Source organism: Anas platyrhynchos, chromosome 5 (assembly GCF_047663525.1).
Source record: "Anas platyrhynchos isolate ZD024472 breed Pekin duck chromosome 5, IASCAAS_PekinDuck_T2T, whole genome shotgun sequence".
Classification (NCBI taxonomy): domain Eukaryota; kingdom Metazoa; phylum Chordata; class Aves; order Anseriformes; family Anatidae; genus Anas; species Anas platyrhynchos.
This window is the reverse complement of record NC_092591.1, coordinates 61,841,555-62,095,087: the sequence shown is the minus strand read 5'-3', so window position 1 is coordinate 62,095,087 and position 253,533 is coordinate 61,841,555. Positions and strand designations below refer to the sequence as shown.

The following is a 253,533-nucleotide window of genomic DNA, read 5'->3' as shown; positions in this document are numbered from 1 at the left end:
GTTCCTTGGGCTTAAGCGAGGCATGGAGGTGGGCTCTGGGTAGGAAGGCTGACCTAGAGGCTGCAGCCACTGACGGCAGAGCCACCAGAACTGGGCAGCAAAGCCATGCGAGGACAGGGAGATTTCCCATTAGAGCCCGTCCTGCTGGACAGCACTTCTGCTGGCATCTCCCTCCAGCGTGGCTTTGCCACGAAAACTTTCTCCACCTTTTGGGTCTCCCACCGAAGCTCACCAGACGGTGAGCGAAGTCTGGCATCTTCCAGCTCTTCCTGAAGGGATGAAAACACCACTCTGCTTGTCTGCATCTTGTAGTTCAGTTGGAGCTGCACACCAATGAGTGATAAAGTGATAAGAGAGGAATAATTTTAGAAGTCACCTAAAAAAAAGTCAATCACCACATTTAATCAGAACTAGGAACTGAGGCCAAACCTCTCCAGCTCTTGTCTCTATTCAGTAAGTGTACCACTTGTTAAATCACAATATTCACACTACTGCTTTTTTTTTTTTTTAAAGTAAACTTTCCCATTCACTGCCAGTGCAAAAATCCTGGTGTGTTTTCCCACATAAAAAGAACCTGGGCGGGGAGAGATGCAGAAAGAAAAAAAAAAAAAAAAAAAAAACTAGAAACAAATTAGCTCGATTCCAGTCCCCATCTGCTGGAGGATTTTTATATTACATTCATTCCTGGGGACCAACACCCTGGTTATCTGTGAATGCTGTTTCTAGCTTCCCTTCCAAAAAATTACACCAGATACCGTCCCTGCTGCTGTGACTGAGCTCCAAATAGGAGGTGAATGAGCACCCACAGCATCAAGCAGCCAGGTTAAGACTGAAAAACAGGTTCTGGGTAAGGGATGGTGTCAGCTCTGCGAGATGCTGAGCCAGGCACCCACCGAACCCTGCATCCCGTAGGAATGAGGGCATCGGGCGCAGCGCAAAACCGCGTCCTGCAGCCAAAAGGTGTCGGCATCTCCACCCTGCATCACCCATGTGGCTCCCCTTGCTGTTCCTCCAGGGCTTCTGCAGGCTTGGTGACTCAGCAGCGAGCTGTTCACACTGCCTTCGGTCATGTTTCTGCAGGCAGCTACTGATGCTCCTGCAGGTTTCTGTAACTCCTGCGGACGGGAGGCAAAAAAGAGATGCCTTGCCAGACTTCTTGTAAAACTAACAGAAAAGGGAATTAGACCCTGGCGGATGCTGACAGCATCGTGAAGCTGGCTATTGTAAGGAGGATTTGATGATCTAAGTTGGTTAAGGGAAAGATAAACAGGATAGGTCTAACTTCCTTTTAATTGTATTAAAAAAAGGATCAAGAAGTTAAGAAGTTCATAAAGACAACGGCACTGGTGAGGTGAGCAGCTTCAGTGCCTTTTAAAATGAAACAAAAAACCAACGGTGGAGGAGTTGCGAGAAGCACTGCCGGACAGACATGTTTTACAGGCGGTATGAGAGGTATTAAAGCACAGATGTTTTGAGTGAAAACACAAAGTCTTGCAGCAGGAAGGAAAAAAAAAACACCCAAATTTTGTTTCACTTTCAAGGGTCTGCATTCAAAAGATTTCCCCACTCAAGGTGTCACACCTAGCACCTAGATAAGGGACAGCATTTACTTCCTCCTAACAGCAAGCTTCATTTAGAGCTCTTATTCAGCCGAGCAGTGGGTGTTTATGCATAACTTTCTGACTGCAAACTGTACAGGCAGGTAACGATGGGCTCCTGTATTCCAATACGGCTGACGACTATGAAAGTTTGGCAAACTACACAGAAATTAAGAATTTGTAGGCTATTTTAAGCTGCCTTTACTGTTTTAGATCATAAACATCCTTCTTTTCACGTGAATTTCTTCAGAACGACTCCTTTATAAATCATAATTTTTTTTCCCTAGCTACCAAAAAAAAACAGATTTTAGAGTTTACGGAACAAAATACTCTGAAACAGCACCGGCGCACAGCCCTGCTTAACCACGCACTGACCGCTTCGTTCTGTTTCTTGTATTTCATGTTCTGCTTGCAATAACTTTAACTCAGTCCCAGCACGAAGACGGCGCTCGCAGCCCTGCAGTCAGCTGCACGCCCGCCCCAGGCGACACCCTGTGGTTCCCGAGGGTGGTTTCATGCAGTGCTGGCACCTGGGGGATCCCTCCAGCCCCACGCTGCCCCAGCTGAGCTCTGCCGAGCTTCCCAAGCACCTTCCCAGCACAAAGGTAGCTGACCACTTGCTCCTGGGGCACTTTCCACAGTGGGGACGGATTTGTTTGTGTAGCAGGCTGGACGCATGGCCCAGGCTAGGTCTCAAAGCATTACGTTACCAAATGCTCTTCAAGGAACGTAAGCTATTCATATCACTGCAGTGAGCTCACTTCTACGTGTCACGAGAAACGTGGGACAAGTACAGAGGAGCATATGTACCCTGCTGTCGCTCTTCAGCAGTCAGGTTCAGCTGAGATTAAAGCTTTCTCAGGTACAAATTAATTCATGCCCAGGACCTCAGAGGTGAGAATCTAAAAGGTGTTCTCATTGCCTCTACTTGCCTTTCAGGTGCCTGTACTTTGCCACGTTGATTTGCCATGCCCTCTCTACACTACGTTGTCAGAGGCATTTTTAAAGAATGCAGTAATTTATGGAGTGCAGACTACTAATTAACGAGCAGCAAATGCTGTGTGTAGCCTACTACGCTTCACAGGCCCCAGTTTAAGTAGCTGCACAGATCAGTACTTGCTTTCCAGCAGCAAGCTGCATTTAGTTCTGCTGGCTGGCTGGCTCAGGAACATCACTAATTACATTACGTACATTAATCCAATTTAGCTTTTGCGTGGGACATCATCTGCCCCTTATGTTCAATCCACAAAAAAATCTCTCAAACTCTCCAAAGTAATTGTGGTCTTACTGTAACAGTCCAGCACGGCTACAGCACGCATTCCCAGTGCTGTTTTCGGGTATGATGCTGTCCCTGCAGCTTAATCCGTTGCCTCTTCAACATCTGCTGCTGCTCACTTGGAGCTCTTCATGCTCCCAGCTGAAGGCTACTCCGACAGCCCCACCGATCCTCATCCCTGCACCTGATCGGGTTGTCTTCCTCACCTTCTGTGTACGACCACTACTAGACTGCCACACGGTTTTAAGGAAAAAGTCACTTCCTTTCAATCAGTTATTTCCACGGTTAGAGTACCAGGAGAAGATGTAAATATCCCGGACATTCACACGTTTTCTGGCCTAGCACCATTTTCTGGCCTAGCACCGTTTTCTGGCCTAGCACCATGGGCAACCAACTACCACAGCTTAGGCCTAAATCAGGTGCGAACGAGCTGCTTAGCAGATTCCTGAGCTTTTCCAGGCAACAAACTTCAAACAATAACATCCAGATAACTTCTGGCAGCGCTGACACTGAGAATCTTGTTTGAGATAAGCCCATTAAAGCCCTGTAACCAGATTATGTGGCAACTCCAGCCAGCAATGGCCGCAGCTACGCCTCAGGTGAGGTGGTGCTGCACGAGCTGATGGCAGCAGAGAGCTAAGCTCGCAATTTTGTTTGAATCCAGGGAGATTGGGAGAGAGGGAGAGCACTGCCACCTGCACTGCACCTCATGTCCTGCACACGGCAGGATAGGGCAAACATCTTAGTGAAGAAACGAAAGCAGAACAGCATTGACAGGAGGATCAGGTCCTCGAATCTCCCTGAGGTCACATTTAGGGATTTCCCTGCGTGTTCCTCTCCTGCAGAAGCCTTGAGAACACGTGCAGGGGAATACACTCTATTCATTAATAAACTTGAAGCAGATTTCCATGGCAGCACCCAGTGGTCCCACTTGTTTAACTTGCTGAAACAGTTTACCATGTTTACAATGTGGCTTAGCGGATAGGAGTAGGCTGCTCAGCATCAACCACCTCAAAGCCATTTTGCTTTACAAATGAGGAAATGCAAGGGTGGGGTGCTCTCCACCTCTTCTATGAATTACAGAGGTATTCTAATATGTAACTCTGTGTAACAGTTATTTTAGGATCAATTTATTACGAGTGAACAGTCAAAACATGAGAAAGATGAACCAATAAGCACATGCGCACCTCACAGATTTTATCTCAGATGTGCATGCTGTAATTTGTCTGAACTCACCCTAGTGCCACACGTTCAGTGACTTAACTCCAGAGACCTTCTCACATTTAAGGCTATAAAACATAAGATCCTTGCTACAGGCTGTAACTTCTTACATTTGACTTGAAAAACACAATTCATCTCCCAAATGCACTTTCACCATAACTTCTCTTTTGAATTTTTTAGGCATTGTTCATAAGTAGCCTTTCATCAACCGATAACTTCATATAAAGGTGGGAAGGAGGAGCCCCTCTCTCTCAAACTCAGAATTACAGAACCTAATCCAAATTATGTAAATAAATAAAAAAGAAACTTTGCATTGCTCTGCTACGCATGGCACTTGTGTTTCTTCTAGTTCCTTCTAATAGCTTTGCTGCAGCAAAGATAACTCTAACGTGTTTAATTACTGTTTCTCAGCAGACATTTTCAGATTGATGGCACGGCCTGAAAGCACAAAGGAATTGTTGAGTCACCCCCTGACTACATACTTTAAATCAAAAATATATTATTTTAAATCAAAATAAACATCGGCTTTTACCATCTACCACGATTTAAGTAGACTTTACTTTCAAGCTTGAAGGAAAGTCATAAAGATATGCACATCTACCTCCTAAGTTCCATCACCCTCTTCTTCCCCCCACCCTCCAAAAAACCCCCCAGGTTTTAGAGGAGTCAGAAAGAGGCCATATGCTTACCCCCGATAACGGTTAGATCATCTTTAATTCTAGCACCTGAAGTTATACAAGGGTTTGCTTAATAATCAAGTTTCAAAGAACTGCTGGACACATTCAGTAAGGTGACAACTGTGCAATACCACTCAGTATTTCAATATCAGGGAACATACTCTTGAATTGTTTAAACACAATCCACAGAACTCAAAATTAAACAACCATCCACAGTTTAACTAAACAATCAGTTAAAAGTCTTACAGTTTAATAATTCACATAATGGTCAGTCTTTAGTAAGGGATACTGCAATTGATTAAAACACAACACTAGATTTTACTCTACGGGTGTGTTGGGCAGGCACGTAATTGGCCATTCTTGGGTATAACCAGAGGAGTAAGGAGAAGTTTACCACAGTTTGGCAAATCCCACATTTTGTCAGTTAAAAGTGAACTGTGAGAATTAAATACTCATCTTTACATATACACAAGTTATGCTGTGAAAGCATATTTGCTTACAAACATATAAAAATACTTGTTAACTAGTTTGATAAGAAAATAATGTATAAAAGTATATAGCAAAAACATTTAATCATCTCTGACAATGGAAAGATCAAATTCATTTTTATATCACATGAAACAAAAACAGCTACAATTTTAGTTTTCCTTAATCCCTTACCCAGAAATACAAAGGAAGACACTTTTTATTTTTGTTTCCAAACAATGATGTGAAATTTCATATTAAGCTGAAATGCCTCAATCCAGAATGAGCTCAGGTATTTGGCCATAATCTAATAGTAGTAGTAATCATCCCCTAGCTGTTCTGGATTCATAAAATAAATACAGTAGACTGTTTTGGCCACTGAAATAAAACTGCAGCATAAACAAGAGATGAAAATTTTTGCTGACAATGAAATTCAGTGTAGGTTTCTTAAGGCTAGCTGAATACTCAAGTATAATTTAGCTGAGGGCAAAAAAGCCAATCCACCCCTTTTTTTAAAGGTATTCTCTATGCTTCAATATAGGTCTTTGTAATAGCTAATGAAACGTCAGAAGTAAAAATAAATTAATTCACAAGAGACAACTTATGCATGACTTCAACACCTTGTCCTACACGGTTTTGTTTCATCTCCTTTGCGAATAAAACTCCACAAGGTGCAAGCTCTTAAGAGAGAAGAGGGAACTGTGGTATTAAAGAAGCAGCCTTAGTGTTTTGCTTTGAAGTCTGCCCCAAGATGACTGAGTCTTCTTCAAGAACTATTCTGCCAGCTTCTTGGACTAAGGCTATTCTGGTGACCACTTTTAGGACATGCACATATAAGGCTAGACCAATACCAGAAGTGATGTAAAATGATGGAAAGAAAAAAAAAATCTGGCAGTTGACAGCTTGGTTCTTGGGATTCTCAGAAAATAACACAATGGCAGCCTTTCTTGTCTTTCTCTTTCCGTGTTGGCTCTGGTGAAGGAGGGCACTCTTGTTCTTGAAATTTCCTGGAAACAGATATTTCACGTTAAATTCATAGACTCATTTTCACTAAAATACTGTATTTGAATTTACTGTTTTTACATGTTTATAGAGGACGGACTTACTTTTGATGCTCAAACTTCTTATAAAATTAGTGACGGTATTTTGATTTTGCCTTTATTTATTTATTTAAGAAACCCCTCTTTTTACAGGGGGGCCAATATTCAATTTTTTTTTTTTTTTTTTTTTTTTTTTTATCTGTTTGGCCTATTGCATAATCAATAAAATCTGAAATAGTAAGGTGAAGAAGTTCCGTTTCAAATCCATGTACCATTCATGTGAGCCTTTTTGCCAACACACAGGAAAATTTTAGAACAGAGCATTGGTTGAAGTTGACCGATAACAGCAGGCAGGATTTTTTCAGTGATCTCCCACTGCATTTCAATATATTTGCTGGAGCTATCCATTAATGCAGGGGCATCAACTATTTGGATTTCAGTTACCTTACCTTATAACTCTGACAAGTTCATGAAAAGCTTGGTCTACATTCAATCGGATTTTTGCTGAGGCTTCCATGTACGTTACTTTAAGTTGTCGCGCTAGCTGCTGGCCTTCCTCCTGTGTCACCTGTAAGGGAAAAATCAATCATTAAGCTACATGTTGTATCAGAAGACACTGCCAACACCATTAACCTAGGGATCTGCTCCCCTCCAACAATAATGCTTATTTGACACTAAACTGTTTTTTCTGCACTGTCTACGTGATACAACTGGAAAACAAACCCACGTGCTACAACACACAAATTGGTTGGTTGTTAGGCATGGGGATTTCCTCCGCTGCAGCTGCCTGCCATTCACCTCATTTCTGCAATAACAAGACCAGAGTTTTCCTCCTAAGCAGACAGCAGTTCCTCAAAGCAAGTGCCTGAGTCACAATCTGATGGATTACTAAGAGCACTCTGAATTCTGTTGCTAAATTCACTCTCTTCCTCACCCAGCTAAAGCTAAAGAGAATAAAGATTACTTCTTTTAAAACAAGAAGTGATGTTTAGCTTCTGAATCTTCATTAAAATCACAAGAAATACATTTATGACATAGCGAAACGTTAAGACAATTTTCAATGTAGCCTAAATTGCAAGAGATGTGGAAAAAAAACACTGCGAAGTCTCCCCACTTAAATATTAATGAGACACTATCTTACCCCCTGTCTCCTTGGGGCAAATGATAAAAACGGTGATTAAGAGAAAATAATGAGCACCATAAAGAGCTGGAATAAAATTTAAAATGATGAAGCAGAAGGCAGGAAGCTTCCAATACAGGAAGGAGGAATAAGCTGGTCACAGGGCAAAACCAAAGGAGTCGGCTACATGTTTTTGGATGAGCCAAAAGCAGGGAGGTCAGATGACAGAAGGCCACCTTAAGCAGTGCAAAACATGAAAAAGACTTCAACAGGAAGCTTACCCCCAGCACAGGGAGGAAAGGGCAGCTCTGAGTGATAAAAGGAAGTACAACAGATCTTGCCAAGACAGCGGCTAGTGGCAGAAATGTCAGAGATTACACTGCTTTCACAGAAAAATGTTAAACCAGCACGTACGGGACTGATAGCATGAGAACAAAAAAACCTAAGGGTTTATTTTTAGTTTGTTTTTGAAAAGGCAGTCAGATGCACACGGAGATTAAGAAACTACACAGAAATGGAAATAGAAAAACATCACTGCAAGCACTCAGTGCAGTGCAAGATGTAAAAGTTTTAAGCTGAAGTTTTACTTTTTAACTTACAAAATACTTTCCTACAGCTACACACATGGTCTGAGAGCCTTCCTGCACAGCATCTCGACACACTTGGCTCCTCTGTCACCAGCACCCCCACTTGTACTGCAGTTATTCACTTACTGCTGAACTGAGAGCTGCTCCCACTACACCCCCTGCAAGGAGCCCCCGCAGCACCTTTACAGCTGGGGTAACTCAGGATGCAGCCGCTGATCTCAAACACTCTTACATTTTTTTTCAGTGTTATCACCATCTGCTGAAGCCTAAAAAAAAAAGAAACACTACACAACCAAGATAACTTACTGGAGCTGCGTTTTTAATAGCCGGGCACAAAGTGAGAATGACTGGGATCCTTCATTTCTCCATTACTGTCTGAAAACTGAATGACAGTCAAGTTTTCTGCTCCGGTAGCTACAATCACCCCACTTCCATCTTCCCTCCCCAGCCCCAAATGCTGAAGTGTCCTTGTTCCAAAGCTTACGAAGGCTGCATTTAAGAAACGTCCACAGATGGCAGGTTAGTGACACGGCACAATCCCACAGGGTTTGTATGAGGACTTCCTGAACCTTTCATGCCTCTCTGCCTCGTTCACCAGACAAAAATAAGCGAAACTATCAATAATATGGTAGCAGTTGCAAAACCAGCCCCCTTTATTTTCCTTCATCCCTGCATAGCTACTGCAGCCCCAGAAAGTGAGAGATGAAAGTCTAATAAAAATAAGTAACTGGGAAAGGCAGCATAACAGCGAGGATAAACTCTATGCAGCCTTTACAGGTACCTGATCATTATTTTCTTCATGATTGCATCTAAAGCATGTTAGAGACACAGCTACATTTGTTTTGTAGGGAGCTAACACTGTAATAAAGTTAAGCTACACTTCCACAATATTCTGCATTAAAAAAAAAAAAAAAAAAAGATATAATCTTAGAGCCCTTACTGCTTTTGCCAGATTATCTGTAATAATCTCAATTGCTCGATTCCAAAATAATCTATCATTTTGTCTAATTTTACCAGTATTTCCTGAAGTAGCTTGCGGTCAATGCCAGTGACCGCAAAGTCAGTTCAAAAACAACAACAACAAAAAGCAACAAAACCCCTTGGTTTTGGACGCACTACGGAAGCGTTTGCAGTGCTCAAGTAGTAAATTCGGAGCCACAGCAGAGCAGTTCCGTTTTCAAAGCTGAGGGGAATGTTGGAAGGACAAACAGAAATACTAGAAAACAAAAACACAACTTTACATCATGACATTCTCCCCAAGCATGTACGACAACCCCGTGTGTCATGACAAATCTCAGTAAGGACGATAGGAAAGCTTACTAAGAATAAAATTATAAAAATTACAGCAAAATAAAAGTAACACATTTCTTCTTCAAAGAACACTTATTTGGATGGAACTAAATGGAACCGCAGAGTTTCTGATGAATTGTACGTGTTGGTTCTGCTTTGAAAATCTTAGTTTTGGTAAAATGAAGGGTGACTATGAATGGGCATCACTTGCAATGCTCATCCCTTGTTTTAGAGCACGTTACCATTTTTTTTCATGTATTGTTCTTTCACACTGTTCAGTATTTGGTAAAAGTGTCTCAAATTAAACACTGTTTACCATGGATGTAAGTGAGCAAGTCAAGCATGGAAAAACTTATTCCCCAGCTCCCTAAGTAACAGGCTTCCTTCTGAAGAAGTTTCCATTTGAGCATCTGCAAAAGAATCCTGCGAACATCTCAGACTGCCTTCCTTCTTCACTATTTTATCTGAGAAGTGGCAGAAATACATTCATTTCCAAACTTTCTATACTTTCCTGCACCTAGAGAAATGCTACACGGCTGCATTCAAACAGGCTGACTTGCTGTACTCGACTCCTGCAGATAGCGAGCCATCAGCCACCTGCTACAGAGCTCAAAAAATCCAGCAAGCCATGGGAAAACCCAAAAGCACAACCCACCCGTGAGAGCAGACAGCACTGTAAGGGGCTGGAATGACACATCTCAGGCCAAGCCCTTTGTGAAACAGTACAACCACCCTACTCACCGCTTGTTTGCTGGCACCCGGGCTGATGCTGAGCAAGGTCAAACCACATGACCCGGGATCGTCAACTGCCTAGGCATAAAGAGAAGCCCCGAGGAGCTCACCTCTCTTTAAAAACCTTGCTTTGAAGGTATCTAGCAACGCAGACGGTCTCAGCACTAGGTCACTGCATTCGTTCAGTAGTAAAGCAAAAGGAAAAGCTATCGTTTAATGAAATTCAAGCCCTTTCCTGTTGCAACTTGGATTTTCCTTGAACGCCTGCCATCTGGGGAATGATCTGACTTGATCCAACTTAAGCCAGCGGTTACCTGCAAAACATCATACGTATCGTGCACTGACAAGCCTGCTCCCCTGCTAGTAGCAGTTGTTACTAAAATATCAGGTGCTCTACGGAATTGCCTTAGTGTAGAAACATCCACAGTTGTCCGAGTTGTACAGAATCAACCCATTTAAGAGAGAGGCTACTCTTCACCAACCTCATGCATTCAGGACTTTGCCTCCCATGCTACACAGGAGACAGTTACATGAAGTCTGCTTAGTTCCATTTATCTTTATCAATTATTACCGTAGTGAATTGCTATTTCAAACTTCCATTTCCTCTCTTTTCTTGCAAAACCACACGAGTCGACCTGTAGGTATTACAACCACCACTACGTTAGGCTGCATTTCGGGACGCCACTGCCATTTCATGAAGGTCATGCTACAGGCTGGGCACTTCTGCGGTGCCAGGCAGCTCCCGTATTTCCTGGGAAACATCTGCCATTGCACCAGGACTACCAGTTACGCATTATTTACTTACAGATTTATGCTATCATGACAGCACTCTGCACTGTGCTCAACTACAAATTGCAGTTACCTGCATCAAGGTGTGGTTGGGCCCTTGAGACCCCCAAACCACTTTCAGATGTTTAACTCTTTCAGGATCCAGGAAGATCTGTGTTAATTCTATTCGATTGCTGATCAAAACATACGCTAAATGCCTTTAACTTAGTTTTATGTTCTCAAAGTGTTTGCTATTACTTCGCTGGTTTGCCTCCTGTCTTTAGGAGGATGTATAACACAAGCAGTTGTGTTCTAAAACCTTATATCCAGCCTCCTGAATTTCCGAAAAGTGCTAAATTCTGAGGCTGAAACACATACCTTTCTAATTGCACGAGTTTAAAAGAGCAAGATGACATTTTGCAGGACTGCCTCATGACAAAGGGGGCTGGCTGACGCGATGGGAGAGAAGCCTGACACAGCAGCAGGCTGAGAACACAAAACACAGAGGACCAGCACCGCGTGTCTGCCCACAGGTCCCACCCCGAGACACCTCGCTAGCACAGGGCTCTGGGCCGGGTGAGGCAGAGCTCTGCCTTCCTCCCCGGAGCTCCCTTGCAGCCAGGGAGGGACCAACCCTGCCTGAAGCTTCCCATACTTGGGAAGACAGCAGCAGGACTCGTCTGCAGCCGGGTCAGCCATCTGAGCCAGCCCTGCATGGATGCCTGCAGCGCGAGCTCTGGCTGCTGCTGAGCATCCAGCCGATAACATCTCACTGCTGGCTGCTGCCAAAAGGCGAGGTCTCGCTGTCTTGCCCCCACCCCGGCTCCTCCCTGCTCTGCTCAGGGCCTCGGTCCCACCCCTAACCATGCTTCGAGCTCTGGCGCTCACTCTGCCTCTCCAGGAGCTGATTTAACTCGCACATGGATCTGAGCCACTCCAGCCTGCCTGTTTTTCTCCCTGTCTTGAGAGATGATTCAGCTCACCGAGTGCTTCAGATGAGTGCTAGAGCCAGCACAGGGAAGAGTGCAAACGTGAAGTCAAGAGGAGCGGGAGGCCTCTCCCTCCTGGGGAGCTCTTATGTCAGCTCAGCATCCCAAAGCCATTCCTTTAGACTGACTTAAGAGCCACTAAGCCCCCTCCACGTGATGGGGAAGGGGCAGGGAAGAGTTAAAAACACCTGCTTCAGCAAACCTAGAACTTAACTTCTGCAAACCTCCAGCTGAACCAAGGCTGTTTGAGCCCTGCCCTACTGTGGAAGTGACAAACCCACCAATTAGCACAAATTCTGCACATGGCAGTACCAGAAGTTATGCTTGCCAGTAAAAGTAATCAATAAAACAAGCCAACAAAAAGCTTCTGGGGACATGTACTTTTATTTGCGTTCAGATGTTAAGCAGCTTTGCTTAATTTTGGAAGCAGCGCTTTAAGCTTACACTTTTATCAGCCTATCACGATCTGAAAAAGAAACTAGGAATTGAGTATGGAGGGACTAGCAGGAGAAAAACGAAGGGCACCTCTTTGAGCAGGGAAACAGGTAAGTTACAGCCTGCGTAATAACATTAGGAGGGTGAAGGAGACAGAACAAGGACCCCAAGTATTTCTAGGAATAGATCTATAGGATTACCATTTACATCTGTAGGAATCCTCTGAGAATTGGGTTTGACAGAGATGTTATTTCCCTCTCAAAGCATTCAGATGTTTGTCCTTCAGCTGCTAAAAGTCTGCAGAACAGCTTGGTTTTACCTCCAAGGTTTTCATGGCAATGTGTGCATTAAAGTACATCATGTTCCCGGACCTGCGAGGTTAAATCTGGGAATTTTGATGAGGGTATGATGTGCGAACACATCTCACTTTTGTCTCGGGGACAGGCCAGATAGCTCTGTGCACGTGGGAACACATCAAGTAACTTCTGACGAGCCCTTGAGGGACTTCTGCGAACAGCTCTCTTAGAGCAGAATATCCCAAGTTGGAAGGGACCCGCAAGGCTCATCAACTTTCAAGACCGTATCTTTCAGCACAGGTTTTGGTTTTGTAATGACCTTCCTGCTCATGTTCTGGGTAAAGAGGATGCAACAATCAAGAGAGCACATTTGACAGCAACTATTTTGTACTAAAATGGTTTTTGTACTAGATTTTTTTTTCCATGTTCCAACCACTGGTTCTTGACATATGACAAGATTTTGTTTAGCCAAGAGCAGTATTTATGTAAGCAATTGTGGACAGATACTAAGTCAGGTAAATAAATCTAAGAATATCTTATCATATAAGGATGACTTCTCTTCGTTAATCTCAAAATAATTACAGCACTTCTGGTAGCATTTGGTTTACTTTCAGGCTACTTTCATGTTTGCCAGTAAAAGTTTAAAAGTCATCTCACTATCTCATGAAAATCACTAGGATTATGAAAGATGTTGAAGAACACCACAAATTTGACACCTGCTTCTCTCCTGCTGGTGTAGTACGATTATTCCCATTCTAGTTTGAACCACCAATTTGATTAATGAAAATCAATACAGTAAACATGGAAAACACATACGGACTCCTTCTTTAAATCATTCTAAAATATTTCAAGCCATCTTCCAACTAGGGTTGAGAATAAAATCTACTGCTTCCAAAATTTTAACGTTAAGGTACATGAACAAAGAAGACATTACGTTGCTGTACTTCCAGCTTCTAAAGCTGTTAAGTTAGCTGTGCAGAAGGTAAGTGGTTAAATGGAAAAAGACAAATGGCTACTCATTCATACATAACAGCAGTGAGCAGAAAAAACAAGGAATTGTCAGGATCATCAGAGCTAGTGCTGGAATGCACTCTGCTTGGCACAGTGCGCCACAGTGAGTAACAGAAAGGAAAAATTACACATTCATGCTTGAGTCATGACAGATAGCTCTCACCCTTGGTATGTGAATAGATTTGGTCTCAACATCACCCAAGTGAGTCAGAGTGAAGATCTGCTCTGTGTAGAATGCCATCATACTTCTGAGATTCTTCAAGCACAGCCCCCGAGCGTTGTTTTTTTTTTGCGTTGCAATTAGCTAATACATGATTTTTTCATTTGTTTCTTGTTCCCCCTATCTTTGGGAGGAAAACTGTGATGTTTCTATAAGAAAGCAAGCAGTAACTAGCAATAAATTAGTTACCTGTCTTTGGTGGTCCAGATCTGCTTTATTACCAACTAGAATCATAGGAAACTCATCACGATCTTTCACTCTAAGAATTTGTCGCTGAAACTTATAGATTTCTTCAAAACTGTAAAAAGAAAAGCAGAGCATCAGTGTACTAATTCACAGATTCTCAAGTTCTGTAGAAGTTCAGGAACAATGAATCACCTATTTGGACTTGCCCTGCCATGCCACACAAGCACAGACAGCTGCAGGCACTCTATCAACGAGTTCACTGTCATAGCATGACTGATTAGAGAATCATTCAATACTCAAACTAAAAAAGTCCTGACCCAAGCCAGCACTGGACTGCACTCAGTTTGGACAGCAAGGTAAGTAAAACCCTCGTTCTGTTTAATTCTAGAGGGATCAGGATGCCAATTAGTTGAGTAGAACCAAGCAACCACAGTCCACTTTATAAACATTGACTTTGGAGTTCAATTCTACCTAGAATATTGAAGCTACAGTCTGGAGACACTGGTGATCAATGTTTCAGCTAGCAACCTCCACAGCTACTTCTAGGAATTTTGGTGGAAGTGGGAAAATTGTGTCTTCGAGAAAAACAGCTGGGATAAATGAGCAGAAAGCTTTCCAGTTACCAAGTTATATCAGGTAGTGATGCTGTTTAGGCATTAAGAAATATTTCAGCAGCGCTAGAGGGTGAGCAAGACAAAAATCCTCCCCAAAAGCAGTATATCAAAGAAGCTAATTCTGGCCTAGACAGTGATTTTTGGAGAGAAAAAAAATGCACTACTTTCAGTAAGAAGCGTTAAAGCTATGTCAATGCATGTGGAGCTCCAGCATAGATCCTGGTAGACAACTGCATTGCCTTTAGATCAGAGACATCCCAATCACTATACTTAAGTCCGGACACATAGCATGAAGTCATTTACACTCACATTTGTAAACTAAACTTTAACAGCAAGATGATCATCAGTAAGAAAATTTCATCAAAAATTACAGACATGATAATATCAATACAGCTCATCCTTATGAAACAACCATCAGAAGAAATTTGAATTAGAAAGAAGGAATGCCAGGAGGCATACTTGGACCTCCATTTACATATGCATTTTTAATCCTCTGCTCAGATGTCTGCAGCAACTGGAGGAGAAGAGTTGAAAGTGACCAACTTCTTCATCCAGACTTCTTGGTTCAGAATCCTTCCACCACACAAGACAGATACCCTTGGAAGACACATACTTCATGGACAGGCAAGGCAAGCCTTGAATTGTATGGATAACAGAACAAAACTGAAAACCCTGCTCATCAGCACTCTTTTAAGGATTTCAGAGGGGAAGTGATACGCAGGATTAACGCGTCAAGATCTGCTTAAGAAAGAATGAAGTTTTTCAGAAAAGCAAGAGTTCACGTGATGACTTTTAAAATGCACAGTCCTCTGTTACAAAAATATTTATGTTAACATGAGTGCTCCATGTGTCCTAAAAAGCATAGACACAGACCTCTAACAGAAGTGTAAAGTCTCTTTTGACAGTATGTCAAGACAAAATTGTACCTCTAGCAGCATTCTTAAGTGTAAGGTACAGATCCAATTGAAAATGCATATGCTCCATAGAATATTTGTTTTAATTCTCATTATAGACAGATATTGTAAGATCAGAAATGACAGACTGAATCTGTAAGGAAAAGATATTGCAAAGATTTCTGTCCCCCCTCATTTTATTTCTCTTCTTTACAACCCAAAGCAAGTAGAAAGAGAGCTCCCTGACCTCTTCTTTATCTCTACAAACCTGGTAAGTTCAACAGGGGAAGACCATAGCCAAAATATTAAGGGACTTTCTGTACACACATGGCATTTTCCTGCTCTTACAATAATCAGGATCTACCTCACCGAGTTGTCTGAGCTTCCAAAAATGCACGTTTCATCTGAACTCTGCCATAAATAAATGAGTTATGCAGGTTCCAAGCAATTCATGCAAAGAGGCAGAGCAAGATCTGCCTGCAGAAGAGTGAGAGAGAAAGCCTGAACTGGGCACATGTGCTCAGAAATCCACAGCCAGCCACAGGATGCTGACAAACACATAGCAAATGGATAGCTTTTTGTTTTTATTATTATTATTAAAAAAGAACCCATACATAATAGCGAGCAACCCTTTAAATCTGTCACCTACAGGAAACTAGTATTCGGGACTATAATGAAGTGCCTGAACAGAGTTGTTTTTTTTTTTTGTTATTCTTGTTTTTGTTTTCAAGTCACCTACTGTAGGATGCAAATACTTTCATTTATGTGATCTGTTTCAAACAGGTTTTTGTCAGTGCTGAAGACATACCACATTGCAGAATATAAGTGAATGCATTCTGTTAGAGGTTATTTCAATAAAGGATGAGTAGCAATTTCAGATTAGTTACTACACAGATAGATTTTCTTACATTAGCTTTCTTACAGCAGGCTTACCTTCCTCTGTCAGTGACTGAGAAAACAAGCAGAAACCCCTCCCCTGTCCTCATGTACTGTTCACGCATGGCTCCAAATTCTTCTTGTCCTGCTGTATCCAGAACTGAATATAAGCAAAATATTAGTTACTACAGTTCATGTTCTTTGAATACAGACTGAGAATAAAAATCCTTCCTAATTGGAGATTGTGAAAGTTGTGAAAGCCTATCCTATATATTGGTAGCTGAGCAGAAATCACTTTTTAAATATTCTACTAGATTTCTGCTAAGATTCCTGATGCATCCTTGGACTGATTGAACAATTCCAGATCTATGAAGCAAACTGCAAAACAGTCTGGCAAACTTTTGCGAGTTTGGGACCGGCTGATGAAGCTGTAAAACGTACAGAGAGGCTGCAGGGGAAGGGTGTTGGGAGTGGTGTTGTTTTGTCCTTAAAGAAATCATTGACTAGGGGGAACTGAAACTTTTATAGCAAAACAACTAAATTGGAGAGGCAGCACATGACAACCCATTGATGCAGGTTTCATTCCACCACATCACCCAGGTGACTGACCGGAGTTCTGTAAGTTCTCCTAGTATTTTGGGGTAATAAAACTTTGAGAATAATCCTTAAAAAACGTCCAATCTACTATAAAAGAGGCACTTACGCACTTAAGTATCTCTAATTCTGGGTATCACGTTAATAAAACAGAGATAGCTTTTATCAGCCACAACATGGCATAAAACCAGGTGCTGCACAGTTCAGCCACGTTACATTTCCGCATACAGATGCGAACACGGGCACTGCCAGCTGCAGCTGCTCCGTGTTTGGTTTTGTTTGGCTACTCACTGTCCAAGCGCGCAGCTCTTTCGTCTATCACACATTGTTTGGTGTAGGAGTCTTCGATCGTTGGGTCATAATCCGTAACAAAATAGGACTGCAGGAAAAAAAAAAAAGCACGTGTGAGACAAGCACCTCTGGGACACCCACCAAGTAAGACGCTCCATGGCTTAGTGAAGATGAGCAGGTTGATATCCACGTACAACGGATTGTCACTTTACTCAAAGACAGCAGCATTTCTATTCCTCGCAGATGCTCCCAAGTCACAGAAATTACTAGCAGAGTTACTGAATTTACTGGATTCCTACAGGATTTCTAGCTTCTCGTAATCCCTTGAGTTTCCCAGCAGGAATTACTAGAAGCTAAGAAGTTTTAGTGGCTTTTTAGGCCTCCAGGAACTGCTAAGTCTCTCTGAACATCTGGCAGGGCGTAGATGTCTTCAGCAATTCTCACGCATTTCCAGGATTTGCTTCCCTCCCCCCCTTGAGTAATTCCTAAGAAGCAGTAGGATTTTCCCAGCAATTCCTAGAATTCTGCAGCAGATTTATAATTATTTCTAGAAGGGCAAAATCATTCTCATCTTTTCTTTCACCTATAGCCAGGACTTAGTTTTATCCAGAAGCTTAAAACCTGGCTTTTTAATGAATGAACCTATTCATAAACTATGAATTGTCTCAAGTCCTCTGTGATCTTTAACAAACTGTGAAAGAAGAAAAAAATCATTTGTGTGACCATACCAACGTGTAAATCAAGTTATTTACAAAATCTGACTTTAAAAGGAAGATCACAAGGAAAAGAAGTCCAATGTTTCATTAAGGAAACAGAAAAAAAAAATGAAAAAGCTGCATTTTTAAATAAAAGGGAGAGTATGCAATCAGCTTATTTCACTCTCCTGAATGGGTATTAGTAGAGTACCTGAAGCACCACGTTCATAGCCAACAAGTGCAATATTTTTCACCAGAAGTCAGAAAATTGTCATCATCTCAGAGGGATTCTTCATATTTTCCTTATTATCCCTGCAAGGTCCAAGAACAGCAGCAAGCTCTGCAATATCCAGAGCATTTCTGCATCCTTCCCTTCTCCCCAAATCCTCCAACTTTTTTTTTTTAAATGAAAACCACAAAGTGAGAGCATCGGACATGGTACACATGCACGGAGCACTTTTCCTCCCTCAGAAGAGGGAGTAAATTGTCCCAACCCAGCATCGGCTGCATCTCAAACTCAGACTGAGCACAAGCCAGAGCTCCCCCCATTTAACAAGCCTCATATGAGCAATTTCTTCCCTCCCGTGGAGATACGCTGCCAAATCTGCTGTCACAGCCACTCTAGGAGAGGTTTGCGAGGCAATTAGTGTTGTGGTTTACCTCCAGGCAGTAGACAAAGCTAATGTGCCTGAAATAGCTGCTGGTTTTGAAGGAGTCTTCCCAAATTGCACTGGGACTATTTGCCACGGGGAGCATTAACCACAGCTCACAGGCCTTATTCGGTCAGGATTGATTTATGAAAATTAGACGTAGCAGATACAGCAGGTATCAATCTGAGCAGAAACAGGCCTTCCTGCTGCCATCCAGACGGCGTTTCAAGACTTACGGGATGACACAGCAACCCCGAAACATTCCCAGGGGCTGCACCTCTACCTCCAAACGCTGCCCTGTGACAGAGAGCTGATCTTACACTGGCGCTGAGTGCAGGCAGATGAGCAGAGCGTGCAGATGCTCAGCGCAGTGGTGCCGTCCGTGGCAGTGTCTGGAGAGCTGGGCCAGCTTTCTGCTGCCTGCTTCACAGGAGCGGGATGGCCCAGGTATGGAGCAGCCTGAAGGCTTCAAGGCAGCTGCAAAATGCCAGTGAGCTACAGCAGGCATCGTGATGCCAGCTGGTACAAAGCACACAGAGCCACTCCCCATGGGTCACCCTCCAGAGACACCGCTCTCAGATGTCTCCCAAATGTCACTGAGCTTGCAGTGATGAACTGGAGGAGCTAAGTGTCATTCAGCTGGCTCCACTGCAGCTGGCCACTGCCTGCAGGAAATCATTAGAGGAAACTTCTATGAAGATAGCAACTCGAACATGCTCTACTGTTACACCACTCCCTTAATCGCTAACGAAATCAAGGCTCTTTTCCACCCACTTCCTAGAAGGGAAGCAAGAAGCCAAGCCCAGTAGGCTCATCAGCCATTCAATTTACCCAAAATATTATGCAACAAGTTTTCTAGGTTTCCTCTTTCTAAGACTGCTGAGGCAATCAAGTCCAGAGATGAGAAAACCTGCCAAGGATGCAAGCCCTTCTGCGGAGAAGAACAAGAGTCATTCCTGCAAGAGCTCCATCTCTCCCAGCCCACCGCCAGCGCCCCTTTATTTTTTATTTTTATTTTTTTATCATCTCCCCCACTCGTTGTGCTGCCTGTAATGCACAAAGGGGACTTCTTCCATTAGCTGGGCTCACTCACAGTCCCAGGACTCCCTCTCCATCAATTAATAACAGCAATTAGCGGGGTGAAGACATCTTACGCGAGCCACAGGGAAGTGTCACATTTTTGGTGCAGCTTTTTTTAATTATTCTTCATTAGGCCACGAAGAGTCTCCAAGCTGAAAAGCCACCTGAAAGCACACAAGCTGAAAAAGCACAGCACCACGACGGGGTTACAGGGGCGCCACGTGCCAAGACACATATTTATCCTCGCCCTGTCTATAATCTCCAGTTGTATTTACTAAATATACGCTTAATGTTTCAAAGAGCTGCTAGCTGCTTATTTAAATTTTTTCCACATGTTTAGATTTTTGGTTTCAGCCCAGTGAAGGCAAGGAAATAGAAGGGTTTCCACCCTCCAGCTGAAGTTACAGACCGCCTCTGGGTTTAAATAACACCCACGATTTCAGCACTGCAAATAGCCCCCAAAGCCTTCCCAGCTAAAATTTGGAAGTTCGGGCTTGAAACAAACATGTTGGTGAACCAAAGGTTCAGCTTCAGACTCGAGCACGTTCACAGATCGCTAAAGCACACGATCCCAAGACATTCCCCCAGCTGTGTTATGTGACTGCCCTAGTGCTGCAGCGGGGCCAGGACAGGGACTGCCGCCTGCAGAGAGCTCACCCTGCACAGAGACCAGGACACTGCAGGAATTACTGATGCCAACCCAGCATTGTTTTTAAACAGAAGTGCTCGAGGTTTTCTGCGGTGCTGCAGATGGCGGAAAATGTGGAACAAAGTCTGGGATTACATCAAAGCCAGAGCAGACAGCTACCAAAACACCAGATCATGCTGCAGAAGGACAGGTGTGTCCTTCTCCAGTCATCCCATCCTCACACAAATCCCTACGAGGCACTTTTACTTCTAGAAAGATTAACAGCACCTGTTCCTTTCTTAAAAAAAGAAAAAAAGAGACATTAAAACATAGCCTGTGTGCTTCAAAGCAATCAGGGATGCTTCCCTCACTCTGTCCCGCTGTCCTAGTGTCTGCTGCCAGCGCTGTTATGGCCACCCAGGGAAGCAGATGCCATTTGTCACTACAATTACCGTAATCAGCACGTGATGTGAAACCCTTGATAATTTCACCAACAGTGAAAACAGAACAACAGGACTGGAGAAAGTTACAGTGAAAGAAGGATGCCACGAGCTGTGCACAGAGTAACGCTTTGCAGGGGACTACAAGCCGAGCACCCTCCTTGATTCCCATTGCCCCTTTCCGCATCTGGCAGGAACAACAAGGCTGCTTCTATCAAGATGAGAAGTTCTTTTTATCTGCTCCTGAAGAACGAGAATTACATGTACATAAAACACGGGTATTTACGTATGATTAAGCTCATGCTTACTCAAGCCTCAGAGAATGCAATGTTCTGACGTTATCCAGCATTGTCCAAGAGCACATCCAGGAGATTATCCCACAATGTGGACTTCACAGAGGAGCAAATCTTAAATGTTGAAGAAGATACGGTGGGAATACAACAATAAACATCTGACTTGGTTACGTATAACTAAGCCTTCCCCTGAGGAGATATATATTAAATATATACACGGCACACAAGCATTGTCAAAAGCTTGTGCTTTGTTTGGAAACACTAAAAGCACCAGTTAGTCCTACGATACAGCCACATATTCTTACATCTCTCCCTCTCTCTGCTCCCTGCTCCTCCAGATGCAGCCATCGCTGAACAAGCACTTCAGAAAAAAAGTAATTTGTGTGGAGTACATGGAGGCACTTAATGCACATAGCCATATATACTACAGCTCTTCTCTGTAAAGAAAACTGCAGCAGCTCCTACCTGAAGTACCTAAAACCAGCTTTTCTTCCCCCCACAGGCATTGGGAAGCAAAAGGTAGGCCAGGGGGTGCAAAGGGACGCAGGATAAACTGTCTTGGTTTGAAGATGAACACAGATGTATCTGAATTCCAGCTATGCACCTGGCAGTTCTTGAATTCCCTAAGTGAACACGTGAACTTCACACCCATAAACGTACTCACTTGTGATGTATTTTTCTAGCTAGCTGTACACTAAGAAGTTCCACGTTTGTATCCATGGCTCAGCAGGGCTGGCTCATTGCAGGATTTATGAGCCACGATGGTTCTGGAGCCTGTTTGTGCAGGTCAGACGGCAGAGTGAAGCTCAGGAAGATGAAAGGCTGAAATGAAACTGATTTCCGTGCTCTGAACAGGAACATCTACCAGTGCTTTAGATATTCCAGCACCCGTTAATTTCTGTCCTCCTAATTGCTACTTGTAAAGAAGCAGCTTTACCTTCTCCTACCCTGCTTGGGCTGCAGCAGCCCAGGAAAGAGATCTCCCTTCTCTTCTCCTTGAGCCTAGAGCCAAGGAGTGACTTACCTGCTGAACAGATAATTAAAAGATTCTGGAAAAAAAAAAAAAGGAGAGAGAATCCATGAAGACACAGCAGATTCTCTGGGAGTAAAGTCTGACACAGAACCGAGGCAGCCTCTGACAAGTTTTGAGTGCACGCTCCTATCATAGAGGCTTGACGAATGAATCTTGCAACTCCTTTGTTGGGAAGGGTTCTGTGCCTCTCTGCTCACTTCCTGCCTGCCTTACATAAGCTGTCAGGATAACCATCGTGAAGCGTTAATGCAGCCTCAACACCTGAATTATGGACAGAGGGGACAGCAGTTACACATGCATAACATCAGTAATGGTGGTTGGGTTTTGTTATTTTGGGTGTTTTTTTTCCCAATACACACATTTTCTTGCTGAAAGGAACATCATTTGCCTCAATTACGAGCTGAAATGCGTTTCAACATCTTTTTAAAAACTATCTTCCTTAAAAACTTAAAACAGCTTTCAGATTTTAACTCAAACAGACCTGAGCCCTGCTTACCTTTTTCCCGGTGCTGGTTTACAGCTACCCACGGGGTGCCTAACTCAGCACTGGCAGCTCGGTGGCCTCTGATTTATCGTGTTCATCCTGAACACCGAGCACACGCTCACTGAGCTGCTGTAAGCAATGCATACCTTAAACTCTGCACTACAACTACTGACTTTCGATACAGTTCTCATCACTCAAGGTCAGAGACGAGTTCACTTTCACTGTCCTTTAAGACTTCTTTGCAAAGCCCAGAATTAATGCCTTTTAATGCCAGTAAGCACCAGCAACCTTCTTTGAAGAAGGCTTTGCAGTTTCTCAAGCCTAAACACGCCTGATTATAAAACGTGCTCTACCCTGCCAGTATAGACGAGTCCTGATTTCATTTCATTTTTGCTTCACAGCAAACATGTGCAAGAACCACTTGCAATTCAAATCACATTTAAAATATTCAGCACTATCTCTTCAGCCATAAAATTTCATCAGGTTTGGGCAGTTTTCAGCGTAGTAGCACACTTCAGGAGAACCTCAGTTTCTACTGACATCTTTTTATACTTACATATCTGCCTTTAGGACACGTGTATAACCAGGTAACAGGACTACAGCTCTAAGTAAAAAGAAAGTAACGTTACTCAAAAAAATCCCCCTGGGGGTGGGGGGCAAGTAAAATTACGGGAATGTACTTTTATCATGTACGTGACATCATCAGAGCACCTCAAATTACAGCACTGTGTAGCAAGAGGTTTTGATTTATAAGTTTAGGTACAGTAACAGGGTAAAACACCTGATTAAAATAGCTCATTGCTTCAGTATCTTGAACCTAAGCCAGCAAGGGCCTTCAGATTAGAGGTGATAAACCACGTTTAGGGCATTTACAATCTGAAGAACGAAGGCACTTCACAACTCCGAGGAAAGTACTGAAATCTACTTGAGCGTAGACTGAAAAAACTTGACTCCATGGTAAAAATAAACCCTTGAGGAGAGTATTCACACCAAATCAGAGCCTTTAAAATATATTCAAGCTGCAAACAAATTGCTTGTTACCTGGACTTCTCAGATTGCCTGGCTTACACCACGGACATTGAGACTCATATTATTACTTTAACACAGCAAGAACTTTTTCTAGCCCAAAAGAGCATGTAAAACAGACTCACTTCAGCAAGTCTAGTGCGTTTTAGTACCATTAACTCCTACTTCATATTTTCCTTTCTTCAAAGTACCTGAAAAACGTTTGAGCCCTGGGACTCTGCAACACACTAAGGCAGAAAACCTTCTGAAGTTAGTACCTGTCTAATTCTGAAAGCAGTAAGTAACAACCTGCTTTAGGTACTAAAAGCCTTCTCCTACCTTTCCTACCACATCTCAGTTCTCTACAACGCCAGGTGCTTTTGTCTTTGGAAGCAGGCAGGCAGAGAGCCTGATGGGTTCTCCTCTTAAAGAAATTGCTTTAACATGGAGATACAGCCGGGTAAACTAGCCCATTAAAACCAGAACCTACAGTCCTCTAGACTGATTCAAATTAGGATTAAACATCCATAGGACGGTATTTCACCGTATAATTGAACTGCATTAACAAGTTAAGAAAAAAAAAGGTCCAGAATCATCAACATATATTGAATTAAGAGTGAGGATGACTTTCAGGGCCAGGAACATACCTGATGTACACTACGAGGCTGCTGCAGTCACAGACAGCAATAAGTCTCCACCCAGTCATTTCTTTTTTCCTATTACCACGGTAAATCCCATAGAGTTTTTGAGCACCAGCTTGGACAATATCCAACCTAAAAACATTCAGCTTCATTAGCAAAGTCTGGAGTATTTTATTTTTCCAAGACTTACTGGCTGATCATTAGAAGCTAATTATTTAGGAAAAAGGCTATAAAATAGTACTTAAATCTAATAAGAATTATTGTGTCAGACGAGCACTGTTCTATTAGCTTGATGTGCCGCCCAAATCATGTATTTATTTAACTCCAACCTTTTGGCCTGAGAGTAGGCTGTCTAGACTCATTTCACAGCCTGCAGACAATTACTGTAATCTTTAAGTTTTGAAAGTGCCATACCCAGAAGTGCCAAGAACGCTGAAATGGCAGCTGTGTTATTTAGCCATCTATCTTCATTAGCAAAGCTAATAATTACTAGCTTTCCCCCCCAACTCCTGAACAGCTTGCAGGTGGCAAGCTACAGACAAGAAGATCATGCTAAGAAGCTACCATAAGGATAACACACAGAAGGCACGCGTTTAACAACGCGGTTTCCTAAACTTCTCTGCACCACCACCGACACAGCCTAGTTTCCTTGAAGATTGCAGCTAAGCAGTAAAAGCTCCGACAGAGAGAGGATTTATCCTGGTTGACAAACATCATGGTAGGGCCAGCACACAGGCTCGGGAAAGAGCCAAAGTGAGGAAGAAGCACCCACGTGCCAGCACACCCAAGCCCAGCAACAAGCTCCATAACTTTCATGTCCTCTCTGCAAAGCCAAGTTTCTCCAAGGAACTGATGTTACCGTGTCGCTTTCTTACCCCATATATAAAAGGAAAGTATTAATAAGCTTCATTGGGGCTTTAGAGCCAAAGAACAAAGCTCGAGAGCATCTTCTGCCTCGTCTCTAACCCAAGGTGTCAGGTTAACCTACCTGATTCTGAGAAGGAAGGAAGGAAGGAAGGGGACTTTGTCAGAAGAGGCTGTGGACACCCTTTAGCACTAGAGACAGGATGTCCAGAAGCTCCCAGGCACACAAGCAGCCTTTGTTTTTCTCATCTGTTTGGACACGGCATTTGATGGATCAAATTCTAACAGAGGAGGAAAAAAAAAAAGCCTGAAGCTGATCAGTGTCAGCCAAACGGAGCAGCGCAATGTGAGAGTTACTCCATCCTCAAACGTGCCTGTAAGACAGAGAAATTCCACCCCTGCTCAGCAGAGATCTCTGGCACAGATTTTGGAGCTACAGGTGAACCTGACATCACGGTGAGGCACGACCACTGGGGAAAAACACAGCACACGAGGACTGTTTAGAAAAGGCAACGCAGCATTTTGCCTCTGGTATTTCAGAACGTGCACAGTGAAACTTTTACATGGGAGACAGACAGTTCGCATTCCTAGAAGGAATACAAGAGGTAGCAGGGAAAATTTTACCCTCGAGAGTCAGATGAAAAAAAAAAAAAGACTCACGGCTGTGAAGTCTCAAGTTTGTTCCATGTTTCGTGTCAGTGTCCTACGAGTTTACATTGCTTACAGCGACGCAGCTTACATATAGGGAAATGCGTACAGACACTAATTCCAGGAACCAGAAGCTAGCAAGTGGTTTTACACAGCTGCTAATCTTGACATGCGAGCAAGATTTGGTACTGCAGAGCTGCTTACAGGCACTGCCTTGCTAAGCTCAGCTGGGTAGCTGGTCTGTAGGGGAAGGGATGAGATCCTCAAGCTCCAGTGAGGGCAATTTCAGTGCTCCTACACAGCGCCAGAGTTTTCAGCCACAGAAACTCTAGATTTTTCAAGTCAAATGGAAATACACTTACATCTTCAAATGTTATATAAAAAAAAAAAAGCTTTTGTCTTCAGTTTTTAGTCTACATATTTAAGCAAGCAACAATTTCCATCTAAAAAAAGCATATTTACCAGCAAAACATTTGCTTAGACCAAAACCAACCACAGAGTTTCTTCCCCTTTGTCTCTGCACCTGCAGGTGTACTACCACTCTTAGTCAGTGTCACCCTCACCGCAGGGCAGGAAAAAGCAGGAAAGCACCTCGGGAACTCAGAGGGAGCTTACTTTTTGCCGGGAATTCACACAGACATTGCATGGGAAAGAAAAAGAGAGAGATTACTTAGTATCTGTGGCGTTAACGATGTTTAGATGAATATTTCATGTGAGGCTTCAGCTGGAAGACCTACGCAGGTATGTGCTAGCAGTATCTTTCCTACCTTTAGAGAATTTATGATCATAATAGCAAGGACTGCTTTACCTCAAGTGAGAATATAATGACCTCCCAACCAAATATTGTTATAACTGAGGCAGAAAAGCACATCTCCTGTAAGGCACCATCCTCATCCACTTAACACAACCCCGCAGCACAACAGCCCAGAGCTCCCCGAGCATTAGCAGGCTCGTTCTCACGTTCAGAGCCACTTCACGCCATGCCACGAGCTACAGCTCGATGTGCAAATACCTACTTTCACGTTACAAAAAGCCACATCTAGTATGAACCACATCAAGAAACTGCAAGCAAACATTCAGCCGAAGCGCTATATAATCAACCACCGCAAGCAGTCAACAAATGTTTTTACAGTACAGCCATTTATGGTAGCAGTAAAGAAAGCAAATGGAAGATGACAGCAGCTCTACACCGAGCAGCATCACCTCCTGTGATGGAGCTGGTTGCAAGTAACAAAAGCTTGCGTTAAGCCCGGCATCCACGGAGTGTCCCTGATTGTTTAGGGAACTCAGTTTGAGCCTGAAACACGTGCTGGAGTCACGCTGACCTTAGGATCACCAGGAAAGCGAGGTCCTGTATTTTCTTCCCTAGCATCCCGTTTCCTTATTTTCCCAAAGGAAATAAAGTGTGGTATTGCCTTCCAACAGAGCAGCCAACTCTCCGGAGTCGATTAAGTCAATCTCCAGCACATAAAGTCGTTGAGGGAACCCCAAACCCCACCACCCTCCCTTCTACATCCTTTCCCAGCCCATTGCTTCACCCTCACATTAAGAACCTCATGGGAACCATCCGTGTTGCAGACATGGAAACCGTTCACAGAGGGCATTTCTAGTGCTGTTTCTGCTGGTGTCCCAAGGCTCAGGAGACTCCTCGCACACACAGGCCTTTCTTTTCTGTTGATGGCATCTTATTCTTTCAGGGACTTCATTTTGGGGAACTGCCTCGTCCCAGCTGGAACACAGCAGACCAGTTTACCTAGAACAGATCTCAGCTGAACGCAGTTAAGTGCCATAAAGTATTTTCCTCCCCTTCCTTTTGCAACTTCATAGATTTCTATAATTACTTGATCACACTTGAATCCCTTTTTCCAATGGCTTTACTTATTAAGAGGCATGCAGCAAAACCTTCAGAGCTAAGCAGCTATGTCCACGCCAACCTTTAAGCACAGCTCTTTACCAAATGTCACTTTAATAGACCCAATTATCCTCGCCCTGCTAGTCCTGCTTTGAACACAGCACGATCCTCTATTTGAGCAGGCTGAGTACCTCCAAAGGGAGACACACACCCCTAAAAAAAATAATAAAACATTTGGTATTCTCACACACCACACTCATGTTGGCCGGTCCATCATCCCATCTCAAGGTTGGAAGTTTCTAAATTTTTAGCCTTTTAAAAGCCATAAAGTTAAAAGTAAGGACTGGAATACACGTTCAGATACTTCACAACACTACATGGTAAGGCAAGATTTGTTCTGGGGGTTTCCAGCAAGGTGATTTCCCTTCTGTCCCCTATGTGCTCTCATTCTTTCAAAGATTTACATAAATTCTCAAATAAACTTGTTTTCTAAACTTATAAGCTGCCGGCAGTCCGGACAGAGCAGATGGAGCATATGATTTACTTCATTTGCATCGGAGGATACATGCTGAGCTCTCTCCATCACACTCCTTCACAGACATCAGTTAAGGAAAGAAGCGTCGTTATCTGGAAAACACAGGTGCGAGCCATATGAACACCGGTCATAAAAGGCACCGGCAAACACATTAGCTAAGCCATGAAGGCACAATTATTTCATGACTTTCAAAGTATGGAAGGACAACGGGATGATGGAAAATAAACTTGATCATGCCAGTCCTATCTTCACTTCAGACAAGGTGGTCCCAGCCACACTAGCCTATTTTATAAATTCCTGTAATAACGTGCAATTCTCCTCCCCAGTCATCTGGGCACACCTAATTACGCCCTTAAACAAGGGGAGGGTGCCATTATCCCATCGCCTTCCCCAGCAAGCAGGGGCTTAGGCAAATGCTCGGCGTAAGGGTGGGAAGAGGCAGCAGTCCTAAGCAGGCTGAAAACGTGTGAGCGGCGTGCAGAGCCTTTCCATTTGTTTACTTTTAGAATAAGGTTTTAGAATGCATGAGGTTTGATCGGAGGTTTTTTTTTGTTGTTTAAAAAAAAAAAAATAATAAAAAAACCTGCTGCTATTTCCGCTCCCATATTCTACCGAGTAGTGATCTTGTGGTAAAGGCATCTAGTGAAGAGAAAACAGAGCGTGGAATGCACGAGCAGCCAGCCTGCTGCACCGAAACCACAGGAAAGCATCTTAGTTTCTCTTGTTTTTATAGATTAGAAACAAGTTCTTCAGCTTCACAGCTAGAAGAATGGGCTATTCAGCACCACTGAGCACAGGTGACGTCCCAGGCAGCCACTACATCAGCACAAGAAGAAAGCCTTCAGGACACCTCATCTCCCTGGTTAACTCCTCCTGAGCTAAGCTCGAATCTCAGCTCCACCTCCAAGCATAACGCTACTGCCACAGAGCTCTGGCAGCCTGCAGCAAGCAGCAAAGCCAACGTTAGGTCATTTACAAGGGTGGAAAGGATACTACCAATTAAAGGCTTTCTTCCAGCATTAGGAATCACTGTAATTTAAACCAGAAGTTTTCTGGACTCGTTTCCTGTGCACGTACGAGAAGCAACCTTCCATAATCACCAAAACTCAAAGCCGATGCGGGCAGAGCCCGGATGGCACTGACCTGTTGCTGCTGCGGCTCTCTGCTTCTTACAAAGGTTTCTTTAGAAAGGTTTTTGCACCGGCAGCCCACAAGCTGCAGGTTTAGGAAACGACTGTCAGATAAAGATAAGGCAGAAAAGCAGACCTAGGGATATCTTCCTGTGCGTCTTGGTGGCAGCCAGCTGCCAGGACAGCAGGTTGCCACTGCTCAGTGACAGCGTGCACCCCAGAAGCACCCATCTGAAAGCTGCCAAGTTCGAGCTCCCTTCCTGACGTGCTCAGCCAGCAGGAGGACTCAGGGCACACGTGGGATTTTGCCCAGAAGAATAAATACCACTGAGTCCCTCTCACTAACGAGATGGCTTTTCCTAGAACAAAGAGAGACCGGAGGCATCACGATCCATGAAAGGAAGAAGTTCGAGAGATAAATACCTAGCAGAACTATTAGGTAATCACATCAGCATCTTGTAACTCTTGACAGTGGGGGAAGCGGAGATCTGGAAGCACTCGGCTGCAAAGCAGCCTGCTAGCACACACGCAGCGCAGCAAATGTTTCACATAAGCTGGTTAGTGGTCACGAAAGCAGGTCTCAATTATCTAGTCTGAGGCAAGTGGCTGGAGCTTAAACTATTCGGCTGCAACCAGACCGAGCAAATTCTTCCAGATCACCACTTCCCCCCACACAGATCACTTCACGAGATGCAGCACTTGTTTGGGCTCTGTTTTCCCAATTTACAGATATTCTTAATAATTTCAGGGTACAGCACTGGCTCAAGCTAGAAAAACCTTTAAACTGTGAGCAAAACCCCTGCCTTTATACAGGCTCAGCTGCATTTTAAGATCCCAGGTCACGCTTACACTGAACAAACACTTGGCCAGCACAGAGCCGATTATTTTCAAATTCTGCTCGAAGTGATCGGTGCGATCACCAGTTCCCTTTTTGGAGGAGACTTCTGGAGGGTCAGCCTAAATATTCAAGGCCTCCCACCAGACAAGTCGAAGCAGCCCTGGAGGAGGGGAAGCCACCATTAAAAATGTATGGAATGCGGCCTGCTTGGAGGGAGGCAGCTCGTGCCGGGACAAAGGAGGTGGCTGCTTCACATCTAAGGCTCCTTCCCCACGTTAGACTCCCAGAAAGATGAGCGAATTTTATCAACATTTACAGAACACGCATGGCTGAAGGTTAGTCTCACCAAAAAAAAATAAAAGCTTATTGAATCCTTTGACTACCTGCTCTACACTCCATCCGTACATATCCGGCCCCTGCAGAGACGGGGATCAGATCCATTGCCACTCTTCCCAACTTCTCGCTGTAGTGCTCTCCGTCAGACACGCAGCTGCACAGCCGGAGTTGTTTCACCTTGCTTACACGCTGACTTGGGCCTTGTAGGTTTCCCAAATTCATTGCAGGAGTGCTGCTGAGCACATTTCTCCACACAAAGTGAGGTGAGAAGCTGGCTCACAGGGCCAAGGAGCACCAGGCGAAGTTAAGTCAGCGTATGGGAAACAGAAACACTTCAGCACGTGCGTCTGCAGCTGGGAAATCTCCATCAGAGTTCGTGGTCAAGACTCAGATAACTTTATTTGGGGCCTGGGGAGAGGCAGGAGAATGACATGCAAGGACAGTACGCTTCTGGGGGACCTGGAAGACCACTAGGAAAAAAAATCCCTAAGCAGCAACTGAAAACACAAAACTAATGAAAACTGTCCTGGCAATTGTTTTCTCAGTGATGCTGCATCATGCAAAGCCTAAATCCTTTTAAATATACCACCAGTACTTATTCTGCTAATGAAGACTGATTAGCACGAGCTAGCAGCAGAAAACGTCACAGGCGCTGTTAGCAGCATCTCCTTCTTTAGCAGTGGTGCTGGCAGCACACGCTCCAGTGTATCATCAACAACGACTTCTGCACGATTACAAAGAACCTTCTTAAAAGGAAAGGCAAACACAGAAAAACTACTAGGGCCACGCAGTTTAGAAACACCCTACTACAAGCAGCACATATTAACATAGTCCCGTTTACTTTCCTTACCCAGAATAAGTTTAATAACAGAAGATACTTAACAGATCGCTTTGCCATCCAAAAATGCCAGATTTTTCACACAGATTTACCACCGACATCCTACCATTTCATGGTCTGCTTCCTACATAGGAGGCACAACATTCAGCTTCGTTTGCAGGTCTTCAAAGTTTTTATTTGCTTAAATTGGAAGTGCTGAGGACACTCTGAGGCATGACCTGAGCAAGTTAGTTTTCCCAGAAAAAAAAACGAAACTGGAGAGGTCTTAAAATTTCATCTTTTTCTAGCAAATATAACTAGTGAATCAACACGGTGAATTGCTTCAGAAACATACAGCTAGGTACAGGTCTTCTGCATAAAGCTCTTCAAGTTGAAGAAAAAGGTGTGACAGGAACTCCGTGGCATTTTGTTGTGTGGGGTTCACATCTAGTTAATGGTTAATGCACACCGGTCCCAGCAGCTAGTACTTGATCCTGTGCTTAATGGGGTCCTTCCATGCCAGCTCTCGGCACCCAAAGCCCTCTCCCCATTCACCACAAATCCCAGCTCGGTGTCTTGGCAGCGCTGGCGAGTCGGTGCAGGTCCGGGTGAGCCGGCCCCGCGGCCAGATGAAGCTGTTTGCACAGACAGGGTAACTGATCCCGGGTAGAAACATTCCCGGGTTATTTTTAACTCCGATCGCTTAAGGACTTTCAGAGAACTTCACGGAGAAAATACTGGCACAATCGCTGCGGCAGCATGGGGACCCGCTGGATGCTTTTCCTTCGGAGTAGCACCAGCTTCCCAAATTATACGCTCAGCTACAGCGAAACCCCGTGCTTCGGGCTTGAAGAGTAAAAACTGACCTCCCGGCCCTGCTCCTCCCCACTGGCTGTCCCCTTTTGAAAAGCAAACAACAACTTGTCCTCACGTTCAAGGCCCTTCCGTCTCTCCAGCTGCACCGCCAGCACGCTGCTCCGACCCGCTCGAGTCTCCAGCACGTCCCTCGTGTCCACACACGCACCGCTCGCTCCCCACTGCGTTTTTGGGGAGTAACTTCTCTTTTCACATCTGTCCATCAGCACGAAGGTAAGACTTCACGTCGCTGACATCTTCCTCGCTCTATCCTCACCAAGCAACCAGCTCCTCGAGCAGTTTGGCCGCGTGTCAGCTCTTCTGTAGGTTGCACAAAGTTTAGCGGGGAGCTTGCCCTCAGCCGGGATCTCAGCCCAGAAGCAGACCTTAGGGCACTTCCCCAAGTAATTAGAGAAGCGCGTTCCCAGCCACCTCCACCCAGCTCAGGTCAAGGCCCTGCATACACTTCAGGACAGCCACAGCACAAGCTCCAAAGCTTTTCCTTTGCTGGCAGCAGATTAAAAAAAAGAAAAAAAAAAAAAAAAAAAGGGTTAAAAAACCCTAGGGAAGCTCCATCGAGAAGCAGAGCTACACACCGAGGAGCTCCCCCGTCCGACTTTGGCACTGATGCTGATATGTGACCAGTTCAGGTGTACACATGGTGTGCCCTTGGATAAGGGTAGGAAAGAAAAGGCACAGCAAAGAAGCAAACATCTTTCTCTCCGCTACCTACTCCAAGTAATTAAGTTATAAAGATCGGAAAAAAATATTTTCTTTCACATCACCTATTCCCCCAGAGGGGCTTAGAGGCTATTCTGGACCCGAGCTGCAACCACAACGAAGCCGTGAGACAGAACATACAACCAGCAAAGAACAGAGGGTAAAAAAGAGCTGGGAAATAAATAAATACATAAATTTGAGATCATAGGGCATGCAGGATTTAGGAAATAAAAACATAGCTCAAGACAAGCAGGTAGGACCTCACCCAGTGCTCATACAGAATTCATTCATCTAGGATCCAACTCAGCTCCCCAGATTCCTAGCAATGGGTTAGCACTGCTACCTACCAGCATTTTTAAACAAAACCCCACCAACTCTGCATGGCAAACCATTTGCCAGGCAACCATTGCCTACAGGTGTTATTTGTAATTAAGCTACCTAATCTGTATCCTGTTCACAACACCCCTTTTGGTAAAAATTTGTCTAGGCTGCTTTGAGTTACATCCAGAAGTTTTTGGAGGTGTTATACACAGAGCCAGAGGGAAAAGTCCAGATGTGAGGAGCCATTCCAAACGTGACTTCAGTCAGTATTGGTTTAACATATTTCCTGAAACAGAGAGCATTTACAACGCGTGGTGCAGTCACCTGGATGTTGTTTTACTTCAGCCATGCTCATGGCCATATTCGAGCACAGGACTACCAGCTCCTGCCAGACAGCCACTCCACTTCCCCCGACGATGCGGGCATTCATCTCCGAGCAGCTCAGGGAGCTCAGCCCCAACCTCTGCAGCGTCCCTGCCAGGTGGGTGACGTTGCAGCACAGCCCTGGAGCCCCAAAGCCTCGCCACCATCCCCACACACCTCCAGACAGCAGCTGGGGCCGCTCCTCAGCGCACCTTGACAGCGGCACCAGGCGGCTGGGAAGCTGCCCCGCCAGGACGCCGCGAGGAGCTGCCACACATGCGCTACATCAGGGCGGCACACCGGGCTCCTGGCAGCTCTTGGCACCTTGTCAGCCCTTCCTTCTCGCCTGCGAGTCAGCCCAGGAGTCAGATCTGCAGCCTGGCGGCGGTTCCGACTGAGCAACACCCGGCTCGGCGGTGGCGGTGCTCCGGGAAAGCCAGGAGCCCGGGGGCTCAGGTTTCACAAGAAGCGAAACAAGCAGCCCTTATTATTCCAGGTGACTGCATCACAAGTGCCTTGTTTGGATTAGGATTTTTTACTTCCCACCTTCTCCCGACACACGCACACGCCGCCTTTAACCCTGATGGATGCCGGCGCCGAGCCGCTCACGCTCCTCAACTGCGTTTTGCCGTCTTCTGTTAGGGCGCGCTGCTTCCCGCAGGAAGGCCCCACTCGTTATCACAATGTAAGCACACCACTCGAAGCATAGCCCTACATGAATCCACAGCCTGGAATTCATGGCATTTTAGTCCTTTTTTTTTCCCCCCCCCCCAACGGTCTCGCTTGAAGAGCGCTTTCTGAGGGCCAGCAGTGGTTCAGCCGAGCACCTAGGAACAAGAGGGGGTTTTGCAGGGGCTGCCAAACGCCCGGGGTGCCGGCACGAGCACCAGCTGCAGTTCAGTTGTTGCTTTTCCATCTGCTTTACCACTCTGCACCATTAAGTTCGGAACAGGCCGTTTTCTGGCCCAACAGCTCTATGAGACATGAAAGGTGCTTGGAGCTCACCCACCTTCAGCTGCATGTCTAGTCAGCAAGAACTAACATCCCGGTGAAAGCAGCAGCAGGGGAAAAGAAAGGAAAAAGAAAAATAGCTGACCAGTTGCTCACCATCCACCTCTAGGTCTTACATGTTTGCTTTCAGAGAAACATCTCGTATTAGGCTTCAGGAGTCAACAAATGTACATCCAATTGCTTTACTCACTTGCTCAGCAACACAGCCAGCTCAGGTCCCAGCAGAACTCACTGCTGACAGTTGAAGAGCAGCAGGAGATGTATTGATGTAGCAAATGCCCACTTGTAAATACAGCAGGAATTCAGTACACGCACACAAAGCGACCAGCAGACCCCTACGTACAAGCTGTACTACGTATTTGTGCATTACCATAATCAACACCAAGTTGACCAACAAACTGAGCTCAGCTCAGTCCCACTGAACTACATCCAGTCACCACCACCTCCAGCGACATTTATCAACCGACACATCTGTGCTACCCGCTGGAGTCCTATTCAGCAGGCAAACATCCACGGGCATTTGTCCCAAAGCACAATCTTCAGTTCTATGAAGAGGCAGAACAAATAATTTTCACAACTTGGATCAAAAGCACCCCCAACTTTGGGGAGCAGAGACTTGAGAGAGCAGAGCGTGAGGGGGCTCCTTGCTGCACAGTGCTGAGACCACAGAGCAGTTTAACCAAAAAAAAAAAAAAAAAAGCATGAAGTAAATGGCAACTGCAGGACAAAATATGCAGAGGGTGATTAAGTATTTGCTAGGCTGTACTCCCTTTGAGTAAGGAAACCTGAACATTACAAAGGGCTGAGTTAGAAGGGAATGTGGGGTATTTTGTGACAGACCTCTGCATGACAGCTGGAGAAAAGCTATTGTGGCAACAGCTGTGTGCTCTGCACAGCTCATACTCCCAAATACCTCAGCCCGCTACAGGGCCAGCTAACTGCCTGCAAGTTATTTCAGAAGTTTTCTGCCTCTTTTGGGATCTCAGCGTGATGGATTATTTGTTTATTTTTCCAATAAGAGGAGGAATGCTTAGCTCCAGCACTTAGAGTTTTAAAAAGACCCTAGTCTAGAGCCTGACTATCGTTTGCCGGGGCTTTCCTGAAGTTTATAGCTGTGTCGGATCCCATCTACTCCACGACTGAAACTTCTCCACTTCCTGCCTACCAGCGCACAGACCAGGGAGCACGAAGTTCATATATCACATCCTGATTTAAAGGAAATGATTTTAAATTTCCAGGATGAAATCCTGTCCCACCAACGCCACTACCAAGCTCTGTTTATCTCCTCAGAGGAAGGATTTTGAGGAGCACAGCAGTCGTCTCCCCGCCGAAAGCTTTGATCTGTTACTGCCTTCTCTAAAATTTCTCCGGGCTGTAAGAGGAGCCCCTGAGGAGTGAACCCAGCCTCTCACGGGCAAAGAGCTGCATCCCACATGCTGCTCTGGTCAGCACGAGGACGCCAAACCCTGCACGGGGAAGGGCTTTCTTGCGTGACACCGGCTCGTTCACCCAGCCCCCTTACAAGGACATGGTTGTTTCAGCTCGGGTTTTAGCACCACAATCTTCAGCTACCTCAGAGCCACAGTAAGAGCCTGGCCCCCGCAGCAGGTCCCGCTCTCAGGGCGGGTGCCAACACCTGAGCGAGGCTGAGAGGCACAGAAAGCAGCTGACCCAGTCCTGCCCACACCCCCAGCTCCCTCTTTGCTTATTCCAGCCGAAATGAGCCAACAGTTTCCCCTCTTTCCAAACACAAAACCCCTTCAAAGGGACACGGTGAATGGAGGTGTGTGCCCGGCACCACACCAGTCCTGTTTGCAGGGAAATAGCGAAGCAGAAGCAGCAGTGGCTGCACTGAAGCACTCCCTTGCAGGAAGTTAAGCCCAGGGCTATAGGGAAGCAAGCCCAAGTGTGGAAATATTCACTAGTGCCAATAAGAAAAAAAAAAAAAACAACTTTCCTTTTTAAGCTTCAGAACTGAGACAGCAACAACCACGCTACCACGAGCAATAGGGAAGCAAACCAGGACTGAAATCCCTCGCTGACACCAAGGTTTGTCAGGAGGCCAAGCCCCGTACCCAGCCGTGTTCGCGTGAGGCACCGACAAGTTTGTCACCTAATCCTGAACAATTCCAGAAACGGCGCATGTGACTTGCTCGTAATCAATTTTAAAACACTTCGGGGTGGCTTCCAGGCGGCCTTAAAAGACAAACGGCGTCCTGGGCAGGGCACCTGCCAGGCAGAAGGGGCTGGTGGGGAGCCCCAGGAGCACAACACGGGTGCACAGCCACCCCGCCAGGCCTCACCTCTGGCTGCCGGCAGCTCTGTGGGAGCACAAAACCCACCCCCAGGCACCCACGGCTCTGCTCAGCACAGCCCAAAGCCCCCAAATTTCCCTGGGGCAGGGCTCAGGGCGCGGTGCCAAGGCTTCACCTCAAGGTAACGCAACCGAGGGGGGCGAAGCGGGGCAGGTGGCTGAGCGCTGAGCGAGCACGGGTTAATTTGGGAAATTCGCCTTCAGCACATCGGCTCGGGGTGATGCTGCCACTCCGACAGAGCTGTTTCGGAGCGAAACCCTTATTTTGTTGCCACCCCTTGCAGGAAACCCTCACAGAGGGCTGCTCCGCCACCCCCTGTGAGCCCCCCAGCCCGAACTTCCCCGCGGGTGGCGTTCCCCCAAAGCCCTCCCCGCACCAGCCCCGGCCCTGCAGCGACCCTAAAGCAAAGCAGCGACCCTAAAGCAGGGGGCCCCCACCCCGCCGAGCCGTCCCCTTTTCCCCTTCCCTTCCCCTTCCCCTTCCCCTCCCCGCGGGGGAGCCGGGCCCGGCGCGGCCCCACCCCGGCGCCGCGGGCAGCGCCCAGGCCCCGGCGGGGCTGCGGGGAGGGGACGGGAGGGGAAGGGAAGGGGCTGGGAGGGGAGCGGAGCCCCCATGGCGGCCGAGCCCTCACCTGGATGAACTGGATGGTGAGCGCAGACTTGCCCACGCCGCCGCCGCCCACCACCACCAGCCGGTATTTCTCCTGCCCCGGGCCGTCCCTGCAGCCCGCGGCCATGGGGGAGCCGGGTCACGGCTCCGGCGCCTGCCTCCTTCCTCCTTCCTCCTCCTCCTCCTGCCTTCCTCTTCCTCTTCTTCCTCCTCTTTCTCCTCCTCCTCCTCCCGGCCGCTGCCCCGAGCCCCGCCGAGCGCCGCCCGCCCCCGCAGCCCGGGCGCCGCGGCTACAAATGGCCGCCGGGGGGCGGGGCCAGCCCCAAAAATGCTAATGTGTTTATATATATGCATGAAGCAGGGCGGGGCCTCCGCTAATTGCCCCTCCTTGAGGGTAATTAGGTCTTGGGGGGAGGTAATTAGAGCGTGGGGGCTCGCACGGGGCAGCCTGAGGAGCCCTGGGCTGCCCAGCTGGGAAAGGAGAAGTGAGAGAGGGGTCTGACAGGGGGCTGCCCCGTCCCAGCCTGCAGCACGGGGAAGTTGGGCAGAGAAAGTTTCAGTGAAGGAGAGCCCGGTGATGGGATGAAGAAATGGGTTCAGGAAGCAAAAGGAGGGTTTTGTCCCCACAGACACACCCGGAGCAGGGAAGGCTCTGCTGGAGCTGGCCCCAGCCAGGCCCAGGAGCCGGTGAGCGCATGAAGGCAGCAGGCCCGGTCCCCTCCTGCGCTCCCGGCTGCAGGAAAAACACGAGGTGAAAGACGAACCTCAACTGGTACCAGGCCTTAGTTTACCCAAGAGGTGCTTTGTTTTCAACAAAAGCCCCGTTAGGATTTTGTGGTCGGCTGCCAGCTCGCAGCTCACTGATGTGGTGGCCTCCTCGAACCCAGCCGTAACCTCCACGCTGACTCTTGCAACAGGATATTTGGCTCCTTTGGTCTAGAGACACATCGAAACAAACATTTTATTTTTCCCTTATCTTTTTTTTTAAGGTTTCGGTTTCATCCTACGTCACTTTAAATAGCTATTTTTGCTGGTGTGGCTATCCGGTCTTGTGAATTTCACTAAAGAAACAACAAGAGTTCCCTAACACTGACAGATAAAGGATTAAAACAATTAACGCAATCACCCATTACTTGAACAAAGGCTCTATTGTGAAAACTTATTACTGTTAAAACCTTTGTGTGGGGTATTTTGGGGAACGAAATCCAGTTCCACAAATAAAGCAATATTCTTGCAAAGCTCGAGGCAGCGGTGGCAGAAGAAGAGCTGGGCAGCGCCAGAAGAACAGGGTGTTTTGGGGGGCTGTAACTGTATCCAAAGATCCCAGGGTCGGATTCAGAACCTTGGCTTCCCTCTGGCAGCCCTTGCTACCAGCCCTAGTTTTGGGAAACACGGAGTTTACTCGTGAATAGACATGGAGATGAGGACACAGCACACATCAGGATTCATTTCAAGATCGGCTAACCTAGGAAGGGCTGAGAAATGAGGTGTGTAGAAGGTGAAGACAAGAAACACGTAACTCATACAAGGTGCCAGGGGAAGATGATTAGAAAAGGGGTTTGTCCATGAGATCGGGAAAATAAATTTTGCAGCTCCACAGGGAAGAGCAGGGTATCCATAGGGAGGTGGAAAGTGCAGAGTTTCATACTAGAGAGGAAGCGCTTGAGCTATCAGGATGTGAGATGGCAAAGATGATGCCAAAGTTTTGGTGAAGTGACTGGGAAAGAAAGTACAGCTTTTAGAACCATTACATAGAAAGAAGCTGCATCATTTCAGATCTAGCCTGAATACGTGTATTTAAAGAGAGACAAAAATCAAGAATGGCATCCAGATGGCAAGCTTAAAAGATAGAGCACCACACTGCTTTATATAATGACAGAAAAAAAAGGTTTCAGGAAGTGCTTGGGGGGAAAATCCAGAACTTCATTGTACGTTGGCAGCCTGGCAAGGATGTCTTCTAACCTCCCAAGCTGACATCTATGCAGTAAGTGACATACTGAGAGCTAAAAAGTGCTCTGTGAGAACATGACGGCTTAATTAAGAGAGAACTTGTTCACAGACTTAGTGCAGAAAAAAGTTACAAAATCTTTGGGACATGAGTCAGCACGGTTGGTTACTGTAATGCTGAGTTGTGCCATTAGAGAGGTTCTTACAGGTGGCATTGTTTTTTACCCCGTGCAAACAGGCGCTGAGCATCACCCCTCGCACCGTATGGGCACCGCGACCTAATGAAACCCGTGTGCTGCAGTTCCCAGCAAGAACTCCACTGCTGAGCCTACAGGGGCAGGTGATGGGGCTTCACAAAGTCATAAAGCAAGAAGCTAGGGACAAGTGTTACAATCTGATTTTCATTGGGATAAGAACGGAAGACTTAATTCAAAATAAAATGGGCAATAGTTTTTCCTGCATTAAAAATAAATAAATAAATAAACTTGAACTAGTTGTTACACTTACCAGCAACCAGAAACTAAAGAAAAGACAAGGTATTTCTTCACAGGCACATGTACCAGTTTCTATCTGAGTAAGAAGTAAAACTATTTTCAGCCAAGTAACTGCAGCTTTTGATAAAATGTTCGTGTATTTTTGTATCTACCTATTCCAGTAAAGAACTCGGAAGTAAATACTCATACACACGCACAGACACTTCAAAATATGTAATTTTCTTTGAGGTTTGAAATTGTCTTTTTCTTTTTTTCTTTTTTCTTTTTTTTTTTTTTTTTTTTTTTAAGTTCTATAAATTGGGCTTGACAATTTTTATTAATTACATGATTCCTTTAGAACTTCAGGCGTGCTATACCCAACGGTAATTATAAAACAATGGCATCCCAAGGAAAAATGAGTAAAAGTCTCCCACAGTAACTGAGTAAGACCAGGATTTTAGACAAGGAATTTGAGATGCTGTATGTTTTCCCTGACACTTACATAACTGCACAGAGTAAGGAACAAGTGGGAGAATTTTCTTCAGTGGAAAATGCACCAACAGTCATTTAGTGAGCAGGTCAGGGCTGGCATGCTCGGATATCCAGGCAATCCTGTAGCAAAACAACCAGTCCAAAACAAACCAATGTATATCTACATACACATTTAGATTTTGTGTTTCTATATATATTTATGTATTTATCGCTTGATATTGCTAGGATAAAAAAAAAAAAAAAAAAAAAAAACAATCTCTTGTGTTGCAGCTGGTGGTGCCCAGCAGCCGAAATGATGGTGTCTGCTGACTCTGGAAGTTGGGGGGCTCCACCTGGGAATAAACTGTGTCTTCCCGCTCACCCAGGACCCTCCTGCATCACTGCCACCAATGCTGGGTCTTGGGACAGCAGGTGAGTGTACAGTGCAGTGCTGTCGCCGCATTTACATCTCAGGGCAGTGAAAGACAACCCCACAAACCACAGCTGGACTTCCTTGACGAGAAAACGAGCTATTTTAGTCAACACACAAAGTTAAAACATCATTAAGAAAACTCTGCCACTCACCTTGAGAAAAACTGAGAGCTGGGGGGCATATCTTAGTTAATTTGTCTTTTATTCAAGTCAGGAGATCATGCAGCTGGCAGAGCTGCGACGTCAAATTCGTATTTCCACCACTCAGACAAAGCTCCCATACCAGTACTGCTCATCCAATCCTCCTCTTTATGATGTTTAGGAAATAAATAAATAAAGTACTAAAACAAGGAATTAAACTATTCGGAACTACCTGTAAGAAAACAAGATAACTGACAACCAGCGTGTTCTTCTCCAAGAACAAACTGTGTCAAACCAAAATATTTTTCTTCTCTGATTCAGTAACAGGCCTTTGAGTAGGAGGAAGCAGTAGGTGTTCTACATCTTGATTTTAGTAACGCCTTACCTGATGTTCTTATAAACAGCCTGGCTCATCTTTAGATGGCAGTGCCAAAGGGGAGACAGAGCAGGTGGGAGCACTGGACACAAGGATTTTCAGTGGTTCATTGATAAAGCTGAGGGTGGTACCACACAACTATCCAGAAGACCTGACACAATCCATTATTACTGAATATTTCGGAAATCATCTGAATGACGAAACAAGAAAGCACATCTCCTAGGTTTTCAAAAGCTGCGTGCTGGAGGACAGACCTAGAATTCTGCACAGCCACAAAAAGCTGCAGAAAACTTCAACTGAATGTAATTCAGTAAAAATGCTTGCATTGTTCCACATGTAGGCAATTTGTCTACATTTCCCTGGAGTCAAACATGCCTACTTCACTGCAGTTAGGTATATTAGAAAATTAGGCATATTAGAAAAGAATGAAGCAAAACAACAAAAATTTTGCTTTTTCCTTCCCTGTGCTGACACAATGGATTTTCCTTGCCTCTTTGTATTAAGACCTGAGTTTCAACTCCCTCTTTTTACTGACATACCTTCAGAAACCCCCTTTCTTGCATTTTATTTCCCTTTCTAGCTTGCAGTGTAATCTACACCATAAATGCTTATGCTATCATTTCAGTATAAATCCTTAGTATGATGACCTACATTTCATTTTCTGCATGTTCCCTTCTTACACAGAGATCAAAGAAGAGCTAATGACTGAGGCACTCTGGTCTCACTAAAATTCCCATCCTTTTTTTACATTGAGGTGCTTTTTGCTTATGCTTCATAGCAGTTCCTCAGCAAACTGCCAACTCTGCTTTTTTTCCTATAAATTCACTTTTTGCGAGGCCACTCACGTGCGGTCTCATTGCTGTTTCCCTTTACCCTTTCACGACCCGTTCCTGGATTATTTTTCAGATAGGGTTTTTCTAGAACTCGTCGTCACAGTATTTCAGCGCCTCGGCTGGATGCAGACAGCTGAAAACTCCACATCCACACAGGAGCAAAATGCAGTAGGAATCATGTAGTGCAATTCGTGACCTTGAAATAGCACAGTGCCAGAGCACAGATGGAGTTTTCCAGATGTCTGGGGCTATGAAACAATGAGACTTAAAAGGTTCAGTACTTCAGAGTGGTTTAAATAACTGAGATTGCAGTGTAGGGTAGATACACCGGAGGTAAATTTAAACAGGCACATTTCTATAGGGTATGCTGTTGGTACCCAAACTAATTTACCCACTGTCTCTACAGTGTGTGCTTCCCTCTGCAATACACGCACATCCCGAGGGCAGCAGAAGGTTTAAATGAGATGTATGGGATTCTTCCTTGACTCACCACGACCTGCCTGGTAGAAATAACCTCTCTCTGTTGGTTGCTGGCTGCCCTATGTTTGATTCCTCAGGATATTACCTGCCTATCTCTTGGTGGCAACTGAAACTACTGGAAATCCACATCATGTGGGCTCCCTCTCTAGCCCACTGGGCTGAAAGAGCTGTCCCTGAAAGCACTCACTTCATCTTTGACATCTCCAGTGCTAAAAACAGGGCAGGAAGGATTCTCCACCCAGGGGGTGCCTTCAAAGAGTTGCTGCTGTTAGCAAGGGGGCTTGGTACAACAAGGTCCTGTCCATGCAGAGTTTCACAGATACAGAAATATTTTTCTTTCTCTGGTTAACACTGCTTGGGGACATGAATTTCTGTTAAGCAGATATCTTTCCTGTCCCCACTCTTTTCAATGCGTGGTATCAGCAGAATGTGATGTTTCTTCACGCTTCCAAGATCTGCAGTGACAGTTGCCCAAACTATTGAAGCTTCCCTTACTGTTATGGGTGACTCTAACTACTGGCCATGGGTGCTTATTAAGCACGGGAGGGCATCTCTGCACTAGTAAATAAAGGGCAGGCTAGTCTGTCTGTGCTTTCAAATGTCACAGCCTGCTGAAATCGCTGCTATTGCCTCGTGAAACTGTTTTCTCAGCATACAACAATTGGCCTCAGTGCTGTCATTTCGTCATGTAAAGGTTAGGGACGGGTGAACAGGACCTAAAGACCCGGAAGGGTGTTTTTCCAAAGCTCAGCAAAGACACTACCCCAAGGAAATTATTCTCTCCTGGTTTGCCCCAGTGGAGCTATGGGGAAATGGGAGTGGAAGAATTGCTGCAGGTGAGTGACCAAACGGGCTGTATCAGCAATTTCTTCTGCAATTCCTCTTCCACTCCTCCTCTGCCCGCCCTGATCTGCATATATCAAGGAAATGCTACATGCATCGTAGACTACCCTATGTCCAGAATACCTTTGGCTTGGCTCCCGAAGCACTCGCAATGCTTTTGGTTCAAAGGTGATGTTGGCAGACTTCCCCAAATCCATCGTATTCTGACCAGTGAGGTCTACTGCCAAGAAGAAGAAAAGCATTCATTCAGATACACCAAACTAATTTGCACTAAGATTTCAGCTGAGGAATTAACATTCAATTTTTTGTATTTGCCCGCGTTGTTTCTTACCATTAATCTAGGAGAGTGTTAGCGGTGGGTCACAATAGTGGATTCTGTACAAGCATTACAAGACCCAGTTGCTGTCACACAGAAGTTATAGACTGAATAGACAGAAGAAATATTATTTTCCCCTTTGCAGACAGGGCATTCAAGCACAGACTTGCTAAGGAATACGCCTGAGGATACGCAGAAAGCTGTATCAGTCAAGTGAGCCATACTGGGGAATAAACACCACGAGCCCTCTACTTATTCTTTCTGCAGATGCTCTGTGTCTTCCTGCAGATCAGCCTGTTCATGTGCACCAGCAGCACTGCAGCTGAAGAAGCTGCTGAAGCAGTTTTCCTTTTCGTTGTCATTTTTAGGGGCGTGAGAAGAAAGGACTGAAGTCCGTATGAGTCCACGAGATCGCTGTAGGAATGCGTTCACTCAAACGTTTTATGCTTTTACAACAGCAACAAAATTGTATCGTGTTTGTTTATGCTTTCAAATCACTGAAAATCAGAATCCATCTGAAAAGTGAAAGTGAACCTAGCAACTGAAGAATGGGGAAATTAAGGTAAAAACAAACAGGACAGCTTGATAGCGAGTGCCTGATAAACAGACATTTTACTAAAAAGGAGACTTTTCAGATATTTCCATGACATGTTGTTGCCACTTGAAATGTGGTGCCTTCTGGTGCTGTCTCAGAATATCTGGCAGAACATGTTGTATGTAATCAGATGCTATTTTTTCAATGTATAACTTTTTTAAATCCTGTCTTCTCCGATCAGCAGAGTGCAAGACGAATGTTCTACTTGCTAAATAATCTCCTTCAGAAAAAACGAGCAAGCCTGTCCCCAGGATTCTCCAGCAACCTCCAACTCCCGTTTTTAAAAGTTCACGGTAATAATATAGCAAAATGTTTAAAATGCCTTGGCTCACCATCAAATCTATTAAGGGAAAAGATATTCAAAAAGCATACGTAGTAGTAATCACAGCAAATGATAATGGGATGTGTATAACACTTGATCATTAAACCTATTGATAAATCTAGATCTGTCTTCTTACTCATAATGCAGAATAAACAGCCGCATCGGGGAGTTTTACACTGTGCAAGCATTCACCTCTCACTGACTTCACCGGAGTTAATCCTGTGCTTAAAGTGCACTTTTTTTTTTTTTTTTGCTACCTTGTTGAGTTGGGATGCTGCTCAAGAATATTTCAGCAAACTCTTACCCAGCTAAGTAGTTTCTTGGTTCCCCAGGTAGCATGTACATGTGGACGCCTTCCAAAAGCAGTTGCAATGATGTGAGGGCCTGATTTTAATCTGCAGTGTTTAAAAAAAATAAAATAAACAAAAAAACAAAGGATGGAAAGGAAACTGGTGAAAATGGAAATGAGCAGAGACGCTTCTACATAACACATTGAGTGGGGCGCGAAGGCTTGTAAGACATCTCGCCCTGAGGTCAGCACATCTTCGGTGGCCGCGGCAGAGCTCACACAGGAAGCCAGCAGCTTTTTCTCACGTTACCACGCTGGCGAGGAGCCGTGCACAGAAGCACAGCGACTGACCTGCAGCTTGGCTGGGTTCTGGCATCCAGCTCAAGGCGTTGGGTTTGCACTTCTTCACAACAGCTTATAAGACGCAAGCAAATATTTGCGCGCTTGGCTCCAAGCAAATGAAAACATCGAAGTTCTCGCCTGAGAACCGCCTTTTAACAAGGAACGCAGTGAAACGGGAGCTGATTAGATCAGATTCGACTGTGCCAAGGTCTCTACAACCGCGGCATGCACCATGCCATTGTGGGCAAGATGCAGCCAAGGCCTCCTCTCCCCCTCGGTTTCCTAGGAGGAGGGTTTAGGTTCGCCTGCTTTACCCACTGACCCCCCGAGGATCTTGACCCACACATCTTCCAGGCAGCAATGGTTACTCAGCCTGCCTGTGCCCTGGACAGCCCCCTGTGTCTTTTTTAACCTGGTGAGCATTCTGGCGTGTGGCTGTGACTGCTGCCCCAACAGCTCTCAGGAAACAGCACGGGCTGAGGACTACCTGTTTTGCTGGCGAAAAATGCAGTTGATAGGTGGCTGTGCCATGCAGATCAGGGAAAGAGAGAAAGCAAAGAGAGACTTGCTGCCGGCTTCTTGGGAGACAGTGGAGAGAGAGGAGAGGGAAGGTGTAAGGAGGCTGTTTAAGCAGCTCCTATGGATGGGGGCATGGGACTTGTAAGGGCTAGAAAGGCAAGGAATGGACAAGTTAGATCCTGCAGGACAAAAAGGCTCTCTCTGACCAAGGAAACCTCCCTCCCTGTCCATGGGGACACAGGACCTTCTCTCCTGTCCTCTCCCTTTATTACCCTGTGAGAAGTTGGCCATTTCCCCAGGCTTCTGGCCAAAGCACGCTCTTCATGGAGTGGCCATGCCCTCTGAGCCTCATGAAGGCCGCATCACCTTCAGCTGTTGTACCTCCCCTCTTGGAGAGAGGAGATTCCCCAAGAGTCGCTACATGGTCTGAAGCCTGTTGCCATTTTCTGTCCTTTAAGCCTAACACGGGCCCCTAAAGAGGTCCCTAAAAAGAGGGACACACAACAGACATTACTCCTCCACTAACTGGCTTACCAGGCACGTCCTGGGAGCGTAACTCAGTGACTCCAGAGGGAGCCAGAGACTCCTCTGGCAGAAGGTGCCACTCTTCCCCGCTGCCAACAGCCCCCCAAAAGAAACTCATAGAAAAGCAGCCCACTTATTTAGGCTGGAACAAGAAGTACTGGCTCAGGAGACAGCTGATGCTGGCTGGGAGATTCTGTGGGGTCTAAAAATGGGACCAAAGGCCACCTCCTCCTTGCAGCTCTCCTACAAGCTCTCCCTGCAAGCTCTCCTAGGTCAGAGAGCTATGGTAGCTATTCATGTTAGCACTGGCATTAAGCTTTTTACACGTTGGCTCAAAGTGATAATGAGGAGATTTTGGCTTCCAAGTGCTTTCATCAAGCCAGGCCTCCACATTTCCTGAAAATGCAGTTTGTTGAAAGCAAGATTTCACACCACATTTGACCAAACTTCTTTATCATTCCTGCCCTCAGAAAAGTAAAGTCACTTCTCATTCTCTGTTATAGGAAGTCATAAAAACAAACCTATCATTTATTCATGCCCTACAGGCTTTTTTCTTTTGGTACTTGCCTTATTATTAGAGAACCTTTCTAGATAATTGGGCAATGAAGTATGCGTGTTTTCCAGGGCAGGGGGTGGGGAACAGACATTTTTTTTCCAGAAAGAAACAGAACAATATCTAAGGAAGAGCCTTTTCTTCTTCTTCTTTTTTATTTTATTTATTTATTTATTTTACTTTGTTGACCTTTTAACGTGGTCTGCATCCGAGCAGGGATGTATCCTCTCCACTTCTTTCTTTCATGTGGGTCAGGATTTAATAACGTGAGAGGCTTAGTGCACAGACCATCATTTCTCACCGTTTGGGAATGAAACGGACATGGTCACAGCAGTTACATCCACAAGCTGCATGATCGTGTTCTTCTCGTGTTTCAACATAGAAAAAAGGTGCCCTAAGGATAACAAGCAGTTCTAAATAACACACGCATAACATAGGTGCTTCTGCTGCGTATTTTTGACACCCCTGAACAGTGGGAATGAAGATTTATGACTCTCACGCCAACTGATAACATCAATACGGGCTGCAGTGAGTACCCAGAGCCATCCTGGAACCAAACTGGTCTCTGAGCAAACCCAGCAGTTCAGGTGGGAACACCTCGCTACATACAACTTAGAAAGTCACTTTAAACTGCAGCGCATTTAGAAACGGGCATTATTTATTGCAGCAGCCACAGCTAGAGCCAGCACTCGTCTCTGACTTGGTTCTGTGATAAAGGGTCATGCTCTTGTTAGGGGTATGGGCAAGAACTACCCGCAGCAGCTCATAGCTGTGCAAAGAGGTAATCTCCGCTGGGGGGAACGACATCAGGCCATTAATCTTGCATTCCATTTGGGCTCTCTCCCACACGAATGGAGGAAGGTGTGTCATGACTCAGTTCGTTGCCAAAATAGCACAATGTGGTACTTCTTAGAGAAAAAATAAAGGATCTGGTGGAACAATTAAACTAAGAATGAATTTGATTTGAGCTCTCAGCCTTGAAATACCACAGTGAGCTTCGCTAAGTGCAGCTTACCTTCAGCAAATGACCAACAAGCCCCCGGTGCTTTAGGGAGTGCAGCAGCCTGTACGCTCTCCACGCAGCTAAGCTAACAGGTCACATCGCCAGCAACAGCCATGCCTTTCCTCTTCCTTCTGCTCATGTGAAAAGAAAGACAGCAATGGTCTGGGGCAAGCGGTAGGGAGAGAAGATGGACAGCAAGACCCCTGAGAGAGCTGGGCTTTGTGGGAGGAAACCCAGGGGAAACAGGGTGACCCCACTGCTGGGGATTTGAATCTGATTTCTACCTTGTTCATCCGGAGTCTTCGGAGGCTGCACCCGGAGCCTTGTGCTCTGCCACACGCCTTACTCGCACCTATACTTGACTCGTTCCTTCATTCACTATTATTTTTTCTTAGAGATGTCAGAAGTGGTTTCAACTCAGCACTACTATTTCAGGGCTGTAGGAAGAATTTTAAAACAGGTTGATTAAGGCTTTGTAAACTCTAAATGCATTTGGCATGCGCTTGTCTTTTATACATCAGTCTGGCTTTCTCAGCAGACAAAAATGAAGACAAGGAATTCCTGCTTAGACAATTACCTGCTTAAAAGCACTGGATACACACCCAAGCCATTGAAAGTTTTTGTTTGTTTAGGGAAATACATAAGTGCATGCATGGCTACTAACAAGCTGTTGAGTTCTCCACGATCCAGTCACCATGTTAAAAGAAAAATACACGATAAGACAAAGTTGGTCGCAGAAGTCAGAGTAGTTGGTTAAATTTTCCATGATCTTTCCCTACTGAATGATAAATACATATTTATATCACTTACTGATACGCTCCGTTGAGATTAAGATGTGCTGGATTCCATTTCAATATTGGGTTCCTGAGCAATGGCAAGCACAGCTAACACAGAAGCTGGAAATCACCGCAAGGTGAGCAAGGTACTCAGCAAATCACCCCCAGAGTGCCATTTGAACAGTTCAAATTAACGCAAGGAATTAATGCAACACTGATTGCAATTGGTGAGGATGTTACTGCAGAGCTAATACGAAATCTGAACTATGAATTATGACAGAAAAAGGGCTCCTGCAGCCCCTATGAAAGGCACATGAAGAAAAAGGACATACAACTACTTTTTTAATGACGTAGGGTTTATCTGGAAGCCATCTGGAAGTTCACCACAAAGTACATTGCTTCTCGGTAACTGATAACCTGATAAACAGGGGCAATTCCCTTCCACCTTTACACCGAGACAGCCGTCCCGCACACTGCAACAGGGTAGGCTGAAGAAGACATGCAAAAGGTTTGCCCGGGGTCACAAACACGGTGTCACTCACGTTACCTCTTCAGCAAGGAACCTGTGCTGCTGGAGAGTCCCCAGGACCTCCCATTGACGTTGCCAGAGAGGTCAGGTGAACTTTTGGAAGTGGTACACATGCTGCGCTTTTGCAATGAGATGTTTGCCTTTATCCAGTCATTATTTCCAAAACTATTCACTACTAACAATAGTGATAAATATAAGTATCCGAGGCAGGAGATACTCTGTAATTCAGCATTCAATACCTACATTTATTAAACATTTTAAAAGGACAAGCCTAGGAGAAGTAAAGCACAAGGACTGGGATTCAATACATACATTCTTTGAGGGCAAAGTCTGCTGAGTCCTTCAATTCCAGACAGCACCTGCCCAGGAGTTCCTGTTTGCACTAGTTACCGGCGATCTTGGACTTCGCCCTTCCTCAAATACCACGCATAAAAATCAACACTACAAATAATAAGCCCCAGCAGCAGCTGAAACAAATCAGTAGAATGAGAAAAGCAAAGAATAAACCCCCACACGTATGACAAGGCTGGACAAACACTAGAGCGGAGCTGCGGTCCTGTTGGCACTAGCCCTTCGCCGCCACCTGAAATCCTGGAAGAGGCAGACGTGACTTAAACAAGATGCATGTTAGGGAGAAAGAATGGATCCACTCACCCAGTATTTGCAGTGACAGTAATTTATTCAGTAACAAGAAGCTCTTGCCTGCCCTGTCACAAATTTCTAGTAAACCGATTCTGGATTTCTCTCTCCCCACCTACTTCTTATTCCTGTCTTCCTTGCCACTCATTAATCTCTCTGCAGGCAAGAGCCTCAGCATCTGAGGCATCACTTCACTAGCACTCATTTCGTCAATTAAACTCTCACCCAAGACATCCCTCACTGGAGAAGCTTGACCACCACTCGGTGAGGTTATTGCTGGCTTCACTCCTTGGCCTCCTGAGACCCACACAGCTCTTCCTTACTTTGCCCTTCTCCCTTAGGGCTTTCCTAAGCGTCTCTTGCTGAACCTCCACGCCTTCAACATCATCTTCTGCCTCCAGCTATACCTTGCTAAAAATTAGACTTTGTTAAAGCACTTTGGAGGCAGAATTACAGTTTACAGAAGTTTTTTGCTTTGTTTTTTTAAAAAGATGGTAAATGTCAGATCAGAGACCACATATCAATGTAATGCAGTGTCCTCAAGCTGTATTTGATGCATCTGTAAATCCAGAAATAGCAATGACAGTAAGGACAGGGTAATTGCTGAGCATTTCCAAGAGCTGTAGCACATATGCCACGGATAAAATATTCCTATGTATAATCATTCCTATCATATATATATACACACACACATACTGTGAATAAAGTGAAAGCATCAGAGCAAAAGAAATAGACGTGTCTAAAGAAGACAAGAAAGACTAACTGATACGTCCATTTCAATATTGATCCATTTCACAGTTTTCCTAATTTCACTAAAAGAGATCATTACAATCAAGTAGCATTATTCTGGCAGCTGGTTAGTTTAAAATACATATGCCATCAGCTCTTGCTATAGCCATTTTTCGTTTCCATGCCCAGTTCCTCTGCCTTTGGGATAAAAGCACATTTTCTCCCCTCATCTGCTCTTCCTGGAGAGATTTTACAGTACTCCCTCACAGTGCCTCCCCACAGTTCCAGTGAAGAACTTGGCGTAGTCTGGGGCTATGCATAGAGCATGACAAATTTCATAGGAAAAGATGATTAATCTGCTTCTTGAAAGTTAACTTTCGGGTTATCTGCCAGATTACAGCTTTAATTAAGGTAGTGCCTAGGAACATCAGGCAAATTAGGAAACTATTTCTGAACAAAACAGAGAGATAAATAACACAAATTTTGCCACTTCTAGTAAGAAGAAGGAAAAAAAAAAAAAAAGAGGCCAAATCCTGTGCCAGCTCAGCCAGCTGCAGCACAGCAACAGTGGAGACACCAAACAGCAAAGGATGATCTGGGTAGGTAAGAAAACAGGCAACAGAAAAGGTGACGAGATCTAACAGGAAAAGAGAACTTTAAGCACATGGCTCCTTACTTGTCCACACGCTGTCTTCTAAAGCTGTGCTAATGGTCCCTGTAAGAGTTTGCCATGAGGTCTTCTCATTATTTCAGTTTGTTTTTATTCATGGGGAGTCACTCAAGATGTAGGTAGTGGAAAGCAATTTAAAAGTTATGAAAAAATGCATGGTAGAGTCCCAATTTTAAATAGACCTGGAAGCGAGCCTTGCCCTTACCCCGTCACTGGAGGAGAAAGGTGGGAACCTGTACACAGCTGATAAATACTCACCTGACACAGTAAGACCTGCACTAAACAAACTCTCAAGTTAATCACATTTTAAAGTTCACTGAGATTTTCTGCTTTTGTATTGAAGGGTCTGCTATCTAACTTCTGCAGTTCATTCAGTACGAGGTCCTACAAATCTACAGACATCATATAACCTTCTCTAATTACTATCAACCATTACTTCTTTACTATTCATCACATTTTTCATATCCTTGGAGATTGCTTGTCCTCATTTTAATCAGGTAACTCATTCCGTGAGTCAGCGTCCCTATAAATGTCAAGTCAATATTTTATTCTGTTAAGGCTGAAATTGAAAACCTTGCCTCAGAAACCAAACTGCATTTCACAGTCTAGGCTGTAAGTCAAAGTCGGGTGACGTGAGGAAAAGCTCAGAAGAAGGGAAGAAATTCCTGGAACATTTTGTGAGTGAGTGACAATAAACTGCCTGTCCCACTGAATCCCACCTCAGGTAAATCTCAGCCTCCCTACACTAGAGTGCACTGTCAAAGGCTCACCATTTCCAGTAAAGATTATTCTATTTTAGTAGGGATTTAAATGATATTCTGTATCCATTATTGGCCTACTCAGTGCTGAAAGGCTTAATGAATTGCCTGATATCTAGAAGCGTATATTATCAATCATTTAGTGGAAAGGCACCAGGCAGATTACCAAATGATTCTCTCTTCTTCCTTCTTTGTTTTTAATTAATAAAAAAATATGATATTGCTTTTAACTCCAGGAGGCTTTAGTAACCATTAAACCCAGAATACGAGCCGTAGAGACATTAAAAGGAAACTTGTAAAGCTATTTCAGACAACAGTTGGTTCTGAATCTACAAAGGCTTTCTAATTTCAAAGCTTCAAGAGGACACCAATTTTGTGATTTGGCATAAAAAGGGGAATGGAGACAGTCTCTGTTTAGATGTTTGCTGGGAATTCATTCTCACAGCGTGGTGACTTTTCTTTCTTGGTGAAGATATAAAATTGAATTTACAGCTAAATTAGCTTCATAATATCAGTAAATGAGACTGCACCGCTCTATATATAGTCTTCTTGGAAACGTGAGATTCATCTGCCCTTTCCAAGACAGACAGCATTGAACAGACTAAGAACTCCAAGCCAAACATCTTCCAGATTTATTTTTTTTAGGTTCATAGTATTTATTTTCCTTATTTTAGATACAATTGAGCGGCAGCAGCAAAAACACGTTTTTCTGAACTGCTGGGTAGCCTGCCTTTTCTCTGAAAGATGTGTCTGAACAACCAAGGTAGGCAGCACCCCTGGATGGGACCCGTGAAGCCTCTGAGAAGAGAGGAACGTTGACTTCTCACTGCCTTCTAGGACTGCTTCACAGGCACTAGTAAGGAAAATGCAAATAAAAGCTTCAAAAAACGAAAAGAAACAATACCAACACTGACCTGGGAAGCATATTTTCCCACTTGAAACAGATACTGCAGCAGAACAAGTGCAACCTTCAAAAGCATCACCAGCCAGAGCTGGTCATTCACCTCCCTGGAAAGCATCCCCTCTTCTGGTGGCAGCTGGGGCCTGTAACTCCTGACTCAGGCCATCAGAATCTGGGGAAAGACTGCAGTTTCTAAAAACTGCTTGTTTTAAACCAAAAGCTAACATGTTAAGATAGATACATAAAAACTTTAAAAACAAACAAACAAAAAAAACAAACATTTCGAGGCTTTCTCTGACACAGCTTTTTAGCTTTTAGCATGAACATCAATAGCTGAATTCCCAAGGAGGCTTGAGGCATGACTGGAATGACTTTGGCAAGATCTCCCATCCTGAGCAACAGAGCATGAATTTTTACTCCCTCAAACATTAAAAAAATGCTATTGACTAAAAGCAAAACCAACCCCTCCCTCATTTTTTACACATCACTAACTCCGAGCAATAGGGTGGGGTTAAAGCAAGGGAAGGGAGATGTTGTCCCCTTTCTGTTGCAGCTCCACAACTGTTATTCTGTTATCATCCACACTGACAAACACATCCCAGCTGCCCACTGCTCGGCTTTAGAATCCACTTGGTTGCTGCAGGGAGCAGCTCCAGCTCGGACCAACGTGGGCTAGGGCCACTGCCAGCCCTCCTCTGCACCTGTGTCATCAGGCTGGTTCGGGGGGTGCGAGAGGGCAGAGGCTGTTTGAAATGGTAGCTGCCTCTCCTGAGCAGCGAGACGAAGGTTTTTGTTCCCCTAAGTAGGGCACTAAGATGATTTATAAGGACTGTTCAGCAAAATCAGAAAGGGTCCTCACCTTTCTCCTCCGTCTTGCTGTGCAGAAAACCGAATACAAATTAACCCTAGTCCACAGCTTCCAGCTGACGCTGGTTTCTTTGGTGAGACCGTCAGACTCTGAGGTGCACGGACATGATGCAGAAGACAGGCAGACGGGGAAGGAAGCTCACCCTGAAGCACGAAAAACCTGCCAGCGAGCGAGGGAGGGCTGGCTGTCAGAGCACGGGGTGACAGCCTCTGCTCCGGCGGCGCGGTGCTGCGGGGAAGGCGGCTGGCTTTTCAAAGACACCGGGTGTGCTCCCTGCAGCACCTCTTGCTTTCACCTTTTCACCAGTTTCTCCTAAGTGAAACAACAAACAAGGTGCCTTTGTTATGTAGTTATTTATTTATTTTGCTAGATATTACCAGTGGTTGTTAATGTAGCAGAAAAAGAACAGGACAAACCAGAGAAGATGCACGTGCTGTGTTTGGCACGCAGGTGGCACAAATCCTAAAATCCCTCTGTTTAGAAACTTTTTCTCCTTTAATTATCTGCTGTGCTGTGACTTTCATTCTGCCTTTGCTGTGTCAACTCACACATGAGCAGTCAAAAAGAAACAACACGGACTTTCTGAATCTGAACACCGAAAGCTTTCCATGAACACAAAGGAACGAGGAACCACGGATCCACACAGCAATCCAGACCTGCCGAGAAAAAGTACCACTCTGCTTCCTCTTTTCTCCTGGCAGAATAAAAGCAAGGCTTACATCCTGCAATGAGCAACCAGCCCAGGGTGTGCTGGGTGACCCAACAGACCTTTTGCATCTCTAACATCTGATTCAGTGCAAAGAATCCAGACCTGTGACTCACGACATCAGGCTGAACAAGCAGTGACGTGGCTGGAGCCAAAAGATCTCCAAATATTTCCACAGTGCCCGGTGCCATATCGTAAGCACACCATGCAGAGAAAGAAGAGGATGTGTTCAAGACAGGAACACGAACCAGGAGACTGCATGCCAGCCTGATCTCTGGGCTCAAGACTGCGTGGGCAGGGAGTGGAAAGGAATTGCAAACTCGGTACCTTGCAGATAGGCGCAGGATCTGATTCACATCATAGTCATCTGCAATACCTTGCGGCTGCGAGGCCAAATACTTTCATCTCCCCAGCTCTCCTAAGCTGAGCGGTGTGAGCTGGATCAATATTTGCAGTGGAAGGTCTCCAAGTGGCAGCACACAGGCGGGAAGCACTTCTGATGGGAGCCGGCTCCTGCCCCAGCGCAGAGCCAGGACCTCAGGGTGACGCTGGAACGGTGTCCCCGTGGTGCTGCTTCTTGCAGCGGGCTGTAAGAGGTGGCACAAGCACCCAGCAGATTTCTCCCTGCAGAGGGTTTCCCGGTACCCCAAACAAGGCCCGGCCAACGCAACTGCATCCTAGCCCCTTTCAGAAGCTGGAGGGAGGATGGACGCTCCCCACTAGCAAAGCCAGATCTGAAATCTCAGATCATTTTCAATACAAATTAAGGATACATTTAAGGAGTGCGTTGGTTTTCTTGAGCTGTCATCTCCAGTTTAAAATAATCCATTAATAGATAATGCTAAGTTTGAAATAAGGATATTTGCATATGCTCCAGCCCATTTTGTCTATTTTTGGCCTAAGAATTCAAGACTGAAAAATAAACACAAACGAAGTACAGTCATCTCCTTGTCACCGAAACAAACACCAAGTCATAAATTATCATTGTCATGGAAAAGACTTCATCAGGACAAAGAGACTCAATGCCACTGCCCGCAGCAAAGATACCATTAATGAAATAAATCACATCATTCACAACTACAAGTGTTTCGATTTAAATGCAAAAAAATAGGGAGAATAGGACTGTGTGTACTTGGATGAAACAGTACAATCTGTATCAGTGTACTGCACATGTCAACACTGCTCGTACAATGAAGAAAGAGGAAATGTAACACAGTCAGATAATTTTATTAATCTTCTGCACAATGGACATCTACTAAACTCACATAGCCAAAGGTCCACGTGCTATATATTCTATCAAATGGCTCCCCATAAATAAATAAGATGCCACAGGAAAAAAATAAGAATGAAAGCTCATCTATCGGTATCTCTTAAGGCTGGTGGGCAAATATTTTAATAAAATTCAAGATGACTTGGGGCTACATAGGAGCATGCTGATGTTTTTCAGCATAGCAAGCTGGTATGTCCAGCTAATACCAATTTTAGCCAAATTTGAAAGACAACTGGAGGTGAAAAGTGCATTTTTTTTTCCCCTCACATGCAAATCAGTAGCATGGGGGACAGAAACCTAGGCAAGTAGCCAGATAGAGAGAAGAAACAGCTACAACCCAGTGCTCCATCTCGGGAGGAGCAACCAGCTGAGTGACAAGCATATTGACACTGACCTGCCCAGCAGCACGTTCATAACTACAGATCAGCCCAAATGCTGCTGCTTGCCCAGAGAAATGCAGGAGGGGAACTCAGTCATCCTGGAAAAGCAGAAGAAAAAGCAGTATGGGTGAGCAGGTGATGGGGATACAGAACACAAACACGTAGGAAAGCTACCTCAGCTCTGCTGTGAGCACAAAACTTGCTTTTCTCAAAGATTTATGATTATGTTCTTCAACTGAGACACTAACAGATGAAATCCTTCATCCTTCTAAGAGAATTAGTCACAATATTGAGTGAAGTGTAGCTTTAAATGAGACTTAAGTTCCAGCACACTTAGTGCGAGGGGACTTCGTGCTGTCAGCCATCCCACAGCCCCTCAGAGGAGGAAGATAAGATGTGACTGAAGAAGGGCTGATCTGAAGTGCACCATATAGTTTTCCTCTAACACAAACAACTTCAGTTTTATACACACACACACACACACACACACATATATATATATATACACACATATATATACAAACAAATAATTTTTAAATACCAAAGTCCCAGACATCTCACAGGCACCTTCAGAAACACACAGTGAGACATTTAATAAAAAAAAAAAAATGTCCAGAAGCTCTGGTGAGAAAGTGGGTTCAAAAATGTGAAAAGATGAATTTGTTTGAAGAGAAAGCCCTAGTCTTGAAGACCTAAGTAAAAGACAAATGCGTGGCATGCTCAGGAAAAGATGCCATCAATGAATTCTCTTCTCTAGGAAGGCCCCTAAATTTTTCTAGATAAACCCCACCAGGAGACAGAACAGGTCAAAAACAGCCAACCCCTACTACCTTGCAGGAATATAGGGAAAGAGAGAGCCATTCCAGTATCTCAGTGTGGTCCTTCAAAGGAGCAGTCTGCAAACCCAGTCCCAGCCTATCCACAGGGCCTTCCTAAGCAGCCAGGTGCCACCGACAGTGTGGCAAGAGCCAGAAGCACTCCAGAGAGCCACGGGCACATGCACGTCCTGCACCAGGCAGCAGCAGGAGGGGCACACAGGATGCAGCTTCTTACACACATGTGCGACTCACTCCAACAGAGCAGCTCTGCTTTTTACCTGATCTTCTTGTCCCAGCAGACGTCCTCTGCAAGCACACGACGACCTCCTGTCCTAGAGCAGAGCAGAAGCCATCTGCCACCCCCCCGTGCCCTCTCCAAGGCAGGAGAAACATTTTAGCTGTGTTGGCTCCAGATGACCTAGAAAATAAGTGGTAACAAGAACTTGGATTAAAATCAGTAACACAAAGAGCTACGATTAAATGAATATATATGGACAACGGATCTGCTGCAGAAGGACCGCGTGCAAAGCACAAAAGGAACACGATTTCAAATAGTCATTTTTTTTTACAGCAGCATGCTATCCCTTTCACAGCACAGAAGAAATACACAGCTGTATTCAGGATACCCAAGCAGAGAGCCCAGAAGAACTGGAGAGTTTTTATGTCAACAGAAAGGTAGACTTTCTTCTCTCCTTTCTTCTCCTTTACACAAACACATTATGCGGTGCCAAAAAAAAAAAAAAAAAAAAAGAGAGAGAAGGAAATGAAAGGAAAATGGATCAGTTGAAGCCTCCAGGAAAGATAACCTTCAAAGGAAATTTAGCGGAAAATTGAAGAAAATAGAAGCTGAGATTTCTCTTGTACCTCATGGCTACAGACACAGATAAGTAGGAGAAAAGGCTGCAAGCAGCATTGCTCCTTTTTGTGACAAGAGAGGAAGCCCCAGATATATGCAATCAATTCCAAAGGGAGAAAGATAATGAGAAATTAGAAATACCCATGAATAGTTTTGAAGTCTACTGCTTCTGGACACACATCATTGACAAGAACATGCGAATTCAACAGAGAGAGGGAAGCGAGTGATCCATGTGTGACACTTCAAACTGCCAGGAACAACCAAGAAAACTTTAAAAAGTGACCAAAACCATTCAACTTTCAGAAACTTTTCCCATTCATTACAGATATATCTGTGAATAAGTAGAAAACGACTTCATAAACAACCCGATCCATGTGAGATGGACCAAAACTTAGCGCCTCCTTCCAACAACTTGTTGCTGCCTGCACAGGAGATGGAGAATCTGGAAAGGGAAAACATCACAGGAAAATCTGAGACAAACACTGAAGTCTCAATTTGTAATTAACAGTAATTCCAAGAGTGAGGTTACTGCTTTGTTTTGGGTATTTATTATTATTACTTTTTTTTTAAAGTAGCATACAAGCTGATCACTGAGCTAGCAGAGGGGTTGGGGCAAGAATTGCAGTGCTCCCTCAACTGTATTGTCTTGATTTGGCACTGGGGAGAAATACCAGCATTTTCTTCACAGTTTCTGGGTTTAATTAATTTGCCTGTTAGGGCAGTGTGTCCCCGAAGTGGGGGGGAAGTCAGCTGGAGGGTGAAGGCACAGAAAGAAACCTGAGATTGCCTTCTTTAAAAGCCAGGCGCGCTGGTTCGTGCAGGGGCTGCCGGCTGGGTGAATACCCTCCGCCCTCCCCCTTCCTGAGACCAGGCTGTCCCACCTCTGGGGACCCCGGGGGACTGACAGAATTCAAGTTGATCCCAACAGCAGGAATCTTAACAAAGGGTAGCCATGGAAACAAGGCACTCCTACCAAAAAAAAAAAAAAAAAGGAAAAAAGAAAAGGAAGATGCTTTTCTGCAATATTCTGCAACATCTAGGGACTTGCTGGTTACACCTCATTTTCTCTCTCTCACATTTCTACAGTAAACAAGAAAAAAAATGAAGCACTCGCAGTTTTAAGATGACATTTATGAATGACCTGAATCCTTCAAAACAGTCTTATCACAGACGAGGCACCCAGCTGGAGAAGCAGTGGACACACTTCCAGTTTTACAGCTTCCTTCCATGGGTGTCGGCCTGCGCTCAAGTCTTGGCCGCAGCCTCCCAAAACAAATAAATCTTTAAACAATAAGCTATAGATTAAAAGCCTGAGAGGCTCCCCTGTGACCCACGCAGAAATAAGAGCATTAGAGAGAGGCCTGGAGCCTGGTGGTGCAGAAAGTTCGGTCACTGGAGACGCGAGCTCATATTTGATGCATGGGTGGAGGCGGAGCGGGCGTGCAGCCCTCCGACACCTGCGGGATTTGCTCTTGCCGCAGCACTCACGCAGCCACAGCTTCTTGACGATCGGAGACGAGGGACTGGAATAATGGAGGCGCCGCAGGCAGAAGCCATGGAGATTCAAGCAGCAGAGCTAGGTGGAAATCTGTACTCGGTACGTTCGCTTACCTGCTACCAGAAGCCCTGCAGAGCACCTGCCACCTTCGGGTGCAAATGTCAGCTCCGCTGGTGAGACTTGGGTAGTACAAAGCCTGCAGCAGGTCGTTTCTGTGTCTGACCTGCAGGAGACACCCATTTCCCCCTCTTCACCTCTTTCTGAGTCGGATAGAGTCTGTACCTGCAACTGGCCCTCCCTTTCAAGAGCCCAGGAAGGTGTTTCCAGCAGATACAGGCAGCTCAAGGAGACGTGCTCCCCGCCTCTCCCTCGCGATGGCACGCAGCACAGGCCTCAGAGGGACGTCCAGCACCTTCCCCAGCTCCTCAGGATCCCAGCTGCATTTGGTGAAATAAAATGCAAAACAATTTCATTGAAAATGTAACAAGATCTCGAATCCAACTGGTGATGAAAAAAGGAATGCTGCCACAGGACTCTGCTTTGTATGATGTATTGGCTAAGAAGGCCAGGTCCCTTTCTATTAAAACAAGGCAAAAAAAAAAAAAAAGCCAACGCTGTGAGTGCGTAAGCGGATTTTCCCCTACAGCTGACACTGATTCTAAATTGAACTCCATTGTTTTCATAATTTGCAACCTCTGGTTTCTCCATAATTACCATGTTGTGAAATGAGCAAGAACAGCCAGTATATACCCACAGGGAAGAATTACATTAGTGACCCTATAATGATCCAGAATGAGGAAGATGCAATAAAGGAACCACAGTATTCGTTAATGAATAAGATCAGTAAGAAAGGAAGAAGTTAGAGCTAATGAGTGTACATGCAATTTAGATGTGGAAGCTGCAGGCAGAAGTAGCCAATGTTTTTATTCCAACAATGGTCTTAGCCATAAAACACTTCATTAGAGACAATCATCTGCTGAAAAAAATACCCAAATCCTCCATTTGCAGAATGCTGGACAACAACTATTTTAAAAATGCTTTGCCTTTAAAATATGATGTATGGAAATTAGCTATTGCACACAAAACACGTTCTGCTAAATACTAATCTTAACCTCATCTGATTTTCGCGTTGCTGCTTCCATCTGTTTTTCCCTTGCACCACTGAACTGTCTTTCTGCTGACCATCAAAATAAAAAATAATCTCTCAGCAATACTCTGTTCTCCTTTTTCCATCTGCTATTCATGGGGGCCCGTTAAGTATTCATAAATGAATTATAAGCCAGCCACTAAGACAACAGATGACCGTGGGGAACTACAGAATTACAGAAAGCTTGAAGAGTGCCTGGAGGTCTCCTCATCCAGACTCAAAGCAGGGCTAAGTTCAAAGTGAGATCAGGTTGTTCAAGACCATGTCCAGTCGAGCTTTGACCATTTCCAAAGACAGCAACTCCAGAGCCTCCTAGAGCAACCTGTTCCAGGGCTTAACAGCCACCACTGTGATTTTTTTCCTCATAGTTACAGCAGGGATTTCCCTTCCTACAGGCTACCTTCCCTTGTTTCATTCCCACAATCTTGTGTTGTGCCTCTCACAGAGTGAGAAAATGTATAACGCTAGGTAAAGAGAAGACAAAAATCATTTGAAATTCATATCATCACTCAGATAACAAAGTCATAACCGGTGGCACAGCATACCGTGGTCCAAACATGTCTAGCATGTTACATGCATACCATTCCTGCCTCCTTAAAACTTATCTAATATTCAAAACAATTTTACGGTGGGAAGAGCTCATCTAGTTAAAGCGTTCTGGCTCAAGTACAGTTTCTGGGGTACCTTTTGGGAAAGGCAAGTTCCCCTCCACTGACATAGCTCGCACTAATTAACTTGCGGTTGCATATTTGCCCCTGTGACTGATCTGTACCAACAAAGGTTTTGATTCGCGTTCACGCTTTGACATGCAGATACAAAACCAGAGAATAAGCTTTAGCCTGCTCCAGCATCATTAAAGAATGTAAAATTCCATATGTGCGAACTCCATCCTGCCTACTTAACACTCCTACCTTTCAGGATTAAATATACACTTGCATCTAGCGAATAATTACATCTGGTATCACAACTCGATGGTATACTTTAACTGCTTGAGAAAACTCGAGAGAACGGTGAGCATCACAGCAGCCATTTTCTTCAACAACCACGAGAAGCATTTCTCTGTACCCCTAAGGGCTATACATCCAACAGCATTCTCAATTGTTAAAAAAAAATATGATATATTCAGAAATAATTAGTAAAAATTCTTATTTGAAAGATTTTTTTTTTTTAATTAAGACTAATCTGGTAGTTACTAGTGGCAAACATCTGAACGATTTGTGTTTGCGTTGTGCATTAAAAACTGCTCACTGACAACGACAGTAATCCTTCATTTCAATCAATTCAAAGCATATTCCTTTCTTATACGCAGAGATAGCAAAAGAAGTTAACAAATATCTCATAGACTCCTTTAATCTCTCAGCAGTCTGCCAGATGAAGTATCGCTAAGCCATTTTTTTCTCAAAATCCCATCGGTATTTGATGAACTGTTTCAGATGAATGACAATTTTGAAGGATTCACCTAAGCAAAATAATGAACCCACACTTCTGAAGTGCCATTGGGGTGAGGTCAGGCAGAGAATGAGTCTGCCAGCATAACTGACTGCATTTGTCTCCTGTCAGAGCCCTTGTCTTGGAACACAAGAAATGCTTCCATAAGATTACTGGCTCGACAGAGATGGAAAAATTGATTGATTTTTAATCCTCAAGAAGTCTTCAAGGAATTTAGAATAATAGGAAGATCTAAGCTGGATCTTACACTTACAGGTTTCCTTGCCACTTCAGGACCAACCTCTAGCAAATGACAACCTTCCTGGTGTGTCATATCAACGATCTCATGGACTAGTCCCATATCTAGCACAGAAAAAGCTTGATTTAACACTGTTCTAGCATTATTGATACCGCAGCATAGCTGTACGTGAAGTTATGCTTCCTTGGATCCGCACTGCACAGCAGAGACGATCATCAGGCAGCTATTCTCCAGCTTAGATCCTATTTTCACCCGTGCCTGATTTCTGCAGGTAAAGAACCAACACAAGACCTGTATCTCTAAATGGTCACTTAACTTCTGAAAGTCAAACAAAAATGCATTGGGTGGCCATTGGGCAATCTAGGCAGTTCCGCTGGATTTTGAAAGGGTAACATGGAGCTCAACTACGTGAAGGGCACCAATTCCACATACTTTTCAGATGACCCAACTTGACATGATAATCTATAATGTTCAAGCTATACCATACTTAAGACGTGAAAGGACAAGTGGTTTAATACCTGCACCACTTATGTCACCCAGGAAAACTTCTCTCACGTGCTACAGACTCACTGCACAACAGACCTACGTTATCCATCACTGTCACTCTCATTTTCTGGGTATTAGTGTTTCAGGAAAGACGTCTCTGTAAATGAGGCCGACCATTGCTTTAGATGTCATTCCCTTTCCAAGCTCCCAATTAATCAAATGCAATTTCAACTTACTCTAAGAGCTATTCACCACAAAACACAATGTTAAAAAGCCAGATTCTTCCTAAAAGAGCAAGACCTGGTCCTCTCCAATCCCCTAAATCAGCCTGTTTTGTTGCAACCTGAAGCAAATACACAGTGGTATATACAGCACTATATTCTTATTTGAGCTTGAAAGCACTCAGTTGCTTTTTTTTTTTTTTTTAAGGCTGAGAAAATTGTATTAACATCAGTAATCTCATTATTTCAACCGTGCTTCAGAGTACTACCTGTGGTTACTAGGAAGTTTAATATCATAGAGGAAAACACAATTTTAACTGAAACAAAGTTCCTTTGAATTGCTTATACCCAGGGGAAAAACAATCCATGTTCTGGAAGCTTTGCATTCTTGTGTTACTCATACATTCGCACAATTCTCAACATCTGTCACCTGTAATTAAATATAATGCTATTATCCTATCTCTCTGTGAAAAATTTGACGTGTTGGAACACTGGAGGGCATCTGGTCTTCCTTAACGTTGCTCACAAGCAATCATTAGCATCTCCGTGCACAGCAGAATAGATGGGGAGGTTAAGAAGTTCCTAACCACAGATGAAATAACACCTTCAAGTTGCTTTGAAACAATGGGTCTGATCAAATTTATAGCTAATAAGGTCTTTGTAAGTCAGTATTTCTTATTTGTAGCCAAAAAAGCGATGGCTTCCTCGTCTCCTCCCACCTGTCTAGATTTCTTTTACTACCACGGTGTTTCTTCATTCTGTGGCTTTGTGTTCGTCACCATTGTCTAAGCAAGACAACCTCTACGTTTGTCAACAAAATCTGAAAGCCTTCTGATTTATACCAGCACTCACACCTGACCAGCATCCTGACTGATGGAACAAAGAAATATATTTTTTTGAATCCTGTAATCAGATATTATTAATTTCAACAATTACTGGGTAGAATAGGTATTCACGTCTGATGCACACGTGCTCGGTGAGTGGTATCCCAACATACCATGCAGGAAAAAGCTGTGAAAAACACATTTCCAATCCTAAAGCATGGGAATACTTCAGGGACTATACTGAAGGAAAAGAGCAACAATTAGGAAGTACTCATAAGCTGTAGATTTGGGTTGTATCCATCGGCATCGAGTTTTTAAAACACTTTCTTGGGAAACAGACCTCCTGCCAACTATATATAAAGGCACAGGCTCTTACGTAAAGGAAAAGTGGCACACGGGGGGAGATGAGAACTGGTTCAGCAGACACGAGTTATGTGACAGCCACACATTCGTGGGCTTCATCAAGGTTAGAAACATTCTTTAAAAATGTTATAAAGATTCTACATTTTGCTCCACAGAGAGAGCGCTAATGAAGTATTAATTCTGCTCAAAGGGATCAGGATAGCACGCGATGAATCCCCGTAGAAGTGCATTTGGCTCTCTGCACCCAGGGACACGCGTAAAATTTAAGTTTTACTTGGAAAGGAGCTTCCAAAAACTACTGCCTAGTAGGTGACAGCAGGACCACCACACGTCCCCTCCAAAGGCAGCTTAGCTTCTGTCTATCAAAGACACACCAGCAAACAGAGCTAGAAAACATGTTTTCATTATAACCAACAAGTTCTTGCACAAATCTTTTCAGTAAAGGCTGCATGGGAGCAACAGGACAAGCCTGCCAACCTCACCTTTCAAATCGATTTCATTTCTTTGGTTCACTGAAAAGGTCGTCTGAAATCCATGGGGCTGTCCCTCCTGCAGAGCGGTCCTGCTGCTGCTTAACAACATGCCAGGTATCTGTTTCGTAGCTTTTGAGCACGCCAACAACTAGCCTTACTTTGTTGAGAGTTCACTATCTTCATATCAAACTATGACAAAACGGAAATCACAGGATAAAGATGCTGAAGTCTCCGTTCTTCCGACAGGGGGCTGTTACCAGCACTCTTTTGCAAAGCCTGCCCAGCTGCCTAGTCCCCAATTCTGTCCTGCTGCACTCACCCACAGCTTTCTCTGAGCTGACTGAGCCCAGTTAGATGCCTATTTGCTGGCTAGCTAGAGAGTTGGGACTGTTGGCTAGATTTTCAGAAGAACAGCAGCTGAGATGTTACGCTCAACTTCTCACCAGCAGATCTCAAAACACATAAAGGCAGCAGCATAGCTCCACTTCACAGCCATGGAAACTGGGACCGCAAGGTGGTTTCCCAAGTGTGTGAGAGAAAATGTGGAAATCTGGTTCATTCTCAAGACCTAATCCCATGTAGCATCCATGAAATGCTACTACAAAAGTCAAGCGTGAGCTTTTGAAAACACAGTTGCCCCAATTACAACCCCCTGTAGTTTCCAGGAAAATTAGTAATGCCGAAATACATTTGCAACCACAACAACAAGAAGCAGAGGTTAAACAAGACTTGCAGCCTCAGTATTTGTGTGCTTTAATATATATACGTATAACTTGGGAAGTTTGGGACTCCTTTATACCTCCAGAAGCATGCATTAGGGCTTGTATCGTCATGCTGTGCAATAACACACAGGGAATTAGCTGGAACAAGCACAAATCCTGGTTTTTCAGTTAATTAACAAACGCATTCCATAGGCTCACATGATCTGTATTTTCCATAAATAATAAGCCCAACTGATTAACTGATAAATGTCTTCATCTGCTTTTAGCATCTGCACGCTGAGAGAACAGGTTTCTCTGGCACTCCGTACCTCTCTCGGAGTGGCAGTGTTTCTAAGGCAACGTTCCCATTTATTAAGGCTGGATATAGTATCGCTGCTGAACTCGTACGCCTTGAGTGTAAGTGAGAACAGGCGTAGGAAAAAAAACACCTGTTCTGACTTATGGGGTAGGCATACGAACCCTGGAATGGTTCTATCCCCTGGTAAAGATGCATTAGCATAGCATTACATGCGTTAAAATACAGGCATGGGAGCGTAAGTATTGACAGGTCAAACACCTCAGGGGTCGAACGGCTCATTTGCTTGCATTTTTTAAAAGAAAATTTGGCATCATGTGCTTAAAAAAAAATATCTAGCGTAGGAATCCAAGGCAATTCCTGCTAATGTAAGTAAAAGATGAATTTGTTTTCCGTGACGGCAGCATGCATTTTTGTATGATAGGTAAACTGGAAGAGGCAAACTTTGAGTTTTGTCAATCATGCTGTTAGTCTTTACGTGTCAGAAGGCTACGAGACAGAGGCACAGGCACCCTGGGACAGGATGGCACAGCTCAGGGAGAAGCTGTCGTGCCTGGCACGAAATGCTCTTCTGAGACCACCTCATCTGTGCTGGATGAACCAGAAAAGCAGAATGTGCCTGCGAGACGGGGAGATGCTGTGCGAGCAGGCAAGCGCCTCTGCCTGTGAAAGCAACCGGGTAAACTGGGGAAGAGTGGATTTATAGAAGCAGTGCGTGATAAATGTGGGGCTCACAGTCAGATCCTTGCAGCAGGGCTGCAGCAGTCAGTGGCACGTCCTTTGCTGCATGCGCCACCAGTTACAGACTCGTGGCCTTTTCTTTTTCTCCACCTAACTCAAGCACAGGTGAAGGGCTTGTTGCAGGACGCTCGAGGATGAGAGCATTGCGAAGACCTGTAGTTACTACAGAAAAAGAATTCACTTTCTCCTTAGGAAAGCAACCCACCTCAACACCTAGCTAATTGTAAGGAACTGGTGAACACAATCGCTTCCCAAGCAGTGACGCCAGCTGCACTAGCCAAACAAAAGGGGGCACTTGCCTTCCAGGCTGGTATCAGATCTGTGCGTAACACCGAACTCGTCACGTGGGCTGGTCCAAATTGCAGATTTCAGATATCAGAACACTGTAAGCAAGCAAGGAGATTGCTTAAGACCTAACAGACCAAAGCCTGGTGCAGAACTTCCATCTGGTACACACAACCATGTGCTTGGTCACTGGGATAAGCTGTCTTACGTCGAGTCAGACAGGCACAGAACAGCCTGAGAAGGCACGGGATAACGCCTGGAGCAGCCACTGAATGAGATAGAAATGAAACATAAGTTGATGGTTGAAGTGAGCACCATCAGACACCAGCTTTGATTCGATCTGTTGCGACTCTGGCACCAGGTGTCCAAGCTCACTATTGAACTATGAGTGAAGTTGCATCATTCATCGGCTATTTCTGGCCTCCGAAAAGAATTTACTGCTAAACAGCACATGCGTCTGCATACAAACCTTTCATGAGTTTCAGCAGTCATAGCTCAAAGGGGAAACTGGCTCACTAACGCCATGGAATCCAATGGGTGTAGGAAAGAATGACAAATTTCATTTGAAAAACAATTAAAAACAGGGACATGAATGCCTATGCAACACATCGTGTTAGTTTTGGACAGTACACGAGATCTGCAGATGTCGGTAACATTAAATATTTAAATTAGGGGAAGAAAAAGGTCATGGGGAATCTCATTTAGAGTGAAGCTTCTGCACACTATTGAAATATTTACGTATCCTTGTGTACTAAGTGTACAGCTTAAGGACAACTCAGTGGCAGTAATTCTTTACTCCTGAGCCTGAAAATAAGTGACAGAAAAGTTATTCTAAAAGATCAGAACAAGAACTCATTACTGCATTTCAAAATTCAAATGACAATTTCTGTGTAAGAAAATGGTTTCCTAACCTTTCTAAGTACGGAAGGCAGACAGCATTTCTAAACTTAACAAATAATGAAAACAATGATATTCTTACAACTTTTGTATGGTAACATCAGGGTCCTTTTGTTTTCTGTATTTTTAGTGGCAAAACGCAGATGTGGCCAACTGCAGTAAAGCACTAGACCTCTGATCAGACATCACAGGGAGAAATTGAAACAGCAAGCCTGAAAAACAGCGCGAGATGTAGGAACAGAGAGACCCACTAACTCCACTGCTGTACTGGAGCCAGGATAGCTGCAGACCTATTTTCCTTCCTCTCAATGAAATCCCAGTAAAAGAAAGAGCAAAACAGGGACTTGCAAGACACAGAGATTACAGATTTTACACCTGTTTTTTGCCAACATCTAAATTCATAGAACTCAATTATAAAAAGTCTACAATCTATGGCTATGAGAATTGTGCTCCTCTTTCAAAAGAAAACACGTTTGCTAGCTATTCTCTATTCTGTTCTTCAAATAAATAAATAATAAAAAAGCCTATATTAATATTACAAATACACAGGTGAAGTCATGGTTAGAATTTTCTATGTTTCATCAGTATCCCTCTCCTAATGAACTCATCCTCATGTCTTTCAAACAAGAGACCCTCCCTAGGCCAGCTGTATACGGCCAAATCTCTCCCATTCTGTTTTAGTAAAGTAAAATCTCTAGAGAAAGTCAGCATCGAAACAGATGTACTGTATTAGTAAGCTGAGCTGTCAACATCACAGTGCACTGGTTATGCATTGCTAAGCAACCTGAAAATACACAAAAAAAAAAAGAAAAACACACTGGAAGTAACCCTGAGGGTGGGCCAAAATTGCACGGCATCATTTTTATGATAAAACCTGCAGACAGATCTCCATTACTTTCTTCCTCCTTACATTTTTTATTATTTTTTTTTAAACACAACACTGTATTAACATTTATCACTTGTGAGACAGCACCCTCTGGTGTAGCAAGACATGAAAAATTTAGGAACCTTAAAAAAGACCTGAATTTGTGACATGGCACAGCTAACTGATAGGTGTCACTGTGTGGGCTGCCCAAGCCATGGATTAACTGGCCATCTTCCCAACAGAGCTGCAGCTCGGCGCCATAAAGCCTTTACATGAGGCCTCACGCTTCTAACGGATGTATTTAGGTGTCTTTACAGAGCCCATTTCCAAATCTTCTCAAACCTCAACACACAAGGTAGGTTCCTCTACGACCTGGTTTTGTTTTGTATCACCTACCTTCATGTTTTATTGGGACGACTTCTTCCTCTCCTAAACAATAGCGTTGCTGATATTGTGCCTGACACTATGTCAACGTTCCTGCTTCACATGCACCATCTGAACAGAACAGAAATTTCAATCCTTACCCAGCCCTGTCAATGAAACCTGCCTGACTTGCAGCAGCTGCACCTTAGGAGCCGGGGCAAAGGAGCAACCAGATTCCTGCTTTGCCAGCACTGCGCCATGTAATGACTTTTTACAACTTCTAATGCAAAAGCAAGTTGTCTTGCTCTGTTTATTCCTGATGGCAATTTCTTCCTGTACTTGCTATCCAAGTTTCTGAAATTCAAGCATCATGTATGCAACATGTACTTACTGCTGCCCAGAGAACAGGTTACTAACCTCCTCATATGAAGTGTTAACAAATATAGCAGAGCCACAGATTGAAACTATCCTTTACTAAATTTTGCTGCAATGAAAAAGTTGTAAGTGGATCCTAAGGTAGGATGGTCTGTGTAAGATATTTCTTTACATGTGCAAAACATGGTTCTCTAATACCTGGAAAATGTTTACATTAATACCTTTCAACAGGAATTATTTCAGAGCCCTTTTTCTCTGAAGAACAGGAGTTTTTGTTTTTTTTTTATAGTGACCAGTGGTGTATCTGTGGTTCTTGTGCTCCTGGCTTCCCCAGCCTGTAAACGGTTGTGGTAGTTGTCCCAAGTACAGCTGTTGTGAGCAATGGCAACTGAGCTGACCCCACACGTCTGCTCAAGAGCACTGGAAGACCAGTGGGTCACCTCTCTCCAGTGACACAAGAATTCTGTCTTTGTACACAGACAGAGAATCTCTCAGCTGATCTCTCCTCAGGGCACAAAAGCTATTTTAAAGAGGTGTTCTGAACCAAAACCAGCCTATAATTTGAGTTACTGAGCAAAATCTGAGCCCATTCACAACAGGGCATATCTAAATAGGACAGAATTGCATTCTAAACTTTAGATAGGAAACAGGCATCTAGCTTGTTTTTTTCCAAAGTGTTCTGGTTACTGGCAAGATTCATACTGCCAATAAAAACTTCTGCACAAGATCAATTCTGTAGGAGAGCTATTGAAATACATGACAGATGGAAAAGGAATCCTCAAGTCAGCTTGCACTGAACAGGTGCTTTCATGTCCCTGCATAAAGTCCTGACAGCAAAAGATATCCTAAACTAAGTTAAATTAATTGACCCTCTCAGTTGATTTATTAGTCACATGAAATATTGACGTTTACACACACAAAGATCATTTTCTATTCTCCAAACGGGACTACAGATTGTGACTGAAACAAGGCTTGGAAAACAGATACTGGAAATCGTTCTCCTCCTTCAAAAACATCCTTCCTTGGCTACAGTCAGCAAATCCCTCTCATTGTGCCAGCATTCACGCAGCTATTACCATCTCTGCTGGTGCCCTGCTAATCACGATGCCTTTGCAGAGATGAAATCATTCACTGGAGCCCCTGGATTTTCTTCTCTCTTGGTTTGGCTTAAAATAGTTGAGAGAATAAAATCCCCCTCTTCCCCTCCATCAAAAGCAGCATACCCACGTACACAGAATTTCAAGGGAGAGCAAACATAACATCTTTCTATACTTTTCTCCCATCATCCCTCCCAAACTTACAACACACTAAGCAACTAAGGTGATATTCTGATTATCTGTAATATATCCCTGTGATTCTGGCGTAACTTCATAGCAGGCAATGCAACCACTCTGAACTCCCATTGCTGTGAGATCATGTAGAGACCTAACTTCATTATCAAGGCAGAGCTGCATATGCAGGGCTTCAACTTCTGCTGGTATGCAGCACATGCACTGGAACTCGCATTAAAAAGCATAACAAAGCCAGAACCCAAAAGGCATTTCAAAACGTGCAAAGCTCACTGAAGTCACTCAGCGAAACCACGTTACACACACTTACCACCTCTAACATTTACTAGAGCTGGATTCTACCTGCTATTGCAGGCAAAGGTTTTAAGTCACATCATAGTAATTAATATCAACAGTATCTACTACTTATATCTGAGACATATTACTGTGACTTGTTCAGTGCTCGCAGAAGCACAAAAGGAAATAAGAACCTTCAGAAGTAGCTTTAAAGTTTTTTTTTCCTCTGCTCAGACATTAAGACATGGCAACAGCCTCTCTTATTTATAAAGACCTTTATCATATTGCACGTAATAAGTGTGTGTGCCTATGCGAAAATAGTAAAATAAGCCATAGCTTCTGGAAGTCATGTATGTCAAATTCAGAATATATAATAAAAGACACAGGCTTCGCATCTGTTACTGAGAAGCCTGTACACAAGTATATACACTGGCGTACACTAATGCAAATTTCGGTACAGGCCACTAGATTCAGAATGGCTTCCACTGCTAATGGCTCAAAAAATAATAAATACTGACAGCTGACTTCTGTTGACTTTGTGATTTCTATCACAAAGATAAAATGTACTCTAGATTCAGAATTGAGCAACTGTTTCAGTGCAATGCTTCAGACGTTGAGAGGTCTTTTTTTTTTCTTCACACTATGGACAAACTATACTCTTCTAGCACCTAAGCTTAAAAACAGGATAGGAACGAAAAGGAACTAAGTGAACATAACACTTACATGGAGAGATGAAAGTGAGCTGGCAAAAAGTAATACTGGGAAGAGTAGACAATGAAATATTTATATGAATGTCACTCATTAGCTCAGGTTTAGCATTGTACTTTTAAAGCTATCATTTAGCTGGATAAAACACAGCAGCCTGGAGTCTTTCATTTCAGATTTTACATGTGTGCTCTATCCTGTCCTTACTCAGAGTGCAGAATTGGTACTTTCATCACTGAGGCCTTAAATGGTTTGGAAATCGGCTACTCAGGATACTAATTCACTTCTCTTCTGTCCTACTGGAGCAGGACCACAGCTGTTCAATTTCATCAGGAGGACTTTCTGCCAGCTGGAAGAGTTGTGTTGGCTCCGGAGGCTCTTCTGCAGAATTAATTGCTTACAACAATTTAACAAATTCAGATTAATGCTCAACAGATTCAGCTAAATGTATTTTCAATCTAATGTGTACATGCTTTAATCTACTGCTAATTTGCATAACACTTAGTAGCCAAATGGTGTTAACTCACTTTCATATCCTGACCTGAACTCCACTCACAATTCTTCCTGTTCCACAAATCCTCAACATGGTTCAATTCACTGCTTTTCAACGCAAGATCACTATGAGTCTCACTCCTTCCTTCCTCAGCTCAAATACATGGCTAATGGCTGCATCCACTGAAAACACTGCTTACATTTCTACAGCTTTAATATTGCAAGTTGCTGTCTTTCTTGCTTTTAACTAAAAAACAAACAAACAAAACCACAACACTGAGAATGTTATGATTCTTGTGATGGTAATGTTCCAAAAGAGATTTAAATGCTAAGAAAGTTTAAGATTCTACTGCTTGCTGGAAATGGATGAGTTTTAACAGTGTCCTTTTCTGATATTATAACCTTGTCTGTGCCAAGTGATTACATTACTGAACCAACCATTAAAAAGACGCAGCCTTTGATTTAGTTGTCAAGTGTATACTACTACATTAGAGTATTTTAAGTGCCATGACCACGTTCACATAATTCAGGCCTAGTCATTGCTGTAAACACTTTCAGAAAGCAAGAAGCATTTTCCTAGAGTATTAAAATAACCCAGGCCGAATATTCAGTATTAATCAAATACCTAATTTTTAATTTACACACAAGACAGTATAGGTATAATTTGTTTATTGTACTGTGAGCATCAGTATATATTAGAGACAAAGAAAATATGATGTCCAGGACAAAGGAAAAAAATTTAAGTTTTGCTCAGTATCGATCATGAAGAACCTATAAATTATCTGCTGGAATGCTTTCAGCTCAAAAGCTTGGCTTCTACAATTACAGAACACTGAAGAATATACGATGTTCTGGATCCCAAAAGCCACATACCTACAGTTAAATTGTGAAAGACCTGAAAAGACATTATGTAAAATTTATAAACTTGTTTTCTTCTGAGACAGATTGATCTTATCTCCAAGGCTCAGAGCCATTCCCTGTAAGGAAAAAGAAAGAAATTTATGACACTGATAATTAAAAAAATAAATCACTTTATCTATATTAAAGTGAAGTTCCATATACAGAAACCTATGAAGCTAGTGGCATGGGAAACAAAGTATTTCTAACTGTCCACTTAGTTACATAAATTCTAGTGCACACCTTCTTACCACTAGGTAAAGGCTACTAAGCTTGCCTTCAATATAAGATGCAGAAAAATAAATAATTTTAAGCCTTTTGACTTTCTACTCATTGGAAGCACACTGGAGGAATTACACCTGTTAGTCCAATTACTCAAATTCAGCTTTTGGAAGTCTCAGTGCTGATAGCAGCATTTAACACATCAAGGCTACAGAAAATAATTTCACTACAGAACCATGTTGCACAGAAACTAAAGGGTCAAAAGAAATTACCCAAGTAAACCCACCTAATCAACAGCAAAATGCTCTGAAGATGAGATCAAGCTGGTATATACAACCAAGTGCAGTCTTATGTAAAAACGTCACTGTAAGCATGTTAAAAACATTAAACTACTCCAAAAGCTTTGCAATGACATCAGAAACTAAAAGGTTTCTTTGTGAAAACTGAGACTGCCCTTTATTGTATGCTGTGTAAAAAAACCTTTTGTTAGTACAGTAGCTGTTTTGTTATTGAAGTTCTAAATCTTGTGCTTTTTAGTCAGAGGGTAGAGGTTCTAAAATTCAAAGCAGACTCATAGACTTCAAGAAGCAATTCTACTAAGACTTTGGGTTTTGCTTTTTTTTTTTAAAAAAAAAAAAAAAGAAAAAGAACCAGTGAATAGTAATTAAATGCATAAAACTTCCTTTGAATGAGAAACCAAAATGTCTAGTTCAGTAGGAAAAGACTGCGAAGGCTCAGGGGGCAATTTATCCTTATTTAAATGCAAATGAAACACAACATCCTATTTGCAGTGCTACGGGTAAAGATTAAGAAATCTTGGTCCACAGACCAATTTTATGGTAATACACTCGGAGAGAAGATGTTTTATGTTATAAATACACTTAATTAGAAAGACATTTTTCCCCCTCACAAAGTATTTGTAAGATAGTTTAAAAACTAAAGTTCATATATCCATCTAATCCAAATCTCTTCCCAGTTACCTAAGTACTAGAAATTAACTAACAGCCCCCAAAGTTGCAAGTTTTTAAGAGCGTTCAGTACATTTTCTCAGAAACGACAAGAAGAAACAGTGCTCATTACCTGACTCTTTGCACGGATTCGTATGTGACCAGTGACAGGTGCATCTGGTCCAAGATGAATCGGCTTTTCAATGCTGACGTTTGCAAGGGCATCTTCTCCAAATATGGAACGCGCATAAAGATTGGCTGCCATAAAGCCACAATAACCAGAAAGTGCCTACAGAAAGCACATTTGAACTCTTCAGAGAGACTAAAATCCTTTATAAACAGGTTCTCATTCACTGTAGGTACAGCTAGACAGGTATCAGTATTTAAACTTCTGCTTTTACATACAGCTTTTTGTGAAACGTGCGAATCATGCAAGGGAAAACAGTGGTTGTCATTTTGTAAAATTAAGACTGAAAGATACGCAATTGTGTTATTTCTTAGAACATGGTAGGATGACATTTTATGGTATTAGGTAATGAACAGCAAAAATGGTAAAAAGAGCAAGTAGGTAGTATGCCTATTTTAGCTACTATATATGTTTTTGATAATATCTGGTATACATACACCGTGTATCTTGGCAACAAACAGCTACTGTACATACTTTGTTTTACAGCAAAAAGGCTATATTACCAAAAGAAGGGTTAGCTTTGAGAGAGAAGGAAAGAACTTTGAACTACATAAAGAAGCTGTATGAAAACAGACGGTTCATCAAATCTGTACATTCAAATTTTCTTCTAACTTAACAAGAAACAGTTAAAGTGATAAAGTGACTCCATTTTAATAACAATTTGCTTCTTACTCATTTCAGGGCATTAAGAACTTTGATGCACATATACTATTTTGTATTTTACACAGGCATTTCTAGTAATATGTGTAACTGATGCTAAACAAATTAAAGAAAAAAGCAAATGCACAGAAAAGGGTGTCACAAAAAGACTCCAAGCAAATAACTCACCTTCTCTGGAGTAAGGCATTTCATATTGGTTGACTTCAGTATGTGCTGCAAGTATTCATTTAGATCAATGATATTTGTATTCACAGTAACCTTCACAAAGAGGAAAAGAAAAAGGGCAATTACTTTAATCAGCAGCTCAGGCATTCCTGAAACTACCCCTTCTTCAGTTCCCTATAAAAGAGATTGCAACTACATTTCTCCTCAAGGAATACCATATTGAGAGAGCTAGCTGGATGCCCCATCATGTGGTGGAATCACACCTAATCTTCATCTCCTGCCATCCACTCATTAAGGGGTGGAAATTACATTTTATTAATACATTTTAGAAGCTGTGTTAGGTAAATATGATATTCTGTTGTTGAACACATAGATTCTGTACAGCAAATCGTATAGTTTTTTTTCTGAATACAGTTTACATGTTGCCAGAAGACAAGGTGGTATCTAGACCAAAAGCTTGCTTTTAACCAATCATAAAATTACTTTCATCTTTCCCTTCTAGCAACAAAACTCCCTGGGCTGCCTCAACTTTCTCATACTGAATATTGTAGGTATTGTTTAAATTGCCTTTTAAGATCTATTTTAGAATTTGTTTCCAAATTGCTAAGGCTTCACATATCATTGGTTAAAATTTATTCACAAGTTGCCTTTCAGGCACTTATTTCCAGTCTCAAGTGAATACATGTGAAGATACGTGTAGCAAACAAGGCTGTACAGTTTGTGTAAAACATCTCATTCTGTTTTAACATTTCTAATCCATTCTTAAATTATATTGCTCTGTCATATGAGATTATTTTCTTTAAATCCTTATAAAAATGTCCTGAACTAACAGTGTGGGCACCCTCTAGTACTAAGTGTACCCAGAATTTTGTGTGTATGCAGGTATTCTGTGTATCATCTGTAAGTACTCTGGATGTTATTGCTGTACTAATAACAGTTATTCTGCTTGTAGGAATAAAGTTATTCTGCTTGGAAGCCATGGAAAATCCTGAAGCAAAACACATCATTTCAAGAAAGAGGACAGTGTATTTCAAAACTGGAGGGGCTCAACATTATGAATAAGTCTGCAGTCTCAGCAAAAAATTATATGCTTTGCTATTTCACCTTTGGACTGAAACACACAGCAATCATCCTGCAATTGACACCTTCCATACAGGAGGTAAAGCTCAAAACAAGTACTTCTTTTGTAAGAAAAAAAGGTACTGCATCGCTAAACTTGTGAAAAATCAGATAGCAATAAAAGAATGAGTTATTTGGGGCCAACATCCAATGCATTTTATCAACTATATAGGTTCTTTAAGAAAAAGAGACACTTTTTATGTTTGGAGATAATCAGTGGCACTTACACAGACATGTAGACAATGAATGCAGCCAGAGCTATCTAGTGATAAACACAATATAGGAAAGAATCACTTGTCTTACAGAAACATCTGAATGAGGTGTATATCCTGAGATAATGAGGCAATACAGAACAAGAAACAAGATGCTAACTTATCCAGAAGAACCCAAAATAGCGTACAAAAAACAAAACTAACTTTGTTTTCCCACTCAAATTCTGCCCACATCTGTCTGAACTCCGCATCTGTACAGGAAGCCGGCTGGATGTAATCCATAATGTCAATGTGAATGTCACTGAGAACCACACAGTTTCTGTCGCTGGCAGCTCCAGAGACATCATACACTGCAATATAAAACAAAACACATTCATATTTTAAGAAGCGAGTTTGCAATAGATAAGGGTACCCAATTACCACCTGCCAGCTAACAACAGTCAACACTTGCTCAGCTCAGCGTTGACCTCCACCCTTCTCAGGTGCTTCACCCAAGTTGCCACAGAACTTTGAGTTAAGTGCATCAGCCTTTCAAGCAAGGCTGCCCAGCTCACTTTCAATGCAGAGACTTGGGTTCAAGTATCTTGCTGACCATCATTCTAAAGGCAGCACGCCCTACCATGAGTTTACATAAAAGTCACACAAATTTAAAAAACAAAAATTCATCACAAAATACTCATACACAGCAGGCCACTTGATTTCCTTCTCCAGTACAAAGTGTTTTATGTATTTATTTTGGAACTCATTGAGCAGTTAAGGAATGCTGCGTGTTAATTTTGCACATACAATTGTTTACTTACCAATATTACCAAAAATGATTCCATTCTCTGTTGAAGCAACTTTGACATTAGCTTTAATGTTTGCAAAGTCATGTGGAGCAAGAGTCAAAGGAGATGGTTTTTCCACAAGTTTTAAGTCACCTGTTTAAAGAAATTGGGAGGTGGGGCGTCAGGAAACGTTACCAGTAGTCAAAAGGTTAGCTTTTGGAACAACATTTTTATTCTCTTGGGATTCAACAATAAAGCCTATAGAGCTGCACTGAATCCCATAAAGGCATTACTTTGTTTTTTTTTTTGTTGTTTTTTTGTTCATTTCTACAGTTCCCTACCCACAAGACAAAATAATTTATATTCCATTAAGAAATTTCAGTTAACATATTAGTGTACTCACCCCAAATCCACTGAAAACAAATGAAAACACTGACCTATATGGTCTTCGGATTAAGTCTGGCAGTAGTTTTTAAACAAACAGCAAACTTTATTCTACCCTGTGCTTTAATCACCACCAACATCAAAATACCTAGCCCTGCCATCAAGTGCCTCAAACCCAAAGTTCAATGTTCGGTATTGCATGGGCTAAGCTATCTCAGAACAGGTCAAAGTATCCTTAATTCTGATTGTAACTGTTGCCAGGAAACAGTGAGAGCTATACTTTTCCTAGTCCATCAGCAACAAATTGTGAGAGACTCTTTAGTTCTACCAGTACAATTTGGGAACACAGCATGAACAGCAGCAGGTCTACACACACAGGAGTGATCCATCACATTAGTGGTTGTTTACTTTGTTGTTTTTTTGTTTTTTGTTTTTTTTCAAGTTATCTGAAGAAATCAACTATTAGCTACAGCATTTCCCTTTACGGAGTTGATAAATAGAACGATACACAGAAACCTATTAAATAATATATTTTTATCTCTATCATTAGTCTTATCAAATGACTTAAAAACATGAGGAAGCTGATGTCCCTCAGTCATATTTACATCTACTAAAAGTATATCACATGTTCTCCAAGTCTGCCATACACACATTTCAACTCTTGACTGCCAAAACAGAAGATAACTAACAGGAAATTGGCTACTCTTCTTGGATTATCTGCTCCAGTCCCAAACCCAAAAGTTTCTGCAGCCTCAGTATTGTTCAAACATGCCACCAGTACAGCTGTTAGCACAGGAAATAGCTTCAGCTGAGTACACACCGTATTCAAGCACTTCTGGATGAACGCAAGAATCACCCAGGGCAGACTGTTTTTAGTGCCTCACATTTGCTCCATGCCAATCTGGATTTTGTCATCAGGTGGGGTTTGGCCTGTTCTCCCACGTGCCTGGTGACAGGACGAGGGGGAATGGGCTAAAGTTGCGCCAGGGGAGTTTTAGGTTAGATGTTAGGAAGAACTTCTTTACTGAAAGGGTTGTTAGACACTGGAACAGGCTGCCCAGGGAGGTGGTGGAGTCACCATCCCTGGAAGTCTTCAAAAGACGTTTAGATGTAGAGCTTAGGGATATGGTTTAGTGGGGACTGTTAGTGTTAGGTTAGAGGTTGGACTCGATGATCTTGAGGTCTCTTCCAACCTAGAAATTCTGTGATTCTGTGATCTTGCTCTACAGTAAAAGTACAATGAGGAATAACTACATCGAAAACTTTCTAGCTATCAGGAAAAAGGGAAAACAGAACGCTCTTTTTCCAGGAGAAAACACACCGACAGTTCAAAATCTGATTACTGCGTGTGACATCTGATGCTATCTCTCAGTGCCAACAGATACAAGTATTCCAGCATTTGGAAGGAAAAATATTTTTAAGGGAATTAAAAAAAAAAAACTTTCAAAATGTCAACTAGCAAGGATAAATTTGTAAGTATTTAGAAGTGTTTAAGTACCTACTTAAAACAGGGTGTCAGTACCCAGCAGCTCACTGTTGCCAAACAGTTGCTTTGCTTCCACCAGTACTCCTTACCTAGTGTGGCGAGCTCTAGCGTGCAGTTCTGCAGAGTATCACTGGTCTGGTTTACCACAAGCACATCCAAAACGATGTCGTACTGGTTGACATGCACGTACGCTTCTGCATAAACAGGGTCTGAGAAACCTGTCAGCTGAGTAACCTGCAAAGGAACAGAAGTTAAGGTATTTTTCTCATAAACCATTTCAAAACAAGAAATCACGACAAACAATGCCAAACTAATACATTCCAAGTGAATTCGTTGTTTTTTAGCATGAGCCTCCAAAACAAAGAGAACAGGCATGCAAAGAGGCTTCAGTTTCACAGAACTGTCTTTCTAGAAAGAAAATAGACAAAATAACTGCTTCAGCTGAACATCATGAATTTAGTCTAGAAAATATATAAAAGTAACATTCTGGAAAACAAAATTCATATTTCTTGCATAAGCCTTCCAAAATAAACCATATCATATGACTTATAGCTAAATCACAGTGATTTTCCATGTTATTCATACAAATGGATTTTTAATTCCATCCTTCCTTCCCTGTCCCCTTGTGTACACACTACAATTTGTAAAATCCTTCCAGATGGAATGTGTTCTGAACTGAATTCACAAAATCATAACACACACATGGGTCTTTCTAAGCATAGCCTGGTTCATTAGTTCCAGCCCGCATCTCCCATAATTGATCCTGCACATGAGCAGCACAAAGGGAATATAATTAACGCTGACTTTTAGATTACCTTATTAAGTTTGGATGCAAGAGGATCAGCAGCCTCTTTCCTCTGTGTGTTTCCCATTGCTGCAAGAAGGCTGAGCTGAAACTGGTCTTCTTTTGAACTCATTTCATTTTTAGCAGTAAGCTGCATGAAGGAAATGGGATCATCTGGCTGAACTGTCACATTCCTCTTCTCTGATTCTTTCTGCAAAAAGACAAATATTCACAATTAGTTATGAACCTTAGCGCAGAAAACAGTCAAATAATGACTAAATTGAACATAGTCAAATGGTGACATTTCTGGGACCTGCTTGGATGGGAACATCAGTCAAAAATGATGTTATGATTATGTATTTATTATATCTCACCTTCTGGGAAAGCTTCTCTTCTTCTAGCTTGGCTGACAGCATATGAGAGAGGGACTGTCTGCACTCTTTGTTGAAAATATCATTCATAAGTGGAGAACATTCCGACAAAACTTTCAGACACAAGGAAATACGATCTACATCATCATCTGTAATTGGCTTCTTGGGAAGAGAAGACTTTCCCAAATGGAGAATAGTGGCCATCAGCAACATAGCTTCAGCAATGAAGGACTGAGAAGGAAGACAAAGGAAATAGAATGGAAAGTGGTTATTGCATTTTTACACAGCTTTACAGAAATGGTTCTGTCTGACTTATTTTGTAAACGGGTGCAAATTAAACTTGTAAATATCTATGGAAAAAAACAATTTTTGTAGTTGTCTAGAAACAAAAGTACCATGACCTAAGAAATCATCTAGGCAGCACGACTGGAAAGCAGTAGGCCCTATCTGCAACCCAAATTATTGTTACTATACAATTCTGTAATTGGCATATCACTCAGGACTTAACCCACTTCACATCTGCTTAAAAACCCACCAAACAACAACAAAAAACAGACCAAACAAACAAAGACCCAACCAGCTCTTCTTTGCAACTACAGAGAAAGCACAGATATGACTTACATTTTGTTTCTTCTTTTCCTGAACTAGTGACACATATCGTAAAGCAATCTTAGTTAAAGTTGTAGCTAGGGAAGCTGCAACAAAGAAATCGCCATCGAGCAGGAATCCTCGTAATGGAGGTCTGCAAAGACAGCCAGTTATCAGAAAACTAGTTTTGGAAGATACTTTTTAAAATACTTATCTTCATACATTAGTGTCCATGCTGTACAGAAAACAAGCTTGAAAGGTCTGAAGTTTTTTTCCCCCCCTCAAAGTATTTTTTCCAGATGGCAAGTACAAGCCATGTAGCCAATTCCACACAAAATACAGAGTGAAAGATGTATTGAATAATCTCCACCCTGAATATCATAGTATTAAGGTGATAATGAGCACTCAAGACAAAGTAGCCCATCTGCAGTAATTAAGAAAATATAGCAATTGTCTTATCAATGAAATGAAATATAGCAGAGGTTAAATAATGCAAGGTGATACTAAGAAAAAAAAGAAACGGTTTTTACTCTAAACGCAATACCTTTGCATCCAAATAAAACTGTAATGGAACTTCAAGTACACATTATAAAGAATTATATAGAATTCAAGATACTGTAACTAATACGGTCCTTTTTGATATGCAATAAGATTTGATTGCAAATATTCAGCAGTTGTGCAACTTCTTGTCAGATACCATCTATTTGAGATAATACCTTAAAAACAGGAAGTCACCTCAACCACTAAACTCTACATGAGAGAGAATACCACTTAAAAAACAAAACAAAACCGAGTACTCCCAGTTTAGTATGACATCTTAAATACCTGTCTTCTTCTTTTTTGGCGGGTCGGGAGCTACTTAGAGCACTCTGTGTCGCATAAGTACCCATCTCTGTCACCAATTTTTGAGCTGGACCGACAGACACTTCTTCTTCAGGTTTTAGCTCACCAGCTTCTTTCTTGATCTCAGATTCTACAATCGGGATCTAAACACAAATAGGTAATGTTGAAATATATACAGAAGCCTTCTGCCCACGCATAAAGCTCATGACATTGTATACAATGCCTTAGATCCCTCTCAGAACGCACCAGACCCTGCAGTTTCTTGTGCACACACTATTGTATCACAAAACCCCGTTCCATCTTAATTGATTTTTTAGCACACCGCATATAGTAAGATAAACCACAAAAAGCTAGTATCATAAAACAAACACACCTCTCCAAGTGATCTGCGAACTTCTGTCATTACACTCTGTATATCTTCCTTTGTGCTGCAGTACTCTCCAAGGATCCATAAAGCTCCTCGATAAATCCTAAGACAAGAACAGTAATTTAGTCATGCCTCAATGATAAACGTACATCAAGAGAAGCCACTGATAGCCAGGTGGCCACGACAAGGCCAGCCTTGACAAATTCAAAAGGATGCGATTGACAGAAAGCAAGTTTGATGAATAACTTTCATTCTTAATAAAACAGTAAGTATAGCAAATAAGATTTCTTCTCAGCTTCTAACTTATTCCATGTGTGCTATGGTTGATATTCCTAAAATTAAATTTCATTATGATAAAAAATAACTCTATTGCACATTAATAGTCAGCTGTAATTTCTCCAATTACCTAAGACAAACTAACTTCTCGTCAGACAGGACAGAGTGAAAAAAAAAAAGAAGTATGAGTTAAGATTAAGGAAAGAGTAGCAATGTTACAGTTTGGTTTTGTTTTTTTTTTTCCCTTTCTCTTCACTTAACAACATAATGATGGAGCAAAGAATTAGAAGTATCCCATGTATTGGAAGAATTGCAAAGCAGTGCATGACCAGGAGAACTTTCTGTGTAAGACTGAACCTTAGTATATCCATTACAATGCCAAGTTTTTAGTGCCCTGCAAGATATTCAGGATGCTTTGCAGATTCATATTTTAGATTTTTTTTGACAAATATACAAATATATACAAATATATTCCTGCTGCAATATTCCCTTATTAACTCTATTTCAACAAATATATCACTTCAGCATTGGCCTTCAACAATACTACCCACTAACAAATACGATTAACAGTTACATCATAGAAACAAAAGCTGAAGTGCTTTCCTTCATTCAATGCAACAGTCACCCGATCTATCTTACGTATTAACAGGCAAGAGGGAAACTATGCCTCTACAAGTCATCTACCCCCGGCATCTATTGTGTGCATGGGCTGCAAGGCTGGCAGTACGTAATTAATGACAGTACACATTCAATGCAAGAGAGGCATATGGTGCTCCAATATTGGTTTAGTATCCTAGTTGTGACTCACTTGACAGATTTAATTGCGTGAAACACTTCAAGCATCTTCTCAACGATAAGAGGTCTGAGGTTATCAAATCGCTGGATTGCTTCCCGCACAAATTCCAGCACATCAGCAGCTGCTGCTTCGTTGTTATCACTAAGGAACTCCATCAGCTAGCACAACAGAGTAAATATGAGCACAAAGAACAACAGTTATGTTTGTACAATTGTATTTCTTCTCCATTCAGATGCATATACATCTCTTATTTAATAAAGCTGAAGTCAAACAACCTTAAGTACATTTCAATCAGTTACCATAATCCACAAATTATTTTTCTTATTATAGAGATTATTGCACTTTTTAGTAAAGGTACTTTTCAGCTCGCGTTCTTCAGACATTTAAAAATAAAAGCCTAAGATGACAGTAACTACAGCATCAAAAGCTCCACATCCCTTTAGTGATTAAAAATAGCATTGTTTATTGAAGCCCAATATTAGAAACACCTTAGCTTCACTTATTCTTTTGTGCAGGTGGTTAGCAAGTATTTTGATACAGCTAGGACATAATTAAATGACGACAGAATTAAATGTTTCCATACCACTGGAATAACATTCGCAGCCATGTCTGGAAACCGAACACTACAGGAATGCAAAGTCCGAACAAGCAGCTGTCTGTATTTGTCGGTATCTTCATGCTCTGTCACATTATTAGTCTTAATGACTTCTTTCTTTAGAACAATCACAAGCTGCAGAAAAGATCAAATACAATTGAAGAGAGCCATGTATTTTTCAAAAGAATTAAAATTAATGTAATGAAACGCAAGTTATATATATTTTACCTCCTCCACATTTCTTGAAGAGACAAGATCCAGAGCTAGCTGAAGGGTTTTTTTGCGCACTTCCAAATCTGGGGTACTCAACACCCTGAGGATGTCCATAACTAAATCCTAAACAATAAAAATAATAACAGCTTTATTACTTCAAATGACTTCCTCCTCAGGCAGTTCTAATTTTTAAGTCCATAACGATTTTCAAGGACATTGTGGAAACAGAGTATAAAATATACTGACAAACAAGCAACATACTAGGAATTAGCAATCTCACAGTGTTCATTTAATGTATTTTAACATTTACCAGGCAAGCTACGTAACTACGTTAGGCAGCATTTACCATTGTTAGTTCTTATGCAAGCAATAAAAGCAGTGAGCCTAAGCATAAAAGGCCATTCATTTAATTTCAAGAGTTATATCAACTGAAGGTTTAAATTTCAGAAGTACATTTTTCACTACGGTATCTTAAAACATTTAGGGAAGGAAAATCCTTCAAATAAGCCTGCAGGAAAAGAGAGCTTACATACCTGTAACACGCGTTCATGGGAGGGATGCTCCTTTAATTCAACCAACCGATCCAAAACAATCAGTTTCACGTTATTATCACTCTCTTTAATGATCAGATCTATGTAGCATTGGGCAGCTGCCTAAAATTAAAAGGATCAAAACCATTTTTTAAGTAACGGAGAGGAGAAGCAAGCACACTTCTGTGAGAAGGTCAGGAAAAGACAGCTTCTACTTTATTATTAAAGCAACTACTCAATAAGTTGGCACAGAAATGAACCTGAGAACAGTTTTCAAGCTTTGTGGTGAACTGTAAAGATGATTCCACCAGGTTGTTAAAACAACCATACAGGAAGACTAACAGTGGCAGCAGCTTACAATATATAGACTTGGTTTCAAATTCAAGCAAAACCATAAAATAATAAATTTCTTTGCATGCTCTTGGTCAGTTCTTAAGTATACAACAGGACATGAAAATTAATTTAAAACAGATGCCAGTATTAGCATATCTAGATAAGGCTTCAATGACACCTTCTATGTACAATATTCGTACTCAACAAAAACGACTACACTAAAGCAAGAATGTAAGTATTGATACACTTTCTGACCTTTTGAAGCTATATCTAAAATGTTTTTTACTTTTAATCTAGACTACAATATTCTATTTTTGAACTTTCAATACAACTTTAGAATTTCTGTGTGTTCTTAATCAGCTGTACAAAGATAAATATATAAACACAAGGTCAAGCAAAACTCATTGTAAATCTTCAATACTTTACATTTCCACCCTGGTCTAGAAAGAATAATATTTATGAGTACAGAAAGTAATTCTATGTCTGCAAATCTTCAGCATTTGTCTACTTTGCTAAGTATGCCAAGAAGATTGCAGGTTGGTAGCAACTACTGGAACAGTTTGCACAGTATTCAAGCTTGTCCACAACCAAGTGAAGTGAAGTCCACTAGCCACAGGTCTGCAAAATACAGTCTCAGTATTTAAGGGAGGGGGGCGGGGGCAACACATGACATGAAACAGACCAGTTTTAGGAGATATTTTGAGACAGTTTCAAATGTGAAGTGTCAAACACTCCATTTCAATGAAGCCTTCAGTCTTTAGAAGTACAACGTACAGCATACAGCATGATAGTACACTAAAAGTTACTGAAATGTCTGAAAACACCAAATTATACCTTGATTGCTGTTGGAGCACTGGAGAGTGTAACCAGTGTTCCTGCAGCTTCGTATTTCACAGCAGGACTCGATGACTGCAGTAAGTTGTAGATGCAGCGAATAAACCGAGCCCTTTCTGATGGATTTGCATGACACACCTAGATTCAAAGAACAACGCATCATTGGCATGTAAAGAAAAAAGAACAGCAACCATATAGTTAGTAGAATAGCAACTATCTTACTACGGGGAGAAAATCAAGCAAGAGTTGACAGAACTTTTCTGGAGATAAGAATAGATTTTTCCAACCCTAAATGACACTTTACAAAAGGTAATAAAAAGCTTTTATTGACAATTCTATGCAATGCTGCAAGGTCTTGACATGGACTAAGGGCTAGCTAAAAAGCCTTTCGCAACTGTATCCTATCCCTTCCATAAAGCAGTCTAATATAATCTAAAACATGCATCTATCTTTCAGTGTGCCACAATACATTTTCCTTTTACCTTATAAATTAGTTCAACAATAACCAACTGCAGTATGTCTCCAAATGTCTGGACCTGGTCAATACAGGTACTCAAATAATCCAGTGCTCGATCCTAAACAAATAAAAGAAATTATTCTAAATTATTCTGAGTTCTCAGCTACATTTCAAAGAAAAATGCATTTTAAAAATTGGAACAGAACCACATATATTCAACCCTTCAAGTTTAAAAAAAATATGAAAAAACATTAAACCTAAAGAGCAAATTAATCTATTTTGTAAATATAGACGGCAAAGAGACAAGACTAATTGGAATCAGGCACAAGATTCAATTATCACCAAAGTAACCAAAACACTGAACAGAAATCGCCATCTCTTTCCCATATGACTGCAAAAGCTACCTACAGAAGTAGATAATAGAGTATTTCTCAGTCTAGTTAGGCTTACTTGGCAAAACTGATTACAGTTTTCAGCAGCAATGTATGCCTTCTTCAAATACAGCAACTCTCCTTTTAAAGAAAGACAGCACCAACAATCTGCTTTAATTTATTTGCAGTTTAGAAATACTCCACAAACGGTGCAACACTGCCACATATTGTTGTGTTTTTGTGTGTTTTTAATGAATTTAAATAGTTTACACTTCCAACAAACTACTGGCTAGTTACCTGCAACATTTTCAACTATTTAAACCAAATGAGTTTGAGGGCAGGTATCCTTACCTGATCTGCATGAATTAGCATCATAAATGCATTTCTTTTGCAGCTTGCATCCTTCTCATTCACCAGGAAATCATGGATCAATTCAGGAGCATCAGGTATAAGATGTTCAAAATTTCTTTGAAAAAAACATAAGTAAAAGTACTGCTGGTGAGAGGTAAAACATACAGCTTTTAACTGCATATCCTAAAGACAAGAGTTTACAAAATTGAAAGAGGATGAGCAGTTGATACATAGCGTTTGTGTAATTACTTGAAACTAAAGAGACTCAGCATAAAAAATTACCTGCTATCATGTCAGCTAAAACATTACCGGAACAATGATTTCAGCTTAATAGTAACATTTAGTCACATGGTTTAAGTGAAAAAAACAAAAACAACCTGCAATAATGCTTAGTATGTAACTGCAGTACACGAGGAATGTCTCTTTAAATAAGACTTTAATAGACTTTAAATAAGTCTATACATGTATAGTCCTGTAAAGATTCTTCTGTATTTGTAACTGTGGACAATGATTACTATTAATGAAGTTTAGATAACTAAGAAAGGCATTTATTTGCCATACAAATTAACCCGCAATATAAGGATCTTAGTCACATTTCAGATGGCAACAGCAGAACGTTTCACTTTTCCAAAGAATGACTTTACAGGAGGAAAAAGCAAACGAACAAACAAAAAAAATATATCTATCTTCTCCTTCTCCTCCCCGCTCCCACCAAATTAACAGCCATTGATGTACGTTTATGAGGTTTCCAAAGCTGTCCTGATCACCACTGCTAGCCATGGTCTTCTTTACCTACAACGTGAAAGAGTTTCTGGCATTTACCTATAAATCGTGTAAATCGCAAGAACCGCGTTTCTGCGCACATAGCTGTGACGATGTTCTAGGCATGCACGAATGGCTGGCATCAAAGGTTCCAACAGTTCTGCTTCTTTCAGCTTACAGAGGAAACGGAGTGTAGAGCCCCGGATAAACTCATTTGGGTGCTGAAGATCCTAAAATCAACAAGCAGCGTATTTGAAATACCAGGCTTTGCATCCTAACCGTTAAGCTCAGATGAAGCTCTCCAGAGAAACCTCATTGTGACCTTTCGATACTTAAAGGGGTCTTACGAAACGACAGGGAAGGACTCTTTATTTGGGTAGATAATGATAGGACAAGGGGGAATGGTCTGAACTACGAAAGGATAGATTTAGACTAGACATTAGGAGGAAATTCTCCACTGTAAGGGTGGTGAATAGGTTGCCCAGAGAAGCTGCGGATGCCCCATCCCTGGAGGTGTTCAAGGCCAGGCTGGATGGGGCCTTGGCCAACCTGACCTAGTGGGTGGCATCCCCACCCCTGCCTGCAGCAGGGGGGTTGGAGTTAAATCATCACGAAGGTCCCTTCCAACCCAAGCCACTCTATGATTCCCTGAACACGCTTGCTAGCCTTTGCCCACACTAAGCTTTTTGATGGTTCAAGTTCCAAATGTCTATGAGGACACCTCATTGTCTTTTTACGAAATTCACCTTCTTAAAACACTGATATGTATTTTATATGACAGAAAATCATATACTTTATAGAAGAATGCTGCATGGGAACATGAGAAACAAAATAAGCAACAGGCCACCTTTCTGTAGGCATCGCACACGAGGATCATTTCTTGCAGAAGCCGGCCATCTGGAGTGGTCTTTGGCACTATCTCCCAAAAGACGAGCAGCAGTTTTTTGATGGTATGATCTTGAAGAGGCAGCACAAAGCGTATAATGGTCATCAGAAGCCCAGGCAGTTTTTCACCATTCAGAATCATAATGATTACTTTCTTCAAGGCCTCTGTCTTTAACTTGACATCTCCTTTTTCTAGAGAGGACAGAAAATTCAAGAAAGCAAATCATATTAATTACATAGTCGGGAAGACTAACACATCATGGTCAGTTAACAGGAATACCAATCTTACACAACAAAAGATTCCCCTGAAGAATGCAACACAGAATCCCAATAAAATTCACATCCTTACTTCTAAAAGCATAAAGAGGAAGAAGGAGATATTTAAACAGTGAGTCTCGAGTTCAGATTTATTCTTGTGATCAATATATTGGAATTAACTGAGTTAAACAGATTCTACCACTGCTTCAATGCATTTAAACAGCATTTTAAACCAGAATACTCCAATGCAGTGCTACAACTCATTATGATGTAATGATATCTAAATATCTAATATCTAAATCCACCCAGGTCTATTGATGTATTACTTCACACAAAGACTGTGAGTGATTTTAAAGTTTTGCTCAGAATTAGAAGAAAAATCACGTAAGATAAACACAAGGAAGTTTCCCAAAACACAGCAAAAAGAAGAATTTACACATTTTGGAAATCAACAGAACAAAAAAAAAAAAAACAAAACCAAACTTAAATGGACTTTGGTTTATAAAATGCAAACAATATTCTAGCAAAAGTATCATGAGAGTACGCAAGGATAGAGCAGGCATGATGAAGCATCCTTCACGTCATGGCCCATTACTTGCCTAGGTCATTTTTTAAGCTGATTTCAGAAGGTGGTTCTGAATCCATCGGGACATTGATTAACGTGTAACACACGTTCTCTGCAGCAGTCATGGTTCTTCGTTACAGATGTTTCCTCAGTGGAAGAATTGTTTTGACACAAGTATCAGACAACCTAAAATCCAAGCAAATAAAGACATCCCAAAGTTAACAGAGTTTACTAACAAACAACACAAAAACAATTTTTGCAACTGACTTCATGATTCGAAGAGACTGTTGTTGGATTTCTTGAGAAGTCACCTTCAAAAGACTTCCAATTTCTGTTACACTAAAGCATTCCTGCTAGTACAAAACAACCTGGAGTGTGAAGTTTCTCAAAGGAAAAAGCAAACAAACAAACACAGAAATGAAAGGAATTTCTTCAGCACTCGGAGCACAGTCAAAGGCAACTGATACAGACGCCCAACTGCAACTGAAGGCATGAAGCAGCTTTTCCTTCGCCCGCTCATCCCTCTGATCCTGGCTGCATTCCCACTACCTTTCTTGCGCTCCTGTGCCACTCCAGGTAAACTGACCCAAGCTGCAAAGGCAGCCAAAAAAAAAAAAAAAAAAAACCTCAGAAAAAAAAAAAAGGGGGGGGGGTTAAGGGGCGAGAAGCCTTCAGCCTATGAAGGAAGCTTCGAAGATGAGCACAAGACCTATCAGAGTAGAAACTGACGGTGGGAAAAAAGAAAAAGAAAGCATGACAAAGAGGAAAGCAGGACTACCCCTTTACCTGCCAAGAACCTGCCCAACTCTACTGTTTACCTGTTCCTATAAGTGCTGACATATTAACGACATTAATGAGGAAAGATTTTTTTTTCTTTTTTTTTTTTTAATAAACAGAGGAAGAGCACTAGCATGTTACAGTTCTATCAAAGCCACTGTGTGTCTAGCAGCTGAGATTAAAAAAAAAAAAGAACAATTAAGTTCAATTCTATTTTCCTGTTGGTTTCTTCCTTGTATAATAGACTTCTAGGATCAGAACAAGTTTTCTATTCCATTTATAAAGTAATGGGAGAACGCTCAAGTTTGAGCTTGCTCGGTTAACGCTATGGTACCAACACTAACAAACCCAACAACTTCTTACTTCTTATTACACGTCCAGATTTGTGTTTTCTAACTGTGTGAAGAAAAACATGTCAAAAAATGACTACTACATGCTTTTATTGCAATTAATTTTTGTAGTCTTAGACTTAAGTTTCATAAATCTTTACAACAAGCAAGAGAGCTTTTTACTCTACAATACGCTGCACGTATTTTAAAACACTGCACGAAAAGCCCGCATTTCGTTTGTTTAATTGTTGTCACTACCAAATACCAGAGCCAGACGAACAAAGAGATCCCCACCAACATTCAGGATTCCCCCAGAAGAGGGGCACACCAGGCTCCCCTGCTCAGTGCTGTGTCTCCTGGCAGATCCCCTTCCCCCTGAAGGGGATGGGATGCTCAGGGATGTCCACACAAGGCTTCCAGCGACAGGAAGGGTTAAGAAGTTACAGCCTAGGGACCGCAGCTCCTGCCCTGCTGTAAATGCTCCCATTTAGCCTGGAGCCAACGCCACCCCACTCCCAGCTAGGCTGCAAGCACCGCCCCACACACTGGTGAAGGACAGGGGGCCGTGAGACGTGGAGCTGCAGCTTTTGAACAAATAAACGAGCGAGAGAAGCCGTTATGCGACCCCAAATCCCCCCTTTTTTCCCCTTTTTGTCCCTTTTTTCCCTCAAACGGGCACCTCAGGCTGCGCAGTGCCGCCTTGAGCCTCCTCCACAAGCACCCGAGCCGCGTGAGCGCCACAAACACCATTAAAAAAAATAATAATAAATAAACACCACCGCCTTTTCAGAAGCCGCTTCCCTCAGCCCCAGCCCCTCTGCCCTCACCCACCTGCAGCTCTGCGCCCGCCTCAGCCGGGAGGCCTCAGCGCCCCTCAGCGCCCCTCAGCGCCTCACGCAGCCCCCGCCGCAGCCCCAGCTCCTCCACGGGGCCCTGAGGAGCAGGAGGAGGATGAGGAGGAGGAGGAGGAGAGGGAGGAAGAAGGGGGAGGCAGGGGAAGGGGCGAGCTCCGCACCCGCACCCGGCCCTGCCCGCCGATGGCTGACGTGGAGCCGCGCCCGCCCGGCCACATCGATGCTACGGCGGCCGGCGGGGCCAGGCCGAGCCGCGGCAACGCGGAACGGGCCGGGGGGAGGCGCCGCAGGGAGGCCCCGCCTCCTCCTCCGCCCCCCCCCCCGCCCGTCAGGGAGGGAAGGGCGGGAATGGAGGGAAGGGAAGCGCCTGGCACAGCGCCTCAGGCCCGGCCCGCCCTTCCTGCTCCCCCCCAGCGCCCAGCCCCGCGCCTTCCACTTGCTCAGATTCAAAACCAAACCACACAACAGAAGCAAAAGGCAGGATATGCCCAGAAAGTTCTTTATTTCCAAGTAGACAGTACGCTTTGCCTTAAAAAAACAGTATCATGTCCTAGTTAGAAAATGGTTACACCTTTCCCCTCCACAACAAACCCAGTTTTGAACTTTTTAAGGATAGGTGCACCAGTTTGCCTCTTTATTTTTATTTTTTTTAAGAGTAATCCTCACAGTGCATCAGCATTAGACACGTATCAGTGAGGATGGTTACCATCAAATAGATAAATGTTCCTGTATAATTACACAGAGGTTAACATAGAGGAACTCTTCCACGAATTAGTGCTCCATGGGCTCCTCTGATTTTTCCGCAGGTTCATCAGCAGGCGGAGCAGGCTTAAATAGAGAAAAAATACATATTAAATCCATACACATATTAAATCCAAATTAAGCATAGAGAAGGACAGAGCTGCTAATACAGATCATTACGAGTCTGGGGATACGCTCTGCTATATGCATGAGAAATACATGTAGCCACTTCTGTTACAAGAAAGTACAAAACAGTACTTTCACTGTACAAAAGCAGTACAAACTTGATCATAGATGAGGAAAGGAAATTTCACTGGAAATGCCTGCCAACAATTCAGCATAAATTGATTTAATACGCATCTTAGTCTCTGGCTAAGATTATATAGCGTCTCCAGTTGTCAGGTAGTTAACTTCTAATTTTAAAAATCACATTCCTAAAACTTCAGTAGACTTAAATGACAAACATAAAAACATCACAAAGTGTCCTTTAACACAGCCTGCTTAGTTACATTCAAAACACACACCTTTCTCTGTGGTCTCTCCTCAAGACCTTCTAGGAATGGTGCTACATCATCATCATCATAGATGGTAAACTCCATGTCTTTGCCAACAATTCCAATGGAAACATTCTGTTAAGCAAAGTTTGGAAAGAAATTAGAACCATTTTTCTGCAAATAACTCTGTGGCTTTACAGCTTTCACTTGTGAAACAGACAAAAGCTTCCCCCTGGAATAATAAAACTCATTGTGCTATTTGGGTCTACTTAAGGAAGAAAGGAAATTTCGAGAGAGACTCCCTCTTTGGTAGTTTGTACTAGAAAAGGAAAAGGAGGGAGATTTACTCCCTGGAAAAACTACCATGTTTAAAAAATCGTAACAGTAAAACCACCATTCAAGGCTTTCAGCTTCCTTTTTTCCTTTCTGATAACAAATACCTGATTTTTCAAAATTGATTTCCATCTCATTTTGCACTTTCAATATTGTAAGAGATCTCTAGAAAACATCAGGATGGGATAAGAACGAAAATTTATATTAAACATGGATAAGGGCAAGACTAGCCACAAAGAGAACAACTTTTGCTGGTAACAGACCAGCTTAGAAGCTTCTTGTTCAACAGTTGCTCAGTTCATGTTTCCTGTCTACAGCTTCTGCAACTTTTTGACCCTGGATATTTAATCAATACTTTATTTATTATATTCCCTTACACCATCAGGTCAATTAGTGACCATGCTAATAATGCAAAGCTAGTAATTCTAGTTGTACACAACACATCTGAAATAAGTATCACTTCTGTCAAGAAAAATATATCTCAGCTAGTTAAGGAAGCTGTAAGCAAACTGGTGCCATACAAAATGCAGATGCTACTATCTACCAAGTGTTTGGCTTCCAGGTTTCAGTCCCAGCCATACTTTACGTCAGTTTTGTCATGGCCATCACCAAAAACAATGGCAGTACAATTTCTTATTAAGTAAACCCAGCATATACCTTGGTGGTCAGATCCTGTTCAGCAGGAAGAGTCTCTCTGAGAGCACGCAGTCCATGTTTAACTAGCTCATTTAGATTACCTTAAAAATAAAAGCAGGAAGATAAATACAAAACATGGCATTACCTCTAGACTCATTTTCCCCTTACTCCCATTCTCAGTTGATGCAACCCCTCTCCTTAGGTATTTCTGGTACTAAATGCAGAGTTGGTTAAAAAAAATATACCTTTGGAAGCCGTACATCTGAAATTGAATGCATCTGGTTTTGGCAACCGCACTGCCTCCAAAGCAGCAATAATCAAGCTATCTTTCCACCTTTTTTGTCTTCACATCATTTGTTTCATATAAAAATAAATTTGCTATTTAATATGTACCACCTAAGTATTTGCTCTGACATACTATGCCTTCTCTGATATAGAAAGAAATATTTCCCTGGGTTAAACAGGACAGAAGCCTCTTACTTTTTGCTCTGCTTTTCTGAGCACAACTTCTCTTTTCATTAGATTGAATAAGCATCCAGATGTTAGACGGGAAAATTTGTAATACTTGCTTTACAGTTTTGTCCTCGTGCAGATTTACACTTGTGCCAAACTTGGCCCCCCAAATTTATTTCCTTGTCTTATTAACATCCAAAGAATGAAGCAGTAGCAGAAAAACTGTGTAACTGATAAAGACCACTAGATAGCCAGGGCTTCTTTACTCACAGTCAGTAAATTCAGTCATGTGTCTCTCCAAGTAAGTTCGTGCTGACTGTGAACGAGCACCGATGGACATTGCTTTACAGTCAAAATAGTTTGCCGAGGGACAAGTTTGGAAGATGTGAGGACCCATATCCTAAAAGGAAGAAAAAACACAAACCATTAAACAAATGTATAAACTCGTAGCAAGTCTGTCTGCTGCTAGAACACATGATATTTTCTAACAGTTTTGTTTCATGATACATTAGCTTATATGTATGCACTGAGTAATTCTATATTGCTTATCATACCACTGTTCTTATCCAGTTCTTTCAGAGCTATTGTAAAAAAATGTAAAACATAGTGCTCTACAGAAACCTTTGTTTACACTTTTTTCATTAAAATATAGTTTTTACACAAAGAATATAGCTGGCACCAAAACCATTTCCTTCTCTGCTCCATAAACTGTATCATGTTTGTGTATGCTTCCTACTTCATGGCTTGCAAAAGGTATTTTACACACACTGCCTTATCTGCACAATGGCAAGGCTAATTGTACTGCAGATTTCAGGCACGCTGACAATTTCCTTCAACCTTCTTCATGTCAAAAATCTTACTTACATCGTAACCTGCAATAAGCAGTCCCACTCCATATGGTCTTCTGCCGTAACGCTGGGTCGGTATCTGCGTTTCTGAAGAAAGCTAAGGAAACAATCTCAAAGGAACATGCACCTAAAACGTTTTCTTAAGAAAGAAGCAGAGATGCACCAAAATCACTGTGTAGTTTGTGCAAAGCCTCTTGTAGTATCAAAGGCTATGCTTGAAGAAATAGATCTCAGGACTCATCTTGAATATCAACACTCTCTCTTTTGCTCACCCGAAGAACATCTAGCAGTTAGCTTTCCCAGGAGAACTGAGTGGTGTGTTCAGCCAACCACCACAAACAGTCCACTTAATGCTGCCCAGCCTCATTTACTTTCTTAAACCTTTAACTTTTTCTAGGCACCTAATAACAGCATACATGTACAAGGCCTCCACTGTGCTCCATGCACTGACAACATTTTTTTTTTCTTGCGGTAATTTAAGTGAGCAGGTACCATTCAGTAAATAATTGTATTTTAAACTGTACAGTCATATTGCTTCCCCCACCTCCAGAGGCCTGGTACTATGTAACAAAAACAGTGCTAAGTTTTGTACCACTTTTGTACTGTTTCAACGTATGTTCCAGGATATTCTCTGAGAGAATATACAAGCATCTTAAATAAAGAAAAATTTAACTTTGAATTAACTTTTTCATTTTAGTATGACTTTTAAGTTGTGATATGTAAAACTAATTTTGAGAACAAGTATAAAATAACCTTAAAAGGTGAAGGAGTGTTAAAAGAAAAAAAGGATACTGCTTCCGATTAGTGACACTAATCGAGACACTGGAAGAGGTCTATCGAACACAAATCTAGAATCCAGACACTCCTGACGCATGAAATTGCTAGGAGGAAAAAAAAATAAAATCAATGCACACATTAAAGTCACAATGAGTTTCTCAATATTTGCCTGTTAAGGTAAGCGTATTTTTGTTTCTGCTCAGCTTGTTGAGAAAAAGGGTCAGAGGCATTACATAATTTCGTTTCATCTGACCTATAACTGTTATTTAGAAAGCTGACCACAAGCTTTAAGAAGTATTAGTACTTCAGCCATACAAATAAAGGGAAGGTGGAAGTTCACACAGGCTACAGATGGGTCATCTGGAAAAAAAACACAGTTAGATGGTAACATTTCTTTGCAACATTACAGCAATTAGATTTTATTTTGGTAATTATTCCAATGCCTTCTTTGTCTTTTCCCATCAAACCTCTTTCAGCGTATATTTACCTCATTTGATGAAATTATGTGGCCTACAGGTAAAAGGCAAACCCCTCTAGCTGACACACAAGGCACTGTATGCTTTTAGTAACTTTAAGTGCATGTACACTGCAGCAGCTACTAGAGGGATATAGGTGATGCACACTCTCAGATGGCTTGGAAACCCCATCACACGGAGGAAACCAGACAGGACTGTCTTACTTGTAACAAAACCAAAGAGCAAAATTTAGTGCCAAACAAATAAGATTTCTGCCAACAACTTAAAAATCTGCCAGAATTTCATACTGAGGTCTTTGGCATAGTACAACAGAGCGAGACTAATCCTTAGCTGACCATAAGATTTCATTCGCAATAGTCTACAAATGAACTTTCACTTATTATTGCAGAACTGTGTATGTCAACAACTAAGACACTCACCACAAGAGTCTTGCATCAGCAGTAAGTCCAGCAATGGAGATACCGATATGGTTGTCAACGTACAGGATTTTTTTCTGATGGGCTGCCAGCTCAGACTGTGCTCTCTACGCATAAAAGGAGAAAGCTACGTGGCAGACTGACCAGTTTGCCAAGCACTGTGGAGAAATCTGCTAACATTTACTGCAAGAACTGAATATAATCATGAAACAGTCAAAAAAACAACAACAAAAATAAACCCACAACCTATAAACTTGCAACAGAAGACCAAAAAAAAAACTAGCTCCATTTCAGTAGGAGACTAAGAGGAAGAAAGAACAGACACTTGCTCAAATTTTAAAGAAAATGAAGTTTTACTACTTAATAACTAAAAAAAAAATAGAGGAGTGTTTATCTTTTAAAGGGAAAAATTTTCACTCACTTCATTCACGATTTTGTGAAAATCTGCTTAGCATAGGTACTGAAAATATGTTTCTATACTGGTACTAAAGCAAAAGGAAACTGGGATTACATTTACGTTACATAAGTAAGTGCATACTGTGTTAAACTGATTTGACAAACTAGAACTTTTGTACTAACATTGCCATTTTAAACTTACCTTTAAAGCTACCAGGACAGCATGCGTTTTTGATTTCAGCCCCACAGTAGCTGAGCCTTGTTTCACAGCTTCCATGGCATATTCGATTTGATGGATTCGCCCCTGAAGAATAAAATCAAAGGTAATCATTTTAAAATTAATCCTCAATATTAACTTTCAATGTTTTTTTGATGTACAGACCTTTGATTCCCCCCACCCCAACAGGTAAACTGACTGCATAGCAGTTTAAGTCTACTAGCAATGTATTTCCTCTTATCTTTCACAAACCCTTCACCACTAACCCACACAAATCTGGCTGCCCCTGAGACACTCACTATTGCATATAAAGAAACGTGAAAAAAAATTGAAAGGGTGAACTAGTCTGATGTTGTCAGGATCACAAAACTTTTGTTGTTGTGTTAGATACTGACTCTACTGAAGACAAAGCGATTCAAAGATGGAACTTCCAGCTGGACATGTAACTTTTAATCGAGTTTCCTGAAGAAACGAGTCTTACGCAATTGTTGTGTCTCACCATCCATTCCCCAATAACTTCTGAACAAGTTATTAGTCAACTGCAGTAAAGCCTGAAAGAGGAGTAGAGGTCTCAAAGAAAATTAATTCCCCCCCAAGTTCTGCAGAGTCAGCCTGCAGCTTTGTGGGAAAACAAGGCGACATCCTTTCAGTACTACCACGGAGGGCAACGCAGCTAATTTCCCGCACCCTAGTTGGCCAGCCTATTTCAAATAATCAGTGTGTTCACTGCTGCTGTGCAAGAACGGGAATTACCAAATGCAGCACACGGTTGTCTCCTATCAGTTGCGATGTATTAAAACACAGCACGCTGCTGGAGCTGTTACAACAGGAATGTGCTAGTGATAATGCAAAGAAAATCACCTCGCATTAGTTCCATTTATTAGTTCCGTTATATATATATGTATATGGCTTGTAAAAGGGTTTTGATTTGTTTAGAGAAATACAAGGTCTCCTAGATGCTTAGCATATCCTACACACAGGTACTTCATGTCCAAGAGCAGTGTAGAAACATGGTGACCCATCCAGCAGATAGTTATCAACTGTCATGAATGACTTGCAAGGCTATAAAGCCAGGAAGCCCTGCCTAGCCTTTAATCTTGTATCCCCTTCCCTTTAAAACAATATTAGAAAATATTCCCCCAAAATGGTTCTTCTTTGCTCCTCTACTAACAATGCCCAGAATTATTATGGTATCACATAACAGCCTCTGTGACCCAGCCACCTGCAGGAATGTGTGGAGCAGTGATTTTAAACTGCTTTTATCAAAGTGCTGTTCACATTTTCAAGGCACTTTATGGAAAAAGTAGAAATGAGCGTTGCTGATCATTTCATGATAGCTACTGAAAGCCTAAAAACCGTACAAGTCTATTGAAAGTAATTTTAAAGTAAGAGATGAAAAAACAAAACTAAAGTTTCTGATACAGAATCTGTCAGGAAAGACAATCATTAAGAGGGATGAGAGGCAGATGTAGGTTTCCAATTCTGGATTAGAATTCTGACTTTTAACTTTTCAGATACTAAAAAGACATTAGCAACAGAGAGTAACACAGACTGCTGTAAGGAATATACAAGGCACACACAGAACGTATTGAACACATGGAATAACACGCTTATGCACACGTGCGTGTCCGTGTGAACTGGACAAAGACAATTTAGCTGCATGTTATTCACAGCATGCACTGAAGTTTGAAGGTAACAGTAAATATCTGCACTGAACATTTTCCAGTGCACATCTCCTTAACCAAAAGTTGCTGCTTGTATCATTGGCACGTTCTTGTATGTTAAATCTCCTCAAAGCTTTCATCACCCTTTGAGATAAACAATTGGATTTCTCAAAGCAGTTCGAAGCCATCTACAGCTATCATGGCATTGACTAAAGTACATCCAAACATTCAAGGTTATGTTCGTGTAGGATGAAAAGCACCAAAAGGTTGTTTCAATTATTTTAAAATGTATCTTTCGAAAACAATACCACGAGATGAAAATTTTCAGTAGTAATACAAACCCACAAGCCAGTGGTATAGTAGGTTTGTAAAAAACAAGCCATGTTGCTGTAGTTAAAACGCGTCTTTAGCTTTACCAAATGGAGAAAAGACTCCTATTTTCCATAAGTTCCTTACCTTGAGGCATACATAGCAGAAAAAGAGGCGATTAACCACCTCAGCTGCATCAGGTATTTGCTTCTAAAACCCAAAGATATCTGTTCTTAACTCAGCACAGCCTTTGTCAGTTTTAGAAGAACACACGTACAATGTGGAACTGATTCAGAGGTAACGGAGTTACCAATTCCAGTGCAAATCGCAGCACGGCCTAGCACACAGGTAGCACGAAGCCTCCCTAACACTGCACCATGTGGGAAGCTGAGGACACCCACAGCTGAACAGACCCTCAGCGCTATGATTATAAGCTTTAGAGCTAGAATTTATTGAACAGGGACGCTTGCGAGCATTTCAACTTTAAGATTTGCTTATTCCTTCCTAAAAAAATAAATAAAAGTCAGGATTTCCATGCTTTGGGTCAGAAGGGCGTGCGGCTGCTGCTGTGACTGGCTTGAAGAAGCCAGCACATTTCCTCCTGAGCACTAGGCCTGGACTTAGTTTGCGTTATTATTTTGTGTTATTATCCACCAGGGAAGCCCTTGGTGGACCAATTAGGGGACAAACCTTTCCCACTAATGACTGGGACCGCTCCCCCCACATCCCCCCCGGCCCCCAAATCCCCCCGCCGGGCCGCGATGGCGCCGGGCTCCCGCTGCGGCCTGTGGCGGGGCCTCACCTGCGGGCTCCACACGGTCACGTCGTTGTCGTACTGGTTGCGGAACTGCGGGCACAAAGCACAGCCATCAGCACAGCCATCAGCACGGCCCCATCCCCATCCCCATCCCCATCCCCATCCCCATCCCCATCCCCAGGCCCGGCCGGGTGCTGACTCACGGCCTCGCTCCCTTCCGTCTCCGTTCTCCCCCCCCCAGCCGCCGCCGCAGCCCCCCGGCCTCCCCCCGGTGCCCCGGAGCCCGCCGCGGCCTCCCACCATCCTGCCCCGGCCTCCGCCTCCCCTGACGGCGGCTCCGGCTCCGGCTCCTCGGGCTCCGGGGCGGCGAAGCGGCAGCGCTCGGGCAGCGACGGCTCGGGCTGCGGGCGGCCAGGCGGCACCAGCCGCGTCCCGACTCACCGAGCGGCCCGGCCCCGCCCCGGCCCGCCTCTCCTCACCCCCCCCCACACGCTTAATTTATTTATTTATTGCCCAGTTTTCACAGAATCACAGAATTTCTAGGTTGGAAGAGACCTCAAGATCATCGAGTCCAACCTCTGACCTAACACTAACAGTCCCCACTAAACCATATCCCTAAGCTCTACATCTAAACGTCTTTTGAAGACCTCCAGGGATGGTGACTCCACCACTTCCCTGGGCAGCCTGTTCCAGTGTCTAACAACCCTTTCAGTAAAGAAGTTCTTCCTAAGATCCAACCTAATAATGGTTTTCTTCTCAAAATGAGGGGTTTTGTGAGAGCCGAAGGGGAAAGGATGGGGAAAAGCCCAGCTCCTGGAGCTGAAAGGAGGCTGGAGGCAGTGAGAGCTGCTGGCCTGACACAAAAACAAGCCAAGCTTTGCACACCTGAAGCCAGGGTGTGAATTATCCACGCAGACAGAATTAAACACGGTCCTGTGCAGGCAGCGAACGCACAAATTGCACATCTTGCCTCAGGAGACCAAAGGGTTCAGAGCTACTTATTCTGAAGTCACCAGAAGCCCATTTTAAAGCTGTATTTTTAGCCCTCGCCCTTTTATCGCAAGCACAAAGCGCACAACGTGTTGGGCTTCCCAATCTGCAATTACATTTTCATACAGCATCCATGCTAACAAAGGTCATAAGCTTAAGTAGCTAACGTTAAACAAACAACAACAACAGCTGGTAGGAACAAAACACCAGCCAGTGTTAATCAGCTCCAGCAGCCTGGATATCCTCTTATGTTTTGGGGAAAAAAAGTACAGGAAGCCTCTGAAATAATATAACAGCCCAATGACAAGCACTGTTATGAATAATGCTAGAAAATAGTGTGTCTTAGTGACACACTAAGTGTAGCCACTGTGCCTGAATTCCAGCTAAGATGCGATTACATTTCTAATTGGGCCTTTTCGCTCTCACACTAAAAGTAGAAAACTAATAGTGTTTAACAGAAATGGATTGCTTACCAGAGCTCTTATTTTGGATGATTACGATGTGTGTACAACTGTAACTGAAAAGCGAGTAAAAAAAAAAAAGTTACAAAAAAGTTACTAGGAAAACTTCTCTGTAGGGTTGGAGGACTCGAGCATGAAGACAAACAAGAATCAGGTGGTGCCATATTTGTATGTTTTATTTTTTCAACAAGTACCCAGGTGCTGGAATCACAACACTCAAATCAAACCCGTACTGCGTGTGTACCTTTTGGTTATTGTGGGACCAACGATAACATTTCTCTTAGCACTGGTGAATTTGTACAAAACTTTTCAATGGAGAGGATCACAGTGTTGTCTAGGAAAGAAATCTAAACAGACTGATTTTAATTATCTAACTTACGTTTAAGCTTTGCGATTAATAAATAATAATAAAAAAAAATACATTGATGTGAAATAACTTTCTTTCTTCAACACTGATATATAAACAGGATATATAAACATTTTAAGTGAGCCTACCAGCCTTCAAGTTACAGTGAACTTTCAGCAAATACTCCTGTAGTCTCTGCTATAATGCCATTCTGTAACAACTTCCTTACAGCAATAAGTGACTCCCGAAAGGTCTGCTTACTCCACCTGCAGGAACGGAACAAGACAGATATTTCCTTTCTTTTGGCAAAAGTATATTAGTTTTCATAGAATGCTAAACGACGCCAAGACTCTATTGTTCTGTCTATATACTGATAAGAACAGGAAGTAATGTTAGGAACCACATTTCTGGTAATAAAGAGGCAGGATTTTTTAAAACTTCACACTCAAAAATTAGAGGAAATCTATACAAATGAAGAATTTTTAGAGGCTATATCAACTATTACATAGGTACATTAAATTGCAACTTCAGCATTTTCCTGCATTTTTTATTTTTTTTTTTAATGTGTGGATAGAAAAATACATCCAAAACTTCAAGCTATGAAGTCCAGCTATTAAGAAATTCCTCAAAACCAAACTGGCTCAAGTACTGTGGCAGTGAAAAGTGTTGCACGGGAGCTTCTTTCCCTCCTTTACTGATGAGCTGGGCAAAGCAGCGAGGCAGGCACTGGATGGAGTTTCAGCTGCTCCCCTGAGTGCTTCAGACAGTGTAACTGCTACCACATTCCCAAGGCAGCAAGGCCAGGAGGTTATTAGAGACAGGAGTTATTCTCTACGAACCAGGAAGTGCTTACAGGGCGAGGAAGTCATTCACTTCCCTCTGAGTACTCCTGTGTCCTTAGGCTCAGTCTGAGCCCTTTCCAAGCAGGTGCAATTCCAGTGCTTTTGCAGTTTATTTCTATCCACATCTTGGGTGCACGACCGTTTAAAAGTACAAAAATGAGAGAAAGGAATCAACAAGGCAAAATCAAACAGCTCTTTTTCAGTTAACAAAGTTATCAAACCAAAAAAAAAAAAAAAAAAAAAAAAAAAAAGCATTTATATATATTTTTCCCAAATATACATATTACTGAACAAACGATTACTGAAATGAATGAAGTTTGTGGTTTTCCAGTCATCTGAAGTTGTTACGAAAATTTGAATGAAGGCCTTAAATTATGGTGTCAGTAAAGTTTAAGCAATGGACAAGTGCAGTGGTGACCTCTGCACTTGGGAAAATGTCACTCCTGATATATTTAATGGTGTACAGTGGCCTGCATGAAGTGATCTGACAGTTTTAGACAGCTTCATAGGAGATAAAAATCCTTGCCAAAAGATGAGAGCAATGCAGGCATAGTTGATTGACACAGCAGAAAAATGTGTGCTTCTCACTTCTCCTCCGATGCTGGAATTGGGTGCCATTAAAAGCAGCAGGTTCAAGAAAAGCCAAGGATACTCACAGAGACACCGAATACCTGCACTGTGGAAATGCTTGCAACTGAACACAATTTGGTCACAGATTCAAAGCTCAGCTGGACAAATTCATAGACAGGATGACGTTTCAGGCCACGTTGCAAAACTGCTGGTACAATATTTGAATCAGTTGCAGCAGGGAAAAAAACAGCAAACCCAAAATGAGCATATAAAGTCTCAAGAGAAATTAATGATGCTCTTTTGTTCTGTTACATTCCCAACGTAGTTATAAACAGCATCTGACATCTGAGCGGTGGCAGGCTGGCTCTGAAGAGATTAACATACAGGAACTAAAAGGGAAGGGCACTTACGCCCTCCCTACTGCTGATTCATTAGAGGAAATGACATTCCCCCAAGTCCACCTTTGGGATACCACTCATGATCAATCTACATTAACCATTGTGCTGCTGAGTACTATGATCCTGTAGTTTTACGGTGTGTTTTTTTTTGGCTCCAGCAGTAACACACCCAGCATCTGCACATTTCGTGCTGTGTAGGGACAGCAGACTGCAAAAAAAAAAAAAAAAAAAAGGAAAGAAAACTGTTGTGCTAAAATAAGAGACAGACTGAATTAAGGTGGCATCTTCATCCCCTTGGAAAAGGGGAAAGGACAGGGAGATAATGGAGCCACTCCTGGCAGATGGACGACTTATTACTGGCAAACGGCAGTGCTGTTACCATTTAACAGGTAGGAATGGTACCACTGTAAGAGTCAAATCCCTTACTTTGATTTCCTTAGCCTGCATTTCATGACTTGTGTTGTACAGCTTTCTCCAGGAAGTAGCTGTTCACATATAAGAATAAGAGCATTATCAATTAATCTCAATATTCCTCAAATAATAATAATAATAAAAACTGTTGTTTAATATCTAGTAGGTGTTGGGGATTTGATTATTATTACTGGGCGAAATAAGTGGTCAATATTAGCCTCAGGAGACTTGTAAGGTACTGGTTTAGCTAAAGAAAATGAATGGAGAAAAGGTCAGGAGCCAGGCAAAGTGACAGACCACTCCTACAACAGGTGGCATAACCAAGAACATGTGGAAACAAAATATTAGAAGCTGCTATGAAATAACATTGATGCTCTATAATAAGTATGCCAGCATACCAATAGAAGCTACAAAATATCGCTGTTTCACATACTGCCTTTCATTTTGCCATTGCAACTTTAAATATTAGGTAACAAACAAACAACAACAAACAAACAATCAAAAATAAATTATTAATGAAACAAAAAGTTTTAGGCAGTCTTTGTTGTGGCTTTGTAACAATGCTACACCTGTTAAAGTGAAATGTGGGATGTTGTAAGAAACTAAGAATAACAAAATCTTGAGACAGGAAGAATTTTATTTGTACAGTTAGGTCTTTTTTTATATCCTATGGTCCAAGCACATTTGATACTCAAGTCACCTAGGCCAAGATATGAAATGGTAGATACGCTTTTCTGAAAATGAGTACAAGACTCTCTTAGAAATGATAATCAGGAAAATGAACAGACCTTGAAAAGTAGTCTTCACTCCCCTATTAAATCTTATCCACTGTAGTCTACAAATACATAGGGCAGAAATAGCAATCACATGTTGTAGAAGACCCTTTAATTTATATGCCATATTTAGTAGGATTACATTTAAACCTAATTTAGTCACAAGTCACCATGATTCACCATCACCTCACATTAAACTCTTACATTTCTCAAGTTGATGATTTTTGTCCTTTGATTTTAATGCCATGAACCTGGATCTCAATACATACAGTAAAACTGGGCTTAAGAATGCCCCAAATACCCTTATTTAGATAGAAATGTGAAGCCAACGTTCCATCTTCATGAATGTTTTATCAAAATAAGGCTACTTAAGATTAAATTGGATATTGTCACAACGCATTCAGGACTGTACATTTTGATTTTTTTTTTTTTTGAGAGCTGTCTTACTCTCTTGACAATGCAAACTGCAAACTGTCGATACTTGGAAGCAATACAGCTAATAAATTTATGGCTATTAATGGCTATCATTAATGGCTACTTTATAACATCTAGAATTACTTAATTTTAAGCATCTGCATGGGACAGTCAAATATGATGACATGTCCATCAACTAGGTTAAGACTGACAGCAAATATTTATGACAGCTGCTATAAACATACATACTTGACCCTAGAATTATTTGAAGATGATCTCAAAGGTCTCACAAAGAAAAAAAAAGAATGAATCATTTTGCATTCAGTACCGTAAATAGGAAAAATAACTTGTCCCTACAAAAGATGCCAAATTCCTTTCCTATTCTTCTGCAAGTTCTCAGGAGAGGTACAGACATCATTTCTCTATGAGACATCAGTTCTCTATGAGAGCCTTGCATTTATGTTGCCAAAGGCATTTTTAATGTTTTTTAAACTACTGACCAATTCGAAACACTTCAATATTCTGCCGTGAAAAATGTTAGTAATACAAGACTTTAAAGTTAATTCCTATTTTTATGAAAATCCATAGCTTTTGTGAACTGACATCAGTTGCCCTTTTCGGGGAAAACCTTCAGAACAACTAACCTTGTTTGATCACCACAGCTGGTTGAGAACGATCAGGCAATCTGGAAAGCAGGATAAAATAATCCATGTGTTAAGAGAACTGCATAAAGGAGAAAGGAGTCTGGTTCTTTCTGTCCAGTCCTGGAACAGAGAAGGGGAACAAGGTTCGACACAGCAGTGCTGTTGTAGCATATGTTGATCATAGGAATAGTTTTGATTTGTAACTTCTTGTTTGAATAAATCAAACTAAAATATATTTAGTTTGAAATTCATGCAGATGTTATTGCCAGTTCTTTCTTGGTCTTGAAATTTCTTCATGCCCAGTGAGGGTGTCTCTATCACATACATTAATTATATAATAAAAATATATTTTGAGCTATAACTTGCTAGTTTACTTTAGTTTATTTTACTTGCTAGTTTACTTTACTTGCTAGTCTAGGAGGTGTGATTTAAATTCTGTATATTGTATTGTTTGAGTCATCAAATGATGATGATAATTCTTCAGGCATCTGTTACGGGAGTATTATGAAACACCTTATTTACTTTTCCAAAAATCTGTTAAGCTGTTTATTTCAATGAAAAAACAGTAGTTATTTTGAGGGTCTGAGCATAAAAGCACATTTTCAGCATGCATATTGGTGAATAGGCTATTTCAAATATATAAATTGCTGCTGTTGACTCATTTTTGGATTTTTGATTATGAATAAAACTGAATCAAAACCAATCTGTCAGACATTCAACAGTAGATACACAACATTCTGAGACAGACATACATGAATTACACGAGTTCATGAATGAATATTGTGTCAGTTATATTAATGATGAAATTTTTCAAAATTTCTACCTGTGAAAGAAATAATTGTCCGCAAAAGTTGGAAATCACAGAGTGATACAGAGACAGAGAGAAATCCTTTGTAATCCATGAGAACATTAATGGATCCTATTTCCTTACAACAGACATTATTGTCACATTAAATTAATGGCTAGACAAAGTATTACCTTCTTAGTTATGCATTTACATCCCATAAATATTTTACAATGAGTACTTATACATGGATTGCACAATGAAAGGTTCACAGAGTGTTTTTGCACTCATCTATTGTTGCCAAAATTTTCTGCTTGAAAAATGGAAATGCATTCACATACACAAATAAATTTGACAGAGACAATTAAACTGTTTTTTTTTTTGTATCATTTAAAAACCAGGAAAGACCACCCTAGGAATGACTTAACATTCCTGGCAAGACTTAAAGGATTTGCATGACACTTAACTTTACAGGCATTTTCAAGTGCTATAGGAGCATTGAACTTACTGTAACCTTCAGTCACTATTTAGGCAACAATTCTGGTTGTTTTTCAAAAAGTGACTCAAACCATTCATAGCATGGATTCGGTTTTTGATTAGGAATGACTACAATACAGAATTACTATGCAGGAAAAAAATAGATGTTTGAGTAAGCTTCAGTCTTAAAAAATCTTGCTGTCATCAGCCTCTTCTTTTTCTAGCATTTGCCAAGCTCCTAATTTTGCTACATGCATTTTAACAGCTTTGCTGTCATTCATATCCCTGGTTTTCATAGTACAAATTTTGTTTGGCACTGCCATCTTTATTGCATATATTCCAAAACTAACAGCAATGGGAACAGAAACCTAAGCCTGTCCTGACAAACGTAAGATAGGTTCTGGCAGCTTAACGTCCATTGTCTCCCATTGTTCTCGCAGATGACTGAGCTCAGACAGTGCATCATGCATGCCTAAATTGTGAACAAATTCCATTGATGTAAGGGTGGTTCAAAATCCAAAGTATTTGGTGCAACCCTTGGCTTCTAAGCCCAGTCCATGGAAGGATGCAGGGAAAGGCCTGAAGAGCTCTAAATTAATTCCAGTCTTATTATAACCCTGTCTCGAAATCAGCTAGTGAGTATCTAAAAACCTCTGCAATAGTTATTAGCATATTAATATTAGCATATTAACATAGTCAGCCCATCTGCACAGCTGGCTTTGATTTTAAGAACTATAAATCAGCTAAATTTGTGACTATTTATGTCATTCACAACAGGTTCTCTAGCACTAAAACATTTTTGAAATGTTCTTATCACATCATTATAACAACATGAACAATTCTTCAGACAAACAGAAGATTCCATACTTGAAACAGGGAAAATAATTTTACAAAATGAGAAAATCAGAAGATCTTTGCATTTGTATAGACCCTTTCAACTATCTTATAGCGATTAATAAAAGCAGGAAGATACTTTTGAGCTTGAAAATGTGACTCAAGATTTTGAAAAGCAACCTGTGACTGAGGTTATCACTTTCTGGTTATGCAACTCGAAACACATTAGGGTGATACAGTTTCCAGAAAGTCCTGAGTACCTCCTGGTTTCCATGAGCCGTAAATGTATCCTCACCACTGACTTTATACAATATTCAGTACACATTATTTCTTCAAAGTAGCATTCTTACCACTAAAGCAAAACATTACGTTAATTTGTTTAGGATCTTACCCCAAAAAACATTCATACAATGCAATTTTAAGTATGCCCTGGTGCTGCTTCATAATCAGTAATTCCCAATCTTCACCCAAGTATTCACAGGCTTGCTGTATATCACTGATGTTACACCAACATGTTTCTAAAGCTAATCACGCTCATCGTCCATTTCTTTAGGTATTTTATTCTTCAAAATATATTCAACTTCAGCTTTAAAATCCAGTTTCTAAGTTACAATCTTCATATCATGAACGATGATTTTTTTTTTTTTTCTGCACTGACTTCAGTATAGCCATGGTTTTAATTATACTTGGGACACGTAGTTTGTATGTGTGTACTTCTCCAAATTTCACACCAGAAGCACTCACATTATGAATTTAAAGGATTAAACTATATCCTGGACATCAACCTAGGGAAACAAATCTCTGAATAGTCCTTTGGCCTAAATCTGATAAACCATAAAAAAGGAAAGAAACTCTAAAATATCAGAAAAACAACTTTGTTATGCATATTTGCATTTTTACAAAAAGTTTTAAGAATGTAACACTTGCAACTGGAGCGTATGAGTAAAATGACAGCAAGGCTTCATTGCTTTGGAGTGGTTTATGTCCCCTGTAGCAGACAGGGCTATCAAATTGACCAGCTTTCTCTAGTTACTAGCCAGGGAGGAATGCAGCATACTATCATTTCTACCAAGTCCAGTGACCATGAATTTCACAGAATGTTTCTCAGATCAGGAAATGTCATTTCTTAAGTTGCATTGCTGCACGTGCATACCTCCATTTTATGGTCAGTCACTTTGGTCAGTATGGTTAGTAACTTTTTAAAGAAAAAGTTTTAACACAAATCTAGCTTTGTGTGCATTCTTCCATCCTTTTACTTTCTTAGTGCATACTTCTTCCCAAGATCTCAATAGCATAAGATGTGAAGGACCTGTGATAAACATTTGACAAGCACTTAAAAGTGTAAGTACCATTTCTGACCACTCAAAAAGTGTTCAGAAACAGAGGAAACAACTAGGATGTTCAGACTGTACTTGAAAATTGCTTCATGAAGGAGACAAAACTACAAACCCTTCAATATACAATTACTACAGTATCAACAAAGCCAAAGAAGCCACCAGCTTGGAAGTGCCCTGCTGAAAGAGCTGTCAGATAGACTGAGCTGCCGGAGGAACCCAGCTCCATCCAGGAAACACAGACAATGAGGCTAAGGACAGGGAAATTGACTTTTTTTGTGTATCACATGGTGAATTAAGTCTACTTAGCCCAATATGTTTGCCTCCTATTTGTTCCTTTATTAATCATAGTATTTCTCTGATGGGCAAATAAATAGTCTCTGGGCATTAAAAAAAAAAAAAAAAGAAAGAAAAAAAGATTTCAATAATGAAGTTGAATTCAATAGAGAAGTTGAAATCTTGATGTCAAGTCAGCCTTATGTTCATACTTAAAAGATATTGATGTGAAGGCAATGGCTTGGGATGCTGGACTGAAAGACAGTAGATTTTGGCATTAGTGCAGATTCTGAAATAAGTGCTGCTTACTATCAGCTAGCTTTAGCTATTAATGTGATCATAATTACCGTTTTATCTTCCAAACAACTCTGAAGATTAGAAAATGTGTGGCTGCAATGGTCGTGCCTGTCTCATTTAACAGCTGAATAAGCAGCAGGTCTGGAAGACATTCTGGAGGTGGCATTGCTTATTCATGTCCAAGGAAAGAGTCAGTGTTGGTTAACCATATTCTTGAAGAGAGGTGCCCAGAACACTCTCCCAAACTTCCTGCCTGTGATACAGATGATTCAAATGACCTAATCTATTTTTCCAACTCATTCAAGAACCCAGGCAGATTCCTAGCAGGAACATCTCACAAATGATGCTTTACTGCTCAGGAGGACAGCACAGCTCCCTGATCTCAAGTCACCCGAGTAACACTCAGTAATCAGAGCGCCCAGCTTCCTGCACGCGGCTTTGGGCAGTAATCAGGCAGTAACGTTAGGCAAAGCTTCTGGCAAAAAATCTTTAGGCAGCATCTTTAGGCAGATAAAGGTCAAAAGATGGTCAAAGATCTTGTGAAAATAGTATGAGAACACAAGTCAGTTCCAAACTTAAGTGAGACTGAAGTCTTTTACAGAGCACAAGTAACTCAGGAGTTCTCAGAGAAGTAGCCTTGGATGGTACTTCAGCACTGAGGGGTTTGTGAAGATCTAGAGCATGGGGAGATCATCCTTCAGGACATTCATTCCGACTTGCATTTGTGAACTCTGTCCAGTGATTGAGTAGTTCTAATACATGGAACATACCTGATTCTGCAGGTTGACGTTACACTTATATTAAAATTTCTGCAAGTCTCTGTGTCATGCAAGGCTAACGTTGCAAGTAACTGGTAAAGCACAGCCTGATTTCACAAAGGTTTCATAAAGACACCATAAATAACTAATGCCCATTTATGAAAATAGTTTAATAATCTTTTACATGAACAAAAAGACAAAATAAATGTACTTAATGCATAGTGCTCTGGCAACTGGAATCACTACCTCACATACAGTAAAATGAATGATTATACACATTTATGTCCCATGCCAATAAATTCCCATATCTGCTATTAAAAACTACTTTTAGCTAGCTGTCTCAGAAGCATGATCCTGCTTCTAGATGGTTACTGCCTAAAGCACCATTATAAGAAACATCTGCTAAAGCAGCATTCCTGCCTGTCCTCTCTAAAGCTCCTTTATTTTGCTGGGCAGTGTACAGAATCAGGCCTCTCACCTCAAAATCTGAATACTCCTCAGTTGCTTTAATATCCATGCCAGATTAATGTATTTTATACCAGTTCAAAGTTATTCTATTCAGAAATATGTGAATCGCAGCATTACATTTGGTGAAGACCTACTTGTGTAGGAGGCCTGGCTGCGGAGCTATCTGAATAGGATTTATCCAAGGTTTTCATTTAACACTGTTACTGCTCCATGCACATTTAAAAAATGCCAGGAAAGCAGAGCCTAAACTATATAGTGCATAAACAGAGCTTGGAGAATGATTTTTTTTTTTCTCTAATATATCAGAAAGCATTAAAAGTTTAAGTAACCTTTTCCTTAAAATAGGAGTGCTGTTTTACTTCTTCCCTCTACCCCTTTCAGAACTTGCATGAAAAAATGTGGCAATCATAGGAAGGGGACACGTTAATAAATCAAGGAAAACTACATTTACACGTAGAAAATAGATTTCTCAGTTTCAGCATTAAAGAAAGCAAACATGCCAAACGCAAAATGTTTTAATTAATAGAGCTACTTAAGCAACTTCCCAGTGAGTAAACTACACCAAAAGTAAAGAACAAAAAATCTAGCTTAAACGCAACCTTTAGCAATACCTTACATCTGATGGTCACTTTTAAACATAAAATGCCTCAGAACTACTAGCAGCAATTTGAACCCATGATGTGAGCAACTTCAGTCAAAGTACGTCACTCAGCTTCTTTGGTATTTGGCTAACTCCCAGGTACATAGCTGTTTTGGCATTTTTATACATCAGATAATGAAAGCAGTGTGTAGTGTTTTAAATCCCAGAGGTTTGCCTGCATCTGTGAGACCTACAGTTAGCAAACTGCTGCACTGCAATAAGCCTTACAAGAATTAAGTACTAAAAACCAAATGACCAGGAATCACAAACTTTCAAACTATTATCTAGCACGTGCTAGCATATTAAGCGGTAATTCTTAGGAATTATAGATTCTTTGTAATTAACAGCACTCACAGAGAAACTGATTGTAAATCAGCAAATTTTAAAAATCAGCAAGTAAACAAACCTGAAGGTTAACACAGGGCACACGTTCATTTCATTTACTAATTGTACTATGTTTGTTCATTATGCTTTTTTTTCTCTAGCAACATATTGCCCTAATATTAATATTAAATAAACATAATTCTAGTTAAAAAAAGACATTTTGAATATAGCAGTACAAGTAATCAAGTAAATGTTGCACTGCAGTTTGTTGTGGATCACTGCTAGGGAAGACTGTCAGTGAAATTCATCATACCACGTCTATTTCTCTGGAAAAACAATATTTGAATGCTAAATAAATAAAATCCCTGTAATTCAGTTCATGACCAATGTTATGATAATAGTTCTGATAAAGTAAGGCACGTGCTTTTCAAGTAGTTTGCAATTGATTTGACATTTTTTTCCAAATCTAAATAAAATGCCACCAAGGCCAAACTAGACAGGTTTCTAGGTCTCAAAAAAACCTCTCCGGACTTATTTCCATGCCTCCATAAACTCTTGCATGAACAATCACAGCAGGAATCATTATGGAATGGTTTAAAGAATACTGCAATAAGAAATCAGTTAATGATGTAAACTTAAACATAGTTCTTTACTGACAGAGTGTTTGAGTTTGGTATATTAAGCATCAGTCATAGCTAACTAGTTATTACTAATCGAACGTAAGTGCAAAGATATCATAATGTAAACTTCTGGCTCTCAGTGATCAGCTCCAGTGAAACCTATTGCTGTGGCCAATTCCCTCTCTTCCAACGTCCTTTCCTCTCAGGTTGTTGGTAATTCAAACAGAAAACCTCCAAAGCAACAAAAGAACCATTCTAAATGTGTTGCTTTTGCGTTTGCGGGTCAATTATTATTCTTTCATTGCAAGAAAGATCAAACAGGTGCACAACCGATTGCTTCTACATCATTACTTTGTACCCAGGTATGCCAGACACATTCTAGTTATAAATAAGCACATAAAAAGTAGTCAACTGAAAGTTAATACACTTGCATTACCTACAGATTCAAAATTTGACAAGTTTCCATAGCGTACTCTCATTTTTGCTTACAGTCAATTCAAACATGTTTTTAAAAATAGGGGAGAGTATTTTTTATGATTGACTGGTCTTTGCTGCTTGGGTAAACCTCACAGCGATTAGCAGTGTTTCCTAAAAGCTCCTATTTACTCTTTTGGAGCATTACCTAAGAAAAATGACCATCTTGGAAACATTTAAATCCATTTTCATATCCAACTGTTCTTCCTCTTCTTACTGTAAAACTATTCGTAAAAGCAATAGGCACTAGTTTTGAGCAGAAAAACAGCTGGATTTAATCATCGTGTGATTTATCTGTTACTCAATCTTGTGAAACTGCCATCTGCTTCACCTACATGTTTGCCTTTGACAACTAAATACAATCCCTCCGTTTGGAAATAATTACGATGCAGCACTATATTACGCAGATGGGACAGAAAGCAGCAAAGCCTTCGAAGTTACAAAAGCCTTACGAGTCTTTATTTGGTGTGCAGTTTCTGATGTGGTAAATTCAGGCTCTGAGCTGTCTCACGCCCAAAGTAAGCTTTTCTGTGTTCAGAAATTGTGACTGCTGAAAAGGGAGGGGGAGCTGCAGTTACGATGCTAAAAGCAGGCTGATAAATTACTGCAATTGTACACAGTATTGATTATGAATGCCAAAACAGTCATGTTGGATTATGTAAGCAAGAAAGGTAACTTTTAGCTAAATATGTGGACTTAAATGCAAATAGGCAAGATTGCCAAGACAAGTTGTTTGAAATGAGAACTCACTCACTGAGTGTCATGACTTCCTGGACAATATATAAGTTTTGGGTTACGTATAACGAACAATTTGGTCTTAACAATTAATCAAAATAAAATTAACCTAAGAAATGCTTGTGCATCGCTTAGCTTTTAGAGGACAGACACAAAACACAGATTTATCATTTTAAAACCAGACAATTTCTGTCTCCAGCCACAATTTATTCCTGTCTGCTTTTTTACAAAGCTGAATTCTTTCTGTGGCTAGAAGGACAAAATACTTCCACATTAATGAGCTAATCAGCTTAATTGCATAAACTTGCCTTTGTGTGTTTTTTTTTTTAATCTCAAGTTGAATCTCCAGAAGAAATAGTTACGCAATCACCATTACAGGATTCTGTTATTTTTTCTCATAAAAGGAGAAATGTAAAGTTTTTTTTTTTTTCTTACATGTTCTTTTTCTGGAGATTCATTTACAACGACTTACATAAGAGAGTATTAAATATAATGAACTTCTGAATACATTAATGCCTGCAAGGCTTTCCTACAGCCAAGCAAACAGTTGATACTCGAGCACATGCTGAAACGCAGGCCAGGCTCTGAAGAGGTACAACTGAGCACAATCTCTTTACTGGTTTGTTTTATGCCTGCTGACAGTATAATGTGATTTTAGCAATTTAACAGAATTCTAATGAATGCTAATTAACAAGGACCTGTCTCAATGATTTAGGGTCAATACAGTGGGCACCAAAGGACATGGAAATGAGAGAAGCTGACTGAACGATTCAGCTCACTTTTATCACCACCACCACCTGCAATAAATGACCAGGCTTGGACTGATTTTGATCTTTTTCAAAACATATTTACGCATATGATGCTCATGTGTAAAGTCAGACTTCTCTGGAAAAACCAAACCAGTTCCCCAGTCAGATTTAATCTTCAGCAGCATTAACGAGCAGAGTCCATCAAATGCCTCTATTTCAATTCAAGAGAGAAATTTCAATTAGCAAGTAAGGGAATGAATTACCATAGAAATATTACTGTGTATTCTTAAGTTTAATGCTATTTCACTGAATGGGTAGATTTTATAATAAAATATGATGTAGCACCAAGTAAACTTTTTATAGTGAGAGGCTACATATGAAGCCACCTATTTTATTAATCTTCAATTTTGCTTATAAGATGACAAATTTTACTCAGTTTTGAGAAAGTGAAACCTGTCAAAAGTTTCTTAATTGAGAAAGTTCTGCATTTTTATTATCAACAAATCGAACTCTCTATTTTCCAAATAAATAAGCTCATGTGAAACTGCAGTACCACATATAATTGTGCAATTCTCTGAGAACTTAAAGGCAGAATTTTGACAGCGATTTGTTGAACTTGATAGCCGGTTATCATCATTTTTATTAGGAAACAAGCATCTAAAATCACTGGTACTTTGGGGGGGAGGAGGGGGGGAATCAACCAAAGGCATTTACATTTACTTAAATGGGCACCAGAAAAAAAATAATAGAGACAAGATAAAGATGTGTTTTCCTAGTTTTATTTCAGACTTAGAGCATTTAATTAGGTTGATGCAGTATTTCTTCTATGCACTGATTGTTCCTCAGGTTTGTCACTGCTGAGCTATATCTCGGAGCCTGCCATCACACTGATGTTCTGATACTTTCCATCTCCAGAAATAGGAAGTCTCATCTAACAATGCCCTATCACACCAGCTCCAAATTTCCAGTGAAAATGGAACACCCATGCTTTTAAAACTGACTAGTGCTCTATCTGCTAGAGACATCTTATCATACAAGGAACATCTTTTTCACAACTTCTTTCCAGTTTTCTTTGTCACGTGTCTGTTTTTGAGAAGTTAAACTCACAGATGCACTCTGTAGTAACTTGGTCTTTCCTGTCATGTGCTGAAGATCACAATGCTGTGACTTACCTTTGAACCTGACTGCTTTGCTTGATGTGGAATGCAACTGAATCTCTCTTCTCACCCTTAGGCATGACAAATACATCGGCTTCTCACTGCAAGTACAATGACATCATGCATAGTAAATACACTTCCAGAAGACTCTTTTCCTGTAGTTTTTTCTCCACTTAACAGCTGCATGACTATCCTTCATTCATTTTTTTTTCCCATTATATCTGGTTGCCTGTGAACCACTGCAGATCTCTCCAGGCCTTTAGTGCCGAAGACATACAAAAATCACCTTCTAAAATACTTGTGTCCTGTGTTTAAAAGACAGCACATTACACAAATATGTTTGAAATCATCCAGCACCTGGTTGCATCCTTAAGCCTCCAGCTGCAAGCACTCAGTGAGCTGGAGCACACACTTCTCCAGCTCACCACCCAGAGCAGCCACAGTGCTTGCCTCAGGACAACTTGAGAATGGTAACACACAGCACTGGTGTTTCTCCAAACACTGATTCAGGTTTGGTTAAGCCTTTTGATTTCTCTAAGGGAACTGCACTTGTACGAGTATGCATGTGTTTTCTGGGGGTATGGTATTTCTTTTGTTTTCTTTGCTAAATGATTGTGGTTGTAGTAACGCCATTTCTTTATTTAAGCGTCTAATGTAAAACTGCTAACAAAGCTGAGGTAGATACAATTACTGCTTACACCACCTTAACTGTCTTTGCATTAATTTACAAATTAACTTCCCAACAAAAGTCTAATGTTCAAAGAAATAAATAACAAAATACAGCTAACATTTCCACAAAGACATCTACAACTGCATTTACAAGACAGCAGGGATTCATACAAATGTTTTGGTTACACACAATTTAAAAAAATGTTTTGCAAAAGCCCAATTCACTTCTGATTACTGCAGCCTACAGACAACTTCCTCATAAACAAGAAAGAAAGAAAAGCAGTAATTGTAACAGCCGTCCAGCTCAGAGCTCCAACAGAAGACACATCCTCTGTTCCCACCTTCTTTTTTCAACCACACTCACACTACACCAGCATTCAGGTAGTAGCAATCTGTTCCTTGAACAAGGCATCAATTCACTCATTCTTCAGTTATACAGAAGAATCTCTAAGCAAATGAACCCAGGTTACAATTAGAAAGCCAAGCTATTTAAGCCACGTAGCTGGTTTTAATTTTTTGTGTGTTTGCTTCCAATTTCAAAGGATACTTTGATTAATCTTTCCATGCTAATACAAGAGAAAGCAGAAAATAGTTTCCTGAAGACCTGGGCAACTGCATCCCATGTTATTAAACAGGTAACAAAGTTGTCCACAGGGTGAGAAACTCACCAGAATCACAGGACTAGATGAGGGAGGAAGGAAGGATCAGATACAGAATCTGATGTGTCTGAAGAAGGAGACAATAAAGGTACTCACAGGTAAAAACCATAGCAATTCTGAACAGCGCAGGAATTTTCCAGATTTCAACATTACAGGGCACAATAGCCAGGACATGGCCAATAAAAAAAAAAGGGCAGCACAGACTGGAGGGAGTGATTAGAACTTAAAAATATTCCAAGGGATGAGGTAAAGTTTAGAGATGGTTCTGGATGTGCAGGTCAGAGAAGCGAAACAGGCCAAAGATGCCAAAATTACAGCTTTGAATGACAACACTTATGGTTATACTCTGTTCTTTCCAGTTACAATGGGTTGGAATGGGAACCAGACAAAGGAAACAATAACTATTTTGAAATATCATAGCCTGATTTTCATTAGAAACTTACAAACCAGCACCTAAAGACATTTGTTTGTATATAGGCACAGTAGTAGCAAAAGCCACTGTTAAGCAGATCCAGGTATTATATCATACGGTACCTTCAGAATAAACCAGAATCGCTACACTATTTTCTTTTGTTGGTGAAACTGTAAAATGACAAAAAAAAATAAAAATAAAAATTACATGAAATTAATGTCTTCACTACAACTTAAATACTTTGTCTTTTACTGCAACATTTTCTGTATTCAAGGAATATTGGCCTACCAGTGGACAAATGAAAAGGTACTTCTTTACCCTTAACATTTCTCTCTCCCAAGAAGAACTTTAGTTAATGCTCCTAATGATGGCTTGAGTAAGACAGCATCTAACTTTTCCTTATACTGAAATTGTTCATGATTAGATTGTAAATTGCTCAGGATGGGGATCTATTAATAGTCGTATCCTTTTACAAATGAACACGCTAAGACAAGTATTGTTAGGCAACAGGGATGCTACGAGAGAAAAAAACATTCTCCCATAGAATGAGCTGTGAAGACATTTCTGCAGGGTGTTTTTGCACAAATGTACCATTGAATTAAAAGCTAATTACTTCATGATAAATGATCTGAAGACTAATAAATAGTAAGGTGGTGGAGTATGCTGTTGATGCTAAGTTACCGAGGGCAGAAAAAATAAATCTAGCTGAGCAAATCTGCAGCCTTATAAATGCATATGCAGGTCAAATTTATGGTAAATAACCATAAAGTACACTGGGGAAAAAAAAAAATAACAACCATTATTTTGGCTCAGCATAAATCCATCTGCTCGTGTCTTGAGTACTGTGCGTAACTCCTTGTTTCCTCATCAGCAAAAGCCAATAGTAGTGTTCACAAAGTACAGAATAAAGAGAGGAACTGTACCATGGGAAAATACCAGATAGACTAAAACTCCTCTGCTTGGAAAACACAAGACTCACAAGCCTGGGGAAAGATATAAAATCACGAACTGAAGAAAAAAGATGACTTGATAGGAACTTTTATCGACTAAGACAGATAGCAAACACGAAAAACATTTCACACAAGGCAGTCAAGTTGTACGGAGTGAGGACCTCCTTCCTGCAGTACACGGCAGATGCCAAAAGCCAACGTGGACTTAAAAGTAAACGAATACATAACTGGTTGTGCAAATTCATGGAATAAAAATGCACTGAGGACCGTGTTAAATATAAGACACCACTTCTGATTCAGAAAGCGCTAATGCCACAGTGGGTTGCATATGGGGTATTAAGGGATCAGATGATGTCCTTCCTATCTTTGTACTCTTCCTTTGTATGCTTTCCAGTGCCCACTGTTAGAGTTGCTTATATTCATGGACGATGTTTATATGAAGATTACAGTATCTGTGAAATACCAAGTGTTTCAGGGATGCATTTATTTATAGCTGAATCTAAGAAGTGAAGGAGCTGTGCAAAATAGCAAGATTTATTGGACTTGATGATCCTTTAGGGTCCCTTCCAACTCAGGATATTCTATGATTCTATGATTATCTCAGCCCTGAAAACATTCACGTGTACGCTTGATCGCAGGCTAACTGATGTCAATAACATGCGAGTTAAAGTCAGTGCGGGATTATTAGCCCAGAAGGAAATTCACATGCTCTCTTTTGCAAACTTTTAACCGAGGACTCTGTGCCATTATAGCGGCTGTGAGCGTAGCAAGACAGGCCAGAATTCCTTTTTCTTTTTTTGGGGGGGGAAAGCGCGGAGGAGGTGTTTCTGCCAGAGGGAGGCCTGTGACGGCACTGAAGTTCCGCCGATTTGCTTTGCCTTTTTGAAGCACAAACCGCTGCTTATTCCCAACTTCTTACGTACAGAAGCGACTCTGTTCGTCACCGCGCATTGCAGGCGCTGTCAAGCGATCCCGCTGGACGGCTTCTGCTCATCGTCAGCCCTCAGGCCCGGGCCCTGCAGCTTCCTCTTCCCCCGCGGGCTGCCAACGAGGGCTGCGAGAAGCGCAGCGAGCCCCGCTCCTGCTGCTCCCTTCCCGAGCCCTGACCCAGCCGGGCGGCCCCGGGCAGCGCCAGCCCCTGCTGCTCCCTGCACGCCGCCTTCGGGGGGTGCCTCGGGGAGCCCCCAAACTCCTCTCAGGCTGCGTCGGACCTGCCTCGGGCTCCCTCCGAGCTTCCCGCAGCCGATCTCGCTCTCCTCCGCTCCCAGGGCCTCGCCCACCCCCGCCTCCCGCCCCCCGCCCCCTCCAGCGGCCGCTGCCGTCGGTGAGCGCTGGGAGGCGGCCGCGAGCCCCTCCCGCTGGCTCCGTTTCGGGGCAGAGCAGAGCAGAGCGAGCGGGGCTCGTTACCTTTTCTCTCCTTCCCCGCCGCTCCCCCACCATGCTCCGGCCGCCGCTGCCCGCGGAGGAGACGCCGCGGCTGAGGGCGGCGCGGCCGGGCCGCCGATAGCGCGACCCGCGCCCTGCCCCGACCACCATGAGGGACGAGAGGGAAGCCCCCGCCGCTGCTCCCGGTCCCGGTGCCGGTCCCGGTGCCGGTCCCGGCGCCGTCCGAGCCCCGCAGCGCTGCCAGCAGCCGGACGGCGGCGCGGAGAGCCTGCGGAACGGCTACGTGAGGAGCTGCGCGACCCCCCTGCGGCAGGACCCCCCGAGGAGCTTCCTCTCGCTGCTGCTGCTCCCCTCCTCCTCCTCCTCCTCCTCCTCCTCCTCCTGCTGCTGCCGCCGGGCGCTGCTCAGCCTGGCCGCCCTGGCCGCCCTGGTCCTCTCGCTGCTGGCTCTGCCGGGCCGGGGCAGCGGCGGGGGGCAGCAGGACGGGGGCGGCTGGAGGAGCCCCCGGGCTCTGCACGCCTTGCTGAGCCTCTCCCGCTGCCTCAGCCCGCTCTTCAGCATCGCCTGCGCCTTCTTCTTCCTCACCTGCCACCTGGCCCGCGGCGGGGCGCCCCGCTGGTGGCTGCTGGCGCTTCCCGTCTGCTGCTACTCGGGGGACTTGGTGGCGCTGCAGTGGCTGCCGCCCCCCGCGGGGCGCCAGGAGGAGCCCCGGGCCCCCGGCGAGCCGCAGATGCTGGCGGGCCGGCTGCTGACGGTGCTGAGCTCGGTGGCGGCGCTGACCCTGCTGCAGAGCTCCCTGCAGCTCCGCCGCCGCCTCCTCGTCTTGCTCTTCTCCAGCCTGGTGTGGCTGGCGTCCCTCGGCAGCCTCCCCTCGCTGCCCCCGGCCCTCCGCCCGCTGCTGGCCGGCGCTGTGGGGGCGGTGGGCTGCCTGCTAGCCCTTTGCTGCGGTGTCCCGGCGGCCCGGAGCCGGGCACAGCAGCAGCAGCAGCAGCAGCATCGCCAGCACCCGCGGCTCCCCAGCGCGGAGGAGAAAGTGCCCGTGATCAGACCCAGGAGGAGATCGAGCTGCGTGTCCCTCGGGGAGAGCCCGGGCAGCTACTACGGCGGCAGCAAGATGTTTCGGAGGCCCTCGCTGCCCTGCATTTCCCGGGAGCAGGTAGGTTTCCTCCCAGACCGCAGGGAGAAACTTTCCGAGGAGTGAGCGCCGCTCGCCCTGCCCTGCCCGGCCTCTCGGTGGGTGCCCGCTGTCAGGAGCCCGCTGAAGAAATGGAGGAAAATAGTGGTTCCTCAGCGGGGCTTCAGTCCTCAACTTGGTTTTCTGCACGGCCGCTGTGACCCTGCCTTTTGGTCTGTATGGAAGCTAAATCCTACCCATGCATTTGCAGTAGCATACAGGACTCGCTTGCTTTCCGTGCGATCTTAAATATTAAAGCGTAGCCCCTCTCCCTTAAACAAACAAACACCTTCAGCTATCAGCTACCTTGTCTCTTTTCCAAAGCCCAGCTCCTCCACTTCTGGCAGACTTCACCAGAGAAAGAAGCCACAGCTTGCTAGCTGCTCGGCACTTCACTTTCTTCCCTGCTTTCTGTCGACAAAAAGGTGCTAAAGAAAAACACAAAATCAGGTTTTGAGGGTTATTTTGTACCGATGTTTGGCGGTGTTTGAGTGGCATGCGCCCTTCTGCCTTGCAGATTTCTCTCTCTGCCTCTTAGCCATCTCTTCCTCGCTCCAAGTAACTTAACATTGGGTTGGGGTTGATTGGATTTAAGCAACTACTTTCTACTTTTTTTTTTTTTTTTTTTTTTTTTTAACTGAAGAGAGAGCTGTTCAGTAGAGCCTGGAAAGATGCCTGCAACGTTCAGCTTTCTTGAATGGAACTCTGTTGGTTTCTCCCTCCTGGCAAACTTGTCAATGGGTCTTGTTTTTTCGCAGCGCGAAGCCCCGTGTGGGGCCGGGGTTGTTTATGTTCGGCACATTGCACGTGAAATGCAGGGCTCCGAGCAGTGTGTTGGAGGGAGAACCAGCCCCGGATGGACTTGGGATGAGGGCACAGCTCAGGGGGGAACGTGTGAGCCAGCAGCTCCTGCAAGGGGTGGTTGCCTCACAGCCCCCCACCTCTCCTTGTTGTGGCTGAAATTCAGGAAACTTGCTAAATGCAAGTTTCTAACCCCGCTTTATGGTGTGTGCCAGACTTGTGCTCGACTGTGAAATAGGTCGGAGGAAACACGAGGTGAATCTGGGCGAGCAGGGTGGTTTTCGAGCATGTCGTGCTCCGCGTTTATGCCCCAGAGTAAGACAGCAGCAGTCGCTCTTGGCAGAAAAGGTTGAAATACAAGTGTGCTGCAGCACGCTTCCGAAGTAATTCAAGCAGTAAGTTTTTAAATTGTCCAGTGCAGACTGCGAAACGAATGATAAACATTGTAATAGCAATTAAGATATGTAGGGAGCATTGTGTTGTAACTTACTTTCTCTGCCCTGATCCCTTCTAGATAGCAAACGCTCTCTTTTTGTGTCATATTTGTCTGCAGTATAAAAAAACCTCAGAAAATGCAGTAACAGCTTTCATTAACCTCTCTAGATGATAAAAGATATTTGTTCTCATCCAGCTTACTAAATGCTTCCTTTGATATGTAGCTCACTTCCTAAAAAAGTGTGTGTATATTTCAAGTTGAGGCATTTATTATTCTTTAAGTAACATCATAAATGTCAACCAGAACTAAATACATGGAATTTATTGGCAGTACTTAAATCATACGTGTTCATAATAAAATGCAACTGTTTGGTAGAGTTCCAGAATTTGATATCTTCATTATCACCAGAGGTGAACAGAAACAACAAAGAGATCTAAAGTTCTTTATTTTCCTAATAGTCTATTACACTTTACAATAAATATTTGTGCTTTGTTAGCCATGGTTTAAATTGGATTCACAGGTATACGTTCTATGCAGCATTTTATGAGTGGTTTTTATAAGGATAATACAGGCTAAATCCTCTGATCTCCTGTCTGACTTGGAGAGAGATCAGACATTGCAGAGCTGATAAAACGTCAACTGTTTGGGCTGGGGGTGGTGGCATGGGGTATAGCCCGTGACATTATTTGAATAAACACTGTAAGGTCTTTATATTGCTTCCTTGAAACAGAAGCAAAATACACACTTACTGCTCCTCAGAGAGCGTTTGTTTTGTGAACTTTCTTGAAAGATTCATTGCATGTTTTGCAGATGTTTATACAACGTTGCAATGCTTCTTTTTCAATATTAATATTTTAAGATAGTGAGCTTAATGAGCATTGTTTGGAAGATCAGTGCAGTACAAGGAATGTGTGGCAAGTCAACCATGCCAAGCATACTTTGGTGAATGACAGCTAAGTAACTACTGTGATGATATTTGATGTATTTTATCCAATTATTCATGTACATTGAACCCCTGCAAGCAGGGACGTATGAGAACAAAAAAGGCAAATGTAGATTTTAGTTACCCTGGGGAAAAAAAGAGAGAATGCTACCATTGACCTTAAGTTTCCGCTTACTTGTTGATTTGAAATTATGGCTGACTCTTGTCTCGTTAAAACTAGGAGAAAATAACTATATTGGGTTGACTGTTTTTTTTCTTTTTTTTTTTTTTTTTTTTTTTTTACTTTCCCCCCCCACGAATAAGCTGATGCTAACAATTGTCAGGGGGGAGCGGGAGCGGTCAGCAGCTCCACGTATGTGCACCCAGCAGCGTGCACGTGCTGGAAGCAGGTGGAGCTGTCGCTGTTTTCCAGGATAGAGGTGGGAAGAGGCCCTGTGAGCATGATGCTGCAAGTGCTTTCTAATCTGAGCAGTGTGTTTGTCATATTCAGAGTATTGCTCTCTGTACTTGAACAGCTATGGCGACTATAACACTGAAAGGTTGTTAAAACTTGTTCTTACTTTTTATAGGAATGTTCATGCTCACTTAGCCACCAAAATCTACGAATTCATGCTGCGTATATTTTTTCTGCAGTATGTGTGGCTAGTGATGTTGGTTGGTGAGTGGGGGAGAAGTCTTGAGTGGATTCTATCTTTAAAATTTCATGCGAGTATACTTAAATGCCATTACCAAATATATAAATAGAAATACACATAGAACAGAAGAAAGCAATATGACTGAAATTAAGGCTAGAAATCATGCAAGTGCAGTGTCTTTTCTGACGTCTACTATATTAACAAGAAAAGTTCATGGAAATTCATATAATTTTAGCAGTACGTAGGCTTTTTGAATCCTTACTTCAGTATTCTTCGACCTAGGGAAGAGTTGCTTATTAGCAGTATGAGTGCAGTATGATTGCTATACAATATTTTGCATAGAAAATGTTTTGATTACATGTATTAATCAAACGCTAATGTCAGCTGTACCTGCTGGTATCAAAGGGATTATCTTCATTGGCTGATGAATACTTACAACTCCGTTGCTTAATTTTATTTTATTTTTTCCTGAAAGACAAATCAGGATTGGGAATCTCAAAGGTGTTTGTCAGATCTTTCTACATAATATTCGTCTTGAAAAATCCTGTAGTAAAGCATTATTTTTCTTTAACAAGCTGGTGAATGTGTATATGAGAGGGAATAACTATATTTAGGTTTTCTAAAATGTCCATTTTTCCTTGCAAAAGAATAGGCCTTCCTAATTATGCATAAGAGACGTGTGTCCAAAGCAGCCTGCAACTAGAGCTGACTTTTTTTCCCCTCTAACTCTCTGAGTAGGTTCAAACAAGTAAAGAGGCTGAGATACTTCCTTGATAAAGACATTCATGTTGCATCCTTAATTAAGGAGGAGTTGTCTTGTAATTAGGCTGCTGAATTGACCACCACCTCCTGCCAGTTTCAATTTGTGGCTATCTTGTATATTTTATGCCTTATCTTAGGAAGGTAAGGACTTAATTTTAAGAATCTAAAGTGTTTTTGTAACTTGAAATTAATGCGGTAACTTGAAATTAATGCTCCTTTATGTAGACAATTCGTGTCTATTTCTTATTCTTATATTTTTGTCCCTAAGTACTGAGGCTATTAGCTTCCTAGTGGAGAAGCTATCTGTTGGTATGTATTTTACACTGTCTTAAAGTTATTAAATTCTGATACCGCTTGCAGCCTTAGAAACCTGAACGTTTTATTATTGGTTGCAGCCAATAATATGAATATAATATGAAATGGAGCTTTTTTTTCATCGTACACAATTAGCCCTTTGCAACGTTCAGTAGTGGTTGCAGTGACCTCTGCCTAAAGTGCACCTGCCTGTGAGGATTTGTTTCTGTTGTTACCAGAATCTTTGTATCTTTGGGGTTGTTATCGTCTGTTTTACGTGAAAAATCAACGTAGAAAGGGTGTGTTGAGCTGTGAATGTAATCAGTTTCAGTGGGAAGCAAGTGAGTGTTTGGGATATACAAAGAAAATGACTACATGGTGAAAGTGACTGTCTCAGGAAGCCATTTCTGCATCTGTATTTTGGATAAGTAAGATTATTTCTGTTTAGTTCTCTCTGGCCTTGAAAAATCTTCTGTGCTTGGTGAAATGAGAAGACTGAGTGCAATTAAGAAGACTGACTGCTATTAAGAACTCCGTTAGCTAAGTCCATTGTAAGCTGTTCTTTAGATACGCGAAACTTGATGGGAGTTTGTTTTGGGCAGCAGTAGTACACTAAAAAGGAGGGAAAGGTGTTTGTAAGTTGTCGCTGTAGCAGAAGGGGTTAATTGTTTCTGCAGGTGTGACTTCCTGCAGAGAAGATGTAAAGAGAAAGGAAGGAAATCGAAGACAACTGCTGAGGAAATGATGGAGAAATTTGGAGGAAGTATTGCAGGTGGTGTGTTGCAGGAGTGACCAGAGTGCAAGTAGGAAAGAAGTGGAAGGAGCTGGAAGAGAAGTTTCCAAGAAGTGAGAGAGTTTCCATCTGTTGTCAGTACAGCTTTATCAGGAGTTCATAAAACAGACTCTTCTGAAAGTGAGTGAAACTTAAGGCTTGCAGAGGGAAGTTTTATCAGTTTTACTGAAACAACAGCTTAAATATGAAACCTTGCACAGGCGTTCTGGTATTAGTGTCTCTTTTAACCTTCATTATTGGTCATATTGTATTTTCCTGTGATTGGATTAAACCCTTTTAACAGGATGGGAGCTAAACTAAAGGCTAAGAAAGGCATTCTTACACTGGACTCACTGTCCCTATCCTCAGCATGATTTTTGTTCCAGTGTGGCCTGAAATTAAAGGCTTATAAACACATTCTGGATCTCTGGGTCTCTGCTTTTCCTAGTTTAATTTTATAGATGCAGTTATAAACTATATTGATTTTTCTAAAACCTTTTTTCCTAGGTACTCTTGGGTGACACCTGTTTCCCAATTCAGGAATCTTGTTCCTTCTGTCTGGCAGATTCTCATAAAGGAATTCTGAATGACTGGGTGCTCTGAGTTACTAACGTAAGAAATACAGGTTAAGAACAGGTATTGGTGAGTTTTCTAGAATTTTTGGTTCTTCAGAGCAGCTTAAATCTTTTAATGGAAATTGCTTGTACAAATAATATTCTTCAACATTTGATTAGCCTCTCAGCTGGGCTTGTAGATTTGGAAGCTTTTGAATATGTACTAGCTTCTTGTAAGCTTTCTCTGAGGCAGGTATTGATTTCTGTATTTCCGGGACATTCTTAGTACTTAATAAAATTCCGTGTTATAGATGTAGTTTAATGACATTGACTCAAAAAAAAAAAATAAAAAAATGTATTTGAGAAGTCTGAAGTGATTGTCTTGATTGACATCTACAACAGCCCGCATTTCATCTGGTTTGCCATCTAAACATTGTAATGTGTAAACACACAGGTTCTTTGATATCCGCTCCTGCAGTTCTGTAATCCTGTACATTATCAGTCCATCAGAATTATTCTCATTGCAGAGTCTGAACTTCAATTGCAGTTCATTTAGGCTGCATTTTCGTAGATACGAGTGGTTACGGTCCCATGTGTGGGTAGCAAGGGAGGTAAACTGGTGTTAGCACCTGAAGGTGTGATGAGCACCTGGGAGAAGTTTAATTCCTGCTGTGCCTGTGAAACACACTGCCCTGATGAATGGGCTCTGACTGGAAGACATAAAGGCACGTGAGCAGTTTTCCTCTTGAGTTGCTGGACCTGTGAGATGCAGGCTTTAGTCACCCAGGGAAAGCTGAGCACTGATCTGCATTATACTGCTCCCTCTGAGATGGTACAAACAGAAATGCACTGAAACAGAGGGACGTCTACTCTGAGATGCTGGTTACAGCCTGGGGTAAGCAAGCACATGCATTCATCAGTTGAGGGGCTTTGCTCTTCCCAGTGTGTCAGTATAGGATAGAGCAGTATCTTTCATATCTTAATTAGAAAACACAGACAGCTTTGTGGTGTTGACCCCACATTTGCCCTATTTTTGTCCTTTTTTTCAACCTGCTGTTTTTTTTGGGGGGGGCAACACACCATTCATTTGGGGGTTACCGAAGTGTTCTTGGAAAGCAAATTTCAAATGGAAAAAGTAGAATTACAACGAGGGAACTTCAATTGGTTATGCACATAGATGTTTATTGGCATCTTATATATATATATATATTTTTTTTAGTAATAAAAAGCTAAGCAATGTTACTTAGGATCTTTCCAATGAATTAAAGAAGTGTAGCCTGTCTAGATGAAGTTCAGATGAGTGATTACCATGATGTGAATAAGAAATAACAACATTGTGCCGTTATAGCAAAGCATAGTTGAAAGTATTTTGAAGACAGGCATCTGTTCACTTATTTTATGTAGTTATAGGAAAATATTAATTAGAGTCTATCTTGGAGTTATTTGCTATTCTTTTATTCATTACAGCAGACTGCTTCCTTGCTGTGGTAATACTGGAAATCTGTTTTTTCCTTCTATTTGGAGTTTCTGGTGAACAAATTTACTTGAGAAGATTTTGGAACAGCTGTTGTGTTAATGACCAGTGTTCATGTTGGTTTTAATTTTATTTATGTCTCATGACTAGCAGCACTTCTGTTCAATGAAAAAAATTTTGAAGAAGCTTGAAAATAATAGGTTTGCACATGACTTTATGATGTCGGGGAGGAAATTAGACATGAGTAGATGAGCAGAGGCAGACACTGGCTATTGCTTTTAAGGTTAGCTGTCGTTTTCAGACCCTCTGAGACAATGGTCATCGCATCAAAGACATCTGCAAAATGTTCTGAAGAAAACAGCACTTCAGCCTGTGTGAAGGATAAAGATTTTTATTTAGAGTAAAAATCAAAACTAAGATGCTGAAGTCAAACAGTCTTGGTAAAACCAAGTAAAACTGTGTTTACATATGAAGTGTAACATTGTTAAGATTAGTAAGGATAAAAAATTCAGGACAAATTAATTTGGAATTTAGTGTTGTATCTGAAAACAGTAAGTTGATACCTTGTTTGAATTTGTGTTCAGGAAAGACTCATACAGCTTTGGAAAAGATGCAAACAGTGTTTCATATAATAAAGAGATGCAATTTCAGAACTAATAGCAAGTCAATATAACTTCAGTAATGCACGTATCACAGTTCTCCATGAAGTAACAAAGGTGTCATTTTTCTAGTATGAGCCTAGCTAATGTTAAAATTTAATTGCTAAAGATTCATAAGTCTTCCATACTTGCCTTAACGTTTGTTCTGTTAGGAAGCTCTCTAGAGTCTGCACAGAGCACATTAGCTTTCAAATGGAAAAGAACATGTGTTTAACAGTGTTTAAGGAATGAGATTACAGTCCTCACTTGTTAAAAATTCACAGGGTTTAATGTAATTTATAACTTCAGCTCTAGTTGTAGGTGTTAACAACCTCAAATGAATGCATTCTTAAAGCTATGTTCCTTCCTCCTACCTGATGATGGACAGGTTTGGTGTGCATTCAAAAGGTTCATCTTTGTTTTAAATTAACTTGGCCTTGAAAGTACAAGAAAAATAATATGCCAGAAGACTAAATATAGTTCAATAGTAAATTGCTTACTTGCTTGTCTGTCTTCTCCGTAATTCAATTTTTCCTTACCATTCCCTGTCCTTAGCTGTTCCTAATTTTGCAATCGTTTTAATACCTCTTCTCACCAGTGCGTTCTCTTTCTGCACATTACAAGACTGATAACTTTATCCAAAATCACAGGTGTCTTTCAGCAAAGACATAAAAATGTCCTGACTGGAAACATTTTCACTTTTTTTTTTTTTTTTAGAAACCTTTCAAGCTATTTATTAGAAAAAAAAAAAAAAAGCAGAACGTTTGGTAACACAATTAATTAAACTGAAAAAATAAGTATTTATTTGAATTTACAGCATGAAAATGTTTCTAGAATCCCTTACATGAATACTATATAAATGTCTATGAATGAAAAAATGACAAATAAGTAGACTGCATTTGAAAAGGCATGTATATTTCTTTTTGATATACTCATACAGACCGTATCCTTTATCTTGATCGTCTGCAGTATTGTGAAGTTCTTTTTTTTCATTTTGTTCCTTTAGTTCTCTAAGTTACAAGCCAGGTGTTCACTCACCTGCTTCATTTTCTATAAACATAACTGCAATTCTCTTTGTGAAATGTGAGCTGTTAATATGTAGACTTCTGTAGCTGGGAGCTTATTCTTTGCTACTCAGAGAGAGTCTGTACCTCTTCAGTAGTTGCAAAGCTGCAAATAATCCTCCATTTATTTTTTTGGATAGATGGGACAGGCTTTCCAAGTTTTTTTTTGGAGAGCACCAAGCATTTAGCCATCTTGCTTATGGTTTGCCTCTTTCCTAGTGTAAGCAAGCAAAGAGAGCAGTATTGGATTGGGTGCTGCTGCAAGAGTAGCTACCTGACAGGGAAGGAATTGTGCCTCAGAAAATATTTACTAAACATCTTACTCTCTTCAGTTCACCTCCACTCAAAAACAAAGGCAAAGAATTAGAGGATTTGTATCCTTCAAAATTCTTACAGCTCTCAAACAGTGCAGGAAGGAAGCTTTGCCTGATCTTTTTGATACTGAAGTTCATATGTGAATTTGAGGTGTTACATTCTGGTTACAGCTTGGGTTGTAACAGGATCAGGAGGAGCAGAGAAATATTTTCTCTCCTGAGTCTTGAATTCTATTTGCCTCCACAGGGCAACCAAATTGAGCTGAACTTTTGCAAAACTTATTTTTAAAAGAGATTCTGAACTTTATTTCCAGTTTCTCAGTAATACTTCAGCTCAGCATTTCTGCTAGACTCCCAGCTGTGTCCTGGGTCTGTCTTTTTCTTCCCATCAGCTCTGCTTCACTGTTTGAGATGTTCTGCAGTGGTATCCCTGCCGATTTCAGGAAGAGGCATAAGCTGAGAAAAGCCAGAGTCAAGAACTGTGAGTTCCCTGGATCTGTCTTGTCACAGATGTCATTTGGGAGGTTATCCAGCTCAGTGGACAGAGCTGTATTTTCTTCTTTTGTCACGGGCAAAGTATGGCTGGAGGCAGAGCTGGAGAAAATGTATCTGATGGTGGTACCTCCTGTAGCTTGTGGATTGTTACGAAGCATGGAACAGTTCTGCCTGTTGCAAAATTCACTGGATCATTAGTAATTGGATAGACTTCCAAGGCTATCTGAAGGCTCACAGAGGCTAACCCTCTCTGCAGGATGGCTGTGTTATACATCAATGACATAACTGAAATGGTGAGGTCACTTGGTGCCTATTCAGATATGAGCTGTGTTTTGTGCCTTCTGAAAGACCTCGTCTGTGGATGTTCCTCTGGTTCTAATCCAGACAGCTAAAAACTCATTTTATCAAAGACATCCGATACAACCATTATGTTAGTTTTGTAAAAACCTTCCTGAGCCTTGAGTCCCATAACCTAAGGCCACCAAGTGCCATTAGAAATATACTTTGAAGAACTAAGAGAAGAAAATTGCTATCAACAGTTCTTGGTTTGGAGATGAGATTTTTCTCAGGGCTCTCTTGTCGAATAGGGGTGAGAATCCTTTGGATCCCAGGAACCAAACAACGCAGCAAAGTTAGTCTCACTGGTTTCTGCTGGCTTGTTGTTTCTCCATTCAATTGAAGAAAAATGCTTATTGGTGAAGAAAATGTTTCTTTCCTTGTCATATTTTTTTCTCCTGCTTTCCTATCTGCTATACTGGTGCTGAGATATCAGAGCAAAGAGGAATGCAGGTGTGTGGGAAGAAACTTCGAAGTGATGCAGTGGGAAACTGTACTAGTAAGGCAGAAAAGCCTGCTGGCTGAAACATCTCTGGTCAGAGCAAAATGTCACTGGGAGGCTAACAAGTAGTTAATTGCTAACTAAGCCTCAGCATTGATTATATCATGTAAACATGGTGGCCCTTTTTGTTTCTGCTTCTCCAGATAAGTGTGGTTGCCAGTGCATGCCAGCATACTGCTCTTCAGAGCCCTATGTCAGGACAGTCAGTTGTCTGTGCACCTGGGCTTCTTGCCCTAGTGCTTTATTTCTGTAATATGGATAAATTGTGATAGGAAATGTGAGCAAGAAGGCCTCCTGAGGAACTGGAGAATCTGATGAATTTGAAAGGTTGAGATTATTTCCTGTTATTGGAAAACCAGGACTGTTTTGGTGTTCCTTTCAGAGTAGTTCTAGCTTGGTGTGAACCCGGCCTTTTTGAAAAAAAAGTCAATAGACGGTCACTAGCTTGGTCTCTCCTTGCACCTTGACATTTCTGATACCTAGTTCTCTTTTAGTGGTCAGGAAGCTGCTGTGACAGGTCGTTCTTGTGGCTGTCATCTGTCTGTTTCAAAATGCTTCAGGGGATTTCCCACTTAAACATGCTTTGAGTACATCAATCAGTGAAGGCGGGAGGCTTTTTTTTTTTTATCAGTAAATTTCACATGCATTTTGCCTTTATGAAGCATTGCTTACAGTTTTTAATAAAAAAAAAATATGACTTGATCTTTCCTTTTTGCTTTCTTTGTGCTGCATGTTTATTCCAGAGTACAGAAAAACAGTTAAGTTTGACACCAGATAAGCACCACTGTCAGCACGCAACAGCTCTGTGCTGGAAATAGTTTGTTGCATGTTTATTTGTGCCCTGAAGTGGCCAAATTCAAATTCACATTTAAAAATAAACCCTCAAATTATCTAAATTGTCTTGTGCAACATTATTGTCAGACAGGCCAGCGCTTGTGCTTTTTGATTAACATCTTAGATTTTATTATTTTTATTTGCTCTAGGATCTGCAGTTCCTCTGGAAGATAGCTCATTGATGATGAGGCCAATGCCCTCTGCACTTTTTGTTAAATTAAAATGCTATTTTTCTTTTCCTGTGTGTATACAGTTACCATTTCTTTGGTCCATTTTTAAAGCACGCTCCTGACTGATATATGAAGACACATCTATTTTAAGCAAATGAGAAGTAAATTTGATATTTGTATCTAACGTGTTTTTGGTGTTGTGTAAAATCAGGTAAATTCTGGAGTTAGAAAATTAAAATCAGAGGCACAAATAATTTGATATTTTAAGTAAAATCTGCAGGTATTTAAACTTCTGTACATCTAGTTTGTAGCAGAGGCTTTCAGTAGTTTTCCTGCGTTTTTGTTTTAAGTGCAAATAACTTTATTTTTTAAGTTTTAGATGGTTTCTTTTTCCTGTTCTCCTCCTCAATTAAAAAGAAAACGCAGCATGGACAGTTGTTGCCAAGGTGTGATACGGTTAAAAACACGTTCGTAAAAGGTTGCTGTAAGGGCTGATTTCCAGACACGATAGGTTAGCTGTTGAGATGCTAGTCAAGGGTTAAGCTCGGCGTGTTTGGCTGGCTGCTGAGTGAAACAGGATGCAGTGACTACATTGTCAGACTGCTGGTGTGAGTGCAAACAGATGAGGAAATGCTGGATCAGGCACTTCAGCAACTTGGGCTGTAACCGAGGAAACCGCTTGCGTCATACTTGCCAGCAATTAGCTTACAGTTCTTTTCTTTTTGATAGTGTTGCAAGCTGAACTCAACTGTTACAAAGGAAAAGACTGGCTTCATCTCCAACTGTTAGGTTGCGGCTGAGGCCACGTTGCTCATAAAAATTTGCAAGCGTAACTTAGGGTAATGTGAAATTATCAAAACTCTCCAGCTCACCTCTGCAAAGAACATTGCAGCTGTGCTTGGTTCTGAAAGATGTGCAGTCATTTTTTTTCGTGTTTGTGAGAAAGTGATCATTCCTAGCTCCCAAAATGAAGTACTGTGCAAGGCTCACCGATGCCTCCGATTATCCCCACCGTTTCTAGCACTTACACTGAAGTATTCTTGTGTGTGCTGCAATGTTACATATTAAAAATTAATTTTCAAAATAGGTGCTACCTGAGGTTTAACCTCTGAAGGAAGGGATTCTCTTCTGAAATCCTGCTTTTTCTCTGTTGATTAAAATTCAGCAACTTTTAGTGGTGTTTAAAGCAGTGGGTGCTTTGTCTCAGAAAATCAGCATTTCTTTTGCATTTCACTTACAAACTGAACAAGTTCACAGCTACTGATTTAACACTCATGTATGTTTTTAATATGAATATTGCCTTATTGGCTAGCTATGGCTAGTTACTTTTTAGAGGAAAATCACATAGTGAGTATACTAAGCCAAGAGTGCTTGGTCACTGTCTTTACCTTTGTTGCTGTTGCTTTTTGTTACTTGAATAAACTTAGATGTTAGCAAACGACTGCTGTAGTACGTAGTTGCAGGCTGAACCTGTTAAAATGTCAAGGTTAGTACACAATACACATGTTCCTGTGTTTGTATGAAGGTTAAAAAGTTAGTATCTTTTAAATGTTTGAGCACTAGGATTTTCAATTTTTTTTTTTTTTTTGGAAATAAGCTGTTCCTATTAAAAATAAACAAAAAACGCAACTTGTTGAAAAATAACATTGGCAGATCATCAGTGAAGGCTGTGTCAGTATTTGAAGTGTAAACTCAAACCTATTAAAAAAATAACAACAACAACAACAAAAAACTTGAATGCAAGGCACGGAAAGACTACCACGGGTATCTGTGGTTCTGTGCCTTTGCGATAGATGAACTTGGCTGTGAGAGCCTAGCAGCCCATATTTGGGGGGGAACGGGAGGGGACATTTTTCACACTGAATGCAAGTGCCATTTGTAGTTAGCTGGCCATTCGTATTGCATTCCAAATGGAGACCACAGTCTGCCTTGCCAGGGATCGCTCCTTATTCCCTCTTCTTCGTTGTTATTATTTTAAAATAAATATAAGATTTGAGTGGGTGGAGGTGTTTAAAGCACTGAGATGTCGTTCTAAATGAAGACCAACTGTTTCTGCTGTCCATTAAAAATCACTTGGCTGACTTGTCCAGCCTTACTAACACATGTCATTGCATGTGGTCGCTGCTTTGTGTTTGCTTTATGTGGTGTGCTTTCACTTTAGCTCAACTGCAAGTTAGGAAATTTTTTCCATTGGAGTTAGTACTGGGATTTAAATCTAGATGGTTAATAAATGGTTAATGTAGGTGCTAATAAAAACAGTGTCTGGAAGTCTGAAATTTATGTGAATTTTGTCCCTAATTCTATTTATTGCTTCAATTCCTGACAGTAAAATGGAAATTACAGTGTCGACAGATCACAGTTGGTTCTGTGATTGTATGCTTTGTAACTTTGCCATTTATTTAGGTGAATGCCTGCAAATCATGCAATACATCACACATATTGGATATTATGCCTTATCCTCGTTTAGTATTTTTGCCTCTTAAGCCTTGTCAGTCTTTTTAAGTGCAGATTCTCAGCCCTGTTTTTCTGCACAACTTCTAATATTCTTTAATTATTTGAATTTAATCGTCATTCTAGTACTTCCTAGTTATTTTCAAAGTGCTTATATGAGCTGACAATATTCAGTTGTTGCTTCCTGAGTTTCATATTCTCAGCCAGACTGTTTGGCATACATGCATGTTTCAAAAGATAAGTCTGCAATAACAGATGCAACAGCGGTAGGAGTAGGACACTCTTTTGTATGTAGTCTTGCAGGCCTTATAGTAAGGGACCATGTTATTCCAGCAAAGTCTGTGAAGTTCCATATGATTCACAGGAAAATATTTGTTTTGTATATGTTGTGGTCTCCTGACTTGATAAGTCAATTCATCTCATACTGTATCTTCTGCAGCTTTTAGAACCAGACGTGTAGGGGGGTGCTACAAAAGAAAAGGCTCGCTTCCATCTTCTTGTGATCGTGAGGCAAGCAAATCTGTAACCAGTTCTTTGAAACTCTTACACTATGCAGTAGTTTGTAGAAAATCCACCGAAAATGCCAAGGAGATGGCTGATAGTCCATTATTTCTTTATGTATGTAGCTAAAAGGGCTAGCTGTCAGATCACCTAGAGTAGAGAGTTCTGTGTGTCAGGAATATTGTCCTGCTTTTCAGAGCAATACAAAGGGTTTTTTCTTCATTTTGTTTTCTGATACAGCAGTTATGTTCTTAAATGATCATTAGAATCACCTAAGATTATTATTATTTTAATATTGTTATTCCCATTGTCTAATTTGAATAGATTTCTTTCAGGCCTTTTTGTTTTCAGTCCATCTGTGCCAGTTACACAGCCTTGTCTCAATGCAGTGATGTAGAACTACTACTCTTCATCAGCTCCTTTTTCCCAATTTCCCAATGTTAAAATATCCTTGCTTCCTCTGAATAGGAAGTTTCTCTGCAGCTTCACCCCTAGGAAATCCCAAATTTATCGTGAATTAAACCTGTTAGTGGGCTACTTTTTTTTCTTTTTCCTTAGGGTGAAACCTAGGGGGAAATAAAGGGAAACATGTCTTTGGCATCTCTGGAAAAAAAAAAAAAATAAAAAATCCTGGCATGTCACAAGATTTCCTTTCCTATTTTGTGATTTTCAACGTTTATTTATTGTCTGTGTCCAAGTAACTCTTTCCCAATTTCTTCATTGTCAGGCTTCACCTCAGTCTGTTTTGTATCCACGTAGAATTTGAGTCCTTAATTCACCAATATAACTTATCAGTTGACTAAAATGCTGTGGATCAAGGAGCTTGTTCCTCATTCTTGTTGCCTTAGATGACAGTTGCAGGTGGTCTTTCTCAGATTTCATATCCCACCAATCTTTTCCTGGGATACTACTTTTATTTAAATAAATAAACAAACCTGATTTAAAATGGTGTTCTTGGTGTACAGCAGCTATTTAGAGGAAATGTTTATTAAGGATGTACTTTGGAGGCAGGGATATCAATGGCTTTTAAAGACAGGTAATATCACTAACTATCCCATACCTTTTGCATTTGTCTCTGTTATCTCCTTTTAGCAAGCCTTCCTCATTGTTTTTTTCACACTTTGATTTTATTTTTTATTTCCCTTTGCCTCTTTTCTGCTGATAACACCACCAGCAGAATTAACTAAAATGTAAGGTTCAACAGCAGCTTGTTGTCTGGGAGGCACAATTGCGGTGCAAGTTGTAACCAAAATCTTGAGCTCTGGTGTTAGAACATTTTAATCATATATGTATAGACATATATTATGCTAAGAACTACATTAAATCGATATAAATCTTTACATAGCCATTAAAAAAAAATATATATATATATATATATATATATTTATACACACACACACACACACCTGTAGACGTATCCTTTCTAATCTGAACATCCCTACTCAACTGTTGCAATTGCCTGAGTGCTTCCTAGTGATTCCACTGCTGGGAGTGCTCCTTCCCAGCGCTGTCTGCTTATTCCTGCCCTGGCCCCATCCCCCTCCGTGCTGACACAAGCATTCATGAGACTACGCAGTGAACTAAATTGGGGAACTAATCCATGTTAAAACTAATCAGTTCTTTTTGTAGTTCCTTGCCATGTGTCTGCGTGAATGCTTTTGCTGCATAAGGAGGGAGTGACACGGGTTGGGAAGGAGCAGCTGGGGGAGGGCAGGGCTGCTCCTTTATTGTGGCGATGCCAAGTCATGCTGATTTAAGGCAACTAATGGCAAAGCAGTGTAAAGAATGGATGTGTTAGAACTTCCCACCAAATAATTCCAAATAGCATCCCCTCACCCCCAAAAACTTCTGTGTGTTTTCTGTGTCTTGATTGAACTCCATGTTTTGCATTTTTCTGCTTGAAGTGAAAGGAACAGGAAGCTTCAGTATTGGAGAGCTGGAATATGCCTAACAGGTACTTAAAACGTAAGATATTAAGCAACTGCTGTCATGTGTGGTACCAGGTTTGCCATATATAAAATATACATGAAGTCCCTGAATGGGAAGGTGTAATTTAGATATCTAAGTAGCCTTGTATTCAAAGTGAGGCAGAGGGTTCATTTGGAAAACAATTTAGGATTGTGTGGTAACAGACAGAAACATGCCACATTCGCAGGTGAGAACAGAACTAATTGGTAAAGGACGCATGTGAAGCCAGATTCTGTCTCATCTCCGGGTATTTGGCTCTCATTTATAACAGTGTTTTAATGTTAAGTTTATGTGAAAAGCCTTTCTTATTTTCAGAGTGAAGTAAAATAACATAAAACTGTTAAAGCGCGATTTTGGGTCACCTTATGAGTCTTGTACTCAGCAATTCATCGTGCTTCCATCTACAGGGCTAAATATGTAATACGGTAATGGAAAAAGGCTATTATCTTAGAATGTAGAAGTCCTGTCATGCTGAGTCAGGAAGTATGGCTCTCCCTCTTTGATGCTCTTAGGTGCTTTGATAATTTTTCTGCCTGCTTTTGTGAGTACTTAAAGTTTCAAATAAAGTAAATTGCTACAGTAAGAAAGTTTCAGTCTAGGTCTTTGCAGTAACCTTCCTTGGCTCTTCCTTCTCATGTTGCCAAAAATTGACATATATGACAGCAAGAAAAGGGAAATTGTGATTAAAATAACCATTTCTTATCATTAGTTCAAGCTCAAACTGAACTTCGTGGGGCAAACAGGTCCCATAACTTCATTCCTGCCAGCTTCAGAGATCTATCAGGTTTATAATTTTCTGTAATACAGAATTGTGCAGTCCACTCATGTGTCACTGATTATTTTCATAATAACTCAGTCTGTTATTTTCATGTTATAGAGATCTTTGCTTATATGTTCTTTTCCACCATCCCAGTAAAATCACCAAAGTGAAAGGCATCAGCCATTGCCCTCCGTATTCATTGCTGGAGGGTTTAGGGATGGAGAAATGGAAGCAGGTGCACCACACTTCTGACTTCAGCTTTTGAATAATTCATCTGTTGGGGAGCATACGCAAATGGCTTCAGTTAGCTACTTCTGTTGTGATGTTTTGGGGGTTGTTTTCTACCTCGTGCTCGAGGTTTGTGTTCAAAGAGAAACTCTCGGGAAAGCACTTGCACTCCTGCCACTTGGAAAAATTTTAGTTCTACATCTTTATGAAATCCAAAAGAGCAGATCTTTCATTGTGCAACTAATAATGTTTTTCTAATACAAGGATAGTGTTGTCTGATCACCTAATTGAGGTGTTGGTCTGTCATGTCCTCCCTCCCTCCTCCCCCCAAATACTAAGGAAGATAAAGTAGACATTTGCATTTACATTCACATTTTTTAAACCCAAAGCATCAACAACATTATTGATTGTATCAATGCTTGTCAAAGATTAGACCCAGAAGTGAGAGGAAACAGAAAGGAACAATAAACTGGAGAGAAAACTTTAATCATATAAAGAAGAAATGTAACTATCACCAAAAGAAGCATAAAGCTTAAAAGTGAACTAAATCAAAACTTGATAAAGTATTGTTGTATTTAATGTTGAAAGAACAGGCCTGATCAGCCTGATGATTCTTTATATTTTTTGATTTTCCATGCCAATTATTCCTAGCCAGAAGGTGGAGTTAGAACACTTTTTTGATTAGGTAAAAATAAGGATTTTGCAGTTCTTAGCGCTTTATCTATTTTGTGAGCAACCGTACAAGACAATCTGTTCTGAACAATGTTGTGTGAAGTATGAAGTGTCCAGGTTCTTCTGTCACCGGAATTCCCTGAATGTGGTCTGTAAGATTTTTTTAAACAGTATGGCCAGCTGGCAGAAATACGCTGGACTTAGAAGCAAAGGCTTCTAAACTGAAAATGTTATTAGAAAAATATTGCAAGTAATAGTTGAGAGAAATCATTCAGGGAGTGAGAGTTGGGCAACGACTTCTGAAGAGTGTAAGAGTGTCCCTTAGCAGTCAGACATTATAATCACTACACAAAAGGATAACGGCCCTACACCATTTTAAGAAAAGGGGTACAGTTTGTGATAGTTTCATAAAATCCTTATCTAATGCTGCTAACAGTACAAATGAGACAATTTACAGCATACTGTGAAACCTGCTGAGGAAATTGGGTGACTATAGGTGGTTATTTTGCATTGAATTACATTCTGCCATTAATCTTTTTTGACTAATTGAACATTTGGAAAAGGAGCCTATAATGCTCAGGTATTTTGCCAATGCTCCTTTTTTGTGTCTGATGAGCTGTCAGAAGCTGTAAGTTTTGTGAAATTTAGTCGATGTTTTCTGCAATTGGTCAATGCTGACAGGGATCCAAACCAAGGTCAAACAAGGTAGTTTTAATCTGATTTCCCTGCCTTGTTTTCTAGCCTGCACCATCTGGGAGTCTCCACTGAAAACTTTTTTCCCTTGTATGTTAATGTCTTTGTTCTCCATGCAAACGTACTGTGTGTTGATTCGATTAATTCATTAGTCCCGTGTGGGTTGAGGAAAATTCAGGATTACTGAATTCAGGATGATCTTTTATATATTGATCAGAAACATCAAACAGAAGCAATTCCAGAGTCTCTTACGTATTTTATTGTATTGGTATTGAATACAGCTTGATTGACAATAAAGTTACAGAGGGTTATAGATCGTGTTGCTAAACAAAAACCTCACCCACAACCTGTAATGGATTTGTATTTATTAGACTTGATTGTATAAAATGTAACTTTGCTGTGCAAGTGTCCTGAGAAAAGAAGGAGTACAGGGTTCTTATTTCACCAAAACGCTTAAAGATAGCATTCCTGGTAGATAATATTTTGTCAGAAAAATTATAAATATTCAAAATGTTTTAAATTTTCAATAGGGAAACTAGGAATATTGAGATTATCGTGAATACTGTGTATTGAGTGGATGTGGATTTTTTTTCACTTTAGAACTTTTTTTTTTTTAAAGATGTATAGCTTTTTGGTTTTATTTGATTGAAAGATTACTGCATTGTGCTAGTTACTCAGTAATGACTTTTTTTTCAAGTAAATCCATGTACCCTTAATTCTAAAATTTATGGATGTTAGACACTTTTTTACTTTTAATAAAACATTTTGCTTTTCCCACTCAGTTTTCAAATCTGTATGTTTGACTAACCTGGTATGGTGTACCTAAATACAGTAAAACGTCCCATATGTTTACACTGAAGTCTCATAACTTCAAAACAGCTACACAACCTTTTTATATTACGAAAACTATTGTCAGTCAAAACTATTGTCCAAAATTTTTGAAATGGACAGTTTATCCTTCTAAAGTGTATGTTTTTTTTTGTCTTTAGAAACATGTTGCTTAGTATTCTGACTAGTTTCAACATCTGCATAAACTGTACAGTGTGCTTCTTCCTCTAAGCATTAATAATCCTTTTTAATAGCCATTTATACACACTGAGAAACTTAATTTTCTACTTTGCAAAGTAGTAGTTCATTTTCCATTTCCTGATGCAATTAATTTAAATAGTTTAAGTGTGATAGTGAGGGTTAACATTGTTTAAGCGTAATAGTGTGAGTCAGTCTTACAGTGTTTGCAATAACAAGTTTTCACGTCACTATTTTTTTAAGCAGCAGTGTGATTTATTTTTTTGCATTGAAGTATAAATCATTGTAACTGTTCCATTCTGCAAATTAGTCAATATTTCTTTTCTAGTTAGCTTTTTCTGGTCTTAACTAACATATTTTGGTAAACTCCAGGTTGAGTGTCTTCAGCTTGCACTACCTTTTGAAAACAGTCCTTTCAAGAAGTCAAAGCATATTTAAACTATATAAATGATTGTTGATAATGGTTATCTGACAAGACAAAAAGCTTTAAAAAAATAATTTCTGCTCTCCTATTTTACCTTCTTCTTAAATGCAAATAAATGACACTGCCCCATGCAGTCAAATACCTGTACTTGGAAAAGAAATCTGTTCCCTTACCACAGGCATCTAGTGTTTTCCTGGCACTCTGAAGTTTCTATTTTGTACTTTAAGTTGGAGCTACCTCTATAGATTAACTTGCTGGCAATATAGCCCTGTATTAAATTATGACCTTAACATTTCCTAAATATTTATGGGTACCTCAGCAATAGGTTTTTTTACTACTAAAATGTGTACAAAGCAGTGTATGTGGGTGTATATGGTGTGTATGTGTGCACACAGTCACTAGCATGACTGGTGTCATCTAAGTACATCTTTGTCTTTTGTGATCATCCATCCCTAGCACCTTTGGATCTATTGACCTTTCAGTTAGATTTGACAGAGGATAATGATCTTGAACCCTACATTTCCTGTATGTTTCATGAAAATCAGTAGCCAGCAAGAGGGGAGAGCCTACTAGCACCCTTGTTACGAGAAATACCAAAAGAACCACAAAAGACAGAGAGAGAGAGTACTCTAAAAAAGGGAAAATGAAGCACTTAAAGCTTACAGCTCCAAGGTGCCAAGTCATTTAGTCATAAGACAAATGTTCCTAGGATTTCATCACTTACACTCCTCACAGAACTACTTATCCCTTTTTCTGGAAAAGCATGCGTACTCTTAAGATGTTTTATTCAAGTTTTGGGAAGATGGTCTTCTGTGTAGTGCAACATGATGGTGTATTTCCTGTCATGTTATAGGACTCTGTTTACTCCTCTTCTGTCTGTACCAGTTTCAGAAATAAGCTGTCTGGTGATGGCAGCCTCATGATCAATGAAATGTTGTCTTATTAATTGGCCAATTTACTTATCATCTGAGCTTTTCTTGCAGTAGACTACAATTTGTTTGTTTATAACAGAGTTAGCTTGCTAGGTGGGAATAGCAGTAGCTATGGCCTCTCTTTGAAGGAAGCACTTGAACAGCTTTTGCTTTACAAAACAGTTACAACAGTTTACAAAACTGCTTACAACAGTTGTGCTTTACAGTGAAGCACAAGGCATGCTTCCCTGCCATTCCTGGGATATGACAGCAAGCTGCCTTGCCGGATTTTATTTTGTTGTACCTATTCAGAAGCAGAGGAGTAGGTCACAACCTATTCCTGGGGAGCCCTGAATAGTAGAACGGACAGCAGATAAAAACAGTAGCAAAGCAGTTTGCTTTCCAGGGAAAAGAGGAATTCTTACAGGATTTCTTTGCACAGATTAATCACAGTGATTCCCATTCATTTTCCTCACAGTCTTTTCTGATGTACCAAGTTATTTTTTCCCCTTTAAGAAAAGTAACTTGTGTGTGACCGAAGTACGTTTGTCATTGTATCTCACAGATCATCACATTGTTAGCAGGTAAGATTTGTACATTTAGAATCTGGATGTTGTTTGTTTCAGCGGGGAAGTGATTTAAAAAAAATAATTAGCTAACGTTATGAAGGGCAGGATGAAGAAGGAAACAGAATATAGGTATTTAAAACTTGGCTGTTTCCTAAGACCAGTTACAACAACAACAAAATTGAATTGTTCTGCCTGGAGAAAAGAAGGCTCTGGGGAGACCTCATTGCAGCCTTCCTTAGGGGGCCTATGGGGAAGCTGGGGAGGAACCCTATCAGGGACTGTAGTGATAGGACAAGGAATATTGGCTTTAAAATAAAAGAAAGTAGGTTTAGATAAGCTATTTGGAAGAAATTGTCTTTACTATGACAGTGGTGAGGCCCTGGAACAGGTTGCCCAGAGAATCTGTGGATGCCCCATCCCTGGAAGTGCTCAGGGCCAGGCTGGATGGGGCTTTGGGCATCCTGGTCTGGTGGGAGGTGTCCCTGCCCATGGCAGGGGTTAGGAATTTGAGCATTAAGGTCACTTCCAACCCAACCCATTCTGTAATTCTATGATTTCCTAGCAACTCCCACCTTTTTATGGGATATGGAACTGGTATTGAAAAAGTGTAGTTCTAACCTAGAATTCTGCAAGTATGTGCTGAGTGCATTGGCTGCCCTTTCAGCAGTAATCTGGATGCTTGCTTATGGGCCTTTGCTTCTTATCACAAGTTAAATTTAAAATATTATCTGAGAGGCTTTTGACTGCTTCTATATGGGAGGTTTACCAGCAGTGAGGCTGGGGCAACCGAGTCTCCTGCTCGTGCTGCCCATCGAAGCACCGTTGAATTGTCTTGTAGCCCTTCAAAATTCCTCAAAGTATAGAAGAGTTGGAACAGCCAGCTGTTCCCTTCGGCACCTTGATTATTTCCAGACACAGCAGCAGAAAAAAATGATGCTTTGTTTCCCAAGGGTGTTAGAAAGCTGGCAATTCAGTTCTTAGCTGTCGTGGTGGGAGGTGTGATGGAAAGTAAGTTCGGATTCCTGGAAAAGTAGTCTGTAGAGCCCAGAAAGCAAGCTGGAGTGATTTCTGAACAATCACAGAATCAATGAGGAAGGCTTCGGTGAATTTGGTAGAACCAGTTTTTCTTTAGACTTCTCTGTCTTGATTTCCAGGTAAACTAATTTTGGAGTAGATGTCCTTTGAAGGCCCCTTGCAACAGAGATAGAATATTTGATTCTACTCAAACCTTTTGCTGTTGTCAGTTCAGTTCAGTTTGTTCAGTTCTGTTGTTCAGTTTGGGATCAAATACTGATTTTTGGCTCAAATTACTTTTAGACATTGTCCAGAAACAACATTATTGTGTTGTAATGGCAGGTGCAGCTTTGTCCCATTTCTGACAGCAGACCCCTCAAAAAAATATTTTGAGGTGAACAAAACCAACATCAAATTGTTGTTACTTGCTGCTTTTCCTTGCTTTGATTTTAGAGAATCTGGGGATGAATTGTGTGAGATGGTCTGCGTGTCTTCAAGTCAATATTTCAAAAATGAGGATTATCCTTGTTTACTGTCTTTTATGTAGTTTTTCCACTTTGCATATGGGTGGTGGCTTGGCAGGGGGCGAGGGGGGAGTGGTCCTGGTTTTGATCACTTCCACTTGATACAGCATGTGCTCCAGTAATCCTTTCCAAAATTGTAATAGTTCTTGTGTTAGCTTGAAGAAAGGAGATTTTCTCTTTTGGTGCAGTTTTTCAGTCAGAGATGTATACAGTGAAAAACTAGTAAAAAGCATACACAACCTCTTGTCTGAGAAACTAATTTTATGTCAGGGACTGAGAATGAATATGCTTTATTCAGATTTATATGTATTTGACATATAGCTATATGATAAGAGGAATATGAAAATAAACATTGTTTTTATAATCCTGACTCACTTTTCTGGTTTCTTCTCTGCAATGGTCTTTTCCTGGCCATTCTAGTTTTAGCTTCTTTCTTCATGTTTTCTTAGAGCCAGTAGGAGGAATGCTGTGAGCACATGTGGGACAGACTCTCTCTGTTCAGATGTCTAATGTTACAGTGCGCTGGGATTCCCATTAGGCCCAGCTCTAATGAGAACTCCTTAAATTCCATAGCCCGAAGCTGGAGAGTGCCTGCTATAGGTGTAATATGTGAATTTAACACTTCCAATAATATTTTTTTAAGCTCGTGCAAATCATTCAAAGTTGTGTGTTTCTTTCTTCAATAGATTTTGACAAGTGTAACAAAACCATATTCTTCATGTCTGTACCTTACTGTCTGTCTTCAAGACCTTGTGCCAAAGTATGTTGCCGTAATACACATTTTTTAATTTTAATACAAGTGAGATGCAATCTCTTTAGAATAATTCCAAAAAATAGACAATATTTTCTTGCAGAAATTAAAAATAAAATAAATTGGAGAAGGCAGAGGGGAAAGAAAACAGTGGACACCTTGCACTTAATTTTCAGTGTTCTGTGATTTGGACACTTAACCATTTAGCAATGGCTTGTAACCATTGTGCGAAGGTTACAAACCCTGTACTATGTTGTTACAGACTGGAAAGTATCGGGCCATTCAGAACTTGGGCTTCATTCTTAAATTGCAATGGACTGATGGAAGAAAACTGTATATTCACTTTTCACACATGTTTTTTCTAAATTAAAGTTCTGGAACTGGAAAATAGAGTTTGAAAAGCTGTCACAAACTACTTTTGCAGCTCTACATGTTTATATTTATTCTTGAAAGTCTTCAAAATGATTTTTGTCTCAGGTTATTTAAAGCAGAGCACTGTAAAGCAGAGCAGTAGAGCTCTATTATATAGTAAATGCTATCCTTAAATGCTAGACTTTCTAAATATTTGTCTATTTGGAAAAAAAATGATGGGATGATTATTTCTATTGCTGCAGGTTGTTTTGTGAGATCTTTTTGCTTTCCTGCTCTGGGAACAACAGAGCTTTGTCCCCATAAACAGTTACCCGATGAAGTTGTTACTGGATTTGAATTTTTGTTTACAGATTAAACAGAAGTGAAAGAAGCTGAAAGCTTGCATTCCAGACCTGGTGACTTCTGGGGAGGGGGGAATTGTACCATTTGAAATAGGGAAAAAGAAATCTATTGCTCTTGGTGAAGTAATAACGACTGCGAATTATTTATGCAGATCAATGTTCTTAGAAAATCCAACAAAGCTTTTAGAAAATATTTTTTTTTGTAGGTTTATAGATTTGTAAGTCCTTTCCTGACGCTATGGTGAGTCCTGCATACTGTCATTCTCCTTCAATTGTAAACATAGTTTCGGTACTACCACTTTTGCACCAAACGCTGTTCCTAAGCGACTGCTGACGTCAGTTGGTGCAGCACAAGAAGGTTTGTGTGTTTATCTGCTGTGGGCAGACTCTCAGAAAAGACGAAAGTATTTAACTAGATTAGGCTAAAGAGGTTGCTGCTTTAAATATGCATACATACTGTTTGCAATGCCGCACTTTATTTTTTCTGTGTTTTATTTTGATTAGCAGTTGTATCTTCTTTTGCATATGCCACAGTATCCAGTTTACAGGAGAGGATCAGGAGGGGTACATATTCTCGTTGCAGTTTCTTTAAAGGGAAAACATTTTTTCTTCTTTTCTATAGCATAGAATAATTTAAAAGCAGCATGAATGTCACAGCATAAAGATTTCAATACCTGATTGCAAGGCTAGAAAATAAGAGTATTAGAAATGAAAGCAGGCATACAATTTCCAGTTCAAGTGAAACATTTACTCAGAGATTTTTGGCTGGAGTCTATACATTTAGAAACACTGGAATGATACTTTTGGAATATTTTGCTGCGCGCTTTTGTATTAAACAAAATCAGAGTATAGCTGGTTTAGGAACCGTTGTGAATTTTTATTTGTTCTTGGTTTTACTTGCAACACACCCACGCTGAATAAAAATTACCTGGGGGGAAAGGAAGGGAGGGGGAAGAAAAAAACCTCACCGTTGTATGAAAGTAAAGGAAATAGTAGTGGGACTGCAGTTAGGGCAGTGCAAAGAGAGAAGCTGGGCAGTTTACAGGAAGTAGTACTACACAATGAGTTACTAAGGCAGTAAGAAAAATTGCAAGTGTTTCTGGCATAAATCTTGTCTTCAGATTGAAGAATAGAAGCAACAAATTTCAGAACTAAGTAAAAGTTGAGAACAATTGCTCCAAATTAAATTAGATTTTATTATTATTATTTTTTTAAATTTTATTTTTACGAAAATGCTTGTCGGACATAGGAGCACATTGGTAAGCACAGAAGTAAAAAGCTAAATAAGGTTCAGACCAAACGTAGCTGTTTTGATGGCCTCATTGGTCTTGAAGTCCATTTCAATTTTGTTATGTTTCCTGTACTGGTATATTGTGTTATCTAATTTGGCCTTGAAAACCTCTGAGGCTGGAGGCTGCACAGCCTCTGGGCACTTTGCTCCACCTTGCCCTACTGCCTGTCTGTCTTCATAATGAGAAACATTCCCCTTATATCTAGTCTGAACCCCTCTTGTTTCAACACACCCTTGTCCTGCCACTGTGCACTGCTGGGTACAGCCTGGCTGCCATCTCGATGACCTCCTAAAGGACACTGGCAGGTGGTTCTACATCCCCCCGAAGCCATCGCTTCTGCAGGCTGAATGAACCCATACTCCCCAGCCTCCCCTCACAGGGTTGAGTTTTTGGTCCTGTGGACCTCTGCCAAACTTGCTCCATTTTAACGATGACTTTTTGTGTTGGAGAGTCCAAAAGTGGATGTAGCATACTAGGTATGGTATCAAAGGAGCTAAACAGAGAGGAATAATCCCTTCCCGTTAGTGCAGGACAGGATAAGGCTGGCATTTTTTGCTGCCAGGGTGTGCTGCTGGCTCGTGTTGAGTCCCTCATCTTTTCCAGATGCACAGCTCCACTGCCTGTGCCTTTGCAAGGGATTCTTCCTTCCCAGGTGCAGGACCTCACCCTGTCCCTGCTGAACTTCATGACTCCAATTGACCCCTTCCTTCAGCCTCTCTAGGTCCCTCTGGATGGCAGCCTTGCCCTTGTGTAGACAGTCTGCTTCACCCAGTTCAGTGCCATCTGTGAGGGTGTCTTGTAAATGTTTTCCGTTATTCAGAAAAACATAGTTGGTTTTAATTCTTTTTTTCTTTTTTCTTTCTCTCTCTCTTTTTTTTTTTTTTAAGTATTTGTGAGTGCTATTACTTCTCTGCCCTTAGTGATTCTTTTTTCTAGGTTTTCAATGAATTTTCACCCCCCTTAACAATATTTTCTTATGATGAAAATCTCCTCTTCAGTTTTTTCAGTAAGGAAGGAGTTGGAAAGTGACAGCAAACTTTTTTTTTTTTTTTTTTGTCAACTTTTCTTAAAGAAATTTTGAAGTAACTTATGAGTTTTGTTAGTGTAAAAGAGTAAAAATGGCTCAGGTCCATGCAGCTTAATATTCTGTCTACAACCCCAGGTTTTTGACTGAGATGAAATTCAACATCTGTTAACCTCTGGTTTTGACTGAGGTCAAATTTAACATCTGTTCTTATCGGTTAAATATCTCCCACATCCTTGACCTGAAAATGTCATATTAAACAGATTTTTTGGGACTGAAATATGGGCTAGAACTTTTTCCCCAGCTCCCATGCATCTGCCTGTTATTGCAGTGTCTCCAGGAGCAGCACACCAAGGGAAAATCAATAAGAACAGTAATCGTAAGTAGCTGCTTATCACTTCCTGCCTATTACAAGGGCTAGTGTTCAATTAAATGCATTAAAGATCACGGGGGGGAAAAATAAAGCAGCCATAATCAGAGGCCGATAGAAGGATGAAGAATATGAAGCATATGATGCTCTTTTTCTCCCATCCTGCCTTGTTAAGCTTCCACCTGTTTTCAGTTCAAGGGACTTTCTGATGTGGTTTAGCTGTTTAGTGACAAGTGGCTCCCTTTCAACTTCTGAGAACTTCTAACTTTGCCATGTCTCCCGTTGAACTTATGTAAACTTCTTGCATCCACGTGTTCCTTTGATAAGGCAGGTTACTTAAAGAAAAAACTGCTTTCTGTTTTGGACCTGGCTCATCCTTGCCCTTTCTAATGGCTTTTGGTTCTTGTGCTGTGAAAAAGTAGTCTTTGATGTTTAACTTGCTACTGACTGTTCCTCGGGCAGAATTTGCAACCATCATGATTTCAGCATAGCAGTATATGTGACACCTATCAGTGAAAATAACAAGTTTGTTTAAAAAAAAATCACTTTAATATGATTTCAGGAACCAATTTATATCAAAGTTCGTGACTTAGTGTATTCTTAGAATGAATATATTGCAGTAATATGTAGTTTTCCTGTTTTCTGGAAGGTAACTGTCTGTCCTTGCAAATTTTTGCTGCAGGATGTGCCGCTCCAAGTGTTGCCCAATGATATCAGACAGTCTTTTGCAAAATACCTGGAGACAAATGAACAGCAGAAAAATCTGTTCACTGAGAAATGATATCATTCTATAACACTGATTTCCTTCTGCAGGGGAGATGTGTCAATTATGCATAGTGTGAGTAGGGCTGGAATTGATATAACTGTCTTTGCATAATTACAGAGAAATGGCTGCATCTTGGACATAAGGTCTGGGTTTTTACAAGTATTTGTGCTGCTGGTTCTGTTCGTGTTCACAGAGCAAGCTGTGTATTTTTGATAATACCTAGATTATTCCAAAAATTGTCCATTGTGTTACTGACTTCAGAAGGCAGCCACAACAGAAATCTCAGAATACAATTCTATGAACAGAAAAAAGGTCACTCTTTCCTTATTAGGTCCCATGTTAAGAGTAGAAACAAGCAAGCCAGAACAAAAAAGATAGAAACTCATTTATGATGTACGATCTTACAACAATTCTATTCCGAATTTTCAAAGCTATTGCCCTGGGATACCATTAAAATTTCCGTTAAAATTAATTATAATCAAAATTGTGTAACTTAAAAAAAATATATATATTTAAATTGTTAGCCACTTTAAAATTATTGTAATCTCTCCTTGTATTAAGGAAATAAAATATTAAAATGATTTCTTTAAGAACACCTGTGGTTTAACTGTAATTACCTTAAGTTGAGAGAAAGCAACAGGCTTTTATTATTTTTCCTAATTGCAGTACAACCTATAGTAACCATTCTGGGCTCAGGTTTCTTGGTTACCATCCCGTATGTTCTGTTTGTGAAACTATGGCTGGGCTCCACTCCAAAAACTTCTCTCTGGAAATTTATAATAGGCAAAGGGGGAAGCCTTTCTCTTTAGACTTGCAAAAAAAAAAAAAAATACCCATGCTGGTTCTTTATAATTTTTTGGTAGTTTATTTGTTGGATTTTTTAGTTTTAGCAGTCCACTGTTACTTTTTGAAAAGTGGTATTTTCAGTGCAGTATCAACATCATTAATTAACGTTAGTATTAATGCTGCATTATTCTCTCAATCAGGCATTTTTCTTTGGTTTTCAGTACATTTAAAGTGACTATACACAACTCTAAAATTTGAAACTGTGTAGAGTCAACAGAATCTTTCAGAAGCATTTTGTTCATTTACATAGGGAAAATAAGTTTTAGTAATGAAGTGGAATAAATAGTAGAGATGTGTTAAGCTAGTATGAAACATACTGGAGTTGGAATAGTAATTCACTGATGATTGGCTAACAAGAGGCTTTTGTTGTTCTTTTCACTGTTTATACAATGATTATGAAAATATAAATTTGATCTATTTTTGATCCTGTAAATTTCTTCTTCCCACTTTCCTTCGATTCTCGCTTTTATTCCTGACATACAATTAAACAAGTATAAAGCTAATTTATTCAGAAATGTCCTGAAAGGCCAAGATTCCTCAATAGATATGGCTTATTTTTTGTTAACATGTTGTAGACAGCAACTAGAAGGACAGTTGGCTGATAAGATGCATTTACAAAGTTATAAGTTAAGTATGCTTGGATGCAAGTGGTGAAGACTTTTTTTTTTTTTGTCTTTTTAGGCCAGAGTAAATAATTCTGAGGTATAGTCCACATATGGCTGCCAGAAAAAGGAAAGTTTTATAGATAAGCTATGCATGACTGCTGAAAGAATTAGTTTTAACTCAAATGTAGTAATACTTCGCTCAGTCTTTGTGGAGATAATTTGAACGCATTTTAAGGCTTTATTTTCTAATTTCTTTTTGAGTAGTTCTTTATTGGAGGCAACCACTTTAACTGATTGTACCAAGAATGGACTCAGCATATTTTGCAGAGAAACCCTAGTCATTCTCTTTCTGCTTTTGGTAGCTTTGCCTCATTGGTTTATTTCAGAAACTGACCTTTCATTTTGGCCAAATACTCGACTGAGTTACATGCTGCATGATGTTACAGTGGTTCCCAGACTAGATGGGATTGCTAACGGTTGCTAACCCAGTTTTGGTTCCTGCAGTTGCAAGGGGAATTTCATTCCTGACACAAAACCAAACTGCTTGTTAGTATCAGGAGTTCTCACCATGGAAGAAATGACGCTTAAAAGCAAAATTATCACAACATGGGAAATAAAATTGGCATCTACACTTTTTGGAATACAGGCAAGACAGGGAAAAGATGATATTTCTTTCTTCTGCAGGAATCATTTACTATTGCCATACCGTGACTTCTTTATTTCTTAAGGTTTCTTTCAGATGGATTTATCCCAAAAGAGGATGTATCTTGTGGTGTAAAATTTTGTGGGGACATACCTAACTAGGTCAGGTACTGCTGAGGGCATGTTTGCAGTAGCACATAATTCTTCTCAGGCTGTGAATTCTGGGAAAGGAACTGAGCAAATATTTAAGTATTGAGTCAATGTTGAACTCGAGCCACTGTGGCTACTGAGCTAGTACTACCTAAGCTAGTTAGCTTGTAGTTTGCAAGGAGTTTTCTAGCATACTTCTTGCTAGCATGTATGAATGAACTAGAAGCACCTAAGTGCCTTCAACTACTATTTGTAGCTCTTCTGTTGTAGTGGAAATAGGCCATATGATGTTACATGTCCTGTCTGTCTTTTCTTGGATTTTAAGCCTGAAAAAAACACCAAAAACCTAGAGAGATACTCATGACTTAATTTATCCAGTACTTCAAACAATCTGTTAGTTTACTGAGTTAATATAAGCTTATCAGTTATTATTTCAAAATGTTCTGGGGGAGGGGATGAGATGTTTATTGTTCTGAAACATGCATTTTAGATTGCCCTTAATATGTTCTCACTGTATAGCACACAAGTCATAACAACTGACATAAGTCGCATTATGCTATTAAATGTTACTAAAACTTGAAAGATTTTGTTAACGTGATATACATCTGAAGTTGTACTGATGTTTTAAGCAATGCTTTGGTTAAATTTTATGAATTTGGGAGGAAAAATGTTCATGTGCTTTAATGATATCTTGCAATGTTCTTTAATCTGCCTTTAAAGCCAGTGACCCAAGTCTTCAAAAATTAAAACCTTTTTTTATATTGTTAATTTAGTTCTCTTGTCCCCACACTGGTATTGAAATCTCTGGGTTCTTTAGCACTGCTGAAGTAATTTGTGGTAGAATAAGCTTTGAAAAGTATTTTGCTTAAAAGCAGGAATTTGTACTTTCCTCTTAAGATGTCTGTTCTGCATGAGAGAATTATCAGGAAGCTGGACCTCTTAAACTGGGGGAAGAAGTGGTATCATTCAGTTCTTGGCCTTCAGTAGATTACATCAGCAAAGTATGTATTAAAATGTATAAAATACATGTGACTCGCATTAGAATTCACTAATTGTTTTATTCTGCAAGCAGTCTATCTAATTCTCAGTTTGTGAGTCATACCAACTTTTGTTGTTTTTCATAAACAGATTACAGTAGATTTTGAACCCACTGATTTTTAGTGTAATTGCTAGTAATTGAGCTAAAGAAATAATACTAAAATCTCTGTGCAAACCTGTTCTTGAGGAAAGATTTGATGAATTTTTACCCAGTTAATTACTGAACCTTTTTTTTTTGTTTTTTTTTTTTTTTTTTTTTTTTTTTTGTTTTGTTTTTTGTTTTGTTTTTGTTTTGTTTTTGTTTGGTTTGGTTTCAAGTGAAGAACTGAGCAGAAGAATCCTGGAGTAAGAGGGGTACTGGTCACATAGCAAGCTAAGCTGTCACTGCTTAATCAGGTTGGCATCTGCTAGGGCCTTGCTAGATGTCACTCTCTTCCGTTGGATTAAGGTGCTACAGCATGTTTGGAGATGGATTTTTAAACATTGCTAATAGCTTCATTAACTATTAAAAGTGTTGAAGCAATGGTTTGATAGATTGGACCACTAGAAGTTGTTACTAAATCCTCTGTAACAGAAAAATGTGCTTCTAAGGTCTGTAAGGATTCCTTGTTGCCTTGGTAGTATGCTGGATGTTTCTGTTACACGTATTTTAATTGGGTAGTCCCTTACGTGAGTCTTTATCAAGAAAGTTAATAATTCCTAGTGCCATTATGGCTAGAAACAAAACAGTGGAAAATCTTGCAAAAACTACTTGCTAAACCTTTTACTAATAAAATGTTTTGTAAATTTTTGGCAGAATGTCTGCTTACTGTATTATATATAATCTGAAGGAAGTATAAAATACACAAACTCATCTATGTATTTAAATAAAATTAGTGGAAAACTCAAATTCAAACAAGGTGGCTGTAAGCTGTTGGATGATACTGAGTGAGTGGAGTTGATATTGTAACTAGTAGATAAAAACTGAAATACGTATAATCACAGTAAAATAAATCAGAATGTTAGAAGCTAGAATGAGGATCTTTTCATTGAGATGTACTATGCAGTGTCAATTCTGTCAAGAGTTACTACTGAATATCTAATTCAATTGTTTAAGTGAGTAAAAAGATAAATATTTTTTACAGATAATGTGAATATATATCTTGAGCTGTGTATATATATGAACAACTATGAAAACTACACATACGAACAACTATAGAAACTCCTCTAGGCATTTCTCTGCTCCTCTGCTATCAGCTAAGAAACTAGCTAAATAGATAAGTTTTCTTGAAACTTTAAAAAACAAAACAAAAAACTTGTTGTCTCATCAGAGATCCATCCTGTATTTTGTGGCACCTTGAGAACTTTAAACTACATTAACATATCTTTATGCAAATTGGTTAGATTTTATGAGGGTGGGATGCTCAGATTACGTGGAAACCTTTACGTACCATCAATGATTGTTTATTGAAGCTGCCAATCAGGGAAAACAGAAAATGAAAAGCAACTGTTAGGTTCTTCCTGGGAATATTTAGCATCTGCTTTAAGATAGCAATTGGAGATCATCCCTGTATCGGTGATTGCAATGTCAGTGATTGTTCAAAATTCACACCGGAACAATGCAAACCAGAAGATCCACTACACTTGTGCTTAAATAGAAAATTTATCAGTCAGAAAGTTTGTTAAGCTGAAAGAGGGAAGTAAATAAAGCGAAATTCCTGCAGGCAGCATTGGGCCTATTCAAAGACATCATACTGGAAACTTGAGGTAAATGCATGTCCCTCCCCTTCCCCCCCCCCCCCCCCTTTTTTTTTTTTAATAAAAAAGTGAAAAGAAACATGCCATGATAAAAACAAGGCAGCAAAAGAGGCTTAAAGGAAAAGCAAGCGTTTCTGAAAGAAAGTTAGGCTTCTGTCTAGAACATACAGGTTAAATCTAATAGTCGGAGACAGGTGAAAAAGAATTTGAAGAGCAACATACAGAAAATACAAAAATCAGTAATAATATTTCAAATGCATTAGAAACTTGAAGTCACTGAGTGTCTTTAGGACTGATGAGCTCTCAGAAGCAGAGGGAGAGTCTGTATAAGATGAAGCCATAGCAGGAAAAGAAATGATTTTTCTTATGTTCACTGTGAGAGAACATAGAGAAAATTCTGTCCCTGGAAGTTTACAGGCAACATTTCAGAGGATTTAAGTGTTTTTAATAAAAACAGCAAAATATCAAGGCCAGATAGTGCAGGCTCAATGTTCTCAAAAAAAAAAAAACAACCAAGAATGAAATAATTCAATTGTTGACTGTAATGTGCAGCTTTTTACTTAAAATGGGTGAGGTCCCAGTGGAGTGGAAGACAGCTGATGTCATATCACTTTATGAAAGTTCCTAGGAGATCTCTTAAAAACTGTTAGCCAATAATGATGATGTTCATAGCAAGCAAACTGGTAGAAATCATAACAAACATTAGCATTACTCATTTCAGATAAAATACGGTGCTTTGGGGGAGAGTCAACACTGCTTTTGTTAGCAAGTCTTGCAGCAAACAAAACTGCAACAGTATTTGGAAGGGGTCAGCAAGTCTGTAGATGATAAAGATCCATCTGACACTGGCAAGAGTGGAAAAGAGAAAAGAAAGAGGTAACAGAGCTAATAAAATCTATTGCAACAGCTTTTATACAAGGAAGGATTTATGGACTGTGGCTGCAGCAGGACAAAAGGTATCTACAGGGAGAGCATGACAGTGAAATCATGAATGACCGGGAAAGCCAACTTCCCAGGGGTTTGACTGGATCCAACAGCCATGTAGTTCCCTATATCCTTCTGCTTGTCTTTTAAAAGTTGGGTAACAATCCTCTGCTCACTCTGAGCTTACAGAGACACCAGACATCCAGTGGAGACATTCCACCTAGTCCAGTCCAGCTTCCTTCATCATCCTCAGCTTGATCTGCCTCTGCTCTGGATTGCATTGTGGGTGGTACCCTAACCTCTGGAAACAGACCAGATACTTGGGAAGCTTGAGGCCAAAGGAAAGAAAGCATTGGGCATGTTGGGCTTCTCTATATCCTTTGTCACTCAGTCATCTTCCCCGTTCAGTGATACACTAATGTTGTCTTATACTCCTCTGTTGTAGAACAGGACTGGAAATTGAAGAGGAATGACCTTTATGCCACGTGTGCATCATCTTTGTGAAAATCTGCCCTCACAGCTCTATTTTTAAGATGGTATTTTGTGTATACTCAATAAACCCTTTTGATCTTTAGGGCACAGCAATTGAAAATTCCACCATAATGTGCACAATCCTATCTGAAGTGGTCTTGGCCTATAATTTCAGCTCTGAGCTTGGGCTGTGCCCCAAAACTGAACAGGAGGATGGTTTCTTCCACTCTTTATCTCTTCCTTGGCTCGTCATGCATGATTTGATAAGGGATAAGAACGGTGGGGGAGGATATACAATAAAATGTTTTGGTAAGCAAAAGGAGAGACGCTGGGAGCAGAGTTTCAAATGGTGGTTTGAACATGCATAAGAATGGGATGTTTTATATCTGGAGTAATGAGATTGACATGCTAGTCAAGGAGGTTATGATGAGAAGCTTGAGAAGTAAACGTAATTAGAGAGAGATGAAGAAATGGGAATAAGCAGGCAAGAGATGGGTCTAGATTAATGCTAGAAGGGACAAGGCTCTAAATCTTGTATTTGGGAGAGCAAACAAAAGTTTGTGCCTGCTGTGGAATGCTGCAGCTGGAGCCTGAAAGACACTGTCCCCCCCCCGTTGCAAGCAAGACCTGAGAAGTGCTCCTAAGGAGTTTTACCCTTACTGTTATCATTTTTTTTGCGTATATGTCAGATCTAGGGTGAGTCACTAAAACCTAACTTTCATAGGTGGTTACTAATTGTATAGGTTTGTTTGTTTGTTCCCATTGAGACTGTGGATCTGATGTGCAATAATGGTAACCACTCTAGGCTATCATCTATACCTTGAACATCTAAAATCTACATGAGTGGTGAAAGAAACTGTATGGTCAATTCTTAGCCATCTAAATGTATCATGATGATTTTTAGTCTTTGTGTATCTGAGATACTAATCAGTAAAGTACTTCAATATCTTAAGAGTATTTTGTAACTAAATCTGTGGGAATGTTTGTAAGTATTCAGGTGTTATGGTAAGCACTATACAAAAGGCAGAGGAAGTGTATTTGTTGAGTGATTTTGAACTGCATTCAGCAAGGATGCGGCCTTACTCTGAACAATAAAAAAGCAGAATACTGTACTCATTCTGTGGACCTGATCTGTTGTTCTTTTTTTCCGAGTGTGACAACTGACGTTTTGCTGTATTCCTCTTGACAGACCAAACTCCTATCTCACTAAGCCATCTGTAAATCCCTTGCAGCTAAATCCTCTCAGTTAGTCTGAGTCTGTATGCTTCTATTTCGATTTAGGAAATACCACGCTAACATGTATGTAAGCATAATTATTGTGCCAGATTAGGCTATTTTATGAGATTAAGCATTTCATAGGTATACGTTTCCTCCATTGAATTTTGAAAAAATGCATTCCATTCACTTGAGTCAGTGATGGTGAACTACGTACACCCATCACCAAAAAGGAATGTGACAGCTAATTAAATAAACAATTGTTCTTTGCGATGGAACAAGTTCTGTTGCTCATGAATTGAAATTATTGTTTATAATGCGTCTGCATGTCACAGTGCTATTGTGATCCTAAAACGTTAACCACGATATTTTTAATGGCAAGAACAGCGTGAGTGCTGCTTGTATATTAAACATCTGTATTACAAATATATGTAAGTATAGTGTGTTTTACATTATTGTACATCAGCTTTTCATATATTTCAGTTATAATGTTGCAGTTTTGCGTGCATTAAAGCACTGTAATGCTTTTAAGAAACCTACATTTATGCTTTACAGTTTTGCTGGAAATGTTAGGATACTAATGGCTCTAAACTGACGTCAGGTATATATATATATGATGAAGCCTTTGATTTTCCAGCAATATTTTTTTTTTTCCACGTGCAGGTTAGATGTATTTGAAAGAATTAATCTGTGCAGATAATGTGAAATATGCAAAAAAAATCTATAGCTAATATGATGTTTTGTCTCAGGGTTGAAAGTATGACAAGTAAGGATCACTTTGTGGTTGAAATAATTGAATGACAAAGCATCTTTGTCTGATAGTGTTGTTATCCTGATAACCAGCCTATTGCAATTGTCTTTGTCTTGGTTTGTCTTTAAAACATTTATCATAAAGCTCTCATCTTTCTTGGAGAAGATGGAGACTTTTTTTTTTTCCCAAAAATTAACATTATAGAAAATTCATCAGAAAATTCATATTTATTCCATTAACAGTTTGGAAGGTTTATGGTAAAGAATATATGAGGTCACATAAAATGTGTGAAATAGAAATATTGAATTGTTTCTGAACTTAAAATGGTCTGTTAACCTTTTATGCCATAATTGTTTAGATGTATGTTACCTTGCCATTGTTATCTTATGATACATCAGCTATCCTGCAGTAATTGCTGATGGATTTCCTTTTATTCCCTGTGTAATAATCCATTCTCAGTGTATTTTCTCTGAGGGGTGATATCTTGAAGCATCTTGTTTTTTAAAAACAGAGGCTTCAAATGGAGCAGCTGACAAGTAGCAGCTTGCACCACACTAATTGCCTAATGGATGCCTCTGAGAGGGCCTAATGCTTTCAGAAACATCCCACTTCACTAGGGTAGATCCAGCTCTGAAACTGCAGCACTTCGCGTATCTTGAGTCATGCATTATCAACGTATTTCCACCAGCTAAGAAACCAGGTAATTCACATTTCCTGGAGTTGAGGCATATATGTTGAGAGATTAGGATTTATCAGATTGCTTTGAAAGATCATAATTTTAGTGCTTTTGTTACAATATTCGTGACTTTCAGGAGGTTTTGTTGTAGTATTGTAAAGAAACTGCAATGTAACGTGGGGTTCTGCTTGTACAGAAGATCTAAGAATGTTAAATTTGTTGGCTTACTGTTGTCACAAAACGAATATTAGGAATCTCAGCATTTACTGTTGGTTTGAGTACATGTTCAGTTAACGTAATTTTGCCCTTGTAATTTGACCCAGGAGTTTAACATGGTGACTTACAGTTTGAAACTGATGATGGAAATATCTTGATTTTTTTTTTTTAAATTAGAATATTTCACTATTCCATATACATGGTTTAGGTTAAAATTGTTGAAGTCCTGTTCACTTCTTGTTGGACAGCTGTCTCCACTGCTGGCATCTGAGTTATTCTAAACTGAGTGGAAAACAGGTCTCAGACTTTCGTTGCCTATAGTGTTATAAATGTCTGTTCAGAATGACAGACTTCATCTGTTTACGCTGTAGTATGCTGATCTCTCAGCAGGCAGTTTAACTTTTTCCTTTCCCACCAGCCTCTAGTAATTTGGTTCAAACATTTGCATGTTAATAGTACAGAAAAGTCAAATTTGCATCTTTTACCACGAGTGGTCTTTCTCTGTACAGACTGATGATGCAGTAAGGAACCAGTTATGAGGGCAGCTCATGAATATAAATAGTCCCCTTTTACAAGTATTTTGCCAAGGTCAGTGGGAGAGAGGAGGGAGGTCAGAAGTAGCTCCTTAGTCGCAATCACATCTGGAGCTGAAACAAACTCTTCCTTTGTCTGTAGAAATTTGGCAGTGCTTTAGGGTTGCCGGAGTTTAGATGCTAAAATCTGGGACAATGGCAGAGAACTAAACTGTGCATAGATTAACTGTGCATGGAAAGTACAATTTATCTGTATAATAACTACTTTTCCGGATGCCCCATAGCCTTGATTTCTGCCTGTTTGGAAAAACAACTGTTACCACAGAAATACAGGAAAAGCCATACCCTATATGCTTTTCATAAAACATCAGATTTGACCACTAGATCATAACATCTTAATTATACAGGACATCTGGCAATCCTGTGAGCTTCAGTCTGCATTTTTTCCCGCATCACAGAAAAAATATTAATGCATCAGCAGAAAGCATTCTTTGGATACAGTGATTATTGTTCAAGATGGCACTACTGGCACTTGGTTTTGACCTCTCCACTTATTTCTGCTTGGCAATGCCTTTCAGTATTGTCTGAGTCCAGACTGGTGTCTTCTCAAAGCAAAAATATTTTTGTTTTCTCTTAACTGTCAATCTGTCCACTTAAGTAGCCTCTGTCATCATAACATTGTAAAATACAACTGAGAAATCTCCTTTGAGTGGGGAAAAAATGCACGTCTGTACGTTCAAAAAAGAACAGTGTTTACATGATTCTTCTCAGTTTAATACTGGCTTTTAAAGAAATTGTCTTGGGAGTGTAAGCACTTCAGGAAAAGAGGATGCGGGTCACTTGCAAAAAATAAAATGAAACAACATTAGCAACTCAGGGATGGAACGTTTTTATTGTTGCTACAAGGAACATGACAGCCAGGGAACATGGCAGTGGGTGCTTTCTAGGTATTTCCCAGCCAAAGTAGTCTCCTCTCTTTGTATACAGCAGTTCTTTTTCCTCCATATCCAATGTGTCAAAGTAATGGAGTACATAAATTTTTTCTGTAATTATTGACCAGTTTTGTAGTTTGACTGAGCAAATACTCTGAGTATGTTTAATGACTGTTAAATATAGTCTACAATAATGCTGTAAAGACAAATCACTGAATATATGCTGCAGGAATATAGACTCTTGGCTGTGAGCTAAGATACGAATCCTTGTATCCTCCTGTCCCCTGGAACATTCCCAGCAGTTTGAAACACTGGAGATGGTACTTTACCACTTACCAAATTCCAGACTTTTTATGTTACAGTTCACTTTGCTGTAGAGATTTGGGAAACTCGGGAAAAATACTTTTAAATTACCCTTTGTTAAGGGACATTCATCTTCTGAGTACAAATGATTTTTTTCTAAGTGAGAACACTAATGACCATGGCAATATAGGTTTGAACATGAGACAGTTATGGTAAAAAGTTTCAAAGTTGTCTATTATTTTTTTTTTTCTTCTGCAACAGATGAGGACTGGTTCATTACCTGTTATTTGTGCTGGAGTGAAGGCAAGAGCAGCACTGCTTACTGTGAACCTCATCTGCCCATTGCAATAGCCTTCATTAAATAGCCTGGAAAGAGAATTAAGTTCTTCCAACTATTTGATTTCTAGCACCTCAGATAGTTTGTTAGAATAGAGAACATGTCCTATGAGGAGCGGCTGAAGGAGCTGGGCTTGTTCAGCCTGGAGAAGAGGAGGCTCAGGGGCGACCTTATTGCTCTCTACAGGTACCTTAAAGGAGGCTGTAGCGAGGTGGGGGTTGGTCTGTTCTCCCATGTGCCTGGTGACAGGACGAGGGGGAATGGGCTAAAGTTACGCCAGGGGAGTTTTAGGTTAGATGTTAGGAAGAACTTCTTTACTGAAAGGGTTGTGAGGCACTGGAACGGGCTGCCCAGGGAGGTGGTGGAGTCACCATCCCTGGAAGTCTTCAAAAGACGTTTAGATGTAGAGCTTAGGGATATGGTTTAGTGGGGACTGTTAGCGTTAGGTTAGAGGTTGGACTCGATGATCTTGAGGTCTCTTCCAACCTAGAGATTCTGTAATGGTAGCTTGAAATAAGATAAACCCCTAGACCATAAAAAAAAAAAAAAAAAAAAAGTCAAAACCCTTGTCTGAATCCAGTTTTTAGTAGCTGTGTGTCAAATTATGACCCTTGCGGATAATACAGACTGGCACTAACTTCAGTTAACATCAGCAGCTCGAACCATTCTGAAGAAGGAAAGCTTTTCAGGAATGTCTTTGGGAGGGCATCAATAGCCTGTCCCTGAGAAGGTTTGTTCACTTACGAGGAAAGCAATATCATGAACCATGCGAATAATCAAGTGATTATGGGGGGACAGTTATTTTGGATCAGAGCAGAAAATGTGCTGAGGAATGATGAGAGGGAAGTACTGGAATTTTTTTTTTATTATTAAAATAGAGAGACTGATGATGAAGAAGACGCCTACAGGCCAATTTCACTATCTTTTCATGCAATTGCAAATGTCTATTGGTTGGGGGGATCAAAAAGCAGATTGACATTATTACAGATTGAACACATCAGAAAAGAAGAGTCACTTTATACACAAGTCCTGTTGTTATGCGTCAGTCACATAACTGCACTTTCCAAGTCAAACTTGATTTTGCTGTATTCTTGCATAAATGTACTTTTTCACAAAAACCTTAAATCCTACTCTTCTTACAGAGTATGCAAAACAAATATTGCATTAAAAACACATTATATATATATAATTATATATACACTATAATTAATATAGTATTATATATAATATAATAATAATTATATATAATTACGTGTTGTCTTAAGCTGCACGTAATGTCAGGCAATATGCTTGGCAGGAGTACCGTGATGTAGTATGGAGAACTCCATACCTGTGTTCCAGCAGGGCTGACTGAAAATCTCCATACGGCCCTTCAAGCATCCTCAGTACCTTAGTGACTGACAAATTGCTTTTTGTTTGTTGAGTGGTCCAAAATACGGTTGTGTTACCACCATTAATTTGTTGAGTAAATGGCAGGCTGCAATATGTACGCAGAAGGGTTTCCTTAAGTCAGTCATTAGCTGGGTAAATCTAGTGTCAAAACAGTTCGTAAGATTATCTATCTGGATATTTTTATAGGTTTTGATCCTTTTCCTTTCATTACTTAAAGGTGGAAAAGGCATTTGCGATTATTGACAGTGAACCTAGTGTCAAAATTTTTAAGGCTTACAAAGCTGAATTCAGGATGATAGAAGCCACAAAACTGTCCTATAATTGAGGCTGGGCTAGCTATTGTCTTGCATGGTCTCAGTGCTTCCCTGTGACGTGTACAGAAACAGTGAGGCAGTGGCAGGAGAGAGGCTGCAGCTCCTTTGCACCCCTTCACCTTTCCTGGCGCTTTGTCATGTTATTTGCGGTTCTGATGCTTTGGGTTGATGTGATAGACAGGATTATGTTCTTATATTTCTGCTTTTAGAAATGAGTAGAGCAGAAAGAACAATTCCTGTAGAAGTATGCTTATTCAGTAAGTAGTATCTGAGGTACAATACATGTTTTAGCTAGGTTTCTGGAGAAAGCCAAGTATGTGTGGTTCTGCCCTGCAGGCAGAAAGGTGCAGGAGAGCATTCGTGCTGTCTGTATTGGCCTGTACAGCTGTCCCCTCTTGCCTGCTAGTTTTTGAACCTGTTGCATCACTTCAAAATCAATCAATAAATTGATAGACGAGTAGTTATTTTACTTGTGATGAAATTCTTTAAGTTTTATGATTGTAGTTATGAAAGACATGTGAGCTCCACTACTTGGTAGAGGTTACCCATGGGAGAGACATCACAGTTTTAAGTGCACAATGATTTCAGTTTCAATTTAAAATGTTGGTGTCATTTTTTGACTGTTCCTTTTTTTTTTTCCCCATGCATATTTTATTAAATGAATCTTGAGGCATTTATACTGTTTTTTTTTTTTTTTTAATTTATTTTGTTTTGTTGTTTTTTAAAACTTTGATAGCTGAGTCCTTTCCAAAAGATTTGCTAAAATTATGAGGAGCAGAGTTCCTTTCTGTAAATCTTTAACTACATGGATGGCAACAGCTTATCAAGCAGAGTTTCTCTTCTGCCTTGTTATCCTGAAGTTTCTGAAGATGTAGCCTCTTTTCTGGTTCTATCCTACTCCAGCTGCTCCTTCTCTATTCTAAACAGGCCTTGTCTGAGTAGGCACATGACAGTTACATACCTCTTTACAGTTCTTCACGTTTTAAATCAAAATTTGCCAAGTAATTTTGATGTTTTGAATTCTGGTGTACCACAATATTAAGTATAGTTATAACATGCGTGTATATATATATATATATATATATATATATATTTTTTTTTTTTTTTTTTTTTTTTTCTTCTGTAAGCGACAACAAGTCAGAATCTGGGGAGAGAGGGAGAAAGTAGGAAGAGAGAGAACTGATTTAGCACTCTCCTCAGTTTCATTAGCTTTGAAGACAAAAATAACTTTTATACCCTTCTTTGGGGCAGTAGCGTTGAGGTAGTAACATAGGTAGAGCTGTATTCTTCATTTTAGAGTATCTTCTTCTCTAGTGACAGCTGCCAGGCAGTGATGCTATAATAATTTTTTGGCAAATAACCAATCTTAGAATCTTAGTATGTAGTCAAATAAGATGAAACCCACTGTCACCACATAAGGCATATTTACATGTTTAATAATGCTTCTGTTTTGATTTTTTTCCATTATGCATGTGGATTGGTGTTTGTTCTCTTCATAAACATGGAGATAGTCTCCTCAAATTCAGGTCTTCCTGTTAATATGTCAGAATACAAAATATGTCTAATATTTTTTTTTATCTCTAAGATAATCTGCTTTCTGCCTGGTGAAGAGAAGGTCTCCAGAGATTGAAACATGCACAGACCTTAATTTCCATGTATTTTGACAATTAGTGAAAGCTGTGCTGTGAAAAAAAGAGCAGTGAAAAAATCAATTTGATATGATACAACTGCCAAAACTTACTCAGATGTGCTCAGCTTGAATCTTGCTACCTGCCAAAAAAACTAACCCTAGCTGCTTTTTGGTTCCCAGATGGAGAGGATTTCTTTATTACATTCTTTTTTTCTTTTCCTTTTCTTTTCCTTCTTATAACAGCAAAATATATGAAACTCAGATGGTATTACCTGAAAGAAGATAATGCAAAAAAAAAAAAATGTTTGTTTTACTTTTCTTACATAAGTTGGGCAAAAATGTCACTAGTGTAAATATTTATTAACACTTTTGTCTTGAATAAGTACCCTGTATGTTTTGAAAGAAAGGTAGCATTACATGAGTCTTGAACTTAAACAATTATTTAAGCTATCTTCCTACAATTTAAACATTGTAGTATGGTTTCACATTTTTAGAAAATCTCGCTAGCTTTTAGGTGAAATTGAATTTCTCACTGTATCTTGTGTAAAAGCTGCCAGAAAGATTGGGTGGTGCAGCAGCATCCATACACTAGCTGAGTGTTGAGAGTTCCTTCAGGCTGTCTTACTCTTTCAGCCCTGTTCTGAGCCCCAAGATTCAAAAATGCTTGCATAATTGGGTACTGTTTTGTGACTTATTAATTGCTCTCTTGGGTATATAGTTGCATGTGAGCCAGATTGGCTCCTTTCCCAGCTTGCATCACTGGCAGCTGTTTTGCTTGAGGCAGATGGCTTGTAAGAGAAGCACCCATAAATTAGGGCATTGCTACTTTTCTCAAACCATTTTGTGAGTGAGAACCTGATAAGATGACGTTTCAAAGTGTTTTCTTGTATGCCCTAATAAACTTCTTCGTGTCTAAACAGTACATTTTACAGTAATCTCTTTTTTAAAGCATTTCAGAGAAATGTAGATTCTACAATGGAGTCGGCATGAAAATCTTATATTAAGAGCCATTGATGATATTTTCTACACAAAAGATTGTTCTGGAAGAAAAGAATTAATATCAGAAAGATGAAAGAGCCTTTATACTGAGAGTAAGAGCATTTCTAAGGCCTGTAGCTAGAGAAGAAATGGAATAACATGAGTAGACCACTAATGTTTTCCTAACATAAGAGTTCTAGACGTATTTGCTTATAAAATTTTTCTTCTGGAGTTAATGCTCACAGTTCCCATGTGCTTCTGATACTTCCCGTGTGCTTCTCATAGTTACACTTCCCATATACAGTAATAGCTGTACATGTATTTCTACAAAACTGCTCCTAAGGAGAGATGTAAAACTTGTGCAGTTTCCTTGTAGCCAAGCACTAGAATTTTTCTCCACCCATTCTGTAGTTATGCACATATCACTGCTCTGGCAACTGGAAAACTTCTTGCACGAGCAGGATCCAGGGACAAGCACACAAACATTGCCGTAGTATGTCCTTACCAGCACAAACCAAAACTCTTATCCTATAATCTTCATTTCTTACAGCTATATAGCAATTTCAATCCAGAAAAGTTTGTTTCTTTTGTCTGTTTCTTCTTTTGTTTCTGCACTGCTGTATTTTTAAAGCAAATTACTTTTGTTGTTGTTGTTATTTTTTTTTTCCTCGTTTGTTCCTCAAGGATTCTTCTTTATTGTTGACTATGCCTCCACTCCTCCAGTGGATTTCAAGAGCCATCTTCACCCTAGACTGCTTCTGAAATACATGTTTCTAAGTATGTCTTCACAGAAAGGCCTGCATTTGAGAAATGTGGTATGTGAATTGGATTCACACTCCAGGAAAAAAACGATTACTAGAGGAAATATCAATAATTTCCTCTAGTGAAAATACTAGAGGAAATATCAATAATTTCCTTTAGTGAAGACCTAAGCTTTTATGCTCTGATGGCAAGCTGGGAAGGTTTTTAAATTCAGGTTAGGCTCAGATAGGTCTCATGTTATGAAGAAGGGAAAAATAATTGATCTCTAATTCAATTTAGCTTGGAGAAAATAGTTTTTCTTTCTTCCATGGGGAAACAAAGCTCTTCAGATGGGCTGTCAGAGCTTTTGATCTATCATATTGGTCCAAACTGCCTTTATATGTGGATCACTGTTAAATCTCTGTGCTTCATTGCCTTCTTGCCTTACCTTGAAGATGTACTCGGAAGCATCTCTGCTCACAAATCAGTCACAGAACCAAACTGTGCTTATCCTGCTATTGTTTATAAATCACGTTGTAGTTTGATGATTTAAGTCACTTAGCTTCTGTGGTTATGACAAGTGTTGGATTATTTGTTTTTCACATTTTTAATTTTCTCTAAACGCCAGATTTTCTCATCTCACTTCTGAGAGGAAATGCTGAAATATAATGGTGGTATTTCTGCCCTGACCTTGTTATTTAATTTCAATTTGTATGTCTGAGAGACACTGGGTGTGTGCATACTCTTTTGAAGGAGAGAAGGAAGTTGGAATTTGGAGATAGATATGAACTATCTCTTGAACTGTATCCAAATCAAAATTATTAATTTTCTTAAATTACGTTAATCTGGGGAAGCTGGGCTTTCTGAGCTTCTTCCCAGCATGTAGAAGTGAAGTGATTTAGAGCACTCCAGTTAGGATGCATATGACATAATCTAGATCAAATATTTCAAACAATCACACATTTTCTCTTTCAACTGAAGTTAGCTACTGTGAAAAGACCCAGATGTTCTCCTAAAAAAACAGGCTCTAAATTAAACCTGTCAGTAGTTATGGGCTGGGTGCAGAAATTACTACGATCTGTTTTATGTTGTATGTAAGGAAGGAATAAAAATAGTCCTTTTGGGACCAATATTTCATAGCTTCAAGTGTCTCCCCCCCCGCCCCTGCCTTTTTTTTCTTTTTCTTTTTTTTTTTTTTTTTAAATCTTCTGTTGTTAAAGCGTAACTTGACTGCTTTTACTTCTCCAGTGTTAAGAGATACTTTCGGCAATTGGTGACATAATTGAAATGAGGGCAACTGTGGTCACAGAGCTCCAAACCAGGAGTGTCCTTTTGTGGTTGTCATGAACTGCAGTTAGTAATTGGTCTCAAACGGGTGTCACTTCTAACAGATGTCTTCTTACCTGTCTTTATTAACCAAGGAAGCACCACTGCAAAGTGTAGGCCGGGAAATTTCAAATCATTGCTCTGAAGGAAAGAGGGGTTTGAAATAAAGACAAGCTTTGCTTTTCTCTTTGTTAAAATGTGGAAGTAGGAAAAAAGGAAGTTAACATTAAAAGCTGTTAGCAATTTTCAGGGTTTTTTAGTCCATCTCCCTCAAAATCTGAGAGAGGTTTATGGTTTGTTTGTTTTTCCTGCCATCTACTTCCTACTGACTGATCTCTGGGTCAGGTTCTCTGGTAATACTTATGGCAATTAGCCTATGTCTTGCTGATCTAATTGCCCTTATAGGCCAGCTGACTGGCCTTGGCAAAAAGAACCACAACAAAGTTAGGCAGCATGAACAGACAGACTGAAGAAAGAGACAGAATGGGGCAGGGCAAGAAACCATAGAAGAAATTGTACCTTCTTTTCATTTATTTCTGACAAGGTTCTGTCAACCTGTTTTTATATTTCTGAGTTTATGGCTCCTGACTTTGATCCCGTCCTTCTCTTTCAAAAATTTGGTCTGTAAAGTGTCTTTATTTTCAACAAAATTCCTGGTATAAAAACAGAAATGTCAGTGATTGCCAATAACAATGGAGAATCTAAATAAAATAAATATAAGCTTTCTATATAAATTTTGTTTCCTTTTGTCTTAAATACTAATTATTTTCTATAATCAAGTTGCAGCGAAGGGAGAGGTGTTCTGCATCTTTTGACTACTACTTCTTAAGGGAATGAGTTTTTTTTTTTTTGTTTTGTTTTGTTTTTTTTTTTTTTTTTTTGGTTATCCTCACTTCCAAACATTGCTGCTTGAATATGAACGTTAAAGTAGTTTGTTATGCTATTTGCAGTTGGATAAAGAAAATACTGCAGTGTGAGACATGATGAAATATGATGAAATCTAGCATGGCTCAGAAGAATTCATACCCTTCACTTGAAGATTTGCTGTTCTCTCTTCTCCTGTCATATGACCATCTTTATTTAAGAGGACACACGAGCTTATTTTAAAACAGTTCTCTCAGATTATTTGATCCAGTACAGTGGAAACTGCTGGTATGATCATTCTCCATCAACATTGAATTAAAGAGTAAGCAATTATGTAGACAGAACAGATCACAGACCTTTGTATGATAATCTGGGCAGTCAGGAAAATGTGTAACTGTGAAATAATTCTATTGAAAGCGAATAGCCAGTTAAATAATGGTAATTTAGAATCTCACTGGAATATTAGTCATTCCTTATTTCTCTGTTCCTCTCCTGAAGGTGATGCTCATCTTATTTCTCTCCAAACAGTATTAGTAAAATTTTTGGAGATACAACAAATGGGGAAAGGACTGAGGTTGTTTTCATTCAAGACAGTAAAAAATACCTTTGAACCTAAAACTTCAGATGCAGCCTCTGAAGGACACTTGCTATGTATAAGGAAAGTGCTAATTTCCTCCAGAATTCTTAAACATCTTTCTGAGTTTGGTTTCTTTTAAGCCCATTCAGTGATACAGTGCTCAGTTTAGAGACGTATTCTTTTTTGTCCATTAGGACAGTGATAGTGCAGTTGTGGCAGTGCCTGCTTGCTCAGATTACAGTTGCAATTTACTTTGTTTGCCAATCAAAAGTAGGCTCTATTTGGATGTACTGCTAATAAATTCATTAGCTTGTTTGTTTAGTGAAGTATGATCATGGGCATATTCTCAGGTTTGTTGGCTTGCTATTTGCAGATTGGTTCAGTTTTGTGTTTATTTTAATATTTGATGTTACATTCTAGTGTTTGGGGCTCTGTGCTGCTGAGAACACTGCTCTTCTCCTTGTTTGTCACCATTGAACCAACCTGAATGTTTTGAACTAACAGCCTGATATTCATATTTTGAAAGTGTCAAGAGAAATAAAGTTGAGATATATTTACTGAAAGAGCAAAATTTCTGAGCTAATGTTTTTCAGTAGAAGGAGGTGAAGGAGGGCTGGGTCATTAGGATCATTTATTCTGTAAGAGGAGCAAGAAGATTGTCTTGTATTTGAGCCATAACCGAATCTGGTGGGATAAGTTCAGATTTATAATAGTTTGTATCATATATAGGGAATGACTTGGTTGTGTGGGAACTCCCTGGAGGGAGTGGAAAACTGCTGCTGCCCTTGGGAGCACGTTGGGAATTTGGGCAGGGGGAGAGGAGAAGCTTTCAGACTACAAGAGTGGAGGAAGAATGAGATTTACAGAAAGGAGCTGGCAGCCTGCAGTTCAAAGACAGAGGAGCAATTCTGTGACCCAGGCCTTGGAAGGAAACTTCCCATGGATACAGAAGGACAGTACAGTTTGCAACCAGGAAAACTGCTGAGATGGGTCCGTTTTTATACTTACTCATTTTGCACTAATTGGAGATCAACCTGGTCTGTCGACCCCAGGTTTTTCATCTTTAATAACAATAAGTAGCAGCATTTATTTCAGAAGTGGATTTTTCCCTTCTGGGGTTCTCTGCCAGGTTCTGTCAAACTGTGGCTTGGGCCTCCTTAGACAGAGGATGATGTGTCTGAGCCATGGCTAGTAGCCATGGGTTGACCAGTCTTGGGGAACTTCTTTTGAAATATCTTTGGTTACACCTGGCTCTGTAAAAACCTGCACAGGGAGTGCGATAATTTAACGATGCAGTATAAGAGAAACACCCTTTTTGGCATGTTTTAAGCCTGCTGCCAGCTGATCTAACATGGCCCTCACTCATACTTGTGAGCAATACTGACTAACTGCTCCGTATTTACCTTGTCCATAACACTGGTAGCTGTAGAGCACTGTTATACCCCTCTGTTTTCTTCACACTTGAGGTACCAGTCTGTGTAGCTCCTCACAGAAGAAGCTGCTCTATAACATTAATTTGTCTTATCCTGTCCTTTTGTATTCCTTCCATATTTTTATGTTTACACCCACTTATATTGTGGATGTAGCATGGACTTATGCAGTAGCTGTGGCTTTCTGTATTGTCTAATCTTTCTTTTCTAATATTTCATTAAAATCTTTGAGCACTGGGCTGATGCAAATGACTTCAAGATCTCTTTCCTGGCTGATCTTCCTAATATTTCCTGGCAATGCAAACCCAGCTTTCTGTATATATAGTTAAAATTTATTTTTGTTCTCAGCATCTGTTCATTAGTTATCGCTGAGTTTCATCAGTGTTTTATAGCCTGTTTTACTCATTATGTTACCATCTTTTGATGCTTTTTCACAATCTTCTCTGACTATCCTCAGAAACTGTATGTCAACAGAATGTTGACACCTCAGTTTTTTATTGCCTTTTCAAATCATTTTATGAGAGGGTAAACTAGTATAGATCCCAGCCTGAATCTTCGAGGAAGTCCATTTTGATTTGTTTTTCTTTTGTATGAACTTTCTACTGGTATTCTTTGCTTTGTACGTTTCAACAAGTTCCTAATCCAGAAGAGAGTTTTCTGTTTCTTTCCGTGTGGTTTCTTCAAGAGCATTAATGGGAGACCATGTCAAAGATTTTTGCAAATCAAAGTACACTGGCTGGCTGGTTCGCTTTTAATCAGTGTGCACCATCTGTATCAGAGTCCAGAAGGTTTACAGGACAGGGAATCCATGTATGAAAATTCTGCTGATTTTCTGCTAATATTTCATGTAAATGTTTAAATAGTTTAAATTAAAATCTATAAATTCATTTTTTTTAATTATTATTTTTTTCTTTCAATTTCTTGCCCATTTCCTCTTACAGCTTCCCCACGTTCATCTGCATCCCTTTAAAAGGTGATGTTATACTTGGTGCTTTCTGTTCCTGTGGTACAAGACACAACATGCAATTGGTTCTACTGCACAGTACAGATTTTACTCATTTGAAGGTTACTATAATAAAATCTTATCTTTCATGTGCTGGATTGGGCATGAATAAATATTTGATTATTTATTTTGGCCAGTCTTCATCCTAGTTTAATTTGTATGTGTTTTACAAGGGTGTTTGATTAATATATGCATTTTGAATGTCATAAGTTAACTGATAAATTCAAAACACTCAGGAATAAATTCTAATGGCCACATTTCATTAAATGCTGTGAAAGATATTTGTTAGTATTAATTTCAGAATGAAATCTGTAATTACTATAATAAAAAAACCTTATTGTTTTTAAAGCATAAGGTAGATAGTTTCCAAGTTTAAGAGAAATTAACAACTATACAATTATTTGTCTTTTTCATAAAGATCATGAAGGTAGTCTTTATTTCATGGAATAGACCTATCAGTGGTCTGATAGGTATTCCTTTGTAAAAGCTTTTTTTCATGTCTCACTGAGACAGTATTCTTCTAGTCAGATAGTGCCGAGAAGCTTGGCATCCCATACTTCTTCTATGGTTAGTGTTAGTTTTAAATTCAGGGCATCTTTTCTTTTCTGCTTTTAGGAAAAAAAAACAAACACAAAAACAAACAAACAAAAAAGAAACTTAAAGTGTGAAAAATTCTAGGATAAGCTAGCTGAGAGTTGAATTTTTGAATTTATTGGAAAGAATATAGAAGTAGACACAGGTGAATGTAGGCTCTTTTTGTTGGGTTCATCATATTAATTAATATTTTGAAAAGTATAGACCAAAAGAGACTTCATAGCAAGTACCCTAAAAGCTGTTAGAAAAAGAGAAATGAAAGAATTACTGGTATTCCCCAGGGAAAAGTTACTTAGCATGTATTTGTAATACTTGATGGATTTATTGGGTATGCTGTGCTGCAAACTTGTCGTAAATAATACTTGTCCCAAATGGCAAATGATATTCTCGCTGCAAATTTTGTAATTTTGGGGCCTTTATGTAATTTTCACAGTTCTGATGAATTTGCTAAGTGTCTTGCAGTTTAAAAGACCATCACAGTACTTTTCTGCTTGTATAGAAAAGGCTGGAGAGCTGTTCTTGTTATTGTACAGTCACTGGAAGATACTTGACCCATCTTGACCTCCTTTCATATTAGTTTCTCCATTTGAGTCATGCTACCAAAATGAAAAAGTTTTTTGTTAACTGAGTATGTTTAAGATCAACTCAATACATTACAACTTTTTTTTTTTAATTTATTTTTGTTTGTTTGTTTTTATGGGGGGGTGGGGGGGTGGGGAGGGACTAGAGGGGCATATCAATTCCACTCATCAAAATCCTAGAAAAACCTGACATAGAAACAGAAGCTTGTACATTATTCAGAATAAATAACAAGTCAATTTCACTTTTTTCACTTTTGTGCTAGGATTTTACCAGTCTGTGATGAGAAACCTTTGCAGTAAGAATGCTGTAACTAGCAGTAACCTATGGTCTGTGCATGGGGTAGCAAAGTGGCTTAGAGAATTTAGAATTCAAAACGCTGGAGTGAAAACAGGCTTTTGAGTATAATTTTCCATTACCTTTGATTATAGTTGGTTATACAGTTATATCTTCACGTGTGAGAGGATCCTGAGAGTTTGAACAGAAGAATGGAACATGACTTATGAAAAGGCTAAAGAAGAAAGCCTGTAGTTTTGGAGATGCTGATTGCAGGAGGAAATTTTGCCCAAGCCAATCATTTTTATTTTTTTTCTTTGATGGAAATGTACCTTAACTTACCACATTCGCAGAGAGTGAAATTCAACTTAAGTCTACATAAGTCAATCAATTCCAGAAGGATGTGCTATCAAATGTTATAAAAACATAACATTTCACAACAACTTCTGGAGTCTTACAGTATTTTTTTCCCCTCTTAACTGAAATTTGAACTTGTTCAGTGCCCAGTATTTTCATTCAGAACTTTGTCACAGCATGATTAGTAACTGGTAACAATTACCAGGGTATGCTGCCTGCATTATCTCTTTATAGAAGGAGTTTATCACAAAGCAAGGTGGAATCGGGCATGTGGCCCTATTGAAATGCTGTGGGGAATCCTTTATTAACATCGCACTTGCAATATTTGTTATGAAAAGTTATTTGTGCAAGAAGAGCACGGATACGAGCACAAAACCAACCAACCAAAAAAACCCAACACCAGTTATCTGAGCAAAACCCATAAACAGTTATCTGTGCAAAGCTCAGCGTTTTGGGGACAAAGTGGATCTCACCAAATATTTTTATTTAAACTAGTCTTCTAACATTTTAAAATAATAATCCTTCCCTCCTCCCTTCAGTTGCTTAGGAAGATGCCAGCTAAAATACCACTTAACATGAATACACCAGAGAAAAAAAATGCCATTTTCTGCAATTTGCATTCCCTCATTCTTCTCAGTTTCTGACAGCAATCTGTATTATGTTCTTCAGAGTTTCAATATTTTTCCCCCAGGAGAGCTCGTCTTATATTTCCTGGCACTGCATCCAGAAACTTGTCAGTAAGATATTTTTTAATGCCGATTTAACTTTCTCTAACACAATTACTCTTGTAGTCAGACTGACAATTACGGTCTTTCATCTGTTTTTAAGTTGTTATTTTTAATTCTTTAGCTTGAGTAACTGAGAATGTCATTAGTTCAATCCCCATGTATAACTTCCAACCATAGCACTACACCAATATTTATTTTCCTTTATGAAATAGTATCTTTTTTGGCTTCTTGACCATGTTCTCCCAGCTCACTTCCCTAACTTCAGTGTCTGTACTGTTACTTTTAGAGTCATCATCTTCCTCGACCGGGTAAATTACTGAAAGGAAAAAACAGTGATTTGTGTTGATTTGTGTACCTTGTGGCAATTCTGTTTAGAATATATAACAACAATTAATGCAATCATATTCAAAAAAAAAAAAAAAAAAAAAGGCGGCAGTGTTTAGTAAATTAGTGTTTGTTGTTGTTTTTCTACATTGAAGGCACCGTGTCTCTGAAGTGTAGCCTGGAGGATTTGAAAATACTGTCTCATATTCCAAAAAAATACTGTTTCTTGTGCCTGCAGGTAGCTGGAGAAGAACTGCGAGGTTTTGTAACAATCATTCAGTGGGTATGCTGCCAGAATGCAGTGGTGATTCCTTGCTGTAGGAATTTGAGGCCATTGAATGGAGCAGGTTGACAGATTCAAAAGGAAAAGGGACTTTGCATAATCTGCAATTAAGTTGTGAAACGCTTTTGTGCATGATATCCTAACTGTCAGAAGTCTACGTGGATTCTGAAAGAGTGATCAGACAGATGCAAAGACCAAAAAAAAAAAAATCAGTCAAGAGTATTCTGAGAAACTGCAGCTAGCTCTGGAATATTCTTATCTTGAGGTGGCTGTGATTGTCGGTGGCAAGATAGCAACTAGATGAACAGATATGGTCTAATTTACTTGGTGTGAACCATTCTCATGTTCCATGGTAACTTCTGGCTGCAAGAGCTGTACAGCTTTAGTTTATGCTGCTTGTTGCAAAGCAGGAGTTGGAGCGAGCCGAGGACTGTGTTTTCGTGAGATTTTAAAGAGAAAGTTTTGATAAAGCACATGTGTGAAAAATTCTCTATCTCCTGTTCTTCAGCTCAGCACTTGCAAAAAACTCGACCCACCATCATGTAACAGCCCTATGAAGTAGTTTCTCTCAGTGTCCTATGGAACAGATCTAAGATACATTCTTAAACCTCTAGTGTAATAGGTGGGAAAAAACACTTGATTTGAAAAAAATAAGTTAATAGAGGAAATCAGTTCATGTCTAAATAAAGTGTTTTAGTTACTGCATTAAGAATCCATCAGCATAAGATTCGTGCCCATCCATCTATTGCAGAAGGAAGAAACTTGAGGTTACTGTCTCCATTGCACTAACAGTGTGTCAGCACACCAGTAAAGGTGTGTTTTTACTGTGCATTATTTTAAAGCCATGTCAATAGGTAGATGTGAAGCGGATGCTTTGGGAACAGCTTCTAGATTATATTTTTCATAAAAGCAACACAACTTTAAAAATGGTTTTAGGTTTCGGATGACAGCAAGAGAAGCACAGAATGCCAGAACACCGGAGCAACTGCTGGATCAGCGATGGGAGCAGTAATCCACCTAGCGCTCTTTCTTCCCTTTGATGGCGATTAGAACCACATGCTCCAAAGGAAAATGCTTGTAATGGGCAATTAAAGGATCTGCACATAGCAGGCTTTTTTTTCCTCTACCCTCCCTCCCCCAGTTGCCATAAATTACTGGTTGGCCTTTACTCTGACATGCAAGTCTGACAAAACCTAGAAGGAACAGGAAATGACCTAAGTGTGGTTTTAGCCAGTTTTTTTCATTAGCTACATAAAGGAGGGGGGAGAGGAAAGAAAAAACACACAGAAAAAGAAAAACACTTTCCCTTAATAAGCAAAACACCTTTAAAACCTTTTTGAAACACTTGAAGATCTCATAAAATATTGAAAGGATGTTCTGAGCAAATAAGGCAAACAAACAAACAAAAAAAAAAGAAAGGAAGAAATCTGTAAACTTTCTGCAACAAAGTGGAAACTGACCTGCAGATACTCCTGGTTACAAAAGCAGAAGTATCATGTCTTGTTTAAAAAAACAAAACAAACCCCAACCAAGCAATAAAAAAGTATTATTTCACCCACCTGTAAGCATTAATGTGAACTTTCTCCGTAAGCCTGCTGAAGGCTTATTTGAAAGTTAACCTAACCTATCAGTGGAGTGTTTTTGCTCTGTTTTTGTATCTTGTGGGTATGTTGGAGTCTAGTGACTACTTTGGTGTAGCCAGGCACCTGTGTGCTCCTGTCTGGTTCTTATCTGTCCAGGCAAGTATTTTGTACATCCCATATAATGTATCAAATAAATATTTAATAAAATAATTAAGTAGGAGCAACTCTCTTTCCATTGAAGGAGTATTTTAGATTTCTCACAAAAGCGAGGATAATGCCTTTAATGAATTAGTTCAGTCAAGTCAGTGGAAAAGGCCAGGACGTGACCATTGTAGTGAAATATCGTCACGACTCTAAATGCCTTAAGTATCACACTGAATGCTTTTCGAAGTGCCATATCTTGTCTTGTTTATGATAATCTCTTCAAATGGCTGTTCTGGCTGCAGCAGGATGTTGTCTTATTTAAGTAATGCTGCTGCTTTGACAAAGTCATTCTTTGGTTGTATCACCATTAGTCCTGTACAGAATATAACTTCACTTACTGGAATAGAGTTTTTCAAAACCTGCCATTTTTACACAGAGAAAAAAACACAAACTAGTTAATAAGATAGGGCTTCTAGGTTATGTGGTGCTGTGTTTGCTTTTGTATCATGAAACTACAGGGATTTATATAGCCAATTGATTCTGAACTGTCACAAAAGAACATTTAAAAATAAAAGCAATGAACCTAGCATCAGTCTTGGTTGACAGGCAGTCATGAAAAGAAATGGATGTGTAATGCAACCTTTCTTGTACTTTTCAATAAATTAGTTTCTCAGCTGGTTGTAGAATTCAGCTTTTGAATGAGGTGATGCTCTACAGAGTTGGTTTCTGAATCAAGTTGCTATGGTGTTGGTTTCATTGTTTAGGCAATTCTCTGCTGGTCGCTATGGAAATGCTTATTTACGGAGCTGATTCCTAACCGTGTCAGCCAGATGCTACTAGCAGCTGGGAACCTTTCATATTTCATCAATGAAAGGCTTGGTCAGAAGTAGAAACTCCTTTTTCTACTCACTTGTTCTCCAAGAAAATTTGAGAGCATGGAACGCGAACGGGTGCAGTCAAATCAGATGAGTTTGCTTCTTCCCAGTGAGCAACGTGGAAACCAGCACCTCCTGGGACCTGCTTTAGGCGATCAAACAGCACAGCGACTGCTGTTAGTGGTGTGTATGGCCTCATATGGACTTCACACCTCAGCGCATTAGGGTATGTGGCATATTTCTAGGTTATTTGCTAGTTTGAAAACTGCTTTTTAGTTTTATAAGCTCTGAAACTTTTTTTGTAGTCACTGCGTAGGCATGGATATTGTCCTTTGTATAACGCTGGAAATTTTATGCTTTTAAATGCACAAAAGTAGGTAATTCTTGACTAGTTAAGATATTATGGATTTGTATTTTACATTAAGCTAAATTACTCTCAAAATATCGTCACAGCTATGTAGCTAATATAGTATCGCTTGAGCATTAAATTTGAAAAAAGATGTTTAAAAATGCTTGAGTTGAGTGTCAGCAGTAATTTCAGTGGTTCTAACTTGAGCAAAGTAAAACCTGTAAACTTTTACTGTGCTTAAGCTTTTAGAAGATTAAAATGCTCCTCAAACAAGTCTTTAGCCAAAGGGAGCTGTGGTAGTCACGTGAAGAAGATCCAAAAGGATTTCCCCCCCCCCCAGCTTCTGGAACTTGCCCATTACAGGCCCTGCGAACGATGGCTGCACCGTGATAGGAACGTAAATTTCTGTATTTTGTAAATAATATGTAAATTTCAGAAAAATATTCAAAGGAAACAACCCCCCCCCCCCCAAAAAAAAAAAAAAAAAAAAAAAAAAAAACCTGCCATTTTTCTTTGACTGTTTTATCCCACTTTTCACCTGTTTTTTGTTTATTTAATCTATAAGCTCCTAGGAAGAGTCATTTTACATTTTTCCTTACTTTTCGTTTGTAAAAATTACTATTGCTTGTTCCTGTTGCTGCGTGAACTATAAACCGTATTAGGGAAGGCCTTTAATGCTGTTAGCTTGTGTACATTTTTAACAAATGTTTCTGGTGTTGCTAACAACATGTGCTTTGCCAAAGTGCCATGCTTTGGTAATTCTCAGGTTGTTATTCTACAGTCAGCCTTTTTCTTTTCTTCTCATTTATTTTCCTTTTCTTTCTGTTCTGTTGTTTTGTTTTTTTTCCTCTTCCTTTCCTCTTCTTCCCACCTCCTCCTCCTCCCTCCCCCCTTCCTTTTCTGTTTCTCCCAGTAAATTTCAAATGGTGTCAGACTCACTGATTCTAAAATTCTTATGTTCAAATTGTAAGGCATTCCTCTGGAGCAATGGAAATGCCATTTTCATTGTTTAGGAAATATAATATATAAACCAAAGATATCTGTCCAGGTCTCCATAGATCTGACTCAATATCCATCGAACTGAATTCATTCCTCAGACTAGTGACTCTAAGTTGTTAAGCTTCAACAGTTATTTTACAGTTTTTAACTTTATTTCCAATGATGTAAATTCCCTCTGTGGTACACTTAGTCTGGTTGACACGTTTCTCTTCAACCTAAAGCCAACTGCGGCTAAATCAGAAAAGGCCACTTGTATTTCGAGTTCTTGTAAGCTGCTTTGTCTCATTTTAGCTGCACTGAAATTTATTTTATAGACTAGATTTGTTTACTATATTTAAGCATGATGCAGCCCCTGACTGTTAACGAACATACTGCTAGAGGAGTTTGATTTTTGTTTGCTTGTTTGTTTTATTAACTTTCTCCTTCAGAAACATGACCAGCTTAACAGGCAATTAGATAAAAACAGGAAAGCGTGCTCATTGCTCTGGGATGAGCAGGGAGTCTCCAGGATTAGCATGGGGCTGAGATGAGAATTTATCCTGCAGGTTGACTGGTAATTTGTTGTACACGATTTTGGGGGGAAAGGCCATAGCTTTCTAACCTTACCAGAAATTCATAAGCATTATTAGAGTCCTCCACAATTTTGTTTTTGAAGGAGCTTGCAGTTCTGTGACTTTTGTGGCGGCGGCACTGCAAATTGATGCTCGGAAGCCTTGTGAGTTGCTAAGCAGAGGTTTGTGTTATAGCTTGGAGCCTTAATGACTGAAGTCCCTCCTAGATCAGGTGTTTCTTGATGCAGGAGGTAAGGAAGAAAGTTGTATGCAAGTGAGTTACAAAATCTTGGTATTACAGAGCACAGATCTTTCTGCAACACGTCTAATGGTTGCAAAATCACAAATTGCTGAGGCTCTGCCTAAGACCTATTTTAAGGTCTGTTCACATTAAGTTAAAATAAACTGTACCCTTTTACTCCTGCTCTGCTCTAGGATTAATGGATTCATGCAATTCTGGGAATACTTTGTGACTTTCTACAGATGATCCACAGTAATTAATTAAAGGCTTAACTGCCAAACTCTCAAAAATAAAAATTCTGGATATGCAGCTTTTTTTGGTTTGGTTTGGTTTTGTTTACTATGCCAGAGTGAGGTTGCAAGGCATGGTATTAAGCTAATTGAGCTAAGTCTGGTGGGTAGTGAGAAAGTAAGTATAGCTTCCTTACAGGTACTTTCTAACTAGAACGGTAAGGATGATTTTGTGAAGAAGTAGGATTTATCAGCTGATAACCTTTAAAACTCATCCCTTCCCTCAAACCATTTCAGCTCTGCAGAAGGTTGGTGAAAGAATATGCTGCTGGTTTCTGTTCCTTTCTCTCCGTTGTTTTGGGGGGAGGCTTTATGGATTTGAGTGCCATCTTGTGGTCTATTATCAGCATCTAAGGACAGGGAATAACCCCCCTTTCATTGTTAATCTCTGAGGCTTTGAGTAATACAGTGATTTAACAAGTTGCATTACCATGGAAAAATATTCCTCGTGTGGTGATTGCAGGGGGATTGGACTAAATGATCTTTCAAGTTCCCTTCCGATCCCTAATATTCTGTGATTCTGTGATCTACTCTTTTTCACTGTGCTTGGTGGAAGAGATTGTTACTTTGCTTCTAAAACTTTCATCTGTTAATTTATTTACTTTAGTGTGTGCCACATGGAAGGAGCCCTGAAAACTTTACAGCTAACAAAGACTGTGCTATCCTGGTAGCTGCAGTGAAATAATATACCTGTCTTCTCTCAGGACATTTGGCTTTTAATTAATGGCAATAGAAAATGAATTTATATATGTATGTGTATATACATATATATCTGTTGGTAATGCGTAGGTGAATTTGTGCCTGTTTATTTCAAAACTGTTTTAGTTTGTTTCTGTGAAAACTGAGATCAGTGGCAAAGCTCAATTCTTCTGGTTTAAATGCCAATAGAAAATTTTCAATCATGGAACCAATCTGTGAAATTTTTCATTCAAATAAAATTGTGTGGAAAATTGTGTGGTGCCCTGCCATTTAAAATACCAAATCATTATTTGCATTGGAAGTAGATTTTGCATGAACTGTGCATGTTATTTTACCTTGTGTATACTGTATGGGTATAGGACACAAAGTTTAGCAGGAGCACTTTTCACTGAGTATTTTATGCCTCTCAAACTTTGAACTTTTTTTTCTCTACCAGAGTAATGCTAAAGCAAAAAGGAAGCCTTTGAACTTCTTTAGTCCTATGATCGATTCTCCAAAATCTTAACAGTACAGCTTACGTGAAAGTGTGTAAGTATACGTGTGCACATCTGTATGCATGCAGAGACAGACATGCACACAAGAAAGCTCCTGGTGGCTGAAAGGATTAATAAAGGATGGGTCACGTCAATAAAAGGAGCTGCATTTAAGGGCTTGGTACAGAAACTTTCTGGAGTTAATAAAATGCCTGTGCTCTTGCTAAGATCTTGCTTAAATAAGTAAATAAAATCAGCTAAGGTACCACGTTTCATATTAGAAGAGCTGGGGGAAGGGAAGCCTCCCATGTGTCCCATAATGGAGGTTGTGAGCAAGCTGACAAGGTTGCTGATGCAGCTAACAAAACTCGTGCGGACACCCGATCGTCCTGGCTGGTTAAGACAAAAGTCAGTGAAGCGGATGGGCACAGTCACCGTGTCTGTGCTGAACATCATACAGTGAAACCACAAGGTCTACCTCTGTTTGACTTAAGTAAGCGTCAATCTGGAAAAAGAAACTTAAGAATGAAGAGGGTTTTGTTTTGTTTAAACTGTCCAGCTGGACAACCTGGAGGTAAAAACCTTAATCTTTACAATGATCTGGCTAAAACCTAATGCCTCATGCAAAATGGGTATGGCCGGGTAGTGTTGGTTGCAATTGTCATGCTCCTTACTGACAGGCCAACAGTCACCTTGTCCATTTATTTTTTCAAGTCTTGATGTACGAGGCAAAGGTAGCTAAGTTAATCACAACCCAAAACCTCAAATTCTTGGTTCTTGGATCTAGATCTGCTCACGTTATGTAACAAAGCTTTGTTATAGCGTAACTTGTTCCCAGTCTACGTGCATGCCTAGAAATCAATTTTCACAGCAAGTGGATGTCATCACTAATAACTTTAAATGTGGTGTTTAATGGTGTCTGTGTGAAGATAACAGAAAAGGAGCCAGTGAATGCTGCCCTCACCTGAGTGCCACTGGTGCTCAGCCCGTGACTCTTTACCTCTCTACACCTTCTGCTTGACCAGTGCCAGCCTGGAACTTTGAGATTGCCCCAAGGAAAGCTGTTAGTCCTGGAGGAACAAAACTAAACAGAGCTCTCACCTATTTTATTAAACAAAAAAACAAAGGTGGGGCGGGGGGGGAGGTAGGCAAACAAAAGTTCCAGGACTGCAGAATATGAACTAACGTGCAGGGATATTGATACCTCATTCATGATCTGTACTTACAGATAGAAGAGAGGAAAAAAGGGTTGTCTTTATATTTGTTTAATTTGTGAATGCATGTTGCGCAAATGAATTCATTTATCAGAATAATTAGAACCTTGTCTACCAGCATATTTTAGTGCCTGTCAAGAAGTCAGAAAGACTGAAGACTTTTGAAACATAACAGGCATCTGAATTTCATTTCTTTTATGCTGTTTTTATTTTTGCTCCCTGTAGAAGAAAAGTTAAGTGAGCACTGTTGACATACTTGAAGCTGATAGTATCTTTGGATTGTGTTGCTGACGTTTCTTTGTGGGTTTGGTGGGTTTTGTGAAGTTATTTTGGCACGTAGATTTGTAGCCATACTCAAGTAGAAACTAACAAAACACCCCTCCTGCAAGACAATGCTTTTTAAAATACAGATAAATTGTTTTTAACCTGAAGTACTGGGAAGCCTTTTGGTTTTATTTATTTATTTTTAAAGGGAATTATGTTAACGTAGTGCTTTCTGAACAGAGTTTACAAAACTGCTACTGTTTGAATTGTTCTGAAAAGAAAACAAATATTTTAAATTGCATTCTGTATGATATGTTTAAGAGAATGGAATATTAATACAGCTGGTATAGGTGGTTACAAGCTGTGAAATTCATGCAGTCGTGTTAAAGAATTACTTCTCTACTTAGTTTCTATTTATATTTCCTACAATATATAAATACAATGAATGTATTTAACTTCTAGCCAATGTCATTACAGATGCTATATTTCATTAGATTTACAGAGCAGGGAAAAACAATAGTCACACAACCTGACTGTGGGTACGTAATAGGTTGTTGTAATTTAATGTGACTAGTGACACTGGATCTGTGTAATAGGCATTTTTTTCCTGAGAGCTGCTGCAGTTTCACAGTTACTGTGAAAATAGGCCCAGGAAAAAAAAAATGTATACAAATCAGTTTAGTTAAAGACTAAAGACATTCATTCAGAATATTTTTATCAAAAACTGTATATTCATATGGAACGCTTATGTAGGGAGGTGCATGTACTGCCTGGAGATATTTGTTTTCATAATTTCTGTGGATGTTTCTTTACTCTGTCTGCTGTATTTAATTTTTATTTTATATCTTAATTAGTAACGGAGAACAAATGTATAAAAAATGAGCTGGGACTCAGACTAAGAAATGATCAAAACATTGCGCAATATTTTAACATTTATTAATTGTAATATTTATTTTTTATTAAAAATGTTGAAAATGAGCAAAATGTGAGTTCAAAATATTGCACTGGGAAGGACAGAGTGGCAAAGATGGCCTGCTTTCCCAGCTGGAGAGCACTTGGTTGCTGCTTGCTGCCCATTTGACAGTGTGGTAGTCAGTGCGAGGCTACCTCCAGTGATGCTAGTTCCCATCCTGATGGACTTAGCTGTATTAAGGACTTAAGGACTTTTCCTGTTATGGGCCCACTCATGCATGTGCATATCTCAGGTGACTCTTCTCCCTTCTGCTGCTCCTTTTAGGAATTAAAAAGTGAAGGGCTTTTTCCTAGATTGTCCTCTAAAAAAATAAATGCGTTCTGTGAGCTACAAAAATAGCAAATGGTGATTTCTAGGGCTTTCTGTCCACCTTTTATCATGTACCTCTGTCACAATATCTCAGCTTCCTTACATTCAGTGTTTCCTCTGAGCCTCTGACCAAAATGGCCAATAAAATACTATGACTCAGGAGTATGTAGGCTCCCTGTTATTCAGATGTGTCAAAAAGTTATGGGACAAGAAAAAGATGAAGAAACCAGGGAGGCAGTTTGGTTGCTCAGTTATATAATCTATATGCTCAATCTTCTATTTATATGAATATATATGTCCCCCCATATGTAAATATTCTTATATATATATATATATATATATATATATATATATAACTTTTGTAGAAATTACGTCTAAATATCTGTCCTACCACAGAATCTATCAGCTGTTGCAGGGTCCTTCTTCATGTATGTTAATAAACTATATAAAGCCTCTATAATTGGAGTAATAAATGAGCATAAATTAAAATTATAGGTTCAAACCTCCAGACCTTTGTGTTGGTAATCCTGTGTATGCAGAACCATTTGAAAACTTTCAATGGCTTCTTTTTGAACACTTTTTTGCCAAGCTCCCTAACTTACATAGGAAAACTTTTGATCTCCTCATGCATTTTTTTTTTTGGTAGAATTTTAATGTTATAGTATTTTTTTTTTCTTTTTAAAGAAAAGTCTTTCATCTGTTTCTATATTTTGCCATTTTTTTTCTTAAAATCTTATTTAGTTTCTTAAATTGTGTTATTCACAACTGTGTTAAATATTCTAAGAATTATATTTTTCATAGATTTAGCAAAATATCAATTTGTAAAAATTCTGAAATATAAATTTGTTGATGAGGGTGTTTAAAGTATTTCCTAATCATGAAATATATGGGATTTTCCTAAAAATAGAATTGCAGTGAATTTCTACAGTTAGAAATTCCTGCGACTAAATGAAAACAAATGCTGTACTATGAGGTGTTCCTTGCGTGGATTTGAAAATTAATGCAAAATGTATCCTCTAACTTGAGTTTTTCTGTTGTGAGCTTATTGCAACAGTTTATTGCATTAGATACAGGTATTTACTTGTACATTCACTTTAATGTTGGACACCTGTTATATTTTATTTTTTTTTGTTCTATGCTTGTGTAATTCATGTAGGAAGTTCTACTGTGAGATTTGTCAAGCCTGGTACAGTCCATATCCTGAAGGGAAAAGTATATGCTATTAGGCCTCTTTTTTCTCACTACCTTTGGAGTATATTTTATAGTTTAAGGAGGAAAACGTTGTTGGTATACTTTTCCTTTCCTGAGTCTAGTAGCTATATGCTGGTTCTCTTGATAATTTACCTACATTTATAAAATATATTGGAGATTTTAGAATAGATTGGCTTGTATCAGTCTAGGTGAATAGAAACAGGGAAACTCTATCACAATTTAGCGTGTGTCTCAGATGTTCTGTCAACAATCCAGAAATATTGAAATAAGTCTATATATTTATGTCATCATCAAGACATCTCTGTTACAATTTCTTCAAATGTTTCTTTAGGACTTTTGCTGTGGTAGCATTAACTGAAAAAATGACCTCATTTTCATATGAAAAAGCATGAAGAAAGAAACATTTTGTTACCTCATATAATCAAGATTTATTCTGTATTAACGCATCATCTCTTTAACAGTATTAACATATCACCTGTTACTCTTTTATTTTTTTACAGATGATACTTTGGGATTGGGATTTGAAGCAATGGTACAAGCCCTATTACCAGGTCAGTGTGTTATGAATTTAATTATTCTCTTATGAATTTGTCTGAACACAGACTTCTCTGTAAACTGTTAGATTTATCTATGGATGTTTTTGTTACCAAAGTGGCCCTAGTACTTTCTAGCTCTACATATCTATGTAGCAGTGACTAACTATTTAGCAGTCTGACCAAGCTGACAAGGATCTGATTTTGGTGGTGTACACGAGACCAATATCAAACCCAGTTAATATGGGAGTGTGGGGGGCATTTTTGTTGTTTTTGTTTTTTTATACAGGCATTAGCATAAGGTTAGGGAGCAATTTTCCAACTATGTCATCAAACTCAGGCCCACAAGGATCTCACTTTTTTTTTCCTGATGGCTTGTTTCTCCTTCCCTTTCTTGTGTCAGTACTGGCATCTAATTAGCTGTTACTGCTCGTCTTCAGGGAGCTGTGCCAAATAAGAACTAATGATAGTTTTTGATAATTTTTGTAGGATTTGTTTCATTATATTCAGAAATAATAACAATAATGAGGTTGTGGAAGTGGTACCTCTGTGAAGGTCTCTTAACATTTTGCCAACCAAATTTACTGTTGGTATTGGAATACTTAGTATTCCAAATTTAGTATTCCATATTAAATTTAATTCTAAGAAAAAGTAATAAAAAAATGAGGGCAGAAAAATTGACATAGGATCTTCATTTTAAAAAGAGAAAGTCTGGTAGCTAGCTTTGAATTCTGAAGTATTTATCTTATTGCATGAGAAATCTTTGTACAAAATTTTTGAGATTTGTCTATATTTTTTCTGTAAAATAAAAATACTTTCTTTATTTTTTAACTTGTAATTGGATAAGATGCTTATTTAAAACTTAAAATGAAGTGAAACTATTTGCCATGTTAATGGTTTGCAAAAATTCCATCTATTTTAGAATGTTGGCAGTGGAAATGGAGTTGATCTATCAGTACTAAATGAGGCTCGGAGCATGCTAGCAGACCTCCTGACTGACCCATCCCTTCCACCGCATGTGATTTCTTCCCTTCGAAGCATTAATAGTTTGATTGGTGCATTCTCAGCCACATGCAGACCAAAGGCCAATCCATTCACACCATTTCCTGGTTTCTTCCCATGTCCTGAAGTAGAAGATCCTGCTGAAAAAGGAGACCGAAAGCTGTTCAAGGTCAAATGACTTTAATTGTCACTATATATATGTGTTGCTATTTAAAAAAAAATAAATAATAATAATCTGGAAAGAATGCTTCTGTATGTATAGCAGCTTCATTGCTGAGTACCTGCACTATGCTTAAAGTCTAAAGAAAGAAGATGTGAAAATTCTTTTTCTGAAATGCAGACGTGTACCAAGATGCAAATTCAAATTATTGATGGGTAGACAGGTAAGAAGCACCTGTCTGCATTCTGAACACATTTTCTCAAAATAAACACAGGGTTAAAAAAAAAAAGGAAAAAAAAAAAGAAAAAAGAAAAAGCAAATATTGTTAGAACACAATATATTCATAATATTTTCATCTTATATGGGATAAACAGGGCTGTTCTTTATTCTTGTGCATTCTTGCTCTAACAATTATTTGTTAGATCTGTTGACTAACCAATTATTTTTTTTTCAAAATAAATTAATTTTTTGTAAACATCAAATTAATCATCAAAAAGAAGCAAATCAGCTATGTAAAACATTGTTCTTCCTACGGAGCACATTACATTGTGGGGCGAGTGTGTAAATCCATTTATTATATGACACGTTAAGGAACATGGTGGAAAAACCATGTTTTTCATACAAACTCAGCTGTGGTGCACCAGAGGTAATAACTCTACCGTCGCATGGTGCTGACAACTTGAAGCTGGTTATTGCAGAGGCTGGTGCACTGCAGGTGCTTCTCTTTCCAGGCAGTGGGCAGCTTGCCCCAAACTGCTCAGCTGGTTGGCTTAGTATTTCAGGGTCAGATAAACTGCTTCAGGAGCCAGATTCAGTGCAGGTATTGGGGACTTATTTCAATATTTTCAATACTTATTTCAGGGAGTGGACTTTTCCGCTGTTGGGGATTTTCAGCTGTGCTCCTTGTGTTGCAAGAGAGCACACAGGTTGGATTGCTACGGTCCACTGACATAGAAGTCCATTCTAAACCTGAGAGCACATAGTGCTCAATGTTGTGTTATAACCAAAGGCTGGGCTCAAACAATTTGTCTGCTTTCCCTGGGCTAAATGCCCAGGGTGGACGAATTTTTGAGCAAACGCTTTACAATTACAACTGTTTCCTCTACTTTCCTGGAGAATGTCTTAAGACATTAGTCCGTTCTATCTTTGTTAGACAATTTCAGATATGCATTTTGCTTTTGTTTGCTTAAACTATTTCTGCCTAGCAAATCGCTCTTCAAGAGTGCATGGCTTAGTTGACTCCTGTTGCTCCCTGTCTGAAGATTTTGCTGTAACTGGTTTAGGTAGGTTAGCAGAATTGCTCCTCTGGTTCTCCTTGCAGTAGAGCTGGCTGGTTAAGGACTACTGCAGGTTTCTGTGGGATATGGTGGTTCTTAGTCTGTCCAGTTCCACCTTTCTGGCTGTGCCTACTGCTTTTTGCAGCAAAACAAACAGGGTCAAGGTGCATCTCATATCAAAAACTCAAAGCAGTCTGATTTTTCAGGGTGAGAGACTAGTTGCGTGTGTCAACTGTTTCATTTTTTTGAAGTATATAGTAGTGAGTTAAGTATGATCTTTGACCAACTGATGAAGCTTAAATTGCAAAGGCAGTATTTCTGCAAAACTTCTGAAGTGCTAGTATCCAAGGGTCACCTGTCCTCATACATGACCCTGAAGACCAATATTGCAAGTATCCCTTTGTATTTTTTGCTTTACATGCTTTTTCCTGGCATCTTTTTTTTTTTCTTTTTTTTTTTTCCTTTGTGAGGTCTAGTTCCATGTATCTGCATTATGTGGAACATCCCCATCTCCTCACCCCTCATTGCATGCCCAAGTTTAGGGGCAAGTTCACATGTGGATTGTGGACTGAATGCAGTCAGACTGCTTAAATTTGATTAGAATGCAATGCATAGGTTTTCTGCGCAATGGAGGCAGATATGCCAGAGCTAGCTTTGCGGTTTTGGTTCCTTGATCTTATTTCTGTTACTTAGCTTCTCTTAGTTACTATTTAAAAATGGCTATACATTTTTGAGTGTAGTTCTGTAAGGCAGAGCTAGGAAGTCCTGAGTTATTTCCATACCAGGACCATTGGAGTGCTGTTCTCCTGCAGCAGAGGGCTTTGTGTTCAAGTCCAATGGTGATTCCTTGCGTTTGAGCTGCAGCATGTCTAAACTATCAGAGCTTCGAGGCTGGGAATGGAGAGGTGCCTGGGAAGCCTCCTTGGTGCTGTGATGCCAGTATGCAAACAGAGGGAGCCCTGATGGACTACAGCTGACCTTGTGTATTGTGCATTGCCCCTTCAATATGTTCCACTGCACACGCATTGTCCTTTCCATGTGGCCCACAATACAAGCATTACCAATTTTTTGTATCTGAGCTATTGCCGTTTCAGGCTATCCTGGATGCTGGAGACTGGATTGTGTAGCCTGTAACTGAAATGGGTAGAAAGATGATCTATAATCCTATATCAATTGACCATCTCTAGATGACCTCCATTTTGAAATCCACATGGTCCAATAATTACTCTTCGAGGCCTTTTAAAAGTACAAGTACCTTTACATATTTTAATTTGGGAAAAGAAAACAAAATGATTTGCAATGAGCAAAACATTTTTAATTTTTTGATTTTGATTTTTTTATTTTCTTAATCAGTAAGAGTGAATATGAGATACCTTGCTTCCTGTTTCAGTATGAATGATTAACAATAAAGTGTCACATCCTATCTTCAGAAAGTATAAATAAAGTTTTTTTGTTTAATTTCAATTACATAAATTTTAACCATAATTAAATTATTCAATAGGGATTAAATAGCAGAAATAGCCTACCAACACCACAGCTGAGACGGGCTTCAGGAGTTTCTGGCATTCCACCTATAGAATCGCAATCTAGATGGGAACGGAGTAACAGCAAGAGATCTCATCAGGAATACAACACATCAGGGTAAGCACCTAACCAGGTTTTAAGGGTAGAATAATAAATGTTGCTCTTCAAAAATATTAATTATCTGTAATGTAGGCACTTTTCAGGAGAAGTATTTAATATAGATTGTACTATTTAAATATAAATTTAGTATTTATTCTTGTAGTTGAATTAAGTCTCCAAATTCTGATAGCATAAATTGGAAAACATTTCAAGTTAGTAATATACTATACTTTACTATACTTTTGTAACTCTGGTCCCAACTAGAAATCAGGTTGTTCTGAGGTTGAATGGTGTGCTCTGTTGTACTGAGTGGGATGGCATATCAGTTTTAGTAGGAAATGAAAGCTAAGTCCAATAAAAATTTCTTTTGCAATTGTGTAAACTAAATCATTACCGACTTTATCTTCCTTTTTATTTAAAGTAGGTATCACTTTCCAATTTCCACATATCCAAAAACTGGGCCTTGATTAATATAGAATCTTCATATACTAAATACTAATGCAACATTTTTATATGCTTTAGATGCATGTAAATCATGAAAGCTGAACAGCATTCAAACAGCAAAAAATTCACTCTGCCCTAATTGTCGACCTGAACACTTAAAAAAAATTTGTCTAACAAGTCAGCATCAGACTTCAAGATAATAAATCTGTCCTTATTTTTTAACTCATTTTTTGTTCTATACTTAAAAAATCTGGTATTTTTTTAATGTTTGACTTTTGTTTGAAATCTGATTTAAAAAAAAAAAAAGAGACTAAAGCTGTTTGAATAGATATTGTTTTCCCACAGTGAAATGAAATAACTAGTTTTAAAAGTATTCTTACTTTAGATTACATGTATACAGTTGCTTTTAATTGCATACCATGTTTTTATTATCTAACAAATATAGAACGGGATTTTTGGAGTGCAATGTCATGCCTACGACAGCAGATGGCATAATTTAACAGTCGAGTTTGACAATGTATCTACTGAAGTAAAATATGACAGTCAAAAACAACTTTATTTTTAAGATAATTTATGATTAATTAAAGATGTGGAGCTGTTTTGAAAAGCAGGCTGTAGCTTCATAAGGCTGTCATGATATTTGCAATGTACCTGATCAGAGAATGTTTTGGGTTGGAAAGGACCTTAAAGGCCATCCAGTTCCAACCCCCTGCCATGGGCAGGGACACCTCCCATCAGACCAGGTTGCCCAAAGCACCTTCCCACCTGGCCTTGAACACTTCCAGGGAAGGGACATCCACATCTTCTCTGAACAATATTTTAAATGCTTTCAGAGCTATTAGAAAAAAGCCTGCTTTGTTAAAACATACACTAGAGTATCTGATATTATCCCAAAAGAATAAAAATATGTGTTATTGTGTAATATTTAGCAGGGGTATATTAAGCAGTCATTCAAGACAGAATAATTCAGCAAATTCCAGTTACTTCATAATCTTGAAAATTTGTCTTTTCATAGCATTTCTTAAAAAGTGAATGGTCATGAAAGAATTGAATGGTGTTCTGTGGAAAGGTCTAGCTGATGAATGTGATTGTTCAGAAGAATATTAGACCCCTTCTAGACAATACTCAAGAAAAGTAAATAAAATTTTAGACAATAAATTCTATGACAAGTATTCTGGTTATATGTATTATTTTAGGACCACATAATATTTGCTGTGGCTTTTATCTAGTAACTAGATGATGATGATGATTATTCTATATAATCAACATTGTCTAGCTGATCTTGCCTTTTATTTCTGTCTAGTACTCTCTTTTTCTTGAATGGTAGTGGAACTTAGTCTAGCTGTTCTACAAGCATTTTATTTGATAAAATAAAATTTATTGATGGAATACAAAGGTAGGGTAGAATAATTTTTTTTGTTTGTTTGTTTTTCAGCCAAGGAACTCATTCAAATGGGTCATTTGGTGCAAACCTGCTGACAATACCAAAACAAAGGTCATCTTCAATAACGTTGGCTCATCATTTAAGTTCCAGACGAACAAGTAAGATTGTGTGATTTGTATAGCCTAGTGGCAGGATGTCAAGGCAGTACATCATGCGTTACAATTGTTTATATTTATTTATTTAATGCTAATGTAGTACCTGTATAATACCAACGTGTTTTATATACATTATACACACACACACACTTAGTATCTAGACGTTTTTAATCTGCTTCTAAGAAATTCAAAATTACAGTTAACATAACTTTATAAAAAGCTCACTAGTCACCTAATGCAATGTATCTGCAAGTTGTTATATTCAGCATGGTTGGTAATTATTGAAAATTGCTAAGTTCACATACCTTAATAAGGACCTTTTTCTTTTATTTTTTTTTAGTAGTGCTGTATTTTGTAATGGAGCAATGTTATTTATGCACTGTAGGCTTCAAAATATATATATATTTTACATATAACAAAATGCAATTACTTCTCTTGAGGTATGTGAGTCAATTCAGTGCAGCCTGTGATACTACTGTTTGAAGTGTATAATGTATGGATTCCTTTTTTAAGGGCAGTTAATGTCTACTGTATGTTCTCTTAGTAATTTGTTGTCGTGCACTACCAATCACAAAAAATATGATGGAGTTTTTGCTTCATAGCTTGCAGGACAGTAACAAATTCATCAATGGAATATCCAAAGAATACTTCATGATTTTGCTCTTTGAGCCATTGACAAAGAGCATTTTATTGTTTTTGATGAAAGTATGTTTACAATGGTTATAACTTACCTTTTGCACTCATAGACCTATATTTTTTGTACTTTTGCATAGGAAAGAACTGATATTTGGCTTAACACCAAATGTTGTTGTAAATTCATGTCAGGCACATGGTAGTCAAAGTGCAGTTTTACCAGTTTTCTTTCCTAGATTACCTGAAGTAAAACCGAGCTTAGTGTTTGAACAGGAATGGTGAATTTCATGGAAGGTTGAGTTTTTTTTTGTTTTGTTTTGTTTTGTTTGTAAATACCTAATTACAATGAACTTCAGTTGTTTTTGTTAATTTGTTTTTAATGACTTAATAGTCAGATTTGGACAGATTACCATACCATTAACAAAATGACACATCACTGTCAAAATGGCCAGTATCTGCCAGCTTTAATCCCTTGCTTCAAAAATATGATTACTTTTTTTTTTCTTTTGTTTTTAAAAATGTCATTAAGTCTATTTTTCCTTCATTACAAAACAATGAGGTAAAAGAGTTTGCACTAGGTCAGTTAGCAATACTGAGGTTTTTTTGGTCATTTGTTCTGGAAAAAATGTGATCCTGAATCAGAAAGGAATAGAGAAAATTTCAGCAACCAATTAAAGTTTTCCAAAGCTAAAAACAAAACAAAACCTTCAAAAGCTAGATGTTATGCATTACATAGTCTGCTCCTTCAGATATATTGCCTAGACTGTTGTATATTTGTAGATCTCAAAATCAGGAATATATCTTGCTGATCTATATATATTTAACAATGTGAACTGTACACCACATTTTGAAAACTTCCACATTCTTTACAATTCATAAAGATTACTGTTGTTTATTTTCAGTCTTTCTAAACAATAAGACTATTATTACAGTCTGAACCCAATGTTATATTTGTTTTGGAAGGTGCTTCTCCTGGCCTGAGTCCTGTGGGTTCACCTAGTCATGGATCTGTCTCCAGTGGGACCCTCAGCAGCTGGTCACCTGTAGAATTTCCTGATACTGCTGATTTTCTTACAAAACCAAGCATTAATATTTATAAGCCTCCAGCGTACACATTTAGTTCTTCAGATTTTCAGCAGCAAGTTAAAACACCTATAGGTCATGTGTGTAGCAGGTACTGTAATCTGTTACATTTTTAGTAACTTCATGTATATTGAACATACTATTTTCATTGAAAACAATAACAGGGCCTATTATTTGTTAATATTGAGGGAAAAAAAAAGAATATAATCTCATAATAATTTGTATGTGTATTATCCAGGGAACTAAACGATGCTGTATCATTGAGTTGTGTACTAATGAATTGAAACATTTCATCCTTGGTAGGAAATGCAGTAGTTATTGTAGAGCAATAATAATTTACATATTTTAGAGAAGGATGACTTCTGACCTGGGAATTTAATCCTTTATGTCTGAACACTTCCTAAAGAATTATCTCTATGTTGTTAATTCGTGGAAGAGAGTCCAGGGGAGGTGATGGCTGATTATTTTCTAAGTACAGGCTAAATCCGTATGTACTTAATTTAGAAGAAAATACTAAGGTCACTTGGTGGAGGAACCTTGAAAAGCATATTTTTTTAAGAAAAGTAATTTGCAGATTTTTTTCAATACAACACAGCAATAGCAAAAGAAGAAAATTACTGAATGTTTTAAATATTTTTCATGTATTCTGTAAGCTGTGGATGTCACATACTCAAGGCTGTTCCAACACCAGAACAAGAATTTGCAGAATATAAAGACAAAAAATCAGGTGGGATTTCAAAATAGACAAATATTTGTGTTTTCTTAAAAGCCAGTTAAATTAATATTTTTATATTTCTACATGAAATTTCACTATACTTTAAATAATTTATATGCATATTTTATTTCAACTTGCCACTTGGGATAATTGGGATAATCTACAATATTAAACTGCTTCAGAATAAGCATTATATAATAGGCTTCCAGTCATAGCTTTATAGACCCCTACTCAGTATGTCAAAAATTTCTGTATTATCTCAACTAAACTAAGCACTGCACCAATTTGTACAAGTAAAAAGTCATGCTTCTACTTTTTCTAAATCTTCAAATACATTTTGTCTAATAGATTTTATCCCTTGACACTTTGTTGCTAAATTCTTAAATAAGTGGTTTAGAAACAAGCCATTATTTATCTTTCTGTGAAGAAATCTGTACAAGTAAAAGAATTATTAGTCATTAATATTTTACAAATAAATGATTGATATAGTATTTATCTATTTATTTTCTTTAAGGTGAAGCTGGAAGCACTAGTGTTCCAAAAGAATCTTTCTACCATACAGAGAAGACAAAAGATGAAAAGAAGGAAATAATCATTCAAACACAAAATAGTCCACTTGTAAGCACAAAATTGCAAAAGAACTTGCAGTAACTTCTATCAATAAAATATTTATCATTTGTAACGTGTAGTAAAGAGGTTTTATTATTGCTAATATCTGTAGTGACTGAAGGGAAATGGTGCATCACTGGAATTCAAATTTACAGTTAATAATAGAGTATTTCTACCTCACAAGAATTTCAGTAGCAAATAACAAGATGATGACTTGCACTAATTACTGTTGACCAAAATTAATTTGTGTGGATTTAATGTAGGTATTATGTTCAAATACTAATTGACTTGTATTTTCTCTTTGAAGTTTATGAGAGATGCATCAATTTCAGTGAAACTATAAAGACACTGTTCACACAATGCCGCATATTGGTAGTACAAGAAGACAAGTTGTTGAATACACCTTTCTACCATTTTGGGTCTATACATCAATTTTTCAAATCTGGTTCAGCTAAGGAATTGTCAAAGCTCAGTAAATGTTAGCTTATGCATATTTTTGCTTTGTTTTATTAACTCAACTTGCTTTAATAATAATAATAATGGTACTGTCTCAGAAAGCTTCCCCCAAATATGAAAAGCCAAGCAATTAACTGTGCTATTTGTGCTGTTGATTTACAATTTTTCTCATAGCCACGGTTACGGCACCATTCAACAAGTTCAATAGGGTTTTATCATTTTGATGTTTTCTTGTCAATATAGCTGACAAATTAGTTTTCATTCTTATTTTAGAGATGATTAAGCGTCTTACTCTCATACAGGTAGAGCAGAATCCTGCATTAGAAACGATGTTAATAGAACATGACTCACTAATGGAGAAAATGAACAATTGGAACTTCCAAATTTTTGACCTTGTACAAGAAATGGGAGACCAGTCTGGAAGGATCCTTAGCCAGGTTTGTTGTATTTTATTATATGAGGGAGAGGGAGGGTGTATAAAACTGTCAAGCTTTTATATTTTATTTAAACTATTGTAAAGTTTTGCAGTCAACATAAATTTGAACACTGACTTGAAAAGTGGAAATATCATTTTTCACGTACTCTCTCATAGTAAACCATAAGTGATTTATTTATTTACAACTTGCTCCAATTTTTCTGAATTTTATTTTCAATGTAAAATAGGTTAGATTCATGCTTACTGGAATGGGTTTTGTAGTAATGTGCCATTTCCTATTTAAAAAAACATAAAAAAAATGTCTCCTGCTTTCAGAATTGCTACCTTGTTTGTCAACCATTTCTTTTTTCTTTATTTCAGTAAAATAATTCTGCCAGAGCTACACCTGTGGGGGAAGAGAAGTGATCTTTTAGGCAGTCTTTTGCCTCTTGATCCTACAAACAATGGGATTTTTTTTCCATGCTGCTTTCTGCATGTAGTATCCCTTTTATCTCTTTCTGACTTACTACTAAGCTCTTTTGTGCAGTTTTATGTTGTGCTGAAGCCAATCTAATGGCAGGTGCAAAATAATGATCCTGTTTGGTCTTTCCCAGCCTCTTCTATTCATTAATGTCATCTTTAAACTTCTGTTTCTTTCTTTATTCTGGATTTAGAAATCATGGGGCTATAGTATGAGCTGGATTTGGTTCTAATACAAAGATGAAAAGTTTTTTTTTTCTTGCTAGTATTTTAGTTTTTTACGTTGAGGTAGAATGTATGTTTCTTTTGGTTCAAGGGTAGTGTTATGAACAAGCAGCTGAAAGGAAGGAAAATGATTTAAAGGACTCATGTGCAGGTGGAAAAATAGATCTGCATCTATATGAAGGCATGGAAAAAGCAATGAGGAAAACTTCATTTTTGTCATTAGGCACTGTCTTTTCTTTTATTATCCACAAATATTCTGGCTATTGTTTTAAGTCTTCAGTTGGTTTTCTTTTATTTTTTTTTCTTTTCTTTTTTTTTTTTTTAATCAAATGTTGACAGGTTTTTTGTCACCTCAGTTATCGACTGCTGTTAATGTGCAGTCGAGAATGCCACAATCCATTTTTGAGTGGTATTTTTACAGTTGTATACTAGTACTTTGGGATCTGTATTAGCTTGCGTTTCATTTGTGTGCAGTCTGGTATTCAAACCTGTAAGTACTTAAGTGTGCAGGTTTCTACTTAACTCTATCACATGTTCTGGAATAGTTCTGTATACATGTGTATCACCTGTCTTCTTCCTCCTCCTCTTCCCCCACTCCTTTTGTTAGTTGTTCTGTAAGCATCCAATATATACTTTGGTTAAAAGCCAAATAAAAACTGCACTTTACCATTATCAGTTGTAAGGTTCTCAGATTGAGTATGTGTAAGGGGGCTGGTTGGGACAGCTGGAAGGAGGGATGTCCCTTCATTTTGCTCTCATGTTTCTTTGAACGCCTCCCACACTTCAGAGATTTTCACATTCTCTCAAGTGTCTGGGAAGGAGGTGGCAAAAGAGGTGTAGTGTCTTGTTTTAAAAAGCTTTCACAATATTTGTGGCCTTAACTGGTTTTCGGTCGTTATAGTCACTCTGTTCTACTTGTACAGCTTAATGTATTTGCACAGTATTCATGTGTGTACGTGTCATGTACGTGTTAAAAATATTTTGCAATATTTTTTGGTTTATCAGGCATATTGTTTTAAAAATACCCGAGATATTTCACAGGGGTTAGGAAGAATAGAATTTAAGTTCTCTAAAAGTAAATACAGGTGTGGGGTGACTCTCTACCTTTTCCCCTGTCCTCCCTATTAATGGATCTGCTACGATAGTTAGGTAATCTGAATTTTAGAGTAATAAGTAAGAATATAGATTTCTTCTTTTTTAGGTTACTAATGGAACGTATCATGGATAATTTTAGAGAATGTTATTAAAATAATCAGTTGGAAATATAATTTATCAGTAGAGAAAAAAGGTTTTATTATCCTGTATTTGAGAGGAATATAAAAGTGCATATTTTTGGTGTTAAAATGATTAAACATGCAACTGTATGACATTAGCTTTCAGGTAAATTTTAATGGCATATCAATAATTTCCAGCTCTATCGGCAAGCAAAATTTTAAAAACAAGAACATTTTTAAAGTTGCAAAAACGGAATATGCTTAGGAATCTTTCAGACTAAAATTCATTTTAATGTATGTTTAGGTAACTTATACTTTGTTTCAAGACACTGGTTTGTTTGAGATTTTCAAAATCCCAATTCAAGAATTCATGAATTACTTCTGTGCGCTGGAAAATGGCTACAGAGATATTCCCTGTGAGTAATATATAATTGTGTGTGTTTTTTCTTATATGTTAGAGTATCTCTTTGAGTTCTGCATTAATATTTAATATTGAGGAATAGGTATGTTTTAATTATTATATTTCTCAGAATTTAGAACTTATTTAATTTACTGCAAAAAAAAAAAAAAAAAAAAAATCCAAAATGGAAATCATTAATGTATAGGCTGAATATAATCTTAAATTATTTGAATGAGTAACTGAATCCAACATACTTAAATCAATAGAACATCTCTTGATTTAGTAGAAAATTGGATTAGTCCTGTAGTAGAGCTATAAGAAAATAAAGAACTTGGACAGCAATCATTCATCTCTCTGTTTAGTGTTGCCAAATTTAAAAATAAAATAAAATCATGTCACAAGTGTTTGTGCCAACCCAGATGTCCCTAGGTGTCAGAATGGTATCAGTGTTAGTAGCTCACCATCACTGATTTAAAAGGTCACTTAATCCTTCCCTGACTCTCGGGTCAGATGAAGTATGCCTAGAGAATGAATGATTTTTACCTCTTAAAAACATTGTGATATAGTGTCTACTACCAGTATAATTGTTGTTTTTTCTTTATATTTAATAGAAATTTACCTTATATTTGATCCATTAGATATTTTTTTGTGGTTCCTTTGTGATAGATAGATGGAACTGTTGTTTAATCACATTCGATGCATTTTCTTGTACTTTGAAGGCCTGCTGGGTTACTTTAAAGTCCCTTATTATACACAAAATTGGTTCTAATTTTACTTTGTAAATCCTTGTTCCCTATTCCTACTGTATTCCACGTCTTCTCTCGCTGTACAAAATCCAAGAGTGGCAGAACAAATAATTTCAGGTTTTCACATAACACATCTTTTAATAGTGTGTTTAGTTTTATAGTCAGTCTGTGATCCACTGTAGATCTCTAATTCTTTTTGTGGCGTACCACTAACATTCTATGAGATCCCATTAGAAATATAATTATAATGGAAAATAAATGGATTACATAACAAAAATAGTTCTTTAGATATTAAATAGCAAAGCTCAATTCTACCTTGGGGTTTTAACCAATTTGGAACTAGCTGATCAGTCCTTTTACTGATTTTTCTGTACTGATTTGCCCCTGGTATTTCTGCAGAAATACAACACTCAAAAACACTTAATTTCATGTTTTAATAAAAGAAAGTAGAGGTTTGGTTTTTATATGAATAATGTCACAAGAAGTACAGCGTCAACAAATCCACTCAATTGAGTTAGTTCCATTCTTTCTATTTGTCCTTAATTTCATTTTTCTGCTCGTTTCTCCAAGTTATTAATGTAAGTTAAACATAAATAATTGTTTTGATGTTTTGTGTATTACTACATTTTTATTTTATTTTTCCTTTTTTTTTTTTATAAGCTACACGGTGTATCTTATGCGATGTATGAATATACATAAGTGTTAGTGTTTTTTTTTGTCTGGAAACACTGGTTACAGTAAGTTTACAACACAGGTAGGGAAAAGGAAAGAATAAGAAAATGTCATTGAATAAGGCTTCATGAGAATTAAAAGTCAAATATAATGTATCATGTCCATGTGAAATTTGAAAAATATTACAAATAATTTTGTTTCCATTTTATTTTTATTTATTTTCAAGATATATATATATATATTTTTTTTTATGTGGATTTTTAAAATTAACTTGCACACCAAAGCCTGAGTAAAGGGTGTAAAGTAGCTCTTTTTTTTTTTTTTTTTTTTAATATACTTTTCAGATCACAATCGTATACATGCCACAGATGTTCTTCATGCAGTATGGTATCTGACAACACGGCCCATTCCTGGATTTCAGCAAATTCATAATGAGCATATAATGGAGAGTGATATGGGTATGTATACACATAGTTTACTTCTATGCATTTGCTGTAATAATATTTTAATGAAACTACAATAAATCAAACAAAACTGCAGCTCTAGGCAGCCTGCTCTAGTGGTTGGCAACCCTGCCAGAGCAGGGAGGTTGAGACAAGATGATCTTTAAGGTCCTTTCCAATCCAGGCCATTCTGTGATTCTCAGGGGGGAAAAAAAATTCTTGTAACTCAAATATTATTGCTTATATTTTAATATAAGGGACTAGATATCTGACAATATTAGTATATACTATTCAAATATTAGTATAAACAATTCAGAAGTATAATGCAGTTGATTTTAGAACAGTTATTAGATGAGCTGACTTGTTAGCCAAGAATACCGTTTCACTTAAGCTTTCTATGCTGAATGAAACCTCTGCATACTGCTACAGTCAGTACATGTTTAGCACTCGGAATACATTAGACTAATTTTTTTTTTCCACATATGAGTAGTAACAGCTCTTCCAAAAGTCTCTTTTATTTGTGTGAATGATAGTTATCTTTCAGGATTGTTGTGGGATATCATGTCTGAAAAAAAGATTCCTAAGGTATATTGATATCTGTATGCAGTACTAAGGAATTGGTTTTAGAACAGGAACATATGGCTTTTCCATTTTGGGACACTTCTTAAATATTCCAGAATGTCCTGACATCCTGTTTAACATCTTTAAAATTTTCTATATATTTGTAAGATTGTATCTACTATTTTGGACAACCAATGTGGTCATGAATTTTCTGCTTACTGGCCTTTTCAACTGTAATTCAAAATTGCTGGTTTATGTAAAAGCAGTAATATGACTTTTTTTTTTTCTTTCCCTTTTTGTTCCTTCTTTAAGATATAAGAATTCCTTCTTTGACAATTATTCAGCTCCACAATTGTAAGGATAACCGTATTAAGATTATGTTAGTATTTTAAAGTAACACTGAGTCATTTAAAATGTATTAAAAATATAACTGAATCGCGTTCTAAATATTTTATTTTTCTATTTTCAATTTTTGTAGATGAAGCTAGTGGTGTTGCCCCTGTTCAAGTCAACTATATTTCTTCAAAAACCTGTTCTGTTGCTGATGATAGCTATGGGTGCCTGGCATCAAACATTCCTGCCTTGGAATTGATGGCTTTATATGTAGCAGCTGCCATGCATGATTATGATCATCCTGGTCGTACAAATGCTTTTCTAGTAGCTACAAATGCACCACAGGTAAGAGATTCTTTAACCAGAAAATTATTTGTCTCTATCTGAAATCAAAATAGTAAAATCGCCTTTCTTCTATATCACTACTATTACCTGTTTAGGGATCATTTGCCCAATATAAGGCACAGGGAAATTAATTTATATTTACTCGTGTAACAGTTTTTCCCGATAATTTCCAATGTGTTTCGTGTGTATTGGTTGTGCAAATATATAAAAATATTTTTCAGTTTACAAATCTGTAAGCAAAAAAATAAATAAACGCAGGTTATAGTAATAGATTATTTCAGAAAGCTGGTTCTACAACTGTCTAAGCAGCGAAACTCGTGGATATATCACATTTTGGGAGTCTTCTGTAATCGTAGTAATTTCTGCAATTACTATATTAAAAAAAAAAAGTTTTAGCAGTTCAATTAACTGCATTTCCTGACCTCTGAATTAGTCCATTATGGTAAATAATTGTTATCTGTAAGGGTGGATGAGTAAACTAAGAAGAAATATGCAAAACATCCTTGCTTTTGTCTCTCATATTCAACTTTTTTGTTAGAACAGACAGTAGGAAAGTAGAGATTCTTTTCAGGGTTGAAAAGACAATTATAGTAGATGCAAGGGAGAGCAAAGTTTTAAGGGAGAGCAATTTTTAAATACAAAAAAAAAAAAGTGGAGAGGGGAGGGTGTGGTGGGGAAGGATATTCCACTGAATAAAAGATAACTGAAGTTCACAGTGAAATGTTTTTACTTAATGAGTGCAATACCGTCGGGGAAAAAGAATATGTATCATAGTGATTTCTATCTCTTAATAAGCTTGAGAGGAGAAACTGAAATAATAATGACAATAACAGCAGTAAATCAGAAACTAATACAACTTGTCAGGAGATGGAGGCTTTAAAAATGAACTTCACAGTCAGCTTTCAAGGATTTCAGATTTAAAAAAAAAAAAATAGTTATGCGTTTATACCGAAAACAATATGAAAGGAAGAATCAAAACAAATGACATAAACATTCACCTCCACTTTTCAAAAATGAACACATTCATTTTATCAATAATCTCTTCATCTTGTCAAAAATTGAAGATTTTTTTTTGCAGTTTTCCATAAAAGTCTTTTCAGGTCCTACTTAATTTATATTCAATTGGTTATATTCTAAGATATTTTATAAACACAGGATTTGTGAGTAAAATCTACTACTGTTTAATATTTGTAATTCATTTACAGTTAAAATGTATTCATCAGCATTAAATGTAACATATTGAAATAGTGAATCTCTGCAGTATTTTGCATTAACCACAGTTCTTAATTCACTTTAGAGTTTTTTTCATTTTTTAATTTAATAAACGATTCTTAAAAACAAAACACTGTACTGGAACTGAGAGGAATTAACAGCATATAATTAGATCTGTGGGTTTTGTTTTGTTCTGTTTTTGTGTTAGTGTGTGTGCCCCATACATATTGCCAAACATACAAAGTCTCTATTTTAAGTGTGGGCTGTGTGTGTGTGTGTGTGTGTGCATGTATGCCTAAAAGGATAAATGGAGATCTAGGAGACCTTTAAGGACTTTTGAAGAAAGAAATTTTTTTTTTCTACTTTATTTCCTCTTATCTGCCACTTTTATTTCACTTTTAACCCTCAAAGCTAGAAGGTGAAAACATCATTTAATATTTTCATTAAGAACAACAACAAAAAAGCTGCTAGTGACTATCCATTAAGCTTCAGAATATTTAATTATAATTCTAAATATTAAACCTATCATTTATGATTTTCTTCTTGTGTAGGCTGTTCTCTACAATGACAGATCAGTCTTAGAAAATCACCATGCTGCTTCTGCCTGGAATCTTTTCTTATCACGACCAGAATACAACTTCTTATCAAATCTTGATCATGTAGAATTTAAGCGTTTTCGTTTCTTAGTGATTGAAGCAATTCTTGCCACAGATCTCAAGAAGCATTTTGATTTCCTTGCAGAATTTAATGCCAAGGTTAGTTACATTTTAATGTTGTCACAAATTTCACGATGGTCATGATATGCATGAATAGCAATGTTTGCATTGCTATTTGATAGCATTAATTACTTGCATTTGAAGTTTTAAATTATTTATATTTAAGTGACTCAAAAAATCAAATATGTGTAGAACAGTTATATGTCAGTTTGTGTATCGCATAGTAGGCTTAGCAGATGCGACACACAGGACCTCAATCATATCATGGTTCAGTCTTCTCAAAGATAGAAAGTGACTTTGAATAAAAATGACAAAACAAAAACAACAACAAAAGAAAAAACTTAATCAAGTGTCTGTCTGTTGTGTAGAGCCTGAAAATATAATGTTCATGAATAGTTTTAACTTAATTTTTAAAAACGTATGTACTCAACACAGGTCAATGATATCAACAGTCATGGTATAGAATGGAGCAATGAAAATGATCGCTTGCTTGTCTGTCAAATATGCATAAAACTGGCAGATATTAATGGCCCAGCAAAAGTTAGAGAGCTGCATCTGAAATGGACAGAAGGCATTGTTAATGAATTTTATGAACAGGTAGGTATGGAAAGGTTTTTTTTGTTTGTTTGTTTTTTTAATTTGGGACAGACATACAATTCTTTACATTAAAAATATATAGCTAAATATTATTCCTTGCCTTAAATCTTCAGGTAAAGTATTTCCACCTTCTCTTTCTGAATACTGTCAAGTAATTTTTATACTTAGTATGCTAACATAATCTTTTACTTCCTATTTTCTTAGAAGCTTGAAAAAAAATTCCCCACTAATGTTGTCCATTTTTCAGATATTAGTTTTGTTCATTCCCCACCTCTTCCTTTAGGTTGATACTGATAAACTAAAATAACTTCTTCCACTTTGGGAAGTTAACAGGAATGATTCCTTGTCAAAGAATATTATGGAATCCACAAGACTGGAAATGTATATTCAATGAATCCATAGTGCCGAGGCAGAAGACATTAAAACTTTCAAAACCAACTATGAAATATATGCATTAGTAAATAGCATTATTAAAATGTAAATAAATGTTTACAGTGGAACTTTAATAAAGGAACTTTAATAAATAATCCTATTGTAAATAACTTTAAAAAAAAAAAAAAAGTCAGAAAATTGGGTGTCTATTTTTACATCTAGAACTTCTGTAAGGCCCCCCCAAATATATCTTACAACATTTCTACAGTTATTTTTCTGTAGCCAATTTCCTAGGGGATTCACTATTTATAAGGCAACAACCAGGGATTAAAAAATATCTTTCAGACTAGGATAATACAAGTAAACTACAAAAACACTTAGGAGACTTAAGTTTTCACTTAGTACCTGAAGTGCTTACACCTAGTGTTCTAAGTTATTCCTTTAGGAAAAAAAAAATCAAACAATCAGGTCCCACAGAAATGCTAAGACAAGTTGTTATAAATCAGAGCAACTGCTCAAATTTTTCTTCTCTCATTTATAAAAATAAATACATACATATATAATATTTATATATAGATATATGTAATTTATATTGGATGTTGTGTTTCCTTTCAATCTACCCCATGCTTTTGGAGGAAGCCATTCATCAGAACGCCTTACTCTATTTGATTACTTTCCCATTTTCTCTGTTCATCGGCTCAGCAGCTGAAGTCAAATTTCTGCCTACCCTGAAGCTATCCTATAAAGGCAGAGGAATAGCAGTCCCAGTAGAACTAGATCTTCATCCATACAAAGGGTATTGCAGCAAAGCTGAAGGGAGGATTATGATCTGTGCAAATCTGAAAATGTCTTTATTTTTCATTATTATTTGTCCTGTTTACATTTTCACTTATTTAGTCTATATTATTATTGCCTTTGACACATAGACGCAATCCATTTAATATCTATTTGGTTCCTTAAAGTTGATCTTTAAAAATGGAATTTAATTTTTTGAGAAGTTCTGTATTTTTGGTCCTTTCTTTTTCAGGGTGATGAGGAGGCAAGTCTTGGGTTGCCTATAAGTCCCTTCATGGATCGCTCTTCTCCACAGCTTGCAAAACTGCAAGAATCTTTCATCACTCACATAGTTGGCCCCCTTTGTAATTCCTATAACGCAGCTGGGTTGCTTCCAGGGCAATGGGTTGATGAAGAGGAGGATGCAGAAAGTAATGAAGATGATGATGGAGCACAGTCGGAGAGTGATGATGAGGAAATAGAAGACGATCTTATTTTAAGTAAGTTTCTGTATTTGAGTTTGCACACACATTTTTTTATTTAATACATTCAGGAATAACAATGATAGTTGAAATTAGGGAGTTCAAATATTGTAGATTTTGTGATTATGCACCTTAATTTCTACTCATAATAATTTTTTGTTAATATCAGGAGACTTGCAAATAAAAAAAGTCATCACTATACTTTTCCGTGTCACTGTTCAAATATTCTGAATAAGAATCTGTATTTTTTCTCAAATTTACATCTGTTTTTCAACATGACATTTTATATGTATGTATAAAATGTAATTACTTTGAATCCCAAAAAATCAATTCATGCTTTTAATTTTTCAGAAGCTCAAAGAAGAAAAGGTAGACGACGAATATTTTGCCAGCTAATACACCATCTAAGTGAAAATCACAAAATATGGAAGAAAGCAATTGAAGAAGAAGAAAAAAATAAAGCTGAAGGAGCTAAACTGCTGACTGAGAACTCATCTTTACCTCAAGCAGATGAAATTCAGGTTATTGAGGAAGCTGATGAAGAAGATGAACGACAACTAGGAGAAGAAAAGACATGCTGAGAAAACTTCAGTCATGTCCAGTACAAAGATAGAAAGCTTATATCTATCTATATCTATTTTCACTGTGTTGACTTTCGCCTAACACAGTTCACTTAAAATTGAAAGGCCTTAATACTGTGAGAGGATTCTTTCTACTCCAGTGGAATCCCTATGCACTTTCGCCACACAGAATACGAAACTTTATTCAAAGATTGAGTATTGTATACCTGATGCAAAGTTCTTTATGCCTTAGTTGGTATAAAATATTCTGATATAATGCTGCCTTGCTGAAAAAGGAACTCCTGTTTTCCTTGAGGTACCTGCAATTTTTAAAAACATTCAGTGACTTGAGTTACCAAAGTGGCAAGAACTTTTTGCTAACAAGGAAATGTTGGATGAATTCTAATATTGTAATGAGTTGTGTATTTCATGTTGTTTTTGAACATGAATAAGACAAAGTCTGTGCCTGTATGAAAACCATGTTACTGTTGCAGTGCAAGCCTGTTGTGGGGTGTCTACTTAGTGCAATAGTGTGCTTAATGTAGTCATCTCAGAGCAACTGTTCAAGGACTGTGACATAAATGCTAAATTCTGGTGTTTGTGGTTTAAAAAAAAAAAAGAAAAAAGAAAAAAATCAGGTGCATCTATTTCTGATGCTTTTTATTCTTGTGCATAATCTGATGTTTTATTTTTGCAGAAAATATTCAGGTTTGCAGTGGATGTTCACGATAATTCATTGAATATAAGGCCATATCTGTTGCCTTGCTGTTTTGTGGTAGAACATTAAAAATCTGTTCAGCTACTTAAATTATTAAGGGATTTTATTCTCTAGTTAAAATGTTATATTTCCTGCCCTTTCTCAGGTTCCTGTTTAAAAACAAGTCAACCACACAATAGATTTTATCTTGCACCATTTTCTGGTATTAAATTTTAAAGTAATAAGATCGTATTTCATTTATTCTTTGTATGTAAAACTTTAGGAGAATTAAAGATTTTTTTTTTAAAAAAAGATATGAAATATTGTTTCAAAATGACTAGTGTATTTTCATGTGTCCTACATATTTTCTTTTAACACAGACATAGCTTATATTGCCTCCAACTGTGATGTACATCCTGAAATATACATATGGAAAGCAGAATGTGAAAACTTCTCGTAAGGTCTAATAGTAAGCTAAATATCACTGTACTATATTACACTTTAGATAATTTAGGTTTTAAATAAGCTTAGACAATCCAAACAAATATATTTTTAGGAACACTCCCATTGGAGGACTGATTGCAAAAATAAAAAATTAGGCTGCAAGTGCATGATCACCTTATGCAAGCCACAAATAAAGCAAGCTTTAAAAGTGCATCTTTTAATACTAAACACTTACATGCTGTACTGTTGAATGGAATTAAAAAAAAATGCACACATGTTCAAGTTGCTAAATGTGTTTTAGCACATTCTTGTTTACATTTTTATCAGTTGACTTGAAAAAGAGGTAACATTCCTAAGCTAACCTTGTGTAAATTCTATTGCACTATTTTACACAACTGAATTTCTGTTTTGCTCTTGGGACAGTTTAAATAACTGAGAAAGATTTTTTTTCTATATTCCACTAATTACATTTTTGTGGATTAACTTAGAAGACTGCTGAATTGTGCATTTGTTATTTTATATAATAAGTGCCAAAATCTACTTTGCTGCCATTATGACTATCACTGCATTTTTTTTTTTTTTGGTAACATGAGCAGCGTTAAAAACAGATATTTCTGTCATTAATAAAGTATTGCACTATTGAATGAGAATGTAGAGCTTAGAGATATGGTTTAGTGGAGGACTTGTTAGTGTTAGGTCAGAGGTTGGACTACTTGGAGGTCTCTTTCAACCTAGATGAATCTGTGATTCTGTGAAGGTGACACTTATCACTCCCTTGTGTTTTACATTTGGTGCTCACATATTTCCTAACAAATCATTTGAAGACTACAGAAATTATGCGTGTTTCAATATGCTATGTTTTCAGCATTTTGTGGTTAGTTTGTGTTTTCATGTTTAAAAAGGGGGGGGGGGGACACATTAATGCAGTTTAGTTTCATTCTTGCTTTTACTGACAAAAGAATGCAGATGTGCTTGTTTAAAGTTACAGTTACGGTATTTTACATGGCAGTTCTCCATTTAGTTTCCATTTTTAAAAGAGCATTATTAAAAAGTATTATAAAGAGAGAATAATAAGGTAGAAATAACATTATCTTTTACTAAAGCATTGGCAGTAATTATATCTGGTGACAGCATTGCCAGCATCTTTATCTTAGGTTTCCATTATATTCTTTAGAAATATGGAAGAAGTTTTTAAATTTAGGAAAAAAAAAACAGTAACAAAACAACAACAACAACAACAAAACAAACAAAACAACAAACAACTCGGTGTTTATTAAACTAATAATATGTATAAAATATTATGCCTACTTCCAATTAGGTATTTACAAGTTACAATATCTTGCTTCAATGTTTAGTTGTGGATGTATTCAAGAGCACCTTGAAATGTCTTATTTATGCATACATATTATGTGACTTATTGTTTCCCTAGGAGCAAATGTCACCAAAGGTATGTTCAGGGCATGTTTGTAGAAGTGGATGTAGCTTTAACTGAGGCACCTTAATCTTTCAAAAATGTCAATGGAGGGTCATTCGAATGTTGATTGAGCTGTTGTCAACAATAAGATATATATCCTTATACAACAGATCACTCTCATTCTGGTAACAGACCAGAATGAGAAAAAATTACAACTAGTTTAATGCATCAGTTCACAGCCACCAAGGGATGCCTACACTGAATTTTATGCTTCTAGATAAACATTTAATGGATAATATTCTCAGTTTTAAGTGAAGTCTTTGCAACATCTTTTCTGTCAAGACAGTGTCCCACCTCCTCGTTGCCCTCTTTTGCAATGTGGGTTGGATTACTTGCTCCCATGCATACAGAACTGAACAATTGAGTTTGTTTTCTGTAAAGAGCCAATTCCCTTTACAGCTCTGGAGACCTCTGAATGTCATGGTGGTACTAATTACCAGAGTCAAAACCAACTTGGATCGTCTTCCCGTGAATTATTCACAGCATATTCAGATGGTGAGTCTAGGATTCAAAATGGAAGCACAGGTGTTACATTACTTCAGGTAAGTTCAAGTTTACAAAGTTTGAGTAAATCTGTATTTACTATATGCATAAAACATTTTTTTCTGTGTACTTCTTGCATTCAACTTTCTAATTAAAGGGGATCAATTGGAGGAGAGTTCTGTCAGGTGACAAAAGTACATATGTCTGAGAAAAATAATTTCATTGCTCTTCTTTCAACACCCTTTTCATTTTAAGTGAAAAGAAAGGGAATATTCTCATAGGCGTTGAAACTGACAGACATTTATCTGTCGAACACAAACAATGGCAGGTGAATCAACAAAAGGTGTTAGCAGGATTTGAGAGCTCACTTCTAGCTCTGGTGCTTCCTCCTGGGTACGTATAGATGAAGGCTGGTTTATGATTCTTCTAAAAGTATACAAAGAAATTGAAGTAAACTAGTCTGGAACAAAAACGCCTGGGGCAGTACTTTCCCTTTTGTCCAAAAATGTTTGAAAAAAAGTGAGAGGTGCAGAATTGAAGTATCATTTGCTGATGAGTCCGAGATCAGGAATCCCAGCCTATGATACTTGAATCACCGAATTAGCTTAGGTGATGAAAATTAGGAAAGAAGTAGGCGGAGCATAAATATAATTGCACATACACGATACATTCTTATATGGAAGAGAGACACAGTTCATAATTTGAAGTCAGTTCATTGTCTTCAAAAAATATGGAAACAGGATATCTTTTGATATGTCATGATAATTTTCATTGTTATTAAAAATACAAGTCATACCACTAATGTATAATAATAAAAATACAATAAAATAAATATATAAATAAAAATACCACCAATAAAAATACAACTACCATAACTCAAATGTTGCAAATTTAAGAAAATTGTTGTTTTTTTTTTTTTTTCTGTGGCAAATAAATGTTAATATGTTTAAGAATGTGTGGACAAACAGGAACTTGATCAAATAAGGTATAAAAATATGATCAAGGTGGTGCTTTATTTTAATTATTTTTAATTTTATTATATATATATATAAATTTTCTTACAGCTTTCCTCAGAATTGGTTTCGGACAACTTGCTTCCTTGTGTCTGTTCAAAGGCAAATGAGGTGATCAATTGCTTTCATTTTTGCATTGAAGAACTTTCCTTCTGATATCTCCAGAATTAAAATTTTATCTTGCTATGATAATCATACTGTGACTTTTCAGAGATGAAGTGGGCAAAAAACCACAATTGTTAACTAGTCTTAACTGATCCATATGTATTTAATAGGGTCACAAGCAATCAGTATTTTATTTTTTTTTCCTGTTAAATGAGAAAATAATGGCTTATATTTCTGAGAAAACAGGAAGGAAAGCTAAGCTACAATAGGATAAACACTCCAGTGTACTTGAGTTGAAAGATATCCTCCTGGCATAGTATTTGTACTCCACACCCTCCTGCAGATGTATAACCCTTAAAGACATTTGTGTATATATACGTAACTCTTAACAGAGCCATCTGTCTTAATGGTTTTGTTGTCCATTTCTACTCTCATTTCTCTAAGGCACTTCTGGTTTGCACTTGAAATAATACTTCTGGTTGGTCTTACTTTTGTTATCTTTAATATTCCAAAATAATACAGTAACTAGCAATTGCTTGTTTTGCTAATGATAGCATTAAGCTAAAGAAAATCATCCCAGTAAAGAAAAAGCTGTTTTTCTTGGGTACTGAGATTTAAAAGTCTGTCCAGAAAATGACTAACTTTAAATGCCATGTTGTGATATATGCAGGATACTGAATAATGTGTTTAACGCACCTAAGGGATTGACACTTGCTTCTATGTGATACTACAACCACCCTTTAAAAAAAGGGCACGTCATGATCAGAAATGTTTGACTGGAAGGCTTCTTTTGGAATCTGTACACTGTGAGTCATCTTTTGATTTCTGTACTGCAAGAGATCGTAGGTGATAGCAACTGGTGTCTATGATAGGTTCTACTACCTGGCACAACATTACTAGTTGGCAGAACATTAGTACGTGTGAAACCTAAGAGAGTTAAAAGCTTATACAGAACAGAAACTTTGTCTTGTGGTTTGCCTGAGGTTTCAGAAAAATAGAAATAGAAATGCTTAACATTAAAACAACAGAGCCTTTAAATAATGATGAGGTGGCATAGTGTTTCAAATGATTCCTATCATTCACCTTGTGATTTGTCCATCTTCTAAGTACCTTGCCAAAAATCAGGTGATGATTCACTCCTGACTCATCTCTCCAGATCAGCAGAACCCTTTGCACCTTGGATGAGATCGAAGTCTTTTCATTTTACTTATAAAACAGGGACTAATGCTCGGCTTAAGATATATGCATTATAACAAAAATCCAAAAGGTAAGCTTAATATTGCTTATAGCAAGTGAGGAGCAGACTGCTTTCAAACTCATTTGTCATCATGCCAGTTAGGCATGAAAACTTACTCTTGTGTGGTCATTCAAACAGGCTTCTGCGTCTTTTAACATGGCATTGATCCTGCTAGTGTTAATTAATCTCTGTGGTATTAATTTATCTGATTCATATGCTAACAAAGGTTCCTCTCAGAGAAGTGAATAAAGAAGCACTATTATTTATCTTTGAGAATGGGTTTATAATCATTTTGTTCTACTCAGTGTACATAAAGAATTACCGAAGTACTGTTTCTAATTTCATATGTCACACCCCAGGAAAAGTATGTCCATTAGATAGACTGCTGAATTCCAATAGAGATCAGTGTGACTGATCAGAAACACAGAAGACACGTCCTAAAGAGAGAAGAGGATGATTAAATGAATTCGAGAGATTTTTCTGAGTCTAGAAAAAAATCAGACTTAAGTAATTATATTCAAAGTCTTATAAGGCTGCTTCAAAGAGCAAAGTAATCAGAATAATGTTTTCAGTGTTCATAGTGTTTAGGACAAGTAGTAACAACTTTAAGTTGCAGGAAAGAAGACTCAGGCTTGAGGACTGAGAGTGTGATTCACTGAGAGATATTACCTTAGTGTACAAAGGAAGTCTTATAAACAGCTCTGAGAAAAAAATATATTGCCTGGGTCAGATGAGCGAACTGTATAACTTACTGACCTTATTTCTGGACCTATATGCGAAATACTAGGACTAGAAACAGGATCTCATGTGAATCACTTTAAAGACTAATAAGGAAATGCGCACAATCTTAGAAATATGACAAATACCAATGTTCAAAAAACAGGAATTGGAAGTGTCTACTGACTCAGTGGAACTGCCTACTAATTTTGACTGTACTTTAAAAGAGAAACATTATAGTTTCATACAATGTAAAATATAATGGGAGAAGATCTGGATTCCTTGAGGATCTTTAAAAAAACAACTCTTATGCTCCCATGAAGAACAATTAAATGAACTTCCTTACCTATATAGGCACAAGATGTCTCATAATTACCTAGGTTTCTCCTGGAAAAATTAGACCAATTTAGTTCTGCTGTGGTGCGTGTTCACGACGAGCATTATTTTAACTGAGTTTATTGTGCAAGTTGAAGACAACCAAAGGGAAGTTGGACTCCCTAAAATTGAATGTGTGTGAAGAAAGTAAACTTTGCTTTAGAATAACTGGAATTCTTTAAGGTGTTATATCAATAGTGATTCTGTTACTTCATTTGCATTCCTTATTGATATGAAATCCTACCTGCATTACCTATATTGGTGAAAGACCTGAACAATATTTGAGTCATCTTTTATTGCCTCATTTTAGTAAGAACATAAGAGTATTCGGTGTGGACCCTGTTGTCTAGATACTAGCAGTGGGATTAATGTGGTTAAGCATACTAACAAATTAAGTGTCATGTAAAAAGCTCTTTACATATGTTACTTTATATGTACATTACTATTTATAATGTATATATGTAATCTCTTTTCATGCTTTTTACAAGTAATAGTTCATACAAATTAAGGATATTTCTTTTAAGATTTTTTAGTACTAGCCTGGATGAGTAAGTCAGCAGTTAAAAACAGCAAGGGAAAAATAGTAACTGTATTACGTTTCCTGTTGTATTACTATAGGCTGTTATAAATCACATGTAAAATTTTGGGCAAGCAGCCATCTGCTGCAGTAATAGTAAACTATTGGATTAGATTGCACATTCCTGATTTGCTCCATTATTGTAATAGACTTAATCTATTTGTAATGTTACTTATTCAGAAGAACGTAGCAAACGTAATGTCTCCTGAATTCTGGCAGTCTTCCTAAGAAATGACCACTGTGAGTATGGGTTCTGCCTAATTCTAATCACATTGACATCAAGGTAGTTGACAGCCTTCAGAAATATCTAAAAGGATAAACCTAGAAATGGAACAATCTAGTGATCCTCAAATTGTATGAAGGACAGAATAAGGTGTAACTTTTCCAGAAGTTTAATTTGATCTTGATTAGACAAAGGCTTCAAATTATGAAGCCCAATGCCTAAACAACACCTCCGATACCTAATTGCTATGAAAGTCCATGTCTGTACCTTTAAAGACCAATTTATCCTGAGAATTTGTCCTCACTATGCAGGCAACCACAGAATCCAATTATGACATACCAAATCAAGAAACAGTTTGCTTGATATGTAAACTCAGGCTGCTTTAACACTTGAATGACTAGTAGAAATATGGAATTCAGAATGAACAGTACACTTTAAAAAGGTGATGATTGAGATGGGAGATTATTGTGACTATAGTTTACACCTCATGCTGAAGGCAATTCAAATTATAAGCAGAGAACAGGAGAAACGTCTGATAACTGATTTTAAAATTTCTATAACTATCCAGGGATATCCTCACTGTTAGTTATATATCTAATTCTTCATCTACAGCAGTTTCAATGTATTCACCTGCTTCCTAGCTCAAGGATATTTCAGCTTGACTTCTCTTTCTGTTCTTTCCTACTAACTGAAGAGATCTTTTATCAACTTTTTCTCTCTGTATAGATGGCGGTAGACTGTAATCAGGTCACTTAATCACGTGTTTGATAAATGAAGCAACTGAATTGTCTTGAATGTATGACTAGCCAATATGTTCTACAGTACATTTCTGTGGTGTATATTCTGGAAACATGCTTGAGCCCCCAATTTATCCATAAGCTGTCAAACAGTGCCCATATATCACCAAGTCTGAAATAATAAATCATGCTGATTTGGAACCATATTGGCTTGGACAAGTGCTACCCTCATATGATCACATAGTATTTGGTCAGCTCATAAATAAGTAGAAGTACCTTGCAGAAAGCCAGAATATACAGCATAAGCACATTCTAAGTTATTCTTACAGCTTTATAGGAACACAGCCACATTTTAAACACTCCTTTAAATATAGACAACAGATCGGGACAGTATTTGAGGAATGCTTGTGCCAGCATCAAATATATATGTGGCTTCTGTACCCTCACTCAATATTCTGTCAACGCAAGATCTTTTGGCTGCAGAGTTAAAGTGCATGTTTACCTATCCACCATGAATCTGAACCTCTTTTAAGAATTATAGCATTACAATATGGATTACACTGTAAGGTATGAAATACAGCAAATTGACAGTGGAGTAAGTGATAGAAACAGAACCTGGAGTCAGCAAAGTTGAAGGATTAGGAGTCCTTAATGGGTATAGACATTTGAACATGACATGAACAACAACAGAACATAAACAACCCCAAAACAGTACCCACCAAGCCCTTTCAGTAATACTGACCATTCCTTAAAGGGAATAATGTAATTATTAAGAATGCAACAATGCTGGTAAAAATGATGAAAAGATAAACTATGCAGGAAGTACTTGGTCTGCATTTGGGGAAAAAAATTAACCAATGTATTTTTAACACAAAATAAATGCTTTAATCCCAAAAGAATGATAAATAGCAGGCAGTTATGCTACATATTTCCACTCTAAAACGTTCACTGGGGAATTCTCAGCACCTAGCTGTCTACTCATGTTCGTTACAATTCAGTCTTGGTGTAACGGGGAAATACCAGAAGACTGGAAAAACTAATATGTCAATATTTCAAATGATTAAATTGGATGATTAGGATAATTCTAAGTCAGATACCTGAGGGAAAATAATAATAATAAAAAAAGTTGATACCGAATGAAACATAACTAATGCTATAGAGAAGATAGCTTGTCAGATGTATTTGATTGTTTGAACGAGACTGTAAATTGGCAGATAATCATAACAGTTCTCATTAATATTCTAAGGCTTTTATAAGGTATTTTGATTTAGAAACCAGAATGGCATATAATCAATACAGTTCTCATTAAATGGATTTAAGACCAGCCAAGAATTATTTCTCAAAGGGAAAAGGGAATTATCACTGGCCAGCTGTGTTTTCAGTGTAGCCCTACAAGAAGTACCTCTTGATTATTTTTTAACCCCTCCCCCCTTCAATTTAGATTATTTGAAACACATTCTAACCAAATATCAAGCAGCAAAACTCTAGCTGTGAGTGGGTATCAGAATTCCCGTAAGTCCAGAAATGTAACTCTGAAAACTCTTTTTTCCATTCCATTTTTCTTCATGCTAAAGGGGCCTACATTTTGTAGATCACACTATTTTTACATAAACATTTCAGAAGTACCCACCATCTACTCACGCTGACAACAGAAAAGTCTCAAATTTAACTGTATTAAGAACCTCAGCAGCTGTCTCATCCCTATACACCCTGTATGCCAAAATCTTAGGAGCAGATTATTTGCAACTTCCATGGTGTGTCAAATACACAGGAATAAGGCTGACACTTTTTTTTTTTTTCTTTAGAAATCTTGTATCTCTACAGAAAAGCAGTTGGTCAGCAAGAGGATTTGATAGTCTTCCTTCCCTCTTCAGAGCATCAGAAATACGCATTTCAGATGATCCCTGTGGGACACGTGAGTCTGACTACCCTCTGACAGGGTAAGTAATTTAATTTGGACCTGCTGCATCTTAAGTCAACAGACTATTATATAAGTGGACTGTCATTACCTCTATTTGACCTTTCTCTTTTGTTATCTTCAAAGAAAGGAAGCATTCCTACTCAGTATAAGCCAGAAACATCAAGTGAGAAGAAAAATGACAAATTCCTGCCTTTGAACTTTCCCACAGCTCCGAGTCAAAGCAAAAGCTGCATAAACAGCAAGCCTAATACTCAGCCATGTTCATAAATAGCTGTTTGCTCAGTGTGTGTTTTTCACCAAACTCTATTCTGAAGTCCCACACAACGCAGACTTGTGCACCACATTCAGAGTATCAGGTTCTCCTGTAGGACCTGTGTTCTAAGTTTATGTCTACCAATAACCATAAAGCAATAGCTGTCAAACAGAATAAAAAATGAGGCTGGTAGAAGTTGTTTTTGGGCTTACAGCTTGTGTTTAAAATCCATTTAAATATTTGTTTCTCCTTACCCTACTCTATTGCCCCCCTCAAAAAAAAAAGTCTCTTTTCTTGTCAGTCTCATTATCAGCTTATTTTCTTGACTTATAGCATATTTGCATGTGGCAGTGGTAACACAAACACTTTTTTCTAGACTACTTAGGAATAGCTTAATGATTACATAATGCTTTGTGTGGGGAGGCAGTGGAGGACCCGTGTCTGGAAATGCAATAAACTGGCAAAGAAGATTGCTGTAACTGTCATGAGCATGGGAATAATGGAACACTTTGTGTATGTTACTAAATGAGAAACAAGCCATAAAAGATCTTAAAAGTGAATTCACGTGGTTATCTGACTCACTAGAAAATGAAGACCAGCTAGGAAGATTGGGCAAGGAGAAGTAATGAATAAAATGTTTTAATTGTCAATTTGTTTGTCAAGGCTGGAAATAATATATATTTTTTTTAATTACATACAGTTAAATAGATATCTTTAAAACCTTTTTAGCTATGTAAATGTAATTGAGAATTGTAAAGAACTGCTTTCCTGGAATAGTGTGTATGGGATTTCTACAGATAAATCACAGCATAAAAAAATTGGAGCAATATACTACATGTCTATAAAAATATCCTCTCAAGTAAAATAGCTTGCAAAGAAATATTTTTTAAAAAATACGGAGTGAAAATATCAACTTTAGACACAGGATGTGCTGTATGTTTTTGCTTTTTTACATATATATGAAAACAAAGTAGAAAAAAAAAAAACAAACACATAAACTTGTGTACAAATACATGTAGCCACAGTTTAAGTTCTTAAATTTTTGTTCTTCCAAGATGAATACATTTAGACATAGAAGGCAAGTGGTTCCTCAGCTGCAACTTGGAGCATTTTATTCCACCTGACAGTCTAGATACTTCTCTTCATCGTCGTTCTGCACAAATGAGGTATGGCTGTGGTTGTAATGTCATGCCTAACCTCGGTTTGAGATCTGGAATCACACCATGAGGAAAACACAGATGAAATCGTTGTAGTAATGAAGTGAAAAACAAAAACATTTCCATTCGAGCTAGCTGTTCTCCAAGACAATGTCTTCTTCCTGGATTGGAAAAAAAGTTTTTGAAAAAAACCACTTTAAACATTAATTAATTAATTACATTTTCACTAGTGAATAAGAACGGTCATTTCTATTCTAAGGGAAATAGTGGTTTTGTAAGACAGATGAATGGATAACAAAACCTAGAAGTAATAAGGTAGAAAAAAAAACAAAACAACAAAAAAAAAAATACCATGCCATAACCATAATAAAATATGTAATAAAGATAGAATTCATTACATCTAAATTTAGCCATGTAGAAGTTGTGCATCTAGTCCAAGAAAATTGTCTTGGCTCCATTTATTTCTTGGAGAAAGTGTCTCAGATTGTAAAGTAAGTAATCCTCTACACAGGGTACGTCTTTTTATGGACTGCAGCTAGGCAGTAAGCTTATGCTAAACAAGTAATTTTTAGGTTGCTAATTATATGAGAGGAAAATGGCCCCCCTTTAGAAGCACCATATGATGCCTACAAAGACAATTTAGGACTCCAAGAATATTTCCTTGGGGGCAGAAAGCAGTGTTATAATCTGACCCCCAAGGTAATTTGGAATAATACCTGCAATTTCTGGTGCTGACCAAAGTGCTGAAATTTGAAAACTGGGTGTGCAAATCACCTGCATGTAACGAATTCAACAGCAAGTGACTATCTCCATTAATCATGTAACAAAGAGCATTTAGGTACTACAATGATATGATGTATATAGACTCCCCAGTTAAGGATATTATGCAATCTCTTGTTAGTTTATATAATAATAAGGGTATTATTCAAAAATCTGCTATGTCCAGAATGCATTATATTTAATATAGCTTTAAAATAGCTGTTTCATCAGAACTGTGGACATTTTATATCATGCTGCCCATTCCTGATTAATTGCTATCAATTCCGTGTTGTACATTCCTAGATTTATGAAAAGGAACAGTTGAAGCAATGGCTCATACCTAGTGAAAAAGGAACAAATGCATCTTTTTTGACAAACTGCCCACTGCTGTCCAAAAACCTCTCGGGAGAAAATACTTCTGGGTTGCTCCAGTATTTTTCATCAAAATGTACAGAGTAGAGGTTTGTAATGACTGTAGTGCCTTCAGGAATAGAGTAACCACGCACGACAGTATCTTTAGAAGTTGCGTGAAAAATACCTAGCGGAACTATGTTACAGAATCGCAGGACTTCATGTAGAACAGCCTCAGTGTATGGCATTTTACATTTCTCTTCTAAAGAAGGCATTTTGTTTGGGCCAATGACCAAATCGATTTCTTTTTGAACTTGCCCTGTTAGGAAAAGGAATAAAAGCATGTTGTTTATTGAATAATATCCTGCATATTTTCTAGCTTAAAAACATACTTTTAAAAGAATACTGAAATATTAAATACCTTATACAAAATATAGTAGCTTATAAGCATTTAGACTCTTGTTTTCTTCCTCTAGCTAGTAGGAATTCTTATTAGCATATATACCAGTAATCTTCATTTAAAGAGCAATTATTAAAAAGTGAAAACATGCTTTGACATACTCTTTTTCACTTGGGATACTTTTATTTCTGGAGCTCTTCAAAATGAAGGAAACAAGCATGACACTGCAAAGATAATGTACTTGAGTAATGTACTAAAGTACCTGAGTGGACACAAATAACACTGAAATTACCTACTTAAGATTTCATTTGTATAATTCTGCTGATTCTTTGAAATTGTCATAGTGTAAAGTCATTTACTCTTGAAATGAAAATAGCTCTCATTGTAGCGTATCAGGTAAGAGGGACAGCTATAGCTAGATTCTGAATTTAACTGAAAAGGAACAAATTCAATCAGTCTCTGTTTTTAAGCTATTTTAAAAATTAACTTAACAGGCATAAGATCATTATTTAAATAATCTCAAAGGCATCCAGACCTCTTTTCTTCCCCTCCTCCCCCCCCCCAATACACCTGTTTTGTTGAAACTGTCAAAAAGCTCCAAACTAAAACAAAACTGATTTATTTTTTTTTTTACAGTTCATCTGGGATTGATAGTAAAAATCTGGGAAATGACAGAAAAATTCTACCAGAATGACCAGGTTCTTCAACCTGAAGTGACAACATTTCACATAAAAATACAAAGATGAGAAGCAGCTTAGTGAAAATACGTTCTGTAATGCCGTGATGTATTGGTGTACATTGTAATAAGGTAATAGCAATCTTTATTTTTACGCAGGTGAACTGAATTTGAATTCTGAATCAGTAACTTTATATCATAAGATCTGCAGTCAGAAGATTATTTTAGGTAAATGGATCTCTACAAAACTCTAATGTTATATAGAGATAAAACTACATTTTCCTGATCTCTATTGAAAGAGTATCTTGGTCAGCTCTTAACAGAGGAGTAAGGATGTTCTTAGTTAACCTTATCCTATCAATTACTTATGGCACTTGATATACTGTTTTTTCAGCTAAATATAGAGAATTTATATATGCAACCTAAACCTTAAGTATCCTTAATCAGATAATATATTTTTAAATTTTATTGAATGTTTTTTCTTTTTTTTTTGGTAGACTTTCTAGTTGTACTATGTCAAGCATAAAGATTACTCAGTGGAACTTAGAAGCATATAATCAATATTTATTTTTTTAGACCCTTCTGTTTTAAAACCTCTGAAGTATGCTTCTTGCTTAAAAATAGCAATCTTAGTTTTAAGCTCCCACAAAATAATACTAGTTGTACTCAGTGAACTGAAAGTAGGTATTTCTCCTTAGAATGTCTATCAAAGTTTTTACAAAAAACATTTCAAGTCCTGCTACAGCTTACTTTTAATCCTAAACTAGAAGATGAAAATTGCCTGATTTTTAATCTTTAACCAGTTACCTCATGTTCAATGAATTAATCAGCTAACTACAATCATTGAACAAATGAAAATAAGAAAATATGTAAGAAATTATGGCTGTAAGAAGACATTGAGAAAACTTTAGTTCTACTTAACCAAATATTTTACCCAGCTCAATGAATATGAAACCAAAAACAATTATCGTAACAGCAATAAAAAAAAACTTTGGCATCAATTTTCTATATTTAATCTGAATGCTTTTTACTGTTTATTGAAAGTCAGGCCTTGACATATGTTTTCATTGTTACATATTTTAATGTTCAGTGTGTTTTTTAAATAGAACTGTATTTGCCTTAAATATAAAAGTTTATCAAATTTAAAAAGAATAATTATGTTTTGTCCACTTTATTTAAATTTAATATATATATATATTATATAGCTGAGAAAATGAGAAGGTGCAGTTATACACCCACTACCATGAGAAGAAAACAATCTTTCATTTACAACGATATCTGGTTCCTATGCAGAACTTAACATCCTTATAGACATGGGTAGTGTTTCATCCCTAATCTAAAATAATGGTGTTCAAATTGATGTTAGAGCAATATTATTTGGTCAAAGCATAAATAGTAACTTTCCAAGTTTGAGTCATCTAGGCTGCTTTTTCTCCAAATACCGCAAGTCTCTAGTTGAACTTAGCACTTAAAAGATTTTGATAGGAAAAGCAAAACTGTAAGCAGTGAAACAAGAAGTGTTACTACTCACTTCTAATATCCAAACTTCTACACAAAGTGGCTGGGCTGATACTCAAACATCTAGTGCTGCCTTACTTCAGAATGTCTGTAACATATCTTATATTTTTGAAATGCTTTTTTTTCTTTCTTCTAGAAGTATGAATATACACGTCTGTGACATCTACATCTATTTTGAGTGGAGGCACTTAAGGATAAATGAAATTGTACCTAAGCAGTTATCCAAAACATTTTTGCTGATGTTTTTACATTTTATTTATTTAGTTTAATATTTTTATACATATTTGCATTTCTTTATTGTTTTACTACATAGACCTAGTGCACCTGCCGACCAATATTAAGCACCATAATGCTAAATTTAAATATATTAGAAGTAATTTATGGAAAAAAATCAAAGCTCCATAAAAAGTTTTAAAACAAAATTTAATAATAGAATCTAAGATACTATCATCAATACTATCTATGCTTCAATTTTGATATCTTCATCTGCAAATAAACTCAGCTTTGCACATCTGTCCATAGCATATTTGGAAAATGATGAAGTACAGTAATATATACAAACCTTCATTTTTAGTTACAAGTATGGATAACTTTACTATTTTGAAAAAGCATTTTAAATTGGCAATTGGAAAGTGTATCAGTTCCTCAAAATATCAGCATTCTTACCTTGAATGTGTGGATAAAGAGCCATAAATAACACTGCCCATCTTAAAACATTTGTTGTGGTTTCTGTCCCAGCTATGATGAGTTCTCCAACTGAGAAAATTAAGTTTTCTCTTGAATATGTAGATTCTGGATCATTTTCATTGCAGTCCATCTCATCTAAATATGCATCTACAAAATGTCGAGGTGACTGAGGCTTCCTATTTTCAGAGACACGTTCAATAAGCTCATGAAGAAAGTCATAGACTTCAGCTGCATTTTTAAACAGCTGCTGGTGTTTCCCAAATGGCAAGATACCAATCCACGGAAAAGCATTATATAAAAATACGGAAGCGCTAGCAGCTAATTCAATATTTTCACTAAAAATCTCAATCATGTGCTGAAATTCAGTATCTTCATATGTAAAACGTTCTCCAAAAATAATCAGATTAGTAATGTTTGAAACAGCATTTGTTATCAAGTGCTTAAGATCAAATGGTCTGCCTTTGTATGTATCAATGGCATCAAGAAAAAACACAGATTCTTCAGAAATTTTGTGTTCAAAAGATCTTTGACCATATCCAAAAATTCGAAAGGTATTTACAGCTAATTTGCGATGCTCTGTCCATCCTCTGCCATATTTACTGTTCAGTAAGCCTGAAAGAATATTTTGACACAGTATTTTATGCAATGCTTTATTTTTCCCCCATAAGATGATAGAATTATTTAACATATCAATCCCACTCTAAGAGTATATTACTATCGATAGAATGAACCATTAAATGATTACTGAAACAATCTCTCTGCCTCAAAGTTGAATTAAATTTGCCTAAGCTCCTCCTGACAAACATTTGCCTAACCTATCCAAGCAGGCTAACAGACATCGTATCCTTATGTAGAGGCACATCTGATCACTTTGGAAACATTCTATGTTTGTGAAAATTTGGACTAAGATAGAACAGCTGCTACGGGTACTTCCACACAGCAAAATGCAACACAACTAATGACAACAGGTACACCAAGAGTATTTTGATACCCATCAAGACAAAAAACATTTTAGCAATCAAAACACAAGCCCTTCTGGGACATAACACGTATACTAACATGTAGTAAAGCCCATATCTTCCTTTCTTCACTGAAGTTCTCACTCACTTATTATTAAAGTAGCATATCCTATAAACAAAAGTTAAGAAGTGAAATTGGTAATAAAAAAATCAAAAAGATCCTTCCTATTAAACTTGAATTCAAATACTGAATATTATCAAATCTATCTTTTATCAGAGTTGTAAAGTTCACAGTACTTCTCCACATCTCAGGGAGGTATAAAAAGTGTCACAGGGAGCTGGGACTGTCAGCCTGCTTCTGACAAACATCTTTGAAGTCAACACAGCTCCTGAATGTTAATTAAGATACTTAAGTTAAACACAGTAAAGTTAATTAAGCACTCTAAGCAAAGAAAAAAAAAAAGAATACTGAACTAAGGAAGGAACAGGGTACAATTTTTAATGATGTGGCTGAAATCTGTGTAAAGCAACGAAAAACAGCTATTGCAAAACAGATGTTACTAAGCCAAGCATAAAAGACAAAACAAAAGCAAACAAACAAAAAACACAAAATTGAATCACCAAGGAGAAATACTGACCAATTTAACCACAGAACGTAAGTTTCTGCTGCAGCTCTTAAACTCCTCAAATTCCTTAAGTTCCTCATACAACTTTATTTGAATGTTAGAGGCCCATCTAATATAGATCTTAATAGGAAGGCCACAGAAATCATATTTGCCTACTTAAAAGGCCTAAGTCTACACAAAAGACAAGATGTAACAAAATACCTTCCTCAAACATATTTGAAGAATTCTAATAATGGGTAAAATATGTCCTAAACAATGTGAAGAGTTCTAATAATGGGTACTAAGTATAGCTACTTCAGAAGGTGCTTTCACTACTCATAGCCAAATAATAAACTAAGAGATGCTTCAAACTCAGGATCACCAGGAACAGAGAAAATGGCTCAGCAACTGATAGTAATTGAGTGGGGAGGAGAGAGCATGGAGACAAAAAAATGAAACACATTTTGCTATGGAATTTAGTCCAAGAATGACAATCCTTGCAGATATCTTAAGCATTGTTTCATGAAAAAAAAAAAGCGTTTCATGAGATTTAAAAAAACAAACAAAAAAGTAGAGAAAACAGCTAATGCACATGTTTATGTGATCATAAACACAAATGAAGTCTAATGGACAAAAACTGCATTTCTGTTTGAAGACACTAGCACTTACCTCCCATGTTTGTCAACTTCTTAAACAAGGGAAGAGATGGTCTATCTGCAAAAATTTCACTTTGATGAACAAGGCATTCTTTTACTGCATCATAGCCATTCAGCACGATAGCAGAAATACCACCCAGATCAAGGCTGAAAATCTGTGGAGAAAAAAGAAAAAAATAATAAATGCTATTACAAGCAAACCTTAAGAACAAATAACAAAAGCAAGCAAAACAACTAATGAAAAAGTGAAACAATGTTAAACTTCAATGGAAAATACAATCTTCATAAATATAATAATAACTTCAGTAGGGCATACAGGTAACCAGAGAGTTCTACTAGTGATACAATAGTGGCATCATAGAGTTTGTTGTGAGCTGGTTTACTCTGTCAAACGATATAGTAAATCAGCCCACGCTACACTCTGCTTTGCAGTGCACCTAACGTGACGAGACCTCCACAGTAAGGACCAGGGATGCTTTTATATAGTCATTACAAAAATGTGAGTCAGGTACCACAATGCATGTATTTCAGAAAAAAAAAATATTTTCCCCTAACATTAGTAGGCATAAGGTATATCTTCTATAAAAGACCTAGAAATAAAATATTTGTATTGGCTACTTCCTTAATTTGGTGAGACTATTTCCACAGAAGGCAGGGAAGTCTCACTGTTGTTAGCTGTTTCTCCTCCCTTCCTTAGTAAAGGTAAATTCCAGTAGCTTAATTTGGTTATGGACGTTGTGACAAAAGCTACAAGTTATCGCAAAGACTTCCATCGCTCTGCAGTAGCAGATGTAGAAGTGGTGTCAGTTATGAAAACAACCAAGCTGCACCTACTCCTTTCTGTCTCTGAAACTGGACACCAGCTTACTTTGCACAGGCTCCCCAAGACCCATCAGATGACAGATGTGAGAGCCATGATGACAGCCAACAAATGATAGCATAGCCCAGCTAGTCCCATCACCTGTTTCCAGAAGTGGTCAGCACTAGATGCTTTGGAGAAAGGTGCAATACATCCTGCAGAAGGCACATACAGGATAAACAAAATGAAAAATTTATCCTATGGTTCAAAAAATTTAAAATGAGGCTAAACTCTGAAGACTAAAATTCTATATCCCTTTCCATACTTTTCTGAGCATTATAAATCACGTATTTTTTACTTTCACAAATCCTTATTTTTTCTTTATCTCAGCATGGTTGGACACCATGATATGAAGAATTAAGGAGCACTAGTCTAGTAATGCATTCTGTGAAGACTATTTCCTTTTAGCAAACTTGAATTTTTCACTGCTACAAATGCTCTTTTTATGTGACGAGAAGAAACTCATCGTATACTTCTTGAGAGCATCTGTCATTTTTGCATACTGTACTCATAGCTTATTTATTATGCTTCCTTGAATAGAAAATGTCATTTTAAAAAAGATCATTTCTTTTTTTTATAAAAGATTATTTTGTCGATCTTTTTCAGAGCTCCCCATATCCTGATCTGCCTCCTTCAAGCGCCCCCAGATTCTGCAGGATCTTTGGCAACAGCAGGGACACAGAACTGCAGGCAAGTGGAAACCTGAGCTTATTTAAAAATGTATTTTCCTTCCTATTTCTTATCCGTTCAGGTGAATGTTTTCCTTGAAACACTTTTACTTTTTCCTTTTGCCAAAACAAAAGAAAGAAACGAGGAGATGCCCCTATCCTTTTGTTTCTCCCACTGATGCCCCGCTAGGAGATCCACTTTTTTTTTTTTTTTTTTTTTTTTTTTTTTCCATGAAGCGTGTAAGAACAGACTGGTAGGAAACAGCTGAGAAACAAAGCACCCCCCTGCTTATGCACACAACCTGCAAGCAGCTCCCCGACTGTCCCCCTAGAGGCGCTTCCCAGCAGCGCCCCCCCAGCCCGTGCCCCGCCGGGGATGCTCCCGGGGCCGCTGCCCGCCAGGGGGAGCCGCGCTCCCGTCCCGCAGCGCTCCCGTCCCGCAGCGCGGCCCCGCTCCTTGCCCCCGGCCCCAGCCCCGGTCCCGGTCCCGCTCCCGGTCCCGCTCCCGGTACCTGCCCGTGGATGTGGCTCTGCCGCCGCATGTAGACGTGCGGCTGCTCCGCGCCCAGGGCGTGGATGTTGCCGATGAGGGGCAGCCCCGCGGGGCCGGGGGGGAAGCCGGGCGGCCGCCGCTGCTTCAGCAGCTGCCGCACCACCAGCGCGGCCAGCAGCGCCAGCGGCAGCAGCAGCAGCAGCAGCGGCGGTGGTGGTGGCAGCAGCCGCCCTCCGCCCTCTCCCGGCCCCGCGTCCCCCGCCGCCGCCGCCCGCATCTCGCCGCTTCCTCCTGCCTCCGCCCGGCCCCGTCCCGTCGCGTCCCGTCCCGTCCCGTCCCGTCCCATCCCGCCGCCCCATTGGGCTGATTGGCCCTCGGCGGCGCCGCCCCACGCGTCAGCCGGCCCCGGAGCCGCGGAGCGCAACGGAGCGGAGCGGGGGCACCCGGGGGCGCGGGGGGCGGCTCGGAGGGAGGCTGCGGTCCCGCCGCGGTGCGCACCCCAGTGGGATGAAAGTGCCCTCGCTGCTCCAGAGTGCCTCCGTGCGCGCACCTGCGACGGCAACAGCCGCTGATGTGGCGCCGGGGAAGCAAAATCCCACGGCTGGGGGTGTTTTCCCCCATCCCGGGGGAGCTGCGCGCTGGGGGAAGACCCCCGGTACCTAAGGAGCCAGCGCGATTGCTGCTCAGCAGGACCATACCTCGGGAAAGGGGGCTGGAAGAGCACGGGATTGCTTAATGCAGAGCTAAGAAAGCAAACCCGCCGTGCAACGTAAAAACCTGCCCAGAGAGTTCATAGAGAACTCCCCTTTGTTTCCACTCACGCTGATTTTCCTATTCCATCAGTGCAACTTTACACTGGCAGTGAACCTTAGGCACAACAGAAGGATTACTGCCGGGTTATAATTTCTATACCGTGTGTTCCCAGCTCAATCTTCCTTCCTTTCTTCCTAATTTAGTTTCTTTTTGTAGATGTGTAAGAATTCTGCCATCTCAAATGATAAAGAATTTATACCCATGTACTTAATTACAATTCATAACATTACAGATCAAATACGTACTTGAAAATCTAACTATTCAATGCGCTCAGTACGCTTCTGTTTCAAATGTGGCATTTGTGACCTGAGAGTACATGGCATGGAAGCTGAGGAGGGCCCCATATGTTGCTCAGAAGGCAGGTGGTGAAGAAATCAAACATAGCAAAGGCCATTGCTCTGCGGACACAGGAGGTAAGAACTGTGGCTGGAATGGGGAACAAGGAGGGGAGCTGGGAAGTGACCAAGTACAGTGTTTTGGCTGCAAGAAAGCAGCGAGGCTATATGGCAGTCAGAGAGGCTACCTAGGTGCTTGCTGAATAGGGCACAACACCATAAAGTCTAATAGGAGAACAAGATTTAGAGACGGTCCTTGCTCATAATTGCCTGGGATGGGCAGACTGAGAAGGAAAGATAAATGTCACTTAGGTTCTACAGAACAATATGCCAGTAACTTTTATTGAAGGTAAGTGCAGCAATGCTGATCCAGTTTTCTCAGCCAGACTTGCTGATGCCTGTGTGTTGTCATGTGCTGAAGGCTGGTTGGGGGGGTTGACCAAAGTCTGTGCTGGTTTCCATGGGTCAGTGCAGTGAAAGACTCTGATTTTTGGGTAAATCTTCATGCAGTGAGAAGTCAGTTCCACAGGCCTCAGCACCTTTCTCAGCCCTAGCTGTAAAATGCCTGTAAAATGTGTATTAATGACAGCCTTCCATACCAAAATTTCATCCAGTTTCTCAGGATACAAAGAAGTGGTTTGAGCACTGTCGGAAATTTATTTTTTCATTCCACTTATTTATTTGTCCTTCCTTTCAATATGATACTGCCTGGTGTCTTGAATTATTTTGGCCATATCTGCAAAAATGTCAGCATTTCAAGGTCAGAGGCCTAAGATTTCTCACAAGAGGGCAAGAAATTCAGCCTCAGCTTGGCTCCAGCCAGAGGCAGAATGAGGAGAAATGGCCAAGGATTAAAATTCACTGTGCTTGAGCAGCTGTTCTGAAGCACGTGAACTCAAACGGATAAATTCAAACATACTTAAGTGCATACATTTAAAATAAAAATAAAAAAGTAGGTCTCCAAACGCTTTTGCTCAGCAAATTCAGGTGAACAGAGCTACACAGACTGGTTGACCGGAAAAACAAACTTCAAAATTGTGGGAGAAATGCTTATTCACTGCCTACAGACAATTACACAGGGCTAACTTGCAAAATGAAAATGATATTGATTTTCATGGGAGTAAAAACATTAATATGCCAAACACACCATGCAATTATATAGTGTATAATTATGTGGTGTCATCACAATCTCAGTTACAAGGAGGATCATGATTTCCACAGCATCTGTGTCAGAAAAGAAAAGACAGGTGATTGATAATTTTGGCAGCAAGCATTCTGAAAAGGAAACAAAACCAACAAAACCTTAGGAAAGACCTAAGAAGAGAAGAAAAAAAAAACATACAGAAGAAAAGGCTAAATGTTTGGCTGTAAATCAAGAAATAGACTTTAATTAGACTTTCCTCCTGGGGGAGGGTGATGAACAAGTGGAGAGTTTGCGGGTGAGGATTAAGGGGCAGGCAGGTATAGGTGACGCTGTTGTGGGGGTGTAATACAGGTCACCAGATCAGGAGGATGAGGTCGATGAGGCAGCTGGAAGTAGCCTCGCGATCCCAGGTGCTGGTTCTCATGGGGACTTCAATTATCCAGATACCTGTTGGGAAAGGCCCCACACATGCAGTCCAAACGGTTCCTTCAATGTGTTGAAGATAATTTTGTGGTACAGGTGGTGGAGGAACCAACAAGGCAGAGGGTGCTTCTGGACCTTGTTCTTACCAACAGGGATGGGCTTATTAGGGATGTGAAGTTTGGGATGCAATGACCATGAGATGGTGGAGTTCAAGATGAAATTTGGTGGAAGAAGTAAGGCAAAAAGTAGGATTGCTACCCTGGATTTTCAGAGAGCCAGCCTTGACCTACTTGGGGGTATCTTATGACTAGATTGCTAGAAGGCAAGGGTGCTTGTGAGAGCTGGGCAACATTTAAACAGCACTTCTTCCAAGCTCAGGATCGGTGCATCCCAAAGAGTAGGAAACCTGGGGAGGGGGTCAGGAGACCTGTGTGGCTGGGCAAAAGGAAGAGGAAGGTCAATGAAATGTGGAAAAAGGGCCTGTCCTCTTGAGAGGAGTATAGGAGTGTTTTCAGGGCCTGCAGGGACGCGACAAGGAAGGCTAAAGCCCACCTAGAGATGAGGCTTGCAAAAGAGATAAAAGATAATAAGAAGTGTTTTTTTTGTTTGTTTTGTTTTTTGTTTTCTTAAGTATGTAAACTTATGTAAAAGTAAGACTAGGGATAATGTGGGTCCCCTGCTGAACGAGGGGGGTGTCCTGGTAACTGGGGACGCTGAGAAGGCGGAGATACTGAATGCTTTCTTTGCTTTGGTCTTTACTTCAAAGACTTCCCCCCGGGACTCCTCAACCCTGGAGGGGGGAGAAAGAGTCTGGGAAGTGGAGATCTCCCCCTTGGTTGACAAGGGAGTGGTTCGGGAGCGTCTGAGTGGGCTCAACGCACACAAATCCATGGGCCCCGATGGGATGCATCCATGTGTGCTGAGGGAGTTAGCGGAGGTAATCACCAAACCGTTCTCTATCATCTTTGAAAGATCTTGGAGAACAGGAGAGGTGCCTGAAGACTGGAGGACAGCCAATGTCACTCTGGTCTTCAAGAAGGGCAAGAAGGAGGATCCAGGAAACTACAGGAGGCCAGTTGGTCTCACCTCTGTCCCTGGAAAGGTGTTGGAACAGCTTGTTCTGGATGCCATCTCCAAGTAATTGGAAGAGAATAAGGTTATGAGGAGTAATCAGCATGGATTCATGAAGGGGAAATTGTGCTCAACCAACCTCGTTGCCTTCTATGATGGCATCACCAGCTGGGTAGATGGGGGGAGAGCAGTGGATGTCATCTACCTTGACTTTAGCAAGGCTTTTGATACTGTCTCCCATGACATCCTGATAGCAAAGCTGAGAAAGTGTGGGATAGAGGAGTGGACAGTAAGGTGGGTTGAGAACTGGCTGACTGGCTGAGCTCAGAGGGTGGTGATCAGCGGCACAGGGTCCGGCTGGAGACCTGTGACTAGCGGTGTTCCCCAGGGGTTAGTGCTGTTCTGGTCTTGTTTGACATCTTCATCGATGACCTTAATGAGGGAATAGTGTCTGCCCTCACCAAATACGCTGATGATAAGAAGCTGGGAGGAGTAGCTGACACGCCAGAAGGCTGTGTTGCTGTTCAGCGAGACCTGGACAGGCTGGAGAGATGGGCAGGAAGAAACCAAATGAGGTTTAACAAGAGCACGTGTAGAGTCCTGCACCTGGGAAGGAACAGCCGCATGGATCAGTACAGGCTGGGGGATGACCTGCTGGAGAGGAGCTGTGAGGAGAAGGACCTGGGGGTCCTGGTGGATGACAGGTTGACCATGAGCCAGCAGTGTGCCCTCGTGGCCAAGAGGGCCAGTGGGATCCTGGTGTGCATTAAAAGGAGCGTGGCCAGCATGTCAAGGGAGGTGATCCTCCCCCTCTACTCTGCCCTGGCCAGGCCTCACCTGGAGTACTGGGTCCAATTCTGGGCTCCCTGGTACAAAAAAGACAGGGATCTCCTGTAAAGACAGGGATCTCCAGGGATCTCTGGAGGGCCACAAAGTTGATATGGGGCCTGGAGCATCTTCCGTATGAGGAAAGGCTGAGAGACCTGGGGCTGTTCAGCCTGGAGAAGAGAAGACTAAGAAGGGATCTTATCAATGTTTACAAGTATCTTAAGTGTGGGAGACAGAGGGGTTTGGCCAACCTCTTTTCAAGTAGTTTGTGGGGACAGGACAAGGGGCAATGACCACAAAATGGCGCACAGGAAGTTCTGCACCAACATGCGAAAGAACTTCTTCACAGTGAGGGTGACGGAGCACTGGGACAGGCTGCCCAGAGAGGTTGTGGAGTCTCCTTCTCTGGAGATATTTAAGGCCCGTATGGACACCCACCTGGGTGACCTGCTCTAGGGAACCTGCTTTGGCAGGGGGGTTGGACCCAATTATCTCTGGAGGTCCCTTCCAACCCCTACAATTCTGTGATTCTGTAATTCTGTGTGATTTAATGTGGAGGAAAAACAAACAAACAAACCAACCAAACAAAAAGCAGACAAGATTTGAGAGTTATCTTCAAGCAAGGGAGAGAACAATCAAAATTGACCTTACCGTAGCATTTAGCCCTGGTGATGGAGGTGCTATCCATGGTGGTGCTATCCACTGTAAGAGAAGAGATTTGAAACCGAAGAACATCATTGCAGAGCTGTAAAATCAGATTTGGTCAAGCCAAATGTAAAAGGTGGTCAATCAGCCAAGATTAAGGACCTGAGAACCTCTAAAGGATGCGTGATTAAATGGAGGAAAAAGGAACAGCATGGAAAAATATGACTGAAAGTTGTCAGAAGTAAGTAATAAACCATTGTGGACAGATGAAATCACTTAAGAACAGAGGTTTAGGGATGCAAGACTCCAATGGGCTGTCCAAGGGCAGATTCCTTGCCAGTTCCTGACTGATTCTTTTTTCATTCTTTCATTCTTTCGAGAGTATGGGGGTAGCGTGTGCTGAATTGCTACTTTGGGAAGGTTTTACTCATCTTAATCACTGATGATCAAATGAGCAAACTCATAGGATGAGTAAAGGTTTTTTTATTTCAATTATAAAAAATGATGGCTGAGTAAAGAAACCCATTAAAGCATGTATCTTTATTAAATTCTAAAACATTCTGGTCAACAAGATTTACAATTACTTCATATCATAAATTCTGTAAGGAGACAGTAGAGTAACAGCAAATGATTACGTTTCTGTCTTCTCAAGAAAAGCAGAAAGCAATTCTTTGACAGGGAATGACTATGCATTTACATAGCTTTGACTTTTGAAGGAATTTGAAGAAACATACCCATAGATGTGACTGTTCTTTCAGTAACAATATGAAGATCCTGATTAAAACTCTGTTACACCCTTGAGAGAAAAATGAAGTCATTCCCAAGTTCCATCAAATATTTTACAAACCTGTACTCGGCTGCAGTTTAAAGCAGACTTTGGAAAATGAAAGAAATCTATATCAGCATGTGTGAAACGTGCATGCGTCTCGGTGACAAAAATAATTTCATGAGCCCACTGACAAGTTTAGAGTCATGTGCAGACATTACCTATTACAATTACATAACTCTTTGTAGCATATCTCTATGCTATAGATATATATACCCGTTCATCTCAGTGAATGCTGAATTACATTACCTTCTTAGCTAAACCTATAATAATGATGGCACTTTATGGTTTGCTAAAACAGAACAACCCATCTAAAGTTTTCTCCTGTGAATTTGATGTTTGGTGGCTGAAAACCAACATCTCCTTAATCACAGTTCTACGGTGCCGAAGCATTTTATGTTGTCGGTCAGATGCAGAAAACTATGATAGTGGTGTAAAGATTGTGCCTTTAAAAATAATTTTGGCATATTTTATTTGCTGGCTCTTATGTTTTAATCTTTCAGAATATACTTAGGTCAATTTAATGCAAACAGTTAGAAGCATGTCTTTTTAATTGATGTTCTCATATGATTACTGGTTCCCAGAAACTCCGATATAAGTAGATTAGCAACTATTATGATAATAATAGCTTTTTCCTTTATGTACTATTTACCAGCACTGTAAGTAGAGAGATTTATTTTGGTACCTAGTACCTAAAGGTACAGGTAAATCTTTGCCCAAGTGGCTTTTGTTAAGAGTCAAACAATTAAACAACCAGCTCAGGGACAATTGCGTTTGGTCCTCCTGATTCAGGTGCCATTACTGGCATCAACAAGGATGTATAGCTGTAGCAGCTGATATTGTTGGGGCAACTGAATGGTCCCTGAATGGGCTTATAAAACCATTCAGTTATACTGTGGCTTAATCTGACCTCAGTATTATCAGAACAAAGAATGAAATAATGAGATGAGATCTTCCAGGCTCCTTATGTCTTGTAAAGAACAAACATGGGATTAACTTGAGGATCTACAGTATAGTTTCTCACCAGATTTTTGCTGACGTACTCTGATGACATATAAGATAGTAGCGTAGCACTTGTGTAAGCAATTCAAACAAAGTTTTATGACGATGCTATTGCTTAACGAGGTTAGTTTTCAGCTCTGAGGTTGCTTTCCAGATAAGGAGTTTGTTCAACTCTTATCTCAGCAGCAGAACGTATGAAGTGGGAACAGGTGCCAATTCTGAAATAGTTTCAGAGTGAGACTCTCCGCTGCAGTTTGTCCCCCTTGTGTTGCTCTGGTCATGCTGCAGGTCTGCCCTGGCTGCATTTGGAGAGCTGAGAATTCCCCTTGAGGGATTTCCATTGTCAGAGCTTTGGAGCTGCAACCAGGCACAGAACTGGCTCTGGCTGGAGTGCAGCTGAGTTTTGCCAATTCTCGAGGATGGAGGTCTTGCCAGGTGGCATGAGCTAGGGCTGCAGCCTCTGCAAGCCTGCACAGAGGCTGAGCTGTGCTTATGCAGGACAGAAGATGGCGAAGCCATAGCCAGCTTCCTTGCAGTCTCCCACTTCTCCCTGTCCAAGGGAACTGCAGTGCAGGACGGTGTGACTCGCTTTGTTTTAAAAGATTATTCTGCACTGAATTTTGAATATATACAGGGAAACTGCTTCAAAGCCAAAGCTCATTAGGAAGGTTTCAGTGAGATTAAAACAATCCAGCATTGATCTTCTGTTTAAAATGTCTTTCATATTTCAGTCTGGGAGCTTTTCGAAGGCATTTTGGAAAAACTGAATTTGATTCCAGACTGATTCATAGATTTCTCCGTAATTAGCTGAATAGCAGTTCCATTTTTGAGAAAGTACTTCCTGAAGCACCCTGAATTTTGATGTCTGTTAAAACCTTTTAGTGTTGGGATGTATGTCAGCGTTCTTTTTCTCACTAAAGCACTGCATTTTTCTAAAAAGAGGCTCTCATTGTTTTGGCCAAATTCAAACCAAACTGCAAGATTTGTAGGACGGTCAAATATTTTTGTGGATAAGCTTTATGTGAGCTCACACTAAACCTGACTATGGCTTTCTGGAGGCCGTTGGAGCAGAATTAAGCAAAGGATCAGATCGAAGGGAAGTAACATCTCCAAGAGCAAGTGCTAACAAAAGTTTGGATGATAGGTGAGGTGTTACGTTTCAGAGTTTACACAAGTCTCTAGCTATTAAACTTACAGAATCAGAGAAAATGGAGATGGAAGAGTTGAAGAGAGCAGTTTAGTTGATCTTGTTCCATCCCCAGAGCTTATCAACTATGTATGTCACTCCTGACAGACGTTAGACTACCATGCCATACAACCCTGCAGTGAGAGAGCTGCCGTAACTGCAATCCAACCTGTTGTTACACGTCATTAATCGCAATGTGTCAGTCTTTCCAATGTGCGGCATCTCCCTCCCCTGTTTACTTTTAAGCACATATATTTTTGCTGTTTTGAATATAGTACCAGCGTGTAGACTCATGGCAAGTATTTATGGTTTTGGTATCACACTTTTCTGTAGTCTTTCCTTTTTTTAACTGTTTCTCCAGTCTTCGTGTCTTCTTTGTTTGTTTGTTTGTTTGTTTGTTTTTTTCCTTCCTCCTAAGTCATGTTATGGGCTTTCTAATAACTTATTTTATTATTATTTTTTTTTTTTCTGGACTTCTCCACCTTACCTGTCTTTTTGAGCTATCTTGTGCTATCCTGAACAGAGTACATTGGCTGAGACCTTATCAGCAACAAACAGAGTGTAAGGATTAGCTTTCAGGTCTTAAATACGATACTCTTGTTAATGTACAGCTTTCTTTTACAACAGCGTGATGTGGTTAACTGTGGCTCAGCTTAGATATTTTTTCTGCAGAATGGATTGCAATCAAACATTAGAAAGACACTTTTGTGGGAGACACTTTCCCCTGCATGGTTTGTAGTCTGCTTAAGTGGAAATGCTTTCTGGACATTCACAGAGACAGGATGCTGAATTAGACTAGGCACCCACATGAAACACAGACAAGCAGAGACACAGATAAAGACTATGTGATTTTTATAGCTGGTTTTATCATGAAATGTCCTGATCTGCAAAAGGTTTGGCTGGGTGCTGTGAAAACCATGCTTAGAGAGAGCAGAGAGATGTGAATGATGCTCACCTGCCTCAGGAATAACTTACTGCATCTGTGGGTTGTGGCATCGTCCCTGGCTTCCCTTCCTTTTTGAAGAGTCCTCTCTTGTCAGGTGTGAACCGTACTTGGGGATGGAAATTCCATCTATGCAGCTCACAGCCTTGTCTATCTCGAAGAATTACTTTTTATTATTGAAGAAAAATTGCAGTGTAATATATAAATGTGATATTTTGGTTTAACGGCGTGTCACCTGGCAACATTTAAGAACCTCACTGCAGTGTCTATGGTTCGTTGGTATAATGGCAACGTGTATAGTAGAAAAAAATGGTTGCACTTTAAAATGTATTGGTAAAAAACATAAAATAGTAGAATATTGTAAGAAGTTCTATCAAGTGAGAAAGTCACTTTAAAATAGGGCAGATTTTTCTTATTTCCTGAAAATTTAAATAAATTAGGAGAAGAGATTCCTTTTACTCAGATCTGTAGGATGTACTAGATAATCTGATTTCTTAAAAAATATATATTTTATAGCTCTTTAGTTTATTTCTTTTGAAACTGATGATTTTACCTGCTATATTATCAGGCAATGAAAAAAAGCGGAACAAGTTCCTTGTTTCCCTAATCATTTGCTTTCCTAGTGCAGTGCTCATAGGCACCCCTTTGTGCTAGTTTTTCCACGAAAACTTAACCTCTGGTTTTGGATTCATTTAGCAACAGGAGAGCTTTATCCTGTGGGAACTCTGCATCTTTTTGACAGCTCTCTAAAATAGACCAACTGATCTTTGGAGCTCTTTTTATTTTGTAAATTTTCTTCTCTGTCTTACGTATGAGAGAAGATAGGTTTGCAAGAAGAAAATAGATCTGATGAGACCAGCTGACGTATAATTGAGGAAAAAAAAAATGGAACAAGCCGGGAGTCCCTCCATTAGCTCTGGCAAGGAGCAGCCTAAGCGCTTGCCAACATCCAAGTACTATTTCATCTTTACGTGCACAAAACTATATCTATTGGCATTAATACCTGTTGCTGTAAATTTATGTTTCTTCCTGTGAAAGCCTGAAGTAGAAATGCTGGCAGCTGAAATCCTGCAGTCAGTGCATCCTGCAGGCTCCAGCCCGCGGCTGAGTTGCATTGGCAAGAGAAGCGCTTGGAGTGACTGAATGAACTGAAAGATGAAATGCGACTTGTTTTCCCCCCGAAGAACTGAAATACATTATTCCAGCAGGGTCGCCTGGATTTTTTGTAAGGTTAAAAGAGGAATATTCTGTGCAAAGTTAATAAATCCCCAAAGCAAATATCTGAACGATTAACTGTTAACAGAGGAAGGGGAAAGCAAGAGTGCGGTTTGAGAGGTGTCTGACTGCAAGTTCACTCATTTAAGTTCCCACACTTTGCTGGTGGAGCTGTCCAAGTCACGCTGAAACAGCAAAGCCGAACGTCCCTTTAGGTGCTACCCGCTGTTTGCAAACGCAGCCTCGGAAAAGCCAGCTAAAAGGGATGCTCGTTGCGAGCCGCAGACGTGCCATTTACAACGAAATTTCCAGCTGGGCGGGCGGGGGGCAGGAGGAGGCTTCGCCGGGGGGGCGTGCGAGGGGTGCCCGGCGAGGGAGCGCGGGGAAGCCGCGGGGGCGAAGCGCCGGGAGCGGGCTGGGCACGGGGCTCTGCGGGCCGGGGCGCCCAGAGGATGCTGCGAACGGCAAAGGAGAAGCCCCCAGCGGGTGCCCGGCGCAGCGACTCCGCGCTACTCCTTAAACTTCGAAGCCAAAAAAACCTTACAGCGCCACGGCACCTGCTCCGCGGCTCGCCAGGCGCTACCCGCGCCCCCGGCTCCTCTAACACCCCCCCCCGGGGGCCCGCACCCGGCTGCCAAAGCCGAGGCACGGTGCGCGGGGTCCCGGGCGGCTACCTGCAGCCCCCCCTGCTCCTCCCGGCCCCCTCGGCAAACATCCTGCCGGCAGGTGCAGCCCCGCCGCGCCCTGACAAAGGGCCCTCGGCGGGTGATGCATGGGGCGGCGGGCAGCTGCCCGGTAATCCGCTACCGCCGGCCCCCGCCCCGAGTGCCTTCCGTGCACCTGCCCGGGAGAGGCGCCTTACTGCGGTGGCCGTGGTGATGAGGATGATGATGGTGGTGGTGAGGATGATGGTGGTGGTGGTGAGGATGATGGTGGTGGTGGTGAGGATGATGGTGGTGGTGAGGATGATGGTGGTGGTGAGGATGATGGTGAGGATGCTGATGGTAGTGAGGATGCTGATGGTGGTGAGGATGCTGATGGTGGTGAGGATGCTGATGATGCCGATGGTGGTGCTGAGGATGATGCTGATGGTGGTGCTGAGGATTTCCTCGAGGGGCGGCTGCCCAGGGCCCCTCGCTCCGCGGAGCAGCCCCGGGCTGCGCCCCCTCCCCGCCGGGGACGGCCCCTCTCGTCCTTGCCCTGCGCCCCTACCCCGGCTTCGCGCCCCGGCCGCCCCCTCCCTCCCGAACGCAGCCGTCGGGGCTCCGGGGGAGCGGCGGGGATGGGCCCGTGAATGACCCCCCCTCACACACACACACACACTCCGGCCCCGCCGCCGGCGGATTTTTGTGAATGGGACGGTCACGGAGCGGGGCATGACGTCAGCGCCGGGCCGGGCGGCGGGGGCGGCGATTGGTTGGCGGGGCCCCGCGGGCGCCCACGCAGGCTGCCGCGGCGGCGGGGATAAAGGGCGGCGGGCGGGCAGCGCGCGGCACCGCGGCTCGGCGGCGCCACCGGCATCTGCTCCGCATCGCCCCGCACCGCCGGTAAGCACCGCGCCCTGCCCTGCCCGCTGCGCTGCAGCACCAGCAGCAGCAGCTCCCGCAGCGCCGTCCTCCGGGGGGCTCCCCCGCGTCCCGTCTCCGCGCCGGGGTGCGGAGCTTCGCGGAGGTGCGGGTCCTGGTGTGTGTGTGTGTGTGTATGCGGGGGGAGAACTTGGCCACCTGTGCGGCAACCCGCGTGGAGAAGCGGGAGCTAAGAAAAGCGAAGCTTTTTTGGGGGGGAGTCGCAGGGGTGCTCATCCGAGCCGAAGAAGCCGGTGCTTTGAGGAGCAGAGGTGTATCTCAGAGCAAACTGGTGAAAATTTCTTCTGCGGGCTTTGTTCTCGTGACTGCTTTTACAGAACTTACTCTTTTTCTGATTTCAGAATGCTTATTGAAATGAGCTTAGCCTGAGCTGGGATATTAGTGTGCTAACTGCCAAGTAGCGAGCAGTTTTGGAGAAAGCGCTAGCAGTAGTACTATCAAAATGCTATACGCTAAGCATTTTTCTCTCTTTCTCCCTCTCTCTTCCCCCAACTCTTTTCCTGTGACTGCCCGTTTTGTGATGGACACACTGAATATGACATTGTATGCAGTAGTTAGTTAGAGGACTGTGTGTTCAGCCAGTTTAAGAGAGAGTCTACATTAAGTTGAATGCTGCTGTACAGAAGTTCAACCCCAAAAAGCTGCATTTCTATCCCCCGTAATAGTGCTAAGTTATTTTAAAATTCTGAGAAAAGCAAAGCAAAATGGGAATGATCAACAGCAGTGAAAAGGTAATACTGAAAAGAAATGCTGTTAGCGTTTGTGCTACTTGCAGCTAGGAAATGGTGACCTTATAGGATTGAGGGGATTGGAAAACAGCCATTGCTTGATGTACCTCTTTGTTGTAGAGAGGAAATCATGGTTATGCTGAAGATTTCATCTTTCCTTGCTGTTTATGCCTTGGTCGTGTGCCAGATGGATAGCTTCCAAGCAGCTCCAGTCAGGTAAGAAGCTGGTCCTGTTGCTGAGTGCTTGCTCTGAATGGTATGGAAATATTTAATCTCCTTTAGAGACCTAGGAGGAGAAAGGGCTACCAAAAGCTAGCTTCTTCTAAGGCTATTTATGATACTGTCTCTTCTTAACTACGTATATAAACCACCTAATGCTGTGCATGAGCACAATTTACGTATTCACACCGGTGAAAGGCACTGTCAATGACACAGAGCAAGGCGTGACAAACTCTGCTCCCTGTGCATGGCTCTCTGTAGCAGACTGGGCTGTATTCATCCTGTTTTGCTTGCCTCTGCGTAGACCTGGCTTGGAGTCCATAACAGACAGAGTGACGCTCAGTGACTATGAAGCCCGGAGACTATTAAATGCACTGGTGAAAGAGTTCATACAGATGACAGCAGAAGAACTGGAGCAAGCCTCTGAGGGGAACAGGTAAGGACCGTGGTCCTGGGGCAGAAGAAGGGCACTTGAGCAGTGTTAGTGTTTGATACCAGCAAGAGCCATCTGAGCAGACCCTCCACAAGCCAAGTAATTTATTTTTTGGAGGGAGGATGGGGGGTGGGGTTATGGCTAGCTGTAGTCACCTATTTGGTAAAGGATAATGCAGAAACATCCTAACAATGGCATCAGGAGAATGGCTTCCACCTAGTTAACCTGCTTCTATCTGTCTCTTACGACTGAAAGTGGAGGGCGATTTGAGCTTGAATGAGGGGGTTATATTAAAATATGACAGCAAAAGGTACGTTTTCCTAGTGGGAATGTTAGAGGACATTCAATCACTCTTGGATTCTCTGTCGTGAAAGTGCATGCTGTTGTAAGGCATGGAAAGTCCCTGGCAGAGGGGAGGTGTTCCTCCTAATGCACGCAGCGCCACTCTCCTCCCCTAGAGCAAAGGCATGCAAGAACATTTGCGTTATCCTAACAGGATTTGTATTGCAAGCATGGTGATGTATGAGAGACTAAACAGCATGCTGAATACATGGAAACTAAAATCTTTTTGTCCCCTGACTGTGAGCATCTGAAAGGCTAATTAACTTGCTTTATCAACAAAATGAATTTATTGGAAAAAAATAGTGTTTTCCTTCTAACTGCATTTGTATGAACCTTCCTTGCATGGAATGCGATGTGGAGAGATTATTTTTTATATCTTTTTCTTTTTCTTTTGAGTTTCCTAACTATATATATTTGTCTAGGGAAGAAATGCATGACCATGCATGTTTGAGATTATTCTTCCTTTGGGCATGTTTTTTTTTCCCCCTGCAGCCTGGATAGACCTATTTCCAAACGCTGTGCCAGTCTGAGTACTTGTGTGCTGGGCAAACTGTCTCAAGAATTGCACAAATTGCAAACTTACCCTCGTACTGACGTCGGGGCTGGAACTCCTGGCAAGAAAAGAAATGTGCTGAGTGACCTGGAACATGAACGCTATGCAAACTATGGGGAACCCCTAGGAAACAACTAGACATGCTTATTTCTGCCCTTCTCCCTTTTTTTTAACCTGATGCATGTGGATCTAACTCTGATTGCTAACTTTGCTATGTTCTTTTGATTCTGTTTTTGACAGAGAATGTTTGAGATGGACCTTAATGTTAGGAAGACAGAACATAACACACATAACAAGCTAGGGGAAAACTAAATAAAAATGAACAGCACTGCATTGAGATTTCAAATGATTTTCTTAGATATTGATTTAAAAAAAAAGTCTAGACAGGGTTCTTCATTTCTGGCTACTAAATGTACGAGTAGACTCTTTCATGCCTGCCCATGCACTTGTTCAATAAACCTATTTTTCTATAAGGATTAGATCTGTTTGGTTTACTTGTTTTAGAATGTGACTTCTAGATAAGGCTAGAAATATTTTTACAAGTTCTATTCACATTCAAGAGAGGCAATGCAAGTAATTCTGGAATAACTTAGGAAGGTGAAGTGCAATGAGATAGAAATAGAAATTATACTCCTAAGATATTGCACATACGTAACCAAATTATGCATACAATCCTATTGGTAAAGATCCTGAGAAACAAAGGAATCAGGAAAGGCTCATACAGAGCTGTTCAAACTAGAATTGTAATGCTGTTTTAAACTGAATACTGAACGCTTCCAGGTAAGAATTTAATGTTCTTTTCTTTTTTCCATTTAACTTTATAATAGGTCTTCACACCAGTATACTTGAAACCCAAGTGTATTAAAAATATTTATATTACTTTAAGACAATATAGCGTGTATGGAATGTAAATTAAGAGATCAAGTTCTTTTTGATTGTTTAGATATTGTAGCCTCTTTTAAAAAATGACTTTCTTTAGCTATTTTCTCACAGATGTTACATATCCTTCTTTCCAGTTTTCCTGTGCAGCACCACAGCTATCCTGTAATCAGAAACCTGTTCAAAAACACGGCACTGATGTTATAAAGAATATTAGTTGTTAGTGAACAATCCTGTAATGATTAAATGAGCAAAATCCCTCCTTCTCCAAGAAAAAGTCCTTGCTTTAGTAGAAGACTATTCCAAGTATGGACCATATGAAGGGCCATGAAGTCCTTTGTTGCAAAATTATTACTAGAAGAAATCCTGATGTCACTGTACTATTTGCATGGCAATGTGCTGGAGTCTGATGGCAAGAAAGGTCTTTCCATATTCCAATTAGATATGTGGAAGTAGTATGCTCATGTGTGGTTCAGCTCTGAAAGAAAGGGTAGGAGCAAATGGTTGGCTGCTGTGCAGGTGAAGCCCTAGCAGCATCACTGGAAGGAGAAAAAAAAATAATCAAAAAAACCCCTCCTGTTAGCCAGTGATGCTAGAATTTCATATCTTTTCTGGGTGTTACGGTGCTGACCTGAGAAGTTGGTGATCAACTTCTGCTACCATCCTTCAGCAGCACTGTAAACAAAACACAGATTGAAATTTTTGGAGGAAAGGGGAGATTGGTTAAATGCCACAGATCTGCACCTTATCAGCAGCTTTCTGCTAGCTACGGTGACTTGCCAGAGGTAGGAAACAGCTCAGGCATCCCTAAAAGTCTGGAGTGGTCCAATTGCCTGAGAACGTGGCTCAGCTACCTTCTGTCAACTGAGCCTGACACTTAGAAAAACATAAAGGTGCATCTTTTAGAGCTTGTTAGCAAAGCTCACTGAAGCTGTAAGTGCTTGCTGCTCAGCAAGCCTGCTTGCTTGTATAGAAAAATCTTTCCTAGGCATATGGCCTGTTACTGACATTCTGTTGCATGCAGAGTAGATACGTTGGGAACTAACATTTGTTTTCCTTTCAAAAAGCAGTGTAACAGCACAGAAGAGGGCATGCAACACAGCAACCTGCGTGACCCATCGCCTGGCAGACTTCCTGAGCAGGTCGGGAGGAGTGGGCAAGAACAACTTTGTCCCAACTAACGTGGGGTCTAAGGCTTTCGGCAGGCGAAGAAGAAGCATTCAAATATGAAGAGCTGAATGGTAATATGAATATGGTAACTACATTGCACTAAATGGTCTTCAGTGCAGGCAACCCTCAGATAACTTGAGTTATCAGAACTCTAGGGTTCCTGGGGGAGTAACAGGTTTACAGGGAAAACCTGTTTTCTGGGGAAAATAGGACAAGTAATGGTATAAAAAGACATTACAAATATAAGCGTACCTTGTTTAAACTGTGAAGAAGAGCTTTTGTAAATGCTTTGCTTAGTTAATGTGTCGTGAAGCTAGTTATCTAAACACCACAGTTAGGTGGAAATGACTTATTGCCCCATTTTACCAGTAACATTTCATTATTGGCATATCAGTAATTCTGCGTTTGTTTCTTTCAGATTGACATGAAACTGAAAATCCAACTTTAATTTCTAATGAAAGGAGCTCTTCTCCGTAATTCAAGACAGCCAAAAAGAAGATTAATTTTGCATCCTAATATTGAAAATGTTTTATTTAATACAAATGAGAACACTTCTGTTATGTATAGTACAAGAGAATCTAGTTATTCAAGTTAAATTATTGTATATTCTTTTTATATGCAACTCTATTTCAAATAAAATGTGACAGCATCTATTATTTATTTATCTTCTAGTATATATGTGATTCTTGCTATTTATCCTGGCACTACTGCCGAAACTCGGGGATTATACCAAACTGCTGCCTGGCAAGGCATGTGTATAATATAGTGTGCTGTGCCTTGATGTAAAACACTGAAGTAACCTGACTGTACAGTATGTTTAAAAAAACAACCAACAAACAATCAACACTTAAATATTGTATAATTTGTGAATTTGCGCAAAATTAAAAAAAGTATTTTAGATACACTTGGATTGAGAAACTGATTTTTCATTTAAACACACTTACAGAAACATTTGGCGCTAGCCCAATGCCATTGGAAATCATCTGGCCCGGTGGTTTGCTACAGCCTTGTTAGCTATAAATGCTAGGTTTTGAGTCAAATGTTCAGAACAGAAAGATTAGCTGCTGTTTTATGTGTATTCATAACACAGGAACTCAGGAAGCCAACACTTAATGAGACTTGTACTTAAAAAAAAAAAAATAAAAAAAAATAGAAAGAGGCCACAGTTCCACTTAATAAAACAATAGAGACAAAACTCACCATGTGTGGGTTAAGGCAAATTTTTATTTTTTATACAGGATGTAGCTTGGCTGAAATGGCCCAACGTGCTTTGTAGATTTTTGTCTAAGGTTGAAAAAGTGAATTAGAAAGAAAGAGGAAAAGGTGCTATGTAAATGTACATTTCTTTTAAGCAATCCTGAGACAGAGTCTATTTAGAGATCAGGGACTAATAATTAGAGTAAGTGGAGAAGAGGGTAGCTGGAAGCAATCCATGGATTTTTATGTGGTGCTGCCAACTTCCTCCTCAAAGCTGCTGCTTTTTCAGTTTAGTAGCTGAGTCAGATATTTGTTTAGATTTGTTTTGCACTCCACAGTCTGACTCTAAAACCTGCTTCATCAGTTCTGATGAAGATCACCTCACAGTGTAAAGTAGAGGTTAGGGCACTCATGATATCTCTGTCTGTCTTTGCTGCAGGTGTAATAGCAAAAAGAAGCATGACCAACCAGATATAGACAGAGCCAGCAAGGCTGTTCAGTGGTGGCACTTCTGTAGCATGCTCTTTAATGGCTATGCTTTTGCTCCTTGAGGGACATTTCAGCCCTGGTAAGTCAGCATACAAAGCAGACCTTGTAGATGATATAAGCTAGTTGAAAGGAAAAGTTTTAGTGCTTAGATGGTCAAGGAAGAAATGCACTCTGTGGTCTCTCCTTGGCTTGGAAATCTGTTGCCTTGAGATAGTGTTTTCTTTTTTTTTTTTTTTTTTTTTTTTTTTTTTTCTTCATTTTCTCCTAAAATATCTGAGATTTGCCTTGTGTGAGTGTACTACACCCGCAAGGTGAACCACTGGCCTGTGTGACCCTGCTTGGGTCACATGTGAAAGACCCAACTCTCAATTTTACAGCCCAAAAACATTTTTTAGTTAGATTTTTCCCAATTTTCTATTGCTCAAAGTGTGGATCACGTGCCAAGATGACCTGGCCACATCAATATAACCTTTCTCTTTCATTGCAGAGCCACTGGACACAGGTGGCAGGTGGTCTCTTGTTTCTTGCTACAGCACACAACAGCTTAATCTGCTTCAAAATAAAATGCCTAAGAACTGTTATTGGGATGAATATATGTAATTTGATAATTCACATTAAAGAAGAAGCCAGGTAATGCTCATGGTTTCCTTCTTGTCTTGAAATCTAGACACTCAGGCAGTTTGTTGTTTCTGTTCACAGCCATCCTCTGCTGAGATGTGTCTGAGTCTTCCTTATGTCAACAGCCAAAGTTTCCATCCCTTCTAAAAACTCACAGTCCTTGCTTTCAGTTTGACAAACTTATTATTTATTTATTTAGTTAGTTAATATTTCCTCAGACTAATATTCTACATCAAATCACAAATCTAACATGGACAACAGATTCTAATAATGTTGGTGCTGGTTCTTACATTGTCCTGGCTGGAGAAAGATTGGATCAAACTTTTGATGCACTTGTTTTCTTTAGGAAGAAACAGTTTTGTATCTCAATGTATATTCCTGTTGTATTTCCTGTTTTCTCATTAAGATCTCTGTTCACACATCAATGCAATATTTTCAAAAAATATGTCTGTAATGGACAGAAAGTACAAGGCAAATGGGAAAGGTGGTGAGGATCCTTATATCCTTTTTTTTTGTGATGGGAAAAGATAGAAACCCTTCATCCCAAAACTCAGTTGCCCAGAACTTTGGGGAAAACAGATTATTACTGAAACAAGACAAAGCTAGAGGTGTAAAAACTATTTTTAATATTTATTTATTTATTTTAAGGTAATGAGTGTGTTAGAAGGAATTGCAGAACCATTGGAAGCATGTCATTTGTTTTGATTAACCCTGTTAACAACTGGAAGAATTTTCTTCCAGTTTTTTAGAAGCGCTGTTCTTGATAGTATTACCCAAACTTGTCAGTTTTTGTTGTTGTTGTTGTTTTACACAAACAAACACAAACTTTTACCCAAATAGAAAAACTATTTTGTAAATAGCATTTAGTAAGGGAAAGTGTGCTTTCTGTTGCACTTGCCTTTCCATTTTAATTACATTGCCATTCTAGGCACAGGGAGAGCTGGTAGAAAATATAATGTTGGTGCAGTATGTACAAGTGGCATCAAATGTAACTTGCTTAGTGTTCAGTCAGCCAAACAACACAAATTAGTCACGCTCAAGTGTGTATGTTCTTGTTTATGAGGCAGTAACTTCATGGCTAGGGTTTGGTTCTGATGTTCTTGGAGTTTTTTCAGCATGTCTTTTCTTTGACAAATTGGTAGTTTCTTTAGCTATGTGCAAGCAAATTCTTTGGGAAGTGTACTTTGCAAGTAAAGGCAAAGGGGGAAGACATTTTTGAAAAATAAATATCTAAAGGTAATTTCTTGTAGATGGTCTTCCTGTCGCTATAGAGTTTTGGGGCTTTTATTTTGCAGATTTTATAGCGGTTTTGTCTTCTAGTACAAATGTAGACACAAGTATCATGTGGGCCCAAGGAAGATTATGAATTTTGCCCAGTTCTTTGCTCTAAACTGATGGGAGGTAAAAAAGCACCATCTTGTGGCCAGTGAATAAAAGTGAGGGCATACAGGGAGCCCTCTTATCTGAAGTATTCATTCACTCACTTGCTCCTGCTTTTGTCTTGGTGGCAGGTGCAGCTTGCAGCTGGACATGGGGCAGGTGAGCAGAGGTGGTCACTTGGGCTGGTGCCATGAGGCAAACTACTCTGCTCACCTCCTGGTGGAAGGTGGGGGAAAGGGGATAACACCGGAGGGAGTTATGGACTCTCCATGGTGTCATGGGTCCACAGGGCCACTGTGCTGGGCCATGGCACCTCACAGGGTGTCAGGCACGTGTGAGCAAGCTTCTGGAGGGACCAGGTGATGGATGCGTGAGACAAGAGTGATAACAGAGGTGCTAACACCAATATGTGTCCCTGTGGATCTTTGCAGTTGCCAAAACAGAGGCAGGAGCAATTCAGCCATGCTCTCCTTGCCAAGGGGCATGTGCTCCTGGATCTGCTGAGTTTTTGGTTCAGGATCATGCACCAGGACATCTTTGCATGTACTGATATAGCATCACTTTGAAATAACCCGGGTGGAATTTCACTGTGGCTCTCTCCAAATGTTTAGACCCCTTTTTTCTTCTGTTAGGAGAATTTAATTCATCTTCCTGAAAGCTTCCATCATCTGCAGTGTGAGAAAGCAGAAGAGCTAATGCTATTGCTTCTGACACTGAACACTGCCAAAAGCAACTTTTAGTAGGTAGCAGTAAATTTTGGTATCGGATAGCTAATCCAACATTGTCATGTATAATTAGCAGATTGAACTTCTCTCCAAGGTGAATAGTTTAAACTGTGCTGGAGAATTTGGGCATGTGCATTTTTCTAGATTGAACTATTTCAGAGCTATCTCAGAATACCTGTTATAGATCAATCTGGCATTTCAAGCTTCTTTTCACCCATGCTGAGCACCGTCAACTTTAGTCCAAGCTCATTGTGCTCACTGCTTCTGACAATTGGGTGAGCCCTGCCTTTGCTGCCAAATGGGGGTCTATGTGGTACATACGTTTTCTGCCTCTTTAGTGTTTTAAAAGGCACCTCGTCCTCCCCCCATTCTGCACAGAATTGTCCTTTACTTTGGATGTTCCTTATCAAGTTCTCCTCTTTTGCAGAAAATGCCCATGGAGTGCCCTTTTTCAGAAACTAATAATTTCAATTTCTTAATTATGCCAAAGTTCACAATAGATTCTCTAGGAGCTTTCAAATACATCCTTAGAGTAAAAAATAAAAATATTCTTCTTAAAAATAAAAAATATTCTTCTTTCATTTCTTGGCTTTATCACAATTTGTGCTTTGCACCAGTTACTCCTTTGTCTGGGGCTGTGCTGTGATTCTAGATAACTTATTCACCTCCAGAAAAGCAAAATTTACCTTTACAAATCTGAGTGTGTACCTCTGGGCAGTTTTTTTTCCCTCCATAACATGTGAGAAAATACTCTGAGATCCTACTCAGTACTTCATTACACACGTATTGGTTGTCTGCAAAAGAAGATCACACTCCTGTTAGTTTGGCTTTTCTATTTACTTCTGTTGTTGTGTCACAGTTCTTCTTTTAAATGGCTTTTCCTAATAGTATCTTGTCACATTAGCATATGAGGCGATTTGGCATTGCATTCATCTACTTGGTCTTCTCTGAGAAGATCACATGGCAAGTGTGATTTTCTGGAGGTGATGATCAAGTATGGTAGAGCCATCAGTACAACAATCTTGAGTAACCACTCCCAAGGTTGTCTTGAGTACCTGCTCCCAAGATTGCAACCATAAGTGCTTGAAAAGCCAGCAGCTATACTAAAGAGTGTTGCCAAGGGATGAAGCAAATGAGAGGAAGCAATGAAGGCTTTAAACATGAAATAATTAGTGTAATTGCAAAGTGTTGGCTGCAGTAAGCAGCGGTGTTTGCTGAGCTGCCTACCAGACACCCCAGGCATTTTCCTAAGTGGCCACAGAGCATGGGAAGGTGGAGAGGACGGTCAGATTAGTGTTTTCAGTGTATTACCTTGTATTTCCTGATGTGGAGTTAAGAGTGTAGCTCCATTCTGCTTAGCTGCCTCTCTGTCCTCCCTGCAGCAGCTGTGGCCCAGCGTGCAAGGCATGCCGGAGGGTGCCTCCTCCTCTCCCGGGGCTGATGGAAACAGCCCCTGGTCCTGATTGTCTCCATCCCAGTCAGTCCCACTGAACTCTATTTGCTGCACAATTAACTGCCCTCCACTATAGCTGTGCTGTGGTCATAAATCATGATCATAAGCAGCCTGTTCTGGTGGCTTAGAAAACCAGATCTTTTGCTTCTTGTTTGCAATCTCAGGCTACTTCTGCTCCATAAGAGAACATTGATCCTATAGCTGTTTGGATTCTCCATAGCTTCTTCATAGCTTTGCAAACACTTTGTAAGTCTAAATGAGCTATATGAGCCACTTTGATTTGCTCATTATTCTGCTGACATGCTTGAAAGGCTGTTATAGGCCTTCACTGTCTCCTGTCATGGAGGAAGCCAATTATTTTGATTAGTATGTTCCTAAAATAGTTACATAGATAGTTTGTAATTCCATTTTTAGCTCATGATATAACCATGTTTTTATACTGAACTAGCATCACGGTTATTATTATTAGTGGGTAGGAATAGCTTGCTATAATAAATTAATCCTGAAGTGAGCACATCATGGGGAAGGATGACAATGCCAGTGTAGTGACTTTCATGTGGAAATGCAAATTGTATCTATGGAAATGTCCCAGCAGCTCAGAAGCGCTTTTTAGTAAATTCTCAGCCCTCTAAGAGAGGCACAGGAAGACAGGGTTGCCTCTGACAATTTTGAGTGAGCGCACATTTTCTTAGCAATGCTTTCACTCAGATTTCACAGATCCTTTATTTTAAGGCTAGAAAATATTTCTTTATCATCCTAGTGATTAGAGTTACTAAGTGTAGTGTATAATTAGGTTATTAAGTCTTAAAGTAGCTATAAAATGCATGTTGATCTGTGTTCTTAATGGGATGGAAGCAAATGGAAAGCAAACAGATCAGAGCTCCAAATGCTGGAATTACAAAGTTTAAATGAAAACCGTCCAGTTATTCCAGTGACTTCCTGAAAGACAATGGGATACCACCTTATAAAAACGGCACTGCTACCTGCAGCACTGATAGTGAAAAGCATTAGCATTGTGCCCTGTCTCTCGGTAGCACAGGTAGCTGATGTGGCCCACTCACAAAAAGAACAGCCCAGGTAGCCTCAGGGGCCCTGAGACTTTTCTCTCACCAGCATTCCCCTTCTCCAAGAGTTTTATTGTTTGTGTTCCCTGCAACGGCCGCAGAAGCTATGTTTTACATGATGCAATTGATGTAAAGCTAATGCATGCCTCTAAGGCCCATTTACGCTGCCAGAGAAGTGTGAGGTGCCTTTAACGCAGAGGAGAATCTACACACATATTTTCATGTCCTCTTTTCAGTCTCAGATAAAAGTTATACCTGGGAAGAAGAGATGGGAAGGCTTTTCACTTTCTGTTTTAGTAAGTTTTCAGTAAGTTTTTAATAGCTGAATAGAAATTCAAACTAAATAATCTCGAGAAAGGGAGCGGTTGGTAAATGCATCTTCTAGAAGCTAGAGGGCATAGGAGACATAGAAAGTCTCCGGGTATAACAATCACCAAGTGAGCAATTTAGAGCAACTTTCTGTTATTTTCATGTAAAACGATGTTTGCTGCTGAAGTTCAAAGTGGCTTTGTTCTCTTTCTGAAGAGAATTAACTGAAAAACAGAAATACCTTTTTGTATTTTTATTAGTTTTGCAGATATTCTAAATAAAAATCAATTATTTGTTGAGATATTGGTCTAAATGAAGCTGTTAATATATGTTTCCGATTTTTAATCCAGAACAGTTTAGTAATAAGTGTATGTTCTGCAGGAGCTCCTGTCATTAATCATTAAAATAGAGAACTACTAATAATTGTTTTAATGAAGAAGGTGAAAGGTAAACTCCTCGTCATAAGAGCATTTTTATTGAGCTGAATAACCATAGACTTCAGATTTTTACTTGTCTGTCTGGTCTGGTCAAAATATTTGCTAACTTTTCTTCATCTCTACGGTGTTTCCATGCTAGTGAAAATCCTAATGTTGTTTTTGTTACCGTCTGCAGGTCTACTGGTATAATACTTGTGTGAGGGACGTACTGGCAGACTGTGCAGCATGGACCAAGCCTTATTCTGTTTACATTTTGAGAGTAAAGCTCATAGGGCTTACCCTAAATGTGTAAGAGGAAGAGAGCAGCCTGAATTGCTCTTTGGAATACCTCCCCAAATTTTGGGGTGTTTTGTTTTTAGTTCAAAGTAATCCAGCAAGAGAACTGAGCTTTCCAAGGTTTGCAAAGGAGAGAGATGTACGTATTTATTATTTTATGTTGGGTTTAAAATGCTGTCAGTTCACAGGACTCCAGCATCAAAGAGAAGGATTCCCCTCAGCCATTGTGAACTGCTGCATTTTCCACAGGTTTTATGCTTGAAGACAGAGAGATGCTGAACCATGGAAAGATATTGCAGTAAACAAAACAGGACAGGTGGAGTAATGAAACTCTGTTGAATTATTCATTGAGTCCTGAATGATGCAGAGAGAATTATTACAGTGAACACCCCTGAAGGCAGGAGCAGTACAAGGGACAGCCCTGCCTGTGCAGTACGCCTGACATGTTTTCCCAGGTAGGCACCTGCAAAAACCAATAACTTGTATAAATGAACTGACACAGCTGTGTTTGGTAGCTGTCCATTACTCATCTAGAAATAGTCAGTCTATTCCAGGACCAGTTTAGTTCATGCTCTGGTGCCATGGACATCAAATTAAAAGCACATTCAAGTACTTTGCCGAAAATCAATGGACTTCTACACATCTTTAATGAGAAGCACACCTTCAGGCTTGCTGGCTTAAACTTGATGATGCCTCCGAATAAATGTCATAGGTAAAGAGGAACATACATCGACACTGAGCTGACTCCAAGAACCAGTGTACACCAATACATACTTTTAACCCCTAAAGCATTTTCCCAGCTTGCCTTTGGGGGTCAAGAAACTGTACGACCTCATCACAACGGTAGGTATCTCAAGGTATCGTACTCCTAATGCTGTTAAGTGTTTTTTTAATGATCAGTGGTGTGCTCTCTTTTCAGATTTGTACTGGACTTGAATGTGGTGGTGAAGAATGCTATAAGAAAATTCAAGAGTAAAATAGTGAGAGAGAGCACGGGGTTTGAGAAATACACAGTAGAGGAAGGGCTGAGGAGTTATAAAATATTGTTCATTGAGTGCCACCTCTACTGTGTACCCAATATGGCAGAGAATAGAAGTGCGTTAAGTCAGAGCAGCATTTCTAATTGTGCAATAATGAGTCAGGGAAAAGCTGGAGTATTCCAGCCTCCCTGTATGTGACTTTTTATCACAAATAATGTCCTTTTCACACTGTATTAATATAAAATGCAAGTATACAGTAGTATCCAGATTAATTTAACTAATCTGAAATTCCATTTTAGATGCCTTGTTTCCTTCTGGTGGTGGTTACTCCTGAGAGCTGTACTACTTGAAATTCCTCAAGAACAAGGTACAGATGTCACTTCACCATCAGATGCCAAGGAATATTTGATTTTTTAATCTTCTAAATCTTTTAAAAATATAATTTATAATTTATTCCAATGTTTTCCCCGTTCTTAAAACGGGAAGTAAAACTTATTAGGATGCCTGGTAACCTTAGAGTAAAATTTAGTAAAATAATCTGATACTTTGGCGTAAGAAGCTAAAAGGTTATTTGGTTTGCAACTGGATACTAAGTATATAGCTATCGGAGAAAGCGACTCTTCTCTTAAATGCATTTTTCTTCCTGATAGTCATTTCTAGAAGTCTGGTTAGTCCTAAAAATATAGGTTTTAACTTAATACTGTATTATTAACTTAATGCGGCAGAAGACTGTCATCTTTGCACTTTCTGCAGTAGATCCATAAGCCACCTTTGCTAGCTCCTTTTCATGAGACAGTGTTGCTGGGCAGAGGCACAGAAAAGGTATAATGTTGGTTCCTTGTAATGATATTACATAAATACATATTTATGTCTTCTGCTGCCACAGACTTCCTCCTTCCTGACTGGAGATATCTACAGGACCTAGGTTTGGTACTTTATACTCTGAGCTTGACTTCTAAGACATCATAATTTCTAGGAAGCTTCACTGAGGGATAGCAATGGCAAACCTTTTATTCTAAGAAGTTACATACTCATGACTTCTCCTGTACAACAGGGTTGCCATTTTTGACTTGATTTTCTGTGTTATTTTTATCTATAGGGCTGAAATAGGATGATTAGTTACTGCTTCTCTGAACTTTTGACACTTGCTGGCTGTTTTCTGTGTGTATTCCCTATCCAGGCCAGATGTTTCTGCACATGAGCAGCCCAGCCATTTAGCTTATTTTCTTTTGGATGGCAAAGCCTTAATTTTGTCTTGTGGTGGAGGACATTTGAGCATGGAGACTACCCATTTTTTTTGGAAGGACTCCAGCGACTCTGGCATTCTTGTGTGACTGGATATGGTTCCCGAGATGCATGATATTCAACTGTGGCATTAACTCTGACCTCGGCAGAGGTTATGTGATTTCTGTAGCATTTCTCCACTCTGCTTTGGGGCCACTGTTGTGTGTTCTTGGGAGACTGAGACTAAAGCTCATAGAAATCTCCCCAGAACATCTCTTGAGATTACTAGCACTCCTTAGCCTGGGCTTGACAGCCACTGCCTGCAGCCTGAGCTCTGAAGGGACCTTGATGTTTTAAGCCCAAATTGAGATCTTTTCCTTTCTTTGAGACATATGTTGAGAAGGTTATACTCTGCTTAAGCCAGGCAGGTGGTATTTCCAGAGAGAAATGTTTTCAGAATGAAAAAATGTTCAGATTGAACACTTCTCAGGCCAGATTTCCAAACAAGCTCTCCACCCAGGAGGTCTCACTAGGAAGAAGGAGCCAGTCTGAACACTGCAACCATAAACAGATGACAAAATGGGAAGATTCTTCAGAAAAGCTGAATTTGGGCTGTCATGGCAAAACCCTCTTTAACGTCCCTGTGCCACAATGCTTGAACAGGTGGGAATAGCATGAAGAAACCTGTCCGTGTCCTCAGTGTTGTTGGTAGGTGATGCTGCCTTAGGAAAGAAGTGAAGAGCTGGGTTTCCTCTAACAGCAGTGATTTTCTCCATTGCTTGTACAATAAACTTGATGTTACTAAGTTGTTGGAATAAGTACATACAGAAGGCAAAAAGTAGAAATGAGGTTTTCTTTCTGTTTTCTTGTCAGAAGATGAGCAAACTAAAGCTGCAGTCCTGCAGGGACTCCCCTCTGTGCTTTATCTTAGGCACTACCGATAGTCCCATTGCTGCAGGAACAAAAAAGAGCAAGGCTAAACGAGGACTGGGAATATATATATGTAATGAGAATATATCAAAAGTAAAATAGGAAAAAACAAATCAGAAAGAACTAAAATGCAAACCTTAAATTCAAAGGGGGAAGATTATCCTGCTTCTTACTCCTTTCTGGTTTTTGGGAGGCCAGTTCTGACTATAAGCAGAATGAAGCAAGAAATGTGCCCTGCTTTGAGCAGAATTTGGGATGCTATTTAATTTGTGGACTTAAGGTAAGCACTGGATGAAATGAGAGAAAGAAAAAAAGGAACTCTTAAGTGCAACAGAAAGGAAGATTTTTGCTGTGAGAATGCAGTTGTGGGATGCAGCCACGTCCGGCAGACAGGAAGGAAAGCATGTTGATGGTACCATTAGGAGAGCAAAGGAGCGCCAGTGCACATGCCAGTGCATACTGACCAGTCTGAGTGCTCACAATGAGAACAATTAACACTAAATTCCTGAGAAGGTGGTGGAATTTGCCAGGCATCCAAAAAACAACCAGACCATTTTCAGGTCCTGATTATTTCCTAATGAACTGCTTGACCCCAAGGGCCCCTAGCAGCCATGAAATTCTGCCTTTTGAAAGCCTCTTAGAATAGTTCCATTCAAATACAGACATAATTACACCTCTCCTCACAATATTACATTTCAAATATCCTCCCAGTAATCAGAATTACTGCAGTGTGTGAGGAGTGAAGAGCTCCTTTATCCTTAGAGGAGAAAGCATCTGAGCTGTTATGAGCTAAAGGAGGTTTATAATGGGAAAGGCTAATAGAAAAGGCTTTGAGGCATCATCACAGTCATAGAAAAGGCTTGAGCAAATTTGTGTCTGACAGAGAGTTACAATGCTGTGCCTTTACTAGGAAAAGCTCAGATGGAGAGCACGAGAGAGAGAACTAGAATCCCTTTCCTGCCCCACAGAAAATCACAGCTACAGAAGAGTTTGCGTATATTTCAGTTTGTTTCCATGGTTTTAATCTTCTAACTTGCTTTAATTATTCCTATTCAAGGCTGATTTATGTTTGGCAACTTTACATCAAAAATGTTCCCACTAGTAAAATTGCAAACACGTAGAAGATAGAACAACTCTCAAACTTGCAGGCAGGATGGGGGAATACGATGTGTTCAGATGCAGTGTGAACCAGTCAGCTGGTGAAATTGTCCACGAAAATATCTCTGATACTGGCTGTGACTACTAATTTTTCCTTATTTGCAGTAGCCCCTCAGTTTTCTGTCTCCTCTTGCTGAAGAGCAGAAATATTGACCTCATAGGGGATTTCTTCCAGTTGGTTTCCCAGTTATTTTTCTTGGTGCTAATACATAGTTTGTTTACCAACTGCATGTTTTGAACTTTGGGGCAGTATGTAACACTGTGCGCCTGTAGGAAGTTTCAGTCAGCTGTATTGTTTTATGCTATGACATTCAGAGCTCTGCTCTCCAGGAGTGTGCATTTTTGTCAGCCATACTCTATAGCCTGTTACTAGGATGCTTACTCCACAGTTAGGAGTAAGACACATCCAACAGGCATCTAACTAGGAAAGACTGCAAAATCACTGTATTTCATAGATGCTAAGCTCCTACAGGTTTTAACAGAATCAGGATCCAGTGTGGTGAGACGTCCTTATCTAAAGGAAAATGAGCTTTCTTAGTTCTGCTGCCTGTACAATTTGCAGTTTGTAGTTTCTCCTCAATGGGAGTGGGTGTGCATTCATGGAACAGAGGTGGGTCTTTGGGAGGTGACCTTTATTTATTTATTTATTTATTTATTTATTTATTTATTTATTTATTTATTTTAAAAGCAGCTGGTAGTGGAGATTTGATTGTGGAACAGAAAGTGAGAGCACAGAGAAACCAAGCAGCCGAGCTACAAGAGGAGCCTGAAGTTACAGCAAACTGGCACTGCATTGCTTTGCATTAATCCTCGACCAGTCCAACCTAGTTGGAGGAAAGGTGACTGATGTGCCTGTTGTCACCGACTCATAAGGAAAAGATACATCAGCAGTGACTAAATAACATTCAAAATGGAGGAAGAATTAATGAATAGTAATGAGCGAGCTACAGACTCTCAAAGTGTTACTGCAAGAAACTTCACTGAAACAGACTGCAAAGTTTGAGGTCTGTAACCATACACAGAAACAAACTGAGCTGGCTTGACAGAAAGCCTGTAATTTCCTAGATTAACAGTTTGCAGAGATATGGTTTAGTACTAAGTGAGGGTTTGTGACTGAAAAAAGAAAAATGTTGTTCAATAGATATTGATTTGTCTAATTATATGCAGGATTTATTTAAAGCGGAGACTAGTCTGCTTTTAAAGAAATGGTAGTGGGTGTGTCTG

At 39.8% G+C, this 253,533-nt stretch overlaps 6 protein-coding genes and 3 long non-coding RNA genes across 21 annotated transcripts; 3 read left to right on the top strand and 6 right to left on the bottom strand.

Annotated features, from left to right (window-relative positions):
- Nucleotides 1–4,790: 4,790 nt before the first annotated feature.
- Nucleotides 4,791–37,639, bottom strand: RRAS2 (RAS related 2). The gene is made up of 6 exons (XM_027461683.3): nt 37,365–37,639; nt 17,180–17,267; nt 16,352–16,454; nt 13,915–14,023; nt 6,727–6,845; nt 4,791–6,244 (listed from the first exon to the last, which is right to left on the bottom strand). The coding sequence occupies exons 1-6, from the start codon at nt 37,467–37,469 to the stop codon at nt 6,157–6,159; spliced, it is 612 nt and encodes a 203-aa protein (XP_027317484.1). The 5' UTR covers nt 37,470–37,639; the 3' UTR covers nt 4,791–6,156.
- Nucleotides 37,640–37,658: 19 nt separating this feature from the next.
- On the top strand, nt 37,659–44,828 carry LOC106017558 (uncharacterized). Of its 3 annotated transcripts, none has more exons than XR_011809869.1 (4): nt 37,659–38,829; nt 39,528–39,629; nt 40,525–40,665; nt 44,431–44,828. It is a non-coding gene; the product is annotated as an uncharacterized lncRNA (long non-coding RNA). The 3 variants fall into 3 exon arrangements; XR_005266106.2 differs by having other exon boundaries at nt 37,662–38,829; nt 44,434–44,828; XR_005266107.2 differs by lacking the exon at nt 44,431–44,828 and adding an exon at nt 44,023–44,416 and having other exon boundaries at nt 37,662–38,829.
- On the bottom strand, nt 40,890–59,782 carry LOC101797653 (uncharacterized). The gene is made up of 9 exons (XR_011809861.1): nt 59,483–59,782; nt 57,125–57,264; nt 54,089–56,126; nt 53,664–53,984; nt 48,087–52,976; nt 47,815–47,933; nt 44,876–44,966; nt 43,670–43,761; nt 40,890–43,558 (listed from the first exon to the last, which is right to left on the bottom strand). It is a non-coding gene; the product is annotated as an uncharacterized lncRNA (long non-coding RNA).
- Nucleotides 59,783–72,360: 12,578 nt separating this feature from the next.
- COPB1 (COPI coat complex subunit beta 1) lies at nt 72,361–91,182 on the bottom strand. The gene is made up of 22 exons (XM_038179823.2): nt 90,869–91,182; nt 88,966–89,117; nt 88,071–88,300; nt 87,284–87,453; nt 86,462–86,576; nt 85,765–85,857; nt 85,283–85,420; nt 84,119–84,238; nt 83,601–83,708; nt 83,361–83,507; nt 82,790–82,935; nt 81,712–81,808; nt 81,321–81,481; nt 80,529–80,649; nt 79,911–80,138; nt 79,568–79,747; nt 78,842–78,986; nt 76,916–77,035; nt 76,320–76,465; nt 74,788–74,877; nt 73,906–74,061; nt 72,361–72,683 (listed from the first exon to the last, which is right to left on the bottom strand). Exons 2-22 carry the CDS (start codon nt 89,054–89,056, stop codon nt 72,624–72,626), a joined length of 2,862 nt encoding a protein of 953 aa, XP_038035751.1. The 5' UTR covers nt 89,057–89,117; nt 90,869–91,182; the 3' UTR covers nt 72,361–72,623.
- Nucleotides 91,183–91,374: 192 nt separating this feature from the next.
- On the bottom strand, nt 91,375–99,880 carry PSMA1 (proteasome 20S subunit alpha 1). The gene is made up of 10 exons (XM_038179822.2): nt 99,709–99,880; nt 99,454–99,498; nt 96,664–96,765; nt 96,069–96,172; nt 95,189–95,277; nt 94,413–94,483; nt 93,819–93,948; nt 93,117–93,196; nt 92,157–92,261; nt 91,375–91,719 (listed from the first exon to the last, which is right to left on the bottom strand). Exons 1-10 carry the CDS (start codon nt 99,709–99,711, stop codon nt 91,663–91,665), a joined length of 786 nt encoding a protein of 261 aa, XP_038035750.1. The 5' UTR covers nt 99,712–99,880; the 3' UTR covers nt 91,375–91,662.
- Nucleotides 99,881–100,863: 983 nt separating this feature from the next.
- On the bottom strand, nt 100,864–119,162 carry LOC106017559 (uncharacterized). 7 transcript variants are annotated; one of them, XR_011809864.1, is made up of 4 exons: nt 115,200–119,162; nt 105,258–105,377; nt 101,355–103,223; nt 100,864–100,915 (listed from the first exon to the last, which is right to left on the bottom strand). It is a non-coding gene; the product is annotated as an uncharacterized lncRNA (long non-coding RNA). The 7 variants fall into 7 exon arrangements; XR_011809865.1 differs by lacking the exon at nt 100,864–100,915 and having other exon boundaries at nt 100,959–103,223; nt 115,200–115,285; nt 115,542–119,162; XR_011809868.1 differs by lacking the exon at nt 100,864–100,915 and having other exon boundaries at nt 100,959–103,223; nt 115,200–117,094; nt 117,848–119,162.
- A 43-nt stretch (nt 119,163–119,205) lies between these two features.
- Nucleotides 119,206–204,626, top strand: PDE3B (phosphodiesterase 3B). Its single transcript, XM_013100967.5, has 16 exons — nt 119,206–120,416; nt 183,564–183,614; nt 184,519–184,767; nt 187,537–187,676; nt 189,538–189,644; nt 191,238–191,448; nt 192,011–192,084; nt 192,587–192,690; nt 193,440–193,574; nt 195,776–195,887; nt 197,634–197,747; nt 198,772–198,971; nt 200,735–200,938; nt 201,335–201,496; nt 202,896–203,142; nt 203,476–204,626. The coding sequence occupies exons 1-16, from the start codon at nt 119,409–119,411 to the stop codon at nt 203,703–203,705; spliced, it is 3,348 nt and encodes a 1,115-aa protein (XP_012956421.4). The 5' UTR covers nt 119,206–119,408; the 3' UTR covers nt 203,706–204,626.
- Nucleotides 204,627–207,721: 3,095 nt separating this feature from the next.
- CYP2R1 (cytochrome P450 family 2 subfamily R member 1) lies at nt 207,722–223,837 on the bottom strand. 2 transcript variants are annotated; one of them, XM_072039337.1, is made up of 5 exons: nt 223,752–223,837; nt 221,722–221,863; nt 219,468–220,100; nt 216,197–216,526; nt 207,732–215,258 (listed from the first exon to the last, which is right to left on the bottom strand). In XM_072039337.1, exons 2-5 carry the CDS (start codon nt 221,726–221,728, stop codon nt 215,083–215,085), a joined length of 1,146 nt encoding a protein of 381 aa, XP_071895438.1. In that variant the 5' UTR covers nt 221,729–221,863; nt 223,752–223,837; the 3' UTR covers nt 207,732–215,082. The 2 variants fall into 2 exon arrangements, with proteins under 2 accessions (XP_071895439.1, XP_071895438.1); XM_072039338.1 differs by lacking the exon at nt 223,752–223,837 and having other exon boundaries at nt 207,722–215,258; nt 219,468–219,664; nt 221,722–221,861.
- An 11,715-nt stretch (nt 223,838–235,552) lies between these two features.
- On the top strand, nt 235,553–240,733 carry CALCB (calcitonin related polypeptide beta). 4 transcript variants are annotated; one of them, XM_072039336.1, is made up of 5 exons: nt 235,553–235,706; nt 236,594–236,689; nt 236,997–237,128; nt 239,970–240,140; nt 240,488–240,733. In XM_072039336.1, the coding sequence occupies exons 2-4, from the start codon at nt 236,604–236,606 to the stop codon at nt 240,127–240,129; spliced, it is 378 nt and encodes a 125-aa protein (XP_071895437.1). In that variant the 5' UTR covers nt 235,553–235,706; nt 236,594–236,603; the 3' UTR covers nt 240,130–240,140; nt 240,488–240,733. The 4 variants fall into 4 exon arrangements, with proteins under 4 accessions (XP_071895437.1, XP_027317828.1, XP_027317826.1 ...); XM_027462027.3 differs by having other exon boundaries at nt 239,967–240,140; XM_027462025.3 differs by lacking the exons at nt 239,970–240,140; nt 240,488–240,733 and adding an exon at nt 237,960–238,499 and having other exon boundaries at nt 235,559–235,706.
- Nucleotides 240,734–253,533: the final 12,800 nt, after the last annotated feature.

Excerpts from the sequence above, each read along its gene's own strand:
- COPB1 (XM_038179823.2), bottom strand. The coding sequence starts at position 89,056 with ATGACTGCTGCAGAGAACGTGTGTTACACGTTAATCAATGTCCCGATG. Across the intron at positions 77,036-78,841 it reads GCTAGAGCTCGCCACACTAG|GTGACTTAAAACTTGTGGAA; the intron begins GTAAGGAGTACT and ends TTCTTTAAACAG. Across the intron at positions 74,878-76,319 it reads AATTTGAGTGGGAAAACAAA|GTTACTGTGAATACAAATAT; the intron begins GTTAGTTTTGTT and ends CTCTTTGTGAAG.
- CYP2R1 (XM_072039337.1), bottom strand. Across the intron at positions 216,527-219,467 it reads TCTTTATCCACACATTCAAG|GGCAAGTTCAAAAAGAAATC; the intron begins GTAAGAATGCTG and ends TTTTCCTAACAG. Across the intron at positions 215,259-216,196 it reads ATTTGTTCCTTTTTCACTAG|GAAGAAGACATTGTCTTGGA; the intron begins GTATGAGCCATT and ends TTTCCAATCCAG.
- PSMA1 (XM_038179822.2), bottom strand. Across the intron at positions 93,949-94,412 it reads TGCTTATTGCAGGTTACGAT|GATATGGGTCCTCACATCTT; the intron begins GTAAGTAAGATT and ends TCTTCCTTTTAG. Across the intron at positions 91,720-92,156 it reads AGGAGAGACCACAGAGAAAG|CCTGCTCCGCCTGCTGATGA; the intron begins GTGTGTGTTTTG and ends TCTCTATTTAAG.
- RRAS2 (XM_027461683.3), bottom strand. The coding sequence starts at position 37,469 with ATGGCCGCGGGCTGCAGGGACGGCCCGGGGCAGGAGAAATACCGGCTG. Across the intron at positions 17,268-37,364 it reads TCACCATCCAGTTCATCCAG|TCCTATTTTGTTACGGATTA; the intron begins GTGAGGGCTCGG and ends TTTTTCCTGCAG. Across the intron at positions 6,846-13,914 it reads ATCTGGACCACCAAAGACAG|GTGACACAGGAGGAAGGCCA; the intron begins GTAACTAATTTA and ends TTTCCCTTACAG.
- CALCB (XM_027462025.3), top strand. The coding sequence starts at position 236,604 with ATGGTTATGCTGAAGATTTCATCTTTCCTTGCTGTTTATGCCTTGGTC. Across the intron at positions 236,690-236,996 it reads TTCCAAGCAGCTCCAGTCAG|ACCTGGCTTGGAGTCCATAA; the intron begins GTAAGAAGCTGG and ends GCCTCTGCGTAG. Across the intron at positions 237,129-237,959 it reads CAAGCCTCTGAGGGGAACAG|CCTGGATAGACCTATTTCCA; the intron begins GTAAGGACCGTG and ends TTCCCCCTGCAG.
- PDE3B (XM_013100967.5), top strand. The coding sequence starts at position 119,409 with ATGAGGGACGAGAGGGAAGCCCCCGCCGCTGCTCCCGGTCCCGGTGCC. Across the intron at positions 120,417-183,563 it reads CCTGCATTTCCCGGGAGCAG|ATGATACTTTGGGATTGGGA; the intron begins GTAGGTTTCCTC and ends ATTTTTTTACAG. Across the intron at positions 203,143-203,475 it reads AGAAGACGATCTTATTTTAA|AAGCTCAAAGAAGAAAAGGT; the intron begins GTAAGTTTCTGT and ends TTAATTTTTCAG.